Here is a 288,358-nt window from a genome sequence, read left to right as displayed (position 1 = left end):
GGTTTGAAATGGTACCTCATTGTGGTTTTGATTTGCATTTCTCTGATAATGAGTGATGTTGAGCATCTTTTTATGTGTTTGTTAGCCATCATATGTCTTTTTCGGAGAAGGCAATGGCACCTCACTCCAGTACTCTTGCCTGGAAAATCCCATGGATGGAGGAGCCTGGTAGGCTGTAGTCCATGGGGTCGCTAAGAGTTGGACACGACTGGGCAACTTCACCTTCACTTTTCACTTTCATGCATTGGAGAAGGAAATGGCAACCCACTCCAGTGTTCTTGCCTGGAGAATCCCAGGGACGGGGGAGCCTGGTGGGCTGCCATCTATGGGGTCGCACAGAGTCGGACACGACTGAAGCGACTTAGCAGCAGCAGCAGCATATGTCTTCTTTGGAAAAATGTCTGTTTGGTTCTTTGGCCCATTTTTTGATTGGGTCTTTTTTTTTTTTTCTGGAATTGAGCTGCAGGAATTGCTTGTATATTTTTGAGATTAATTCTTTGTCAGTTGCTTCATTTGCTATTATTTTCTCCCATTCTGAAGGCTGTCTTTTCACCTTGCTTATAGTTTCCTTCATTGTGCGAAAGCTTTTAAGTTTAACTAGGTCCCATTTGTTTATTTTTGCTTTTAGTTCCATTACCCTGGAAGGTGGGTCATAGAGGATCCTGCAGGCAAATTCTTTACCATCTGAGCCACCAAGGAAGCCCAAACAAATAAATAAAAGAAGGCAATCCAAAAGTTTCATATAGATATCCCTTTAATTCTTGACTAATTACTAAACTGTGTAGGCACAGGACAAGACTTCAAGAAACCCAGCAAAAAGGAGACTAAGGAACTGAACTGAGATTTTAGCAGCTGCTTAGGACACAGGATTTTAAGGCTGGCATTTAAGTCCATCCAAACTAGAGGAAGTTGCAAATAGCTAGAGCTTTCTTCTGACCTTCGTGAAGAACTACACCTATGGAATAAAGACAACATCTGAGGAAAAAAATTGAATATGCTTTTCTTAATGAAGATTAAAACTAAGCACCCAAGGATCCAGATAATCTGCCAGTAAATTAACTGTTGCCACAGCAAAATTCTTTAGAAGAAGATAACTTAATCCAGATTTTCTGCAACCTATTATCCTCAACAACTAATATACAATAATAATAAATTAGATATGCAAAGAAGCAAAAAAAATTGATCTATAATTAAGAGGTCAGTAGAAGCAGACCTGTAAGTGACTCACAAAATGGAATTACTTGAAACGGATATAATAAATATGATAGAGAACCTACAGGAAAATATGGCCAAGTGGATGAACAGACAGGGAATCTCAATGGACAAATGAGAAAAGTTGTTTTAAAGAACCATATAGAAATTCCAGAATTCTAGAAATTTTAGATGTATAACCTAAATCTAATCATGAGAAATTATCAGACAAACTCAAATTGACTGATATCCTGCAAAATACTTGTCCTATAGTCTTTAAAAATATCAAAGCCATCAAAGTCAAGGAAACACACAAAAAAAAACTGTTTTATAATGCTCAGCATGCAGATTCTATATATTATTCAACAGATTAATACTCATCATAGTCATTCTTCACTATAATTCATATTAAAAGCCACCAAACTATTTTGAAGAATATATACAGAAAAGTGTTTATAACACTAGTTTCTTAAAGGTACAATTAAAAACTCAATGCGCAGAATCATAAGAGTTTTATTTTTTAATCTAATAGCTATCTATCTAGCTATCTTATAAATATACTAGATATGACTATAAAGAACACCCTTCTTTACACAAGATTGCCAGCTAACAAACATAAAGTAATGATAAAAATTATCATTTTACCATAGCTGAAAAAAATTAATTCAGGCAGACTTGTCAATGGATGCCAAAGCCTTTGAATGAAAGGTTGGTGGGGAGCCAACTGTTCACATAGTTCAGGAGTCTTACACCACCGGTGTGATAACCACAAGAGGGAAAAATTGACATTGGAGGAATCAAGCTGTCAACACATTAACTCACTGATCAACCTTGTCATCCTTCATGATAAGACAAAGATATATATGCTTCCTGGTGTGATATAATATGAACAACACAGTAGTACCTGTGAATATTCTTGCCAAAAATATTTACCAGAGTTTAACTGATTATTTACATCTAATTTTCATTTAATGAGAAATCTGGGGATGGAGGAACAGGTTAAACTGACACCATGAGGGGTCAACCAAACAAATCCAGAAGGTAGAAGATATTGCCGGACAAATGCCCAATTCCCTTGAAAAAGCATCCTATAATGAGAAAAAAAAAATGCAGTCTCCTGAAAATCCTTAATTTTAAAAAGACTGTAAGACACATAACCATGTTACATTGGTCCTTGATTGGATTTTGGTTTGAATAAATTAAGTTTTAAGTATACTTTTGGGATAATTGGGAAATTTTAAATGTAGACTATTAGATCATATTACAGAATTGTTAATTTGGTTAGAAGTGACAATGGGTTGTGATTAAGTAAGAAAATGTCCTTACTCTTTGGAAATGCTTTGTAATATATTACTCTCTTCAGTTATTTGACCCTTCTTTTCTGGATAAGAATTATATATCCTCTCCTTCCCTCACCTCTCGCCATGTGATTTGCAGGCCTTCCTCTAGAAGGAGTATATTTTCCCAGCCACTGACATCATGCTGGTCTTTGGTCAGTGAAATATAAGCAGAAGTGACACTTGGCCAGTCTGACAGAAACTTAAAGTGGCACTGCAAATTTCTGTCTGTTCTCTTATTCTTTTCCTTCTTCCATGGGAATGGCATGACCTAACTAGGGGCTGCTCCTTCATCCTGGATCCCAGGACGAAGAAAAAGATGAAGTAGACTCATAGCCTGTTGATTCACTGCGTATAGCCACTGATGATTAACAGATTACATGTAATGCAAAGGAAGAGAAACTTTGTTGTATGCTGCTGAGATTTGGGGTTGCTCTGTATAGCAGCATCACTTAGTGGAAGCTGAGCTTCCACTCTGATACAGAAACATATTGGAGTATTCAGGGATGACGTATCTTTAATTATTCAGTGTCATGCGAGTGTATGTTCCTCGGTTCTTTGTCTCGTCACAACAAAGATTTGGAGCGACGGACATTACAGCCCTCGGCGCGTCACAGCTCTCGGGTCTTGGACAAACTGTGTTATAGCTCTTAGGCAAATCAGTGCTACAGCTCTATTTTATTTAGAAGATAGCAGGAGAGTCCATCCTCGAAGCATGAGGGCATGCCAACCCAAAGACTTGAAGGGAAGAGAGTGGAGGAGTGCATGGGGGAGGGAGAGAGGGAGAGAGAGAGAGAAAGAGTGAGAAAGAGCGCGCTTTGGCTCCTCCTTTTATAAGTTTTTCCTCCCCCTGGGCCTGCCCTATGCAAATTGGGCTTAGCCAGGAGCGCTGTTTGTTCTACTTGAAGTCTTCACTCTGGTCCTCGGACCTTCCTTTGACCTTCCTCGTTTTTTAGCCATCGCCATTTTGGACTCCTTTTCCCTATTCTATCTACCTAACATTCCCCTCTCAAGACATGGGAGGCCCAATTCTTTGGGAATAGGGGGGTCGAGGTCTTTCTGGCTACTTCCTGCTGAACTGGGGCGGCAAGGGGTATTGGGCCTCCCCCTGTTGCTAGTCTCAAGCCTCAGAGTCCTTATAGCAGTGTCCATCTAAGGGTGTGTGATATTTTTCGTGGTCGGCTGTAGTTTTATATCTTTGTTGAACTGGCACTGCATGTTGTAGCTTGTTGACCTGGGCAGAGACAAAACGGGTTAGACAAGTGACAGTTCATGGAATAATCATAAGCATCATCAATATAGCATAACAAGGACTAGTAGGGGCATTAGTCAATTTTAAATTCACATCGCCAGGATGGCTCAAGTCCCTCCTTGTTCAGTGATCAGATCTATCTCCTGTCTGTTTTGGAGTACAATCTCTGTCAAGCTGTGTTGGCTGTTTAGAGTTATCCTGAGAAATCTTATCCCCAGAAACTAGATTTTGGGGGTGTTTATTAGAATGGCACTCATTGGTAGTCCTGAACAGGTATCTGAGATCTCCCAGGGGCTCACAGGTGTATTGAGTGTCCTCTTCTGTTTTCTTCCACGGCTTGACTCATGAGTAGTGAATCCAGGTGTCATGTCCTGGTACCTCGACTGCTGTGGGGGTAGCAAGTATTACAGGGTAGGGGCCCTTCCATGTGGGCTGGAGTTGAGCTTTTGGGGACCCATCTCTCCAGACTTTAATTAGGACTTGAGTCCCTGGAGCATATAGTGGTGACTCCTTAGAATCTTTTGGGTCCTGGTTTATACCCCACAAGCGTATATCCTGTTGGAATTGCCCAATGGCCATGGTATAAGACTGGAGGGTCTGAGCCTCTGGATCTAGGAAGAGGTCATTGACATAAAGAAAAGGGCTCCCATATAGCATCTCATAAGGACTAAGACCAAGCTGTTCCTTAGGGGCAATGCGGGTGTGGAGGAGAACTATTGGTAAAGCCTCCTTCCATCGCAGGGAGGTCTCCTGGGTTATCCTTTTTATTGCTGATTTTAAGAATTGATTGGCTCTTTCTACTTTTCCCGAAGATTGAGGCCTCCAGGCACAATGGAGATAATAAGTAATGCCCAATGCTTTTGAGACCCCTTGGGTGACCTTAGAAGTAAATGATGTCCCACTGTCACTTTGTAATGACCTGGGCAGACCAAATCTTGGAATGATTTCATGAAGCAGTTTTTTTACCACCTCCTCAGCCTTCTCAGTCTGGGTGGGAAAGCCTTCAATCCATCCTGTGAATGTATCTATCATGACTAATAGGTATTTATACCCTTGAGAAACTGGCATCTGGGTGAAGTCCATCTGCCAGTCCTCTCCTGGGTAGGCCCCACGTCGTTGGATGGGCTGGGCCAGCTGGGGTCTTCAAGCTCCTTGGGGGTTGTTTAATTGGCAAGTGGGACAAGAGGAGACCACTTGTCTTATAGTTGTTTGGAAGCCTGTTCCTCTGAAGGACCTTTCTAGTAATCTTTGGAAGGCCTTTTCTCCTAAATGAGTAGTGGCATGTAAGGAGTTAACCAACTTCCATTGGAGGTTCCCAGGCAGAAAAAGGAGTCCCTCCTTTTGGAACCACCCCATATGATCTTCTTGAAAGCTCTCACTCTTAGCTTTAAGAGTCTCACCTTCAGTATATGAAGGAGTTTCTGGCAAATTAGTCTGTGGAACTAAGGTGGCAACCCCTATTAGGTCATGGTTCTGTAATGCTGCTCTCCTAGCTGCCTGGTCAGCTGCTTGGTTCTCTCGTGCCACTTCTGTGCTCTCTTCTCAGTGTCCTTTACAGTGGGAGACTGAAACCTCAGTGGGCAGATGGACTGCCTCCAAGAGTCGAAGAATCTGATCACCATATATGATTGGGGACCCCCGGGTGGTCAAGTGGCCCCTTTCTTTCCAAATAGCCGCACGTGCATGTAGCACCAGAAAGGCATACCTGGAGTCAGTGTAAATGGCTATTCTTTTCCCTTTTCCCAGCTCCAAAGCTCGAGTCAGGGCTATGAGCTCAGCTAATTGGGCTGAAGTACCTGGTGGCAGAGGCTTAGCCTCTATGGTCTCAAAATTGGAGACTACTGCATACCCGGCTCTTCTTTTCCATCCAAGACAAAGCTGCTTCCATCAGTGAACCAGATTTCCTCAGGATTGGTCAGAGGATCTTCTGACAATCCCTCTAGGGGTTTTGTCCAGTGGTCCAAGGTTTCTAGACAAGAGTGAAAGGAGAGAGAGCCGTTAGGGGTAGGCAAGAGGGTGGCTGGGTTAAGAACCTCACAAGGGGATATAGTGAGGCCTGGATTTTCCATCAACATTACTTGATATCTGAGGATTCTTTGATCAGACATCCATAAATGGCCTCTCCCATTTAGGAGTTGTTTTACTTGGTGGCTGGTAAAAATAGTTAGTTTGCCCTCAAAGGAGAGTTTTAAAGCATCTTCTATCATGATTGCAATAGCTGCAAGATTTCAAAGGCAGGGGGGCCAGCCTCGGGTAGTTGGATTGAGCTTTTTGGATAAGTAAGCTACAGGCTGGGGCTCAGATCCCAACCTTTGAGTTAACACTCCCAAAGCTATTCCCTCTCTTTCATGGACATAAAGCTGGAATGCTTTTTCTGGGTCTGGCAACCTCAAGGCAGGTGCCTGAGTTAAGGCCTGTTTTAGTGTAGCCTCTGCCTTCTTTTGAGGAGCTCCCCACATCAGTGGGATTGAGTCATCTTGTCCCTTTAAGCTTTCATATAAGGGCTGGGCAATTAGACCATGGTTGGGTATCCAGATTCTACAATATCCAGTTAGCACCAGGAAAGCTTGCAATTGTTTTCGATTCATGGGGGAGGGCAACTGGAGGATTCCTTGTACCCGATCAGAGGACAGCCTCCTGGACCCGTGTGTAATCTGAACTCCCAGGTAAGTGACCTTTGTCTCGACCATCTGTGCCTTAGCACAGGAAACTTTATATCCCCTTTCTGCCAAGAAGTTTAGAACCTGAATTGCACGTTGTTGGGCACTTTTCTCATCTGGAGAGCAGATTAGTAGGTCATCTACGTATTGTAATATTTTCCCATTAGGTCCCAGGTCCAGATCTAGGAGATCCCGGCTAAGGGCCTGTCCAAATAGGTGGGGGCTATCTCTGAACCCCTGAGGTAATACTGTCCAAGTCATCTGTTGGCGTTTTTCTCCTGGGGCCTCCCACTCAAAGGCAAAAAGATACTGGGATTCTTTAGCCAGTGGTATGCAAAAAGATGCATCTTTGAGATCCAAGACTGTAAACCACTTGGCACTGGGTGGGATTTCTCCCAAGATTACATAGGGATTGGGTACTGTGAGATGGAGGGGGACTACAGCTTCATTTATGATCCGGAGATCTTGAACCATTCGCCAGGTTCCGTCTTTTTTCTTTACTGGGAGGATTGGGGTGTCACATGGTGAACTGGTGGGGACCAATAGCTCACAAGCAAGGAATTTATTTATTAAAGGCTGTAGTCCCTCCTGAGCCTCTCTTTTGAGAGGGTATTGTTTCCGGTTAGGAAACCTAGTGGGATCTCGGAGGACAATGATGACTGGTTCGGCTTGGTAGGCTCATCCAGGAATCCCCTGGTCCCAAACCTGAGGGTTAATTTTGTCTTCCCATGGTTTTTGGTCCCTCTCTATTGAAGGAATAATGGGTTCCTCAGTAGTAACCAGGAGCTGTAGAGCTCTAGGGGCTGAAAAACTTCCCATCACAAGGGTGGTCCCCAGTTTAGTGAGTATATCTCTTCCCAATAAGGGAGTAGGACACTCAGGCACCACCAGAAACTGGTGGGAAAATATTTGTCCATCCCAGCAACAAAGAAGTGCTCAGGTGAATCTTTTAGTAGTTGCTTTTCCTGTAGCACCCAAAATGTTACAGGTTTGGGAGGAGAAGGCTCCGGAGTAGGAGATCAAGACAGAGTAGGTAGACCCTGTGTCAACCAAGAAATTTTTCGTCCTACCTGCCACATCCAGTTGCACCCTTGGCTCCAGCCCTGTGATGGTTATCTGTGACAGGCGGGCTGGCTGGAGCAGGCCGCTTCAGTCCTCTTGAACCATCGTGAGGGTAGGCTTGGCGCTTGACCTTGAGGCTCTTGGGTCCCGAGGGCAGAGTGCCACCCAATGTCCCAGTTGATGGCATTTGTGGCAAGCCGTTCTAGGAGACTTGTTGCAGTTTGGACACTCTTTGGCCCAATGCCCCGCCTGTCTACAGATCAGGCATTTGTCTCGTGCCTTGTCCTTCAAGGACTCGGAGTTTGCCATAGGGCTTTTCTGGAAGGCGGCCAGCATCTGGGCATGCCTTGTCTCTTTCTTTCTCTCCTTCTCCTGGGCCTTGGCCTACTTCTCCTATTCTCTGTTATAAAAGGTATTGGTGGCTGTCTGGACCATCTCATCTCAAGAGGCAGCAGGGTCCTGCTGTTGTAGCTGTTGTAAATTAATTCTGATATCTGATGCACACTGGGACAGGAATTTGTCTTTTAAAATCACCTGTCCCTCGTAAGAGTCTAAGTCCAGATTGGTAAACTTTTGCAGTGCCTCTCTTAGCCTTTCTAGAAAGGCAATGGGGTTCTCATTGAGCTCCTGCGTTATTGCTGAGACCTGGGCATAGCTAATTACTTTCTGTTGGGCTGCTTTCAGTCCTGCCTTCTCTGCTGCTTGAGACTAGCAAGAGGGGGAGGCCCAATACCCCTCACCACCCCAGTTCAGCAGGAAGTAGCCAGAAAGACCTCGACACCCCTATTCCCAAAGAATTGGGCCTCCCATCTCTTGACGGGGAATGTTAGGTAGGTAGAATAGGGAAACGGAGTCCAAAATGGCGGTGGCTAAAAAAACAAGGAAGGTCCGAGGACCAGAGTGAAGACTTCAAGTAGAACAAACAGCGCTCCTGGCTAAGTCCAATTTGCATAGGGCAGGCCCAGGTGGAGGAAAAAGCATAAAAAAGGAGCCAAAGCGCTTGCTCACTCTTTCTCTCCCACGTGTGTGCGCTCTTTCTCTCTCTCTCCCCCTCTCTCTCTCCCTCCCCTACGCGCTCCTCCACTCTCTTCTCTTCAAGTCTTTGGGTTGGCATGCCCTCACGCTTCGAGGATGGATTCTCCTGCTATCTTCTAAATAAAATAGAGCTGTAACACTGATTCGCCTGAGAACTATAACACGGTTTGTCCCGAGAGCTGTGACATGCCAAGGGCTTTAATGTCCATCGCTCCAAATCTTTGTTGTGATGAGACAAAGAACTGAGGAACATACACTCATGTGACATCTAGCAAATATTCAAAGAAATACAAGATATGAAAAGAATCAAATGAAAATTTTAGAATTTAAAAAGCAACAGGTGAAATTAAAAAAAAAAACAAAAATAACAACATACTGTATGGGCTCAAGCAAAGAGTGGAGGCAACAGAGGAGCAAACCTGAAGCCAGAAGGAAAGCAATGGCCCAACCTGAGCAACAAAGAGAAAACAGACTGGAAACTAAACAGAAACACAGGGTCCTGCTGTACAGTGTCATGCCTATAATTAACAACGCTCTATTACATATCTAGAATTTTGTTAAGAGGGTAGATCTCATGTTAATGTTCTTACCACAATAAAAACACAAAAAAATCTTTATTATCAACAACGACAAAGCTAGGTAAGAAGCTATTTCAAATCTTAAAAGATGATGCTGTGAAAATGCTGCACTCAATATGTCAGCAAATTTGGAAAACTCAGCAGTGGCCACAGGACTGGAAAAGGCCAGTTTTCATTCCAATCCCAAAGAAAGGCAATACCCAAGAACGTTCAAACTACCGCACAACTGCATTCATCTCACACGCTAGCAAAGTAATGCCCAAAATTCTCCAAGGCAGGCTTCAACAGTACGTGAACCATGAAGTTGCAGGTGTTCAAGCTGGATTTAGAAAAGGCAGAGAAACCAGAGATCAAATTGCCAACATCCGCTGGATCATCAAAAAAGCAAGAGAATTCCAGAAAACCATCTACTTCTGCTTTATTGACTATGCCAAAGCCTTTGACTATGTGCATCACAACAAACTGTGGAAAATTCTGAAAGAGATGGGAATACCAAACTGCCTTACCTGCCTCTTGAGAAATCTGTATGCAGGTCAGGAAGCAACAGTTAGAACCGGACATGGAACAACAGACTGGTTCCAAATTAGGAAAGGAGTACGTCAAGACTGTATATTGTCACCCTGCTTATTTAACTTATATGCAGAGTACATCATGAGAAATGCCAGGATGGATGAAATACAAGTTGGAATCAAGATTTCAGGGAGAAATATCAATAACCTCAGATATGCAGATGACACTACCCTTACGGCAGAAAGTGAAGAACTAAAGGGCCTCTTGATGAAAGTGAAAGAGCAGAGTGAAAAAGCTGGCTTAAAACTCAACATTCAGAAAACGAAGATCATGGCATCCGGTCCCATCACTTTATGGCAAATAGATGGGGAAACAATGGAAACAGTGACAGACTTTCTTTTCTTGGGCTCCAAAATCAGTGCAGATGGTGACTGCAGCCATGAAATTAAAAGACATTTGCTCCTTGGAAGAAAAGTTATGACCAACCTAGAGAGCATATTCAAAAGCAGAGACATTACTTTGCCAACAAAGGTCCGTCTAGTCAAGGCTATGGTTTTTCCGGTGGTCATGTATGGATGTGAGAGTTGGACCATAAAGAAAGCTGAGCACCAAAGAACTGATGCTTTTGAACTGTGGTGTTGGAGATGACTCTTGAGAGTCCCTTGGACTGCAAGGAGATCAAACCAGTTAATCCGAAAGGAAATCAGCCTTAAATATTCATTGGAAGGACTGGTGGTGAAGCTCTAATACTTTGGCCACCTGATGCGAAGAACTGACTCATCAGAAAAGACCCTGATGCTGGGAAAGATTGAAAGCAGGAGGAGAAGGGGAATGACAGAGGATGAGATGGTTGGATGGTGTCACCGACTCGATGGACGTGAATCTGAGCAAGCTCTGGGAGTTGGTGATGGACAGGGAACCCTGGCATGCTGCAGTCCATGGGGCCACAAAGAGTCTGACACAACTGAGCAACTGAACTGACTGAAGCTAAGAAGTGGTACTGAGAAGCAAGAACTATTAAAAATAAATGAATCTACTACTCTGAAAAAAACTCACTATGTATAAAATAAATAAGGCATGGTGAAACAGCATAAGGAATATGGTAAATAATATTGTTAAGTTTGTATGGAAACATATGGCTGCTAGACTTATCTTGTGATCCTTTCATCATCTATGCAAATATCAAATCTCTATGCAGCATACCTGAAACTAACATAAAATTGTATGCCAACTATATTTCATTTTTTTAAAAATTAGTGTAGAGAGGTCAAATGGGATTCTAAAGTATAATCAAGAAAAAGTCTGAGAGATAACACTTCAGCAGGGTTTCATGCTACAAAATCAATACACAAAACTCAAACATTCTTTGATATACCAACAACAAAGATGTGCAAAACAAGATTAAAAACACAAGAGCATTTATACCCAATTAAAAGTAAATGAAATACCGAGACATGAATCTAACAAAACACGTATAGGATCTGTAGGCTGAAAATTATAAAAAGAGTTTCTCATGCTTCCAGTGGTTTTCCTGGCTTTGACACTTTTTTTTCTTTGTGGCTTCACAATGCGGCATGTGGGATCTTAGTTCCCCAACCAGGGGTGAAACCTGTGACCCTTGCAATGGAAGCATGGCATCTTAACCACTGGCCCACCCAGGAGAAGACTGGCTTTGTTACCTCTAAAGATCACAGGGCAGGTATTCTGCTGAATGTGGGTCAGTTGGGATTAGTATGAGGATCCCTCATGATTAGATTCAGTTTATGCATCTTTAGAATGTGACAGTGAACTCTCTGCGCCATCTGTCACCCCACTGATGGCCAGGGTCAATCTGATCTGGCTGGCTAGGCAGGTGTCCCCTTGCTCCATCATTGCTCCACATGCTTCCTCTCAAAGCTGCACACTGGGTCAAAGAGGATGAGCTTCCCTGAAGAAGGAGGATGATCTTCCATCAAGGATATAACTGTGTTCCCCTGCTAGAACCTCCAAACAAGGTCTTAGATTATGCACTGTCGACAGGAATAGCACAAAAGTGATGCTGCGTTCTTCTCATTGTGTCCCCTCAGGGATCACAGGGCTTCAAATCACCCCATTACTGATGATGCTCACTTTGACTGTTTGATTAAGGTGTTGTCTCTCAGGCTTTTCCACTGTAAAGTTACTCCATTAATTTTTTTAAAAAATTACATACAGTAAAATTTGCTCCTTTTGGTGCCCTGGTGGCTCAGAGGTTAAAGCATCTGCCTGCAATGCGGGAGACCTGGGTTCAATCCCTGGGTTGGGAAGATCCCCAGGAGAAGGAAATGGCAACCCACTCCAGTACTCTTGCCTGGAAAATTCCATGGACTGAGGAGCCTAGTAGGCTCCTAGAGTCGGACACGACTGAGCAACTTCACCTTCACTTTCTATGAGCTTAGACAAGTAGAATTACATAACCACTACCATAGACAAGATACGGAACAGTTTCATCATACTGTAAAATACATCACGTACATTCTCAGTCATGTCCAACTCTTTGCAACCCTATGGACTGTGGCTCACCAGGCTCCTCTCTCCATTTCTGCATCTCATTAGGGGCCATCCCAACTACTGCAGGACAGTGTGGTCTAGTGGGGACTTGCCTGGTGGCTCAGCAATAAAGAATCCTCCTGCAGTCCAGGAGACGTGAGTTGGATCCCTGGGTGGGGAAAATCCCCTGAAGGACAGCATGATAACCCACTGCAGTATTCTTGCCTGGAGAATCCCATGGACAGAGGAGTCTGGAGAGTTACAGTCCATGGAGTTGCCAAGAGTCAGACATGGCTGAAGCTTGACTTAGCAACACAAACACGGTCTAGTAGGGGAGGGCACCAACTCTGTTTAGGACCAATGTCTAAATCAGCTCCACCCACCATCCATCCACTAACTGTGTGACCTCAGGAGGCCATTTAACCTACACAGGGTTGTATTTCCTGAAAGAAAGAGAAATCATCCATCTTACAGAGTTGTGAGCATTCAAGGATATACAAAAGAACCTGGCCAGTAGCAGTTGCTTTTTCAGTGATTATTTCCAAAGATGGTTTAAGATTTTATTAATGATTGCTAAGACTGTGTAGACACTGTCTCAATTATCTGTTGCATGTATAGGAGAGGACACTCCCATTTTCCACAATGGTTGGCAAAATTTTAATTTAGTAGTCTGGTTGGGTGAGAGCAGTTATATATAATATACATAAATTTATCATTTTCATGAATATGCAGTGATAAAGATCTAGGAGACTCTGTAGGATGATCTTAGTTAGAACCCTTTATTGCATAGATGAGAAAACAGAAGCCCAGGAAGTGAAGCATCTTTCTCTAGCATCCTCGTCAGTTACTGGCAGAGCTGGACCAGAGCGTGGGGGCTCTCCTCTCTACTCCTATGTCCTCACTGAACATGTGTACCTGGAGGCCCTGGGTCATAACTGGTGCTCTTTCTCTTCTGCCTCATCCTCATGGCCAAAGCAAGCCATACAGCCAGGCCAGATTAAAGGCCAGGGAAGTGGGGTCCACCTCTTGGCAGGAGGAACTGCAAAACCACGTAACAACAGGCATGGATACAGGACAGGTGGAAGAACTGAGGATATTTTGGCAATCAATCTGCCACAAAATGCAGATGTCTCCCACAGCCCTGATCTTTTCTCCCCACGAAAACAGCCTCAGGTTTCACACATGTTTTTTCAGGTACAAGCATTATGCATCTCTTTTGACTTTCTAGACATCTTGGAACTGTGGAGAAGCCTTGGGAAGGCAGTTCTGTGAGTAACTGCAAGAGCCTCTTGTGGGCTCAGCCCTGTACAGGGTCCTGAGTGGAGAACAAAGAGGCTGCAATCTGCTGGAGTCAGGGACCTGGCCCTGCAGGTGGGCGAGCCAGGTAAGGCACACATGGGGATACTCACAAGACAGTAAATGGCATGGAAGTCAGGTGACTCCCCGGGGCAGAAGGGGAAAGCAGACTGTCAACAGTATGTACAACAAAATTTCCTTAAAAGAAATGAAATGTACGCCAAGCAGGGGAATACTCAAATGTCTTTTAATCCATATTAGTCTTTCAGCTGTTGCTGATTTTTGTTTTTCTTCCTGGCATTGACTTTTCAAAGATTTTAGGTCACTGTCTTATGAAATATCCTACATGGTATCCTTTCACTTATCCCACTATCCTCTGAATTCCTGATCTAGACAAGCTTGATTATGTTCAGGCCACACATTTTAGTAAGAATACTTAATGTTGCGTACTTAGTATTGTATCATATTAGGAAGCACAAATATCAAACTTTTCTACAATTTGTAATGTTGAATTTGATCACTTATTTAAAGTTGTAATCACCAGATTCCTCCATTACAAAGGTATGTGATTCTATTTGCAATTAATATGTAATCTGGGGATGATGCCACGTGGATATTTGGTTTCCTAACATCCATTCAACTAATGGCTACAGCACCTATTACCAACCCTTGCTTGAACCAATTGTTTCATCAGGAGCTGCAAAAAATGGTGATTTTAAAATTCTATCATTATTTGCATTCTTCTATTAAAAATCACTTTTTTTCTCTCTCTCCTTTTTATCATCATGAATTCATAGATTGTTATTTATGCATATTAGAATCAATTACGTCATTCATTTTGATACTCAAATTGTTCCAAATTTGCCTGGTGTCCTTTAGACATACCCCATCATTATTTGAGGTCTTCCTTGCTTTTTGACACAATGAAATGTTCCAGGTTCACCTTCTACCTTCTCTGCCCCAAACTGGGGCTGCTTTAGTGAAGAAAGATTTGGAAGCCAAGGTCTGGATATTAGGCATCCTCAATTAGTGTAGGGTCTAGTGGTGAACAGTTGTTTCAGTTTGAGATATAATTAATATATTATAAGAAGACTATCATTTAAAACACTTTTTTTTCTTTAAACAGAAAATAATAAGTGTTGGGAAGAATGTGGAGAAACTGGAACCCATGTGCATTGCTACTGGGAATATAAAATAGTGCAGCAATTAAGAAAAACAGTGTGGAGGTTCCTCAAAACTTGAAAAAATAGGATTTCTCTATGACCCAGCAATTTCACTTCTAGGTATAGACCTATAAGTACTGAAAGCAGGGTTTAGAAAAGATGTTTGAACACCTGTGTTCATAACAACATTATTCAAAATAGCCAAAAAGCAGAAGCAACCTGAGTGCCTATCAACAGATGAATGGATAAGCAAAGTGTTTTAGATATAATTTTAGAACACCTTTATCACCCCCCACAAAGAAACCTGGTATTAACAATTACAATTAATAATCACCCCTCAGTCCCCATTTTTCCCAGATCCTAATTGACTTTCTATTTCTATATATTTGCCTATTCTGGACATTTAGTAGAAATGAAATCACAAACTATGTGGCCTCTGTGTCTTTTACTTAGGATAATATTTTCAAGATTCATCCATGTTATATCAGTAATTCATTTCTTCTTGTGGCCAAATGATATTCCATTGTATAGATATACAATGTATGTTTATTCATTCATTAGTTGGTGGATGTTTGGATTGCTTCCATGTTTTGACTATTAATACTTAAAATGGACAACATAGAAGAAAGACAAATTCCTAGAAATGTACAATCTTCTAAGGCTGAGTCAGGAAGAGATGGAAAATATGAGCAGACCAATTGCCAGTCTGAAATTGAGAAAGTTAAAAAAAAAAAAAACTCCCAACAAACAAAACTCCAGGACCAGATGGCTTTACAAATGAATTCTACCATACATTTAGAGAAGAGTTAACACTTATCCTTCTGAAAGTATTCCAAAAAATTGTGGAAAGAATGCTTCCAAACTCATTCTATGAAGCCACTACTACCCTCAATACCAAAATCAGACAAAGATATCACACAAAAAAGAAAATTACAAGCCAATATCACTGATGAACATAGATGCAAGAATCTTCAGCAAAATATTAGCAAACCAACTACAGCAATACATTCAAAGAATCATACACCATGATGACGTAGGAATCATCCCAGGGATGCAAGAATTTTTCAATATCTGCAAATCAATCAATGTGATACACTGCATTAACAAATTAAAGATTTTAAATATATATTGTCGTTTCAACAGATGCAAAAAAAGCTTTTGATAAAATTCAACATCCATCTGTGATTAAAAAAAAACAACTCTTCAGAAAGTGGGCAGAGAGGGGACATGCATGCATGTGAAGTTGCTTCAGTTGTGTCTGGCTCTGCAGCCCTTATGGACTGGAGCCCACCAGGCTCCTCTGTCCATGGGACTCTCCAGGCAAGAATACTGCAGTGGATTACCATGCCATCCTCCAGGGGATCTTCCTGACCCAGGGACTGAAACCATGTTTCATGTCTCCTGCACTGGCAGGTGAATTCTTTACCACCAGCACCACTTGGGAAATCCATAGAGGGAACATACCTCAAAAAAATAAATGCTATATATGACAAATCCCTGGAGAAGGAAATGGAAACCCACTCCAGGATTCTTGCCTAGAGAATTCCATGGACAGAGGAGCCTGGTGGACTGTAGTCCATGGGTTCACAAAGAGTTAAAGACGACTGACTGGCTAACACACACGACAAATCCACAACTAACATTGTACTCAATAGAGAAAAGGTGAAAGCATTTCCTCCAAGATCAAGAACAAGACAAAAATCTCCATTCTCACCACTTTTATTCAACATAGTATTCAAAGTCCTAGTGACAGCAATCAGACAAGAAAAAGAAATAAGAGGAATCTAAACAGGTAAGAGAGAAGTAAAAGCATCACTGTTTGAAGATGACATAATACTATACATAGAAAATCCTAAAGATGCTACCAGAAAACTCCTAGAGCTCAGCAATGAATTATGTAAAGGTGCAAGATATAAAGTAAATATACAGAAATCTGTTGGATTTCTGTACACTAACAATAAACTGTGGAAAATTCTGAAACAGATTGGAACAGCAGACTACCTGACCTGCCTCTTGAGAAACCTATATGCAGGTCAGGAAGCAACAGTTAGAACTGGACATGGAACAACAGACTGGTTCCAAATAGGAAAAGGAGTACGTCAAGGCTGTATATTGTCACCCTGGTTATTTAACTTATATGCAGAGTACATCATGAGAAACGCTGGGCTGGAAGAAGCACAAGCTGGAATCCAGATTGCTTGGAGAAGGCAGTAGCACCCCACTCTAGCACTCTTGCCTGGAAAATCCCATGGACAGAGGAGCCTGGAGGGCTGCAGTCCATGGGGTCACTAAGAGTTGGACACGACTGAGCAACTTCACTTTCACTTTTCACTTTCATGCACTGGAGAAGGAAATGGCAACCCACTCCAGTGTTCTTGCCTGGAGTTTCCCAGGGATGGGGGAGCCTGGTGGGCTGCTGTCTATGGGGTCGCACAGAGTCGGACATGACTGAAGCGACTTAGCAGCAGCAGCAGTAGAAGAAATATCAATAACCTCAGATATGCAGATGACACCACCCTTATGGCAGAAAGTGAAGAGGAACTAAAAAGCCTCTTGATGAAAGTAAAAGAGGAGAGAAAAAAAAGTTGCCTTAAAGCTCAACACTCAGAAAACAAAGATCATGGCATCTGGTCCCATCACTTCATGGGAAATAGATGGGGAAACAGTGAAACAGTGTCAGACTTTATTTTTTTGGGCTCCAAAATCACTGCAGATGGTGACTGCAGCCATGAAATTAAAAGACGCTTACTCCTTGGAAGGAAAGTTATGACCAACCTAGATAGTATATTCAAAAGCAGAGACATTACTTTGCCAACAAAGGTCCGTCTAGTCAAGGCTATGGTTTTTCCAGTGGTCATGTATGGATGTGAGAGCTGGACTGTGAAGAAAGCTAAGGACCAAAGAATTGATGCTTTTGAACTGTGGTGTTGGAGAAGACTCTTGAGAGTCCCTTGGACTGCAAGGAGATCCAACCAGTCCATTCTAAAGGAGATCAGTCCTGGATGTTCTTTGGAAGGAATGATGCTAAAGCTGAAACTCCAGTACTTTGGCCACCTCATGCGAAGAGTTGACTCATTGGAAAAGACTCTGATGCTGGGAGGGATCGGGGGCAGGAGGAGAAGGGGACAACAGAGGATGAGATGGCTAGATGGCATCACTGACTCGATGGACGTGAGTCTGAGTGAATTCGGGAGTTGGTGATGGATAGGGAGGCCTGGTGTGCTGCAATTCATGGGGTCAGAAAGAGCTGGACACGACTGAGTGACTGAACTGAACTGAACTGAACAGTAAACTACCAGAACGAGAAACTGAGGAAACAACCCATTTATATTCACTTCAAAAAAGAATAAAATACCTAGGAACAAATCTACCTACAGAGGCAAAAGACCTGTGCTTAGAAAACTATAAGATGCTGATGAAAGAATTTAAAGATGACACATACAGAGGAAAGATATACCACATTTATGTACTGGAAGAATTAATATTAGACTATACTACCAAAGGCAAGCTACAGATTCAATACAATCCTTATCACACTACTAAGGATATTTTTCACAAAATTAGAACAAATAATTTTAAAATTTGCACAAAAACAAAAAAGACCCTGAGTAGCCAAAATAATATTTAGAAAAAAGAACAGAGCTGGAGGTATCACGCTCCTTGACTTCAGAAAATACTACAAAGTCACAGTAACTAAAACAGTATGGTACTGGCACAAATACAGACACATAGACCAATGGAACGAAATCGAGAGCCCAGAAATAAATCCACACACTTAAGGTCAATTAATCTACAACAAAGGAGGCAAGAATAGATAATGGAGAAGAGACAGTCTCTTCAATAATTGGTGCCGGGAAAACTGGACAGCTACCTGGAAAAGAAGGGAATTAGAACATTTTCTAACACTAGATACAAAAATAAATGCAAACTGTAAGACCAGAAACCATAAAACTCCTTGAAGAAAACAGGTAGAACACTCTTTGACATAATCTGTAGCAATATTTTTTTTATGTGTCTCCTAAAGCAAGGGAAATAAAAGCAAAAATTTTAAAATGGAACCTAATTAAACATAAAAGCTTGCACAGCAAAGGAAACCATCAACAACATTAAAAGACAACCTACTGAATAGGAGAAAATATTTGTAAATAGTAAGACCAATAAGGGGTTAATATCTGAAATATATAAACAGTTCATACAGCTCACCATCAAAAAATAACAACAACAACAAAAGTTTCAAAAATGGGCAGAAGACTTGAATAGACATTTTTTCAAATAAGATATACAGATAGCCAACAAGTATATGAAAAGGTGCTCAACATCACTAATAATCAGGGAAATTCAAGTTAAAATCACAAGGAGATTTTACCTCATACATGTCAGAATGGTTATCATCAAAAAGAACACAAACAACAAACGTTGGGAGGACATGGAGAAAAGGGAGCCCTTATACACTATCAGTAGGAATGTAAATTGATACAGCCACTGTGGGAAAAGAATAGGGAGTTTTCTCAAAAACTAAAAATAGAACTACCCTACTGTATGACCTAGGAAATCCACTCCCGGGTATACAGCCACAAACCCACTAATTTCAAAAGATGCATGCAGCCCAGTGTCCAAAACTGCCAAAATGTGGAAACAACTGAAGTGTCCACCGGCAGATGGGCAGATAAAGGAGATATATATGTATAAACTGAGCACTATTAAGCCATAAACAGAGTCAAACTTTGCCACTTACAACACTGTGAATGGACTTGGAGGGCATTATGCTACGTGAAATAAGTCAAATCAGTTCAGTTCAGTTCAGTTGCTCAGTTGTGTCCGACTCTTTGCAACCCCATGAATTGCAGCACACCAGGCCTCCCTGTCCATCACCAACTTCCGGAGTTCACTCAGACTCATGTCCATCGAGTCCGTGATGCCATCTAGCCATCCCATCCTCGGTCGTCCCCTTCTCCTCCTGCCCCCAATCCCTCCCAGCATCACAGTCTTTTCCAATGAGTCAACTCTTCGCATGAGGTGGCCAAAGTACTGGAGTTTCAGCTTCAGCATCATTCCCTCCAAAGAAATCCCAGGGTTGATCTCCTTCAGAATGGACTGGTTGGATCTCCTTGCAGTCCAAGGGACTCTCAAGAGTCTTCTCCAACACCACAGTTCAAAAGCATCAATTCTTTGGCGCTCAGCCTTCTTCACAGTCCAACTCTCACATCCATACATGACCACAGGAAAAACCATAGCCTTGACTAGATGGACCTTAGTCGGCACAGTAATGTCTCTGCTTTTGAATATGCTATCTTGGTTGGTCATAACTTTTCTTCCAAGGAGTAAGCGTCTTTTAATTTCATGGCTGCAGTCACCATCTGCAGTGATTTTGGAGCCCCAAAAAATAAAGTCTGACACTGTTTCCACTGTTTGCCCATCTATCGCCCATGAAGTGATGGGACCGGATGCCATGATCTTCGTTTTCTGAATGTTGAGCTTTAAGCCAACTTTTTCACTCTCCTCTTTCACTTTCATCAAGAGGCTTTTTAGCTCCTCTTCACTTTCTGCCATAACGGTGGTGTCATCTGCATATCTGAGGTGATTTATATTTCTCCTGGCAATCTTGATTCCAGCTTGTGTTTCTTCCAGTCCAGCATTTCTCATGATGTACTCTGCATATAAATTAAATAAGCAGGGGGACAATATACAGCCTTGACGTACACCTTTTCCTATTTGGAACCAATCTGTTGTTCCATGTCCAGTTCTAACTGTTGCTTCCTGATCTGCATACAGATTTCTCAAGAGGCAGGTCAGGTGGTCTGGTATTCCCATCTCTTTCAGAATTTTCCACAGTTTGTTTTGATCCACACAGTCAAAGGCTTTGGCATAGTCAATAAAGCAGAAATAGATGTTTTTCTGGAACTCTCTTGCTTTTTCCATGATCCAGCGGATGTTGGCAATTTGATCTCTGGTTCCTCTGCCTTTTTGAAAACCAGCTTGAACATCAGGAAGCTCAAGGTTCACGTATTGCTGAAGCCTGGCTTGGAAAATTTTGAGCATTATTTTACTAGCATGTGAGATGAGTGCAATTGTGCGATAGTTTGAGCATACTTTGGCGTTGCCTTTTTATGGGATTGGAATGAAAACTGACCTTTTCCAGTCCTGTGGCCACTGCTGAGTTTTCCAAATTTGCTGGCATATTGAGTGGCAGCACTTTCACAGCATCATCTTTCAGGATTTGAAATAGCTCAACTGGAATGCCATCACCTCCACTAGCTTTGTTCGTAGTGATGCTTTCTAAGGCCCACTTGACTTTACATTCCAGGATGTCTGGCTCTAGATGAGTGATCACACCATCGTGATTATCTGGGTCGTGAAGATCTGTTTTGTACAGTTCTTCTGTGTATTCTTGCCACCTGTTCTTAATATCTTCTGCCTCTGTTAGGTCCATACCATTTCTGTCCTTTATCGAGCCCATCTTTGCATGAAATGTTCCCTTGGTATCTCTAATTTTCTTGAAGAGATTTCTAGTCTTTCCTATTCTGTTGTTTTCCTCTATTTCTTTGCATTGATCGCTGAAGAAGGCTTTCTTATCTCTTCTTGCTATTCTTTGGAACTCTGCATTCAGATGCCTATATCTTTCCTTTTCTCCTTTGCTTTTTGCCTCTCTCCTTTTCGCAGCTATTTGTAAGGCCTCCCCAGACAGCCATTTTGCCTTTTTGCATTTCTTTTCCATGGGGATGGCCTTGATCCCTGTCTCCTGTACAATGTCATGAACCTCATTCCATAGTTCATCAGCCACTCTATCTATCAAATCTAGGCCCTTAAATCTATTTCTCACTTCCACTGTATAAGCATAAGGGATTTGATTTAGGTCATACCTGAATGGTCTAGCGGTTTTCCCTACTTTCTTCAATTTAAGTCTGAATTTGATAATAAGGAGCTCACGATCTGAGCCACAGTCAGCTCCTGGTCTAAGTCAAATACAGAAAGATAAATGCCATATGATATCACTCATATGTGGAATCTAAAAAATAAAGCAAACCAGTGAATATAACAAAAAAGAAACAGACTCACAGATATAAAGAATAAACTAGTGGTGACTGATGGAGACAGAGAATCGGGGAGGGCAAGATACCAGTAGGGGATTAAGAGGAACAAACTACTAGGTATAAAATAAAAAAGCTAGCAAATTCCCTGGCAGTCCAATGGTTAGGACTTTCACCTAACCTAGGACTTTCAGGATTGATCCCTGGTCAGGGAATTAAGATCTCATAAGCTGCACAGTGTGCAGCTAAATAAATAAATAAATAATTTTAAAAGGGAATATAGCTAACATTTAGTAATAACTATAAATGGAGTATAACTTTTAAAAATTGAGAATCATGTTGTACACCTGAAACATATAATATTGTACATCAACTATGCATACATGCATGCTTAGTCACTTCAGTAGTGACTCTTTGCGATCCCACGGACTGGAGCCCACCAGGCTCCTCTGTCCTTGGGATTTCCCAGGCAAGAGTACTGGAGTGGGTTGCCATTTCCTTATCCAACATCAACTATACCTCAATTAAAAAAAGAGAATAATGCTGCTATGAACGTTAGTGTACAAGGTTTTGTGTGAACACTAAACACACATTTAACATTTTTATTGAGAATATACCTGGAGTGGAATTGATAAGTTATAAGGCAACTCTATTGTTTAACTTTTTGAGGAACTGTCAGATTTCCCACAGTGGATGCACCATTTTACATTCTTGCCAATGTGTGAAGGTTTCAGGTAAAGTTTTTCTAATGTCATTTTTTAAACTTTCTAAAAGGGTTGTATAACTGGGTTTAAGTTATATAGTTTACGTTTTGCTTTGCAGATTCGTAACAAAATAAGCTGGGAATGCCACACGTGAGAAAAACTATTTCAATAATAAAAATGTAGTACTACCTCTGATATCTATGAACCAGATTGTTTTTCTATTCAACCCTAACACCTGTAGTCTCGACCAACAGGAAAACATGGGGATGATTCTCAGACCTTGCGCGGCGCGGGCTAGACTGTTCCAGCAATCAGCATCACTCCCACCCGTCCTCCGCAATGCAGAGCAGCGGGGAACTACATTTCCCAGAATACCCCCTCCCCCAACTCTCCCCCACCTCCGCTTCCAGGTTGGAGTTTGCACGAAGGGAATTCGGGGGAAATTTGGAAAGCAGAAAGGAAAGGGAATCTATCATTCTGCAGAGGTGGCGAAAGCCAGATGCTGCACAGATGTGAGAGTGACCGAGGCTTCCCGGCAAGCTCTCAAGAGCTGACCACTTACTTCAGGCTGTGACACCTTCCACATCCACTTGCACCTTCGCAGCAGCGCCCCGAGTTCCGCTCCCTCCGCTCTGCCAGCAATCCTGTAAGCCCCTAAAGCTATATTAAGCCCCTTTTATCCAAAGACGTACGTAGAGTGGCTTATGTTTTCCTGAGCAAACCCTGAATAAGACACATGTATATTGGGACAGTGGTGCCATTTAACGTTAGAAATGTTTAAAATATAACGAAGGCAGGGAAATGTGATGTGTCTAGAGAGACAGGGTTTTTTGTTTTTCACCAACGGGGAATTTCAGTTTCGGAGCCAAACCGGAGTCCTGGCTTGCTAGTCTTAATTTATCACGAACATTTTTTTAAAGTGACATTAAAAACTCATCGTAAGCACCACTTAATGGTGGAATAATCATCAGACATCACGTGATTTAACGAATTAGTTCCATAATGTTTTACATAGTTATTATTTTGGCTATTATGGATAATCCTGAAAAGAGCGACTTCTTTGACTACCTCCTTTAGACAGATTCCAAAAAGAGAGATTTCTGATTCAAAGAACAAAAACATATTAAAGATTATGGATACACATTGCTAGAGTGGTTTCCAGAAATGAAATTTACACTCCTACAGGCAGTGACCAAGTATTCCTCTTGCCACTCTGTGACTGCCATCAGATACTATAATGTAACAAGAATGTGTGCTAATTTGAAGGGTAAAATTTCAGGTTTATTTCTTACTACTTGTTGATTAGCCATTTCTGTTCTCTCCACCACCACCCCCCACTTCCTTTCTTTCTGTCCTGACTTCCGTCGCCTTCTCCCCTCTCTCCTCCCTTCAGCTCTCCTTTCCTTTCCTTCCTCCTTTTTATTCTCCCTCCCTCCTTCCTTCCCTGCATTCTTCCTTCCTTTCTAGAATTCATATACTTTGCCTATAAGTCTGTCAAATGTTTTTTTAATAAGTCCTCCCAATTTCTGTTGCATTTACTTTTGTTTATATTTTACTATATAGCCGTATTTTTATGCAGCAGAAATCTATTCCTTTAGAGTTCCAAACATTGTTTTTAATACTAAATAATTTATCTGCTAGTCAGAAGTCAAATAAGTATTAACTTCTATTTTCTATTATTTATGCCTTGATTTAAAATTATGGCTTGGTTTTATACATTAACTCTTTGACTCACCTGAACTTTTTTGGGGGGGTTATATTTTAAAACGAGAAAATCTAACTTAATTTTCCCCCATAACAACTAGTTGCTTGAGTACCCTTTGGACAAATCCTTACTTTTATATAATTATATATATTTATTTTTAGATTTTAGATGTGCCTCTTTTAGATAAGTAGAACAGACTTGTTGAAAAAAAGTCCAAATGTTTTAGAAATACATGATGTGTGAAAGACTCTTACCCTTTAGAGCTAACTATTGATAATGATTTAGTGAATATTTTAAAATTAGCCTTTTAAGTTGAAGTATACAGATAACACAGAGAAGGCAATGGCACCCCACTCCAGTACTCTTGCCTGGAAAATCCCATGGATGGAGGAGCCTGGAAGGCTACAGCCCATAAGGTCGCTAAGAGTTGGACACGACTGAGCAACTTCACTTTCACTTTTCACTTTCATGCATTGGAGAAAGGAATGGCAACCCACTCCAGTGTTCTTGCCTAGAGAATCCCAGGGACAGCGGAGCCTGGTGGGCTGCCGTCTGTGGGGTTGCACAGAGTCGGACATGACTGAAGCGACTTAGCAGCAGCAGCATACAGATAACATGTGTATAGTGCATAGTTTGATGATTTTGATAAATACATACACTCAGATAACACTCATCCGATCAAGATATAAATTTCCACAAAGTTCCCTCGTATCCTTTTCCAGTCAATCCCTATTTCCCCAAAGCAACAACTATTCTAGTTTCAATCTCTAGATTTTTTAAAATTTTAAATGGAGGATAATTGCTCTACAATGTTGTGTTAGTTACTGCTGTACAACAGTGTGAAACCTCTATGGTTTTGTTTCAGCTGCTCCTTAACTTCATATAAATGGAATCATAAGTATAAATTCATCTAGGTCTGGCTTTGACATAAGTTTTTGAGAATCAACCATTTGTTCTGTGTAATAGCAGTTCCTATATGTTACTGAATAGTACTCCATTGTGAGATAAACAACGGCTTATCCGTTCACTTACTGATGGACATTTGGGTTATTTCCAGTTGGAGACTGTGTCAACTAAATCTGCTAAGAACATTCTAGTACAAGCTCTTTAGTGGATCTTTCTAGGAGTGAAATTACTAAGTCATAAAATAGATATAACTTTAATTTTATAAGAAACTGACATAATTTTCTGAAGTGGTTGTACCATTTAACCATCAACCAGGGCCAGCTGCTCTATATCCTCACCCTGGTATTATGTTTTTAGTGTCATTATAATTAAAAAAAAAAAAAAGCACAATCACAAAAGTTACAAGTACAGTACAAAGAATATTCTTCTTTCACCATTTGAGAATAAGTGGCCCACCTGGTGCCCCAACTCCCCCTAATTCTTTAGTGTGCATTTAGTACAATTATGGACATCCTCCTACTTAAACATCATAATTAGTAAGTTAACATTGGTGACATTGTCCTGTGATTTTCCTTTTTTGTGTATGATATCTTTGTCTGTTTTGGTATCAGGGTAATTGTCACTTCATAGAATAAGTCTGAAAGTGTTTCTTGCTCTGCAATTTTTTTGGAATAGTCTCTGAAGTATAGGTGTTAGCTCTTCTCTGAATGTATGGTAGAAGTCAACTGTGAAGCCATCTGGTTCTGAACTTTTGCTTTTGGGACATTTTTAAATTACTAATCCAATTTCAGTACTGGTAAACGGTCTTTTCATATCTTATATTTCTTCTTGGTTCAGCCCCAGAAGATTGTACTTGTCTAAGGATTTGTCCATTTCTTCTAGCTTGTCCATTTTATTGACATATAGTTGTTCATAGTAGACTCTTATGATCCTTTGTATTTCTGTGGTGTTGATTGTTCCGTTCAGTTGCTTAGTCGTGTCTGACTCTTTGGGACCCCATGAACTGTAGCACGCCAGGCCTCCCTGTTCATCACCAACTCCCAGAGTTTACCCAAACTCATGTCCATTGAGTTGGTGATGCCATCCAACCATCTCATCCTCTGTCATCCCCTTCTCTTCCTGCCTTCAATCTTTCCCAGCATCAGAGTCTTTTCTAATGAGTCAGCTCTTCGCTTCAGGTGCCCAGACTATTGGAGTTTCAGCTTCAACATCAATCCTTCCAATGAACACTCAGGACTGATCTCCTTTAGGATGGACTGGTTGGATCTCCTTGCAGTCCAAGGGACTCTCATGCGTCTTCTCCAACACCACCGTTCAAAAGCATCAATTCTTCGGCGCTCAGCTTTCTTTATAGTCCAACTCTCACATCCATACATGACCACTGGAAAAACCATAGCCTTGACTAGACGGACCTTTGTTGGCGAAGTAATGTCTCTGCTTTTTAATATGCTGTCTAGGTTGGTCATAGCTTTTCTTCCAAGGAGTAAGCGTTTTTTAATTTCATGGCTGCAGTCACCTTCTGCAGTGATTTTGGAGCCCCGCCAAGAATAGTCAGCCACTCTTTCTACTGTTTCCCCATCTATTTTCCGTGTTGATCGTAACTTCTTCTTTTTAACTTCCAATTTGATTCATTTGGGCCCTTTTCCTCTTTCTGTTGATGAGTCTGGCTAAAGGCTTATCAATTTCATTTATTTATTCTTTAAGTTTAGTTTGGAGAAGGAAATGGCAACCCACTCCAGTATTCTTGCCTGGAGAATCCCATGGACGGAGGAGCCTGGAGGGCTACAGTCCACGGGGTCGCAGAGTCAGACACGACTGAGTGACTTCACTTTCATTTTCACTTAGTTTAATATTTTTTAATTGGAGGAAAACTACTTTACAATGTTATATTGGTGGTTATACATTTATCACCTCCCTCTTGAGCCTCCCTCCCCTCCCCCAGCTCACCCCTCTAAGTCATCAAAGCGGGCCAGGCTGGACTCCCTGTTTCATACAGCAGCTTCTCACCAGCTATCTGCTTTACACGTAGTAGTGTATATATGTCAGTGCTACTTTCTCCATTCATCCCTCTCTCTCCTTCTGCCACTGTGCCCACAAGTCCCTTCTCTATATCTGCATCTCCATTTCTTTCCTGCAAATAGAACCAATACCATTTTTCTAGATTCCACATATATGCATTAGTATACTATATTTGTTTTTCTCTTTCTGGCTTACTTGACTCTGTATAGCAGGCTCTAGGTTCATCTACCACACTAGAACTGACTCAAATTCATTCTTTTTTATGGCTGAGTAATATTCCATTGCATATGTGTATATCTTCTTTATCCATTCACATGTTGATGAACAGCTACATTATCCTAGCTGTTGTAAATAGTGCTGCCGTGAACATTGGGGTACATGTGTCTTTTTCAATTATAGTTTCCTCAGGGTATACGCCTGGTCATGGGATTGCTGGTCACATGGTAGTTTTGGGCTTCCCTGGCGACTCAGATGGTAAAGAATCTACCTGCAATACAGGAAACTTGGGTTCGATCCCTGGGTCAGGAATATCCCCTAGAAAAAGGAATGACTACCCACTCCAGTGGGTATTTCAAATCCTGAAAGATGATGCTGTGAAAGTGCTGCACTCAATATGCCAGCAAATTTGGAAAACTCAGCAGTGGCCACAGGACTGGAAAAGGTTAGTTTTCATTCCAATCCAAAAGAAAGGCAATGCCAAAGAATGCTCAAACTACCACACAATTACACTCATCTCACACGCTAGTAAAGCAATGCTCAAAATTCTCCAAGCCAGGCTTCAGCAATACGTGAACCTTGAACTTCCTGATGTTCAAGCTGGTTTTCAAAAAGGCAGAGGAACCAGAGATCAAATTGCCAACATCTGCTGGTTCATGGAAAAAGCAAGAGAGTTCCAGAAAAACATCTATTTCTGTTTTATTGACTATGCCAAAGCCTTTGACAGTGTGGATCACAATAAACTGTGGAAAATTCTGAAAGAGATGGGAATACAGACCACCTGACCTGCCTCTTGAGAAATCTGTGTGCAGGTCAGGAAGCAACAGTTAGAGCTGGACATGGAACAACAGATTGGTTCCAAATAGGAAAAGGAGTACATCAAGGCTGTATATTGTCACCCTGGTTATTTAACTTATATGCAGAGTACATCATGAGAAATGCTGGACTGGAAGAAACACAAGCTGGAATCAAGATTGCCAGGAGAAATATCAATAACTTCAGATATGCAGATGACACCACCGTTATGGCAGAAAGTGAAGAGGAGCTAAAAAGCCTCTTGATGAAAGTGAAAGAGGAGAGTGAACAAGTTGGCTTAAAGCTCAGCATTCAGAAAATGAAGATCATGGCATCCGGTCCCATCACTTCATGGGCAATAGATGGGCAAACAGTGGAAACAGTGTCAGACTTTATTTTTTTGAGCTCCAAAATCACTGCAGATGGTGACTGCAGCCATGAAATTAAAAGACACTTACACCTTGGAAGAAAGGTGTTGACCAACCAAGCATATTCAAAAGCAGAGACATTACATTGCCGACTAAGGTCCGTCTAGTCAAGGCTATGGTTTTTCCAGGAATCATGTATGCATGTGAGAGTTGGACTGTGAAGAAAGCTGAGCGCCGAAGAATTGATGCTTTTGAACTGTGGTGTTGGAGAAGACTCTTGAGAGTCCCTTGGACTGCAAGGAGATCCAACCAGTCCATTCTGAAGGAGATCAGCCCTATTTCTTTGGAAGGAATGATGCTGAAGCTGAAACTCCAGTACTTTGGCCACCTTATGCGAAGAGTAGACTCATTGGAAAAGACTGTGATGCTGGGAGTGATTGGGGGCAGGACGAGAAGGGGACAACAGAGGATGAGATGGCTGGATGGCATCACCGACTCGATGGACGTGAGTCTGAGTGAACTCCGGGAGTTGGTGATGGACAGGGAGGCCTGGCGTGCTGCGATTCATGGGGTCACAAAGAGTTGGACACGACTGAGCATCTGAACTGAACTGAACTGAGCCCCTCCAGTATTCTTGCCTGGAGAATGCCACAGACAGAGCAGCCTGGAGGGCTACCGTCCATGGGGTTGGAAGAAGTCAGATATGACTGAGCGACTAATGCACACGCATGGTAGTTTTATTCCTAGTCATTTATTTTTTCAAAGAACCAGCTTTTAGATTCATTGATCTTTTTTATTTTTTCGTGTCCATTCCATTTATTTCTGTTCTAATCTTTATGATTTGTTTTCTTTTATTAAATTTAGGTTTTGTTTCTTCTTTCTCTAGTTGCTTTAGGTATAAGTTTAGGTGGTTTATTTGAGACTTTTCTAATTTCTTAAGGTGAGCTTGTTTTGCTATAAGCTTCTCTCTTAGAATTGCTTTTGCTACATCCCCAAAGTTTTGGATCATTGTTTTCGTTTTCATGTGTTTCTAGGTAGTTTTTAATTTCCTCTTTGATTTCATCAGCGATCCATTGCTTGTTTAGTACCATATTGTTTGGTCACCACGTGTTTGTAGTTTTGGCAGTTTTTTTCCTTGTAGCCAGTGTTGTGGTTGAAAAGGATGCTTGATATCATTTCTGTTTTCTTAAATTCACTGAGACTTGCTTTGTAACCTAACATTTGATCTACCTGGGACATGTTCTATGTGCACGTGAAAAATGTGTATTCTGCTGCTTTTGGATGGAATGCTCGGATGGAAATATCAGTTAAGTCCATTTAATCTAATGTATCATTTAAGGCCTGTGTTTCCTTATTGATTTTCTGTCTGCATGATCCGTCCATTGTTGTAACTGGGGTATTAATGTCCCCCACTCTTACTGCATTACTGTCAATTTTTCCATTTATGTCTGTTAACATTTGCCTTACATATTGAGGTGTTTCTATGTTCAGTGCATATGTATTTACAATTGTTATATCTTTTTCTTGGATTTATCTTTTGATCATTATGTAGTGTTCTTCCTTGTCTCGTAACAATCTTTATTTTAAACTCTATTTTGTCTGATGTATTGCTACTCCAGCTTTCTTTTGATTTCCATTTGTGTGGAATACCTTTTTCCATTGTCTTCCTTTCAGTCTGTATATGTCTCTAGATCTGGAGTCTCTTGTAGGCAGCAAATATTTGGATCTTGTTTTTATATCCATTCAACCAGTCTGTGTCTTTTGGATGAAGCATTTAATACATTTACATTTAAGGTAATGATTGATACATATGTATTACTGCCATTTTGTGAATTGTTTCTTCTTTTTGTAGGTCTTTTCCCCCTTTTCTTTTGTGATTTGATGACTATCTTTAGTGTTATATTTGGATTCCTTTTTCTTTTTTGTGTGTATATCTATTACATACTTTTATTTTGCAGTTACCATGAAATATTTCTTTAGGGGTCTATATTTTTATGTGTTTAAGTTGCCAATCTCTTAATTTCAAATGCATTTTGGATACTCTGCATTTGTACTCGTCTCCCCTATGATTACTGTTTTTGATACTATATTTTACATCTAATTATTCTTTGTGCATCCCTGAGCTGCTCACTGTGGATACAGATGATTTTACTACTTTTGTCTCTTACCCTCCCCAGTAGCTTTGTGCGTGGATGATTTCCTACTTTTATTTGATGTTTGCCTTTACCAGTGAGCTTTTCCATTTTGAAATTTTCTTGTTTATAGTTGTGACCTTTTCTTCTTTGTTTCTTTCTTTCTTTATTTGTTGGTTACACTGGGTCTCTGTTACTGCATGAGGGCTTCCTCTAGTTGTGACACGTGGGGTGCACCTGTCACTCGCTGACCGCTGTCAGTGTGGTGCATGGGCTTCTCATTGGAGTGGCTTCTCTGGCGGAGCACAGGCTCTAGGTGCAGGGGCTTCGGGAGTGGCGGCATGTGGGCTCAGCAGCTGTGGCTCATGTTCTCTAGCGTGAGTGGTTATGGCACGTGGGCTTACTTGTTCCATAGCATGTGGAATGCTCCCAGACCAGAGACAAGCCCATGTCCTCTGCACTGGCAGGCCTGGGACCCCCGACCAAAACAACAGAAGGTGAAGGGATTGCATTAGGGAAAAAAAACCAAGATGGTAGAGTAGAAGGACCCTAAGCTCACCTCCTCTCATGAGAACACCAAAATCACAACAGTTTGCTGAACAACCATTGATAAAAAAGACTGAAAACTTACCATAAAGGATCCTCTACAACTGATGACATAAAAATAGAAACAAAACAGATGGGTAGAAGAGGCAGACTTGTGATCTAATCAAATCCCATACTCCCTGGGAAGGCCACCCACAGACTGGAGAATAATTATATTACAGAAGTTCTCCCACAGGAGTGAGAGTTCTGAGCCCCATGTCAGACCCCGCACCCCTGCCCCCGACCCAGCATGGAGGTCTAGAAATGGTTAGAGGAGCCCTCAGAGCATTTGATTGTGAAGGCTAGTAAGGCTTGACTGCAGGAGCTCCAGAGGATTAGAGAAAATAGACTTCAGTCTTAAAGGGTGCACACAAAATCTCACATGCACCAGGACCAAGGGAAAAGCCATCATTTGATAGGAACCTGGGCCAGACCTACATGTTGGTCTTGGAGAGTCTCCTGGGGAAGCAGGGAGTAGATCTGACCTACTTGGAGACATAGGCACTGGTGACAGACCTATCAGGGAGCATTCATCTGTATGAGCTCTCCTGGAGGCTGACATTTTGGCACCAAGCCCTGGTCCCACCCAACGGCCTATAGGCTTCAGTGCTGGGATTCCTCAGGCCAGACAACACACTGGGCAGAGGCACAGCCCCATGCATCAGTAGACAGGCTGCCTAAAGACTTCCTAATACAGGCACCTCTAGACACACCCCTAGACAGCGCCTTGCCAGCCAGAGCACCAAGACTGGGCTCTATCCATCAGGGGCAGGCATCAGCCCCTCCTACCCGGAAGCCTGAACAAGCCTCTAGACCAGCTTCATGCACCAGGGGGCAGACACCAGAAGCAAGAAAACTATGGTCCTGCACCCTGCACACCATATCTGCTAATGCAGGCCAATCATTACTGGGACAAGCTGGCCCCTGGCCCTTGGGTAACAAGAGGAGTGCACTCTTGGGACACACAGGACATCTCCTACTGAGAGCCACTTGTCCAAGATATGGAAACATAACGTGCCATATACATAAAAATACCAATAACAACTGAGATAAAATGAGGTGACAGAGGAATATATTTCAGATGAAGAGAAGAGATGAAACCCCAGAAGAACCAAGTGATGTGGAGACATGCAGTCTACCTGAGAAGGAGTTCAGAGTCATGATTATAAAGATGATCAGAGGGGTCTTCCCTGACAGTCCAGTGGTTAAGACTACACTTCCACTGCAGGGTTCAATCCCTGGTCGGAGAACTAGATAACCGCTTGCCACTGCACCATGTGGTAAGGCCAAAAAAATTGAAAACAAAGAAATGGTAAAAAAGAAAAAAAGAAGAAAAGGATCAAAGTATTCAGAAGATTGGATGCACAGAATGAGAAATTGAGAAATGAGAGGTTTTTACCAAAGAATTCAAAAATATTAAGAATAACCAAACATAATTAAAGAATACAATAGCTGAAGTGAAAAATAAATTCAAAGGAATAAAGAGACTACATTAGACAGAAGAACAGATCAGTGAGCTGGAAGACAGAGTAGTGGAAATCACTGCCACCAAACAGATAAAAGGAAAAAGGAATGAAATGAAATGAAGAAAGTTTAAGAGAACTTTGGGACATCAGGCAAACTGATATATTTGCATTGTAGGGGTCCCAGAAGGAGAAGAGAAAGAGAAAGGACCAGAGAAAATATTTTAAGAGATAATACTTCCCTAACCTGGGAAAGGAAACAATTGACCTCATCCAGGAACCACATATAGTCCTATACTGGATTAACCCACAGAGGACTACTATTTTATGACACATTGTAATCAAAATGACAAAAGTTAAAGAGAGAATATTAAAAGCAACAAGGGAAAAGCAATAAATATCATACAGTTCAGTTCAGTTCAGTTGCTCAGTCGTGTCCAACTTTTTGCGACTCCATGGACAACAGCACACCAGGCTACCCAGTCCATCACCAATTCCTGGAGCTTGCTCAAACTTTTGTCCATTGAGTGGGTGGTACCTTCCAACCATTTCATCCTCTGTTGTTCCCTTCTCCTCCTACCTTCAGTCTTTCCCAGCATCAGGGTCTTTTCAAATGAGTCAGCTCTTTGCATCAGGTGGCCAAAGTACTGGAGCTTCAGCTTCAACATCAGTTCTTCCAATGAATGTTCAGGACTGATTTCCTTTAGGATGGACTGGTTGGATCTCCTTGCTGTCCAGGGGACTCTCAAGAGTCTCCTCCAACACCACAGTTCAAAAGCATCAATTCTCTGGCATTCAGCTTTCTTTATGGTCTATCTCTCACATCTGTACATTACTACTGGAAAAACCATAGCGTTGGTTATGCGGACCTTTGTCAGTAAAGGGAACTCCTTTAAGGCTATCAGCTGATTTTTTAGCGGAAACTGCAGACGATAAGGGAGTGACATGATATACTGAAAGTGCTCAGTTGCTTCAGTCATAGCCGACTCTTTGCAACCCCATGGACCATAGCCCGCCAGCCTCCTCTGTCCATGGGATTCTCCAGGCAAGAATCCTGGAGTGGGTTGCCATGTCCTCCTCCAGGTATACTTAAAGTGATGAAAGTGAAAAAACCTATCACGAAGAATGTTCATAAAGAGAAGCCGCTCAGTCGTGTCCAACTCTTTGCAATCCCATGGACTGTAACCTACCAGGTTCCTCCGTCCATGGGATTTTCCAGGCAAGAGTACTGGAGTGGGTTGCCATGAATGTTCATACAATGTTCTTAAATACACACTTCAATTTTAGTATTTTTTTTTTCAGATTGAAAAAGTTTTCAGTGTAAACTATCATATTTTCTGTAGTAAAGACAGTTTTACTTCAACCTTTTACAATCTGTATTCCTATGTCTTTTGCTACGACATCCAATACAATGTCAAACAGAAGTGGCAATAGTGAAAATACTTGCCTTTTTCTGACTTTAAGGCAATATTTTTTCAACATTTCACCATAATTGTATCATGTTAGCTCTCGGATTTTCTTAGATGCCCTTTATCAAGTTGAAGAAACTGCCATGCCAGTTAAAGGTGCTTTAGTTGTGAACTGATGCTCCCTTTTATTGAATGCTTTTTCTGAATCTACTGAGAATACGACATGGGTTTTTACCTGTACCTTATTATTGTGACCAATTTCATTGACTGATTTTCTCATGGTAAACTATGCTTGCCACCATGGAATAGAGCTCATTGGCTGAATTTTGTTTAGGAATATGTACCTATGTTCCTGAAAGATGTTGATCTGTGATTTCCTTTTTTGTAATATCCTTATAAAGTTTTATATCCAGGATATGCTGAATTCATAAATGCATTAGAGAATATTCTCTTATCCTCTTTACTGAAAGAATTTATGTAAATTAGTATCTTTTCTTCACTAAATATGTGATAGATCATCTGTGCTTGGAGTTTACTTTGTGAAAATGTTATTAGAAAGGTTTGCTATCAATTTATTTAATAGATGTAAGACTATTCAGATTTTCTATTTCTTCTTGATTGTATTTTGGTAAGCTGTGTTTCAAGGAATTTGTCCATTCATCTAAATATTCATATTTGGTTGCATAAAGCTATTTATAATATTATCTTTCTCTTTTTTAAGGTTTATTTACTTGTTGGCTGTGCTGGGCCTTCATTGCTAAGCACAGGCTCTCTCTGGTTTCAGTGAGCCAGGCCTACCCTTCCTTGCAGCACACGGGCTTCGCACAGCCATGGCTTTCCTTGTTGCAGAGCGTGGGCTCTGGGTACATGGGCTTCGACAGCTGAGGCTCGCAAGCTCAAGGGTGTGGGCTCAATAGTTGTGGCACACAGGTTTAGTCACTCCGTGGCATGTGGGAATTGTATTGAATTCTCCAAATATGATTGTGGATTTGTCTGTCCTTTTCCTCTGTCAACTGCTGCTTTATGCATTTTATAGCTATATTCTTAGGTGCATTGTTATTGCTTCCTGTTGAGTTAACTCTCATCAATTTGGAATTTCTCTTTATTACAAGTAATAGCTTCTTGGCTTAAATTTTACTTTCTATGATTATCTGAATACATATGATAATATTAATGTGATCATACTTGCTTCCTTTGATTAGATGTTTAAATGACGTTTGGTTTGTCTTTTCACACAAAATTTATTTGTGTTTTCATACTTTTGTGCATTTTGGCATGTCTTGTGTAAGCAGCGTGTAATGGGTCTTTTTTTAAGATTTAATTTATTTATTTACTCATTCATTTTTGACAGTGCTGGGGCTTCCCTGCTGCATGCAGGCTTCCTCCAGTTGTGGTGAGCAGGCTTACTCTTCCTTTTGGTGCGCAGGCGCCTCATTGTGGTGGATTCTCTTGTTGCTGAGCGTGGGCTCTAGGCATGCAGGCTTCAGTAGCAGCAGCTCGTGCATGGGCTTTGTAGTTGTGGCACTTGCCCTGTGCCATGTGGGATCTTCCCAGACCAGGGATCAAACCCATGTCCCCTGCATTGGCAGGTGAACTCATAACAGCTGGACTACCAGGGAAGCCCCAGGTCTTTTTCTTTTTTTAATCTTCTGCCAGTCTGTTTTTTATTGGTTGTTTTGTTCCTTTACACTTACACTTACTCTCATTATGACATAATTAAATTGGGGTTAAGTCTGCCTGCCTATCTAAGTCGCTTCAGTTGTGTCTGACTGTGTGGCCCTAGGGACTGCAGCCAGGGTTAAGTGTAAAGTGAAGTGAAGTCGCTCAGTCGTGTCCGACTCTTTGTGACCCCATGGACTGTAGCCTATCAGGCTTCTCCGTCCATGGGATTTTCCAGGCAAGAATACTGGAGTGGGTTGCCAGTGCGATCTTAAGTGTACTATCTTGCTATTATTTTTCCCCAAATTTTCCCATCTGTTCTTTTCTTCTTCCCTTCATATCTTCTTTTTATTAATCATGTCTTTTGATACCCCATTTTATCTTCTTGTTTCCCTTTAACTGTCAATCTTTTAAGCAGTTAATCATAGAATTTTTTAAAAAAGTGTTTTCTTATTGCAGTATACCTACTATTGTCACAAATAATCCAATAATCTTACAACAGTTTATCTTCATCTCCATGCACATATTTTTATTGATTTTATGTATTTTATTTCCTACTTATGTTATAAACCCGACAAATATTTGTCATTATTGTTACTAGTTGATAGTCTTATATTTACTCAGTATGATGATGTAGGACCTTTTCCTTTTAACCTGATTTTTTTTTTGTCATGGAAGCCTGCTAGGGATACAATTCTGCAGCTCTTATTTATCTGAGAACATTTTTGTAACTCTCATATTTGAAGCATTTTTTTCTTCATATGGAATTCTAGTTTGACAAGTTTTTTTGTGGTTTTTGTTTCTTTGACCTTTTAGCAGTTTGAAAGTGAAAGTGAAGTTGCTCAGTCGTGTTCAACTCTTTTCGACTCTATGGACTGTAGCCTACCATTCTCCATGGGATTTTCCAGGCAATACTGGAGTGGGTTGCCATGTCCTTCTCCAGGGGATCTTCCTGACCCAGGGACAGAACCCAGGTCTCCTGCATTGCAGCCAGACTCTTTACCATCTGAGCCACCAGGGAATCCCTTTTAGCAGTTTAAGGATGTTATTTCATTGTTTTTCAGTGTCCATAGATTTTTGTTAAGGTATCAACTATTATATTTATAATAGTTTCCCCAGGAGGTACTGTGGCTTTTCTTGACCACTTTAAAGATTTTCTTTGTAAGTTAACTTTTCAGAAGTTTGACTATTGTATTCTTAAGCATGGTTTTCTTTTATTATCCTGCTTGGTGTTTATGAAGCTTTCTGAATGTGTGAGCTTTATCATTCATTAAATTAGGAAAATCTCAGCCATCAATCTTCAAATGTCACATATGTCTTGTCTCTCTCCTCTCTGTTTGGGACTCCAGTTACATGTATGTTAAACCTTTTGCCTGTGATCCAAATCTCTGTAATACTTTGTTCTTTTTCAATACTTTTTCTTTCTGTCTTCAGTTTAAATATTTTATATGACTATATTTGAATCCAGACTCATACTGTAACCATTCAATTAGCTCTTAATTGCAGATGTTTCAACTTGCATTTCTAAATGCCCATTTGATTCTTTTCCTAGATTTAAATTCTCTACTGAAGTGCTCTTTTTATCAGTTTTGTTCATCTTTTCCTCCAATTTATTTAACATACTAAGTATAGCTATTTTGAAGTTTTTGTCTGATAACTCTAATTTATGAATCATCTCTGGGTCTGCTTCTTTTATTGCTTTATCTCATGATGATTTGTGTGTGTTTTTTTTTTCCTCTGCACATTCAGGGATTGGGCATGTATCTCTGTGTGTCTGTATCCACTAGTTAATACAGTGGTTAACAAAATGAAGAGGTTCTAGATTATACTGTTTTCCTCTAAGGTTGAATCTTGTTCTGGAAACAAGTATCTATTTAAGTCTAGTCCTTACTCCTGTGGGTAACACTGCTAGTTCATGGTCCTTAATGCTAGGGTGTAGCCTTTCGGGGGTCTTCATCAGTGTGGAGGAATTTGTAAAGCTTTATGCATTCTACAGGGCTTCCCAGGTGGCACTAGTGGTAATGAATCCACCTGCCAGTGCAGGAGGTATAAGAGATGCAGATTCAATCCCTGGGTCAAGAAAACCTCCTGGAGTAGGAAACAGCACCCCTACTTCCAGTATTACTTCCAGTATTCTTGCCTGGAAAATTCGACACTAAAGCCTTTGGTTGTGTGGATCACAACAAACTGTGGAAAATTCTTAAAGAGATGAGAATAGCAGACTACCATACCTGCCTCTGGAGAAACCTGTATGCAGGTCAAGAAGCAACAGTTAGAACTAGACATGGAACAACAGACTGGTTCAAAATTGGGAAAGGAGTACAACAAGGCTGTATATTGTCATCCTGCTTATTTAACTTATATACAGAGTTCAGTTCAGTTCAGATCAGTTGCTCAGTCATGGCCAACTCTTTGCAACCCCATGGACTGCAGCAGACCAGGATTCCCTGTCTATCACCAACTCCTGGAGCTTGCTCAAACTCATGTCCATTGAGTCGGTGATGCCATCCAACCATCTCATCCTCTGTCATCCCCTTTTCCTCCTGCCTTCAATCTTTCCCAGCATCAAGGTCTTTTCCAGTGAGTCAGTTCTTTGCATCAGGTGGCCAAAGTACTGGAGTTTCAGCTTTAGCATCAGTCCTTCCAATGAATATTCAAGACTGATTTCCTTTAGGATAGACTAATTGGATCTCCTTGCAGTCCAAGGGACTCTCAAGAGTCTTCTCCAACACCATAGTTCAAAAGCACCAATTCTTTGGCACTTAGCTTTCTTTATAGTCCAACTCTCACATCCATACATGACTACTGGAAAAACCATAGCTTTAACTAGATGGACCTTTGTCAGCAAAGTAATGTTTCTGCTTTTTAATATCCTGTCTAGGTTGGTCATAGCGTTTCTTCCAAGGAGCAAGCATCTGTTAATTTCATTCACCATCTGCAGTGATTTTGGAGCCCAGGAAAACAAAGTCTCTCACTGTTTCCATTGTTTCCCCATGTGTTTGCCATGAAGTGAGTACATCATGCAAAATGCAGGCGGGATGACTCACAAGCTGGAATTAAGATTACCGGGAGAAATATCAACGACCTCAGATGTGCAGGTGATACCATGGTAATGGCAGAAAGGAAAGAAGAACTAAAGAGCCTCTTGATGAAGGTGAAAGAGTAGAGGGAAAAAACTGTCTTTAAACTCAACATTCAAAAGACAAAGTTTATGGCATCTGGTCCCACAGCAAGTAGATAGGGAAAAAAATAGAAACAGTGACAGATTTTATTTTCTTAGGCTCCAAAATCACTGTGGATGATGACTGCAGCATGAAATTAAAAGACACTTGCTCCTTGAAAGAAAAGCTATGACCAACCTAGACAGCATATTAAAAAGCAGAGACATCACTTTGCTTTCAAAGGTCCATCTAGTCAAATCTATGTTTTCTTTAGTAGTCATGTACGAATGTGAGAGTTGGACCATAAAGAAGGCTGAGTGCCAAAGAATTGATGCTTTTGAACTTGGGAGTCCCTTGGACTGCAAGGAGATCAAACCAATCAATCCTAAAGGAAATTAGTCCTGAATATTTATTGAAAGGGCTGATGCTGAAGCTGAAGCTTCAGTACTTTGGCCACCTGATGGGAAGAGCCAACTCATGGGAAAAGACCCTGATGGTAGGAAAGGTTGAGGGCAAGAGGAGAAGGGGGGTCACAGAGGATGAGATGGTTGGATGGCATCACTGACTCAATGGACATGAATTTGAGCAAACTCTGGGAGATAGTGCAGGATAAGGAAGCCTGGCGTGCTGTAGTCCATAGGGTCGTAGAGTTGGACATGACTACGTGACTGAATTGAACTAAACCTTTCATGTCTCCCCATATTGTGAAACCTCTGAAATCTCTGTTCAGCTCTCAGCCTCCCAGAAATTGTTCTCTGCTAGGTCTCCTAGAGTCTAGAGTATTGCTTGCTCTTCACATCTTAACAGTGAGCCAAGTAACTGAGGGAAATTTGTATGCAGTTTTGGAGGGCTTCTTCTCTGCAGCTCCCTTCTCTAAGGTACCTTGCCCTCCAAACCCATCTGGGTTAGCAGGTCTGAAGTTTGATCTCTTTTCCTGTGCCCCAAGACACTCCTGTTCTCTGCTTGGGCTCTCCATCCCTGGGGTAGGAAGAACATGAAGCTGACCTCAAGTGCTTCCTTCTTCTGCCTTGGCAGCTGTCCAGTGTCATCAATCATTGTTTTATACCATTCATCTAACTTTTACAGCAGGCAGGTGAGTCAGATACCAGGTACTCAATCACTACCAGAGCTGGAAATCAGGAGATTCATTTTTGTAAAGGGAATGAATTCAAGGAACATTTATATTTTTCTCATCTGTAACCACAGAGAAAGGCTAAGCATAAAGATCCTCTTATTAACTGCTGCCACTCAAATTCAAATTCCAAACTGAAAGTCTTACAAGTTTAGAGTTCTTGCCTTTATTTTCATCCCTCCCTTAAAATAATTAATAGCTTAATAAAATATATTCATTCTAATCTTTCCTAAATTTTCTATTCATAAAATTGGAGTGAAACAAAAACATTTGCATATTGATTTTCATATTTATAGAGCATTACAGACAAAAAGTTACATTTCTTAGGTCAAAGATAGAACACAATAGTACAAGTGCTAAAACAGATTCCCTTGGTTGTAGGTGCGGGACATGATGCTTTGATATGTGTATGTGTTGCTAAATGACTACCGCAGTAAGTTCAGCTAACTAACATCCATCACCACAAATAGTTTTGTTTGTTTTCATGTTATGAGAACTTTTAAGACCTACTCTCTTAGCAGCTTTTAAACGTACGACACAGTATTGTCAACTTTGGTCATCATGCTGTACATTGCATCCCCAGGACTTATAACTGGAAGTTTGTACCCAAAGGTAAAAAACTGCCTTTTCCCATTTTCTCCACCTGCTATCCCCCATCTCTGGCAACATCAGTCTGTTCTCTGCACCTATGAGTTCAGTTTTTTAAGATTTCATTTAAAAGTGAGATTACACAGTGTGTCTATTGCTCTGACTTCTTTCATTTAGGATAATGCTCTCAAGGTCGAACCATGTTGCTGCAGTGCACTCATCCATCAGTGTACACTTAGGTTGGTTCTGTATCTTGGCTGTTGTAAACAGTGCTGCAGTGGGCATGGAGGTGCAGATAGCTTTTCCAGGTAGCGATTGTTTCCCTTCAGCTGTATACCCAGAAGTAAAATTTCTGGATCATATGATATCCTATTTTTCATCTTTTGAGGAAACTCCATACTGTCTTCTGTAGCAGGTGCGCCAATGCACATCCTCACCAGCAGTACACGAGTGTTCCCTTTTCTCCAAATCCTTGACAACACTTGTTGTCTCTTGTATTTCTGATCAAAGACATTTTAATAAGTGTGAGATGATAGACCACTGAGGTTTTGATTTGTATTTCCCTGATAATTAGTGATGCTGAGCACCTTTTCAGGTACCTGTTGACCATTTGTATGTCGTCTTCAGAAAAAAAAAGTCTGTCAGTTTCTCTGTACATTTTGTTCATTGGATTCTTTTTTTGTTATTATGGAATTATTGTTTATATATTTTGACTATTAACCCCTTACCAGATACATGAGGTGCAGAAAATTTCTCCCATACTATAGGCTGATTTTTCACTTCGTGATAGTATCTTTTGCTGTGCAGTTTTTTAATTTGATGTAGGCTTACCCATTTATTTATAATTTTGTTGCCTGTGCTTTTGGTATCAAATCCAAAAAATCATGGTGAAAATTAGTGTCAAGGAGTTTACCCCTAGTTTCTTCTAGAAATGTTGTGGTTTCAGGTATTTGAGCTTTGTTGTATCATGCTGTCTTGCTTTTTGATGAATGTAAAACCCAAAGGAACAAATATTGTATACCTTCATTAAAACTGGCAGAGACACAAAATTAGAGTTAGAGAGCTCTGTAATTCCCATCTCTCCTACAAACTGTCTTTTAAGACAGTTCAATCCCTGGGTAGGAGCCTAAAATAAAAGACAATTCCTGAGTAGGAATCTAAAATAAAAATTTTATAGTAGAAAAGCTTCTGTGTTATGGTCATAGAAACAAGAATTTATTTTTGTTTCCCTCATGTTGGAAAGAATAAAGAAGTTGCTTAGCCATCTTTGGTTCTCCAATACCCTATTGCTATTTATGTGACATTGAAGATCAAAGTTATTTAAATCAAGGGTCCCTGATCTCTGGGATCTAATGCCTGATCTGAAATGAAGCTGATGTAACAATAATAGAAATAAAGCATGCAATAAGTGTAATGCCCTTGAATCATCCCAAAACCATCCTACCCCCACCCCCATGGAAAAATAGTTTTATATTAAATCAGTCCCTGGTGCCAAAAAGATTGGGGACCACTGATTAAAATGTTTCAAAGAAACTTTTTAAAGTAGATTGCCAACTATGCTTGAAGCATTATTTAGCCGTGTCTGTGTGTATGTCTGTGTGTATGCTGTGCTAAGTTGCTTCAGTTGTGTCCAACTCTTTTTGACCCTTTGAACTGCAGCCCGCCAGGCTCCTCTGTCCATGGATTTCTCCAGGCAAGAATACTTCAGTGGGTTACCATGCCCTCCTCCAGGGCATCTTCTTGACCTAGGGATCAAACTTGTGTCTCATTATATCTCTTGCATTGGCAGACAGATTCTTTACCACTAGCACCACCTGGGAAGTTCCAGATACATGTAAATATATATAATGTTTGACACATTTTTGTTACCCCTCCATTATGTCAGATCCTCCAAATGTGTCAAACATTCTTACCTTCACAGAGTTACTGTGGGAGGGGTAACTGAACATAGTACATGGGAGTAGGTGGTCTCTTGGTAACCTTTGTAGTGTTAAAAAAGCTCAAGGAAGGAAAGATCTTATTTGTTTGGGGGGATCATAAATGGTTTCATAATGCAGTGCTATCAAAATTGATCTTAAATTTTGGGTAGGACTTCGGTAAGGGTTAAAAGGAAAGGGTGCATCACATCAAACTGATACAAAGGGAGTCACATCAAAGGTAGAAAGGAGGGGAATAGCAGAGGATCTGATTTGTCTAGAAATTAGAGATAACAATGGGAAGGTAGTGTGGGGTCTTCTCATGGGGGGACTAAATGCTAGTTTATGGGGTGTAAGCCACCTGGAACCAAAGAGGCTACTGTTGATGGAAGGAACACTGTGACTAGAGCTCAGAAATACTCATCTGGTCATGGGAGGATATCAGGACCTCAGGGCCAGTGCTGGTCCACAGAAGTTTCTAACTACCTGAGTAGAAAATCTTGGAGAATGTCATGATTTGCATAAAATTTAATTTATTTAAGGTAAAAGACTTTCCTATATTCGGAAATTAGCCCTATTCTACTATTTAAAACATAGTCTATAGAAAATATATGATAAATCCTCATGTTCATTGCAGCATTATTTACAGTAAAGACATGGAAACAAACTGTCAGTATATGAATGGATAAATTATGATATATACTTATTTATAAATATTACTATATGATACACATAAATGTGATATATTTATATATGAATATTATCCAGCCATAAAAAGGAAGTTTTTAATGTTCTTATTTGGTGAAATTAAAAGTTGGCAATCATATATTGGTCCTTAAAACATTTTTTTTTAATATTATTGGTCAGAAAACTAAAAGCCTGGGAGATACTGTCATATAGGGTCAATTGGAGCTGGTTTGAGTACTCTTGGACAGAATGGAGAAAGTGGGCTGAAAGGAGGAAAGATATTTGGGAAATAAAACTTAGAAGATGAAGCAACCATTTGGCTGTGTGAGTCAACAGAGGACAATTCGAAAGGTGCCCTAATAAAAACAGGAGAGTGAGGAACATGATAGTATTTTGGTAGAGGCAAAGCAGGCAGAATGGGGCTTCCCTGATAGCTCAGTTGGTAAAGAATCCACCTGCAGTGTGGGAGACCTAGGTTTGATCCCTGGGTTGGGAAGATCCCCTGGAGAAGGAAACAGCTACCCACTCCAGTATTCTGGCCTGGAGAATTCCATGGACTGTATGGTCCATACAGTTACAGTCAGACACAACTGAGCAACTTTCACTCACTCAAAGCAGGCAGAGGCTAACAGGGAAGATCATTTTAGTTATAGCAATGTTCTGTGGATGATCCTGTAGGAAACTTGAAAAATGTCCCTTGGGCAACTGAAATGTCAGTCTGGAGCTTGGAAGAGAGGTCATTGCTTGATGAAAGAACATATTTATTTTATACCTACTGTGAGCTAAGCACTAAATTTTGGGGGGAAAGATAAAATTGCATGTCATTTATACAGACTCCCTTACAATGATCTTTTCTTCATTAAGTACTTGTTTCTTTATACAGTCATCCTTGGAGATTCATGGGGGATTGGGTCTAGGACCCACTGCAGATACCAAAATCTGAGGATGCTTGAGTCCCAGTGTTGGCCTCTGAAGCTTTCCCTCTGCATCCATGGATTCAACCAATCTTGGTTGTGTTCTACTGCCTTTATTTTTTTAAATCTGCGTGTTAGTGGACCTACACAGTTCAAACTCATATTGTTCAAGAGTCAACAATATAGCTATTTTATTTCTCTTTTATGGTACTTTAGAACCTCTAATTCAAAGATATATCACAAATACAATAATAATATCTAAAATTTACAGCTGATCTACAAAATTATAAATGAATCAAAAACTAAGACTGAAAAAAAGTTTTATTAGTGTATTAGTTAGCCGAGGCTTTAGTAACAAATAAACAAACGTGGAACAGCACAGTACCATAAAGTCTCTAACTTGGTCACACTCTATCTCTTGATGAGCAAGTGCATAGGTTGGTAGAATGGCTCTCCAAGGAGACCCAGGCAGATGAGAGGTTCCACCTTCATGAACAACACATGGCTTCTAGTCACTCTGTCACTTCCACCTCAGGCAGCATGCATTCAAGATTTCATCCCTCAAAGTGGCAAACATTGCTTCTACTCACACTCTACCGGCTAGAACTCAGATATATGGCTCAATGTAACAAGGGCAGCTGGGAGGCACAGTCAAGCTTTATGTCCAGGAAGAAGAGGAAATGGATTTGCCTGAATAATTAGCTGTCTGCCATGGTTTGTATTATTAATAAAGTGTCTGAGAAAGAGTTAAGTTCTAATAAGTGAAGCACTTGATCATGAAGAGCATTTAGTCTGTCAATAAATAGAATCTTGAGCACTGCATCTCTGGAGAGAAGTTACTGCCATTTATAAGGAATGTCTATTCATGTAACAGTTAAACCATGCTTTAATAGTTGTAAAAATAAAACAGTTGAATTCCTATAAGGTTGTGCAGAGTCCTTGCCAGGGTATCATTTGCTTTTTCCAGCTGAAAAGCAATCTAAGCTAAGTGACCTGAGATGATGGGGGGCAAGAGGAAAAAGGACAGCATCCCAAGATTAATATGTTTTCTATAAGCAGATCCTTTCCGACCTTCCTTTTTGTTCCCAGGAACGTGGGCCTCTTTGATGTGTTTGTGGTTTTTGCATTTCTTTTACCATCAGCATTTTTTCTTCAAAATTGTCCTTAAAGTGACTGCATCCTATTGTGAACCCTTATTTAGCCTGTGACTACTTGCCTATTTCAAATAAATTTTTACTACAAATCTCATACTGATCAGCTTAGTTCTGCACCTGAGCCTGAACATACATTCACAGTAGATAGAAATCCATCAGCAGTAAAAACATCACTACTCATGATCTTATATCACCTGATATCTAGAGATCTCTGCATTTACTCATGACGTATGACTTGTAGATTATGTCTATCTTTAGCATAGCCCTTAGGACTAAATTCTTTGTGACTTAAAATCAATTATCTCTACTGCAGATCCTTCTTCTCAAAGTCTTAGTTATTACCAGCTCAGCTTTGTTAAGTATTTCATTGACATCACATTGTTTCTTGTGGCCTCAGGTTTGGAGAGGAAAGCATTTGAAAGAAAATTAGAGTTCAGCTATTAGCTCTGTTTTAGGTTAATCCTAGATAGGTGATGCAATCTTGTCTTGGTCTCTTTGGGTTGCTTTAACAAAATACTACAGGTTGGGTGGTTTATAAATTAAAAGAAATGTGTTTCTCTTTAACAGTTCTGGAGGCTAGGAGTACAAGGTCAGGTGCCAGCATGGTTGGGTGAAGTCTGTCTTCCAGGTTGCAGACTTCTCACTATGGGGCCTCTTAATAAGGGCACAAATCTCAATCATGAGGGCTTATGATTTAGTCACCTCCTGTGAGAGGAGGCCCCACCTCTTAAGACCAACACTTTGGGGATTAGGATTTCAACATATGAATTGTAGGGGAAGGTGCACAAACAATCAGACCATAGCAAGTCTCTTCCTGGTAAATAGTAGTGAGCAGGGGAGGAGCTCAGACAAGGCTAATTTGGATCTTTAGGAAACCTTCACAGTATTATTTAATCAGAACATTTCAGTGGATTTTGCTGTTGGTCATCTAGCATCAGTATACTCTTTGGGCAGGATTCTTAAGTAGATGGCAGGCAGCCCTGTAGAAGCTACAGGGGGCAGATCATCTTTTCCTCTGATAGCTGGGGCATCTGCAAATGGTCCTGCCCAGGGCTTTGGACCTTGAAGGTGTGACACAAAAATGAATGCTTGTGAAAAATCATTCACAGCAGTGGAGGGGTGTGGAGTCCACAGGCTAGAGCTGACTTCTGAGCTATGGGGGTCGTCTGAAGACTGTACCTAGAGTACCACATTAAATGCTCCAGATACTCAGCTCTCCTGCTCTTTTCCTCTACCTCAGTCTTTGGCTATGTGATAGAAAAAATTGCCTACTGCTTGTTCAGTCAGGGAAAGTTTCTATTGTCTGCAACCAAGAATTCCTACCAGCACAAACATCCCCGAAATCTGCTATATTTCCTATTTAAAATGTTTTCTTCTTGCAAAATTCACTTATCAACTGAAAACCTTAGAAATTGTATAGACAGGAACAAAAACCAATGTAACCTCATCACCCACAGAGAACCTCTGTAAAAAGTTTTAAACATGTTCTGGTGCATACTCTCCTAGACTTTTCCCTGGATATGTGAACATATTCTGTTTATTTAGCTATTATAAAAAAATGCTGCCACACCGTGATCAACATGGTTGTTATTTACCTGCTATTCTGCCTCATCTATAATTCTGCTTCTCCCCATGAACATGAATATAGACGTCATGAGTTGGTCCAGCCTTGTGAAAAGTATTTGTCACCCTTAGGCAAGTTGTCTTTGAATAAACATATGTAGAAGTGACATAATTCTCCTACACAAGAAGGCATACAAAATGATTTCAGATGACAGTGTTCCTCTGCTGGGTAAAAATCCTCATATGACTCTTGGTGAGGTCCAGTGATATGTAATTTTTATATTCAAGTTGTTACAATTCAGAATTTCAGAATAAGTTCAGGTTATAGGTAGGTATACTCTTCTGAGGACCTAATGTTTCCATGAAATAACTTTAAAATTACTAATTTCTTGGAGTGCATTATATTGATCTCTAAGAAGATTTATCGAATATACATTTTTAAATAATTACTTTTATATACAAATAACTGCCATTACAAAGTAGGTAAGCTGAGAGGACAACTTTACCAGGCAGGCTTAAACTTATAGACTATTTGCAGATAGTAAATATATTAAAAGTTCTTAAGAAAATCTGTTCTCTACTTCTTCCCTCTTAATAGACTTCAGTACTCTTCAGAGATAACTTCAACCCCATATAGATTAAGATGAATTAGTAGATTCTAAATGCATTTTCATTTTTTCAGCCTCTGCTGCCCTCAGCCTTGTTCTGTGGCTCTTCATTCTGTCATTTGCCTTTAAGGCATCTTTCTTTTTTCTTTTCTCACGGCATTGTTGTTGTTTAGTCAGTAAGCCCAGGCTGACTCTTTGCGACCCCATGGACTGTAGCCCACCAGGCTCCTCTGTCCATGGGATTCTCTAGGCCATTCCCTTCTCCAGGGATCTGCCCAACCCAGGGATCGAATCCAGGTCTCCTCCATTGGCAGGCAGATTCTTTACCTCTAAGCCACAGGGAAGCCCTTTTATAGCCATATTTAATACTAAAAATAAGAGCCTATAGCTATGGTTTTCTTCTCAGTGAATGGTAAACAAACTTTCCTTATTGCTACTCCCAAACTACCTTTAATAAGTATATTAAAGAAACAGACTCACAAAATTTCTAGTGAGTATCCTAGAATATCCTAACAAGTATATAGGTGATAGGTTTTTTTTTTCTTTTCAAAATAAACTACCTTTAAGCTGCTTTTGTGATTTTCACTATTTTAAAAATCACATATAATGACTATTTTCATTATATATTGCATAATGACAGTGCTTTTTCTCCATAACCAACACAATGATTAGGTGTCAATAATTTAAAAAAATTCAGTAATTCTGAAATTCAATAATTTGAACGATAAAATCATCCAATGCTTTATTAAGCAAAAGAATTAAGAATGTTTACCTTTTTAGATCCTGAACCTCAACATGCCTTTGCTATTCAAATCAGAATGCAATAGCCTTCACATTTGTTACCATGAATTTCAAAAGAATAATTTACATTTCTAAAAAAAGGGGAAAAATAATCTGCATTTGTAAAAGCTATTTATATAGAAAGACAAAAGAGAACATAACTAAGCTGGAGTCTTTCCATATCATAGTCTTTTGGGGTCCAGGCAGCGAAACCATGATGTAGGTGAAAAAGTACTATGGCCAGGTTCCAGTGTATGTGATGCAGGCTGAAGAGCAAGAAGCTGAACTGTGAATACCTTAACTTGACTCCTAAAAGGATGCTAACCAGAGGGTCTTCATTTTTAGAGGCCAGGCAAGGGTAAATGAGTTAAAATGGCAGCAGCATCAAGGCGGGTTACTTATAAAATAGTACTTTTCAAAATGTATCGAGGCTAAGGACACTCATTGCTCATACCTCTTAGAGAATAAGATTGCTCATTTGTTGGGAATGGTTCTTGAAGGAAAATATTCTTCCTGTTCTGGAAGGCAGGAAGTTATCTTTCCTTACTTGAAGGCCATCTTTCTCCCTAGGGGCTCAAACTTTTGAATTGTATCTCATTTATTCTTCTCAATGTGAATCAAATCCAGTTCCAGAAGTTACAAACTCTGTATCTTTCATAACATAACTCCCATTGTAGAATCATTCAAGAGTTAGGAACTCATTTTCTCACTCCAAAATTCAGCTACATTCCTTGATATGGGGCTTCTCTTCTCACTGTGTCTGATATTCAGAGCCATTAAGGGAACATTTATTTCCTATAATATGCAATGAAGTCCAATTTAAGAAACAACTCCGTAAAACAGGGACTATAAGGGCAGTGGTGGTGGTGTTTTGTTTTGATGTTTGGTTAAGTAGCCTGGGGCAAATGGCTCACCTTTGGCTGAGCTATATTATTTCTTTTTGGTAACAAAAATCAAAATCACTAAAATTTTCTGAGAAATAAACTACAAACAAATCTATTTGTGAGTGAGAGAGAAATCTCTTCTTTCAAAGTATGTTGGAAGTATTCAATTGGCTAAATACACTTTTTGGATATTTTAACTTCTGTAATGACTGACATCCAGTAAAGCCTTCAATTTTCTAAAACCAGTACAAAAGCTGTTATAAGTTTAATATTTTGAGTAGTAATCAAGTCATAACTTTTTCAATTCTGATTTGGTACTGTACACTCTTTTTAACAGAGGTTTGGGCTCCCAAGTCATCTTCTCCAGTCTTTGTATGTTAGAGTGAGCTATTTGTTTGTTTAGCAGAGCTGGATGGTGGGTAGCTCTGCATTTGATTGGTTGACTTTTAAAGGATTACTTCTCTGGAAAGATACAGTCTCATTCATATCACATTGGTAGTGGGGTGGACTTAGCTGCAGTTAAAATTTTAAATTGAAGATGAGCATTTATCACCAGAGAGAACTTCAGGACTCTTGTGTTACATAGATTCTGTGTATCATGTCAGCATAATGTGTTTGTGATGAAGAGCTCTGTATTCAAGCAACCTTAAATACCATATCCAGAAATAACAACTGACTCTGGCAAACAGAGGTAATTTGGGGTCCCTCTATGTTTTATAATGAAACCAATATATTTTAAAACGATAAATTCCAACTACACAAATGGATGTCAATAAGATTAACAAAACTGATGACTGACATCTGCCAACGAGTCAAGTAAAACATCCCATAATACTTATACCCAGATGAAATAAGACAATGGCTTCCCAGTTTTATTTTGCATCTCCCAGTTACTCAAAAAGTAAACATGACCCCTTTTCAAATTTCACTTAATATTTTACCTGAAAGAACTTACTGAGTAAAATGCCTAGTTGCAGGATTTCACATTTGCGATCCATCAGGTTACAATTTCAAAGTTACAGTTCCTTCCCTGGTGTAGGCATTCTATATGTGCCTTTTATTTACATTCTGTCACTTTTTATTTCCTCCTAAATTTTATATGTTCAAGAATATAACTATATAAGAGTTACGTAAAAATATTTCAAACTTGCAACATACATACATATTGATTTATCTATCCCTTGAACCCATGTCTCTGAAAAATAAATACAATGTATCCAAAAGAACTACCTTGGAGTACATGAGGAAGTGTGTAGACGTGTAGAAATAAAAGAATCGAAAAATAATTGTGTGGAGATGTATTTGTCCTGTTGACAGCAGTCCCTGTGATCTGTTAACAGACATAGGCAGCCAACTTAGTACACAATAAAAGTTCTAGAACTGGCCACAGTAAGTTGGTAACCAGATGGGAATTAAGGCTTTAAGATCTCTTACAACAACTGTGATTCAAAAACCCCAAAGCAAGCAAACCGTAAAACCTGGAGAAAATGCTCCAAATAGAGCCTCCTTGGCAGTCCAAATTGAACCAAATGACTCAGGTGGACAATGAAAAACTGCGCCGTTTTCTTTCACTAGGTCAATAAAGCCCATAAATAATGTTTGGTCCAGAAAACCAGACTTACTAGCACCTTTCTTTTCCATTTTTAAAATACTCAGAATATTCAGCATCAATTCTTAGTCCATGGTCTTCACTCATTTATTGACTAAACAAGACTGCCGGTGCCTCCAGATCACTCCTTCCAAGCTGACCTTATATGACAACAAACTGAAATGCCCCTTTAAGTAGAGGGTCTAGACCGCGAGTTAAGTCATCCAAAGGTGGACGCATCTTGCTTATTTACTTTTGTATTCAAGAGGCTGCGATGGTCACGGCTGGACTACGACGAGGAGGGAGGCGAAGGGTCGCGCGGATTGTGAGCCGCAGACCCGGGGTGGGAACCCGCGGAGGAGATGGGGGGTAGCAGCCTCGCTCCGCTAGCTCGGCCCTCTGGACCCAGAAAATGACCAGCCCCTCCCCCAACTGCACCCTTGACCCCTCCCCCCTTTTTCCAGGCCTTTCATCGGCCCGCCCGCCGAGCAGTCCGCGGCCCCCAGACCTCTCGCCGCCTGCCTCTTTCCACAGCCCAGTCGTGCGGCGCGGACAGACCCGGGGCGAAGCCCACGGCCCGGCTAGGACCCCTACCCCCGGCCCCTCCGGCCGCACCCCGCCCTTTCGTGTAACGCACCTGCGGCCCCGCCCCCGGCCAAAAGCTGAGGCGGCGGCGGGCTGGCGAGGCCGGGCGGCTCGGCCCTCCAGGCACAGTCGCCTTCCCTTCCCCCGCCATTCCGCCCACCCCCCTCGCTCAGCGACCGAGCTGCCGCCGCGCTCCTCAGCCGCCCCGAAATCTAAAGGGGTCCGTCTCCGGCACCACAACCAAATGGCTGAGCCTCCCTGGCCGGCTGCGCAGCCCGCCCATTGGTCCCTTCCCCCCCCGCCTCCACCACCATTCGCTGTTGCCCGGAGATCGGCGGCGGCGATTGGCTAACGCTGCTGCTACTCATTCGCGAGGCCGCCGATCCCGCCTCCACGGTGATCAGGTTAGTGTGCGCCGCGGGTGCTGGGGGCTCGAGAACCGAGCGGAGCTGGTTGAGCCTTCAAAGTCCTAAAACGCGCGGCCGTGGGTTCGGGGTTTATTGATTGAATTCCGCCGGCGCGGGAGCCTCTGCAGAGAGAGAGCGCGAGAGATGGACATGGACAAACGGATTCATTTAGAGCTGCGGAACAGGACGCCCTCTGATGTGAGCATTTGCCAAAAATATCTCTGTCGGTCCATTCTCCTACTTTGTGTGTGTGCGCGTTAGGGGGAGGCACTTTTTTTTTGAGGGGGGGCGCCCGGGAGATGTGGGCTTGGGGGTCGGACTGCAAATGAATTGCAAGGTTGGGGGGTTGCAATGCCATCCAAGCATGTTCCGGCTGCCGCCGCCGCTGCCCTTGGTGTGTGACTACCTGTGCGTGTGCTCCCGCGTGTGCGAATGTGGGTGCGAGTGTGCGTGCGAGTGTGCACCCATCGGGGGCCAGCGGGCGCACGCGTTTGGGTCGGAGAGAATGAGGCAAAATAACCCTCTGAGCTCTCTGCTCCCGTGACTCCGTCTGGGGGAAAGATTAACGAGGGAGGAGGAGGAGAGGGGCTGCCTCCTGGATTTAACAACAAAAAAAGGGGGTTTTATATTTTATAAATGAATCCCCCCTTCCGCCCCCCTCCCGCGCCTTCCCCCTCCCTTTCTCTCTCTCTCTCTCTCTCTCTCTCTCGCACACACACAATAAGTTTTGGGCTTCGCGAGTCCGGTTTAGTTTCTGATAAATGTGGGCCGAGGCCCCTGGGGAGAGCGCGTGGGGAGGGGGCTGCAGCGGAGTTGGGAATGGCTCGAGTTTAAAGTGCGTCTTCATTTCTTTGCAGTGATGAGGCGAGAGACGGGGGAGCCATATTTGTAACTTTGTAGTGTTCGTGAACGCGCCCTTTCTCTCCCTCCCTCCCTTTCTCTGCCTCCCTTCCTCTCCTCCTCTGTCTCCCTCACTCTTTCCACCCCACCTTCGGGCCAGATGCTGATGTTTCTTCCTTTCCTTCCGAAGGGAGGATAAATGGAAAGAAGGGGGGGAGGGATTTTCGAACGTGCAAAGGCACAGATAATCCCCGCGCCTCCCCACCTCGCGCGATCGCTACTGCAAGTTACCCAAAGGCTACGTCCCGGTCCCCCCTCGCCTCTGCTCCTTCCGGCCTCCCTAAGATGCCAGCCTTTGAGCCTTGACGCCCCCCGGCCCGTCTTTCTCTAGGGTGGGCTCCTTGGCAGCCATTCGGCGCCCGATTAATAAATGGGCCCGGGAAACTTTGTCAGGACGCGAGCTGCCCAGAGCTGGTGCCCGTGGTGGGTATTGGCTGGGTCCAGATTTATGCGGGCATAGCAGACACGCAGCTCGGGGATGGGAGTTTGCCTTCCCGTCGCCGTTATTGATTGGGCAGCAGCGGGAGTACAGCCGGAGGAAACTTACACGGATGGGAACTGGGAGGCTCGGGCGAAAGCTCACCCCCAAGGAGGGGAAAGGTGACGGTGGGTTACTCGGACGCCCGTTTTTATTTCTGTCTCCCTCTCGCTTTCAAACACTGTTTTATGTGAGTTGGAGGCTCAGCGGAGGAGACCCCGGGTCTGGGGCGGAGACGCTGGCTGACTCCTCTGGTGGCCCCTCCGGGACAGCGGAGCGCGGGCGGGTGGACACCCTCACCCCAGCCCCGGTGGCCAGGGTTCCACAGAGTTGGGAGTTTGGGGAGCACTGTGCGCTGACCTGTCGCCCCTCCAACCCGTTAAAACCCGAATCCCTGGCGGAGGCAGGCCTTGCTTCCTCTTTTCTCTAGTTCCTCCCCCAAACCTGAGTGAGACTTTTGAAAACAAGATCCTTTTTGTGCGCCCCCCCACCCCCCCGCATCATAACGCAGCTGTGGACTGTAGACGTGCAGTGCCTTATGGCGCGCAGGGCGGGGAGGGGGTGGCGGAGGGAGGGGAGGGGTTGCCCGCCGGAGGACGCTGGAGTTTCCACGAACAATTTGCCGGCGGTTTGCGTTTCTCTGGCCAGTTTCATCCCAGCTTGGACCCCGAGCCAGAGGATTGGGGGGCTGGGTGTGGTGATGGGGGAGGGGGCCGGAGCCGCGGGCTTCCCGCGTACTTTCCGGAAGCCCCCCGTGTGGAGGGGGAAGGGCGCCAAGTAGGGGGCCGGGGTCGCGGCGGGAGGGTGTGGAGGCGCGGTTCAGGCGGCCAACCCTACCCCCCGCTGCTGGCCAACTGGGAGCGAGATCGAAAGCGGGTCGAACCGGCTCTTTAAACTTCCCGAGTGTGTGCTGGGGGAGGGGAACGCGCCGCGCCGATCTGGGAGCGATTTCTCACGCTTCGCCCCCTCGCCTCCCGGCCCACTCGCCTGCCCCCTGCCTTGAGGCGGGGTGGGGGTGGAGGGGGCACTTTCTGCCCGTTTGGGGAGGAGGGGGAGAAAGCTAGCTAATGAGGGACAAAAGGGGTGGGGGAGGAGGGGCTCGTTTTTTTAAACATTCTTAAAATAAATAGCTCCCGGAGAGCGCCCCTGCACCCCTCCCCGCCCTGCTCCCCCCGGGACCCCCATCACACCCACCTTGGGAGCCTCTCCCAACTCTGATCCGGGGGCTGGTGGCCACGCCGCGACGCCGAAATAGGACGAGCAGCCATGTTTCCCGGGTCTCGCGCGGCCCGCCCCGCCCCTCCCCCATGGCGCGGCTGGCGCCGAGCGCGGGGCTCCGAATGCGGGCGCCGGGCTCCATGCGGCGCGGGGCGCGGGCCGGCGGCCGGGCGACGGGGCGGCCGGGCCTCGTGCGCGCGAGCCGGGCCGCGGGCGCGCCGGGCTGGCCCTCGGGCGGGCCTTTTAGCTTCCCGAGCTGGTTTGGAGCTCGAGGTGTTTTCTTATTATTGTATTTTTAACGGCCAGGCCCGCCGGAGACCGAACCCGAAGGGCGCCGAGGCGTTCCTGGGGGCCAGGGGCGGCCGCCAGGGCCCTGCGCGCCTGTGGCAGGGCTGCCGGGCGCCGGGCTGCCATTTTGTCACCGTGGCTGTTGTCGCTGTGGGGCGGGGGGGGGGGGGGCGCAGACTTGCGCCATCGCCCCGACGGCCCGGGACGTGGAAGCAGCAAGGGGAACGGGCTGCGGGGACCCCCAGTTGTGCTCTGGGCCCCGATGTGGGGGGCTTCCCTCCCGTTGCCAACGGCCTGAGGCTCTTCTGGAGCGTCGCGGCGGCCGTTGCTCTGGGAGGGCGACGATCCTCCTTGCGAGTGCTCCCCCCACCCCCCAGCGCGCTCCCTGCCTCCCCCGCCCCCCTTCTCTCCAGTATTTCGTCCTTCCTCCGGCAGGCGTTTTAGAGGTAGTTCAGTGTGGCCCTAAAGACGAACGGCGGAACTGATAGGAGGGTAGGGGGAGAAATTAAATACGAGGTTTGTTTGGAGGGTTGTGGGGGCGGGCGGCGATGCGGACGCGACTCTAGCGGCCCTGACTGGAGCCAAGGACAGCAGCCGCTTACCCGGGAGGGACGAGTTGATGCGTTGGGGAAACGCCCTCGGGGCTGGGCTCTCCGGGAAGGTAGGTCGCGCTCCGTGTTCAGGTGGGTGTTGCAGCGCCCTGCTGGCTGCTAGGGGAGGCCCTTGCTCTTCCTCGGCTTCTCCCCCTTTTATTTTTGCCCGCGGGAGGGCGGCTACAGTAGTAAATGTAATCCTAAACCGAGAAGAGTAGGGAATGAGGCTTGGTTTTTAAAAAGTCAGTGTTATCTGTTTCCAACTGCCTTTCTTCGGCTGTTGACTGCGGAGCCAGGCAAGTCATCCGCGTCGCCAGCATCTCTCTGAGACTTTAAAGCTGATACCCATGCTGTTAAGCACCTCCCTGGTTAAACTCTGGTACACGTCTGCATGGAGACTAGCTTTCATGGCAGTGGCCGGCCAAGGCTGCCCAGGAAGCCGGGTTTAACTTTGACCTTTGGAATACATCGCATGATGTTTTCCAGACTGACTGACTGCCTAATTGGGTTCAAGTAGCCTGATATTAACTCCAGTTTGTGCAAGCCTACCAGGGATCCAGGAGCAGAAAATTGAGCATGAGTTCTGTATGGTCATGCTCAGTTACGTTTTGTTACGGGATTGTTGCTGTTGATGGCAGTTTTGAGCCTAAGGGCTTCACTGGGAAGGTGGGTAGTAGAACCACACAGGCCTGAGTTTAAATTCCTCCTGCCACAGAAGGAAGATAAATTTACCTGCCCCAGGGATCTCAGGCAGGTTAACTTAACCTACCTCTTTGATTCTTGGTTTCCTCACCTGTAAAATGGGACTAATCCTATTTAATAAGTCAGTGACAAAACTGGCCTGATCTGGCCCTCAGGTGCTCAGTATGTGATAGTTTTATTTATCAGATATTGGGGTACAGTGAGGTACAACTTTGTGCTTCTATAGAGTTTACAGAACAATAATAATTAATGTTTATATAGCACCCATCTATGCCTGGTATAGTTCTGAGTGGATTACACAAATCGATTAATTTAGTACCCCCACAGCAGTATTGTGAGGCAGGTACTATTATTAACCTTATATAAACATAGGAAATCCAGGCATAAAGATGTTATCACAGCCAAACTTCAAACTCCATCCCTAATCTCTACTGCCTCCCCTGAAGAACCCTTACTTGTAAGGTACAGTGAGGAAAAGCTTTTTCTTCCCTGGTTTTGAAATGGTGCTACCCTATGTGAAAGTTTGAAGACTGGACAGCTTCCTAGTTGAAGATACTGAGGTGGGTGGGCAGGATCAGAGGCTCTCTGGATTTTCATGGGGATGGGGTAGAGAAGGGAGGGGAGGAGTCAAACATCTACTTCCCTAGATTGGGTTAGCACATCACATCTGGCAAGGCTGAAAGAAATCTGGGCTTTTAGGTGTTGGGGACACATTTTGAGTAATGAGAGGATAAGCAGGAGCCAGTCAGGCAGTGGTGTGTTGGGGACCATGCATGTAATGTATTCCCCACTTTTATTAGTCTTCTCCTGCAGACACAAAGCTAAACAGAATTGGCACGTCCTTGGTTTCCAAGACCTAGTTTACCAATAACACTTCTTGGATCATCTCATTTAATCCTCCAACAACTCCTTAAGGGTAAGCCAAGGAGGGTGACATCCTCCTGTTGAGGGTGAATCATTCAGATTGGAAGAGAAAGTCAAACAGCTTGTACATAGCAGAATTGGGTTCTCCTCCTACCATAAAACCAGAGATCCTTTAGTTTTAGACAGGAAGAACTTTGAATGTTGTTTAATTGTTGAGACCCATCACCAGAATCATCTGGGGAGCATGTAGAATGCAGATTCCTGGCCCCACCCCTAGACTCTGATTTAAGCACATGCGTGCATCCTCAGTCATGTCTCACTCTTTGGGAGCCTGTGGACTGTAACTTGCCAGGCTCATCTGTCCATAGGATTTTCCAGGCAAGAATACTGGAGTGGGTTGCCATGCCCTCCTCCAGGGGACCTTCCTAACCCAGGGATTGAACCTGGGTCTCCTGCATTGGTTTAGCACAGGCATTGCCAAGTTTGGGGTGAGCTGCCTGTTTTTGTATTGTGAGCTAAGAATACTTCGTACATGTAAACACTGCAATCAGTTTGATAATGCGGAACACTGAATCCCAATTAAGTGAAATGTTATCCCCGTTTCCCCCTTGCAAAAAATTCCACTTGTCTCCTTGGACCTTTATTACCAAAAGAATTGTACTCATTATTTATTTTGAATTTTATCAATAAAAGAATTGTGGAAATTTGTTTTCTTTCATTAGAAAAAACTGCCTGTAGTATTGTCAGTTTTGCCTTTAGGTGACGTTTACTATCTGGCCCCTTACAGAAAAGATTTGGTAATCCCTCGTTTAACAGATTGTTGGTAAGGACCTTTTGATCTGGGTGTTTACAAAACTTTTTTTAATTCATAAGTTTTTAAAGTTCATATGAGTGGTACTTTAGGGGTTTTTCCAAGTCCTTTTACATATGTTGTTGATATCTGGTAGAAATCGGCCTCGATCCATGAACATCCAAGAGAAGAGAAATCCTACTTGTTGCTGATGTAAAATTGAGCATCCCTTCTATCCAGAAGTTGTTCAGTGTAACTAACCGAAATTCTTTATCTTGGCTATTCAGGATATTTCAAAAGGCTTTTGCATATCTTATAGTTAAATAGTTACTCTTAAGTTTTAGATGTCTTAGAGGTAGAAGGAAGGAACTTTGAAATGCAGTGGTTTGAGTTTTGAGGCCTGGTAGGTACCACAGCTGTGTACGTGGTGGCTGACACTCAGACCCTCAGAGCACAGTTTACTGAAAGCACAGATCATCCTGGAATCTCTAGTTTGGGCCTGCTGCTCTTCCATAGTGCGTGTTGCCTGGGGACGGACCAGCAGCAAAGTGGCTTTGAGTTCCAGAACTCTTCTTTGTACCGGTAGCCTCTTGTGCCTGAGCTGATGAAGGTATGGATAGATTGGCCAGACCTCTGGAGGAGGTGATCAATCTAAGAGTGCCAATCCCAGTCCCCATAACTGTGGCCTGTACTTTAAGGACAGCACACCCAGTTCCCTCTCTGGGCCACTGCTGCACCACCAGCCTCTCAAGATGACTTGTTTGGACTTGTACAATCCTTTAGGCACCTGATTGAGCTCTGGAAGCTGGTCATCCAGAGTTTTATTTCATATTAATTTTACCACTTCGAAGTAAAAAACCTCAGGACTGTTGGTATCCTTCATGGAGATTGTATAGGACATTCATCAGATGTGTCCTTTCCACGTGCCTGCCCTCTACTCTAGTGTATCACTTAGGAAAAGGGCAGAGAGCTTGTTGCTGAGTGGTCACGAGCCCTGGTTGAATGATTTTGACCCAGTTGTTTAGTCTGCGTTCTGACTTGGTGAAGAGAAAGCCCATTTACTCTTGGTGTCCAGACAGGGTCCTCCCTTCAAGATGTTCACTGCCACGCCCTCGCTGGCAACACACACATTTTGACCTGTCCGCCCTCTATTCTAGCTAGTACTCTAGTCTCCTGGAAAGTACCCTCCCCTGGTACCCCATCACACTGCCTTCCTCCTACAAGCAAGTAAAGAAATAGTGGCCTGAGTCTGAATCTTATATTACATATATTGAAATATATGACAGATGATAAATACCCAGCAGTGATGTTTTCATTAAAGAAATGGAGTCTGCCAGAGATGGAGAATTGTGAAGGCGTCTGTTATTCCAAACTTCTCATTTAATAAAATGGGTTGAAGGTAGATGAGCAAAGTGGCCCTGGGCCCCTTTCCCAGACATGGAAGCAGCCTGCATAGAACCAGTTGTCCTGGTGACATTTGTTATGGTGAAGCCTGTGAAGTCGGATAAGACGTATCTGTTCACCGGCCCTGGGCCCCATCCAGTGTCTATTGGCCACACCCTGCAACCTTTGTGTTTTCACACAAATTTATTTTGTTTTGACTCGGCAGATGCCCTGGTGCAACCATCTGTTGCTTTCTTTACTGAAACTTTTTCTTCTGCAGCAGATTTAAGAGATCAGTTTACTTACCCCACTATATGAGTCTAATGTGGATTAAAGTCTGGGCTTTTTTTCCCAGAGAAATTTGCCTTTGGAGATTCCGGTTTGGTGAGGAAATTACCAGAGAACGATTAGAGACTTGGGTGCTGTCCTCAGCTTTGGTATTAACTAACTTGAACAAGTTGTTTGTCCTCTATGGGCCTCTGTTTTCTCCACTCTAAAATGGGAATTTCGAGTGAGATCAGTGACTTTCAAGCTTTTCATTCCTATAGTAAGAAATGTTTCACAATATATGTGTACATACTCAGGCTATCTAAAAAGCTGACAATATACTCCTTTACTATTGATAAAACACTTCTCTAGTCATTAAAAATAAAAGTGTTGGCTTTAACCCATAAATTGATTTCATTACCTGTTAATGTTTGAAAGACAGTTAAAGATGAGTATTAAGTTTCCTTCACACAAATATTTTGTGGTTTGATTTTGGGGGAACGTGGTGGGAATGCCGTTTGGAGTTGTGTGAAATCTCTCCACCAAGAGTCAGTAGTGATTCCTCCGCTTTTAAGCCAGCTCATCTTGGGTCCCGTGTTCTCGAGCTGCTCTCCTTAACTCGTTCCCAACCCTCAGCTTCTCCCAGCATTATGGAGTCACTATCCTAAATTGACTCAGTGGTAAAGAACCCACCTACCAATGCAGGAGACATGGGTTTGATCCCTGGGTCAGGAAGATCCCGTGGAGAAGGAAATGGCTACCCGCTCCACACTTCTTGCCTGGGAGATTCCACGTGAGGAGCCTGGCTAGCTACAGTCCATGGGGTCACAAAAAGTAGAAAACAACTGAGCGACTAGACAACAGTCCTAAGTTCCTGCCTGGATGGATGCCTCCAAGTGTCCTGAGTGTGCCAACGACCCTCTGCCAAGCATGTTCCTCCACTCCATTCTCTCTGCCTTACCTGCTGCTGCCCCCCACCATATCTCAGTGTGCAGCACTGGGTGCCTGGGGGCTCGAACATTTCCAGGGTTGGGGGGATGCACTTGGCCCCTGCTTTCCCCAAGACTGCCTGGGTGTGTACTCTAGCCCCCACTTCCAGCCCTTGGGCAAGCCCTCCACTTCACAGTACCTTCCTTATTTGTCTCTGTAAATAGCACCTACCACCCAGTCTGGCACACAGTAAGCACGCAATAAATGTTAGATGTCGTTGTTATGGTCTGTTCTGCTGGAACACCACAGTTGGCGTTCACTTAAAAAAAATAGCTTACATTATCAACAGACATATCAAAGGGTAACATTTATTTCAGTGGGAAAAGAGGTTAGACGCTAGAGATTCAAACTTGCCAGAAGTTGTTTTTCCCCACAAGTAGTTCAACAGTGAATGTGTTGTTTCTCTGTGTAGTTATAGCATCTACATGTCAAGGAAAAGCCCCAGCACTGAATTCCAAGTAGTTTCAACTTGTCCTTTTCTTGGACATGCCTGGTCATTACCTCCAGCAACTGTTTCAGACTCTACTCCTCAAACTGCCCACCAACCCTCCACTCTGCCTCCCAGCCAGCAGAGAAGTATGTCTACTTTCCTCTCAGAGAAAGTGCAAACCTCCAGATTTCCCAAGAAATTTCTAGACCAAACCTGTGCCCAGCTCAGCTGTCCTTTGGGTCTTACCTGGGCCTTCCCTTCAGTTATCTTTTTCCTTCTGGGTGCCTAGCTACTCCTTTGGATCCTTCTCAAGCTTGGAATGTTTCTCCCGTCTTAGACAGCAAACATCCCGTCATCGTATGTCTCACTCTTGCTACTGGCCATCTCTTCCCGTTGACATTGAAACTTCCTGAATGGTCTCTCCCTTCTCTCACCTTTCTCACACCTCAGCCTCCTCAGTTTGGTTCGCTTTCTAAACAGCTCCCCTGATCCTGGAAGCCTTCACTGTCATCTTTTCTGTGGTTCCTCAGCAGCAGTGTTCCCACCCTTGACCTTCAGGAGATGTGGTCCCCGTTATCTCTCCCTTTCTCCAGTGTCTCTCCTATAGCTTTGGCCACTCCTCAGCTGCTGGGGCCCTTTCGCTCTCCTCTGCAGATGTGAGCTATTGGACCCAGTCAGGCCCAGGCCCTGTGCGCTCTCCTGTTTTCTATTCCCTGTCCTCACTTGTTCTTCCTCACTGACAGCTACAGGTACTTTGTCCATCTGGGGTCTGATGTTTGTTTACTGTTACCATCTCTGATCCGACCTCTTGGCCGAGCTCAGGATGCACCTAGTGTCTCCTTCAAGTGTCCCCACCGCACCCCACACTCAGCATGTCCAGTGGGAACCCATGACCTCTGCAGCCTCCTCCATTCCTCCACATGCGCACATGTGATCTTTATATCCATCACAGAGCCTGTCAATTCAAAATAGCACTCTCTACTGCTGGCCAGCAGATTGCCCCTGCACACAGCCCTCTTGAAGGCAGGCTTCAAATTTGTCAGCATGATCTTAGCAAAATGCAGCTGTAATCATGTTGCCCTGTACTTAACAGTACACCATTCTCTTTAGGATAAAGCCCAGAAGCTTTAGTAAGATCGGTGAGGATACTGCGTGGTCTGCCTCTTGCTTTCATCTTTTGCCTCACCCCGCCTTCCCCCCTCCCCTTTGCACTGCACTGGCCCCACTTGCCACCGTTTATGCCCTCAAATCTACTCATGGGAACTGCCACCATGACTTCCTCAGCATCTAATCATCTCTCCCACCCTTTTCAGCTGTCGGTCTCATTCTTTTGTTCTAAAACTCTTACAGAAATTGCCTTCAAAGAGCTTCAGTTTGTAATTAGGCATTCCTGCATGTGAGTGTTTGAAATAGCATCTCTGTCCCCTGTAGCCGGTAGACTGCCTGTTTGGGCTCAACACTGCACTGGGCACGTGTCGGGCATTGTAGAAATATTGGCTGGAAGAAGGAGCCACGGTCCTTGGATGGTCTTGTCGTTTTCATCACCCACGGTCTGGTGAGTCACGCACGGAGCCACTGAAACAAAGCATCTGGAACCGTCACCAGGTTCAGTGTCCTCAGTTTTTCTTGGGTCGCTGTGAGCTCCTGCCTCTCGACGGCTGATTCACACTTTCTCAGCCCAGGGGTCCTCACATTTTTCTGGGTTTTATATCCTGTGTCTGTAAAATCTGAACCTGAGTCCCGGCCCCGGTATGTCTACCTTTTAGTTGGTGGCTCAGCAGTGAAGAGTCCACCTGCAGTGCAGGAGACGCAAGTTCAATCCCTGGGTCTGGACGATCCCCTGGAGAAGGAAATGGCAACCCACTTGAGTATTCTTGTCTGCAGAACTCCGTGGACAGAGGAGCCTTGTGGGCTACAGTCCATAGGGTTGCAAAGAGTCAAATATCACTGAAGCAACTGAGCACGCATTCACTACACTACCTATAAATATGTACATTATAAAACACCAAAAAATTAAAAGGTTAAGTTAAAAAATATTAAAAGCCCAAGTGCCCCAATGGAATGTCTGAGGATGGTCCACTTAGGAGACCACTCCTCCAATCAGTTGCTTACTTTATTCTTAATTTTGGTTGCCAAGGTTCACACCATACAAGAAATGCATGTGTGTTGTATGCTCAGGGATCCATTGCTACATGTAAACTGGGTTCTGCCTGGTCAGACAGTGTACACAAACCCATCCAGGCTCCCTCGCGTCTTCTTTGGTTCAGTAAAGCTGACCCCTGGGCTGCTCCTGCAGATGCTTAGAAAAGCCCGCAAGTGTCTGAGGTAAGAGGATTTTATCAGCCATAGATTTCAGTCGGTCAGTGCAGGGGAAGGCGGCTTTCTCCTGCCTACCCGCGGGCTGGAAGTAAGTCAAAGACAGAATCTGTGCAGGCAGGAAGAGCAGGCTTGGAGGACCAAGGGAAGCCTGGAGGAGAGAGGTCTGCTGGTGTTCCTGTGTGTTTCTGGGGAACACTTCAGTAGGGTTGGGTGGGACTCTACAGTCAGACGTGCCCTGAAGGTCTACATCTGTGGATTCTAATGCCTCTTGCAGAAGGTGCAAGAGATGCCTGAGAGAGAGGGCCGGTGGGGAGCGCAACTCTTAAGCTAAATTTAAAGGGATTACTTGTAGATTTCTTTCGGGGCATGCATCCTTGGGAGAGACTCATCCCTGTAATGTAACCAGCTTCCACCTGAGCTACTGTCTCACCCACAGGTGTAAATGGTGTGGCTGTGGAGGGGAGGAGGAGGGGAGCCCACTGGCATGGGCTGTGTCCACAGCATCCAGAATGATGCAGGGGTAGAGTTGGGAGGTGTATGTAACACAGCATATTAGGCAGGAGGAAAGGTGTGTGGTTGGTAAGGCTGATTTCAACCCCAGCTGTGTATCAGAACCACCAGGGGAATATTTTGAGAAATTCCCAGAGTCTACCCCATTATAGAATCAGGCTCTGAGGGTGGTGCCCAGTTTGTGTATTTTTAGAATCCTCTAAAGGGGCTTTGAAACAGGATTGGGAGCTACCACACTGAGGCAGGGTGTGGAACTTCACAGCAGGTGGGAAGAGGTAAACTAAGTGGTTGAAAGAGAGAAAAATGGAGCACGGAAAACAGGAAATAGGAAAGGGTGCAGGTTTTAAGCTACTGGGGTGTTGGTACCCAGTCCTTGGCCTGCTAACCTTCCTCCTGCTCCCAGGTCCCACACTTCGCCACCGACCATGGCCACACAAAGCTCACACGTGCCCACATTCCTGCTCATCACACTTGTGAGTTTTCATTTACTTGTACTCATGAGGCTGCTGAGTGCTAAGTGGAATTTATTGTGCAAGAGTGGACTTGGCCCATCCTTGATCTCCAGGGACTAAGGCCAGTGGGTATTTTGTAAAGAGAGAGCCAGAAGCCCAAGCAGTCAGATGCTCTGAGCCATGCGGGGATTGCTGAGCCCAGTGGCTGGAGGATCAATAGCAGGCTACCTTTTTGAGCCTCAGTTGCCTCATCTGTAAATGGGACTAACGCTTTCTTCCCAGCGGCTGTTGTCAGGACCGAAAGAAATAAGATTTATGCCAGGTGTGTATTGTGGGCAGCCCCTAAAGGTTTGTAGATTCTAACCAGCCCGGGCTTGGTTGAGCTGTTGGAACGAGGAGGGGCCAGCCCCCCTTGCTTGGTGTCTGAGCTTGTGTGTGGTGGGAGTACTTGGGAGTGCTGTCTTTGCCTGCCTCAAAAGGAGGCCTTACTTGGAGCTGCTCAGGCAGTGGGCGAGGGCAGGAGGGGCTCCAGGCAAGGGGCCAAGCCTCCAGTCTTGCTGAGGTGGGGCTGGAGTGGCATCCCCTGCTCCAGGCTCTCCTTGCCATCTCGGGGTTGGGGTTAGGGGCTCTCTACACAGAGTGCTGTGTGTCAGCAGCCTCTCGCCTTCCATCCTGGCTACAGACCTCTTGGTCTGCCCCTCTTAGGCCTTCATCTTTCAAACAGCTCCTGAGAAGTCTCCTCCAGGAAGTCTTCCTTGGCTCACTGGAAGCAGGGGAGGAAATTGTGCCCGTCCCAGGTGCTGTCGAGATGTACAAGTCCCCAAGATTTCTAGGTCACGCAGCAGTGTCTGGCTGTCTGCTGAGTCTGGGATCGCCTCCTTGGGGTGCGCGTGGTGGCCCTTGTCTCCTTGGACTGGTCCTTGTCTTAGTCGCCCTGTTGGAGGGCCACACTGAGGGTCTGCAGAGCCCAGCACAGCTCCCCTGCAGCTGCTGCATCAGGAAGGCACTGTGATGATGTCATGGCCTCCAGCCTCCCGCCTGGCAGCTGGTGGGAGGATCTGTCTGTTCTGGCACAGGGGCCTGTTCCACATGGAGGGCCAGGAACAGGCCATCACAGTCACCGGCGCGTTCCTTGCCTTGCCGCGCGTCTCCCCTTCCCTGTGGAGATTCGGGTGTACCCTAGTGCCCAGAGAGAGTGGGCAGGCATGGACTTGAGTGGAGCTCCTCCGCTGTCTGGGAGGCCTGATTCTTCAGCCTCTGCAGAGGCTGGCCTGCTGCCATAATGAGTGGTTCTCCTCTGAGCCCCCATCTAGTTTGTGGCTCTGTTGCAGACACGCCTTGTGTGTCTTGGAGAAGAGTGCTGGGGTGTCTGTACATTGAGGTGTGGTCTAGGAGCCTGGGGAGGCTTCTCAGGTAGGACCCTCCAGGGTTGCAGTGTTGGGGGAAAAGCAACCAATCCAGGAACAGAAGTGGCATTCTGGCTTCTTAAAACCGAGGGAGTACTTGGTTCAGAGCAGACAGTTGGCCTCTGTAGCACTCGGCAATCTCCTCTCAGTTCCTTTGGCCAGTGTGGTCATTGTCAGGAGTGGCCACCCAGGAGAGCTGGATGTGGAAGTGAAAAAGCACCTCTGAGCCTGACCCTCAGCCTTAAACTCCAGTGGGATCTGGATCCTGGTTTAAGGTGTCCACTGTGCTGGAAACCAGACTTGTATCGGGCACATGGCTTGCTAGCCCCTGGAGGCTCATTGTGGCCACAGATTTCTCTGATGATGAGCAGCGCTGGCTGGCTAGTCCCTGTTAGCCAGAGTTGTGAGAGAGAGAGATCTGCAAATGGAAAACACTGCAGGGTCGTTCATTCTCACCTACAGTATTGACAGCATGCCTACCGTGTACTGGGTTCTGTCCTGAGCATTCTGGATACAGCAGTGAACAGGAGAAGGACGTTATCTGGGCTGCCCATGTCAGGCCTCCATTCCATAAAGGGAGACCATCAATAAGCCAGGCAAAGGTGTGACTGCTCATGTGACAGGTCCGATGGAGACAGATAAAGCTGTATTAAAGGAGATAAGTAATCCAGGAAGGCTTCCTTGAGGAGGTGGCATTTGACAGAGATTCCTCATGTAACCTACACTAGACTTCTGGCCCCCAGGAGCTGCAACCTTAGAATGTTCCATCTGAAAGTACCTACGAATCATCTTGCTAGAAGCAAGCTGAGACCTAGTGAGGTTAAGATGCCAGTTCACGAGCTAATGACATGGCACAAAAGATTGACAACCTTAGGCCTTCCCCCAAGCCACCTGACCCTCATGCTTTGAAAAATTGGTACTTCCAAATCATGTTTGTTAACAGGAGTAGATTTGTTTCCTCATTCGTGGCTGGGGTGGGGAGTGGGAAACAGAAGCGTCTGTAAGCGCCAGTCAGCCTGCCAGGCGCGGGCTCACCACCTGGAACTGGTCTTATTCCTGTCCCGGAAGAGGTGTGGCCCTGTTTGGGTAGCCACAAGCTCTCCTGCCTAGCACACCTTCTCTCCGTGCTTCTGAAGTAGTTTCTTGAGGGGCCCTATTGCCACTTTTTGGATTCCATCTGGACTTCTCAGGCCCTCCCACTTGATTTGGGGGGCCAGATGCCTTTGGGTGGGAGAATGAGACCCTGCCAAACCCTCTGATGAAGGGTGGCGAGGCAGGACTCATAGGTCCCAGGGCTTATTTTAGAGCGCGAAACCCACAGTTAGGTCACAAATCCAGCTGTGACCCACCTCTCCCAAGGACTGTGATGAGCTTTAATTGGCTGATAGTTTTCATCTGGAAGCAGGCGTCTTGCATGAATATGAAAGGAGCTTCTGGTGAAGTAAGATTTCATTAATCAGCCTGTTAGGAGCCTGGCGTCCCAGGATTATGGGGGCTGGATAATTTGATGCCTACTGTTCTGCTTTAAGCTTCCAAATTAAAGGCACTAGATCTTCATCTTTTTTTTTTTTTCTAAGTATTGAAAGCAGTATCTTTTCTATGTGTTTTGTTTGCTTTTAACTGTTACGGTGTCTGGTACGTAGATACTCATTTATTCTTATTTAATCTGTAAAGAAACACTGCAAAATGAGGTTATTCCCACTTTAGCAGATGAGGGAAGTGAGGCTCAAAAAGCTAGTGAACTAGCTCAAGGTCACATAGTACTGAGGAGCTGTGCTGGGTGCAAAGCCAAGTCATTGGCTTAAGTAGTGCATGAAACCTTGCATCTTAACTTTGACCTCTTGCCTCCTCTTAACTGCTGCTAACATGGAATTACTCTCGACTCCTGACTTCCATTTATTTTTCTGTTATAAAGTCTGTGCTTTGTTCCCTCAGGAAAGCAAAACAGATGATGCCAGAATTTCTGATTTTTTTTAAAGTGTGTTATTGTGAAAGAGAACACATTTCAGAGCAAACAAAACAAATGTGAGTTTCAGTGGTTTTTCTCCTTTATATTTTTTTCCCTTTAAATGATTATTTTAAATCACTGTCAGTGAAATCCCAGGAAAATCAACTTTGCACGTGCCTATCCTTACCTTTCTGTGCCAGGGCCTTAACAAATATGTGTCTGGCCACTCTGATGTACTTCAAACAGGAGAGCTTGTGCGCACAAATGAGAGCCGTACCCAGGAGACCTCAAACTATGAAAGAGGGTCTGGAAAGTGGGAGAAAGCCAAACCATTTTCCAAGAAAAGTAGGCTAAGACATAATTAGGGGCTTGAGTGCTGCCTCAGAAACTAATATTGCCTTCCAGCCTTCTGTAAGGCACGTGTGGCAAACGGCGTGGCAGTGCTGTGTATTTTGCCTAGAACACCTTGCTGTCCTTGCCATCAGCAAGACTCCTCCTGTGACAGGAGTTAGACTTATCCTTTGCTGAGCACCTGCTCCAAGCCTTGCTTCATATCAGATACTTGGTAGATACTGTGTTTTGATCCTTTAAATGTCCCCTGAGGTGCAGATGTGGCCACCCCGATAGCAGATAGCGAGATAAGCCCACAGAGGTCAGATGGCCTTCAAGGCGCACTGAGCTTGCTTCTGGGCGCTGTAGTGGTCCCTTCTGCCTGTCCATCCAACACTGGACACTGGGGGCAAAAGGGAAGGATACCTTTATCACTGGAGCCCGGTGCAGCTAGTAGCGTTGGCAGGTGCTGAGCAGCAGCACTGAACGGCTGGAGGCGAGATAACTCGTCCACACAGGTACAGTGGTGAGCCCATTAGTCTAGAACTTCCAAGTCTCCATGACTGCCGCCCTGCAGATCAGAAGTGGGGTCGTGATTCCATCTCATTGGTTAATAAGCTGGATGAATGCAAAATGACATGTGCCAGCTTATTGATATTGCAACATTCCAGCAAAAGATATATAACACAAACTTCATGGAAAAGGGCAAGGCAAAGATCAATATGTAATATGTGAATTTGGGATAAAAGAGAGAAAAATAAGATTCTGAATTTGTATATGTGTAAACAAACTCTGGAAGGATACTTAATTGGACAGAATGGAAGGGAGAATGAACTGTGTATCTTATGTTGTTTGGTTTTGAGACCTTGAGAATGAATGTGTTACTTATTGGAAAAGAAAAAAGAATGGAAATGACTTCAGCTGTTCTGTGTATCTGGGCTTCTCTCCCGACCTGCATCGAGGCAGTCTGATTAGCTCAAGGCTTCATCTGGATGGCATGTTGTATATGTTGTATATCTCTGGTTTTCATGGGCTTTTCCAAGAGCTGCTGACCCTATCCTAGTCTGCAGTCCCTTCTTCCGTTGGTGGCCTGGACCGATCAGCTCAGGCTGTTGGAGAAAGCCTGGGGTGACACAGGAGAGCCAGCAACCTTCTGCAGAGGAGTCAGACCTGTTCCTGTCCCCTTCCTGGGACTTTATCCTCTGAACACTCTGCCCTGATGTGACTTAGTTGGTTCTTCCCCCAAAGTGAAGGATCTCCGAGAAGAGAGACTGTTCTGAGCATTCTGGCAAAGTGCTACCGTTTAATAGGAAGGAAAAAAATGGCAGAATGTTTTCCCAGGTTATTTTTATGCTTTTCAGTTCAGCAAACATTTATTGCTAGCTAAGTGCAAGGCAGTGTGGGGAAATCAGAGCTACATAACACCTCCTCTCAGCTCCCTGGGGTGCCAAGTTCTGGGTACAAAACTTGCTTGTAAAATTCCTCCCTGTACCCTCCAGGACAGCACGGTTTACCTCATCTGGTCTCCCAGAGACCTGTGGGATTTTTAGGGATATTCTTCTCCCCATTTTACAGATGAGGAAATGAAGCCACACCATTCCAAACGGTAAAGCCTGGAATGAAACCACATTTTCTAACTACTACTTATGCACCCACACACTCATAAGCAAACCCTTCTGCCATAGGATATTTCCCAGGGGTGTAACCAAGGTGCGTGTATACCTGGAAACATTGGGTGAGCACAATCCTGACTAACACTCTTTTTTTTTTTCTCTAAGGAAGAGCAAGAGAAATCTCTGGCTTATGGTCAGCTCTTGGGTCTTACTGCCTTTGCTGTGGTTCAGACAGTTCTGCCTTCTGCTGCTTGTGAAATCCATCTTCCTTCACCAGTTAGGTGTAGAATGTCCATGGGTGTGCACGAGTGCGTGTGACAGTGGCTTTCTTCCCACCACTTTCCTTCTCTTCCACACATTCTGTTACCACCACCTGTTGTCCTAGCTGTTCCTCAAAAGGGCCAAGCATGCCCCCTGCTCAGGTCTTTTCCCAGGCTGTTCCCTCTGCCCTCTCTTCACTTGGCTTCAAGTCCCCAGTGAAAGCTCAGCTCGGATAGGCCTTCCATGGCAGACTTTGTAAAGTTCTGTCTCATCACGATTGTGATTCTTTCTTTTCTTCCCCCTTTGTAGCATTTATATATGTTGTATATGGACATATGGGCTTCCCAAGTGGCTCAGTGGTAAAGAATCCGCCTGCCAATGCAGGAGACCTGGGTTTGATCCCTAGTCCAGGAAGATCCCGTGGAGAAGGAAATGGCACCCCACTCCAGTATTCTTGCCTGGGAAATCCCATGGACAGAGGAACCTGGAGGGCTGCAGTCCATGGAGTCCCAAAAGAGTCTGACACGACTTAGCGACTGAGCAACAACAGCGAATATAGACATATACACATACTGGCTTATCATCTCACTCCCCGCTAGGTTGTAGATCCACGTGCTAGGCACCCAGGTTTGGCCACTGCTGTCTGGACACTGCCTACGACGCGTGCCCAGCATGTGACAGATACTCTGTGAATATTGTTGAATAAGTGAATCAGGCCTAAACATTAAGTAATGACATTTTAAGCGGTGAAAAGACCCGAGGCTCATCTCTTTGCAAAGCTTCGTTACACAATATTATTAATTCATTTAATAATTGTTTAGTGCTGTTTATGTGTACAGTTCTTTGCAGACAGTTACCGAGCAGCCTCCAGTGTGTACGTGTACAGGGACAGGGGACTCACTGATTTTTTTTTTTTTTTTTTTTCTAGAGCAGCCCTTTCTTTTGTGGGACAGCTGTAAAGATTTAAATACCCTCTTGTGTTTTACATTGGGCTTGAAAACTGCCTGTTTGTAATTCCTGCACACTGATCTTGGCTCTTGAGCCACTGGAGAACACAGAGTAAATGTACTTGTATTTGCATAGGACTCTCCTTCAAGCAGTTGGAGAGAGGCAGCTATCATGAGTCTACCTCGGCTCTGGCCTAAACATCACTGGTTCCTTCCATTGTTCTTCCAGTGTCACGCTTTTCAGAAGCCTCTCCACCCTTGTTGCCTTCCTCAGATTTGTTCCGCTTCAGGCGTTGGCACTTAAGGTTTGGTCCCGTCAGAGCAGAGTGTTCTGGGACCCTGACCCAAGGACCCTCTGTCACCAGCCTTGCTTCTGTCCGCACAACCTGGGATGGCGTTGTCTGTGTTGACCACCTTGGCAGGGACCTTCTTTAGGAGCTTCTGGTGAAGAGTAAGATCTCTAGGCTCTTTTTTTTTTTTTGTTAACTGTTATTCTGTTTGTTTATTTGGGGCTACATCAAGTCTTAGTTGCCGCATATGTGCTCTCTGTTGCAGCGGCCAGACTCTCTCGCCGTGGCACTCAGGCTCAGTAGTGGCGGCACGCAGGCTTAGTTGCCTTACAGCAAATGGGATCTTAGTTCCCCTACCAGAGATTAAACCCAGGTCCACTGTATTGAAAGGCAGATTCTTAGCCCCTGAACCACTATGGAAGTCCTTAGACTATTTTTTCTTTCTTCTTTTTACATTGGTCTCTTTGTCCAGCCCCTCCCTAACTCGTCAAGAATAATCGGAAAGGTTTTTAGGGTTTGTCTTTGTTTTTGGCATTTCAAGATTAAAGCAGCTGTAAATCTGTGAACAGCAGTGAATTCAACCTGTACTGTATTTTTTTTTTAAAAAGTAGTCAATCCAGGCAAAGTTCTACCACCAAGATCGAGGTGAAGAGGATGGAACTCTGGAAGTAAAGAAAAACCCACAGAGCCCTTGACTTTCTCCTCTCTGCTCTTTTTGGCTGCCCGTGTCCTTTTCCCCGTGTCTGTCTGTCTCCTCCTCCCCCTCCATGTTCCAGCCCTCTCGCCGCCTCCTATCAGCCCCTTGGCTCCCATTCCATCCTTGCTCTTCCATGTTCCCCCTTCCAGCTAAGTGGCATATGGAACTAACATTACTCCTTAGCATTTCCTGCACTTCCATCACCAATACTTTTACCATAAGCCCTTAATTTCCAGCCTAAGGCGAGCTGCACATGTCTCATTTCTCTAAGGGAGAAAGAGATCAGATCGCTTCTTATGTGTGACCCCTGGCTAATTTGCTTTGCAGTCTTGGAGAGAGAAAACTTCTGGTCCTCAGCCTCAGGTTTCTTTGCATGATTGGCTCCCATTTTTGCCCAAATCAGCGGTCTCCGATCGGTGGCTGGACACGAGGGCTTCCGTGTCTCGGTGTTTGCCCAGCTCCTGTCATTGCCAGTGCTGCTGTCGTTTTGAAAGAGGTGGCAGGGAAGGAGGCCAAGGTCGAGGGCTTCTTCTCCGAGTCTGCTGAGCCTCCCCCGCCTCTTCTGCCCTGCCAGCCCTCCTGGGCCACGTGGGGAGGCAGGCCAGGCACAAGAGGGTCAAGTTCAGGCCTGGGGCTCTTTTCCTAACAGCTGTTCTCTTTCTCCTCCTCTGTTTCCTCTCGCTTCCAGGAGATCACCATGGAGAAATGTGCGACTTTGGGGTGTGGGCCCTAAGTTAGGAGGATAAGGATGGTCCAGGGTTCAGTTCACAGTGGGCTCTGTGACCCTGGGTGAGTCACAGGGTTGGTTTCCACCTGGCTTTGTCAGTTGCCCGAGGAGCTGGATTAGATCCAGTGGTTCCCCAGAGGTGTGGTGATGGGCCCTTTGGTTCCCTGAAGCACTTTTCTAAAGCCAGCTGAAGTTAGGCAGAGGCCCATAAAAGGGCTGTGGGAGGTGTCCAGGCCTGTGTCTGAAGATGTGGTGTCATCTTAGGTGGGCTGTGCCGCTTGCCTGGGCTGGGTAGGCCAGGGGCTGTGAACTGCCGGCCTATGGATCACCGCGTGATGAAGCTGAGGAAATGAATTAACTTCTGTTTTGCAGACCATTCGTCCACTTGGTACTTGTGGGGTGGGTAGCTGTCACTGTCCACACCAGACCCATGGCAGAGACCCTGAGCTGTGTTCTCTTTTTGGACCCTGCTGACTGAGGACTCGGTGGAATTTCTATAAGTGGTCCCAGCCCAGCTAGGCTCCAATCCCTGGAAACTGGTTTCAGGGGCCCAGGAAGCCATTTTTGTACCTTTTGTTGACTTGCCCCATTGGAGTTAACCGGGTGCTTTGCTTTCAAAAGTGAATGAAGGGTCAGAACTCTTGTCCTCCCCTGCTCCATCCTTTCCTCTCAAGCAACCCAGTCCAGTTTGACTAGTTAGCCAGCCCCTCTGGGCAGGGTACCAGCAGGGGACACCGAGACCTCAGACCTTAGCAAGACTGTTCGGAGGAGAGACCACAGGAGGAAAGACAGCCAGGCATCCTGTGGCCGAGCTGCGGATCCCTGAGGACCCGGGTGGGCGGATGGGGCAGCTTCCCTGGGGTGGGATCCAGTTGCCTGCAGGTTCAACGAAGTGTAGTACCTGGGGAAGCCCTTTGTAAAGTGTAGCATGGGAAAGGAACACCAGGTGGTGTCACCGTACTTGCAGCAAGTCAGGGAGGCTGGCAGAGGGTGAGGCAGGGATGCACCTGAAAAGAGGCACAGCGTCTAGTCGGAGGCATTGATGGGTGGGGGGCTGGGGATCCTCCTCTGGATTTGACACTTGACTCCCGTGACCATTAGAGGCTTTGGACAAGGAGTGACAGGACTTGACGTGATCGGAACAGCGCTGGGAGGTCGTGTCAGCTGTGCCCCCTGCCCTCTGGGCCTTGCTCTTCAGCCTCCTCGGGGCCTTCGGTTGCACAGGGCCAGTGCTGTGGCTCGTGGATAATCGCAGATGTTGTGGTTGTTTCATGAACCACAGGACTGTAGTGCAGCCCGAACAACTCCCATGAGTGGAGATGCCTGCTCCCAGCTGTCCTGTAAGGTGGCAGGCATCAGACAGGTGGTGCCAGTCTCCCATGTTGGAAGCCCAACACCTTGAGCCCTGGGGGCTGTTTTTATGATCCTGGTGTGTTTTAAGAGACAACATGATTGATTTTTGAATTTCAGTAATTATCCAGATAATTGCCTGGCGGCCCAGATTTCCTTTTTGGCATCTCAACGATGAATACTGGGCTTCTCTGGCCCATAAAATCTCCCATCTCCTTTTGGGGACCGGTGACTGAGTTTGGATGTGGGCTAAGACTAGAAGTGGACGGACCCTCAAAATTTTGTAATTAGAGGGGATCTTCTATCTGTCTGTCCAGTATGTGAATTAGGGTACCGCAGAAGCCCAGAGAGTTGGACGTGACTCCCCTCAGGGCACACAGCAAGTAGTGGTAAAGGGGGCCCAGAGTCCCGGTCATGAGACTTCCTGACCAGCGTCCTTGGCACTATGCCTCTGTGCTGCCTGCCCCTCTCCCTGCTCCTGGTCTCCATTCAGACACAGCCCGGCAGAGCCAAGCCTCACTGGGGCCTGCTTCCACCTCCTCCTTCCCACACCTTCCAGCACCCCCTGAAGGCAGCGAGGGACGGCTACTTAAAAGAGCAGCCTGCTAAACTTTCGCTGAGGATGGCCATTACCAGTTCTAAAACCTTCAGCTCCTACTGTGCCCCCACCACATACACATATACACCCACACACACTGAAGTCAGACCCAGCTTGACTCCTCCCCACTTCCTCTCCCAGACAGCCTTCTGGGCCTTTATTTTTTCCCCCTGTTCTGGGAATTGTCCACCTGTTCTTAAATTAAGCATGGCTAGGTCAAGGGGTGGGCAGTCAGGGAAGGCTTCCTGTAGGAAGGAAAGAGTGAGACTTGGGGGAGGAAAGCAAAGGCTTAACACAAGAGAGGGGCCGCTGCCCAGCCAGGCCCCTTCAGTGAGCCCGAAGCCCAGGTCCTGCACCAACTGCGCCAGTCCTCCCTTTACCGCCCGGAGTCTGTTCTTCTGACCGGGAAGCATCTGCAGTGGCACCAGCTCCTCTGTCTTTGCCTCGCCGAGGCAGAAGCCGAGTCCTCCGCACGCTTAGGGGAGGAGGTAGGAAGCCGGTTCCAGGCAGCGAAGGAGCCAGTCACAGGGTTTATGTTAATACAGGCCCTCCCCCAGCCAGCGCTTAGCCTATTACCCAGGCCCTGCCGACAGCTTCATTAGTGGCGCAGCAGGCTTAGCCTGCCTTCCACGGTTCCCTAAAATAATAAGGATGGCGTCACCGACTTCCCGCGGCCATGTGCTCCCACCCAGTGCTTTCAGAGCTCTATTGTAGGAAACAAACAAAATCCAGACACCTAGATGCTTTTTTCTTAGAGAGGTTTTTTTTGTGTTAAAGTAAGGTAGGACCCTGCCCCTTAGTTAAGAATTTAAAAGATCTTTATGCCCGTGTGGAGATCCCAGTCTTAGCTACCATTGAGGCTGCAGAATAACCTCCTGTTAGCAGAAATGAGAGAACTTCATGGTTGGTTCCAGGGTCTTCCACTGGGCACTGTGATTTCTGATCACAGCAGTGGTGTGCTGTGGCAGGAGAATCACTCAGCTTGGGGTTCCTCAGCTCTCAGCCAACTCTGGACCTTACTGCTTCCTCTAGAAAAAGAGGGCTAAACTAGAGCAACATTTTGAAAACTGTGGGTCACGTTAATTTTTTTTAATGTAATAAAAAAGAAAAATTGTAAACAGGGTAAGTTTTGTTTATGTGTGTGTGCATGTAAACACACAAAAATATATGTGTCCTGAGCCAAGGTGTCAATGTCTTTTTTACTGTGGGTTGTGGTCAGAAAGCCACTGACCTAGATGATCCTGGAAGGCCTTTCTAAGCTTTTGAAATCAATGTCCAACTTTTCCCCCAGAGCCTGACGGTCCCCCCATGGAACATGACTGATTTTTGCAGGTTTTGACACACTGATTGTTAAGCAAAACTAGAGATTCTATGGTTAAAAGGAGAAAACCCCACGATCATCTATCATTCCTATGGAACACCTCTGGGAAGAAGCCCCTTTCCCTGCTGCCTTGGTGTCTTAGGTTGGCCTTCGAGCTAGAAATGGGATCTGCAACAGGGGGTGGCCCATTTAAAAGCTGACCTATTTAAAACCCACGAGCACCAAAAAACACAGGGTCAATCTGATTAAAGTCTTCTTCTGTTGCAAGGCTGGGACCTGAAAACTAGATTGGTCAGGGACTGACAAGGTTGATACCAAAGCTACAAATATTTGTTGCATGCCCATTTGGAGAAAGGAAAGATCAGACTTGGAGGTCAGTGGGAAAAACTAAAGAAAACAAGGTGTAGCTGTAAAACCCAGAGGTGTGTCTTTGGGGCACACCATTCTCAGCTCTCTAGAACATGGAGAGGCCTTCATTCCATGAAAGGGCCCTGCGGGCAGCAGAGGTGACTCAGAGCTGCGGGCCTGCCTTGACGCCCATTCTTGTGCCTTGACCGTGGACACAGCAGTGAAGGTGGCTGTGGGTCAAGGAGAAGGCAGGTGGCTTTTTCCAAGCTGGGGGTGCTTTCTGTGCATTATTTCATCTAATCCAACCCCAGGTGATGGCAGTATTGTCGTTGGAGGAAACAGAAGCTCAGGAGAAGTGAGGTGATGAGCTTGCGATGGGAAATTTGGACTTGAGCCAGGTCGGTCTGCCTCCAGAACCTGCCTTCTGTCCACCTCTCTATGTTGCCTCGGGAAGTGCTGGAAAAATAAAGAGCAGTCCTCTCTTGAGCTTCCTGCTCTCTGGTTCTAGCCTTCAGAGGGCTTTGCTTTAGGCCCAAGCTGTCCATTTAAATCCGGGGCAGCTTCATGGGCATGTGGCCTGTGTGACCACCCAGGCCCCATGCTTAGAAGATCCTTTCCCGCTCTTGGGTTTAATGCACTGCTGTCAATGTCTGGGGATTCTTAACAGTTTTTGAGCAAGGGGGTCTTCCAGTTTCATTTTGCACTGGGCCCTGCAGATTATCTGGCCAGCCCTGGCGTTGCTAGAATGCATCCTGATTCTTGGTCTTGCTGGGTCCCTCCTGCCTCTGCTTAGCGTGCCCGTCCTCTCCGGGCAGAGGCATGTGAAGCATGCACCCTGTTCCAGCCTCGGCCCTGCTACCTGGCACACTGGACTGGAGTTGTTTACCGGCCGTCTGTCTCGTAGCCTGCCACCACACCTCCCGCTGGCAGGGACCCCAGCTGTGGATCGTTACTGGCTCCGCGTCCCCTCCGCTGCTTAGATGGACAGTGTCACAGGAGCTTGCTGGGTGGAGAGAGGGGGTTTCTTACGGGCAGGAGAACCTGCATGCAGAGCACTGGGTCAGGTCAAGAGGAGGGTGCACTGCTGACCGAGCTCCTCACAGGGCTTGCCTGGCGGATACAAGACACACCAGAGCACGTTGTTATTGTTTATAAAAGGGAGGGCTTGTTCAACCTGTGTCAGACCAGTTGCACTGTTAATTTCACTATGGTTTGTCTCGCTTTGCATGCCCGGCGCCTAGTGCTGTGGCCGGCACGATAAACAGGACATTTGTTAAGCAGTTGCTTGGCTGTCCGCTCCCCACTAGGCTGATTACAGAGAAGGACAGTCCCTGACCTCTAGGAGGATCGGATGCTTAATACACGATTAAATGATTCATGCAGCAGCTGCCCTCGGTGCCCTGGGATGCTCAGAGCCGGGCGATGAAGGTTTCCTGGGGAGAGGGGCTTAACTGGGTTTGTAGGCAAGGGTGAGAGGTGGGGTTGGGGGCAATGAGATTGGAGGAAGTTGGCTGAGGTTGAGAGTAGAAGTACTCCTTGGGTCAGTTTAGGACCTTGATTTTTTTCCCCGGAGGCGGCGGGAAGCCAAGAGTGTTTTCTAGGCCAGAGTTTGTGCTTTGTAGGCTAAACAGATATCATTGTCCCTTTTCTGCAAGGCAGAACCTGAGACCTCGGGGATAGAGTCAGGGTCGTTCAGCCAGCTGGGCCGGTCCTCCAGGTGGAGGTCTGTTCCCAGCAGTCCAGCATTCCTGCTGTCACAGAGACCCCATTTGGAAGCAGAATCAGACCTGGAGGGACTTAGACTACCGCGAACAGAGCCACGTCGCTGGCAGTAGAGAGGAATGGTCAAATTTGAGAGATCTGTAAAGACAAGATTTCACAGTTTTGAAACAAGCAATGGGTTCTTCCTTAGAGTAATAATGTCTTCGTGTTTATCACGGATGGTTCAGCTCCCCTTGGTGAGAAATGACTGCCGCGTCTTGCTTTGGGGACGCGTTTTTCAGAAAATGCCGGAGCCGGGCAGTCTGATTTCTTAGGAACCTTCAGTGCCTCCCTACTGGCATCTCCAGGGGGGCCCGAGTATGAATATGCAGACACTTCTTAGGTGTTAACACTTGAGGAATGAGCCAAAGGCTCCTGTGGAGGGTTGTCATTGGGGTGACTGAAAAGCTCCCGATAGAAGCAGAGTAAGTCCAGTCGTTGGTTCTAGAGAGAGTAACCACATTTTGATATTTTTAAACGGCCAGTAGGATTGGGAGAGAGTTTAAACCCAAAGTACAAATTTTCAGTTTAATTTTAACTTTGCGCTTAGCTCACACCCAGGGTTTGGCAGGGGGGAATGGACCTTACTTTTTTTTTTCTGTTTTAAGCAGAACACACCCTGGATGTAACAAGGATGTTCTCTTCACATGGAGGAAGGGTTTGCAGCAGCAGCAGCACTAGGAGAAATGGGAGGAAGTGGGTTGGAATTGCGGCAGGATTTCTAAGAGTCAATTTAAGGAAGCTTGGGGTGGGTTGGACATTTTGAAACACTCCCTGGAGCTGTAAGAAAGCGCAGCCCTGCATGGAGGCAGGTGGAACAGGGCTGGGTGCCATGCCTTCGACAGGTCAGCTGTTGGACTAGACCTTTTGTGTTTTCCTGTTTGGTCCATTGCAGACACATCACAGTCTGCTTACCTGCCATCCCCGATGGGACTCATCACCCTACAAAGAAACTGTGGGTTTCCCTTGTGGTTTGGGCTTTCTGGTAATATCAGCAACCTCAGGGTGTAAGCCTCAGCCCACCTACCCCACCCGCTTTGATCTCTCCCCAAACCCCACCAGGAAGGAAATGCAGAAACCGTGGGGATCCCTAAGTCCCCACAGACCTGGAGCAGCCACCTGGCCTTCCAGACACCGCAGGCTCTCTCTCCCGAGTGACAGGAAGCAGCCTTTTGCTCCTTGGGGAGGAGCGGGGTTTCAGGCCCCTGGCCTTTGTCCAGATCCTTGCTCCTGACTGCAGTGTTGTTGGAATGGGGGCTGGGTTAGGTTTTGCGCTTTGGTTACCAAGGAAGTGTAACCAGGGTGGGGACAGCTGGGAGTAGCCCCCATCCTGCCAGTGGAACAGCTAGAAAAGGGGCCGAAGGGGGTTTAGTGCAGTCAGGGTAGTTCGTAGGATTGAATTTGGGGGTCTGGGAGAACCTGTGCCCTGCTTGGGAACAGCAGGGAAACCCTCCTCGTCTGTGGCAACACTAACCATCAGGGCCTGTTCCTGCAGCTTTGGGATCAGTGGTTCTGATGTGGCTGCACAATAGGACAGCACCCCAGGAGCACCCCATGGGGCGATTGTGAGGATCAAATGAGACAGTGCCTGCAAAGAGAGTGCCTGCTGAGGGCTCAGGAAAGAGCCCTTGATTGTTGTTAATAAAGAAACAATCATTGTGGTTAGTAGTGGTGTCTTGCATATTGTCCCCAAGAGGAATGGCCACCCATTTGGGTGTGGTGCTGGGACTGGAACCTTGGGTCTATCTGGAGAATTCCCAGGCAGCACTGAGCCATTCTGGGAAAGAGGCAGACTTCCAGGAGGAATTCCCTTGACTCTGCAGCACCGCCTCCTGCACGCCCCCCCCTTACTGAGGCCTCCTCCTTGGCTGATGGCCGCAAGAATAGAAGCCCTGACCCATCTAGAGAACCACATGTCTGAAATCTTTGAAGGTGGACTGGAAGCCCTCCTCATATTTGTCTTTCTGTAATGGAACTTAAAGAATTCCCAGGGCCTTCCAAGGAAAGGAGTGACTGAAGGAGCCTAGCTGTGTGACCTCAGATGGAACTGCCCACGTAGGAGGTGGCGCTCCCTCCCCAGGACAGTTGATCCCCCTCCACTGCTCCCCAAAGGCCTGGCTTCCTGGCTTTGCACTGACCTCCTGCCCTAGGGCAGAAGGCCTCACAGGGTCTACTCCCAGTCTCTTGCCAGTGACCTTGAGAAGGGGGCTTGACCTGGACATCTGTCCTCCCCTGAAGAGTGGGAAAGGACTTGACTTCCCTCGTCTCAGATCCAAGGGAAAGGTGAGCCTTGGCGCTGGTGCTTGGCTGAGGGCTTGCTGGCTCTGGATAGGAGCTGCTGCACCTGGCTTCACCTCTCTTGCCAAGTTGTTGCTGTCCTGAGCTGAGCAGGCCACCCCTTTCCACTAGGGAAGAAGACAGCAGGGCACCTGCAGGGCGCCGTGGCCCAAACAGGCCCTGAGCTCTCCTAGTCTGACCTCTTTCAAGGGCAGGCTGAGGGAGGGGCGCAGCAGCCTGCTGTGGATTCTCTTCTCCCATGTGGACATATGTCCCGGTGATGCCCGAGGAAGAGGACCACTGTGGTGGACAGTCACCCTGGGCAAATGGACCTGCTCAGAGGTGGGAAGCAGCCCTGGACAGTGACTGGTTAGGACAGGCCTTGTTCACTTACCCAGGAGGAAAAAAGGCTGTAAGGGGCAGGAATGATAATGCAGGACTGCTGTCAACAGGACAGGCCTGGTCCGAGTGACCCATTGGTGAGAAATCCAAACCTAGGGATGGAAGTCCTAGGGAGCATCAGATCCAGGCCACATCAGTACACGTTTCCTGGAGGCTGCAGAGATCAGGCTGGAGAAGACAATGGCAACCCACTCCAGTACTCTTGCCGGAAAATCCCATGGACGGAGGAGCCTGGTAGGCTGTAGTCCATGGGGTCGCTAAGAGTTGGACATGACTGAAGCGACTTAGCAGCAGCACACATCAGGCAAGTGGGGGCGCAGTGTCAAGCACCAGATGCAGCCAGGAGGGATCACCCGCCCCCTGTCAGCTCAGGACAGGAGTGGAAAGGCAGGCCAGGCACCCTGGCATCCCTTGCTGACACCCCTGGGTCATGGCAGGCCTGAGAGCTGATGACTCTTACTCAGCCTGTCTCCCTACCATCTGTGCTGGAGCCTGGACCCTCTCTTGTAGCCAAATCTGCCTTTTAACAACCCAGGGAGAAGTTCTTTCTCCGTCATTTGAAATAAAGGGCTTACGGCTGAGAGAGGGGATCTAAGGTCTCTTAATAGGGCAGAACCACCTCCAGAGAGGCAGGAAGCCTGCAGGGCCACGGAGGTATCTCCAAAGACCAACTTCTGGACATTGCCACGCCCAGCATTTCTGTGTGGGTTCATCCTGGGCTTGTGGGTGTCCATTTTCCTTCCGCATCGGCTTTCAGGACCTGAAGAGCAAAGTCTAGAGCTGTGGTATTCTGTATGGTAACTTTCATATATCTCTCTGCATTGTGATTGATTAAAGCTGAATAAAATTTAAAGCTTAGCTCCTCAGTCTCACCTTACTGGCCACATGTGACTGGTGGCTCCTCTCCTGGATGGGTTTCCATCGCCACGGGAAGTTCTGTCCTACAGCACTGGTCTGCAGAATGGAGAGTTGGAGGGGTCCCCGGTCTGCAGCCCTTACTGTGGGGCAGGCCAAGCTGGTGACCAGGTGATGACTGCTGGGTGGGTGGGTTGCCTCTGACTGTGGTGGCAGGATTGGGTTCAGGTACACCCCGGGACCCATCCGCATGCAGAGGGTCACAGACTCAGAGGTGAAAGGACGGTGGAGACTGAGGAGGGGGAGTAGTAGGTGGGGGGCCTCAGGAAGGCGGTCAGGCTGGGACCATGGTGGACCCTGGGGTGAGGGGCTCAGAAGGAACGGCCAGGCCCGGAGGTTCCTCAGCAGCATTGTGGGTGGTGCACTGGGGAGCCTAGGGGCTGAGGTGCGGCAGCAGGGTTGGAAAGAAACTCCCAACCTTGCTGTCAACAGTGGGGTTATTGGATTTGTCTTCTCCAGTCCAGCCAAGACGCCTGTCCAGAAGGGCCCTCTGGTTTTGTAGCTCCAGTCACCCCAGCACCTCTCCCCCCACTCTCAGTGTCGCTAACAGCAGAGAAAGACCAGCGTGGACGCCGCGCTGCAAGGCTTCCTGTCTGCCTCCTGTCCTCCTCCCGCCCCGGCCTCAACCCCCGTCCCTCACCCGGGTTGATTCACAGCCTCCTTCCCTTCCCAGGTGAAAGAGCTCGTCCTGGACAACTGTCGGTCGAATGAAGGCAAAATCGAAGGTCTCACAGATGAATTTGAAGAACTGGAGTTCTTGAGTACAATCAACGTCGGCCTCACCTCAGTCGCAAACTTACCAAAGTTAAACAAACTTAAGAAGGTAAATAGAGCAGAGGCGCAGGTGTGCTTGGGAACTGGGCTGGGGAGGAGGACCCAGTCATTTCTCCAAGTTGAGGGAGCATAAAGGCAGGGGGGCCAGGGCGAGCCCCAGCACACCTGCCCCTTCCCTGAGCCGACTCCTTTCCTGGCCCGTCTGCGAGGAACTGAACACCTGAGCCCAGAGCCTTCATTTTAAGAGTTGTTTCTGCTTTTTCTCTCCCTGCCTCGTTTAGCTTGAACTAAGTGATAACAGAATCTCAGGGGGCCTGGAAGTATTGGCAGAAAAGTGTCCAAACCTCACGCATCTAAATTTAAGTGGCAACAAAATTAAAGACCTCAGCACAATAGAGCCACTGGTGAGTCATGGGGCCTCCCCTCTCCTCTGGGATGGGAGGGGTTGATACCAGGGAATACTACTTTCGCATTTGTATGACATGCTTTTTGTGTTTAATTATGTGCTGTGGGATAGAATTCTGCTTCGTCTATAGAGAAACTGAGGCCTCGAGAAGTTAAGAGAGCTTGACCGAGAGGCTGAAGGATGCTGTAGGACCCAGGTCTCTATTTCTGGTCCTGGTGGTTTCCTCTTAGAGTTTCCACTCAGCTTTGGAAACCCGAGCTGTCATTTCTTTAGGCTTAGAGCCTGGCTTGTGCCTTTCACTGGGGAGAGAGGAGCCATCCAGGAACTCAGCTGACCCTGAAGGTAGCTGCCTGTTTTCTCCTTGGGTCACTGCCCAGAGGCTGGTGCCTCTGGAGGTGGGTCGGTCCTGATGTAGGTCCCCTGGGATGACAGAAAGCTATGTGGTACGGGAGCCCCATGCACTTCTCCAAAGGGTGTCGAGAAGAGTGACCCTGGTCAGCAGTCCTGGCTATGATGGTGACCACAGGCTCAAAGACCTGGGCAGCATGTCTGCCTTTGTTTGTCCACATAGAGCTGAGCACACCCAGACTTCACGATACACTCACTAGAAAAGGGCAGGTCATGGTCAAAATAGCGATTTCTGTGTTATCCGTATCCGAATGACTGTATTCACTTGACTTTAACGAAATCAGCTGTAAGATGTACCACTGATTAATTTTTTATTGATTGATTAATTTTTGATTAATCATGGATTTCTATTTTTTGAAGTATAGAAATACTACTGCATTAAACTGACACTCAGCATAAATATATACATAAGAATTACTTCATAAGTTGGTCACCTTAGAATCAGGAAAGGGCCATAAGGTTATTTGGGCAAGTTTGCACCTTTCCCTTTTCTGGGTATAGAAGGTAGCAGTTGGGACATCTCTCAGTTTGGGTTCTTGTCCAAAAAGCATTCCTTGTACTTTGTGGATACTTGAGGGGCTGGTTGATGTGCCTGTGTGGCAGAATGGGAGGCTGGCATTTCTCCTCCAGACTCAGGCTTTACCTGCCCCTCTGTGGCATGGGGTCAACTACTAGAATAGATTTCCCATAGAACTTCTTTTAGGACTTCTTCTGATCTCCTAGGAGAAAGCAATTCTATTTATCTAGCTAGAAACCTCGATTTCATGATTTTATTATAAACTGGAAAAAAATCTTTGAAGTTCTGTGTAGTGTGTTTTGGGAGGCAGTTATGGAGATTGTGGATACACACGCATGCACACACACACAGTGTTCCTTTGGCCTAGAATACGTGTGTGTGTGTAATTTCTTCCCTGGTTATCGGTGTGATTATTGTGTTTCTCTCATTCCTGAGAGTGGGGAACCGCCTTTGGTTGGGAGAGGTGGGCCTCACCCACCCAGCCCACAGCCCAGACTCGCTCTCTACCCTTGACCTTCTCCTAAAAATGACCAGGTCTCAAATTACGAAATCTCAAGAGAATGACCTTGTTCCTGACATTGACCTTGAGGGACAATAGCTTTAATCACCAGTTAGGCCTGGCCCCACTGGAACAGGGACTTGGCCTGAGGTGGGATACCTCCTCCTTGAAGATGAGGGAACTGTAAAGATGTAGCAATTTCTTGCTAGCTGTGTGACCCTTTCACTTCCTGGGCCTCAGAATCCAGCTGCCAATAAGAGTAACATGGACTAGAACCCGTCAGTTAAACCCATTGGTATTAAGTACTGTGGACAAAATCTGGATCCTTCATTGGTTTTTCACTTGTCCTTTTTGACAGGCAGTATTGCAGTGTAAGAACACAGGTCTGAAGTGGGACTGCCTGATCAAAACTCAGTTCTCTGCCCTCTGCTTCCTCTTCTGTAAAATGAACTAATAATTATTTCTGCTTTATCAGTCTGTTGAGGATAAACTGAGTTAATACACAAAGTGCAGTATTAATTGCCGTTATTATTATTCCCAAAAGGAGATAGTTTGCGTTCCTGTGGCCTTTTCAGTTCCTCTCTGGCTGCTTAGACACAGGGCAGGCTCCAGAGCTCTTGGCTTATGCACCAGGAAAGCCCTGGGTTAATTTCAGACTTGTCAGTGTTATGGCAAAGGCTGTAATTGCAGAATAAAAGTGTTGGCATTGGGTGAGACTTTGAAGATCCTCGGGTCCAACCCCCACCCCCCCCATGTTTCACATGGATGAACAGGAGGCTCCTCACCTGTGAGTTCTGCATGCTGCCTCACATCGCCCCCACCTGTCTCCTCATCCCGCTCACTGTCTGACTTCGCTGTTTCCTGCAGAAAAAGTTAGAAAACCTCAAGAGCTTAGACCTTTTCAATTGTGAGGTGACCAACCTGAACGACTACCGAGAAAACGTGTTCAAGCTCCTTCCGCAGCTCACGTATCTTGATGGCTACGACCGGGACGACAAGGAGGCCCCCGACTCAGATGCCGAGGGCTACGTGGAGGGCCTGGACGACGACGAAGAGGACGAGGATGGTGGGTGGCGCCAGGGAGAGGCCAGGCCGGGTTTTACAGCGGGCAGATGGGGCATCGCTGGTCCCTGAGAGCTGCCAACCTCTTTCTAGAGCTGTGAGGGGAGCAGGCCGTCTGCTTTGTTTACTGCTGGCGCGGTCTGTCTTGTTGGTCGACACCCCTGTAACAAAAGGGCCTGAGCCCAGAGAGACATCCGAGGTTCTCCAACTGCGTGGTAACTCCTTAGAAACCATCTGAGGGACATCCCTGGTCAGGGAGCTGAGATCCCACATGCCTGGCAGCCAGAAAGCCAAAACAGAAAAGATGTGGCAGACGAAAAGACTTTAAAATTGGTGCACATCAAAAAAAAATCTGAGTCCTCCTTTCAGTTTTTTTCCCTTTTCCAAAGTCCTCCCCAAAATGACATCCTACGGTGTCTCTTGCTTGGATTTGCTTCTGGGGAGGAGATGAGCGATGGCGGGAGGTGGGGCAAGGCCTGAGGGTCCCCTCTTCTCATCTAGGGTCCAGTGGTGGAGATGAAGTCATGGCTGGAGAGATTGTGGGGCCCCCTGGTGGCTGCTGCCCATAGGACCACATGGCAGGACCTGGGGGGTGAGGACTCAGGAGCCCCAGGGATCTTGGAAGCAGAGGAGGTTGTAGGCAGCACACTGGGCTCCCTAGTGCCACAGTGAGGAGTCAGGGACTTACAGGAAGGAGAGAAGGAAAAGGAAGGAGGACCTCCCGTCTCATCTCCTCTCCACGCTGACAGCTCAGTGCCACTTCCGTGCAGGGCTTTGTGGCCGAAGTTGAGGGTTGACTTGGGCTGAATATTTCACAGATGAGAGTGTTTATCCCTTCTTAGGTGGGAGTACTTTACTAGGTATTCAGACATCCAGTTTGCCTTAGTTTGTTCCATCTTGTGCTGGGACAGAAAAGTCTCAGGACTAGAATCCTGAGACCAGGCTTCTGAGCCCAGCTCTGCAACTGACTCCTTGTATGATCTTGAACAAGTCACTTCTCCCCTCTGGGATTCGGCTTCCTCACCTGTAGATTTTGGCTCAATGCTCTCTCTGAATAAATTGACTTCTTGGCTTTCCTGGGCCCTGTAACTTGGCTCCCCGATTTGGCATTTTCTCTGCCATCTTAGCCTCCATGTGGGATCTTTCCTTTTCAGAATCCTTGGGAAGAGGGCTTACCTTTGAGGTCATTCTAGGATGCTAATTTTTTGGATGACTTCAGGGTGTGTTCAGTCACATTAAAGCATCCAGGCTGTGAACTGGGTGGGTGTGGGAGTTGTGGCCCCTACGTCAAGGAGTGCATCTCTTGTGCCAGGCCCAGCGACCTGGGTCCTGTACTGTGGGAAAGAGGGGTCAGCTCACCATGCCTTTGTCTTTGTCCCCATTTCCACTCGCAGAGGAAGAGTACGATGAAGACGCTCAGGTAGTGGAAGACGAGGAGGACGAGGAGGAGGAGGAGGAAGGGGAAGAAGAGGACGTGAGTGGAGAGGAAGAGGTAAGAGGCTGGGCTGGGCTGGGGGCCCATCTCTTGGAGTCCCCCTTACTTGCTTTGCTGTGTCTGAATCAGTCCCACTAACTGCCTGACTGATGGGCCTTAGCAGCCAGGAGCCCTGAGTGTGTACTGAATCACTTTAGGGCCTGTTACTGGGCTGATTTGGAAGAGGCAAGCCTTGCAGTCAGCCCTAGAAAAGAAAGAAGGGGGTTCTAGAGGCCAGTAAGGAGGGGACTCTTCTTCTGGGACAGCCTGGTATTTGTTTCCATGTAAGAATCAGTTCTTATAGAATCCACATCCCCATTTTCCACCTTTTTGCATTTGTGTGTTAATTCAGATACTCAGCACTTAGAGTATGCTGGGGAAAAATCAAGGACTGCCTTGGACTGATGGGTAATAGGATAAGACACTGCTGGATTCCACATCAGAGGGTGGCAAGGGTCCCCCACACACAGCAGATAAAGTGCCATTATCCTAACATACTGGCCGGCATTCTTCTTTAGCGAGGTCTGGGGTGTGTCTGTGACCAGGTACAGCCCATTTCTACCACTTGCTAGCTGTGTGTCCCTGGGCAAGTTGCTTGACCTTCTGAGCCCGTTTCTTCATAGGTGTCATTTTACAGCTGGGTTGTAAATAGGGAGCAACTCACTGGATTGTTAAGAGGATAAAATAATTTGTAAGTAAAATCCCTAAGGACAGGGAGTGTTTGACCACTTACTATTTTAGGCTTTCACACCCTTCAAGGTCCTGGCTCTGTGTGCCTGGTTTTGTACTTGGATGGATGTTCTGAGTCTTTCTAGAGCAGAGTCATTTCCCCTGACTTCAGCTTTCTAAATCTGACTGCAAAAGTTAGATGGAGAGAGGTTTAAAATGGTGCTCGCACGGACAAAGTACCTGCCTTCTCCCGTAACTTCCTGTCTCTCCCCATCAAGGGCACGAACACCTGTCTGCCACACAGGCCCTCTCAGGTGGGACCTCCTGGCTGGCCCCTCGTGCTGGGGAGAGGCAGCTCAGGGTCAGAGGAGAAGCTGGTGACGCAGGCTTGGTTCCCCCCGAGTGGTGCTGCCGAGTATCTCTCCTGCTCAGGTGCAGGCTGCTAAGTTCACCAGTAAAGAATATTATGTATTTTAAAAATAGAGACAGCAAAACAGCACGCCACCCCCCGGAACAGGGCAATAAGGCATTTTGGCCAATGGACTTGCTCTTCCTGTCACAGGAGCCTCCAGAATGCAGAGGGTTTTTGTTTTGGGATTGGGTGGTGGTGGTGGTTTTTTTTTTCTTCCTCTTCTTCTGTAATCTCATTAACCATCTACAGATTTCACACACACACACACAGAGTCTTAGCAAACAGACTGATTAAGGAACTATTTGGTGACATTATGAAAGGATATTTCCCTTGACAAAAAGAAGTCTATTGCCAAGTTCTTTTTAAACAATGGGTTGCCTGGTGCTTCAGGAACAGTATCATGCAGATTCAACTAGCCTGGACCTCCAGGAGCAGCGTAAAGTGTGGTCCTAGGTTGAGGGTGAATTCACACCCCTTGCTGAATCTCAAGTTGCTTGAAGTGATTTTCTTTGAGGCGGGGAAGAGGGGAGGACATTGCATTTTCCCTGTCCTCCAAGTGATCCAAGTTTGCAAGAAAGTGAAGGGGCTGGGTAGGGTGAGGCTGGACTCACCCAGGGAATCTGGATTGGGGTTTTCCCTTGAACCAAAACTAGATTGAGGGCAGATGAAAGTTCGGCCTACTTCATGTGATGGAGAGTCACTGGGGGAACTCATTCCCCTGGGAGGGCACACTGCAGAGCTGCCTGAGTTACGAGGACTTCAGGTCAGGAATTCTTAACCTGGGCGTAGAATCCACCCCCACTCCCCATTCTTGCAGGTATTGTATGTGATGTGGGTGTTTCCTGGAAAAGAGGTTCAAAGCTTTCTACAGGTGCATAAAGGTGGTCCTTAATGTAAAAGAACCTCTGCTTTAGATTCACCTGACCAAGCCTTGGGGCTGCTGAGAGGCTGGCCCTCACCTTTCTGAGCTCAGCATCAGGGAAAGTGGCTTCTTCCCATGTCCCAAGGCCAGGGCGTTCCTAAAATCCAATGTCATCTTCTCTTCTAGGAGGATGAGGAAGGTTATAACGACGGGGAAGTAGACGATGAGGAAGATGAAGAGGAGCTTGGTGGTATGGCAGCCTTTTTATTCTCGAGGGTAGCAGGCTGACCCCTTCGGTCATGGTAGATTGCTGGGCCCTGAGGACCAGGCCTCAGTTTGCCAGGGACAACAAAGCATACTAGACTTGGGCTCCCTGCTTTCCTGGCGGGTGGACGGAGTCAGAGGCGAGATCCATGTCTAACCTGAATGCCTTTTCCTTACTCTTCCAGAAGAAGAAAGGGGTCAGAAGCGAAAACGAGAACCTGAAGATGAGGGAGAAGACGATGACTAAGCGGAATAACCTATTTTGAAAAATTCCTATTGTGATTTGACTGTTTTTACCCGTACCCCCCCAAATCCCGCCCCCTGAAACTTATTTTTTTCTGATTGTAACGTTGCTGTGGGAACGAGAGGGGAAAAGTGTACTGGGGGTTGTGGGGGGAGGGAGGGTGGGAGGGGGTGGAATAAAATACTATTTTTACGGCCACTCTTTATTTTTTTCCCCTAATTTTTCTTTGTGTCTGGTTCTGTCCCTGTAAACGCAATAGCTGAGTACACACAAGTGAACGTTTGTTCCTTACCCTCAAAGAGGACGATTTGGAGATCTCTGACATTTCCTGATACTTCCCAAGTCTCAAGTTGATTGGAAGGCCAGGGCTGGCCTCAGTTTGGTTTCTCAAAGCCCAGGAGGGCTGAGCACCAGCCGCGTCTTACCTCTTGTTCCGGATCCCTTGATTTTCACGTTTCTTGGGCCGGCTAGAGGCAGCAAGCGCCTTGATTGTAAATAGCAACCTAAAGGCGAATCTTGGCACTGGTCTGGGGACCTTCCCCGTCTTCCATCCCCTTTCTCTCTTCCCAGACGGTGGTGGGCTTTGCTCTCCTGAGAAGACTCTGATGTCACTCTTGAGTGATGAGCCAGAGAGCTGGAAACAGCAGGCTTCAGAGTTTAGGAGTAAAATTGATTCAGTAATTCTAACTAAAACAAAAGAAGCAAACCCTCAAACTTCAACCTCTTTCAAAGATACGAAAAAACAAAACTGTCCCTATCTTGTGTAAAATATTAGAACGCTTTGTTTTACAAAATGACAGGAGAATTCTGCGTGTCCTGCTCGGCCTAGACCATTTTTACAGACCTAGGCACAGGACACACTGCTGCATGTCGGCTGGGTTTTTTTTTCATACACCCGAGCACGGAAAAACTTAACGCAAAATTGTATTTTCTTACCTAGTGGAAATCTGAAATGACTGCAAATCCCTAGTGAATGTACAGGTTTGCTTTTCTGTCCCTCTTCTGATTGCTTTCCAAGTGGCGTGTGACTTCGTAGCCCATGTTTCATCTGGATAAAAGAACATCTGCACCGGCTTTCCTCCCCCTCAGAAGAGCCAAACTTTTGAGTTTTATGTCTGTTTGTCATTGATAAATTTCAATAAATCTTTTTATACAATTTTTTTGGGGGTGGCTTCTTTTGAGTCCAACCGGCGGCCATTGGTCTATGATGCCATCTGGATAACCTGCCGGGGGGCGGGGGTGGGGGGCAGGAAGCTTCACGTTGGTTACCTGATAAAATAGTTTTTCTTAACAAGATCTGTAACCTGATTAAGTTTGGCTACTCTGGGTCTCAACTCAGGACTTGGTGTGCAGTCTTCAATAAAGACTGGATTTGGGCAGGGAAGCGGTGGGGGATGGGGGTTTAAAAAGATAAAGATATAAAAGGGTTTATTAAACACCAAAAAGCCGGCCTTGGGACCTTATTTTTAGTATATTTTATTGTTTTGTTGTTTAGACTGTAAAAAGAATACAGGAAAACCAAAGGAATGTACAAAACAAATTTGTTCCTTTTTCATTTAAGTATGATAGTTTCTCCCTCTAAAGAGGCTTCAAAAGCATATACCTGAAAAGGCTATGTAGTCCATTAATTTACTTAATTCAAACCAAATGGTAAGATACTCAGGTGATTTTCAACTTAACCACGAGGCATTGTGTTATATTCTTTTATGGATTTGATAGTCCAAAGATCATACCACATACTGTGGTAGTTGATACATATACACAGAAATTCATTCTCAGCCATAAGAGCTTGAACCTCACAGCAAGCCCTAGATCCTATGTGATTCCCCCAGAAAGGGTGGTGCCTGGATACCTACTGCCCCCTTTGGAGCAGATGGACATTTTCTGGCTCCAGGTGTAGGTTGGGGAGGTTGCCTCCCAGAGGCCAGGTGCTATGCCTGGCATCAGGACTGTGAGAATGGCCAGGTGTGCCCTGCCTCCCAGAGCTGGGAAAGGAACGTGGGAGTGGAATGAAATGCAGAGACACTGGTCTCAGGTTTTCTGATACTGACTCTTGTGAGGGCTTTTAAGAATCAGTTAATTTCACATAGATTGGAAATAAATTGTAAAATGGATGATGGTGGGTGAGTTAGTGCTGATGAGACCCAGAGAGGAAAAACCTGTCTGTGTCAGTCATATTAAGCAGTCACATCAGCCCTTGAGATAAGGTCTTACTGTGCCCATTTTACTAATGAGGAAGACAGGTCCAGTGACTTGGAGGTATGAAAAGCAGGAGGCAGGTAGGTCTCTTTGGGCTATTTCCATTTCATCAAACTTAGTCATGTATGGCAAGTAGGAAGAGGAAGCTCAACCAGAGGGAGGGAAGGAGTAAGCTCCTCATTGAGCTCTTGCTGAATACCTGGTATTGCATCTCATTGACCTGACTGAATCCTCACAGCCATCTTAGTGCCATAATCCTTGTTATATGGGTGGTTCAGAGAGTGACAGGCCCAAGGTCATGCAGTCAGATAAAAGCAGCATTGAAAATAAACCAGCGATGTGTGGTTCCAGCACCGGCCCTCTTAGCAGATGGTGGTGGTTTAGTCGCTGGGTCGTGTCCAACTCTCAGAACCCCCATGGACTATAGCCCTCCAGTTTCCTATGTCCATGGAATTCTCCAGGCAAGAATACTGGAGTGGGTTGCCATTTCCTTTTCCAGAGGATCTTTCCCATCCAGGAATCGAACCCGTCTCCTGCATTGCAGGCATTCTTTACGACTGAGCTACAATGGAACCCCTCTTAACAGGTGGCTCGGTGGTAAAGAATCCTGCCAGTGCAGAAGATCCCTGGGTCAGGAAGAAATGGAAATTTATTTCCTTGAAGGAGGAAATGGCAACTTTACCTTGAAGGAGGAAATGGTATACTTTCCCAGCTGTGGACAGAAAACCCTGGCTGGCTACAGTCCAGGGATTCATAGTTGGACCCAACTTAGCACGCACACACACACCAGAGTACCTCCAGCCTCCTCCTCCTCCCCCAAGCTGCAACCAGCTGTGTTGAAGCAGTTACCCCTGCTCACCCTTGGTGCCAGGTTTCCCCACCAGGTCTAGCAAATGCCACAGGATGGACCCTTGAGACAGAAGGGCCCTTAGAAATCACCTAGTCCTCAAACAACCCTCTCATTTGACGAAACAGGAAACCAAACCCAGGGAAGGTAAGTGATGTGCCCAAGGTCATCCTGCAAGACAGTGGCAGAGCCCAAACTCCCATTCCTGGGCTTCTGAAGAGCCACGTCTCACAGATACATCCTGTGGTTGCAGGGAAGCCAGCTGTCATGAGATGTAGGATGTACTCAGTGTAATGTCTTCCAGAACACAGCCAAGCCTTGGGGGGGGGGGGGGGAGGATGTGGTGAGTGCGTGACACACCTGTTTTATGTGACTTTGGGGTTCACCTATGTGTTTAAATATTCACGGCGGGTTTGCCTTCCTGGTAGTGTCTGAGAAGTTGATCATCCTAGAAAAGGGTGTGAATTTGTTGATGGAGAGAGTCATGTGACGATTCTTGATCATGAGTTCCTTCTTTGTGTAATGTGCTGTCTCTACTGCCTCCTTCAAACCTCATACAGCTTTCAGAGACAAAACCAAGGCTTAGAGAGGTGAAACAGCTAGCCTCAAACTTGTCTTTCTGATACAAGAGAACTTGTTCTTATGCACTACATTGAAAGAGCCAGGCAGATGAGGGAAGAGGGGATAAGCAGTTCAGTTTGTCTCATTTGCTGACTTGCAAAGGCTGTTTTTATCCTCATTCAGAAACTCATTGTTCTTGGTTGGAAAGATTCCCACAGTGGGTCCCTAATAAGCAGCTTTGGACAATGGCAGCCCTGAGTCCCAGGACCAGCCCTTAAACAGGCCCCTCTGGCCCGCTGGACCAGGGGTGAGCGGGGCCAAGGACTGGAGATGGTGAGACAGATGAGGGCAGGTCTGAGGCTTCATCTGCCTGACTGAGGCCCTCAAGGTAGCCACAAATATGCCAGCAAATGGAAAGACCAGAGACAGATTCAAACCTGATAGGGCTTCCGTGGACTGCCAATGGTCTGTGATTGTAGGGGCTGATACAGGGGACATCAGTGGAGTTGCCCACCAAGCATCAGCTGCTATTGGTCAAGGGACCAATGAAAGGACTCACACAGATATGGACCACTCCCATTCCTGAAGTTCAGATGGGGCTGACCCCCACTTCTGTGGTTCCTGGGATGAGCAAGTGACCCTGTCCTAGTCGATCAGCATATTCCAAACTTTGACCATAGTGACTGGTCCAAGGAGAGCCTGGAAACCAAATTGGTTAAATGAGGCTTGGTCCTTGGGATTTTGAAAATTGAGAAACCTACTACTAGGGGTAATGGGCTGGGAGGATGGAAGGACATCCCTTGGAGAGAGACTCTAGATGTCTCCATTTTGGCCTGAGAGAGTCCTGACGAATTCAGAGAAGTGGAGATACCAGCATACCGGCATACATAGAACTTATTGTTTGCTGGACTTTGTACATTATTTTGCTCGTTTCTCAGAATAATCCTGATGGTCATCGTTATCCCCTTTTCAAAAACTGAACACATATAAGTACTTGATAAATATTAGCTGCTCCGTGCCAATCAGCCTGGTGTTTCCCAAATTTCCCTAGAAAGGATCCTCGGTGCTTGACAGACTGCCAGGTGTCACCCCTGGGAATTCTGGTCCAGGAGCTCTGGATCAGGGCCCAGGAATCTGTGTTTTAACAAGTGCCCTGAGGATTCTCACCATCAAGGACATTTGGGAAGTGCATTCAACTCAGTCCCCACCACAGCCTACAGAGAAAGGTTATTACAGACATTTTAATTTAAAGTTGCAGCAAGCAAGGCTCAAGAGAGGTTAGGTAACCTGCCCAAGCTGACACAGGTGGCGAGTGACCGAGCTGGGGTTTGAACCTGGAGCTACCTGACTTTCACACTCCTTGTGGAAAGGGGGTGATAACAACTGCCTGTATGTGTCACAGGTCATGAAAGACTCAAATGATGGAAAGAACTTCACAAAGTGGAAACTGAAAACCACTGCCAAGAAAGAGAAGTGGTGATTTATGAAAAAGAAGCCCAAGTAACAAGAGCAAAACAAAGACCTAACAGTGAAAGTCGTTCAGTCGTGTCCGACTCTTTGAGTCCATGGAATTCTCCAGGCCAGAGTACTGGAGTGGGTAGCCTTTCCCTTCTCCAGGAGATCTTCCCAACCCAGGGATCGAACCCAGGTCTTCCTCATTGCAGGCAGATTCTTTACCAACTGAGCCACTAGGGAAGCCCAAGAGTGCTCAAGTGGGTAGCCTATCCCTTCTCCAGTGGATCTTCCTAACCCAGAAATCAAACTGGGGTCTCCTGCATTGCAGGCGGATTCTTTACAAACTGAGCTAGCAGGGAAGCCCTAAACCACTTGGTAACTGAGATGACCTACATGGAAGTTTTTCCCTCCCTTTTAAAATTTGTGTATAATAAAATTTGCTCTTTGTGTCAACCACCAGATAGGCAGACTAGATTTTAGTTTGTAGATCTTAGTTGTAAAAAGAAATGGATCAGCTCTCTGGGAATGTCCTAAGTCTTGCTGATGGACTTCTGAAAGTGTTACAAGTTTTGGCTGGGATTCAGAGGAGACTGGACTCACATCCTAGCTCTGAGACTAACAATTTGGGTGACTGTGGACAAGTCACCTTTATGTCCTAGAAGAAGAGTGGCATGGGCCGTGCATCTTCTGACAGCCTTAGTTGATAGTTTGTTACGTTCTTTCCCTCTCTGCCCTGAGGCTCCAGGTTAGGCTTTGTTGAATGTGAAGTTTAGGAAAGGCATTCATGGTAAGAACTCTGGGGTAACAAAAGGGTTAAATGTGGGAGCAGCAGTCTTTCTGCCGAGGTAGGAGCTCTTTGTTGAGAAACTAGCAAAATGATTTTAAGGTCCCAACCTATAGATAGCCCAGTCTTTACTCACCCACTATTGCCTGGGTCGTCCAGCTGGCCCAATAACGAAGCAGAGAGAAAACCAGTCTGAACTGAGCGCTCACCAGGTGCCCAGAGCTTGACACAGGTCCTCTCATTTCATTCTCACAGCAGAATCCACTTTGAGGTACTTATCATTCTTTTCACTTTCCAGATGAAGACACTGAGGTTCAGAGATGCTATGTCATTTGCTCAAGGTCACACAGCCCAGGAAGGTATGAGCTGGTATCAGAACCCATGGCTTCCTGGCCTGAAGGATGGAGGTGTTTCCTCAATCCTCAGATCCTGAGAAGCCTGCACCGAACGGCAGCGAGATTCATCTTCTCCAAATCTTGGTTTGACTAATTTCACAACATTTCTCAAGAATCTAGCTCTCAGAACCAGTGCGCTCCTCCCACTCATCTCTGCGGTTCTCCAGACTTCTAAGTTTGTGACAAAAATCAGCCTCTCTGTGGTCCGTGGAAATAGATGTCTTAAAACAAAAGTGATCAGAACCTCAGGAACAAGGAGGATGGATGGCTACCTCTGGAGAGAGTGACACTAGATGTTTTGAAGGATAAATAGCAATCTCTTCTGGAACTTCCCTGGTGATCTAGTAATTAAGACTTTGTGCTTCCAATGCAGTGGGCTTGGGTTCAATCCCTGGTCAGGAAACTAGGATTCCACATGCCCCATGGCCAATGACGAAAACAAGCAAACAACAACAACCGCCCCCCGCCCCCAACAACTCTTTCTAATGCTTGAAAAATAGGAAGAGATAGCATGGCTGATGATACCATCCTGAGCTAGAGCTAGGAGGCCTGTATGATCAGCGTAGAGCCACCTCTCTGGAGTGGGTATCCTCCCAGAAGTATCAGGAGAAACAGAGCATGTCTGTGTGCTGATAGGACTGGTCCAGAGGAGAGGGAGGCACTTAAGATGGAGAAAAGACAGAATCTGGGAGAAAATCAGAGGCCTGGGGTCCTGTAATAGAGGCTTAGTCTTCAGTACAGGAAAGGACACTTCTTCCTTTGTGACAGAAGAGAAAGGAGAAGAAGGTGATAGGTAAAGTTAGGTGGGTAGCTTTGGTGGAGGGGACATCTGCTTTTGAGGGAAATGTGAGGCAAGGTCAACAGTGGGAGCAGAAAGGAGCAGAATGGCTGTTGAGGTTTGAGGAGAGACAAGAAGGTATGAAATGTTGTTCTGAAGGATGGGAAAACCACCACCTCTGGAAAGCCTGTTGTTACCTGCAAGAGATGACCATAACTTTAAAGTGGGACCTGTCAGCATGGCTCGGCTGCTTAGTGCAGGCATCAAGGGTGTCGGCAGCTGGATTTAACTAGCCAGATGAGCATAATGCATAGAGTGTGGGGGCAAGGAAGAGGGGGTGTTTAGAAAGTTGTAAGAATGGACCATGCATTCTAAGTTGGCTAAAGAGGGAAGTGAGTCATGACAGAGTGAAAAAGCAGGAGATGGTTGGTAGGCTGGAGAATGGCTGGGATTGAATAACTGTTGGGATGGGAGTACCACAATAGGTTACCAAATGAACTTAACTGATGTTTATAGGGAATTCCATCCAAAAGCAGCAGGATGCACATTCTTTTCAAGTGCACATGAAACATTTTCTGTGATAGATCACATGCTGGATCACAAAACAAGCATTTGTAAATGTAAGAAACTTGAAATCATATTAAGCATCTTTTCCAACCATAGTGCTAGGAGGCTAGAAACCAACTGCAAGAAAAAAACTGGAAAAAAAAGAAGTGGATGCTAAACAATATGCTGCTAAACAACTAACGGATCACTGAATAGATCAAAGAGGAAATAAAAAAATAATCTAAAGACAAACGACAATGAAAACATGATGATCCAAAACCTATAGGACTCGGCAAGAGCAGTTTGAAGAGGAAACTTTATAGCAATACAAGCTTACCTCAGGGAAAAAGAAGAATCTCAAATAACTGCCTAACGTTACACATAAAGCAACTAGAGAAAGAAGAGACAAAACCTAAAGTTAGCAGAAAGGAAGAAATCATAAAGATTAGAGCAGAAACAAATAAAATAGATGCTTTAAAAAAAACTATAGAAAAGATCAATGAAACTAAAAGCTGCTTCTTTGAAAAAGTAGAAATTGATCAGCCTTTAGCTAGACTCATCAATAAGAAGTTAAAAGGAAGTTCCAATTGATAGCACAGAAATACAGAGAATCATAAAAGTCTACTGTGAATAGCTATATGCCAACAAAATGGACAACCTAGAAGAAATGGACAATCTTTAGAAGAATGGACACTGGGTGTAATGGAGAAGGAAATCACTACCCACTCCAGTATTCTTGCCTGGAGAATTCCATGGACAGAGGAGGCAGGGGTCCATGGGGTCGTAAAGAGTCGGACATGACTGGGCGACTTAACACACACTGGGTATACATTTCAGCTAAAAAAATTAGAACAATAAATAAATATTGAACTTTGGCTAAGGATACTCATGCTGGAGGATTTGGAGGTAAAAGGCGCTGATTTCTGAAACTTAATTTTAAATGCATAAAAAAAATAAGATGGGTTGATAGATACGTGATCAAGTGAATAAGCAGAATGTTAATGCTAGAAGTTAAATGGCAAATATGTGAGTGATTATTGTACAATTTTTTCAGGTTTCATGTACGAAAAAATTCAGGATGAAATAATAATGTAGAAGACAGCATGCAGAAACAAAGATATTATATAATTAAGATTATGAATGATTTTTTAAAAATTATTTATTTTTATTTCTTGGCTTTGCAGCACGGCCATGTGAGATTTTAGTTCCCTGACCAAGGACTGAACTCATACCCCTTGCATTGGAAGCATGGAGTCTTAACCATTAGACCACCAGGGAAGTCCCCATGAATGCCTTTTTAAAATCACCTAAAATATTACACTGTGTTTTATATTCAATTTAAATACTTGTAACATCATTCTTGTGTTACCAAATTTTGAAAACAAACATTTCAGAAATTTTGAAATAGAAAAATAGAAACCAAATTTTTAAAATCTGTAAACCTGTGACCCTCAGAGAATCACTTAGTGACATATTAGTATATTTTTTTGTTTACTAATATCTTGAACATTTTCTTATTAGTGACTATTCTTAAAACCATGATTTTTTAGATAGTATATTCCATTGTATGTATGTACTATTTAAACTGTAAAAACATTCCCCATGGTTAAACATTGGCTTGTTTCCCAAGTTTTTCTATTGCAAACAAAGCTGGGGTGAACAGTACTAGGTATACATCTTTGACCACATTTTGATTTTTCTTCAGATGAATTCCTTGAAGTTGGGTTGCTAGGTCAAAAGTTAGAAACATTTTTTACAGTTTCAGTTAAAACTAGCAAATTTACATACTCTATCAAGTGTACAAGAACACTTTTTTCATGCAATTTAGTCCCCTTTGGATATATATTTTTTTAATTTAGTTTTTTTTTTTTTTGCCAATTTTATAGGAGGAAGATTGTACCTTATTATAGTTTTAATCCATATTCCTTTGAATGCTACTAAACATTTCTTTTCCTCACTCAGTCATGTCCGACTCTTTGGACCCCATGACCAGGCTCCTCTGTCCATGGGATTCTCCAGGCAAGAATACTAGAGTGAGTTGCCATTCCCTTCTCCAGGGGATCTTCCCGACCCAAGCATCGAACCTGGGTCTCCTGCATTGCAGGCAGATTCTTTACAGTCTGAGCCACCAGGGAAGCCCTAAATTCAAATAGTGATTTGTATCCCTTTTTTTAAATTATCTATCCACATCTATTTTTCTGTCACTCTGGGGGAATTTTACTATTTTAATTATTGATTTACTAAAACTTTTAAAAATATTTATATTAAAACTTCTTGTAAAATGACTGTTATTCCGTGCCTCACATGTTTGCTACAGATATTTTCCCTAGCTCATGACTTCTCTTTTTTTAACTGAAAGTTTTAGTTTGGGTTACTTGTATATTTGGGTTTCCCAGCTGGCACTGGTGGTGAAGAATCTGCCTATCAATGCAGGAGACATAAGAGACATGGGTTCAATCCCTGGGTCAGGAAGACCCCCTGGAGGAAAGCATGGCAGCCCACTCCAGTATTCTCACCTGGAGAATCCCATGGACAGAGGAGACTGGTGGGTTACTGTCCATAGGGTCGCAAAGAGTCAGACGTGACTGAAGTGAACTGAGCATTCACACACTTATATATTTACATGTAGTTGTAAGAAATAATGCAGAGAAATTCTGCACACCCTTCACTCAGTTCCAGTGGTAAGATCTTACAAAACTATAGTCAAATATCATAACCAGGATATTATCATTGACACATTCAATATACAGAACATTTCCATCGCCACAAAGATCCCTCATGTTGGCTTTTTTATAGCCACACTTTTCTCCAGCCCCAAGTCCCTCGTTAACCCCTGGCACAATGATTGTGTTCTACATTTCTATAATTTTGTCTTTTAGGAATTTTGTATAAGTAGAATAATGTAATATGTAAATGTTTGAGACTGTCTAATTTAACTCAGCACAGTTCTCTGCAGACTCACCCCAGTTGTATAATTGCTCCCTCCTTTTCATTGCTGGGTAGTATTTCATGATACCAGGGTTTAACTATTCCACCCATTCTAGGACATGGAGGGTTATTTCTAGTTTTTGGCTATTATGAATACAGCTGTATAAGAATTCTTATATAGCTTTCTATGTAAACATAAGTCTTCATTTCTCTGGGATAAATGCCCAGGGGTGCAAATAACTAGATTGTATGGAAGCTGTGTGTTTAGTTTTCAAAGGAACTCTCTCTTTTCCAGAGAGGCCATACCATCTTACATTTCCACCAGTTATATAAATAACTGAGTTTCTCTTTATCCTTGGTAGTGTTGGTGTTGTCATTTTTTTTTTTTCCAGAAATTCTAATGGGTATGTATAGGGGTAGCTTATGGTGGGCTTCCCTGATAGCTCAGTTGGTAAAGAATCTGCCTGCAATGCAGTGATTTGATTCCTGGGTCAGGAAGATCCCCTGGAGAAGGGATAGGCTAGCCACTCCACTATTCTGGCCTGGAGAATTCCAAGAACTATATAGTCCATGGGGTCCCAAAGAGTCGGACACAACTGAGCAACTCTCACTTCACTATGGTGGATTTAATTTGCATTTCCCTTATGGTTAATGATATTCTATATGTCTATCTGCCGTCCTCTTTGGTGAAATGTCACTTCATGCACTTTGTCTGTTTTCTCACTGGATACTTTCTTATTTCCTTTTCTTTTTTCCTGTTGAATTTTGAGAGCTCTTTATGCATACTAGTTACTAGCTTTTTGTCATATATGCGGACTTTGGTAGAGCACAAGTTTTTCATTTTGATGAAGGTCAATTAATCCTTTTATAGATGATGCCTTTGGTGTCAAGACTAAGAACTCTGGGTTTAGCCTTATGTCTGGAAAATTTTCTTCAATGTTTCTATCTAAAAGTTTTATAGTTTTACATTTTACTTTTAAGTCCATAATCCATTTTGAATTAATTTTTACATAAGCTATGAGGCTAAGGTTGAGAGTTTGTTTTTAACCTATGAATGTCCAGTTGCTCAAGCACCATATTTTGAGAAGTCTATCTTTCTTCCATTGAATTGCTTCATAAAAAATCATTTAGGTGTATATGTGGCAATCTATCTATTTCTGGATATGCTATCCTGTTGATTTAATGTTTATGCCTCTTTCAATAGCACACAGGCTTGATTTATGTAGCTATTTAATAAATCTTAAAATTAAGTAGATTAATTCCTCCAATTTTTTCCTTTTTTTGGCCATGCTGTGAGTAATGTGGGATCTTAGTTCCCTGACCAGGGATTGAACTCATGCCCCCTGCACTGGAAGTGTGGAGTCCTAACCACTGGACTGCCAGGGCAGCCCCCCTTCCACTTTTTTCTCATTTAAAATTGTTTTAATTATTGTAGCTTTTTGGCCTTTTCATAGAAATTATATAAAAACCTCGCCTATGTCTACAAAAAAAAATCTCTGTGGGGTTTTGATAGAAACTGCATTAAACTTAGATATTAGTTTAAAAATGAGTGGCATCCTTACCATGCTGAACTTTCCAATCCATTCACACAATCTGTCTCTCCATTTATTTAATTTTTTTTTCTTTCACTAGGGTTTTGAGTTTCAGCATACGAGTCTTCTCATATTTTGTTAGGTTTGCACTTAAGTATCTCATTTTTTGAACAATTTTAAATGGCATTTTAATTTCAGTATTCACATGGTCGTTGCTAGAATGAAAAATGAAAGTGCTAGTTGCTCAGTTCTGTCTGACTCTCTGCCACTCTATGGACTGTAGCCTCCTAGGCTCCTCTTTCCATGGAATTCTCCAGGCAAGAATACTGCAGTGGGTAGCCATTCTCTTCTCCAGGGGATCTTCCCAACCCAGGGATCAAACCCACATCTCCTGCATAGCAGGCCGATTCTTTACCTTCCGAGCCGCCAGGGAAGCCCATATAGAGGTATAATTGATTTTACTGTGTGGAGCTTGTATACTATAACATTGATGAACTTACTTCTTAATTTTAGGTGGGTTTTTTGGGGCAGATTCCCTGGGGTTTTAGGCAGACAATCATGCCATTTGCTAACAGTGCCATTTTTGTTTCTTTCTTCCAATCATTATGCCTTTAATTTTCTTTTCCTACCTTCATACTCTCACTAGAACTTCTGCATTATGTTGACTAAGCGTGATGAAAGTGGAAATACTTGCTGTGTTCCTGAAATCTGGGAGAAAGCATTCAGTCTTTCTCCAGTAAGTAAAATGTTAACTGTAGATTTTCTGTATCGAGTTAAAGTTCCCTTCTCTTCCTTTTTTTCTAGGAGTGTTTATCAAGAATGGATGTTGAATTCGGTCAAATGCTTTTCCTGGAATAATTGATACGACTGAGTGAGTGATTTTTCTCCTTTAGACTTTAAAGTGGATTATAGTAACTGATTTTCAAATGTTGAATTAACCTTGCATCCTGGGAATGATATTCATTGTGCTGTAGTATATGATTCTTTTTATATAGTGCTGAATTCTATTTGCTAATATTTTGTTAAGGATTTTTACATGTATATTCATGATAAGAACTGATTTGTAGTTTTCTTTTTTTGCACTATTTTTATTTGGTTTCGGTATCAGGGAAATACTAGTTTAATATGTTATGAAAATTCTTTTCCTACTCTCTGGAAGAGATTGTGTAGAATTGGTGTCAATTCTTTAAATGTTTCATAGGCTTTTCCAGTGAAACCATCTGGATCTGATGCTTTCATTTGAGAAGAGTTTTTAAGTTATGAATTCAGTTTCCTTAGTAGTTATAGGATCAGCTACTCAAGTTATCTGTTTCATCTTAAGTTGTGACAGTTTGTGTTTTGGGGGGAATTGGTCTTTTTCATCTAAGTTGTCAAATGTGTATAGAGTTGTTCTTAGTACTTCCTTATTTTACTTTTGATCTCTGCAGGATCTGTATGAAAATTCAATTTCATTCAATTTCATGAAACCTCAATTTCACCACTCCTGACATTGATAATTCAAGGCTTCTCTCATTTTTTCTTTGTCTTCCTAGTTTTGTAATTTTATTGATTTTTTCAAAGAATCAGCTCTTTGTTTCATTGATTTTTTCTATTGTTTTTGTTTTCAATTCTATTGATTTCTCTTCTTATCCTCATTATTTCCTTTCTTATTCCATTATGTTCAAAAAAAAAAAAGTCTTTATGATATCAATCTTAAATTCATTGAGGCTTGTTTTATGGCCCAGGATACAGTCTATCATCATATACCAAGCTAAACGTATACCAAGATGTACGTATACCAAGATATATTCTATCAGGATATGAAAAGAATGTGTAATTCCGCTGTTATTGGGTGGAATGTTCTAAAAATGTCAATGAGATCCTGTTGGTTGTTGTTTTCTTCTATATCCTTGCTGATTTTCTGTCTAGTTCTATCACTTGTTGAAAAAGGAATATTGACGTCTCCAGCCCTAAGTGTGGATTTGTTTATTTCGCCTCTCAGGCCTGGTACTTGTTACTACATATATTTTGCAGCTTTGCTGTTGGTGTATATATGTTTAGGACTGCTGTGCTTTCTTGGTAGATATGTCCTGTTATTACCGTGTAATGTCCCTCTTTGTCCCTGGTAAAATTATTTGCTCTGAAGTTTGCTTTGATATTAATATAGCCACTCTTGCTTTCTTTTGATTGCTATTTGCATGGGAGTTATATTTCCTAAAGAGCCTCTTTAAAATGGGAAATAGATGATGAGGATTATAGTTAAATACTTTTAAAATATAGACTAAACTTTAGCTATACATAAAGAGAAGAATCCAAAAGTGCAAAGACCAAGCAGCATTGCTGAACTCACTTATTTTACTCCCAGTGTGCTCTCTTACGGGTGAACAAATTAATAAAAGAGTAATGTATTCTAGTAACTTTGATATGCCTAATTCAAAGATGGCTTATACCGATCCTCCTAGAACCTATGCCAAAGAACAGAACTGTAATCAGAGGTCTTCTCCTAATTTGTATTTTCTGGGGACAATTCCTCCAACCTCTAGAATTTTGCTGGATTCCCCCAGGCCTCACATTCACAAAAGATCGTAGATATAGGATTTTAATATTTTTCCAAATGAAATCTTATGTATGACCACAGAGGCATGCCAACAAGACTGAAAGAGGTTCATCCAAGAACTTTAAACTTGTGACCCATTAATGGACCCACACTGTTGATTGTGTCCTGTGAATTAACATTTTTACAAATTCTGTAATTATCTTCTAATTAGCACAAGTACAGTAAATTTTGTTATATCTTTTTTTTTGTATTAAAGTTGCCAGTTTTAAAAATGTAGATATTTAAAATATGGTTTGATTTTCGTGGCCCCATTCAGATATTTATTCATTTTTAACTTACTAGGAATCTAAAAAAAAAAAAAAGACACTAACAGAGTTCTCTTTTGATGGTTCAGTGAGCCCTGAGTCCTTTGAGTATCAGGTTCAGTTCAGTCACTCAGTCGTGTCCAACTCTGCGACCCCATGAATCACAGCACGCCAGGCCTCCCTGGAGTTTACTCAAACTCATGTCCATCAAGTCGGTGATGCCATCCAGCCATCTCATCCTCTGTCATCCCCTTCTCCTCCTGCCCCCAATCCCTCTCAGCATCAGTACCTGGTTCAGTTCAGTTCAGTCGCTCAGTCATGTCCGACTCTTTGCGACCCCATGAATCACAGCACGCCAGGCCTCCCTGTCCATCACCAACTCCCAGAGTTCACTCAGACTCACGTCCATCGAGTCCGTGATACCATCCAGCCATCTCATCCTCTGTCATCCCCTTCTCCTCCTGCCCCCAATCCCTCCCAGCATCAGAGTCTTTTCCAATGAGTCAACCCTGATCTAGGATGACTGGATTCATATTAGCTGATTATTTATGCTTTTACCTAGAAAAAAACAGAACTCAAGTATTTTCCACTTGTGTTAGAACAACACTCTGAAAGAATCAACACTAGAAGGGTTGCTTTCTATCCATGAAACATATGGGGGGATGCTGATCTACCAACTCAAATAAACCATTTAATATAACCAAAATGTATATCTTGTCCTTTATGTATGTAATATCAGGCAAGCTTCCCAAAGTAAATACAAATACAAAGTAGCCATTTTATCACCTTTTCTGAAAAGTCAAAATCTTCCTCAAAAATCTGCTTAAAAACTGATGCCACAACTGTGTAATATAAATGCAAGCCAAAGACTAAGCCCCAGTCCTTTAAGATAGGATTTGTTGGTGAATTTAGATACTAAAAAAATTCCAATCCTCCAAATCATGGAGGCTATAAGAAAACGTCAGGAAAGTTAATGGCCTAGCTAACTTGAATACTAGCATGGGTTAAAAGACTTTTAAAAATCAACCATAACACAATGGATGTTCGTGCCATTCCACCGTTCGCTCACTGGAGGTGACAGGCTGAGGCCACACTGGTCAAAGAGAAAGGTGGAATTATGTTGGGTTATATGTCACCATCCTCATATTGAGCTTCCCTGATAGCTTACAGTTGGTAAAGAATCCTCCTGCCATGCAAGAGATCCAGTTCGATTCCTAGGTTGGCAAGATCTGCTGGAGAAAGGATAGGCTACCCACTCCAGTATTCTTGGGCTTCCCTTGTGGCTCAGCTGGTAAAGAATCTGCCCGAAATGTGGGAGACCTGGGTTTGATCCCTGGGTTGGGAAGATCCCCTGGAGAAGGGAAAGGCTATCCACTCCAGTATCCTGGCCTGGAGAATTCCACGGACTTTATAGTCCAAGGGGTCACAAAGAGTCGGACATGACTGAGTGACTCTCACTTTCTTATCCTCAGACAAGTGTGATCTGACAGAGCCATATATAGGTATTATGGTGGGATTCAAGCTTTGAAATCATGGTATATATAATCAGAATTAACATAGATTTTTGTCTGTTATCCATTGCTACTTTAATAACAATAAAAGCAGTCCTTCTGAGGCTTAAAAGATAAATATTAAAAGAGCAAATAGGTACAGAAATCTCATTAACTGATTACTTAGGATCATTTCTTTCAAACCACTGATACGTTAATTTGGAGCAAAGTTTAAACTGTTGTTTTGTTATGGTTTAAATAGGTAATACACTCACATGGGTCAAAAATCAAACAAAGAAGTGTGCAATAAAATACAATATTTAGAAATAAACCTACCTAAGGAGGCAAAAGACTTGTGCTCCAAAAGACCCCAAATAGCCAAAACAATTCTGAGAAAGAATGGAGCTACAGTAATTATGCTCCCTCACTTCAGACTATGATACAAAGCTACACTCATCAAAACAGTATGGTAACTGGCACAAAAACAGACATCTAGATCAGTGGGACAGGATAGAAAGCCCAGAAATAAACCCACGTGCCTGTGGTCAGTTAATCTATGACAAGCGAGGCAAGAATATATAATGGAGAAAAGACAGTCTCTTCAATAAATTGTGCTGGGGAGACTGGGTAGCTACACATAAGATAATGAAATTAGGATATGCTTTAACACTTTATACAAAAATAAACTCAAAATGTATTAAATATATAAGATGGGATACCATAAAACTCCTAGAGGAAAACATAAGCAGAACACTCTTTGACATAAATCACAGCAATAGTTTTTCAAATCTATCTCCTGAAGTAATGAAAAGTAAAAGCAAACCAATGGGACCTAATTAAACTTAAATGCTTTTGCACAGCAAAAGAAACTGTCAGTACAATAAAAGACAACCAAAACAATGGGAGAAAATATTTGCAAATGATGAAACTGACAGGGATTAATTTCCAAAGTAACCAAACAACTCATGAAGCTCAATGTCAAACAACCAAAAACAACCAAACAGTCAGATCAAAAAATGAGCAGAAGACCTAAATAGACATGTCTCCAAAGAAGACATACAGATGGCCAACAAGCATGTGAAAAGATGTTCAATATTGCTATTTACTAGAGAAGTGGAAAGCAAAAGTACAGTGAGGTATCACCTCATATTAGGCAGAATAGCCATCATCAAAATGTTCACAAACACTCTTTTCCTTCAGAAGGCCACTGAAGATCCTGGTGTTGCCATGGGCCGCCACCCCGCCCTGTATTACTGGTACTATAAGAACAAGCCATACCTCAAGTCCCGCTTCTGCCGAGGTATCCCTGATGCTAAGATTTGCGTCTTTGACCGGAGGTGAAAGAAGGCAAAGTGAATGAGTTCCCACTCTGTGGCCACATGGTATCAGATGAGTATGAGCAGCTCTCCTCTGATGCTCTGGAGGCTACCCATATTTGCACCAGCAAGTACATGGGAAAAAGTTATGTCAAAGATAATTTTCACATCCAAGTATGGCTCTACCCTTTCTTCACCTGCATCAACAAGATGCTGTCCTGTGCTAGAGCTCGTAGGCTCCAGACAGGTATGTGCTGTGACTTTGGGAAGCCCCAGGGCCCACACCAGCCAAGTCGTAATGTCCATCCACAACAACCTGTAGAACAAGGAGCATGTGATTGAGGCCCTCCACAGGGCCAAGTTCAAGTTCCTTGGCCACCAGAAACCCACATCTCCAAGAAGTGAGGATTTACTAAGTTTAATGTGGATGAATCTGAAACCATGGTGGTAGAAAAGCTCATCCCAGCGGGCGGTGGGGTCGAATACAAGCCCCTGGACAAATGGTGGGCCCTGCATTCATGAGAGGCTTGGCAATGTCCCCTCCTTACTCACACCCACCAGTGAATCCTACTTCCTTACCAAGAAAAAAAAAAATACACAAACAAATGCTGGAGAGTGAAGTGAAAGTCACTCAGTTGTGCCCGACTCTTTGCAACCCCATGGACTGTCCATAGAATTCTCCAGGCCAGAATACTGGAGTGAGTAGCCTTTCCTTTCTCCAGGGTAGCTTCCCAACCCAGGGATCAAACCCAGGTCTCCCACACTACCAGTGGATTCTCTACCAGCTGAGCTCTCAGGGAAGCCCTGTAAATGCTGGAGAGGGTGTGGGGAAAAGGAAACCCTCCTATACTATTTGTGCGAATGTAAATTGGTACAGTCTGTATGGAAAACAGTGTGAAGCTTTCTTTAAAAACTAAAAATTGAGCTACCAAATGATCCAGCAATCCCACTTCTGGGCATATATCTGGAAAAGACAGAAACTCTAATTTGAAAGCACATTCGCATATATAAAATAGATAACTAACAAGGACCTGCCGTATAACACAAAAAACTCTACTTAATATTCTGTAACAACCTGTAAGGGAAAAGAATCTTAGAAAGAATGGATATAATGTATAACTGATTCACTTTGCTGTACACCTAAAACTAACACAATATTGTAAATCAACTAGACTCCAATCAAATCTTTTAAAAAACAAAACAAAAAAAAAACCAGACCACCCCAATGTTCACAGCAGCACTATTTACAATAGCCAAGACATGTAAGCAACCTAAATGTCCATCAACAGATAAATGGATAAAGAAGTTGTGGTACAATGAGATATTACTCAGCCATAAAAAATGAAATACCATTTGCAGCAACATGGATCAATCTGGAGATTACCATCCTAAGTGAAGTCAGAAGAGAAAGAGAAATATAAAATTTCATTTATATGAGTAATCTAAAAAAAGAATACAAGTAAACTCACTGATAATACAGAAATAGACTCACAGACATAGAAAAGAAATTTATAGTTACCAAAGGCTAACAAGGGGAAGGGATAAATTGGGAGTTTGGAATTAAAAGATACATACTACTATATACACAATAATAGACAACAAGGTTCTGCATAGCACAAGCAACTGTATTCAATATTTTGTAAGAGCCTATGATGGAAAAGAATCCGAAAAAGAATGTATGTGCATATATATATATGGAATTGCCGCGCCCTCCTCCAGGGGAGCTTCCTGACCCAGGGATTGAACCTTTGTCTCCTAAACGTTTTCTGCATTGGCAGGTGGGTTCTTTACCACTAGCGCCACCTGGGAAGCCCTATGTTTACACACATATATACATATACACACACACACGTATACATGAATTACTTTTCTGTACACCTGAAGCTAACGCTATATTGTAAAGCAACTACACGTCAATTAAATGAAATTTAAAAATAAAAAAGGCATGCAGTAAAAACTTTCATTCCCATTGCATTCTCCAATCACTCAGTTCCTATGGGTTACCCTACCGATACACTTGTACTTTTTAAATTAGTTCTAAGATGCCATTTTGTAAATATGGATGTATTATAACTTCCCTCCCTTTTTACACAAAAGGTATCATTAAACACATGATCTCTAAAGCCAGACTGCCCATGCTCAAACCCCAGTTCTTCCACAAATCGGCTGTGTCTTTAAGCAAGTTTCATAACCTCCCAGTGTCTCAGTTTCCTCAACTGCATAATGAGGGTGACAGTGGCAGCTGTCTCCTACGGTTATCTGAGGATTAGACGAATGAATATATGTACAAAGCACTTGGGACGGGGCCTGGTGCACAGTGAGCCATCCACATGTGATGGGTGCTGCTGGCACCAGGGAAGTTGCAGGATCAGAAGTCTAAGTGCACGGGCTCTGGAGTGAGACTGCCTGAGGTCAAATCTTAACTTCCTTACATGTGAAATGCAAAAAATAACAGTACTTACCCTCACAGGGTTGTTGTGAGATTGAAATGGACAGTGCCTCGCACTGGGTAAGCACGGCTGTATCTCATCGAATCCAAAATGCCATGTACTCTAAGACATGTCATTATTTTATGGACTAGGAAAGGAAAAAAACATTCCAATTAAATTATGACACACCTTTGACTATAACACATCCTCATTTCAAGTGAGTCACAAAGTGAAAAAATGCACGTCTTAGAACTGATGAAATATGGGATACAAGTGTTAGCTATTACACTCTTATTTTCACTTAAAAATACATCTTGGATATCACTCTGTATCGATACAAAGAGAGCCTCTTCTTTTTTTTTTTTTTAAGTGGCTATATAGTAATCCATTGTGTGGTTGAGCCATAAATTATTTAACCGATCTCCTATTAGTTTCCAGTCTATTGCTGTTACAAACAATACCACAATGAATAACCTTGCAGACACGTCATTTTGCAAGCCTGCTAGTCTATCTGTAGGATAAATTCCCAAATTGGCATTGCTGGGTCAAAGAGTACACGTATTTGCAATGTTGGCAGGTATTCTAAGCTCCAGTTTAAATGGCCAGGTTACTTCCAGCTAAGGAATCATGGATTGAGGCCATTTGAAAATGATCAACCTCGTGGAAAGGGACAGTAGGATGACAAGAGTCTCATCACACAGGAATGGGAGAAAGGAAATTTTTGTGTGCTGCTGGTGGCCACCTAAATGGGTCAGACTTTTTGAAAGACATTTTGGCTCTATCTTTTAAATTCTCATTCTGGAAAACGATCTCACTGAAATTCTAGCACAAGTTGCAAAAACATATGTAATAAATACAAGAATGTGTGAATGGAGAAACAGTGCAAAATGCTTACTCTATAAACTCATCAAAATCTCACGGTGCTAATTCTTCCCATTCTACAGACACGGACACTTGAGATGGAGGAGAAGGCTGCAGAGAGAGGACAGTACTCAGGCAGCCTGCTCCAAGTCTGTGCTCTTAGCGTTATACAAGTAGACTCTACAAGTAGACTATTTGAAATAATTAAAAAAAAAAAAAAAAGATCCCTGAAAGTCCCAGAGTGAATTAGTTAATATTATTATGGTGGTGGTGGGGAATAAATTAAGAATTTTGGATTAACATTTATATATTACTACATATATAATAGGTAACCAACAAAGACTTACTGTATAACACAGGGAACTATACTCAATATTTTGTAATAACCTACAAGTGGAAAGAATCTGAAAAAGAATATATAACTGGATTCCCTTTGCTGTACACCTGAAACTAATATAACATTGTAAATCAATTATACTTTAATAATATATATATATTATAAATTTATACTTTAGGAAACTGTATAACCATGATAAAGAATGAAGTAAACCTTTATACAGCAACCTTAACTCATGTCTACAAGGTACTGTCTTAAAAAAATTAACACAGTCTGAGTACACTCCAATAGATGCCGATAGTCATGTATCAATCTGACAGGTAGATAATAAAAGGTCTAGATCAGGATCTGGTGCTCGATGATCTGAGGTGGAGTTGAGGCAATAACAGAAATAAAGTGCACAATAAATGTAACGTGCTTGAATCATCCTGAAACCACCCTGTCACCCCATTTTGTCTTCCATAGAACTGGTCCCTGGTGCCAAAAACATTGGGGACTGTTGGTCTAGAAGGATAATTCAACAATTATGGATATTTTCTCCAAATCCCCCTGATTATGAGCGAATGGTAGAGACTTCACTTTGTATACTTCCAAATTATTTGAATATTTTTACTGATCCTCTTGTTACTAAAAGGTCATTTAACTCCAGACAAAATTGTTCTTCATCCCTGCAGCAATGTCATCAGAAACACCAAGAAATGTTCGGGTATAAAAGGCCACTATGGACCCTGTGAGTTAAAAGGAAAAAAGAACCCAAATTTAGGGCAATATAACACTGACCTGTGCGATGTAAGAGAGTCAGGCTCGATCCTTGGGTCAGGAAATCACGACTTAGTGACTGAACAAGGACAATTACTTGGGAAATGATTCAGCACAATCACCTACTAAAGTCACTTATCAAATGCTGTGCCGTCGTGTGCTGTGCTCAGGCGCCCAGTTGTGTCTGACTGCAACCCCATGGACTATAGTCCGCCAGACTTCTCTCTCCATGGGATTTTTTCCAGGCAAGAATACTGGAGTGGGTTGCCATTTCCTCCTCCAGGGGATCTTGGACCCAAGGATTGAACTGCATCTCTTGTGTCTCCTGCATTGCCAGGCAGAGTCTTTACCACTGAGCTCACCGGGGAAGCCCTTATCAAATACTAATATCAAATATTAGTATCAAATGCTAATAGTCTTTAAATAACTAAAAGACCGTTCAATTTCCTTTAGCACTTTTTGTATTGTTTCCTCCATTTTTTAAGTTCTTTTGACTTCCTAGAATCTTCCTGAGCTCACTTGAATTTCTCTCTCAGATACCAATTAAAGTAAAATTTAAGATCTCTTACAGCAGGATGTACAAGGGACTGGGGGTGGGAGGTGGGATGTCTGTGAATGATCCTAAAGGGATTTCCCTTTTTGAAAGGTCCAGTCTAGGCTGAGATGGTGAAGTCAGTCTGGGCACATAGAGCAAAGTCACTGATGATTTCAGGAGAGGGAATACCCTGGTGGCCCAGTGGTTGCTGCTGTTGCTGCTGCTAAGTCGCTTCAGTCGTGTCCAACTCTGTGAGACCTCATAGATGGCAGCCCACCAAGCTCCCCCATCCCTGCGAGTCTCCAGGCAAGAACACTGGAGTGGGTTGCCATTTCCTTCTCCAATGTATGAAAGTAAAAAGTGAAAGTGAAGTCACTCAGTCATGTCCAACTCTTCGCGACCCCATGGGCTGCAGCCTACCAGGCTCCTCCACCCATGGGATTTTCCAGGCAAGTGTACTGGAGTGGGTTGCTATTGCCTTCTCCGGACCCAGTGGTTAGGGCTCTGCAATTCCACGCATGCATTTGATCCCTGGTTGGGGTGTTAAGATCCCACAAGGAGAGCAAGGCACAGCTGTCTAAAGAGGGAGGCAATTTCACCCCAAGACAACTCATGAAGGAACCCTGCTCTATCCACTCTGTCCTTCAATGATGGAGGTGGACAATGAGTTCACAGCTGCTCAAGAAGAGACTTGCTGTCAAGGAAGAAGGAGAATCACTGAAAAAAATGGCTTGATCTTTGGAGAAAGTCATTTGAAGTCATATAAAGGCAATTCTTAAGGAACTCTCTACTAGGAAAGCCAAGAAGAGGACTAAAGTTTCATCTTCTTTAAAGAGCTAGGCTGCCAAGGTTCTCAGCAGGAAGCATCTCTTCCAGCCCACCAGACCCTCTGAGGTCCAAGCTTTTCCACTCACTTCAGGCTCTGGATAAGTTCCCATCAGGAGATCCTAATTTTTCATGCCTCTCTTCTTTCTATCACCCTTTCATACTTCTTAAAGTGGTCAGCTCTCCTTCCTCTTAGCTTTTTTTTGGTTATTTTTTTTTTCCCTCTTTCATTCTCCTATTGAGAGTTTTCCTAGAAAACTCTAGGAAAAAAATATTTTGCCTTCTTTCTTGATCTAAAAATGTGATGTTCACTGTATCCTGGGAACCCTGTTTCACTGTCCTGTCACTCACTTTCCCATTATTATTCTGTCCTGGTATCTTGGAGGTGACTGGAAGGGGTTCCTGAATTTTTAAACTTCCTTTGTGTCCCAAAGTCAGAGGAATCCGCAGTCTCTGGCCATGGCTGGAGCCCCAAAGTTAGAAGTCATATTTACAGGCTTTGCAGCAAAAAGGCACAGAATATACCTTCTTATCTGAGATCTTTCCCAGCACAGCTCATCCTCACTGGTGGAGATTTACCACTGAGGCTTTGGAGTTTGTGTTTCCTTTCCTTTTTTCCTTATTTAACTAAAACATTGTCTTGGTTTTCTTCTGCTTCACAGCAGCACTCAAAGTGTCTATTCTTTTCTGCTGTTCTTCCTTCATAATGAAAGCAGCGGGGTGGGGGCAAATGTGGAGCCTGGAAGAAGCCTGCTTTCTGATTCTGTATCATTTCAAGAAGATGCTTGCTGACGGGACACCTCTTCTCAGGGGCGGTCCATACCTCTCTTCTTTCTCCACTGTCCTCGCTTCTCTTGCAAATCTCAGTATTCTACCCCAAGCCATCTGCTCAAGAAACTCCCTATGCAGCCACAGCAACAACGTCTGCCTCCCATACTTTCGACTGGAACTAAAGCACTACTTCCTGGTTGTGTCTTTATGTGAAATATATAACTTCCTGGATTGCATCACTTCCTGGAGCCCAGCATTTTACTGAACCAACAACTTCCCTATTCAATTTTGTCCTTGTCACTGCCTGACTTTAGTCCCTGGTTCAAAATTTAAGAAGGTGTTAAGTGTTCTTAACACAAACAAAGGGACATAAAGAAACTTTGAATGGTGAGGGATGCCTATTACCCTAGTGGTTGTGGTAAAGGTATCACAGCTTGTATTATGTGTCCAAACTCATAAAATTATAGACATGATCAATATATACTTTATCAATGATGCCATAATAGACCCTCTTTAAAATAACTCCAATCTTTTGTAATATTCTGCAACATCTGGGTTTTTCTTCCTTTATTTCTCAACCAACTCCTGTTTTTTGGATTTGTGTATGCACATACATACTCAGTGGGCAAAACTGAAGCATATCTCTGGTGGGTCAAAGGTTGGAGCTCTTGGGCTCCTGTGAAGGATTTGGGGGATACAAATACAGTGGTTAAATACAGTGATTACTAATCACATCAAATAGGTACCTGCCATAGGCCTGAGATCATTTCCTTACATCTTAGTCTGCTATTTGCTCCAAGTGTTCTCTCAGTCTTGATTTCTGTATAAGTTAGTTGGGCATAAAAATAGTTCCCATATTTTATCAGTGTTTTTTTATCACTTAGAATTTTTCATTTTGTACTTATTGAAAGTGCTCTTTTAGACTTGTTTTTATCATTCATCTGTCTTGTACACACATTAAAAAAAGAAAAATTGGTTGCGGCACCACTAAAACTTGTCCACATTTAGAGCCTAGCCCTTCTGAATCATCACTGCTGTCTGCTCAACTGCATGAGGTTATCCTCTGCGCTCTGAGAAGTTGGAGAGAGAGCTTTTCTTAAAAGGCTACTTCACTAGTCAATAGGCTTTGGAATTTTCTTTTCAACCACGGACACTAATTTTGCAAGTGCAGGCAATAAAACTACCTCAGGACTCCTGCCTGGCCAATATAATTATAAGACGCATCTCAATATTGGAGAACTAAAATGGGAAACGTGAGAGTTTTTGAACTGGAGTAGTAGGGAATGTATTTTTCATCATGTGCTGTAATGATTAATAACCTGCCTATTGTTTCTTCATAATGTTTTGTGATAAAGATCTCTTTTTTTTTTTAGGTTTGGAAACTCAACCTCAGAAAGATAAGGTAACCTATAAAAGCAATGGGAGGAAAGTTAGCACCACTGTGTCTGACCAAACCATCCCCTCTCTATGCTCCTGCCTCTTCCACCCTGCTCCATCTGTCTGACATTTCAAAGCCTCTTATTTTGCCTTGGAGGTTAACATCTTGGGGCACTCTGTTTCTCCAGGCCATACCAGTTTGGGGGGCAAGAGGGTATAACTGCTTCATAAATAACATGAATAAATCCATGTTGCTCTGATGCCTCTACCACAGAACTACAGAAATCCCAGAGGCTCTCATATTTCTCCCGAATATCCAGGTGGGTCTCATATGCACTTCTCAGTTAGTCCCCAGGCCCTTAACTCAGTAGGCTGCCTATACCCCATTTGTCCTTCTGTGAGCCAAAGGTCACTGGCCAGAACTGCTACAGGGAGGACCTCCTATCTAAATACCCTCCAAGTGGGACTCTAATTTTTGTTCCCTGTTCTCAGAACTGGGTCCTTGTACCAAGTTTGTGGGTTGGGTATCTCTTCTAAGAGAGGCTCTCTGACCTGACCTCTATGGAAACTGATTCTCTTCACTTCAATCATTCTGTCTATGGCCTACCCACAACCCCCAACTTTCCAGACATGGTTAGATGCCCAGGAATCCACAGCTGTGGCAGCTTAAGGCTAAGCTCTAGATTGAAAGACCCCAAGACACAGGCCCTGTCTCCCTGTATTAGTTTTCTGTTGCTACGGTAACAAATCGCCACAAATGTACTGGCTTAAAACAGCACACTTATTATCTCACATTTCTGTAGGTCAGAAGTCCAAGAAGGCTTGGTTGAGTTCTCTGCTTATGGTTTTTATTAAAGCGTCAGGACTAGGCTCTTGTCTGAAGGCTCTGGGGGAGAATCCACTTCCAGGCTCTTTCAGGTTGTTGATAGAAGTCAGCTTCTTGTGGTTGTAGGACTGAGGTCCCTGTTTCCTTGCTCTCAGCTGGGGGCTGGTCTTCTGTTCTCAGTTCAGTTCAGTTCAGTTGCTCAGTCATGTCCGACTCTTTGCAACCCCATGAATCGCAGCATGCCAGGCCTCCCTGTCCATCACTAACTCCTGGAGTTCACTCAGACTCACGTCCATCGAGTCAGTGATGCCATCCAGCCATCTCATCCTCTGTCATCCCCTTCTCCTCCTGCCCCCAATCCCTCCCAGCATCAGAGTCTTTTCCAATGAGTCAACTCTCCGCATGAAGTGGCCAAAGTACTGGAGTTTCAGCTTCAGCATCATTCCCTCCAAAGAAATAGGGCTGATCTCCTTCAGAATGGACTAGTTGGATCTCCTTGCAGTCCAAGGGACTCTCAAGAGTCTTCTCCAACACCACAGTTCAAAAGCATCAATTCTTCGGTGCTCAGCTTTCTTCACAGTCCATCTCTCACATCCATACATGGTCTTCGGTTCTACATGCTGCCTTATTCCTTCTCATGCTTTCCATGCACCCCCTCCACCACCCCTGCTTCTCATGCTTTGAATCTCCAACTTCATCATGTTCCTCCTCTGATTCCAGCAAGATAAAGTACTCTAACTTTAAGGACTCATGTGATTAGATTGGCCTCACCCAAGTAATACAGGACATCTCCCTATAATCATAAGATCCAAAACCTTGATTACATCTGTGAAGTTGCTTACCATGTAACAAAACATATTTATAGGTTTCAGGGATAAGTGCATGGTTATTTTTGGTGGGGGGCATGATTTGGCCTACCACACCCCTAATTAGTTTGGAATCTCCTTGCAGAGTGGGGGCCATAAACAACCCTAAACTTGCAGGCACCTAATAAATTCTGTTGCTCAGAGGACTTGGAGGCCTTTTGTCTAACAAAGAAGGTTAAAGAGAAGAGTTCAAATTCCAAAGAATTTAAAAAATTCTTTACTCAAAAATTATAGGGGAAGAGATACTGCCTCCTGGTGGGAGGTAAATGCCTTTAAGTCAGTGGCTCTGGCTGGTGGCACTCCTAAAGCTTGTTGTGAGAAAGGCTATGGATACCGTCTGCTGTTTCTGGGGTGGATAGAACAGATGGCCAAGCTCCTGTTGGTGATCAGACTGGGCAGAGTGGGTTTATTCAGGGGCAGGAAGCTGGCCTTAGAGATGCTGGCTTTTCCCAGGCTGGCTTTCAGCCAGTGCCTTGGGAAATCTTGGACGGGGAGGCTGTGTGAAAACAAATTCACATGCATTTGGTCAAGAACGCTTTGTGCTGGGGACTTAAACATTCTGGACCTCCCTGAGCCTCACAGAAACCCACCAGTAGCCTATAGGGGCCCCATTTTACCAATGAGGAAACTCAGATTCTGAGAGGTTAAATGACATGCTCAAAGTCATGCAGTGAGGGCACAGAGGCAACACTAGAGCCTGCTCTTCTCTCATAGTTCAGCCTCTGTCTTCCATGCTGCAGGTGCTCCCTGGGGAGGTAAGGAGCCGTGGTTTAGTACCAGTGTATTTGTTAGGGGAAACACACTGCTTGAAACTACCCACCATGGCCAGGCACCACAGTAGCCACTTGCGTGAATTATTTTACAAGGGCAAGTCCTAGTAAGGAACACAGCAGTAATAAGTCACCACCAACCAGAAGAGCTCAGGAGAGGTCAAAAGGAGATGCCACGTGTCCTACCACCTCCCAGAATCCTTCTCACTGGCATCCACGTTAGCCAAGCAATGTGTGCACCACTAGGAAAGACCCTGAGTCAGAATGATTGGCCAAAGACAACCTAGAGGCTAATCCCAATTGCCTTAAAACCTGAGACTTCGAGCCATGTGGCAGAGCAGATCTCCTGGGTTCCCTTACCCTCCTGCTCTCCCTTCCTGGGCCTCACTTCCCAGTAAAGCCTCTTGCTTTGTCAGCACGTGTGTCTCCTCGGACAATTCATTTCTGAGTGTTAGACCAGAGCCCACTCTCGTATCCTGGAGGGGGTTCCCCTTCCTGCAACATATTGGGTGACTATGAAAGCTTCTTCATTTGTCATTCTAGTCCTAGCCTACCTTTTTCCTGACCACCTCAACCTTTTTTTCCCCTTTGAGTTTCTACAATATCCATTCATTCATTCTGAACTCAACACACTTAAGTACCTGCGACACACTAGGCATGATGTTGGGTGCTGGAAATGAAGGTGAGCAAGACAGATCATTCAGTCCACTCATCATTGAGCTTACAGAACTGTCTTCACTTTTGGAGAAGACAGTTATATAAGTAACAGCTGTGAAGTGTGCTGAGCATTAGGGTGAGGAAATCAAGGATGTTGTGAGAGTAGCAGGGTGTAGGTTCTAACCTATTCTAGAGACAGGAAGAACCTCCCGGGAGGGATTATCAAAGTCAAGACCTGAAGAATAGGAAGAAATTAGCTAGATCAGGAGAACTGGGCAGGAGCGATGCAAGTGGAAGGGGCATGGCATACAAAGGCCAGGAGGCCAAAGTACATGGCAAAATACTTCATGAAGTCAGGAAAACTCAGCGAAATTGAGCAGCACCCTGTGGGGGCCCTTCCAAGTACATGGTTCCTGTTTCTTGTTTGTAGGAAATAGGCTTCATTCATCCTACTAGACCTTCCCTCAGTTCCAAAGAACAGATTCAAATAGTTATTAATCAGGGTTTGATCCCTGGGGTCGGGAAGATCCCCTGCAGAAGGGAAAGGCTACCCACTTCAGTGTTCTGCCTGGGAAATCCCATGGACAGAGAAGCCTGGCTACGGTCCATAGGGTCACAAAGAGTTGGACACGACTTAGCACTAAACCACCACAGGGAAGGCAGGGGATACAGAAAGAAGGGAGAAGCAGTCAAGAAAAATGGTACAGCGATGGGACTGGGTCCCAGTTCCTCCAGGGATATAACATAACAATATTTTTGAGTTCTTCTACAGAAACTAAGACCCCTCCACCCAGGTGGAGGATGGTAGTAACTTCAGGCTGAGCCCAAGACTCCCGGAACACCACTCTCTTCCCCCATCACCAGCCAATAGGGGAAACTCGCACACCCTGTAGCCCTCACCCCAAGTTTGCCTACAAAAACTTCTCCCCAAAAACCATTGAGGAGTTTGGGGTTATTGAGCAGAGTCCACCCATTCTCTTTCCTTGGCCTTGTGATAAATTTGCCTCTGCTCCCAACTCCAACTTTTTGGTGGGTTTGGCATGAGTGTGTATCGGGCAAATGAACTTGGGATCGGTAACAAAAGCAAAACAAAGAGTATCCATCTGAGATGTTTTGGACAACAACGAATTCTGCAACACCAGCTGGGTGTTCAACAATTCAATTTAATTGTGAAACAAACTACACAAGAGTTAATGTACACCCTATAGCTTATGCTCAGTCCCACAAAACAACCTCTATTTCAGATGCCAGCTGTAAGTTGTAAGCTGCACAAACCTCTGACCTACTGGCTATAAATAAGGGGCTCCCAGGACACCCTCCTTGGGTTTGATACTTTGCTAGATCAGCTCACCAAACTCAAGAAGGCACTTTACTTACACTTACCAGTTGATCATAAAGGATGCAAATCAACAGCCAGATAAGAAGTACCCAGGGAGAGATAAGGAAGGCTCCTGAGCAGAAGAACTTCTGTCTCCATGAAATTGGGGTGCACCCACCCTCCTGGCACGTGGATGTGCTTACCAACTCTGAAGCTCTCGGGATCTTGCTGTTCAACGGTTTTTACAGATCTCAACCTCCAGCGTTTCCTCCCCAGCTCCCAGCGGGCAGTTCTCACCATTTAATCACTCGGTCCTTCTGTTAAGCAGCCCCATCTGGAGGCTCTCTAGGCACCCCGCCCTAAGTCACTTCTTTAGCATAAACTCAGGATAGAAAGGGATTCCTCATGAATAACAAAAGACATTCCTATCAACCCGGAAATCCCAAGGGTTTCAGGAGCACTGTGCCAGGAGAAAGCAGAGACCAGATATTTATTTAATAACATAGCAGTCTATAAGAAGCAGAGTTCTAGGCAACAAATGGCAACAGCTGAGGCCCAAGGGATAAGAGGACCAGATCAAGAAAGATCTTGTTGATGAAGTTAAAGAATTCTACTTTTAGGGCAGTGGGGTGCCACTATGGATTGAAGTTGGGGAGTGATAAGGTGAGATTTATCATGTTGCTGCTGCTGCTGCTGCTAAGTTGCTTCAGTCGTGTCCGACTCTGTGCGACCCCCTAGACGGCAGCCCACCAGGCTCCCTAAAGATGCTATTTGGAGAACTGATTATAGGGACAAAGCTGGAGTCAGAGAGACTAGTAAGGAAGATATTGTGGTAATCCTGGTGGAGACAATGACGGTTTGGGGAGGCCGAGAAGATGGAAAGAAGTGGGTGGGGTCATGAGAAGGTTGAGCTGGACTGACTTTGACATTGAATGCACTGTGATTTCTATCATTCTTTCAGAAATTGTGCTCTCCCTTACAACATTTATTTTTACATTTATTCCCCCTTTTTTATGTATACATTTTATTTATTTATGTTCACTATTACATTTCAATTATTTATTTATTATCCATGCTGAGCAGGATGGGGATCTTAGTTCCCTGACCAGGGATGGCATCCGTGCCCCCTGCAGTGGAAGAAAGTGAAGTGAAAGTGTTAGCTGCTCAGTCGGGTGACTCTTTGTGACTCCATGGACTGTAACTCGCCAGGCTTCTCTGTTCTTGGAATTCTCCAGGCAAGAATACTGGAGTGGATTGCCATTCATCTTCTCCAGGGGAACTTCCTGACCCAGGGATTAAATCCTGGTCTCAGAATTGCAAGCAGATTCTTTCCTGTCTGAGCCACCAGGGAAGCCCAGTGGAGTCTTAACCAATGAACCATCAGTGAGGTCCCTATTACATTTTAATTTTTATTCACTTATTTTTACTTCTTTAATGTTGTTTGACTTTTCATGCATTCATATCTATGATTCCAACATTCCTTAAGATCTGAGATTATCTCTCATACCTAATCAAAATGTAATTTTTTATTCTTTGGGCCTCAGTTTCCCTATTGTTAACATGTGGTTGAGAACTCAGGCTTTTCCTGCTTCATAAGGTTATTTTGAAGACCTAGCCTTCAATGGGAGAAGGCAGTGGCACCCCACTCCAGTACTCTTGCCTGGAAAATCCCATGGATGGAGGAGCCTGGTGGGCTGCAGTCTATGGGGTCGCTAAAAGTCGGACACAGCTGAGCGACTTCCCTTTCACTTTTCACTTTCATGCATTGGAGAAGGAAATGGCAACCCACTCCAGTGTTCTTGCCTGGAGAATCCCAGGGATGGGGGAGCCTGGTGGGCTGCCATCTACGGGGTCGCACAGAGTTGGACATGACTGAAGCGATGTAGCAGCAGCAGCAGTAGCCTTCAATGAGATGATGGTAAAGATGCTCTAAATAGCATGCAGCTGCAATAGATGATTATCAGAAAGGAGTTACCTATCTGTATTAGATTAGCACTGCCCACAGCGGCATGTATTGGTCAGGATACAGTCAGAAAAGAGAAAAGCTGGTTTACTGTCTCTTGTATGTTTGATTCGTAAATTATGACTGAAGTTCAATCAATAATAGCCACATAATATTGACTTCAGCAAGAGAGAAGCCTGGAAAAATGTTTATTGTGATAATTGAGTTGGGTAGTCAATGGTTTCTTGTGTCTACTGGGGTAATCCTGATGTAGGAAATAGAGGGACTTCAGGTTAGACATTTATATATATATATACATATATTTATATATATCCTGTTTCCATTTCCTGAGACAAGTGATAGGTGGGTTCCATTGAGACATTTACAATCAGCCTCCTGTTTGCCCTCCAAAATCAAGTAACAACAAAAACAGGGTAAATAGCCAGCACTTATCTCTTGTAAACACTTTAACGTAATAGTCATGGCAAAGACAAAGCGGGACAAAAACCTGTTTGAATTGGAATTGAAAAGGATTAAGGGATCTCCCTCCCCCTATTTTGGGACAAAGGAGACACTACACACATGCAGAAAGGCTCCTTCTGTGTCAAAAGTCAAGGGATAATGTTAGGCCATAATGAGTCTTGCTCTACCCAGAAGCCTTCACTTCAAGATCCGTCTTTGTCCCCCAGGGGAGGGTTAGCAGGGTAGGTCAGGTGTGAAAAAGGAAAACAGACGATCGGCCTGAAGGAAGACCAAGACCCGGAAGAACTGCCTTATATAAATGACTTAACAGCCTCTTAACTGCGGTCCTCCTCCTGAGAGGGAACGCCCACACCCTTTCTCTCCAATTGTGCGTCTCTGCCTTTCTTCTGTCTCAACTAAATTTTCTCTATGTGCTCTCCCACTTGTTGTTTGATGCTATATCTCTAATAATAAACTTTGTACCCGCATTTACAGTTTCTGCTTCAGTGATAAATGCATTTTTCACTGGGTGCAAAGATCCAGGGGAAAATTACCTTCTAGCCTCTAGCCCTTGCTGGTTTTGTGGCTAGGATTCCTGGTTTTCATTCCTGGTTTTCCCAGGATCAATTCCTGGGCAGGGAATTAAGATCTCGCTTCATGCCACCTTTCACTGCTGCCTCGCTGAGATCAATCCTAACATCTCAATTGTACAAGTGATTGGCTTGAACCCGATCTCACAAGATAGGGAAAACCTAGGTCTTCTTCAAGATTTCTATGACTTCCCTGTCAGACAGGAGGTAGGGCACAACCTTTAAAAGAATAGCATAGACCAAGGACACAACGTAAACTGTTTAGAATAAAATAGGTCCAAGATGGCAGACGAGTAGATTTCCACTAGATCTTGAGCCTCAGTATGTGTTCACTGAAACACATCAGCAAGTTAAATGACACACCCACAGGCACCAAGATAGATCTAAGTCTGACCATAAAGATCTTGAAATGGGCAGTGGCCCAATTCCTGGAAATCTCCACCCTTTCCGCCAAATAGCTGGAATAATCTTCCCATTCATCAGCCTGTGAAATTATCCACCCCTATAAAAACTGAAAAGTCCCTGACGCTGGGAAAGATTGAAGACAGGAGGAAAGGAGGACGACAGAGGGTGAGATCATTGGATGGCATCACCAACTCGATGGACATGAGTCTGAGCAAGCTCAGAGTTGGTGATGGACAGGGAAGCCTGGCGTGCTGCAGTCCATGGGGTCGCAAAGAGTCCGACACGACTGAACTACTGAACTGATAAAAACTGACAACCCCATACCCTGGTGCTGCTCTTGCCTTCTCAGATGGCCCACACTCTGTCTGTGGACTATATTTCTCTCTAAATAAATCCACTTCTTACATATCACTTTGTCTCTCACTGAGTTCTTTCTGCTCTGAGACATCAAGAACCTGAGCATCATTAATTCCTGAGGCCAGGTGTGCGCTCAGTTAAAAGACCATGGGTTCAAGTCCCAATCTGAGTTGCAGTTTCACCTGGACCTATGTTTCTCAGTGTTACCTGACTCTAAATTTCTTTCTTTGCTGTCTGTGGACACACCTTTATCTCTATCCTAGAATTGCCCCCAAAGTTGAACACAGTCCCTACTCTGCTGCCCACTGGCCCTGCTCCCACAAGGCAGCTTTGGGTAATAGACATTTATTGGCGATTTGGGAAATAGATTACATTGGAGAGAGGACTGAATTGCAGGGCTGCAGTCCAGAGATCTCTTTGTTCTTAAAAATCTTCCCCAATTTTTTACAGACCAGGGCATTAGTCTCTGATCAGATTACTTGGTTTTCCTTTTGCCTCTCTCCTTTGTTCTTCCTCATTCCCAAATTCTTCATTTATTTATTTATTTATTTATTTGCCTCACCATGCAGCATGTGGGATCTTAGTTCCCCAACTAGGGATTGAACCCAAGCCCCTGCAGTGGAAGCGTGGAATCCTAACCACTGGTCTGCCAGTGAATTCCTCCTGAATTTTTGTTCAATTCTTAGGCAGAGCTATTTAGCTATCTTTGTTTTTTCCTCCCCACCCATGTCCTTAGGGCCTCACCTTCTATCCCCAAGGGGCCTATCAAGGTATTTTCCTAAACAATGACATTTCCTTCCTGAAAAGGAACTCTGGTGCCAGCTGATAAAATAATGACTTCTCTTATCTGCTTCAAGAATGACAAGGTTGCCAGATCTTGTTTATTCTTCAGAGGATCTGACATTAGTTGAGCCTTCTGGCAAATGGGGAAAGCAACCTGTCTGTGTCCCTGGTAATTTAGGTTTGTACCCGATATGTCATTTGATTTGATGCTCGGAAGTTTGGGAGAAAGAGTAGGTAGCTCTGAGTAGCTCATTTTACGTTGGGCAAAAACAGCGTTTAGAAACGACAAGTGACTGGATACATGTGCTTCTAGGCTCAATCTTGAACCCAGATCCAGCTCATTCAGTTGTCTTTCCCCTAAGAGTTTTCATGAAAATTGAAAATGTCCCTGGTTTATTAGCCAGGTAAGCTGTTTTGAGAATGAACTTGGTGTCCCTGCGAAGAAGGTCAAAAGAGACATGGGTTATTTGACAGATAGGTTTTACATAAATGCTGGAAGAAAAGATAAGCTGTCAGCAGATGCTCTTCTGTGCTAAGACTGAAATGTTAGCCTCCTCAAGATAACCATCTTCAGGCCATTAGGAAAGACTAAGGCTGCAGAGGAATCCAGCCAGATTGCTAGGTATGCGCCTCCTTCTCCCTGCCTTGGGTGCCTTGCCCTTTTCTCTTCCACCCCAACCTTATCCTTCTTCAAGCCCACTTTCCACTCCTCAGGATCCTCTGGGAAGCCATCCTGAACAGCCTCATACAGATGGAATCTTTCTTTCCTGGAAATCCCACTGGCAACTACTCTCTCTACTTTGCACCAATTAGTATGTTCTAGATCAGTGGCTTCCAAACTTGGTTGATTGCGACCTACAGTGAAAGGCAATGGCACCCCACTCCAGTACTCTTGCCTGGAAAGTCCCATGGACAGAGGAGCCTGGTAGGCTGCAGTCCATGGGGTCGCACAGAGTCGGACACGACTGAAGCGACTTAGCAGCAGTAGCAGCAGCAGCAACAGTGAAAAACACATATTTTTTTCATTTCAGTACACTCCCCCCTCCCCCAACACAGAAAGCAATACACACACTAGCAATGCACAAAGTTTCATGCACAGATGTGCTGTGCTGTGCTAAGTTGCTTAAGTCATGCCCTACTTTGCGACCCCACAGACTGTAGCCTGCAAGGCTCCTCTGTCCACAGCGCTTCCCAGGCAAGAATACTAGAGTGGGTTGCCATTTCCTTCTCCAGGGATCTTCCCCTTCCAGATATTGAAGCGGGGTCTCCCGCGTTGTAGGCAGACTCTTTACTGTTTGAGCCGCCAGGGAAGCCCATCTTATTTCATATGGTGGACACTAGTATTTCCTTCCTGTTCTACTTAGTGCTTTCTTATTCTATGATACTAAAAAAAAAAATGCTGGTTGTAACACATTAAATTGATTTCAAGACCCACTAAGAATAATCCTTCCTTTGTGCATGAGTGCTAAGTCACTTCAGTCGTGTCTGATTCTGAGCAGCTCTGTGGACTGTAGCCCACCAGGCTCCTCTGTATGGGATTCTCCAGGCAAGAATACTGGACTGGGTTGCCGTGTCCTTCTCCAAGGGATCTTCCCAACCCAGGGATTGAACCCACATCTCCTCCTTGCCTGCATTGGCAGGCAGGTTGTTTACCACTAACACCACCCGCGAAGCCCAATCATTCCTTTGATCTCTCTGCAATTCAGTGTGACATTTTATCATATTCTGCAGCCTCCCTCCACCTCCTGACTCTCGATCTGATTATCCAGATCAGCTCACCTGAGTACTCTCAGAAGCTCCTCACAGCCTCTTGCCCAACGTGTCTCTCTTTTCCATCCTCCTCACGGATTTTTCGAAAATGTAAATTTCATCTGATCATTCTGACGCTTCTAAGGCTTTCCATTGCTTAAAACTGCCTCCCAAATAAATAGCCCAAGGAGAAGGCCCTTTGCAGACAATCCCCTTGCCAGCCTTTTCCTTAGCTCCAGCAACTCAAGGCCCCCTCAAGTCCACTGTTTCCTTTCTCTGTGACTTTGCACACACTGTTCCCTGCCTGGAAGGCACCTCTCTCTCTTCTCTGGGGGAAAACTACTTTCACTTTAAGAACTCAGACTACTAGAAAGAAGGAAATCCTGTCATCTGTGACAGCACGAATGGACCCCGAGCGCACTGTGCTAGGTGAGATAAGCCAGACAAAGACAAATATTGTTTGTGGAATCAAAAAAAGACAAATTTGTAGAAACAGAGACTAGAATGGTGGTCACCAGAATGTGGGGGCTAGGGGGTGGAGGTGGGGTGGGGCAGGGGTTTTGGGAATGCTGGTCAAAGGGTACCAACTTGTAACTAGAAGATGGGGATCTAATGTACATCTAGTGATTATAGTTAATAATACTGTATCATGTACTTCAAAATTGCTACAAATTTTTTTCAAGATTAAAAAAATATATTTACTTGGCTGCACTGGGTCTTAGTTGCAGCATGCAGGATCTTTAGCTGTGGCACGTGGGATGGGATTGAACCTTGGGCCCCTGCATTGGGAGCACAAAGTCTTAGCCACTGGACCACCAGGGAAGTCCTGCTAATAGATGGGAAATGTGCTCACTACAAAAAAGAAATGGCGGGTTTGATCCCCAGTCAAGGAACCAATGGAGAAAGAAATGGCAACCCACTCCAGTATTCTTGCCTGGAGGATCCCAGGGACAGAGGAGCCTGGCAGGCCATGGTCCATAGGGTGGCAGAGAGTCGGAAAAGACAGAAGTGACTAAGCACGCAAAGGAACTAAGACCCTGCTGCTGTTGCTGCTGCTAAGTCACTTGCTCTGTGCAACCCCGTAGATGGCAGCCCACCAGGCTCCCCCGTCCCTGGGATTCTCCAGGCAAGAACACTGGAGTGGGTTGCCATTTCTTTCTCCAATGCATGAAAGCATGCTGCATAGCTGCAAAAAAAAAGAATAGCAATGGTAATGACTTGATTGGGCTTCCCCAATGGTTCAGGGGGTAAAGAATCTGCCTGCAGTGCAGGAGACATAGGAGACATGGGTTCGATCTCTGGATTGGGAAGATCCCCTGGAGGAGGGCATGGCAACCCACTCTACTATTCTTTCCTGGAAAATCCCATGGACAGATTAGTCTGACGGACTACAGTAAATGGGGTTGCCAAGAGTCAGACACAACTGAGTGATTTAAGCACACGTGAACAGTGATTTAATAAAGATGTTAGCTAACACCATGGTGGTGGTCATACTGCAGTACACAAACACATCAAATCCTTAAACTTACACAATGTTATATGTCAATTATATCTCAATAAACAAAAAATAAAACTCAGATTACTGTCACCATGAGGTTGGTGTTTTGATTGTTCCTATATAGTGCTCTGATCTATTACGTATTATACTGAATTATAATTACTCATTCACATGTCTGCGTCTTGAGAGATGCGGGCCAGGAATTTGTGTATCTCAACTGGTTTTATATCACTGGCGCCTAATGTAATGTCATTATCCAGCAAATGCTAACTGAAAATTAGCAAAGGAACACTGTTCTCCAGGGACTTCCCTGGTGGTCCAGTGGCTAAGTTTCCTTGCACCCAATGCAGGGGCCTGGGTTTGATCCCTGGTGGGGGAACTAGATCCCACATGCTGTAACTAAGACTCAGAGCAGCCAAATAAATAAAAATCAATATTAGAAAGAAATGAATTCTTTGTATAAGAAAAAGAACACTGTTCTCCAGTTCCATGTCATTAATTAAATTTCCCCAGTTCTATATTATCTTAATCTGTGGCCATTTTAATGATCCTGTTGTATATGTGTGTGTGCCCCTATGCATGTTGGTGAGGTGGGGGGAGGGTGAGAGGATGGGTTTTGTAAACAGCTGTTGATCTTATTGTGTCTGAGATATCTCCTCCCAGCCAGAGATATTCACTGCCTCAGGGAAAACTAAGATTCTGAGAGCAGGAATGTGTAACAAATAAACAATCAATAATCAGATTTTGACTTTCCAAATGTAATTTCCAAAATTCGTGGTTGAAACAATAGTTTTGACAGCCTAGGGTTTTGATTTGAAGAGGAGAAAGGGCTCAATGCCAGAAGAAGCAGGTCACAGGGTTTATGCCACAAACAGTGGATTGGGAAGAGGCAAGATTAGGGACTGGGGACACCTGGGGTAGGGTAGGAGGAGCTCAGTGGGTGGCACCAGACCTAAAGGGATCAGGGAAGGCCAAGTCAGCATCAAGAGGATCCAGGGAAGGCTGAGCCAAAGCCTGGGGAGAATCTGTTGTCACCTTTACGCAGGAATCCACGTGAGCAGCATGCACCTCAGAGGCAGGGATTCTCCTATCAGGCCTTCCTCCCATCAAGAGTCCAAGAGAAGTGACACCTGGCCATATCTGTGTTGCTTACGCCATCCAACTACCCACAGGCTCAATCTCCTCCTCTGGTCTAGAGGGGCCATGACGATGTGGGAGGAGAGGTCCCAGTTCCTGTACCTGGTGAACTGAGCAGAATAAGCCCGAGGTTTCATTCAACAGGAAACTGGCAAATCCTACGCTTTTACACGTATTTAAAATATCTTCCAAACTAAAAAAATAACCTTTCTCTCTCACTGACAAAAATTGTCTATTGTAGAAAAATGTAGCTCTTCAAAAAGGAGAGTGCTAACCTGTTATCTCATCACCCTGAGAAAATCACTGTTAGTCATCTCGGTCCTCCCAAGCATTCTTTTCTGCCCTGTATGTGAATTTTAACTGTAAATTAGAGTGGAATCTCTTTGCAAACAAGAACTATATCCTGTTCATCTCTTTCATCCTCACATCTAGGATAATATTTGATGCAGAAAAGATGCTTGATAAATATTTTATAAAACAAATATTTTGTAAAATAGTTTTTGCATGAAAATGCTTCCTAGTAGGTGAAGAGAGACTAGTAGGCTTCTACTTGCTTCCTAGTAGGTGAAGAGAGGCAAAAAAAGCTATTTTCATTGTCGTTACAAATGACTTCACCGTTGGACAAATAGGTGAATGTCAGGCATCCTGAGGGGCAGGTGGGACAGGTAGGGTGGAAAACCCTGGGGTGCGTGGGGCCCTGTCATTTCACGGGACAGTATCAAGCAGCCTCAAGGGGAAGATAGCTTTTATAGTGATAAGAAGAACCCAACAGAGCTCTCTAAGAAGAGTCATTCATCTGTGAACTAGTCTGAAGGACAATTGCTAAGCTGGGTGCAACCAACACTGCCTGCTGTTGGAAGTTTAAGAGAAGTATAAAGCAAGGTACCAAGCTCTGTAGAGTGCTCCATCTGTTGGCAGGGGGTGACTCATTTCTCATCACACCGCTGATTCCATTCCTGGGACGTTTCTGCACACATCACCCTTCCTCCCCTCCCCCTATATCCCCACTTAAGATGACCATCCTGAAGTCTGCCCTAACCCATGCCCCAGCCACCCCTTCCCCATCTCCTCCCTTACCCACCACTAGCCTACCAACCCTCGCCTGGCTCCCTGCTTCAGAGCCGCCCCCTAATCCTTTCTGTTTGCAGTAGTCAGAGGGAAGTGTTCACTCCTGCTTCAACAGAGTGGAGCCCAGCCTTCCAGGGCACCGATTCAGGGCTTCCCATGGTCTGGCTGACCTCTTTCTCTGCCCCTGGGCTGTATCTCTTGCCTGGGATGCAGCTCAGGTTTCTCTCATCAGCAACTTCCTGGAGACTGTGTGGGGCTAAAGCTGGTGAGCCCCAGGCCCGGGCTGGGCTGTGACCAGGGCTGCAGAGGTCTAGCCTGGACCCCTGCCCCTCCTTCTCTGGCGTTTCTTCCCTCCCCTTCATGTTCCTGGCTCTTCCTTCTGCCATCTCATCAGCTCCAGGCCTCTTTGAATTGTACTCTCCAGGCCCCTCCCTGCCATTGTCCCTTGGGCAGGGCAGGAAGCAGGGAGCTGCTAAAGGTCGCAGAGTCAGGGGCTCAGCTGGAAGGCAACCCCGGTTCAGCCTCTTTCCAGCTGCTCGGGACAGGCAGCCTCAGAGGGTGGTGAGGTGAGCGCCCCCCTCTGGCTATCTCCAGATAACTCCTCCAGCAGTCTGTTGACAGCGACTTGAGGCAGCGAGGGTCCTGCTGTCCCCCACCGAGCCTTCCTTCTTCTGTACTTGGGGTGTTTCAGATCCTGGCTATTCTGTGTGTCTGCTTTGCCTGAGGCCCTTGTGCCTCTATCTGGGTCATTCATTCTGGGGTGGGATGGGAGGTGGCAGAAGGGACTCAGCTCAGGAAAAATGGGCTTGATAAGAAGGCCATAATCTGCCACCTGCTGGCTGGATTCAAGCTCCTAGCAAACTCTTCCTGGTCTTTGAATCTTGTCTTAATCACTGTGACCTTGAAATCCAAAATCATAGTCTTCAGTGTTCCCATCGCCCTCCTTCCACTTGAGCCCGCCCCTTTTTCATTGCCCCCTTGTTTCCTTCCTTCAATCTGTCCACCCTCTTCACAACAGCAGCTGAACACCGGAGGAAATCTGTTATAGGTAGAGCTTTGGCAAGGGGAAAGCTTCGCCCAAAGGGACTGTGCTAATGGGGGGATTCCAGGCAATGGGACAGCCAGGTATGAGGACTGGGACAGGAACTTCATAGAACTCTGCAGACCCGACCATGTAGCTTCTCACCTTCTCTAAGTAAGGCTGATCCAATTGAGTTTGTCACTGAATTAATTAAAATTCTAAGGGAAGATAGTCTGCAGGTTGCTCCCAAATAGAAACACAGAAGCACAGAGAGCAAGAAGCTCCTGCCAGCATCGCCCTCTTCCTCTCCCTGATCCAAGGGCCTGCATCCCCCTGCTCCTCAGGCTGGCGGACCTGGGTTGGTGGGGATAGAGGAGGGGAGTCTGGTAAGGCTTCCTGTGGTGGAGGTGAGCGTCTGCTCCTGCTCTAAGCAGCCCGGTCAGCACAGCCTTCCAAGCTGAGGGGCAGGGCCCTTGTGGTGCAGGTGTTTGCAATATGAAATCATTTCGCACAGGAAAGAAGCAGCCACGTTCTGCACGGTCCACTGGCAGTCTGGGATGTGTGCCCAGCACCAAGAGAGAGTCTAAAAATGCCCAAGCCCATCTTGGGATCTCAGGAGGCTGACTGAAGGGAATCCAGGAATCAGTAAATCTGCAAACAACTGCCTATTTCACCTGGAACCCGGCAGAGGGTGGAACTCACCCCAGCCTCCAGGGGTTCCACATCCCGCTGGGTGACATGATGCCTATTGATGGACCACTGGTTGGAGCCCCTCAAGGGCAAGCCTGGTCCTTTTCCATCTCTGTGTTCCCAGCGCCCAGTACTGAGTAGATTCAGCCACTCAAGGTGAGTTAGGCTGAGCTTAAAATCCAAGTAGGTGTTGGTATGTGGGGGATGTGTGACCAGAGTTCTAGGCCTGCCCAGAGGGACCTCTCCATACAAGAAAAGGGTCTGAAGTTTAGCCTCAGGTATTCTCACCTGGAGCAAAGAAGGGAGCAAGCACCTGGTGAGGAACATGGCATTGGGAAAAGGTATGAAAAGCCAGATGGGCTTGTTCTCCTACATGGTTACACTAATCAGAGCAATGTGGTAGGTGAGGCTGTAACTGGCCGCAGGATTAGCAAGGCAGTAACTGGCTGCAGGATCAGTGTAATGAATGAGGAGGCATGGAGCATATTCTAGTATGTGAAGAACTAAAGGACATATGTGGACAGCCAGTGAGCAAGCAAGGAGTTCATCAACAAGTGCACCTGGGAAACGGGCTGCTTGGAGAGAAATCACATTCACCTCTGACCTTGCACAACCTTCCATAATAAGTGATAATTAAAGAGCTTCCTAGTTGGACTGGGAATTGCGGATCCCATGGGACAGAGGCATACGTGAGACAGATCACCGTGTGTGTTCACCTGCCCAGGCTGGGAGAAGCTTTGGTGAAAGACCCAGCTCTACCCACCTTCTTCCACATCCCTGGAGAAGGAGCTTTGGAGTCCAAACTCTCAATGACCTTAGCATTTCTTTCAAGCCCAGCACTGTGAATTGATCCACATGAGAAACTCTATGGCTGTCTTTTTCAAATTCATGTTTCCTTAGAGTATATTTCTGCACCCAAGCCCTGTTGGAAGCCACCCTACTACTTCCCTTCTCTTGATGATATTGGGTTAGCCAAAAAGTTTGTTTGGATTTTTCCATAACATCTTATGGAAACTATTTCTTGTTTGCATCACTTGTGCTAGACAATTGGTGATCTTGGGGCTTTGTTCCGTTCTCCTAATTGCTAGGAGAAACTTGTGGAAACTCAAGCGTCAGATCATTAAGGGACCCTCCAACTGTCCTACACCCTCACTTTATAGAGAACGTGAAGCCCAGACAGGAGAAGTGAGTCACTTCAGGTCACACAGCCCATCAGAGGTGGAGCTGGGCCTGGACCACGCCCTACCTATCCCAGGTCACGCCCCTTGCTCTTCCACTGCCCTTTATCATTTCCTCTCCAGCCCTCTTTTCTGAGATTTTCATTGCTTTTCTCTGCTTTTCTCTCTCTGGAGTTTTCTGTGGTATCCACACTGTCACATGACTTTGTAGACTGACAGCTCTGCTCCACGACCACCCTGGCTCAGTGAGAGAGGGAGGGTGGCCCAGCAGCCTGGCAGCCCCTTGTCTCATGACCCTGAGCCCTAGCCCTCCTTCCAGAAGAGACCCTGCCCAGCGCTGAGCCTGGCTGAGGACTGGGAACCTGTGCCTCCTCTGACTCTGGGCTCAGGAGGTCCATGTCCCTGTGTGTCTTCCCCATTACACCAGCTAATGACCTTGATTGAGCGTGTCACATTCTGGACCTGACTACTCTTTTTGAAAATGGGAAAAATTAGAACACACCACTTAGAGCAGCTGTGAAGATCAAAGGAGTCAAGTACACGGAGTAGTTCTTTGTAAACTGTGGAGCAGCATTCCAATGTACAATGTAGGTGTCCTCTAGACCCCAACACAGGGCTGGATGTGGGTGCGGAATAGAGGTTCTCAACTGGGGACAATTCTGACATCCCAGGGGGGACACTGGGTGATATCTGGAGACATTTTTGTTTATCATGACGGGGTTTGGGTTGCTGTGGCATCTGGCTGGCGGAGGCCAGGGATGCTGCTAAATAGCTGATCGTGCTCAGGACAGCCTTCAGAGCAAAGAATCATCTGGCCCCAGATGTCAGCAGTGCTGAGGTGTGAAGTCACACCTGTAGACACAGACATGGGTTGTTGTTGCAGAGGAGCAACAGAGCTGCGGCTGGGGAGTCGGCCATCAGGATACCACGGCGACCAAGAGGAGGAACCGCCCAGGTGAAACGAGCCGGCTGCGCCCAGGTCTGACAACTTGAAAACATTTTATTTCAATTCTATCCTTGGGAGGCAGCATAAATAATCACAGAAGACCACAAAGGTCAGTGGGGAAGAAAAAAAAGCTTTAGAAGTGTGGGGAAGAGGAGATGTGAGCTGACGCAGTCTAGCAGCGGGGTCTGGGGGGGTGAGGAGACCCTGCTTTAGCTGGCTGTGAGCGTGGAAGGCTCTTGGAGAAAAAGCCTGAGGGTTTGGGGGGCTTTCCCTGCCCAGGTCACTCGGAGGGGCTTAGGGAGCCCCACCTTTGTGGTTGGATGTTCTGCAGGGTGGCTGTGGGACAAGCAGGTACAGAGCACAATGCGTCTAGAGATTCTAGCTAATGAGAGAGAGGTGTAGACACCCATTTCTTAATCCCCAGACCAGATCTCCCCCCTCAAACTGTGACTTTTCTGAGAACAGTGTTCATACACTCTGTGAGTAATGAGAAATGAAGGGAGAAAAGGAGGAAAAAAAGAAAATGGTAGAAGACCAAGTGAAATGTGGCATCTCCCAGGGTCCTGTGGCCTTGAGCTGCTTCTCAGTGTTTTCATCTGCAAAGTGGGGAGAATGCTCCCTGCCTCTGGGAGCTGAGATGCGGCTCAAAGGGGATCCTATATGTCGAAAGGCTGTGTAAACCTTAAAGTGCTACACCAATGTTAGGGGCTGCGGTCCTTCTACAAGCGAAAGGCTGACCGTGGCTGAGAGCAGGGAGGAGGGACACGCACGCAGAGCAGCCCTCGGGGCCAGCAGGCCACTGCTCGGCCCTCCCAGGGCCAGCTCCACCCTCCTCGGCCTCAACCTCCAGGAGGACGAGGCCTCATCTTGGAGTGAGTCACCTGGGGGGTGAGAGCGAAGGGTGGAGGTCAGGAGGTCGGAGGGATACTGAGTGTGGGGGAGGCGTGTGGCCCATCAGCACTACTGCTGTTGGGAGGCTCCGGGCAGTCCTCCTGCTCCCCCGAGACTTGGGCCCTGCTGATGCCCCTGTAGGATTGGCATCTTGATGCAGTGGGAAGCGCCCAGGCCTGCGGTCTGCACACCACTGGTCCTGGGTCCACTGTTCACCTGCTGGGTGACTCAGTGATGTCACTTCCCCAAAGCAACCCTCAGTTCTATCATCTGTAAAATGGGGACACTATTCCCTACCCTGACTGCCTCACAAAGTGAAGAGGAAAAGAGCGTTGCCAGAGCTTTAAGAGCATCAGGGGAGGGCAGGGGGTCATTATGGCCTTGGTGAAGGATCCTCTTAATTCCCTGAAGATAAGAGAGAGGGGGCAAGAGACAGGAAGGAGCTGGGCTGCTTGCAACCCTGGTCAGGCGAATGGGCTTCAGGGGCTGCCCAGGGTGAGGGAGGTAGGGGAGGGGAGGGAGACCTCGGATGCCTGCAATCCAGCCCTTACTGCACGTCCATCAGGGCCACCGTGAGCCCCAGCAGGAAGCGCGGAGATGTCCCGGCAGCCCCCTCTGCCGGAGACAAGTTCAACCTCTAAGACTACTGGGGTTCTGGCTTCCCTCTGCGCTCCTTGGTCCCCAGAGGGCACTCGTCGTGGGGGGGGGGGAGTTCACAGCCTTTGCCCAGCCGAGGGGAAGCCGAGGCTCCGGGGGTGTCAGGGAAAGGGATGCCAGCCTGGACTCTGGGAGAGGCTGGGGACTCCTATTAGCAGGAGGTCGAGAGGTCAAAGGTCAGCTTCCAGTTCTTGAGGTGGCAGGCGGGGGGTCCTCAGGCTCTCCCCCAGCTCCAGTCCTGGCGCTCTCTCTGGGGTCACCGGAGAAGGGGAAGTTAAGGGACGAGTAGAAACAACGGAGAGATCGGCTTAGAAAGCAGCCCAGCCGAGGAGCTAACAGTTCTTGGGGCTATTGCGCAAGTTTTTCAGTTCCAGCTGAAGCTGCCGAATGCGGATGTCTTTCTGGGCCAGCTCCTCTTTCAATCTCCGAATCTCATCCTGCTGCCGGAAGAACATTCGAAGGAGCTGGTGTGGACGAGAGAAGGGGCCAGAAGGGTGGGAGAGAACAAGTGAGAAGGTGACCTTCGCTGGGGGAGAGGTACCCGTACCCCGCCCCTCCCCCCAGGCAGCCTCTGTCCCTCTGACTCAGGCCTCCCACCCCTTCCCCACTCCCGGGTCGAGGTGACTCAGGTGGCCACTCTCCCATCTCTAGACTGAGCTCACTCATGCCCACTCCCGCTCCTACTCATGCCCACCCCAACGCCACCCCACCCCACCCCACCCCACCCTGTGAGGCAGAAAAGAAAGGACCCTGATCCAAGATCACCAAGGAAGGGCCCAGTCCACAAAGGCCAGATATCCTAAGCTTACCCATTTAGGGCTTAATAATTTATTTACTTACCATTCAGAATGGAAAGCTTTCTGAAATGTTTTGTATCGGCTCTCTCTCTTTTTTTGTTTTCAAATTGGAGTATAGTTGCTTTGGGGGTTTCCAAGGCGACATTAGTGGTAAAGAACCCACCTGCCAATGCAGGAGATGTAAGGGGTGCTGGTTCAATCCCTGGGTCAGGAAGATCCCCTGGAGGAGGGCATGGCAGCCCACTCCAGCGTTCTTGCCTGGAGAATCCCATGGACAGAGGAGCCTGGTGGGCTACAGTCCAGAGGGTTGCAAAGAGCTGGAGTATGCGCACATGCAGAGTTACTTTACACTGCTGTGTCGCTCTCTGCAGTACACCGCAGTGAATCAGCTATATGTATACATACATCCCCTCTTTTTTGGATCTCCTTTGCATTTAGGTCCCCACAGAGCACTGAGTAGAGTTTCTTGTGCTTTACAGTATCTTCTAATTAGTTATCTATTGTATACATAATATCCTTCTCTTTTTTAAAAAAAAATGTTTATTTTTGTCCAGGTCTTCGTTGCTCCCTGGGCTTTCTTTCCCTAGCTTCGAAGAGCGGGGGCTACTCCCTAGTTGCGGCGCGCAGGCTTCTTGTTGCGGAGCACAGGCTCTAGGCTCCTGCACTTCAGCAGCTGTGGCAGGTGGGTTCAATAGGTGCAGCACCAGGGCTCTAGAGTGCTGGCTCAGTAGTTGTGGAGCACAGGCTTAGTTGCTCCGAGGCCATGTGGGATCTTCCTGGGCCGGGGATCAAACCCATGTCTCCCGCAATGGCAGGCGGATTCTTTACCACTGATCCACCAAGGAAGTTAAGAATACCTAATTCCTAAGATTCATATAGTTCTCTTTCTATTCATATAGGCTTCCCCCTATTCTTCTCTTTTCCTTAAGGTCAGGATATAGAATGGTATTTTTCCTGCTGATGGGGGACTAGCACAGCACCCCAAAATTTGCACTGGGCATTGCTGGAGTGGCCGTGAGTAAAGCATAGGAATCTGACAACACCTTTGCTGAGATGACTCACTGGATTAAACACCCTCTCCACTGCTTCCATAAAACAGACTGGCCCACACAACACAGCCTCTGCAGGCTCCTGAAGAACCCCACACACTTGAGTTGAATGTTACCAACAGACAGTTGCCTTGGTCCTCCAACTGCCCAGTGTGAGTTGCAGCTGTCTTTGTAATTGCATAATTTAAATACTACATGAACTGATGAAATAGAAATACAAAAAGAGAGTGGCTCTTTCCATAAAAACTAAGTTGAATGCATTTGAGAATCTTGATGATGAGGGGGTGCTAAAAAGTTGCTACTGATAGATACAGATGATATACACACAAAAGACTGAGGAATATTCTGTATCTTGATTGTATGGTAGTGGTTACACGGCTGTAGGCATATGTCAAAACTCATGGAACGTACCCTACAAAGGATGAATTGTACAGCAGGTCAATTATACCTCAATAAACCTGTCTTTAAAAAAAACACTGGGGAAAACTTTGAAAAAACAAGAGCTTTGTTTTCAGATTGATTTTAAGTTCTCATTCCACCTAAAAAAACACTGAAAATGGAAATTGGAGTTAAAATGCGATTTATTTGACAGATACATAGAAGATGCCAACTAGGATGTCCCGAGAGAAAAGGAAGGTCTTGATTCTACATCAAAACATGTGGAATGAATGTATATGTTTTATATTTTAAACAAAAATAAATTGTTTAAAGAATGTATATATCATTTATATGATTCATTCCTTTAACTGACTTGGAAAAAGTTTATATTAACCAACAAACCAGTTCTAGTTACCTCTGTTTCGAGAGATATTATGCTGTATGCCCCACACTAAATAATTCTACATATACCCAATGCCTTCCAAGTTGTCAAAGTTTCCTTGTATAATTTTTTTGGATCAGCTTTTGTTTAAAAAACATATTTATTGAGGTATACTTCATATGCCATAAATTTCACTCATTTTAAGTGTCAATTCAGTGAGTTTTAGTAAAATTACAGAGCTGTACAACCATGTCTCCTCCCGTGTGTCAAGCTACCCATGTTGAACCAGTTTCTTCACTGTTGAACCAACTTCTCATTCGTTGTTTCTAGTTTTTCGTATTAAAATTGTGGGTAAAAGGTAAAACAAGAGTTACCAGCCTCTGAGCAAATTTTTTTTTCTCCCAGGGAGGAAAGAACACAAGCTGTAGTGTATAGATTGTGGCATTTGTGTTGTTTGCTTAGAGACCCTTTAAAATATTTCTCTAGGTCCTCTGTTCTGATTCATATAGACAAGTTCACTCACTGTAACTGCTATTCAACCCTGCCCTCTCCACACCCAGTACTAGAACAAACTTCAGGCTCTTATTGAGGCCCTAGGCTTGCAACAATTCAACTATGCCTACCTTGTCAGGGTACATAAAAAATTTCTTTTAAAGAAAACGCCAAATGTATACACAAGTGGAAAGAAAAGCACCATGAACCTCAAGGTACCCAACTTCCAACTTCAGCAAATAACATGTAACCACTCTTGCTTTATCTTTATTTTCACCTGCTCCCCCTGTACCACTCTCCTGGGTGATGATTTTGAAGCAAATCCCATTGATCATAGTTTCATCCAGCTTTAGAAATCTGAGCATCCCTCTATAATGGCACATAAACATATTTTATAGCAATTAAAAATTTACCTGTCAATTTTACCTTTAAGACTAAGCCTTGGTGGTCAGGAATGATCATACTTTTATGAACAACAGTGATAATTATAAGATGGCCCCCATGTTATCCCCCTCCTTTCAAGGATGGACTGAACCCAGTAACTTGCTTCTTATGAATAGAATATGCCAGATGTGATGGGATGCCATTTGCAAGCTGAGTTTACAAAAAGACTGTGGTTTCCACCTTTGACACCCTCTTTTCCTCAAGGCCATGCTGTGAGCTGCCCTGTTTTGAGGTCCATGTGGCAAGGACCTGAGGGAGGCCTCTCTCTGTCAGCTCTTGAGGGAATGAGACCCTTAGTCTAATAACCTACGAGGAAATGGGTCTTGCTAGCAACCAAGTGAGGAAAGCCAGAAGCAGATCCTTCCACAGGCGAGTCTTCAGATGTGACTGCAGCCCTGGCTGACAGTTCACACCTTCATGAGAGCCCTGAGTCACAGGCATCCACAGACACTGTGAGATAATAAAACATTCGTGGGATTTAAGTCCCTAAGTCTTGGGGTAATTTGTTACATGGTTCTCATTGTTCAGTCACTCAGTCATGTCCAGCTCTTTGCAACCCCATGGACTACAGCATGCCAGGCTTCCCTGTCCTTCACCATCTCCTAGAGCTTGCTCAAACTCATGTCCATTGAGTCGGTGATGCCACCCAACCATCCCATCCTCTGTCACCCCCTTCTCGAGAGCTAATGCAGTTAGCCTCTCTGTGCATTGCATGTGAGCAGGAAAAGTGCTAGATACTTAAGGACAATCTCTTTAACTCTCACAGCATTTCATATCCCCATTTTGCTGTGAGGAAATGGACTTAGGAAGGTCAGGAAACATGTTCAGGCACAGCCAGGAAATGAGAGAGCCAGATGCAGGTGGCTCCCTGCAGCATCTCCACTTCAGCTGCATCCAGCCCAGGGCCTGGCACACAGTGGGCATTCCATGAATCCTGGCTGAGCTGAACTGTATTTGTGCCAGGGACCAAGGGTGTGGTGGAAGGCAAGGCCTCTGGGGGGTGTGGACAAGGCCCAGCTCTGGTTGCCCTGAGAGAGCTGCTCCCTTTCCAAATGGTACAAAGAGTACTTTCAGAAACACTCAGCCTCTTCCACAAAAACAGGAAATCATCAGACCTCGCGGCAGCTGCCATGCCAGGGAGGAAGGCCGTGCTGTAACACATGAGGCTGGCTTTCCCTTGTGAGCCAGGAATTTACAACTGCAGATGACAGCGACATTCTGATATGGATTCACAAGGGGACACGTAACTCCAGGTTCTGGGATTTGTGGGGATGGGGAGGGGCATCAATATCCTACCATAGCCCAGCCTCTATTTATTGGGGTCAGAGGCAACAGAAGCCCACAGCAGGCTACTTACGGTATTTGTCACAGAAAGAAAAATGCCTCAGAACTGAGCTGGCCTAAGGGCCTGAAGCTCATAATTGAAATGCAAAGGTCTCACTCTGCCAGTGTGTGTGAAGGCAATAACTTATTTTTCTTACCTCATTCTCTGTCCTGGGTGGGACATTTTCTAGTAAATCTATTCCGTTGACCACCACGCTCTTCTTTTCTTTGATGGGAGCCTTGAACACCATTTTTGGGGACTTCTTATAGCCTTCTTTCAAAGACATCAACACAGGATCTAAGCAAGGCAAGGCATGTATTCTCACCAGCTATCCTGTGGACTCTCCAGTGATGGTGGCTCTCAGGACACCATGCCTGACAGTTGGCTGATGTGAGGGCGAGTTCAACGAGGAGGATATGCAAGGGGAAGGGGGTGGGCTAGACTGAAGGCCAAGATTTCAGTCTCCCATTCTCTTCTGGGAAGCCCACCCCCAGTGGTACCTCGGTTGATGCCTCCCAGCCACTCATCAGGGGTCAGAGCTGGCTCCGTGCCCGGCGTCATGGGGTAAATATCTTCCTGGTAGGAATCCGACTGCAGTGGGGTGGAGCAGAAGAGTGGACAGGTGGGGGACTGCTGAGAAGGCCCCTTCTCTCCAGTCAGAGTCTCCCCTTCGCTGACCTCCAACCACATACCTGCTCTCTCTGCTCCAAGTCTTTGTATTTAGTGTCTCCCACTTGGAAATCCCACCTTGCCTTTGTTAGGAAACCAGACTGCCCTCACCTTGGAGTGGCCCTCACCCTCTGCACCCCAAATTAGGCCTGAAGACCCCAATCCACAGGAAAACACCTCCTTCTTCTGAGCTCCTCCAGGCTCACAGCCCCAGTAGTGAGGAAGTTAGCTTTCAATGCCAGGGGCCCTTTGCAGCCAGCCCGGCCCCACTCACCCTCCGGGGCACGATCATGGAGATGGGCTCTATGAGGCCCTTGAGAGTCACCAGCTTGTAGAATCGGAACACCTCGCAGGCAGACACGTCCAGCCCATGCTTGGGCATGACCCCTGCGGACAGGCACACACACGGCTGCATGGGGTCCCAGGAATCCCCCCAAGCAACCCTCCTTCCTGATGACCTTGGCCAGGGGAAAGGTGCAGTTGGAGGGCACTAGGTTTGGAGGCAAGGACCCATGCAGTGGACAGGAAGGGGCTGGGGGCTTCCCGAGTCAGGCGTTGTCTAATAAGGCCCATGGGCCAGACCTTTTTCACCAAGGTGCGTACTGTAGAACTGGGGGCCTTTGAGACCTGAAAGGGGCTGCACAACTACTTGAATCTAATCCAGTCTCTTTGTAGGTGAGACTCTTGAGGGGCAGAGGGAAAGGGGCTTTCGCCCACAGTTACACAGTGCTGTCACTCTATATACCCCAGAGCCCATCACCTGCTGAAATGAACTGGCTTCCCGAAGCCTCTGTGCTCCCAGTCTTCATAGAGAAAGAAAGAAGGTGAGGACTTCCCTGGTAGTCCAGTGGTTAGAAGTCTACCTACCAATGCAGGGAACATGGGCTCGATCCCTCCCTGGTCTGGAAAGATCCCACATGTCTCAGGGCAACTAAGCTCATGTGCCCCAACTACTAAGCCTGCACTCTAGAGCCCATGAGTTGCAACTAATGAGCCAGTGCTGTGTAGCGAGAGAAGTCGCCGCGATGAGAAGTCTGCACACCACAACCAGAGAGTAGCCCGGGCTTGCTGCAACTAGAGAAAGCCCACCAGTAGCAACGAAGACTCAGCACAGCCGAAAATAAAGAAATAAAATAAAGGAAGGAAGAAAGAAAGCAGAACACTCTCCTGTGCACTCAGAGGTTTAAATGGAGCCCAAGACTGCTGCTTCGTCATGTGCTTTCTAGGACTGACAGGCACACGTGCATGCATGCGTGTCTGCGCGTGTTCATGTGTGTCTGCGTGGGCACCAGACACAACAGCCCTAATAGCTGCATCAGCTGAACACCTGCTGGGGGAGCAGTTCGGTGTGGGGTCAGACACACCAGCTTTGGCGTGGGACAGGATCCTGAGTTTGAATCTTGATTCTCCCCCACTTTCTGGCTGGGAGTCCTTGGGCAAATGACTGCCTCTCTAAGCCTTAGCTTCCCTGGTTGCCTAGAGGAGTCCAGTGGTGGCCCCTCATGAGACTGAGTGTGAAGATGCTTGTTAACCGCCCAGCAGTGATGAGCACAGACAACATGAATTTCTTTCTCCAGGATGTGAATACGACTGAAGGTTCTACCGTTCCTCATCTGGAATGGAAAGATGCTCTACCAGAACAGAGAATTCCAGAACCTGGAGGGAAGTGGCTTCGTGGTACCGTGAGAAGCCAGGAGACTTGGGTTTGAGTCCTGGCTCTGCCACTTAGAGCTATGTTACCCGCCCAGGGTGAGTTAAGTAGCCACCCAGAGCCTGCAGAAAGTGCCTGGCTCGTGGTCAGTGCTCAACAGTGAATTCAGGTGAGGAGGACAAGCAGAAATAGTTATCCTCAGTACCCCCTCTTTCCCTTCTCCCCAAGTCCTGATGACCCAACTTTCTAAACATCCCCGGATCCATCCTCATCTCCATGCCATCCCCCTAGTTACCATCCTCTTTTGCCTAGAAGTCCACAACAGCCTCCTAACTGGTCTCTCTGCCTGCCTCCTGCCCTCTCAAGATCCAGCCTCCCAAATCCATTCTTCCTACAGGAGCCACAGCAATCTCAAGCTAACCTTTCAGATCATGTCACACTGTCCCACTCTCACCTACCCACCAGCCCAAGAAGAATAAAATTCTACAAAGAGTTCCCAATGAAATCCCAACTCCTCCCCCTGTGTGATGGTTAACGTTATGTCAGTGGGCTCAGTAAAGTGGATGACCCTCCCCAGTGAGAGTAGGTGGTGGGCATCTCCCAATCCATTCTGGGCCTGCATGGAGCAAAAGGCAGAGGAAGGAGGAATTTGCCCTTTTTTCCTGCCACGCTGCTTGAGCTGAGACATCTCATCTCCTGCCCTTGAACTGGGTTTTGTACCATTGGTTCCCCAGGGTCTCAGGCCTTCACACTTGAACTGAATTATATCGCTGGCTTTCCTGGGGCTCCAGCTTGGAGAGGGTAGATGGTGAGACTTCTCAGCCTCTGTAATTATGAGCCAAATCCTTGCAATTCCTCTTTTATAAATACATTTGGTTGTTTCTCTGGAGAACTCTCATACACCCTGTCTAATGCATCCCATGGGATCTGGCCCCAGCCCACCTCTCCAGCTTAATCTCCTAACACTTTCCCCATCTGCCACCTGTTCCACAGTCTATGCCGAGCCACACTGACCTCCCTTCTGCTCCTAGAACATGCCAGGCTCTTTCTGGCCTCAGGGCCTTTGCACTAACTGTTTTTTCTGCTGGCACTACTCTTCCTCCTTCCTGCCTTTCAGATTGCAGTTTAAAATGTCACTTCCACAGTGAGGTTTCCCCCAGTCACCTCATCTAAAACAGTCCTTCTCACTCTCTGTTCTATGATCCCATTTGATTCTCTTCTTAGAACTTACTACCATACAATGTTTTCCTTATATATTTGTTTATTGTCTGTGTTCCCTTCAGTGGGCAGTGAGAGAGGCCGTGTTCTGTTTTATTTATTACTGTACCCCTGGACTAAGCTAGGGTCTGGGCACACAGCTGTAGCCAATAAACGTTTGTTGAATGACTGTGTGAAGGAGCAGAAGGAGCCAGGTGCTAAATGTTTTGTATACGTGATCTCTAAGCTTTACAACAGCCCTTCAAAGTAGGTTTAATCCCATTTTACAGATGAGGAAACTAAGACTCAGAGGGGTTAAGGACACAGCTAAATCAGAGTATAAACCTAGTTTGGACTCCAAAGTCCAGGCTGCTTGTTATACCAGTTGATGATGGGGTGACCGTGAGGGAGGTGGGGGTGACAGAGCCCTGGGGAAGGGTGAAGTCAGTGGAATGGGCATCAGGACCTCAGGCCTATCTCTAGCTTTCCAGTTTGCTGTTGGTCACTGGGGCGGGGGGGTGGCCCCTAGGCCCCTGCAGCCCTGATGTCTCTGAAGCTGGCCCTCAGGCCCTGTCCATAACACCAGATCCTCAGAAGGATGAAGCCAGACTCAAGCTCTAAGGAGAGAAGGGAATAGAGCCACTCCAGAGATTTCTTCCACTGGGTGATCTGGACCCCACATGGCGGACTGCTGAGTCGGATGCCCTGTCAGTGTGAGTCCCTGGGCACAAAGGCTTCACAGTAAGGCTTTAGTGGCGGGAGAGAGTGGGCGTGAAAACCAGACACTACATTCGTCAGTTTTGGAGTCCTCTCTGGGATTTGCCTGAGAACCCGGAGAGCCTGGGGAGGTGGGGAGGGGACCCCTGGAATTCCTCTTGTCTTCTCAGGCAGGGACAGAGCTGCTTCGGGGGACTGGGGGGTCCTGGCTTCCCAGCAGCTTCAGGAAGGGGCCTGCACTTGGACCTGGTTCTGAGCTGTAGTTACTCAACCTCCTTCCACCATGTCAGAACCACAGTGGGCTTCAGCCTCCCCATCTGCAGACAGGAATGCAGGGACCGTGCCCAACCCTGCAGCAGCACAACCCTGCAGGCTGCTGATGGCCAGAGATGGCAGCGGACGCCAAGCACCGTGGATGGATGGAACCGGTCAAATAGGCAGTGACAGGCTGGTTGAAGACGAGTAGGCTGACCTTCACAGGGCAGCACTTGGAGGTTCTATTCTGACTGGTCCATGAGTTGAGCTTCAGAGGCTGATTTTTCATTGTGGGGGAGAGGTGACCCAAGAGCTCAGTTCCAGTCTCTCCTCTCATAGTGTCACAGGCATGGCAGCCCCAGGGCCCCCTTACCAAGACCTTTCTGCGGGGCCGGGGAGCGGAACTCCATGAGGTAACTCAGGTAGGGTTTCTCCGTGCTGATCTCGTAGTACCGGATGTTCCCATCACCCTGGGGGCCAGGGGAGAGGGAGGGGAGGAAGAAGGAGGGGCAGGGGTGGGTTCAGCAGATCCTGGTCCAGGAGGCCACTGAAGAGAGCCTCCACGAGCCCCCAAGATGCTCAAAAGGCCATGGAAGCCTGGCTTCTAGGCCCCAGTGGGGATGCCACACGGGACTCGCTGGGGGTGGTGGGTGGTGCGTGTGGGGGGGTGTATGCTGGTGGGCATATGGACAGTCTTCTCGACAAACAAGATCTCCTGGCAGGTGCCTCAAATCCCATCATTAGGGATGATGCACTCCAGGCTCTGAGCCTCATTCCCCTGTAAACTCTGCCTCCAGTCCACCCCCAAGGGATCCTCAGTCACTGACACCTGAGTAAAAGCAGCATCCAGTGCAAGGGTGGGTTTTGATAGAAGACGGTGGGACCGTTTTGGGTCGGGAGAAGGGCAGAGGTTAGGCTCTTCTTGGGAGGTAGGGAGGGACTGAGGGCCCAATGGGGGCAGAGGTCTCCCACAGGCTGCCCCCGTCCCTCCCCCACCTTCCACTACCTTTCCAGCCAGGTAGAGCATGTGGGTGTCAGCATCGTAGAAAGGGAACAGAAGGCCAGAGAGCCCATCAATTTCCTCCTCGATCAGGGGCATAGACAGGTCCTCCTGCAGGCGGGGGCCCAGGATCAGTATCCAGGCAGGACGGCAACTCACCTTCCCCAACCCCAGCCAGGCCCCGGGGCTACGACCCTTTGACATCACCCTCCTCCCCGCCTCCTGCGGCTGACCTGGTCCCAGAGGGCGATCTGTCTCGTGTTCCACCTGGAGACCCCCGTGGTGAGAAGGCGCTTCATGTTCCCCAGGAAGACCACCCGGTTCACTCTGTGGTTTTTGCAGTTCGCCTCCTGATGGAATCAGAGAGCTGGTGAGCCAGGCCCCCGACACTAGGGTACGGGCTGGGCTGCCTGGAGGGCCCCAGACACACATCCATTTCCCGACTCCCTGAACCTGTGGATGTTTCCTTGTTTGGAAAAGGGTGATTTTCACATGTGATTTTAAGTGAAAGACCTCGATATGGGGAGATTCACCCTGGATCATCCTCAGGGGTCCTAAATGCCATCACTAGTGTCCTCATTTAGAAGAGAGAGGCGAAGGGAGATTCCACAGATGCAGAAGGGAGAAGGCGGCCTGACTGCAGAGGCAGAGACTGGGCTGGTGGGGCCACCAGCCAAGGAGGCCCCCGGAGGCTGGGGACACCTTCCCGTGGACGTCTGGCCTCCAGAACTGTGCGAGAGGACCGATTTCTGTTGTAAGGCTCCCCGCTTACAGTAGTTTGTTATAGCCGCCGCAGGAAATGAATACAGGTGCTGTGGAGCATGGAGCCCTGGGACCAGGAAACCAGACCATACCCCATAGCGGACGGGGACACGGACCAAGCCCCAGGCAGGGCTGGCGCTGGGCTGGGTGCCAAGTGCCCTCACTGAGGCATCTCTCCGCTGTCGCCACAATGCCTACTGTAAGGGCTCTCTGAGGATGCGGAGCTTGAGGCTCAGGACGACCGGGACTCACGCTGGGTCACTGCCGGCTGACTCACTTCACCAGGACCTCCTTCTAACTGGGCCGTCCTCTGCCTCTGCTCCTCCCTCTGGGCACCTCCTTTTCCTCCTAACACACAGCGGCCCTTTGCCAGGATGAGTCAGCGTCAGGTAGGAACCAGAGGCTGGTGGGCTGTGCAGACAGCCGGGCTGGCGTCACTCACTCTGGATTTTAGTTCCAAGTTCTGCCAAAAAGTGGAACCATGGAGGAGTCCCTCACCCTCTCTGGGTGTGGGATGGAGGTTGGAGGTCTCTGCTGTTTTGTATCTTTTCTGCTCAGCATGGGCTCTGGGGTCCACCTGGCTGGGTTTGAGTTCTAGCTCCCCCTGTAACTCTGAGATTCAGGTCTGTCCTTCTCCAAGAAGCAGTATTCCCATGAGGGAAACGGAGAGGAAGAGCAACAGTGGCCACCACAGAGGACCATCACAAGGATTAAATGGGGGTGGGGGGAGGGCGACGCGGAGCCCACAGTTAGTGCATGCCACACAGTGAGCTCTGGGTGAATACTGACGACACTAATAACTATGGTGATTATTGTCTGTAAACAGCAGTTGTTGTACACGACTTTCTGGTCCTGCAGTATTGGGTTTTTCCAAGATAAACGCGTCAGTCTTGCTTGTGTTAGGAGGTAAACCTCAGATCCCATCCAAATTTTCCAAGCCATCTAGTGCCACTACTAGCAGGAAGTTGGTACTCAAGAAATGTAAATTTCTTACTCCCAAATGGCACCTAATCCCTTCCTCGGAGTCAAGACCCAGAATCAAGGACCAAAACCGGAGCTTAGTTCACCATCCACCTCTCCACTTGGAACTGCCCCTGAGGCTGGCACCGTCTACCATCTCATCCCATGCAGGTGGCTGGGCAGTGAGTCCAAAGTCCCCTCCTCCTGTGCCCATGATGAGCACCCAGGGATTCATGTGTGGAAAGGGGTCACCACTTTGGCCTTCAGAGCAAGCAGAAGAATCCCATCTGGGGAGAGGGGTGGAGTCTGTGGGGGTGAGAGAGGCTACCGAGATCCCTCTGCATCCAGAATAAGGCAGCGCTCCTATAAGCAGAGAAGGGCCCAGAACAAATGGGCTGGTCCCCATAGGTGCAGGGCTGGTCCCCATAGGTGCAGGGCTGGTCCCCAGAGGTGCAGGGCAGTACATGGAAGACCATCACAGTCCTTCCTTCCAGGGCTGGCTGACAGCAGAGCCCCAGCTCCCAATACCTTGCCTACCCCTCAAGAAAGGTGCGGGGCTTCACCTGCAGGACGCGGCCAGAGCGCGGCTCGATCACACGCAGTTTCTTGTCCTTGCACGTGGTGGTGAGCAGGCTGCCGTCAGTGTTGAAGGACATGCAGAGGATCACGTCCGAGTGGCAGTCTATCATCTTCACCGGCTCACCCACGTCCAGGTTCCAGATGAGGACCTGGGAGGGCAGACATGCAGGAGGCAGGCTCAGCCCTGCTGGGAGAGACGCCCTGTGCAGGGTCGCGTTGCTGGGATGGGGGCCATGTCAAAGGCGGCTGTGTCCCCGTCACACAAATCCACCACTGTCCTTGGGCAGATCCCAGCCCCAGCCGGGGCTCAGTTCCTACTTCTAGCAAGAAGGATGAGTGTTCCTTGTTGGGTTCCATATCTATTTTGAGGGCATACCTGGGGGTAGGGTCTGGGGCTCCATTCTCCCCGCCAGCAGCTTTGGGTTCTTTTTCCTACTAGGAGGGTAGAGACTACTTCTTGGTTAAGAGGTGGTCAGGTAGAGAGTGTGGGCATAGAGTGGGTATTTTTTTTTCCTTTTTTAAAATTTTTATTAGAGAATAGTTGAGTTCCAGTGTTGTGTCAGTTTCAGGTATGGAGAGGGCATGCTTCTCTGGTATATCAGGGCTGGAGAAGGCAGTAAAGATGCCTCCAGCTTCTGTGGACCGCAGAAATGACGGGCACACAGAAAATGCTCAGCTGTGTGCATGTCAAATGAGCGAATGAATGAGTGACTGAATGAATGAGACATTGGCCAACAGGCTTGGGGAAGTAACAGTGCTCCCTACAGCCCCCTAAAGATGCCCTTCTCTCTCCCTCTGCCTCCCTGCTGAGCTGGCTCTGGCCACTGTGCCCACGGGCTGCCCACCTTGTAGTCGTAGCCAGCACTGAAGAGGATGTTGTTGGTGGTGGGGTGCCACTCGACCAGTCCCACACGCCGGCTGTGCCCGTGCAGCTCCAGGAGAGCCTCCGTCATGTTCCGCTTCAGCCCGCCCTCGGGGATCTCCCAGATCCGCACCTGCAGAGCGGACGGAGGGCCAAGGCTGGTGGGCACAGGGCCAGGAGAAGCCCCTGCTGCCCCTTCCTTGGACGCCAGATCTGCCTAGTAAGACACCTCCTGGTCAGGGCAGTGGGCAGAGCCTGGCGGAGGCTGGGGCGTGAGGGAAGGTTGCAAAGGGTGGTTAGAGAGAAGAGACCATCTTCTCTGTGCCTTTGGGAGGATCTTCTCTAAGAAGTCTCTGCAGACCTTGGCAACTACTATCCCTGGCATGTTTGTTATTGTTTCTGTCTAGCCAGGCCCAGAGGACCACACATTGAGCAACTTTTAACAAGTGCTGTGTTCAAAGCCTATCTCTGCTTCCCTTCCCACGCCCTTCTATGAATGCCTCCAGCCTCAGCGCCTCTGTTTGTACCACATGGCCTGTCCTTCACTCTGTTCCCCACCCAGAATGGACACTTGAGCAGAGGGAAACCCATCTGGGAGGCTGCGAAGCCCAGGGCCTCTCCTGAAGATGATGAACTAAGGGGCAGAGAAGGGTGAGGTGCTGGACGCTGAGCTGAAAGCATGTCGAGCCTGGATGTAGTCTTGCAGATGCTGATAAACAAGTGGGAAGAAAGAGGAAGGTGGAATTTAGAGAGAGGAGTGACCATGTGACCCCAGAGAGAGAAAGTGAGCAATTTCTCTGTCATCTTCGAATTGCACACGTGCATGCTCAGTTGCTAAATCATGTCTGACTCTTTTGGGACCCCACGGACTATAGCCTGCCCGGCTCCTCCGTCCATGAGATTTCCCAGGCAAGAATACTACAGTGGGTCACCATCTCATTCTCCAGGAGATCTTCCTGTCCCAGGGACTGAACCCGCGCCTCCTGCATTGGCAGGTAGATTCTATACCACTGTGTTACCAGGGAAGTTCGATCTTTGAATTACCCCTTGATTATTATGTTAATGTTGGCTATTTCTCAAGCCAAACATACTTTGCACAGTTTCAACTATAAATGGGGGGGTGGGGGTTCAGTTTTTACCTTGCCTTGCCTACCGGCAGAATAAAATAAGCTATTGATTGTAAAAACTTGTAAAGTATAAAATGCTCTAAAGACCTATGGGATTATAGTTCTTGTTATAATTATCATTGTAATCATTAATACTATTTATTATGATCTAACTGAGTGGAGAGGAAAAAGCACATGTGATTACAGCTTAGGACACCTTTATAACAAATAATCTGAACTCCACACTTCCTAGAAAGGAGAAAAACAGGGGAAACAGCTTTGAGATACCATTTATAATCTTCTATTAATAAAACAGCCAACTGAAAGAAACAGTGTTGGCAAGATTATACTGGAGCTTATGGATTCAACTGGTGATGGTAGTATTACAAATCAGAGTAACTCTGTTTGGGAAACAATTTGGCAATCTTTAGCAGATTGTTCCCCCTTTGCTGCCGCTGCTAAGTCGCTTCAGTCATGTCTGACTCTTAGCAACCCCAGGGACTGCAACCTACCAGGCTCCTCCACGCATGGGATTTTCCAGGCAGGAGTACTGAAGTGGGGTGCCATTGCCTTCTCCAGTTCTGCCTTTAGTAGGAACTATAAAGACATTTGGATTATATTCTTCGACCTAGTAATTTCACTCTTAAATTTCAATATAAGCAAAAATCTCCATGCATGAGGATGTTCACTGCAATGCAGAAAATTCAGAAACACTCTAAGTGACCACTATTAGGGAAATAATTTAATATGTCATAGCAATATGAAATATTAGCCAAAGATAATCATGATGGCTCAGAACAAATAAGGGAAGTATACTAAAGAAAGTCAAAGGCAATCCCAAAGACAGGGGAGCAAGGCTGGCAACTGGGGGTGTCCCTAAGGGAATTCCCTTGATGTGGTTTCCTTTCTTGGCACTTTATCCTCAGAGTATAGAAATGAGTATTTCCCACACATGTGTTCCTCTGAAGACCCAGCTCTGAGCATACCGGCCACGGGAGGCTCCAGGTCTAGCCAGGGATTTATGGTTACTCTTGGGAGCACCATTCTCGGCTTCAAAAAACATATTTGAGAAAAGTTTATAATTAGGGGACAGTTTAATGTTTTTCCATCCTCAACGTTATAATCTCCTGTGGTTGTCCCAGCTCTCTAGGAAAGCCCAACACTCCACACAGCCCAGCATGCTGGTGGCAGCTGGGGGGAGGGAGGTGACAGAAAGGGGACCCAGTGTGCTCCCTGGTCTTTCCCTGACTGCCCTCTGCAAAGGCCTTATGAGATGAGGTCTCACAGAGAAGTGGCAGAGAGGGTGGAGTGGGCACCAAGGTAGATGACTCAGTAGTCGTCAGTAAGACACGCATTCTTGGGGCTTCCCTGGTGGTCCACTGGCTCAGACTGTGCTCCCAATGCAGGGTTCAATCCCTGGTCAAGGAACTAGATACCACATGCAGCAACCAGGAGTTCGGGTGCTGCATCTAAGGCCTGGCAGAGCCAAAAAAAAAAAAAAAAGACACACATTCTTCTTGTCCTGCAGTGTCCCAGGGGAAGGTGACTGTTGAAGAGTGGAGGCTAAAAAATGCTTGTGTTACACACACACACCCCACACATTCAATACCCTCCCCTTTCTTTCTTTTTTATCCAAAGGGATGCTATGATCCATACACTTCAGCAACTTGCTTCTCTCGTGTAACAAGAGCTGGTGGGCATCTTTCCGCACCACTACACGTGGCCCTGCCTTAGCTTTTTAAGTGGCCAGAAGGACAGCTGCTTTGTGGCCATGCCATGATGGATTTAATCAACTTCTGTGAATGCACACCTGGGCTCTGCCCACTTTTCTCACTGTTGCAATTCATTCTGTGATGATGAGGCCTGACATGCAAGTTTGGGCACGGCCAGGAGTATTCCTGTAAGACACATGCCTAGCAGTGTTTCACTGTTTTAGTCCCTGTAAAATTGTCCTTCAAAGCTGTCTCCGGTTTCACCAGCAGAGTCTGTGTTTCTTCACCTGTATCTCTAAAACTGTACCTTCAAAACCAGGTTTTGGGGACTTCCCTGGTGGTCCAGTGGTAAAGAATCTGCCTGCCAATGGAAGGGATACGGGTTCAATCCCTAGTCTGGGAAGATTCCACATGCCACAGGGCAACTAGACCTGCCCACCACGACCATGGAGCCTGTGCGCCCTAGAGTCCACGCGGCACCACAGGAGAAGCCACGGCCGCGAGGAGCCCACTGTGCGTGGCAACTAGAGAGCAGCCCCCACGCAGTATCGAGAAAAAAAGACATTAAAAAGCCCACAGGTTTTTGTCCTTGGATCAAGAAGGGCTTCCTGGTAGCTCAGCTGGTGAAGAATCTGCCTGCAATGTGGGAGACCTGGGTTCAATCCGTGGATTGGGAAGATCCCCTGGAGAAGGGAATGGCTACCCACTCCAGTGTTCTTGCCTGGAGAATCCCATGGACTATATAGTCCATGACCCCACAAAGAGTCGGACAGGACTGAGCAACTTTCACTTTCAAGAATGCCATCTCCCTGCTGTTGGATTTGCAGGTCTTTGATTTTTAGCAATACGGGGCATCTTTTTCCATGTTGATAGACTACCCTTGTTTGCACTTGACAGGAAGCTTGAGATGCTTTCAGAGTCAAGGGGATGAAACTTCAAGGGGCAGGAAGATAGGCCAACGGGGAGGTGTATGGGGACAAAAGATCTTGTCTACGGACACCTTATACTGTATCTTGAGGACAGCAGAGAAGCACAGACACACAGGAACCCACGACATTCAGTGCACACACACTGACTGAGACAGGAGAGAAAATCTGGCCTTTAAGAAAATCGTTGAAACAGAAAGTTGGGCCTCACTCATTCCATATACACCTCTTATGAGCCAAGCCCTGGGTACCAATGGGATGGATGCTGAGGTCATCCCATGCCTGCGCTTGATTGGCACACAGTGGGGTCACAGGGCAGACAGCCCACAGGAGCACAGGGATGGGGGAGCCTGAATCCAGTCTGGAGGGTGATGGGAAGATCCACGAGGTGCAGGGTTAGAAGAGATGTTGACCTGCATTTGAAAAGACAGGTTGGGAATGTGGGGAAAGACAAGGAGACAGAAAAACGACTCCTGTGAGTGGGTGCAGGCACAGTCGGTGGAAAATTAGGGGTGGGTCAGCCTGGCTGGTGTGGAGCAGGCCAGCGGGTGATAGAGGAAGCCAGAGGCTGGACCCGAGCAGCCCTGCTTGGGCTGAGTCTCAGAAGAAACGCTTTTTCCAGAACAGCCTGATTCTTGAGGATCCAGCTAACTGAGGCATCACTGGGTCACATCACAGGCAGGGTAAAGTAGAGACACCAGGGAAGCTGTGAAGAGTGGGTCCACTCAGGCTGTAATCCAGGGCCCAACTAGATGACCTTAGATAAGCCAGTTAACCTCTCTGAGGCTCAGGCTCCTCATCCAGATGATAAATCGAGAGATACACACCTTTCAGAGGTTAGGGTTGAATGAATCTGGACTTCAGGGTCCTTGTGAGGCTTTCTAGCTGCCCACACAGGTTGATTTGTTGGTGTGACAGCTCTGCCTGGTAATGAAGGGGCTAAGCCAAGGGGAGGGTGGGGGGCAGGTGGTGTATATGCCCAGGCACAGCCGCTGGACTGGTTCCAAGTCCAGAGGAACAAGGGCTGCAGTGGGGGAAGCCAAGAATTGTTTTCACCAATAACTGCTAGAATTGGGTCTCAGATGGAACATGCCCCACAGGGAAGGAAAGGGGAGTCTTGCCTTAAAACCCCATTTGATTCTGGCCACTTTGCTTCCTGGGGTCCAATTTCTTCTGCTGCATAAAGTAAAATGAAAGTCGCTCAGTCGTGTCCGACTCTTTGTGACTCCATGGACTACACAGTCCATGGAATTCTCCAGGCCAGAATATTGGAATGGGTAGCCTTTCCCTTCTTCAGGGGATCTTCCCAGTCTGGGCATTACAGGCGGATTCTTTACCAGCTGAGCCACAAGGGAAGCCTTGCTGCATATTGAGACAGTATTCGTTAAGCTTCCAGACTTCTCTGCTTTTGACACCACTGAATGTTATCACTGGGGAAAAGAGACTACTTCTGTTTGATCCACCACAACAGCTAACAGCTGGCAGCACACGCAATGGGAGCTCAGAGGAGGAGCTGGAGTTCACAAAAGGCCCAAGTAGCTGGAAAGGAATTCCAATCCCTAAACATTCAAGGGATTTGCTGGGAACAAAGAATGGTTGGGTGCGGTAGGTAGATCTGCTCACAGGTTGCTCTGGAAGCGGTTACTTCAACAGGAAACCCAGTAGAGTCTGCCAAATTGGACTTCTGGAAGGAAGGGGAGGGGAGAAGTGGCAAAAGCGCTTTCTCCAGCTAAGCCAGCTGTGTCTGGGACTGTCCCTTTCATAAGTCCCTGAGTCAGAGCCCTGTTTAGTTAAACCCAGTTACAATCAAGCCAACGTGTTGGACACTGGGGGCCAGTCCTCAGCCAGTAGCTCACAGTCTTGCAGGGTCGATGGCAGACACGGCTAAGGCAAGGTGGGTGAAAGGCACAGTTCATAAAGCTGCAAAACCAAGTGTCCTGGTGCACAGGGGAGGGAGCATGTGGCTGAGAATGCGAGAGCTTTGTGGCCCAGAAGCTCCATTCCAACCCAGGCTCTGACCTTAGCTGCGAGACTTCAGCCAATGTTCAACCTCTCTGAATGTCAGTCTTCTCAACTGTAAGAATAATTACACCTACCGTTATCATTGTTATGAAGATGAAATAAACTATATACCCTGCCAAGCAGATTAGTAATACTTAACAATGCTTTGTTATTTAATGGCTAAGTCGTGTCCAACTCTTTGCGACCCCCTGAACTGTAGCCTGCAATCTCTCTGTCCATGGGATTTCCCAGACAAGAATACTGGAGTGGGTTGCCATTTCCTTCTCCATAACAATGCTTGCTTAATATTAACTAAGGTCCCATTTTAGATGTGATTTCTATTTTTCATATGTGCTTTGTGGCCCCCTGAGTAGTCAATGAAGGTGGTAAGAAGTCTGTCTCCATTTTACGCAATGCAAATACATTTCCTCTTTAAAATTATTATGTGATTATGAAGGTGTCTGGCTGGATCTCTCTGCTTTCTGATACACTGAGGACTGTGGCTGCTAGTGACAGGCCCAGGGCCTACTCAGCCCCTCTGAGAACACTGTTACTAAGTGACAGAATGCCCTGGTTAGGGGAACTGCTTGTTACATAGCTACAGCAACCAGTACTTACTGCCTACATCTGTGGTATAGGAGCTCAGAGGAGCGGAAGTTCATAGTGGTCCTAAGTAGCTAGGAAAAGATATGGATTCCAACTCCTTAGTATTTACTTAAAAAACAATTCTTTTTGGTATAGCGTAGGGAGGAACGGGCAAGTATAAGGTATAGTTTCTGCCTTCCGATAGTATCCAATTAAGCTGTACTACATTACATAGCCACGAGCCCAGGATTTCCATCCAGCAAATCCACAGGTACACTGCCTAGAGCTGAAGTCAGAGCAACTCTTCTCTTGTCTTTTCTGCAGTGAGAAGGAAAAAATCATGAGGGTCTTGGAACACCCACCTCCTTATTTCTTCCCAACTATTCGGTTTGCTACTAGAAACGGAGTGCATCGCCACTGGCCTGAACAAGAGGTAGAGCCTCCAAGTTCGCCTTAACGTTGATATCTTCTGACCACGTAACTGGTTCCTAATGTGGGAAACAGATCACTCCAAAGAGAAGGAGGAGACAAAGGCCAACCGAGGGTCCAGAAGAGAGCATGACTGAGCGTCTACTGTTGAGAATCTTATGAAGGGGCTGCCAGCAGATGAAATGAAATGGTAAACATGAGGTTGGACGCAGGAAGGGATATGTGTTACTTATCATCATTATTATTGTTATTATTAATGGCTCTCCTTACATAGGTAAGGAAATGAGTCACAGAGAGGTTAGGGAACTTGCCGAGGTTGCACAGCTAGGAAGGGAGAAGCTGGGATTCAAAGGCTGGATTGGAACCAGGCCAAATGCCCTGTTTCTCTCCTCTGAACCCCTACCCCTGCTCATCCCTTCCTTCTTCCCTGGATGGAACCTGGCAAGCTAGAGAGGGTGTGGTCCGTCCGTCTGCTCATCTATTCCAAGAAAGAGGTGCTACTCCATGACCCCAAGAATCTAAAAATTACCCCATCTGGGGCACAGACAATCTTCCAGGCCTGTCACTGATGGTCAACTCCTCCATTCAAGGGTGGGTCTTTAAATCCACTGCCCTACTTCTAGGACAAGGAACAGTGCCTGGCACATCATAGACACCTAAGACACGCTTGTTAAATGAATGAACCAACAGAAGAAGCTGAGAGGTCCAGAAGCCTTCCGACCATCGGCAGCTTCAGCAATGAGTCACCCGTGGGGAGGCATGCTAGATCTCGCTTTGGCCAGTAGTGAGCTGGGAAGATGGCAAAACACCCCTTTAGTCCTGAATTGGAAGAGGGGGGCCTGGTGGGGATTTCTTTCCTAGATTTTAAGGCTTAGCATTCAGCTTAGTCCTTTTGGGAAACCAATGATGAAAGGCCTACTGGGGCCTCAAGAAGCACAAAGTGACATACATAATGGAAAGAATTTTGGAAAAAAAAGAGTCAGGGTCTTTTTCTGTCCCAGCCCTCCAGCCTGCCCTCACTGGGACAGGATATCTAGACGCCTGGGCCCACATTAATGGTTATGAAGTTCTTAGTAGCCAAGAAACACTGGATTCATTTTGCTCTCATGATAAACCATTTTACAGCAGGGGAACCAGGGCCCAGAGAGGTTAAAGAAGCTGGTAAGATCACTGATCTAGGAGCCTGGCTGCCTAATGATTGAGCCACCCCTCCACACTGGTGGAGTCTCTGCAGCTGCCAGGCACACTGGTGAGGCCTCTCGGGGCTATGTGCTTCCATCTCTAAAAGGAGTGCGATGCTCCCTTCCAGCTCCAAGAGGTACTGGTTCTCAAGTTTATATGTGTGTGTAGGAGGGCAGGGGGGGTGGGTGGCTTCCGGCTGCTTCCAGCAGGGCTGACATCCTGCCCCAGCCCACCCCCAGCTCCTGGCGGGGTGGGGAGCATCACCTCTCCTCGGGGGGGGGGGGGGGGTGTTGGGTGAAGACAGCTGCTGGATGGAAGAGCAGTGGAACAGAGGGAAAGGAAAGACGCTGAGCCCATGAGAGGGGCCCGTCTCCCTTCCCCTCCTCCCACTCTCCTGGGATCGCTCTCTCCTCTCCTTGAGATGTCAGAAGCCTCTCTCTGTGGCTGCTGGAGAAGGGCTGGGAGCATGAGGCTTGGAAACCCATAGCGCCCTTCCCTGCCGCCTGCCAGCCGCCCTCCCTAGCTGCGGCAGAAGCTATAAAAAGCACAGCCCTTCAACAATAGGTGACATCACCCAGCGGCGGAAAGAACTGGATTCTGCCAGATGCCAGGGAGAGTTACAGCCCCCAGCCTTCCCTCAGGACGGGAGCCCCTTGGGAAAGGGCTTGGTATGCTCTTGGATCCCTGAAAAGAGGGGCTTCGACTCTTGAAGACCTCCTCATGCCCTAAGGGAGAGGAGACTGGTGGGGGGAGGGGGGCAGACCTGGGGGATGGACTTCACTGGAGATTTTTCAAGGGATGGAGATATAGGAAAAGAGCTGGGAGCAGGGTTGAGGCTGGCTGGATCCCCTCAGTGTCCTCTGAACGTTGTGAGACAAGCAGAGGGTAGGGAGTGGGTGTGCAGGGCCTGCCAGGGTCTCTCTGGGTCCCTTTGGGAGCTGGTTCCCTCCCCAGCTCTGGCACGCGGCACAGTGCCTGGTATACAGTGCATATGCTGACTGACCTCCTAACCTTGGTTCTGGGTGTGGTGTCTGAGGCGCAGTAAGCTGGTTATGTGATCTGGAGTGGGTTGAAGGGTGCCTGACGCTGGAGGGGGCAATGGCAGAGATGGGAAGGTCAATCAGAGCGGTGCTGGCAGCGTTGACCAGCCTCTTCACCCTACCCTGGGGGCAGCTGGTCCTCTGCCTTTCCAGCTCCCCTCCTAGGACCCGGGCAAGGATGCCCTGCTCTGTGTGCCCTCAGCGCCCTGCACGGGCTTGGCATAGGGAGCTCGCTGAGTCGGAGAGACTGTGTCAGATGAATCTGAACTGTCAGCTCCTCCAGGCTCTGAGCCTCAGTTTCCTCACCTAAAGCCAGGGCTGTGGGTAGTTACTCAGGTTCCGGCTGGGAGTCAGGAGACCTGGGTTCCAGGTCCGTCTGGGACGTAGCCCCTGTGTGATCCTGGGCCCTTGGTGTGCCCTTCTCCAGGAGGGGCTTGTTTCCAGTCATGGCAGGGGCAGGGGGAGTATTGACTCCAATGCCAAGACCTCTGGCCCTGAGGCTGGGGAGGGTCAGAGACATGAACTGGCTGGACTGGCAGCCAGAGCGAGAGCTTAGTTCCTCTCTTTTCTGGAGACTTAATCCCCTTCTCTCTGGTGAGCAGCCCCGGGCCAACTCCTCTCCCCCTGTGGCCCCAAGCCCCATGTTCTTTCTCTTTATACCCTCAACATGTACACAAGTCATACCCTGCTCCTGGGTACTCCCTTTCTCTCTGCTGAGCCACATTCCAGCACCAGCCCAGCTGGCTGGAGTTCTACTTCTTCCACAAAGCCGCTGTGACCCATCCAGGCCCTTCCTTCCCTGACCCCAGAGCATTCAGTGTCTCCACGCCACACAGATGCAGGGGCTCCTGTTCAGATGGCTTGAGAAGCACAAGTCTCACTTCAAAGTTCAGCTGCTCACCCTGGCGTCCCAAGCCTTCCCTCTCTGCTCCTGACCTCCGTTCACAGCCTCCCTTCCTGCCCAGTCACCGTCTCCATTTTGCTGCAGAAAGTAACCGAACCTGATGGACTGTGCCCATCACAAATTCTTGCCCTCCTTTCTTATGCTGTGCCCTGCCCCTGATGCTGCTGCTCTCAGGAATCCTCTTGAGTTGACTCAGGGCTTTGACTTTTAGGAGTTGGTCAAGCCCATTCTACTCTATTAGCTCCCTCCGCAGCACTCCCTTTTACTAGACACTGTGCCAGCTGACCTCCTCCCTACCCCCTAATTTATTAACCAATGGGGACTATTTGCTGTGAATCTTTTTCTTTGGATAATTCATGAGATGGACTACATTCATTCTCATGTATTCATTTATCCTTCTATTCAATTCACCTTCATCTGTCATCCTTCCTTCCCTCCATCCATCCATCTATCCATTATCCATCCATTCAGAGATCTATGCATCAGTGTAGTCATCCATCCAAAGATCCATTCAGCTAGCCATCTGTTTGTCCATCCATTCATCCATCCATCCAACCAACCATCCCAGCCAACCTACTAAGCATCTACTAGGTACTAGGCTCTGTGGTGGATGCTTGGGATTCAGAACCAAAAGGCCATGAGCTCTCAGGCCAGTCTGGAAAGACAGAAGACATGAGCACCAAAGTTCCTTCTAGTTCCAACATCCTGGGAGTCTATGACCTGTCCCCAGACTATGCCAGTGAGGACTAGAGAGATGCTTGTGGTCTGATCTTCCCTCATCTGGGAACACCAGGGGCTGGAGCAGCCCCTCCTCGCCAGCTCAGCTGAGGCTCTGAAACCCCGTCTTGCTCCCAGGCTGGTGTGTTGACATTGCTGAAGGGCAATTGAATAAAGGCCTGGGGCCCTTCTCCAGAAACACAGACACTGCTGCCAACACCTGACTCTGCCTCCACGTGTGCAAGTCAGCAGAGCCTGGGGAAAGGGCGACCAGAAAGCAGCTTCACATGTTGCTCTCCCTGAATTCTTTATCTCCCCTTTCCAAATTATCTGCCTCCTGTCTTCCATCTCATCCCTCCAACCTGTTCTCTCTTCTCCTTCCCTCTGTCTCCCTGTTCCCTCCTCCTTACTTTCCTTCCCCTATTTCTTCTTTCTCCTCATTAAGTGGTAGGATGCATGGTGTTCAAATCCTGGGCCACCCCTGTGGGTCCTTGGACAAGTCATGACAAACCTCAGCCTAGTGTCCCTCCCTAAAACCATGGCTCACAGAGGACGAAACTACCCAGCCTGCAAGAACAGGGTCTCTTTTGCTCATGGCGCATCCATTTCTCCCCCTTTCCCCTTCTTCCTTGCCCATATTCCTCTTCTGATCCTTTTCCTTTTGTGGTCACAGATGAGTGCCAAATCACAGATTTAATCTTTTTGTTCTGTTCTCACCTACAAAGTCAACACCTCTGAACGAAATCACGGTAAAGGCAGCAGACCTGCCATACAGCTCATGGACTGGCTCCCTGTCCTCTTCCTCACTTCCTGTCTCGGGGCTAGCCGAAGGGATGACCAAGAGGGCAGAAGAGGGGCAAAGAAGGGAGAAGGAGGGAATTTAGGGAGGAAGGCCTCCAGGAGGAAGCACGGAGGCATCCCCGTGCACCCACCCTCTCCGGGGAACACCCCTCCTGCTCACCGACGTGTCCTCTGAGCACGAGGCAATGATGTTGTCGATGAAGGGGTTCCACTTGATGTCCAGCACATTGCCCTGGTGGCCGCAGACCTTGGGATAGTTGGGTTCGATCCTGCCCGTCTGCCAAGGAGAGAGAAGGAAAGAGAAGAGAGAGGGGATTAGTTTGATGGCTCTGGGATGACCCAAAAGAAGAGCCAGAAGGTCCTAGAGGGTCCACTAATGTTTCTGGATCCCTGCATCCAGCTGGGCCAGACTGCCCTGCGGCTGCATCCTCCCAACCCTGAACGGTGGTGGGAGGGTCCCAGAGCAGGGTGGATGGGGTCATGCTGGTCCACACGACATCTGAGTGCAGCTTAGAGAAAGCTGTCCCTTCCTCAAGTGAAAACATCTAAAGTTAAGATGTACCCATCCACCTGAACCACCAAAGCCTGGTGGGCAGCAGCGCTGGCAGTTCGTGGGCCGTATGTCTGTACTTCCGCCCCATCTCTAGGGGGAGCTGACCCGGACAGGTTTGGATCAAGAGGCGGCTCTTTCCTGCCGCTCTGGCAATTGGTGGAGAGGTCTGAATCTCGGGGCACACGCGCACGTTAATCTGCCTGGGAAGTGAACGGTGCTGTTCCCAGATGCGGCGCATGCTTGTTCAGTGTGTGCCCGGTGCCCTGTGGCTGAAAGCACCGTCTCTGGAACCACACAGGCCTGTGTCTGAATCACAGCTCTGCCGCTTTTGAGCTCAGAGGCCTTCGGAAAGTCAACGAACTTCTCTAGGCCTCGGTTTCCTCATTTCCTTTCTTTCTTTTTTTCACTGCTTCAGCAACTTTATTTTCAGACACGTGGATATAAAATCAGCTGGAAAGCTTGAGAGTGCAGCTGTCATAAGAGAGGTTCCTCATTAGTATTGCTGCGAAGATTAAATGAGCGAATGTGCTTAACAAAGTACTTAGCGTGGAGATTATCATCATAGTGAATGCCCCATACCCGATACTAGTTATTATCATACAGGTTAGATGACACCTCCTCCAGGAAGTCTTCCTTCAAAGAATTAAGCACTCCTCCTCGGTGAGCTCACTGTATTCTGTGCTTCCCTCTATTATAGGCACCATCGCAAAGAACTGCAGTCTGCTTCTGTCTGTTTATGAGCAACTGAGGACCGCCTTGTCTCTGAATCTCCAGCAACTTACAAGTCTGGCAAACAGTAGGTGCTCAGTACATGACTTGAAAGACATCCTGCAGTGGAGATGTAGTCCACAAAAGATGGAGCAAGGGGAGTTGGGGTGAGGGGCAGTTCCATGCCTACTGGCTGCAAAGGTGGAAGAGAGGAGAAATTGGAGACAGAGGCTGTGTCTCCATCCCCAGGTTAACATGAGATTTTTGGTGTGTGGAGGAATCTGGAAGGGTTTTCCCAGTCACTGCCCATCAGCTAACAGTGATCAGAGGCACCTGAGGCAGGTCAAACCTCACCCTCGTTATATTCCTCAACTGAATAAGCAGGAAATCAACCAGTTTCAGGCAAGCCCCTGCTACACGTGCCTTATAGTTCACCAGTGTGATGGGGCAAGAGTTATTTTAGAGTGTGTGTCCTGCCGTAACCTCTTCCCCACCCACTTCTTGTCTGAATGTCTATCTCCAGGTTGTCTGATTTTTTTTATAACACAGCAATGGCAGTGCTATGGAGGGTGAGGCATGAGGCAGAGAAAGAGAGAGAAGAAAAAGGCCTCAGAGATTGTACTTGGGAGAACTTCATTGACACTGTATCCTGGGGGAAATAAGAGATTTAAGGAAAAGGATTTGGGGAATATGGCTCTCAGTTAAGAATGGGATCCCCTTTTGCATCTTATGAGGGACACGATATGAACTGGAACACCCTTTTCAATTACTTTTAGGCTGTTGGACTATGTTTCTTTAATTGAGACTCTGAGCAGACTGATCCACACATGGCCCTAGGATTTACTAGAGTTACAAAGTAGGTTCTTTAACTCTCACAAAGCCCTGGGAATTAGGCATGAGGAAATGAATGCCCAGAAACGTTAAGCAACTTGCCCAAGGTCACCCAGCTGAAAGCAAAGCTAGGATTCCCACACAGGGGTGACCCTCAAAGCCGAGCTGAACCCCACTGCTTATTGCTGGCCAACTCCCCTCCTCCAGCTCTGATGTCCACGGGCTGACAGGCCCTGCATCACCTGTTTCCACGGCTCACGCGCTCTCTGCCAGAGCCTTCTCTCCTTACATCTGATCCTGAAGGCTGCCCTGAGTAAAGCTGTCTGCATTTAGCTTTCGGTACCCAGGCGGATCTCAGGGGCACTGAATCAGTCAATAGGTAGCCAGCAGCTAGCAGCAGCTTCTGGTCAGCAGCCTGCAGGTGATGTCCTGGAGGGACAGGTGAAGCCACATCACTGGAGTGTATCAGAATGGGGAGAGGTCAAGTTTCTACACTGGGGGGTGGGAGGTGGGGGGTGGGTGGGCTTCCCAGGTGGTGCAATAGTAAAGAACCCACCTGCCAATGCAAAAGAGGCTGGAGGTGCGGGTTCGACCCCTGGGTCAGGAAGAGCCCCTGGAGAAGGAAATGGCAATCCACTCCAGTGTTCTTGCCTGGGAAATCTCATGGACAGAGGAGCATGCTGGGTTATTGGTCCACGGGGTTGCAAAGAGTCAGACACAACTGAGCTCGCACCCATGCACCATCCTGACAGAGCATATCCTTCCAGGTGGACTTCCCTTTTCAAAATGGATGCCTTCCCCAAAGGGATGGTTAACATTGATTTTCATGGCTGAATCACATTGTTGTTCTCGTAAATGGTGACCCGCAGAGTTCCGCAGTGCAGAACCTGCTCAGCTGTACACAGCATCCTCAATGGGAGGGACCTCTTTTCAAATTGGCAGCTCTGAATTTTTCTGTTTTATATAGTAGGGATCAAACTCTGGCCCACGGCAGTGAAACCACTGAATCCTAAACCACTGGACTGCCAGGGAATTCCCTAAATTTTGTTTGAAAGACAAGATTCATTACTAAGAAGAAAAGTTTGAAAACCACAGTTATATAGAGAAATCAAGCAAATTTTAAAATATAATTATTAACACCAGGAGAAGAACTGCATAAGAAAGCTTATACAATCATAGTGATAATGACTTATGGACAATATTTACGTTGTGGTACTAATGTAAATCCTGAATGTGTATTTAAACATGGACTTCCCTGGTGGCTCAGATGGTAAAGCGTCTGTCTACAGTGCGGGAGACCTGAGTTCGATCCCTGGGTCGGGAAGATTCCCTGGAGAAGGAAATGGCAACCTACTCCAGTACTCTTGCCTAGGAAATCCCATGGACGGAGGAGCCTGGAGCAGGCTACTGCCCATGGGGTCGCAAAGAATCGGACAGGACTGAGCGACTTCACTTTCACTTTCAATAATGTAAATCCTGAATGTTTATTTAAACATGAGTTGTGCTATAATATACTGGGCTGGCAGAGGTAGGAAAAATGTGTGTGTGTAGAGTTAAGACAGGAGACAGAGCTGCTAGAGAGCCAGATCCTCATCTTCCATAATAGGAAGTCAATAGACAATGTCTAAGATTTTAAAAAATCAAGACATTGAAGAGAAAGCATGTCATTAAGAAATACAAAGAGAAGTACAAAAAGACCCAGCTCAAAACACTGGAAGCAGCTAAGGAGTAGGAAATAAGGGGTGTAGCAAAGTAGAGTAAAGATTGAGGGGACAGGGCCTGGTGTGCTAGCAAGCGTTTAACAACTGATTTTCCAGGAAAGAAAGGCCCTGGTTTGGAACATTTGCCAATTTCAGTGGCAAGTGCCCATCATTTCAAACTACCACGGTGCTATCACCAGAAGCAGAGTAAAAAGAGACTTGGGAGGCTTCCCTGGTGGGGACAGGGGATAAGAACCTACCCGCCAATGAGGAAGACACAGGTCCGATCCCTGGTCCAGGAAGATTCCAGAGGCCAAGGAGCAACCAAGCCCAGGAGCCACAGCTACTGAGCCTGTGTGCTGCAATTACCAAAGCTGGTGTACTGCCTCTACTGAAGCCTGTCCATGCAGAGCCCGTGCTCTGCAACAAGGGAAGCCGCTGCAGTGAGAAGCCCACTCACCGCAGCTAGAAAGGAGCCCCCGCTCGCCACAGCTAGAGAAAATCCGTGTGTAGCAACAAAGACCCAGCACAGCCAGGAAATAAATAAATTAAATAAATAAGATGCATTTATTAGGAAAAAAGAGACAGCAGCACACCAGACAGTAGTAAAATAATTAGGAAGAAATAAATTTTTAATATTTAGTACTTCTGTTTTTAACATAATTCATTTAATTGAAAGTTGCGTAAATTGTAATGATCGTGCTTAAAAAGTGGCAGGGAAAACTCCTAAAAATTTAACAACATGCAAAAATTAAACAAAAATTTAAACATGAGCTGGTGTAAGCCCACCCCAGCACAGCCCTTGCAGTGTTATAGGCCTCAGTACTATTAGACTTCGTGACCCCCTGTACAATTATTACTCTTAGAGACCTGACAAAGAACAAATAAAATGCATGTATCAGGTGTTCTAAAGGAAGCTTGTTCTGAAATTGTTTTCCTGAATTTGTAATAAATGTGAACAATCCTCTCCCCAGACCCTTCAAATGCCTCTGTTTTCTGTTCTACTTTCTGGATGCAGGTGTGGCTAGAGACCAAATGCAGATCTGGTTCTTCATGGCAACCCAACACTGCCGTCTCATACTTGTGCCCATGGCAACACTAATAGCTATTATTAATATAGCAATATAATCAAACATATTAATTTACAGACACCATCACATTTAATCCTCATAGCAACCCCAGCTTATATCTGAGAAAATAGTTGTGTAAAGAGCTTCTCCCAGGTGGCGCTAGTGGTAAAGAACCCGCTTGCCAACGCAGGAGATGTAAGAGACAGGGGTTTGATCCCTGGGTCAGGAAGATTCCCTGGAGGAGGACATGGCAACCTACTCCAGTCTTCTTGCCTGCATGTCCCACGGGCAGAGGAGCCTGGTGGGCTACAGTCCATAGGGTTGCACAGAGTGGGACGCAACTAAAGTGACTTAGCACAGCACAAACAGCTTCTAAGGAGTGAAGTCAAAGTTTCTCACTGTTTCATAACTTCAGAATCACTGTTGAGATGGTCAGCTCACAGAATTGTTCCAGCAGGAGGGTTCCCCAGGGTCCTGGGGTCTAACCTGCCATTTGAACCTCAAAAGGAGCTTGAGCCTCACCAGAGCTGGGACAGAAATCTTGCTGCATAGGGTGGGGAGGGGGTGCCTGTTACACGATGTCTTTAATCACTGGGGAGATCTTCAGGCTGTTAGGGCAGGCCTTGTCCTGGCCACCTTGAAGGACAAATCCAGTCGGGACAGACCTTCGATGTCAGATGGCAGGGGTCGTGCACCCTGAGTCTTCTCAAGGAGGAGCCCACAGCTGGAGATCAGGCTGCAGCTCAAATATTCCTGAGCTGCCAAAAGACAGAGCTGGGAGGGGCTGGGAGTGCCAAGCAGGGCAAATTTCCCACAGATCTATTTGACAGGGTCTTGGGCTTCCCCGGTGGCTCAGACGATAAAGAATCAGCCTGCAATGCAGGCTACTTGGGTTCGACCCTTGGCTTGGGAAGATCCTCTGGAGGAGGGCATGGAAACTTACTCCAGTATTCTTGCCTAGAGAACCCCCGTGAACAGACGAGCCTGGTGAGCTACAGTCCATGGGGTCGCAAAGAGTCGGACACGACTGAGTGACTAAGCACAGCACAGGACAGAGACTTTCGTTTTTATTTGCGTTATGTATTTTTTATATTTTGGCCGTGCCACGCAGCTTGTGGGACCTCAGTTTCCAGACCAGGGATCGAATCTGGGCCGTGGCAGTGACAACACTGCATCCTAATCACTAGGTCACCAGGAAACTCCCTCAGAGACTTTTAAAAGTTTCTTAGCCTTTGATCAATAACTCCACTTTGGGAATGCATCCCAGAGAAATGAACAGGGATGCATACTAAGACATTCACTGCCCGGTTATTTGTAAGAAGGAACAAAAATAAAAGCTCAACAATGGTACATTGCGGAAATGAATTTTAGGATGCCAATATAATGGACTATTATGAAATCACTTAAAATCATATTTTCAAAAAATATTTAATGACATGGGAATTGCTCAAGGGCTAATGGTAAGTGAAACAGTCAGAATCAAGTTTATACCTAAAGTGATCCCTAGCTATTAAAAAAACAACAGTCTGTAAGAAAATGCATCAAAATGTTAATAGCGACAATCTCTCATTAGTTGGATGTTAGTTTTTCTCACTTTCATGCAATGAACATTTATAATTTCTAATAAAATACAAATATCATTTAAAACACACACACACTCACCATAGTGTTTTGTTTCTGATACCCCAGGTGGGAGATGATCACCATAGATTTGATTGAAAACTATCCCTCTCTGGTTTCAGTTAAGCAAGTCTTAAGGAAATAAGATGCAGGCTCATACTGACCAGATTTACATGTTTCAGAAGCTTTGGTGGAACATAGATATGGTTTGCTCATACAGGTTTCTTTACTCACTTGTTGCCACACAGATAGTTTAGGGGAAAATAAGATCCTTGAAAGTGAATAAAATTATATAGCTAATTGAAAATATGTTTCAGCGTGTGTGTGTGTGTGTGTGTGTGCATGTGTGCAGGCAGGCCAGGCTCTCCCTTGGAGAGGCTGGACGGTGTAGCTCACCCAGCAGATTGCCAGGGGAACGGCGGGTACCCTGGGCCCCAGTCCAGGCTTTATTTGAACCCAGTGAACTGACTGAGACATTTTCAAAACAACCTGCATTGCAGCTTCAGCTTCCTAGAATTTCCCATGGTTGCAAAGCTGAATTTTGTACACAGAAGCAAAATGTTTTCTTACCTGGAGAATCAGCTTAGTGAGGCAGAAAGAAAAGAGTGAGCAGGAGGCAGGCTTTCTAGACCTGGTCTCAGGCCACCTCATCAACCGAATGACCTTGAACGTGCCCTTTGGCTTCTCCGGGCTTCCCAGATTCCTGGACCCTGGGCAAATCCCTTTCTGCTTCTTCCTGGCTGCCCATTTTACTGTATGAAGCCAGGCATACCTGCAACCAGAGGGCCTAGCTTCTGGCACACCAGGACAGAAGATGCGGATGAGCATCAATTCATGGGGATGGCATCACTGGAGATAACAATGAAAAAGACGAGGATGGCGATAAAGACCGTTTGACAAGTGCTTACAGTGTCTCGTGCTTAGCAATTAGCATACATTATTTTATGTAAGTCTTGTTACAAAGTTTTAGTAACTCCAGCAAGGACCTACTGTATAGCACAGGGGACTCTGCTCAATATTCTGTAATAACGTAAACGGGAAAAGAATTGGAAAAAAAAATAGATGCATGTATACGTATCACTGAATCACTTTGCTGTACCCCTGAAACTAGCACAACATTGTTAACCAATATAAACTTAAAAAAAAAATTTATTAAATCCTACAACTCCCCTATAACAACCCATTTTATGGATGAGAAAACCACACTCTGGTGAATGATTTGCAGACGGTGATGTAGCTGGGCAACGAGAAGCTGCAATTTGCACTGGGTGCTGTCTGGCTCTGAGGCACCTCGGCTACACTGCCCTCCTATTTCAGAATGTAGGTGAGGGCCTCCCCGGTGGTCCAGGGGTTAAGGATCTGCCTGCCAATGCAGGAGACATGGGTTCGATCCCTGGTCCAGGAAGACCCCACATGCCAGGGGTCAACTACGCCCATGTGCCACAAATACTGAGCCCATGCTCTCAAGCTGTGCTCTAGAGCCCGTGCTCTGCAACAAGAAAAGCCACCACTATGAGAAACCCATGTACCACAATGAAGAGCAGTTCCTGCTCGCCGCAGCTAGAGAAGGCTGGCACACAGCCACAAAGACCCAGCACAGCCAACGATAAATGAATAATTTTTAAAAACAGCGTATAGATAAGTGGTGATTGTTTTTCAGTTGCTCAGTCCTGTCCAACTCTTTGCGACCCCATAGACTGCAGCACACCAGGCTTCCCTGTCCTTCACCATCTCCCAGAGCTTGCTCAAACTCACGTGCACTGAGTCGGTGCAGCCATCCAATCATCTCATCCTCTGTCACCCCTTCTCCTCTCGCCTTCAATCTTTCCCAGCATCAGGGTCTTTTCTAATGAGTCAGCTCATCGCATCAGGTGACCAAAGTATTGGAGCTTCAGCATCAGTCCTTCCAATGAATGTTCAGGGTTGATTTCCTTTAGGATGGACTGGTTTGATATCCTTGTGGCCTGAGAGAGTCTCAAGAGTCTTCTCCGGGACCACAATTCAAAAGCATCAATTCTTTAGCACTCAGTCCTCTTCATGGTCCAACTCTCACATCCGTAAATTAGGGGGGAAAGTCATAAATCAGAAGTAGGCCTTCAGAATTTCTCATAAGGTTATCAGAAGGGACTGACTGGCAACTCAGTTGTGAAAACCATCATGCTTGCTCCTGAAGACCCTCCCTTTCCCAATGCTCTCTTTCCTCTCCCTCACCCTAGTGGTTCTCAAACTTTGCTTTTGTTTTAGAATCACATGGAAAGTTTTAAAAATTCCAGTGCCCAGGTAGGGATCCCGTATCAATTTAATCCCAGTGTCTGGGAAGGGGGAGCCAGGCATCAGTGTATTTTAAAGATTTCCAACTGATTCCCTTGGGCAGTGAAGTGTGGGAGCCACTACCCTAAAGACTCCATATCCCGCTGGGCCCTCAGGGAAGTACCTGCAAAGCTCACTCCTTCTGGCACAGGAGCAGAGATTGTAGGTGTTGCTAGATGTGGATGCCAGGGGTGAGAAGTCAAAAAACAGCATTGCACGTTTAGTGCAGGTCCAGATAAAGCAAACAGGAAGAAAAATGGTCACATCAGGTGATGTGCGATTTAAAAGAAGCCCCAGAGCAATAGATAACCCTGACCCAGGAGACGGGTGAGCTCACAGCGGAACCCCAAGCTTCTGCAGGAGAGATGTTCTGGGCTCTCCACCGTTCTGCCTCTGTCATCACACTCCCTCCTCCATGGGCTGCCCCAGGCGTCCCAGACTATCTGAGTAGGCTGCCTACTACTGTCTCCCCTTCTCTGGATGGACGTGGACGTTAGTGAGAGAGTTATTATAAACTAGGCAATGTAGTCCTTCTCTCTAAAGCTCTGGGCGGAGTCAGGCCCCTGTGTCCAAGCCTCCTGGGTGTGAAGGAGGCCTCGGCCTCCAGCTTTCAGCCTTGACACTTCACAAAGCACTCGCACCTGCATTATCTAATTATTCATGCCCAGGGAAGGGGTGACCCAAGGGAACTTGCTCCTGGTCATCTCCACGTGGCGGTGACACCAGAACAAGACTGTGCAGCCCCAGAGCTCTGGGTACCACCACGGCCTTCTCAGCAGGGCCTAAGCATTGTGTGTCCTTCGTCCAAAGCAGGGGTCCCCAGTGTCCAGTATCTAAGGCCTGATGATCTGAGGTGGGGCTCATGTTATAATAATAGAAATTAAGTGCACAATAAATGTAATGTGCTTGAACCACCCCCAAACCATTCCCCTCTGCCCTGGTCTGGGGAAAAATTATCTTTCATGAAACTGGTCCCTGGTCCCCAAAATGTTGGGGACTGCTGGTCCAAAGTGTGGGTACCAGCACCCCAGGTGTGCTCAATCTGCCAGTGGCTGTCCCCAGCACACGAGCACACACAGGCACGCATGCTCACACATTTACACATGCCCCTTCCCCCCATATAAACTACTCTCCACACCACTTCTTCCCAGGCCTCCGACTGCACTCCTTCCTTCCCTCCATCCCAATCAGAACTTCCTGGGCTCATGTCCCACACTTCAGGGCCCTGCACTCTTCAGCCCGTTAATCTGAAATAATATGTATAATAAATAAGAGCCTGCTAAGGAGAACACTGGAGGCTAATGGGTCAGTCCATTTCTCCCTGTGGGCCATCGATGTGCATGTTCACAGCAAATTTTTAGAGAAGGCCGTTTAGCCCAGAGGTGGTCTCTCCTGGGTGTCTGGGCCCCTGGGCAGTCCTCTGGGAGCTCTATTTTGGGTGGAGGGCTTTGTTCGTGCTAGAGCTCACAGGACTGTCCTCGGATTTCTGAAGTGGGCCCACCGACTTGCCCCTTGTCTCTAGTGTCTGCCCTCTGCAGTTCTCTCTGATCCAGCTTACATACCGTTGTCTAGTTTTTCCAGAGTACAGCTCTGCTGCAGTAAGCCTCCCACTCTGAAATTTTCAATGGCTCCCTACTCTCCCTACTATCTTGACTTTCAAAGCCAAATTCCTTATGAGATATCAGAACTGCTGTGGTCCCAGCCTGACCCTGCCCTGATACAATCGCCCACCCTACTGCTCATGCCACACGAGTGACTCTCCACACCCCCGACCTCCAACGCTCCCGCCACCCGATAACCTTTGGTTCCTGGCTCAGCCCTGCCTCCCAGCTGTGAGAACCCCGAGGCTGGTGACCTTGGCCCCCCTGCCTTCAGAGCCTCATTTAGTGCCCTGCTCATAACAAGCACTAGAGCTGGGTGAATGACTATCAGCCCGCGTCCCACCTCTGAGTCTTTGCTCACGCTGTTCCCTCAGCCCGGATGCCCTTCCCCATCCTCAGCACCCAGGAAACACCGTCCAGGGAGCAGACGTATCTCTCAACCTTTCCCACGCTGGGAGATAATACTGGATCCTGCTGTTCTGACCTTGAGAAATTCTAGGTCTGGGGCTGAGCTTCGGGGTAGATTCACAGTCAAAGGGCAGAGTGTGTAACAAAGGCTGTGATGCTCTGAAGGCCGTCACCCTGTCAGACAAAAGTTCATGGAGAGACCTCAGGAAGCCTCCCAACTTCATGACTTCCTGTTTTGAAATTTCCCCTCGGTCTTTTATCTTTGTGTTTCTCAAGCTGGAAAGGGTTTGCTGGTTTTTCCAGTTAAAATCCCTAGTGTGCATGCGTGCTTATGTTCTGGGGGAAAATGGTGGGAGCGGGTTCCCTGGGGAGGGTGGGTAGAGGGTTTGTTTGGGGAAGAACTGTAAGGAATTCTCCTTCTCCTGGTATGTATTTGAGCACTTGGAGATGAACCTGGTTTTCCCAGGCTCCAGCAGGAAGAGGTAATAAGGCCACCTTTGTCTTCGGTCCTGGCCTGTGTCATGCGGCAGACCCCAGGGGAAGAGATAAGAGACTCCTTGAGGCTGAAATGGGAAAAAACTGAGTAATAGTGGGTGTGTAAGTGAGTGTGAGTGTGAGTGTGTGTGTGTTGAGGAGAGGGATGCCTGGGACCTCAGTGTTCACACTAGTCCCTGTAGTTTCCTGATTACTTGCCCCTTTTTATTAAGATAAAACCCCATGCTAAAACATAAAGCAAATAAGAAAACTCCAAACTTACTGTGCCTGAAGAGTCTACACAGAGTGGGGTTTTTGAGGGGGGTCATGGGGGTGTTCACAGTCTCCTGGCTGTTCACAGTCTCCTGGAGAGACAGACAAAGAGCTAGACAAGGTGCAGGGTGGGCTGTGCTTCGGTGGGGGAAATGCCGGGGCTGTGGGAGTGCAGGAGGGGAGCAAGTAGTTGAGGCTCTGAAATCCAGAAAGGCTTCCCAGAGGAAGTGTGGAAGGCCCAAAAGATTGATAGCACACAGCCAAGGACGGCGCGGGGGATGCTTACGACACAGAAGGACCAGTCCCTGCCAGATAAGTGGAGAGAAAGACCAGAGAAGGGCCAGTTCAGACGGTTCAGGAACTCGCTGGCCTCATGAAGGGGTGTGGGCTTCATCCCGTGGGCCGTAAGTATAATGGGGCTGGGGACCACAGAGAGGAGAGTCCCTCACACCCCAGTCCTGCCTTCCTGTCCCAGTGTCCCACTGTGGGGAAGAAGGGGAGTGAGCCAAAATCTGTGCCTACTGGAAATGTAAAAGAATTGGCAAAAAAATACGAAACAGCATCTATGCAAATTGTGGGGGAAACCTTAGTTTTACAATGGGCAGAAAAGCAAATCTCTGGTGGTGTCAGAAAAGCAAGAGAAAAGGAGAGTGCTTGCACCATCTCGAGGCTGTCCACACCAGCCCTGTCCTTCCTCCCTGCCACAGAGCCAAGAGGACAAAAATCCCTCTTTCCATTTGCCGTCTGGCCCACGGAGAAAGGACAGAGAGGTGGATCCCTCTGCCTGAAGCTCTTCCTGCAACCTCCCCACACACCTATTTCTCCTGCAGAATGAGAGGAAATTCATCAGGGGCCATTATTTTGGGCCCATCCACCCGGGGTTTGGCGAGCATTGCTACAGCTCTGTTCCAGGGGACGGGGCAGCAGCCTGGAGTCAGGGCTCCGGCAGATATTGTTAATTGCTTCCTGTGTCCCTCCTGAGTCCTGACATCCTTGGAGATCTGAGCTGGACATGGATGAGATGAAGTCTGAATGTCTGCCTGGGGCCATGTGACTCCCTAGAGCTCTGACAGCTGTCTGCTAAGCCTCTGAGACCCCTGGGTACCTCTCCGCATTCACAGGAGATTCCCAGAGGCCTCGGGTAAGTTAATCCTCACAAATACCTTCACATCCGCCCCTTCCTCTCCAGGCCCACCCTGCCTCCCACCTCCAGGCACTCATACTCTCCCAGCTGCTCTCCTTCGTGCCAGCCTTTTCCCAAACCCCACTGTGACATCGGCATTCTATTAATATAATGATTTGCACTGTGCAGCTCCTCCAGAACTTTCCATGGTTGTAACCATTTGTATGAATGTGGCAGTTTGGCATCCAAGCTTCCCTCCTGATCTGGGGGACGCTCCTGCTGTGGGCTGCACTGATGAGACACAGTGCCTCAGCTCCCATTGTGAGAGCTGAAATGGGGCTCCTCCGACCTGGGGTCCCCTGCTGGCAAGCAGGGACATGTAGCTGGGCTTGGCCAATCAGACCTTCTGCCAAGGGTGGCCAAGCTCTGATTTAACTTGGTGCTCACTTGTGTTCCAGTTCCATTTGCCAGCACCCAGCCCCTTGGATCTATGAAGGCCCCGAACCCTCTTTTGCTCAGGAAGATCAAAGGTGACTTTTATGGCCAGCTAGGGATCCAGACTGAGTCAGCGCCCTTGTCCCTACCTTGATTAGATCCAGCTCATCTGCCTGGCCCTTGAGGGACTCACACACCCTGTTCCACACCCTCCACCAACTTACCAACCAGTTTCTTCAACACTACTGGGGGTCATACTTCTCAATTTTAAATATTGTATCTCAGGTCTTTATAAAATACTGCAATCTTCCTACATCCCAGTATTTTGATGACCACGTTTTTTTTTCTCAGACTGCTTCTCACATCTAGAAGAAACACAGAACATCTTTGCCAGGTCATATGTGTCCTAACCCTTGAGTTGGGAAAATACGGTCCCCAAACAGGATGCTCCTCACTGGCCCATGACAGCCTCACTTCCCCTCCCCACCTTCCTCATAACACATGTCCTTCCCAGGCTGGGCCTCTGGACCTATGCAAGCCTTAGCCATCCTTCCCCTTAGCTTTCACAGCTCTCCCCATAACTCACCACTTTTGATAATACTGGTGATCACTGAGGGCCTTCGACAGGTCAGGCCTGAAACCAAATGTTATTTCAATTATTTATCAAGATAACTGTATAAAGTGCATACCATTGTGTCCATTTTACAGAGGAGGAAGCTGAAGCTCAGTGAAATTAGTTAACACAGTGTAAGGCCAGGACTCAAGCCTCAGTCTGTGTGACTTCCGAGTTAGAATGTAATCTACCTGAGCGGCAGTGCTTGGTCTAGTTCTCTGCTGTAAATCCAGTGTCTGGAATTGTGCCTGACTGATGGTAGGCTCTCAGTAAAGTTTCATTGAATGAATTAATGATGCCATAAACTTTGGGCCTCATCGGGTCCCCTGTACAGTTGCATGGGTTGTGCACTGCACAACTCAAGGGACTCCAATTCACATGGTGTAGAGCCTTCTGCGGTGCTCTGGGCTTAGCCATGATGCTGCCCTGCCCCTTCACTTAGTACTGCCTTGTGTTTGCTCTGTTTCATGGTTGTTGGAGATTATCAGTACCGTCATCTTAGATGAGATAATCATGGAGGTTTCTCAACAGAGTGTGGGACAAAAGTGAAACCTAAGACACGAGAGACATGCTTCTTATGCCCTCTGGCTACAAGCACAAGGTCAGGTCTGTACTCGAGATGGAGTGACTCCCCAGCCTCGTGCTGGCAGTTGCACCGGCGCTGCTTCTGTCAGCGGCGGGAGAGGCATCCACCTCCCCCAGGCTGGACCACTCCTCCGCCTTATCCGCTGAGTGAACCCACCGTCCACCAAGAGCCTGCCGACTGTGCAGAGGGAGGCCCAACGCCTGCCATCTCCCGTGCTCAGACACCGCCAAGGCTCAGCCCTGGGCTGCCGCTGGCCCCTGGAAGCTGTGAAATGCACGGGCAGAGCAGCGGGCCTCTGGCTCAGCCCCTCAGCCTTGCTCCATCAGGGACACCTAAGAGACCAAGAAAGGGACGCACCGCCTCCAAGGCAGTGGCCCTGGGACCTCAGTGGCCTGGAAAACTCCCTTTAAATAGTGAGTGAGCAGCCCGGTCCTTAGATGCCCCCCTCTCCAAGCCTTCTCCTGGCTGAATCCGTGCAGGCTGGTGATCCTCAGGGGTTGGAGCTGGGCTTGTGGGAGAAGGAGCCTACTGCAGCACTTTAAGCTCTCAGGCTCTGGGGTCCAGTTTCGACTCTGCTCTCACTGATGGTGACTGAGCAAGTTGCTTCCTCCTGGGCTTAAATTTCCTCATGACAATAAACGCATGCTCACGCAGCACAGTGCCTGGCACTAAGCACTCAATCGATATCAGTTATCATTATCATCTCCAAAATGAGGGTCTGCACTCCCCTTCTACCCCTGTGCTCTGCACAGCAACCCCGCCCCGGACACTCCCTCCGCTGCCCTGTGCTGTATCTCATGGCTCCATCCCCCTACCATCCAGGGCTGGGTGTGTGTCTAACCCATCCTCATAGCCCAGGCCTAGCACAGTCCCACCCAGCACGCATGCTCAGAAGTGACTGGTGAACAGAACTGAAACCTCAGGGTCCTTCCAGCTCTGTCTATGGTGACAAGCTGAACCTCCACCCATACGCTCATCAGACAGAGACAAGGACCCTCCCTGGGCTTGCCACTGGCCACCTAGAGATGGAATCCTTTCTCTGAATGTCAGCTCCATGACAACGTGTTTTTCTCACTGCTGTAACCACAACACCTAGCACAGTGCCAGGCACACAGTAGATTCTACTGATAAATATTGATTGAATGAATGCTACAGAGAGAAGCAGGTGACGTTTCCAGGAAGGTGCACACCCTCTCTCACCCACCTGGAGGGCCAGGGCAGGGCTTTGCTCTTCAGCTCCTCTTGTCAAGCTGAGTTGGGCTGTCAGAGGGGCAGGGAGGGGAACACACCCCCTGTTTATGCCTGCCATCTGGCTTCTAGCCAGATCCATTATCTTTCCATTGACTTGGGGCTACTCTAATTCTCAAAAGATAAATGGGATGGGAGGCCTGGGCTGGGTTGAGCACTGGGGGATGCAGTCATGAAAGCCTGGGGCTAGGTGAGTGGCACTTGTGTGTCTGGAGGCTCCGCATGGGAGGTGGTGTGGGCCGCTCCTCTGAGCCTGGCCCTGGCTGCCCCACCTGCCAATCCCTGGCACACTCAGGTTGTCCAGTGGCCCCATGGCCACGTTCTGGGGGCTCTGTGTGGGGGACGGCAGAGAGGGCTTCCATCAGTGTAGAAATTTGGGCTTCCTGATCCTTCAGAACCCACACTCTGCACTGCGGAGCCCTCAGCCATGCCTGGCTTGACGGTCTGCCCAGACTGGGTGGCGAGGGGTTAACCCACAAGCAGCGGCATGGGTGCTGAGCATCTCCTGGGGGGTGTCAAGTGCATGACCGGCCTCAGGAAGGGATAGTGGCACTCGGAGTGCAAAGTGGAGGCTCTTGTCAGTTTCCGAAGGCTGAGCTCAGTCTCCCTGGCCAAGCCTTTGGTCCTCACTGGGCCCCGGGAGGCAAGGGTTTTCATGGAACCTGATCTCTGCTTGGGAGGGGAAGGAAGCCCCTGGTCCGGTCCAGCCTCAGGTCTAGCTGCAAAGACCCTGTGGCCAGTGGAGTCAGAGGACCGGGGTCTGTACTTGACGTGATGTTGGAGGAGACCTTGTCCTCCAGCCATGGAGGCAGGAGGCAGGCCCAGGGGAGGGGAAACGTCACCCTCTGACCCCGCAGTCCTGAAAGCTGAAGACAATGACCTGCAGCTAGTTAAAGGCCAAGGTGGGCCAGGAGGAGGAGAAGCGGCGCCACTTGAATTCAGGGTCCTCCCTTGGAGTGTCTACCTAGCTCACAATGACTCCCTTACCAAGACTTTTACCCACAGATGTTGAGGCTCAAAGCTATGTTAATTCCTAACACACACTCACACTCACACATACAAAGCTGACTGGATCAGAACGAACATCTATTGATACTTCAAGTTTAGCCAAACAGATTCTCTGATCTGTCCCTCCCCTCCTTCCCCTCCCCCACCCTCCCAATACACATGTACATTCAGCTGATTGGATCAAGATGAACATCTAATTCAAGTGTTGAGCCAATCAGATTCCCTGATCACCCTATTTAAAGTTATAATCCCCTCCTTCCTCCCACACCTCTGTCATCTTCCTTAATTAATTTCTCTTCCTAGCATTAGTTACATACGCTACGATTTACTTCTCTGTCTCCCCTACTAGAACATAGGTTCCACAAAGGCCAGAATTCTGTCTGTTTTATTCTCTGCTGGGTCCCCACTGCTTCCAACAGTGCCTGGCACATAGAAGGGGCTCAGCAAAAACTGATGAGTAAGTGAATTCTTCCCAGGAAATATAATAATGGCTTACATTTATAGAACACCTACTATGTATTTGTGCTTTCTAAGGACCTTCAAGTGAAGTCGCTCAGTCGTGCCCGACTCTTTGCGACCCCGTGGACTGTAGCCCACCAGGCTCCTCCGTCCATGGGATTCTCCAGGCAAGAGTACTGGAGTGGGGTGCCATTTCCTTCTCCAGGGGATCTTCCCAACCCAGGGATCGAACCTGGGTCTCCCGCATTGCAGGCAGACGCTTTAACCTTTGAACTACCAGGGAATACATATCTAAAGACCTTAAATATGTATTAACTTGCTATAGTCTCCATTTTACAGATGACTTGCCTAAGGTCACACAGGGAAAGCTATCTCACAAGTGCTATGTATCTGTATGTGTGTATTACACTATTAATAACCGTGGTTTTACGGTTTACAAACATGTTTATTAACATCTTACTTGAATCTCACCACTCTCCTGCAGGAGGCATTATTTTCTTAATTTTGGAAATGAGAGAACAAAGGCTCAGAAAGGTTAACTGACTTGCTCAAAAAAGTGAAACGTTTTTTTCACCAAAGAAGTGCCAGAGCTGAAACCACCACTAGGATTATACACCCTCCCCCCAAGTCCCTGGGTCTTTCCAGACATCACGACACCCTGCCTGCATCTAGAAGATGCCGTTCCAGCCTCAGAAGCTTATGCTTTCTTCCCCTGGGAAGGTGAGTTAGAGGAAGAGACAGATCTGTAGGCCCAGGGGGAGGGGGAACTCATCGAGGATGGGGAATTGGCACAAGCTCGTTTCCCTTCAGTTACTGAGAAATCCTCACCGAGGACGGACAGCAAAGCAAAAGGCAGACCCTGGAAGGGGAACTCCAGAGCAGACTGAAGGGGGATACGAACACTCCCGTTTATGCTGGATCAGAGGTATTCTCAGCATCCTGGCTGCCTTCTTCAGATCAACTTCTGCTCTAGTTCCCAATTAAAGTATGGCTCACGGAGTTGAGAACAATACGGTACTTCCAGCCTGTGGTCTGACCAGTACCAAAGGGAGGGGGAAAGACCTCCTCCTTCTTTCTTGACCACAGGATTTTGCTACCTTTTTATAAAAAGAACTCTGATTCTCTCAGCTCTGAAATTCCACGATTAGGGATTCATTCCTTACACTTCACAGCTCTTTACATATAGACACTATTGATTAGAGCAGAGTGGTAGGAGATATTGTTGGTCATTGTCTACTCATTCTGAATGAGCTCTGGGAACTTTCCTACAGGCAGAACTAAGGGGAAAAGAGCACGAGGACACTGGTGGAAAGGTTGGAGAGGGGGAGAAAAAAAGAGGATGAGGTGACTAGGGTCACTGTGAACTCTTAACCTCAGAACTATCTGTGTCCTACAGGGGAGCCCCTATCCACGAGCCTGTCTCTGGCAGTCAGGGGCCCTGCCCCTCCACCTACCAGCAGTATAGACCCAGAGAGGAGAGGCATTTGTTCAAGGCCATGCAGGAAATAGTAGATGATGCTATGCCCAGGGCCACGCCCAGGCTTCCAGACACTCAGTCTCCAGTCCCAGCCCTGCCAGTTTTGGAGGTGCCACTCCCAACAAGGGGCAGTAAGGTCACCCCAAGAAGACACAGGGCACACATCAGTTACCTGAGTGCAGTTTACTGGATTCACTCTACATCAGACACTGGTGGGGCACTCTGCTGACCCGTCTCGCCTTTCTGGCACATATGTACAGGGGCTATCCCCCTACTGCCTCCCTGAAGTCCTCTCATCAGGGAGCCCTTAGACCCCAAAGGGTTGCTTGTTACGTGCAAAGCCTACCGGAGCCAGAGGCATAGCATAGTGGCCAAGCAGGCAGAGCTGTGCTGCCGCCATTCCACCAGCAGAGGGCGGCGGCTGCGCTGCTCTCAGCTGCATCCAAAGTTGTAACGGTACAGGAGGAAATTTATCCCACCAGCTCTTCCTAAGGCTCTGGTTCCTGGGACACACGCTTGCCTTCGCTTAAATGTTTCCAGGCAACTCTAGCTTACCACTGTGCTATATTCATTAGAAACGTCTTCTTTATATTGAGATGAAAATCTGCCTTCTTGAAACTCTCACCATGAGCACTTAGCTATGCTTCTGGGCCACACAGAAAAAGTCAACCATTTTTTTATCTGCCAGGTCTTGAGAGTTGGAGCTGGCCACCTTCAGTGCTGTGTAACTTTTAGCAAGACGCTTTCCTTCTCTGGGTGTTTATTTCTTACCTATGAGACAAAGGGAAGGATCCTGATAAATCTAAGGCTCCTCCCAACTCTGACATTTCAAATGACACTCCTTTCACAGTGACCACTGAAGGACGGAAGAGGGGATGCTCTGCACACACTCTTGGGGGAAATTTCTGGTATTCACGCTGCCTTCCAGGCACTGTGTTATCACCTTCAAGCTGCAGCCTGTTCTTAGGCCCCTTCCAGGATCTGGGTTGTCCTGGCCACTACACACTCACCCACTTCCACCTGAGCCCCTCTTCAGCCCCGGTCACACCTGACACCTTCACTAAGGGCAGCTGACCCAGCTGCCATGCAGGGGGCTGCTCATGAGTCCTGGAGCTCATACCCTGGGTCTCCTCATCCTGCCTGGCATCCCCTGGCCACTTGGTGGGGAGGGGAGGGACAGGCTCACGGGTGGCAGGTCCCCACCTCATAACCTGGAAGCGCCTCGATGTTTTCTTTCCCTTTCTGCCTCCCCTTGGGCCTCTCATCCCGGATGAGGATTCTTCTTGGTTCTCAGAGAGCCTTTTCTCATTTCCAAAGCTCAGTCACTGCACCATTTGTTGAGAATCAGACGAACTCACTGTCCTTAGACATTTTTGCTTTAATTTCAAAAGTTATCCATACTCAAAGAAGACAACTTGAAAACACCCCGGAAGTACACACACACACACACACACACACACACACACACACACACACACACCCCAACTCCAGATTCCCAAGTTGTTCTACTATCCTCAGGAATAATCACTATTATTTTTGGTATAAGTATTCCCTAATGTGCACTCAATGAGCAAGTGAAATAAGGGCCTTTTGTTCCTGTTCACTATCCCTGTGGGCCTCCTATCAGGCTCTCCAGGGCTCCCCCAAAAGTCAGGCATAATCAGAACTTTGTGAGTTGATGCACAGCCGCCCACAGCCCCCTGGGACACTCTGTGTTCCTATGAAGTACTTTAATCTTGGGATGTGGTGGGAGGCAGCCTCCAGGTGGCCCCCTGCAATCTCCACATCCTGCTGTACACACTGTACCCTCCCACACTGTACTGGGGTCAGTGTGCGATGCTGAAAGCTGCAGTGGAGGCTACAGAAGCTGTGGCTTCTGCCTTGGGCTCTCTTCTTCCCTTGGATCACCCTTCCGAGGAGGCCAGCTGCCATGAGTGGGGACACTTAGCTTGTGGAGAGGCCTAGGTGGTGAGGAAGGAAGACCTCCTACCAACAGCCATGGGAGAGTGAGCTTGGAAATGAGTTTCCCCAACTGAGCCTTCAGAGGACTGCAGCCCCAGCCAACTGCTTAACCTCATGAGAGATCCCGAGCCAGAACTACCCAGCTAAGGTTGCGGGTCTTTTGTTATGCGGCAGTAGAAACTCATATGGACAGTTTCCACTTGTTGTGGGGGAAACATAATAGGCGTTAGCATCAGACTTTGATATGAGAAAATGAAGCACAGAACAAATAAGCCATGTAGGTGAGACTTTCACCTCCATGTTTGCCCACTGCCAGGGAGGAGCGAATCTGATGCATGAACTTTCTCGGGTCTCCAGTTTGAGGCCCAAACCCCTGATATTTCAGAGGCCCCCTCCTCACTTAAAAAAAAGGAAAGATGGGAAAGAGAGAGGACAGATAACTGCTACTCTACCCTGGTGTATATTAGCTTCATTTTATACCCAGCTGGAGAGTTTTGTTTCCCTGTGCCATTAAATATTCCTTGACATGACCATTTTTAATGGCTGTATGGTATTTCATAGTAAGGCTATATCACAGAATATAACACAATCCCCTACTTTTGGATCCATAAGAGGTTTATAATTTCCATCACTTTAAAAAGGCCATGGTCAACACAGCAGAATCTTTGTACACATTTGTAATATTTTTTTAGAAGGAAAATTCCAGTACGTGTAATTGCTGGGTTAACAAGACTGCACTAAAAAATGCTTTTGTTATGGATTTTTAAATGTTCTTCAAAAAAGCTGTCCTAATTTATATTCCTATCAGCAACTCAAGAGGATGACTGTTTTCCTCATATCTCTAATAGCGCAGGATGTTGTAATATCTTTAACTTGCTTATTTTTAGATTAAAAAAATGAGATCTCATTGTTTTCATTTGCAAGTCTTTGATGTCTGGTAGGATTGATTATGTCTCCATTTGCTTATGGGACATCTGCATTTCTTTCCTTGTGAATTACCTCATTGTATGAGGTACACAAATTTTTTCTCATGGGATGCTTCCCTTTTTCTTAGTAAGCGCTCTTTGTATTAGTTCTTCACATTTAGTATCCCTTCTCACTTTTGATCCATGCGCTACAACGCATAATACTAATTACCTCTACTTTGCCTCTCGGTCCCTACGCGGTCCCATATCTGGCTGGTTATCTATAAATGATGTTTTAAATTATTTATTCACTTGGCTGCGCTTGGCCTTGGCTGTTGCGCACTGGCTTTCTCTCGCTGTGTCTCCCGGGCTCAGCAGTTGCGGCACACAGGCCCAGCTGTCCCGAGGCCTGAGGAATCTTCCTGGAGCAGGGACTGAACCTGCGTCCCCTACACTGGCAGGTGGATTCTCAACCATTGCACCACCAGGGAGGTCCATAAATAATCTTTTTATTAGCAGGATTTCTTTGTAGAACCCAAAGAACCAGCCTTGAGATGATCTTTCCAGTAAGTTCAGATTTATTCCTGGCCCAGGGGCACAGACTCATAGCTAGCTCGGAGGTAGTTTTGCTCACTGTTCTCAGTGATACACCAAAAAGTCAGGGCCAGTCACATGAACGGGTTCCTCTTGTTAGCTCTCCTGGCCCCGGGCCACTCCTGTGCTTATGCAAAGAACTGCAACTGCTTTTAGAGTACATGCTCCACCCCCTGGGCAGGGAAAATCTACCACAGGCCTCACACCAATACCCACTTTGCCAGAGAGATGCCCTGTCATGGTTCCCATTATGGATTTCACCCATCTGTAGGTTAGCAAAGGCACCTGTATAGATTTCAGACACTCAGATGCAAATAAGCTACTGTCCAGGAGTAAACAAGATGCTTCACTTCTCAAGGTCAAGTCCTGTCTCCAGGCTTCCTAAGGAATCTATTATTATGTGAATTTCTTCGCCAGCTTGAGTAAGAGGCAACCTTGAGCTTGAAATCCTCCAGTGGCTTCCCATCGCACTTAGGTGAAAATCCTAACTGTCAGGAGGTCTCCAGAGTTCTAGGTAATCTAGTCCTGCCTATCTCTCCACCGCTCTCCTGCTCATCCACGATGCTCCCCTTGCGTCAGCCTTCTTTTCTGTGTTGGGCCTTAGCATGTACTATTCCCTCAGCTGAGACACTTTTTCCTGTGATCTTTAAAAAATTTATTTATTTATTTAATTTTATTTTTCGGTTGCATTCTGCAGCTCGTGGGATCTTAGTTCCCCGATCAGGGATGGATCCCATGACCCCTGAAGTGGAAGTGTGGAGTCTTAACCACGGGGAGTCCCTTTTGCTGTGGTCTTTATATGACTGGCTCCTTCCCAGACAAGTTCTCAAAGAGATCATTCTTGACCATCTTATCCTATACATACCTCCCAAGTCTCTATTGCATTGCTATGATGTTGTTATTTTCACAGCACGTAGCCCTATCTGAAACTATCCTAAGACTGGATTGTTCCCAGTGTGTGTCCTTATATTGTTTGTGACTGGCCCACATAGCGCCTGAGAACAGGGACCCTGTCAGTACACTCTATCTGCATTGTATTCACGATCCAGACGGTTCTCTGACCTTCTGTAGCTTCCCTTGCTGCACTCCCTCCCATCCCAAGCCATGCCTGCAGATTGCCAAATCTGGGCATTTAGGGGGCAGGCAGACACAACCCAGGCTGTCTTGCTAACTGAGACTTGCTATGTACCAGGTACTGCTAACCTCTTGATCTACATCATCATCTTTCTTCTGGTTCTATCATTATCCAGCTGAGGGACTTTAAATAAGTTACATAACTCTCTTGTGCCTCAGTTTCTTCATCTGTAAAATGCAGCAGGCCCTGTTTCACAGGGTTGCTGTGAGCGTTCAGTAAGACAAGGAACAGTCCCTGGCCCACCCCACGTGCTCAATAGGCATGTGAGTGATTACTGTTCTCATAATAACCCTACCAGGTAGGATTTGTTAGTTCCAGTTTATAAATAAGAAAACCAAGGTTTTAGGGTCTATAGCTCAGCTGGGAAGTGGCTCAGTCAGGATTCTAAGCCCCAAGGCCTGTGACTTCATGGGCACATGTTATTCTTAGAGACAGACCTAACTGGTCTGAAGTCTCTTTTCCTTTCCAGTGACTGCCTCCACACAAGAACAGAACAGGCTCTTTCTGCATTTTTGCAGTGTGAGGCAATGCCACATTACCCCAGGCTTCAGTGCACTCTCCCATCCCACAGATAAGGCAACCTGAGGCTGAGAAGGAGCATGTGGGTGAGCAGAGAAGCCTGGTGCAAAGTTGGTTCACCTAATTCTGCTCCCAGACACTCAAGCAGGCTGAGTCTCCATGTGGGGGGCCTGACTGGGATCTGCTGGAAACTTTTGCCTTGCCCATGGGGGCTCACCCATTACATCTCTGGTCCAGAAGTTTAATTTCAAAGATCTGTAGTCAGGCAGGCTTGGAACTTTGGCCAAGACACGGCACCACCCTGAGCCTCAAAAGATTTCCTCATCCGAAAAGATCTCAGTCTAGTATCCTGGTGGAACCCTGGCTGCTGGGAATAGAAGGATGAGTGGGAACTGTCTCCAGGCTCAAAGAGCCCAGCAGGTAGTAGCAGGAACAGGTGTGAAACAGACGGAGACCCTGGGAGTGGCAGGGATGGGTGTGAGCATAACCAGCTGGTAGATCAGAGGGAGAAGCCACACAGCTCCGGGAGGTTTCTCCAAGGTGGTACCCTGGAGCTGAGTGGGCAGGACAGGCAGGCATCAGCCATGTGAAGAGTCAGGGAAGGGCACGGAGGTGGGAAAGGCCAGGAGGGCTCAGGGCTGGGATGGAGGATGTGGTGAATCTCAGAGGAGGAGTGGGAGATTCAGTGGAGCCAGGCAGGTGTGGCCTTAATCCGGAAAGGGAGGGGGAAGCCTTGGGAGAACTCAGGGCCCCAAGAGAGTGAGAGGAGATTCAGAAGGGGTGAGGCTGGAGAGAAGGACCTCAGTGCCTGTTTGTCATGCAGACGGGCACTTCCATTGTGACTGTGGATCCTCTCGTGAACCCCAGGAGGAGCTGAGACTCGTAACTTGCCCAAAGTCACAGAGCTAGTTTCTGGCACCAAGATTTGGACGCAAGTCTTTCACCATAAAGCTGTGTATTACTTATATATAATGTCTCAAGGAGGTGATCCCAATAGTATAAATTTAAAAAGACAATGCAGAAGCCTCCTGCCCACTATGGAGTTGATAGAGACACAAGCTCCTTTGGCCCCTACCTTACCCACTCCCTACCCCCAACCCCCAGCCCCACACGCCTCACTTTGATGCCCACTCCAGCTATCCAGGAAGAGCTCATTCAGGCAGAAGGGAAGCACCTTCTTAGGCCATTTCCCTTTCTTTGTCTGGGGCTCAGCCTGGAGGGCTCAGCTGGGCAGGAGCAGGAGAGGGAGAAAGAAAGGAAGAAAGGAAATTCCCACCAGCTGTCAGGAAAGAGACTGTCTCTTAGAAATGCTACCAGCCTCTCCCTGGGTGCTATAGAAGATCGAACACTAGCGGTGGGGGAGGCTGTCACCTTTTGCTTTCACATGAGTATCACCGCACCCAGTTCACGTCCTAAAACCTCAGCTCCCCCTCCTTCACTCTCAGAATGTCTGAGATCATCTGATGGCTTAGCATATGCCAGGCCTTGTGCCAGGCCTTGTGCCAGCTGCGCAGAATGTCACCAAGGGATTCTCTGTCTGAAGTCTCTTCTCTGCTTCAAACTGGGGCACCTAGTTTTGGCAAGCAGAGTAAGTTGTTAATAGTAGAATCTAGGTGGTATTCACTGCAAAACTATTTAAACTCTGACGTATGTTTGAAAAGTTTCATAATAAAATGTTGGCAGAAAAAAGCTATCTTTCCCAACCCAAAGTATTTACCGGATAAACATCTGACGTATCACCACCATTATCTCAGGATAAGACACCGCCATTATTTAACACTTTCCTGAAGGTACTAGCCAATGAAATTAGAAAAGAAAAAGATACTAGAGGTATAAAAATTATAAAGAGGTAAAATTATCACTACTCACAAATGACATGATAGTACTCCCAGAAAACCCAAGAGAACCACTGAAAAACTACTGTTAACAGTGAATTTAGGAACATGGGGGGATAAAAAAATTAACATAGAGAAACCAGTGGCTTTCAAATATTCAATCACCAGTTAGCAGATATGATGGAAACAGGGCCCTACATACCATAGCAGGGAAAAAAACTAAAATAAACAAGCAATGAGGGTCAGCTAACATTTGAGAAAAGACCATGATGAATGATTACTAGCTTTATTGATATTAAAACATATTATAAAGCCTTAGTAACACAGCATTATGACATTGGTACATGAACAGAGAGACAGATCTGTAGAAAAGAATGGACAGCCCATAAGAAAAACCCCAATATATTCAGAAATGTAGAATGGAGTAAAAACTCCATTTCAAATCAGGAGAGGAAAGATGGATTTTTCATTAAGCAGTATTAAGACAACTAGATAACCACCTGGAAAAAAATTCAGCTGGATCTATATCTCCTACTTTACACTAAGATAAATTTTAAATCAAGCAAAAATTTAAATATAAAAATGAAATTGTCTAAGTATTGGAGTGCCTGGTAGGAAGACTACTTTATAACCTCAGAGAAGGAAAAGACTCTAACCATAGCCCAAGATACAGAAGACACAAAAGACTGATGAATTGGACTTCTTGAAATTTAAAAGAGGAAATCCCCAGTGCAAAAATCACCACTTGGAAGGTATATTTGCAACTTATATCCTAAAAAAGGGACTAATTTCCCTAATACATAAAGAACTTTTAAAATCAATAAGAAAGGAAACAATTGAAAAAAAGGGTAAAGGATACGGATAGACAATTCACACAAAGAGGAAATGTAAATAGATTTTAAACATATCAAGATGTTTCAACCTCATTTTTGATCAAATGTTAAATGAAGTTACTCTGATAAAGCTTCCCACTTACCATCTTGGCAAAAATTTTTAAAGTATGGTAACATTCCATTTTCAAGGGGGGTAGGAAAATACACACATGTATACTTTGCTGGTGAGACTATAAATTGTTACAACCTCAGTAAAAGACAATTTTGTAAATGTCTATCAAAATTTCAAAAGCACGTACCTTTTTCTCCTTAATTAAAAAATTTTAACTATGGCATATTTATATCTGATAAAAAACAGAGATCTCAGCTGTATAACTTCTTAAATTGGTACACAGGTACACACTCACGTAATTACCTCTGCAATTAAGATTTCTATCACCCAGAAAGTTTCCTCACGCCAACGCAAAATGCAGCCCCTGTTCTGACTTCCAGCGCCACAGGCCGGTCTTGTCTATCTCTGAACCGTGCATAAGTGAAGTCACACACTGTATATAGTTTTGTGTCTGGCTTCTTCTCAGCATATTTTAAAGATCCATCATTGCTGCTGTGGGTAACAGGAGTCATTCCTCATGACTGCTGTGTACTGTTCTATTTTATGAATCGACCACAATTTGCTTATCTTGCTGAAGGGTATTTGGGTTGTTTCTAGTTTAGGGCTATTATGAATAAAGGTGCTACGGACATGCTTCTACAAGTCTTTTTTTGGATACATGTATTCTTTTTTGGGGGGGTATAAACCTATGAATGGGATTGCTTAGTCATAGCATGGAGATTTGCTTAACTTTATTAGACAAGGCAGAACAGTTTTCCAAAGTGGCTATAACATTTTACAGCCTCACCAGCAAAGTAGGAGAATTCTAGTTGCTTCTCACCAACACTTGACAATGTCAGTCCTTTAAATTTTGGCCATTCTGGTGGGTGTATAGTAATAACTTATGGTTTTCATTTGCATCTTCCTGAGTAACAATGGGCACATCATGAGGATAAACAATCTACACAAAAATGAAGGGCAAATAAATGTTAAACAAACAGAGAATTTCGGCCTCAGTCTTGATAAACAGTGCTAATTAAAACTACTCTGAGAAAGTAGCATCTTTCATAGGTTTAGGTCATTAGAAGTTTATTGGCCATCCCACTTTCATGCAATGCCCATTCAAGTCTTGCACATCCCATTTTTTGACCATTTTTAAATTCAGTCACGTATTGGAGGTACCAGTCTTTCCTCAGATATATGCATTACAAATATTGCCCCCATGCCTGTGGTTTGCCTTTTTACTTTCTTCATGGTACCTTTTGATGAGCAAAAGTTTTTAATTTTAATAAAGTCTAATTTATCAAATGTTTTATAATTATTTTTTTAATATCCATTTTTTATTTGGCTTAATCAGGTCTCAGTGGCAGCACTTGGGATCTTTAATTTCAGCATGTGGGATCTAGTTCCCCCACCAGGGATCAAACCTGGAGCCCCCTGCATTGAGAGTACAGAGTCCTAGCCGCTGGACCACCAGGGAAGCCCCTATAGGGGTAATTTTTTGTGTCCCATTTAATAATCTATGCCTACTACCATGTCAGGAAGAAATTCTTATGTGTGTGTCCTTCCTGGGAGAAAGCACATACCTCTTGAACCACCAATTCAACTTCTAGAAATTTATTCTACACATATATGTGAGACAAGACATGCCCATAGTTCTCTGCAGCATTGTTTGTGAAAGTGAAGTTTGGAAACAATCTAGACACTCCTCAGCGGGAAATATGTGGCTCAACAAACGGTGGTACGTCCAAACAAGGGAATACTGTACAGCTGCGAACACAAATGAGGAAACTTTCTGTATTTGACATGGAAGGATCTCCAAGATACATAATTACATGAAAAAAAAGCAAGATACACAGAGAGCAACGTAAGTACTGTGCTATATTTGCATAAAAAGGGATAAGTGTGTGTGTAAATATATATAGACATTTCAGGAAAGACATTTGAGAAGCAGCACTGGTTGCCTCCTGGTAGAAGAACTGAGTAACTGGGAGATAAGCATGAGAGGCACACTTTTCACTGCAGGTCCTTTGCTTCTGAAGTTTATGAAGATTTTACCTATCTGAAAAGAAATACTTATAGACACATGTTAGTCTCAGTAGGTAAGGCTTTGTATATGTGGATATTGGTGAGAAGGGGCAGCCCAGAGAGGGGAAGAGCTGGAGCAAAGGTGCAGAGGAAAGTCAGGTCCCCCACGCCTGGGGAGGTGAGAGCACTCACAGACTGTTTTGCCCAGCCTCAGCACGGCCTCAGTGTTACCTTCCAAACAGCAGCAGTTTTCACTGTCTCAGGGGTAAACCCCCAGGAACAAGCCCTCTGGGATGGCTGGTAGCACTGAGCCCACAGGGAAGTATCTACCACTGTCAGTACGTGTTGGGGTACTTGATCTACCCTGTGTTATCTAAACCTTGTTCCTATCTAATGAGCAGTCTTATGAATTATGTCTCTGGCTGGACATAGGAGGACAGTGAAGCTCAGAGAGGTTGAGTAACTTGTCCAAGGTCACACAGCCATGACGCAGCCAAACTGGACCCTGGCCTATATATCCTCCCTTCTCTAGACCTGTGGAAGAGGAGATAGGGAAAGGGAGGGTGGAAAGAGTTAAGCACCCAAGAGGAAGCAACCGGGCTCTTCCCTGGCTCTTTCTCAGGCAGCCCCTCCCCCTCACCAGGTTGCAGTTTGGCCTTGGGCCCCTCTGCACCCCCCCCCCCCCCCCCCCCCCCTGCCGACTGCAGGAAGGAGGCACAGATGGCAGGCGAGGATGAGGCCCCCAGCCAGGCTCAGCCAGCTGTCACTTTGGAGAGCACCGTGCATCTCCTCCTCCTCCTCTCCCGAACAATTGGGAGCTGGCCAGCCTGGCCCCAGCTGTTCCCTCTTCCCGGTCCAAGGCTCCTGCAGAACCACGCTTCTGAGGCCTTTGTCTCCAGGGGAGGAGAGACACAGACTCCCGGGATATGAGAGCCAGACAAGAAAGACCTCAGAGGACAATGGGTTTGACAACTCATTTTATAGATGGGGAAACTGAGGTCCAGAAAGGCAATGGGACTTGCCCAAGGTCACAAAGAACAGGCAGAGAAGTCAGGCTTCCCCACTGCCAGCAAAGCTTAGGATTTGGGGGTGCCTCACAGCGGTGCTCGGGCAGGTTTACTTCCCCCTCCCCACCAAGCTTCCACCAGAGCAGTTCTGCGTGTCTCAATTTAAATACAAGTATCATCTGCCTGCGATTTTATGTCAGGGGCCTTTCTCCTGGGTCCACAGACCCTTTAGGAAGTCAGTGAGCTTGGCTAGGAGGAAAATCATGTCTACATTTTCACTAGCTTCTAACTGAAATTTAGTATGTCGTTTGTTTATAAATGAAGCAATAAACCCAGAAGCATTAGCTGAACCTGTAACTTTCTCATCAATAGACTTCACAGATATTTTCAGATCACCTTACTCTATTAGAGTTATCTCAAATACTGTTTACGCTCATCACTGCTCTGAAACTATAGTACTGATTAGGCTGTCCACTTGAGCATGTTATTTAGTGTACTAATATAAAAGCACATGGACTACCAGATCACAATTCTGCTATATATTTTGGTAACTAAATTTCAATTTAATTGGCTTTCTTTATAATCTCGTATCTTTTATTTTATGTACTTAAAAACTCTGCTCTGTGGAGGGGTCCGTGTGTGTGTGTGCACTTAGTCGCTCAGTCGTGTCCGACCCTTTGCAACCCCGTGGGCTGTAGCCCGCCAGGCTCCTCTGTCCATGAAATTCTCTAGGCAAGAATACTGGAGTGGGTAGCCATTCCCTTCTTCAGGGAATCTTCCTGACCCAGGGATTGAACCTGAGTCTCTTGCATTGCAGGCAGATTCTTTAAGCCCCTGAAGGGGTCCATAGGCATTTCCAAAGGGCCAAAAGTGTCTAGGCCTGCTATCCTCAGAAATTAAGAATGTTTTATTTGAACAAAATATTCCAGGGTTGAAAATTAAAGTTTGAAACTTTTTGTACTAGATCTGTAACCTTGTAAGACTGATAAAATTGGGACTGAATTCCCTTGAGATAAAGGAGTATGCCTGGGGGTGTGGGCATGGTTGGCTGGTGCCCTATGTGGGAAGCCCACACACAGAGAAAGACTTGCTCAGTGCCAAGCACCCTCCCAGTCTTTATGTAACACATCACTGAATCCCCAGAATAGCCTTAGGGTGTGTGCGTGTGAAGTCGCTCAGTTTTGTCCGACTCTGCGACCCTGTGGACTGTAGCCCGCCAGGCTCCTCTGTCCATGGGATTCTCCAGGCAGGAATACTGGAGTGGGTTGCCATTTCCTTCTCCAGGGGATCTTCCCAACCCAGGGATCGAACTCGGGTCTTCTGCATTGCAGGCAGACACTTTATATCCTCTGAGCCACTAGCATTTCTCCCATTTTGCAGATGAGGAAACAAAGGCACAGAACAGTTAGGTCACTTGCCCAAAGCATGTGGCTAGTAAATGGTGGAGCTGGGACTTGAATCCAGATCAACCAATGCCAGAGCCTTTGTGCTTCATCACTGGGCATCCGCCATCCCTGTCTGGGTAGACGTGAGCCTCCAAGAAAAGTCCCTTTGGTGTGGCTGCTGCCAACTGGGTGTTTACTTGGTGGGGGTGGGGTGATGGGAATGGGATCTTGAGGGTCTGCCGCCCCAGCTGATCATCTGACACCGGGGGCACTAACTGGCTGTGCAACCTTGACCAGGTCCATTGACTTCTCTGGGCCTCAGTGTATCCATCCATAAAATGCGGAGTTCTAAGCACCGTCACCCCTACCTTCCCCCTCCTGTGATCACTTGAGGGATGACCCACTTGGAAACCTAGCACAGGTTGCTTAGCAACTAAAATCAAGGTCTTTGCTGAATAGAATGGAAAGTGGGGAGGACAGGCTAGCATGATGCTAGTTGGTGCCACAGAGCAGTCTCTTGCCTTAAGAGGCTGAGTGCTGTGACCTATCCCACCCCATCCTATCCCTCAGTCAACGTGACCTGACCCTCTAAGAGTCTTGGGATGGGGATGGAGGTGGGAGAGGGACTTGAGGAAGGCCCTCTAAAGAGAAACATGCCTAAGGACAAAGGCAGACCTGGGGTTTCTGAGGCGAACACTCATGGTTTGGAAGCTGCCAAAAGATGGCAGACTAGGAAGGGTCTCGGCCAAGGCCTCAGGGCCCCCCTGGAGATGCTCTGCTCCCAGCCAGTCCATGTTAGTTCCACTCCCCATTCTCCTCCGAGCCCTATTCCACTTCTGCTCCTCTAGTGTGGGAGTCCGTGGGCCCAAGAAGAGGGAGCTTCTGAAAGTGCAGCCTCAGGCCTGACAGAGTAGGGCATGGGGAAGGCTGCCCTATGTGGACAGATTCCCCCTGCCTGTGAAATTCCACGGTTAGCAACACACTCCTCTGGGTCTCAAGTGTTTGGTCTCCTTGAAACTCACTCCCTGGTAAAGGAAGTCATCATCATCCCCAGCACCTTAGGAGGTGTGACTTTGGACTCAGGAGCCGCTAAGTGCAAGGATTTCTGGGAAAGGGCACAGAGGGCAAGCAGACACGCGGGGCAGAGTTGGATAAGACACTTCTCCTTGGGGCCAAGATTTCTCCTGGGTAGAATGAGGTGCTGGGTACAGTGTCCATGGAGACAAATCAGGGCCCTGGGGAGGTGGGCATGGGCTATGAGGACTGTGTGGCTCAGGGCATAGAATCTCACACTCATGCCTACCCAATGGGCCTGTGCCTCGAATCCAAGCCAACTGGATTTTAGAGAGCCTGTGTCCCAGATTCCCTTGCCCTTGCCCACCCTCACCAACCTGAAGCTTATTCTAGTAGCTGCAATAATAGAAGCAGAACAGCACGGGTTTTCTGAGCAGTGGCTGTATGCTGGGCGCTACGGTGAACCTCTGCATGCCTTACATCTCATTTAACTCGGTGGAGAGGAGGACCCCAGACACTTAGGCAGGCTGAGTTAAGGTACAAGAAGTACATGCTCGTGCTAGTAGCTCAGGCATGTCCAACTCTTTGTGACCCCGTGGGCCACAGCCCGCCAGGCTCCTCTGTCCACGGGGTTTTCCAGGCAAGAATACTGGAGTGGGTTGCCATGTCCTACTCCAGGGGATCTTGGGTCCCAAAGCAGGTGAGGCCCCTGCCCTCATGCCCTTCCTCCAGGGACTCACCTGGTACATGAGTGTGCCCCTCCCCCGCTCTGAGGGCTCTGGGTGCCTCCCCTTTAGGCAGTGTGTGGAATGCTCAGGGGATTGTCTGGAGGCTAAAGACAAGCCTCCCCACTTGCTGCCTGTGGATGCAGAAGCCCACGGGCTATTTCTGGGCCTGAGTGGACTGAGGAAGGGGAGGAGATGGGCAAAGCCCTAACGTCACCACAGCTTTTAGCTCTGGAGCACACACTCCGTGCCAGGTGATGTGCTAAGTCCTGATACAGAACCTTATTTAGTCATGGTGGCACCTGAGAAATAAATACCATTATTATTTCACAAACAGGGAAAGTGAGGCACAAAGAGGTTACATACCCAGGGTTCCTGGCTAAGGGACGGATTTCTAAATGTATGCGGGTCTCCATCAGAGGGAAACGGGGAGCAGCCCAAGGTGACTGGCAAACTGGCTTTGCTAGGGGAAACACTGACTGAGACCACCCACCCTGGCCAGGCCCCACAGTAACCATTTGTGTGAGTTATTTTACCACAGGAGGTCCTGGTAAGAACATGGAACTAACAAGCCACCACCAACTGAAAGAATTCGGGAAGGGTCAAAAAGGGATATCACATGTCCTACCAACCTCCCAGGGTCCTCCTTGCTGGAATCCATCCTGGCTGAGCAAAGCATGTGCCACCAGGAAGAGCCCTGAGTCAGAATGATTGGGCAGAGACAGCCCGGAAACTAATCCCATCAGCATAAACCCCCAGACTCGGAGTCATGGGCCAGAGAATCCTCCTGGTTTCACTTAACCTCTTGCTCTCCTGGGTTCCCCTACCCTACGCCCCTTCCAGATAAAGTCTCTTGCTTGTCGGCACGTGAATCTCCTCAGACAATTCACTTCTGAGTGTTAGACAAGAGCCACTCTTGGGCCCTGGAAGGGGTTCCCCTTCCTGCAACAGTTTGGAATCTAGGGTGGTGCCTGGGGTCAGAGGGAGGGCCCATGGCCCAAGTTCACAGAACCTAGTGGACCAGGTCCTATTACTTCCAGCTTCACTGACTCTGCTAGGAAAGAGAAGAATGAATCAAACGGAGGCCCTGGCCCCAAAGCAGAGGGATGGACTCTTTGACCCCTCCAGGATACCCACCAGCCCCTGCATCCCTAGTCCATATCCCTTCCAGAGACAGCACCCAGTCCATTATAGAGAAATAAAATCCGAGAGCGACATTCCCACTTCTGCTGAAGAGCCTGCCTTCACTTTTCTCAAAAATAAGCAGTCGTTCTTCCAAAAAAGGGAAAAACACCAAGCAAGGCTGTCAATCTCAGGCCTCAGACAAATGCAACGAAGTTGAGGCTTCTCTCCCTTTCTTCCCCTTTCCCCCAAGTCACTGACTGTACGAGCAGGCTGTCACAGGCTTTGAGATGCAAATTGCACCAAGCAGAAGAACAAAGAACAATTGGAGAAAGATCTGAAAAATGGATTCAGAAAAGGTTCTCGTAATTCCTCAGGAGAGGGGAGACCTCTCCACAGAGGGGAGCGGGAAATGAAGATTTGGGACCTTTTTATGGGAGAGAGAAGGATTGAGAAGCCCAGGGCTGACAATGGGGAGTGATGGGGAGGGAGTGTTATAGAAATCATGCAAGCCGAGGCTCTGGGTGAGCACAAAAAGTCTGCTTTGATTACAGTCCTCAGCACTGAGCTGGGCACTTTCCCCTCCTTCTTTTAATATCAGGCATCACACATGTTACATACTTTGACTCATGGAGCTAACCTGTCTGCCAACATTCAGGTTTGATTCCAGAGCAGTTGGGTTGGGCAATACTGCTCTAAGAGCTTGAAGGGGAGGATGCAGCCCTCTTCAGCCAGGGCAGCCCCTACAGGGCACCACATGGTCCTTGGCGCTTGGAGGTGAGGGGCTCCCAGACCAGCAAAGAGAAAACCCCAGCCGGGAGACGTGGCATGGTGCTTCTGGGACTGAGCCGCAGGTCACACCCATGCCCACTTGCTGAGCACCTTCTGTGTGCAGGCCTTGTATACACATCAGACACCTCCCTGCCTCAGGGGCTCTCAGCCTAATCAAGGTGGGGAGCTGGACTGCAAACTCCATGCAGGTGGAGATTGGTCTTATTTACAGTGGCATCCCCAGTTCTAGAACTGTGACTGAAACAACAGGTGCTCAGTAATCATTTATAAGATGGACGGGTGAGTAAGCAGGTTGGCGGGTGGGTGGGTGAGTGTATAGGTGAATGGGTGAATGAGTGAAGAGACAGGTGGCTAGACGGATGGATGAGTGGATGCATGGATGGACAGATGGACGGACTAACCACGTAGAAAAGAAGGAAGCATATAGACAGTACTCCAAGCAATGGACACAAAATGCCTCAGATGGGTCCTGGGAGGGGGAAAGCTTCACGGAGCTGGCCTCATTGGAACTGGTCCTTGAGAGATGAGAAGGAACAGTTCTTATGCTCTGCACAGTGCCTACCAGCACACAAATGAGGACATATTTGCATAAAAGAGGGGAACGGAATGTGAGAGCTAAATTGAACTCTAGGGATCATGTGGCCCAACCCCATCACTCTGCAGGAAGGAAAACTAGGGCACAGAAAGGTAAAGTGACTCACCTAAGGTCACTCAGCAACTAAGTGGCATGGCAGAGACTCAAGTGAGGTCTGTTTGCTTCTAGAGTCTGATCTCTTAGCCCTGTCCTATGCTGCTCTCTTATCCAGGGCTCTGCTCCTCTCACTGAGATGCCTTGTGGATTTGTGTGGCTTTCTCTGCCCCAGTCCACCTCCACCAGCCATCCCTGCAGGGCTGGGGAGACCCGGAGCAACTGTCCAGCCTTGGTTAGACCTCCACCCTTGAGTAGCAGAGCCAGGAGAAGAAGCAAGAGGAGGCCGCATTGACTGGGCTGGGGGAGGACAGTGCAGCACCCCACCCCAAGATCCAGGGGGAAATGTTCCACCACCAGATTGCCAAGACTGAGCAGACATGAAGAGGGAAAGCGGAGGCCACAGGCTTACACAGGAGATAGGAGTGACCCCTATCTGGAGATCAAATGCATCCCAACCCCAGAATTCAGTTATGTGCATTATACACAGCTAAATCCGAACATAAATGAACCAGGGATTCCAGTTTCTGGAGAATGCAATTAATGTCCATCATTTTGAACTGCCAGCAGGATGAACAGTTAGGATGAACCTGTTCAACAGGGGCTTCCCTGCTGGTCCAGTGTTTAAGAATCTGCCTGCCAATGCAGGAGACCCGGGTTCAATCATTGGTCTGGGAAGCAAGATCCCACATGCCATGGGGCAACTAAGCTTGTGCACCACAGTTACTGAGCCCAAGCTCAAGAGCCCGTGAGCTGCAAGCACTGAACCTATGTGCCGCAACTACTGAAGGCCACGTGCCCTGGAGCCCATGCTCCACAACAAGAGAAGCCACTGCAATGAGAAGTCTGCACACTGCAACTAGAGTCGCTCCCACTTGCCACAACTAGAGAAAGCCTGGGCGGAGCCATGAGAACTCAGCACAGCCAAAAATAAATACATACATACATAAAAATAGCTCCCTCCCCGAACCATGGAGTTGGTTCCTCGAGCAAGACATGGGGAGGACTCGCTCAGAGACCTCCAACCCACTAGTCCACCAATGAGATGCCCCTTGGACATATCAGAGACAAGGCCTGATGCTACTTGGGTCTCAGTGCCAGGCATGGGGCTGGGTGCCCAGTGCCCGCCCCGTGACTGAAGGAGTGGTGCTCTCCTGTGTGGTCCTCTGCTCCAGGATGCCTTCCCCCACCTCTCCTTGCTGACCGAGATTGTTACTTCCGTTCTTCAGAGACAAAGCTTCCCTACCTTCTAGCAAATACCTGTTTTCATGGCTTCCAGAAAAGATGGACACATGAGGTGTCAGAATATCACAGGAGTTCACAAAGTACTGGCTGAAATAATGTTCCATGTTGAATTAATTCATAATGTTCATTCATTAACTCACAATTCATTAATTCATAATGTTCAATTAATATCCAACTCTACTTGGAGGTGTGGAGATGTTCAAATGATGGTGATAATAATACAAGGCACCTCTAGACACATGGTCCTCCGAGTCCTCTTACAGAGGTGGGCCGGCATGTGGCCAGGGGGGCCCTGGTTTTCAATTCGGCCACTCGTGTGCTGTACAAGTCTCCAAGGAGTCTCTTGACTTCTCCAAGGCTCTGTTTCGTCATCTGGAAAATGGGATGAACAACTGTACTTTCATCATGGGGCTAGAGATGAGATTCGAAAAGAGCTGGTATGTGAGACCCCCAAAAGCTCCCCAAAGCCGAGGACTGCTGGTTGTAAGGGGAACCCAGACCCCTGATGTCCAGGCCAAGTTTCCTTCCTTTCTACCATGTACCACGTGGGTAGCAGGTAGCTGGCTAATGCTTAGCCATGCCAGGCCCGGCTTCCAGCTTCAGCCTAGATGTGGAGGCGGCAGGTGGGCAGCCCTGGTGGAGTGTGGCAGGACAGGGGTGGCGTACCTGGGGAGGCCCAAGCGGTTAATCAGGCCTCTGGGCACCGTGCCTGCTCTCTGGAATATTCATAAGGCCCCTCCAGCTGTGCCAGGCAATCAGGGTGCTGATTGCTCCCCCATCTGCAGCTTAACATTCCATTCCAGAGAGGACAGAGCTGGTGGCTGAATGTTAACCAGGGGAAAATCCAGCCTTCACAACAGCTGCCTGAACACAAGCCTGGGAAAGACAAATCCACCCCTTTCAGATCTGCCAGCTCAGCCAGAACTTACCCGTCCACCAGCGTCATGGGCAGTGGAAAGAGTTTCAGATTCAGAAATAAGTGGGCTGGTTTCCAGTCTGGTTCTGCAGCCTCAGTTTCCCCAACTGTAAAATGGGGATGGTTCTACCAAACCCCCTAAATTCAACATTCAAAGAACTAAGATCAGGGCATCTAGTCCCATCACTTCATGGCAAATAGATGGGGAAAAAATGGAAACAGTGACAGACTTTATTTTTGGGGGCTCCAAAATCAGATGGTGACTGCAGCCATGAAATTAAAAGATGCTTTCTCCTTGGAAGAAAAGCTATGACAAACCTAGATGGTGTATTAAAAAGCAGAGGTATTACTTTGCCGACAAAGGTCTGTCTAGTCAAAGTTATGGTTTTTCCAGTAATCATGTATGGATGTGAGAGTTGGACCATAAAGAAAGCTGAGCACCGAAGATTCGATGCTTTTGAATTGTGGTGTTGGAGAAGACTCTTGAGAGTCCCTTGGACTGCAAGGAGATCAAATCAGTCAATCCTAAAGGAAATCAGTCCTGAATATTCATTGCAAGCACTGATGCTGAAGCTGAACCTTCAGTACTTTGGCCACTTGATGTGAAGAGCTGACTCATTGGAAAAGACCTTGATGCTGGGAAAGATTGAGGGTAGGAGGAGATGGGGAAGACAGAGGGTGAGATGGTTAGATAGCCATCACTGACTCTACTGATATGAGTTTGAGCAATAGGAGATAGTGAAGGATAGGGAAGCCTGGCATGCTGCAGTCCATGGGGTCGAAAAGAGTTGGACACGACTGAGCCACTGAACAATAACTACCACCTAACCCCCAAGAGGGCTGATTAAGACAGAGTTTGTTGGACTGGAGTGCTAAACAAAGGCAAGCCTTCATTGTTTGTTATTGTTGCCGGCATACTTCCTCCCCTGGGGGAAAGCTTGTCATCACAAATATTGAGGTCTCAGCAAGCTGGCTTGGGGGGAAACTGAGGAAGGAAGAGAAGCTTCTGGAAGAGTCGGCCTCAGGCTTGGCCTCAGGGCAGGTGCCAATCTTGTTATTCTCATCTGCCCCAGACCTCTCAGAGAAGCAAGAAAGGAATGGGAAGGGCATGTGACAGAAGATGGCCAAAAACTCAGAAAAGAACTATAAAAGCAGACAGCAGCTTTCTGCGTGCTCAGGAAAATAGTTTGGAGCCACGCAGGGCAGGGACAAGAGTGTGCCGCTGTGAGTTCACAGCGCATGAGTAACGTCCAAGCAACCACCAGAACTCGCCAAGAAACGGCCGGAACCTTGCCTGTGTTTCTGTTGAGTAATACAGGAAACTGTTTTCAGAGAGATTTCTATCTAAACCAAGAAAATTAAAACCTGGAGCTAAAATAATAGAATCTTCTTCCTAGAAAACTGCCCAATGAGGAACAGTTCATCTCTCCTACTGGCAGATCAGGAGGGGCTTCTGAACTGGGCATTATTGCTACTGCTGTTTGTTAGCCCTGTCCTCCCCACTCCCCCGAGACCAGCCAGCCCACAGTGGTGGGCTCCGCCCTGACCACAGGGGCAGGAGACCGACAGCTTTGACCCAGGCAGCTGGGGAAAGGCAGGCTCCTCTCTGGGCTCAGGACTCTGTTCCATAGTCTCAGACATCAGGGTCCTGCCTTGGACTAAACCAACTGCTCAGCCCCAGGATCTGCCTTGCCTCCACCCGTCAGCCCCTCACCCTCACTCAGGGTACTTCCTGCTAGCATTCACTACAGCCAGCTCAGAAGCACGTGTTACTTTGGGGGAAAACGCTGGACAAAATACATAAAGGGAGGGCTGACCTGAGCCCCTACTCTGGGCTGTTGGTCTTCTGAAACCTCTTTACATCAACCAATTGTTTTTATTTCTTTTTTCCCCCTAAAGTACGAAACATTGTGCTCATCTAAGATAAATTCAGTAGATACAGTTAAGGAAAAAGAAAAAAAATGAAAAGAGCACTCATGATGCCAATATTCACAAATAACCACATTTAAACCCATAAGTGTATATAGAAAGTGAAGTTGCTCAGTTGTGTCTGACTCTTTGCAACCTCATGGATTGTAGCCTGCCAGGCTCCTCTGTCCATGGGATACTACTCCAGTATTCTTCCCTGGAGTATGGGCAAGATCTTGCCTGGGATCTTCCCAACCCAGGAATTGAACCCAGATCTCCCGCATTGCAGGCAGGCTCTTTACCGTCTGAGCCACCAGAGAAGTTTAAAAAAATGAAAGTAGCTCAGTTGTGTCCAACTCTTTGCAACCCCATGGACTGTAGCCCGCCAGGCTCCTCTGTCCACAGAATTCTTCAGCCCAGAATACTGGAGTGGATAGCCATTCTCTTCTCCAGGAGATCTTCCCAACCTGGAGAGCGAACCCAGGTCTCTTGCATTTCAGGCGGATTCTTGAGAAGTGCATATATTTTCCCAGTCTTTTCCAAAAAGGTGAATGGCTACATAGATATCATTTAATGGGATTAATTAGATTTTACCTTTTTTTTCCCAGCTAACAGTAGGCGATAAAATTTTCTTATTAAATATTCCACTGCATTGGTGGTTCTTGAAGTGTGGTCTGGGGACCCCTGGGGATTCCCAAGACTTTTTCAGGGAGTCTGTTAGGTTAAAACTATTTTCATAATAATAGGAGACATTATTTGCCTTTTCATTCTTGTTCTCTCAGTTAAGTATACAGTGAAGTTTTCCAGAGTCGTATGATGTTTGATATCTCAGCAGGCTGAATGTAGAAGCAGATATTAAAATTCAGCCATCTTTTATTAAGCCAGATTAATTTAAAGAGATTTGCAAAAATGTAGAACAATGTAATTCTCAATTTTTAAAAAAATTTAATAATTTTTCGTAAAATACAGTTTTCTGTAAGGATGTGAAATGGGTTTATTATTAGGCAAATAACAAATGCATATTTTTGAAATTCCTACATTTTTATTTTGAATATGCTAAATATATTTTTTAAATTTTAATTTTGGCTGTACTGGGTCTCCGCTGCTGCGGGCTTCCTCTAGCTACGGTGAGCAGGGGCTACTCTCTCGCTGTGGCTGCAGGCTTCTCACTGCAGCGGCTTCTCTTGTGACGGAGCACGGGCTCTAGGTATTCGGGCTTCCGTCGCTGCGGCCATGGGTCCAGTAGCTGCAGCTGACGGGCTCTAGGGCACAGGCTCAATAGTCGTGGCACACAGGCTTAATTGCTCTGAGACATGCGGGATCTTCCTGGACCAGGGATCAAACCCAAGTCTCCTGCATTGGCAGGTGGATTTTTTCTCATCAGGGAAGTCCCCTGAATATGCTAAATGTTAATAGGTACATAGCTATATAAGCAAAAGCTCTTTGGGGTCCTCAATAATGTTTAAGAGCATAAAGTGATTCTGAGGCTAAACTTTTGAGAACAACTACTCTACATCAGCACCTTTGGTGACTGTATAGCACCCCGCTGTGCGGATGGCCCCGAATTTGTTCACCCATTTCTTTATTGATGGATCTGCAGGTTGCTTCCAATTTTTGCTGTTATAAAAGTGCCACAGAAATCCTTGGGTCCCTGGGACTTCTCTGGCAGTCCAGTGGTTAAGACTCTGTGCTTCTACAGTAGGGGGCAGGGGTTCGATTCCTGGTGGGAGAACTAAGATCTCACATACTACATGCCATGTGCAATGTGGCCCCAAACCCCACTACCACCAACAGAAAGCAGATGGCAACCCACTCAAGTACTCTTGCTCCCATAGACAGATGTAGCCTGGCGGGCTACAGTCCACTAAAGAAACAAAAAAACACCACCACCAAACAAACAAAAAACCCCAACACCACCCGCCTTCAAAAAGCAGATCGAGTACCTATATAGTGAAACTTCCAAAATGAAAGAAAACAAGAAAGACCAGCTGGAAGTCTGAGCCATCACTGTTAGTCTATTATTAAATTAAGCAAAATGTATCACAGGATATGAACAGATGAAGTTGAAAGGCTATGTGTACACTAAACATACATGCATGTGTACAGATACATATGTTTCCAAAGACAGAAACTTATTCTCTATAAAGAGCTCTTTTCCCCCTTGCTGTCCATGAAGTGTTTACAGAAACGGACCATATTCTAGGGCAGAGTTACAGACAACATGAAAGTCTTTGGTACCGTTACAAAAATGGAGAGGAGTTTAGAAACTTGCAAGCAATTTGAGAGAGAAATTTCATTTCTCTAGAAAATAATTTTAAAAAATGATACTTGCAAAAAAATAAGTACAAAAATGCCACAAACTTTAAAATATATATATATTCCTGAGAGTATTTCTGTAGAATACATTCCTAGAAGTGGAATCACTGGGCCAATGGACACATCTTTAAATGTTACTAGATATTGCCAAGTTACCTCTGTTTATACCTCACCAAGAGTAATATGTTAGTCCATCAAATACTCAGAGCATATTTGAATGCCTGCCCTCACATCTCTGGCAACACCAAAGATTATGACTCTTTTAAATCTTTTTCTACTTAGTAGGCTAAAAGATATATTCTATCTTCTATAAATTGCTTATTCATAGCCTTTGTCCATTTTCTATTGGGTCCTCTTATTGATTTTTCTTAATTCTTTATATATATATATATATATATATATATATATATATATCTCCTGGATGTGCAACTTTTGTCTGTTATATATTGCAAATATTGTACTCAATTATGTTGCCTGCCTTTTAATTTTGCTTACATGTCTCACTAGACTACAAAAATTACCTTTAAAAATATTGTTATAAATGTATTCTAATCTACTAATCATTTCCTTTATGGTTTTATGGCTTCTTAACTAGCTTAGGAAGCCTTTCCCTGTTTTATGATTTTAAAAATACTCTCCATCTCCCTCTAATACCCTTACAGCTCTTCACTTTCTTTTTTTAATGTTTAGATTTTCAATCCACCTGGAATTAATTTTTGTTTTGTTATGGTGTGAGGCATTGACTGTTGACCTTTGCAAACCATGTAGTAGAGTATGGCAGGGTGTCAGCAATGGACTTGAGCCCCCGTAAGAACCAGCCCATGTGTTTCTAGCGACCTGCAAGCCTGCCTACTGCAGCTGGAGGTGAGCTGGTCCCTGCGGGGACACATATCTGAGCCCATCTGGCTCAGGAGCAGAGACAAGCTACATTTCAGAATCCTTCCTAATGGGATAGAGCTGCTGTGAGCACCTGCAAAGTCAACAGGGAGAGCCGATAACACTTCCAAGAAAGAACCAGAACATCTTTACCAGGCTGTTTGGTTCTCAAAGAGCTTTCTGCCCATCACCCTCTCAATGCTAACATCACTATGGAAGTGGAAGGGGATTTAAGGGGTCCCCTTTACCGCTACAGGAAAATAAGGTACAGAGAGGTTAAGTGACACACCCAAGGTCACACTCCTGGTAAGTGACAGAGACCAGCCAGAACCTAGAAGTCCTGCCCCCAAGCCCACACAGCTCCTCAGCCGGCTCCGTGAGCCAGGCTCTGTGTCACCGTCACTGGCTTCCCTCTTCTGTGGAAGGGAGGGTCTGGCCTAAGGCTTTCCCAAATCTGAGCCCCCACCACTGTGGGCAGGTGAGACTGGAAAAACCCATCCTCCACCACCAGCTGACAGAGGCTTTCTGGTCCCAAGGATTTCTTGGGCACGTACCTCCTCCATTCCCCAAGTGTCTGGCTTGGCGGAGGATGGGAGAGGAGATGAGTCAGGCCGGGGAGGGAGAGCTCAGCCATAAACAAGCGGGACTGACAGCGAGCGCTTTCCCCGAAGCATGTGACCTCCCACGGGCCTCCGGGGACTCTGTCTGAATGGCAGAGCTTCAGAATTTCATGATTGAGGCTCTGCAGATTGAATTTGCCAGATTCACGAAGGCAGCCACAGAAGAGAAGAAGCTTTTAGAGAGGAGGTGGGGGATGAGAGAGAAGGTAAATTATTCCTAGTCCCTCAGTGAAGAGCTTGAAATGTTGTTTTTAATGGGTGTGTCATTTTTGCAGAGGCCTGCCTGATGTGGCTATGCTGGATCTTTAGTGTCTCCAGCTCCAGAACTAAAGGACACACAGGAAAGACAATCGTAGAGCCAGATCTAGCCTGGAGATCAGATGACCCAATCTCTAGGGTCAGTGGGAAGCCCGGGAACCCCAAAGCAAGTGACTTGTCTAGGCTGCGGGTTCTGGGAACAGATCTCAGTCCGCCTAGAGAAACGTGTCCTCTCCCGGATGTTCCTCAGGTCCCCCAGCTGCACCTGTTCCGGTGATTCTTGGGAAGAACTTTGGGGAAGGTGCAGCCACTGGACACATGATGAAAAAGTAAAAGGTGGGGGGCAGGGAGACATAGGGCAGCAGGCCCAAGAATGACCAAGCGGGGTTCCTCTCTGCCCTGGGGCAGCGGCCAGGCCTAAGGAGGTGTAGGGGGCCTACCTGTTCCAGGGGGATGACGAGGAAGGAGCCGCCCCCCGCACTCTCGGTGACGATGGCCAGGAAGCGGGCGTTGACGGCACAGAAATGGTTATCATGCACATTCTTGGTGATGGGGATGCCGTCAAAGCAGTGCTCCCGGTTGGCCACCTTCCCATAGACGTTCCGGAACTTGGAGCTGCGGTACTGCGGACGCCAGGACATCTGTAAGAGGCCGGGAGAGACACGGGTCAGGCCAGGCTGTCCCTGAGGAGCTGAGCTGGGCACAGGCGTGAGGGAAGCGGCTCTCGAGAATTTAGGAGGTGAGGAAAGCCCGGTGCCTGCCCTCAGGAGGCAGAAGGGAAGGGACCTCCAAGAATCAGACGCCTGGCCCTGTGCAGGAGGACTTACTCTTTGAATAAATTCCCGCAAGAGCAAAGACTGGCATGAGGGCGCTCACCCATTTCTTCGTTCAGTACACCCGCCCACACCACCTTTCAGAAAGGATGGAGGAGCCTTTCACTTCCAAGGCATGTGCCATGTGATAGAGCCGACCATCCATCCAAAACATGTCTGGGCTGCCTCTTGCGTGTCAGAAACTGTGCTTAATTTAGTACGGGACGTGCAGACAGAGGAGGCTGGGTGTTCACAGAGACACAGAACACTTCTGATGATGAGGGGTAGGGGAGGAAGACGGCCCCTCTATGTGCAACAAGGCAAATGACCCTCCTCTGATTGTCTCTAGGGCTCCTAACCCACAAGTACACCCCAGAAATCTCAGCCCTATACATCATCATCAGGCCCAGAGAGGTTAAGTGACTTGTCCAAAGCCACACAGCTAATGAGTAGGGCCAGGGACACAAGTCTCCTGACTGGAAATCTGAGACTCTGCTATGCCAGATTACTCTTTGGAGCAAGGTTTCTCCATGCGTGACCCACAGGTCACTTGTATTAAACATCTTCTGGGATGGGGGAGGTTTCTAAGCCTCCCATATCATTTGTTAGAAATGCTGATTCTTGGGTCCCAAACCAGACTTACTGAATCCAATATATTGGGAATGGGGACCAGACATAGGTATTTTAATCCAGCTTTCCTGCCCCAGTGAGACAGAAGCACAATGTTCTAGAGAATGGAATGGCACCCCTCCTCACCCCTCCTGCCCACCACCCACAAGACAGAATCCAACTGACCAACCAGCTGGCCCCTACTACATACATGTCCCGTGCTAGGCACTGCAGAGAGCACAGATGTGCACGGATGGACGTGCAGGTGAAGGACAGGACAGGCAGCCCGACCGTGCAGTTCAGCTTTGCTGTAGGATGGTGCCTCTTATGGGAAACCCTACGAACGGGCGCCATGGCAGGTGGAGCCCAAATCGGTGCTATCCTGGCAGACAGGTATCCAAGCTCAAAGCACCTAGCTGGGGTCTGGCATTCAGTAGGAGCTCAGTAAGTGTTTTACAAATGTGAACATGCAGGCTTCTCTGGTGGCTGAGTGGTAAAGAATCCACCTGCCAATGCAGGAGACATGGGTTCGATCCCTAGTCCAGGAAGATCCCACATGCCGCAGAGCAACCAGCCCAGGGAGCCACAGCTCCTGAAGTCTGCACACTCTAGAGCCTGTGCCCAGCAACAGGAGAAGCCGATGCAAAGAGAAGCCTGTGCACCGCAGTGAAGAGGGGGCCCTGCTCGCCGCAGCTAGAGAAAAGCCTGCACAGCTACGAAGACCCAGCAGAGCCAAAAACAAATGTTTAAAACTGTAAAAAAAAAAAATTGTGAACATGCTTCTGACCCGACTCTGCCTTTATTTGCCATCATCCACCCCCTGCTCTTCTGTCCCGTCTCCCGATATGCCGAGTCTCCCAACCCATCTCAGGACAGAAATTTCTGCAGATGAAATTCCCAAGGGGATGGAAGGCAAAAGGAAATAACCGCCACAGAATCAGGAAACCAACCCTGGAAATTTGCCTGAAAACAGAACTTTGCATTGGATTTAAATAAAACCAAGAGCTCAGACACAAAGGCCTTTTTATTGAAGGAAGAAGTTCAGATCCAGTAAGGAGAATCCCAGGGATTCTTCAGGCAAAGCCTCTTCCTGCCAGCTCTCTGTCCTCTCCTCCCTCAGGCCACTGCCCTCCCCTCCACTCCACCCCACTTCCCAGCCTCTGCCTACACTGTACCCTTCCCACCTGCCTTCTCCTCTCTCTGCTAAGTTCTGCCCACGACCGTTCATGACAAAGTCCTTCGGGAGAGCCAAGAGCACTTCTGGCTGTGTGATCTTAGGCAAGCCCCTTCTGACCAGATCCTCACCAGGATTACATCAGTGATGCCCTGATTGCAGTCCCAGGTGGTCACTCATGTTCCTTTACATGAGATGAAGTTTCTAATTTTACTAGCATGGTGTTTATTTTTATTTATTTATTTTTTGCAGATGTTTTTAATGTGGGCCACTTCATTTATTTATTTATTTTTTAAATTTTATTTTACCTTATTTTACTTTACAATACTGTATTGGTTTTGCCATACATTGACATGAACCCGCCACGGGTGTACATGAGTTCCCAATCCTGAAACCCCCTCCCACCTCCCACCCTATATCATCTCTCTGGATCATCCCCGTGCACCAGCCCCAAGCATCCTGTATCCTGTATCAAACATAGACTGGCAATTCGTTTCTTACATGATAGTATACATGTTTCAGTGCCATTCTCCCAAATCATCCCACCCTCTCCCTCTCCCTCAGAGTCTAAAAGTCCATTCTATACATCTGTGTCTCTTTTGCTGTCTCGCATACAGGGTTATCACTACCATCTTTCTAAATTCTATATATATGCGTTAGTATACTGTATTGGTGTTTTTCTTTCTGGCTTGCTTCACTCTGTATAATCGGCTCCAGTTTCATCCACCTCATTAGAACTGATTCAAATAAAAAAGTTTTTTTATTGAATTTTTTATAATATTGCTTTTGTTTTATGTTTTGTTTTTTTGGCTGCTAGGCAGGTGGCATCTTAGCTCCCCAACCAGGGATCGAACCCATACCCTCTGCACTGGAAGGCAAAGGCTTAACCACTGGACTGCAGGGGAGGTCCCTCATGTGTTTATTTTAATTTGTATTAGAAAAAACATGTAACTTAAATCCACGTTTTCATAGATATTAGTGCTAAGAAAGCTATGTTTGAGAATAATGAATTAACTCAAAGAAAAATACAGTTTGAAAAATATAGTATGGGTGGTACATGGTCCTGGCAGAAATTTTGTCTGATGTTGAGTACTGGCAATCACTCTGTCTCCTTCAGGTAGAACATTCTAGATTCCATAGTCCTCCCAAAGAGAAAGGAGCCTGCTCATTCCAATCTCCTGTTTCCTGTAGGTGCAGATCTGGTCCAGAAGGCCTTTGTCCTTTTCTCTGCCCTGCCCAACCTTCAAGGCCTGACTTGAATCTCACTACCCTTCCAAAAGTCCAGCAGAGAGAATCTCTGTTGGGATCAGCCCCAGCCTGCATCCAGGGAAAAGCAGAGAGCATCTTGCAGCAAGCCTGGCACTGCTTCTCCCCCATCAGTTGGTAGACTGGGGCTGATCTCTCTGCAGGACCTCTGGAAGGGTTAGGGGAAGGAGGCCAGGGGGCCCTTATCACTGGACCTGTACCTTCACCCGGCATGAAGCCACAGCAAGCATGCCTGGCAGAATGCTGGACTGGGAGTCTGCATTTCTGGATTCCTACTAGCCTCGGAAAAACAATTTGCCTCCTTGAGATGTTCTAAAAGTCATAGTTTCTGACTTTCTGTGGTTACTTTAAGAATCAAAATGAGATATGTAGATACAAGATCCCATCCAAGATAAGATCGCACCACTGCTCCTGTGGGCCCAGTTGACTGAGAGGTGTCTGGAAAGCATCAGACACAGACCCTGAGTTCAAATATCTTAGGAGCCTTTGGAGGAGATGAAACCAATGCTTGAAAAGTAGTGAGAGGCCAGGGAAGCAGAGGGCACTGGGGTAGGCTTCATGGAGGTGGGGGCATCTGCCAGCATGGGACACTGAGAGAGCCCAAGGCACTGTCCGCAGTCCCCCGAGAGGTGGGAATTACGACGTCCTTGTGGTACGGAGTGGGAAACAGACCCAGCCCAAGTCGGACGCACACAATTCACTGGGACCTGCTCTGACTCTGCAGACCTGATTATGTTTTTTCCAACTTCTTATCATAAAAAACTTCAGAAAACAAAAATAGTTGAGAGCATGGTACAATAATCACCCACCACCTAGGTTCATACGCATCAGCATTTTGTCACAGCCCTTTTTCTCTCTGTGTGTGCATGTCTTCCTTTCTTTTTTTTTTTTTCAGTTTTGTGTAATTAGTTGAAATGAAGCTGCCAGCATCATGACTCCTGTCCCCTTATTACATCAGCCTGCATTTCCTACAAAGGAGGACAGTTTCCTGCCTAAGCATATCATCATTACCATATCTAAGAAAATTAACAACTCCTCAGTACCATCTACCACCCAGCCAATATTCAAAATTCTTCAAAATACCTTTTACACGGACTTCCCCAGTGGTCCAGGGGTTAAAACTCCATGCTCACATTGCAGGAGGCAAGAGTTTGACCCCTGGTCAGGGAACTAAGATCCCACATGCCATGCTGTATGGCCTTAAAAACCAAAGAAATGCCTTTTACAGCTATTCCGTATTTTGAACCAGGATTGGGAACTGTGTTGTTCCCACGTATTTCATTTGGTTGTGATCTCTCTTTTGCCTCCTTTAAATCTAGAACACTCCCATTACTTTTTTTTTTTTTTAAATTTAAAGTGACACTGACTTTTTAAACACAGCAAGTCAGTTGTCTTACAAAAAGTCCTCGTGAGGGACTTCCCCGGTGGTCCAGTGGTTTGGACTTCACCTTCTGGCACAGGGAATGCAGGTTTCATCTCTGGGCAAGAAGATCCCAGATGCCTTGGGGCTAAAACACCAAACCACAAATCAGAAGCAACGCTGCAACAAATTCAGGAAAGACTTTAAAACACAGAAGAAGAAGAAGAAGAAGAAGAAGTCCTCGTGATTTGTCTCCTGTTGCTTTGTGGTCTCTTCAAAGCCATTCTTGGATTCCCTTTAAAGCTGAGGAGTCAAACGTAAAGCTTTGATACAATCCACTTTAAAGATGCCCCCTGTTATTAATCTCTGGCTTGGGTGAGGGTGAGCATATAGAGGAAGGGACAGAGGGAACTCGGGGGCACGCACCTGGCTGAGCTGGTGGCAGTGAGGGCGGCTGGCTAGTGCCAAGCTGTTCTGGAGGGTAGGGAACAGACAGCTGGAGGACCTGGGAGGCTGGCTCAGGCACTGGCAGACGCTGCGGGCCAAAGCGGAGCATCTGGAGGCCCCAGAGGTCTGACCGCTCCGCCCGCGCTGACTTCATTCTGAGGTCAGATGCAGGGGTGTGCAGGCAGGCAACAGCAAAGCCTCCTCCCGCCACTGCAGAGAGAGGAGGCCATGCTGAGGCTGGCACTGAAGGAGACACCCAGACCTCAAAGGGAAATCAGCGTGGCAGCCAAGAGGGCTCCTGAAAATCTAGCCCTTTGCGCTTTGCCCCTAGCCCTCAAGCTCAGCCCAGATCCTGGTGGATTCCCCAAAGCTAGTTCCAGTGAGGGCAGGGCATACACACTCTCTCTGAATCTCCCAGGAGCAATCAGCACAAGACTGAGATACATTGGAGCTCCCTAAGAGGAAGGATTTTCTTAATGGTGAGAGCGCCTGAAATGGAAAAAGAAGGTATCATGACAGGTAATGGGCCTCCCATCTCTGGGAGGATTCAAGGTTCAGGTAGATGACCTCTGGTTAAGGGCAATGTGGAAGGGAGACGGGACTAGATGGCCTTCCAGCACCTCTCAAATAGACCTTGTGTTGCATGAGAGAAGGGGGCCACCCTGGCCAGTGACCTTCCTTCTCCGTGACACAGGGATTCCAATGTCTCCCCAGCTGGGCTGCTGTGACACAGAATGACAATGGTTCTCGTGCCATTTGGCATCTCCCCCTAGGCCTCCTCACATTGCTGATCAGTGCACAGTCACTTATTTTAAGGTATGAATATTTTCTCTCTCCCAGTACTAGACTGTAGGTTATGTGATCATCCTATTCCTTCTGGGCCCTGCAGAGCCCCTCCACCCCAGGCCTGGCCCTGGACTTCTGCTTAGCAGGAGTCTTCTGGTGACCCTGGTTGAATAATCTCTTGGTACGGCGGGAGGGCAAGGGCCAAGTGCAGGCACACTTGCCCAGTTCTTGGATGCAGTGGGATGAACCTCACTCCAGGGCTGTGACTTCAGTTTACTGAGATTTTGAATTTTCAGCTCATATCCCCAACTCCTGGCCACAGGATGAGGGGCCTGGTCCTTATGCTCAGCCCATGAGGGCTCTGGACCCAAGCCCTTCTTTGTAGTATTTGTCTTTCTGGTGACACAGCCTCATCTCCTCTGGGCTTCTTGTCACCGGGATACCAAGGCCTCTTGAACTCAGTACAGCACTCAAGATGGGGCTTAACGAGTCCCTTGCCACGGACAGCACAGTATCAGCAAGGCGACCAGTTCCATGACCCTCCCCAGACACCACCTCCACGTCTCCTCGTTTGCCCCAGGTGCCTCTGTCCAGCAGGCAGAGCTGGACGGGTACTACAATCCCACTGAAAATATCTGGTACATATGTGACTAATCTGAGGCTCGGGGAGGTTAAGAGGCTGTCCCAAAGTCATACGCTGTGAAAGCCACAGATCCGGGCCCTTTGTCCAGAACTTCTGACTCTTATAAAGACGTGAGTGACCTCAGGTCCTGGTTCCATCACTTAATGGCAAAATCCTTCTGGTCAAGTTTCTAAACTGACCTAAATCTCTGTTTCTGTAGCCATAAGAGAGAAAAAACTATGTTATTTGCCCAGTAAGTTATAATAAGAATTAAATGAGATAATTGGATAGAGTGCTTAAGGGAAAAAAGGAACTTCTGACAGGTTACTGTTGTTTCCGACATAATACCCACTTCTCCTCTTTTGGCCTCTCCACCCAAGCTATTAATTACTCCTCCCTGCATTTTTCATACAATGCAGGTTTCTATCTTGGCTGTTATTTGCTAGCTGTGTGACTTCAGACTAGTTACTCAGCCTCTCTGAGCATCAGTTTCTTTATCTGCAAAGTGCAAATAATGTCGTCCAAATCGCTGAATACAATGGCGTGACCAAATGCCAAGTGCCTGGCAAGGTATCTGGCATGGAGTGGGGTGACGCTTATCACACGCTAGTTCCACCCTCTCCCTTCTCCTGTAAGGGAGAGACTCTGACCTCAATTAAGTGTTCACTTGGGGAGGCCGGGCTCTGGCAGCAGAAGGAGGAGGGAGGGAAAAGCTCTGGCCTCCAGATGTGCATGGTTGCCGGGCCTGGCCCCTGGTGGCCTCTCCCTGGGCAGAGGGCCATCTTGGTCTCCCTCTGAGAGGGGAGGGTCCGGAAGGAGGAAGTATTCATTTTGCAGCTGAACGGCTCTTATAGCCTCTTAAGAAATAGAGGCAGGCTTTTTTCTCCTCTGAGATAATTGTTATGAACACTCCACATGGAGACAAACTGTATCCTGTCCTCCAATCCCCAAAATGATGCATTTTGGCCAGCTGGAGCACTTTCTAGATGATGATGGCTAAAACTCAGTCCTTTAACTGGAACACACAAAAAAATACATGGGGTAGTTTTTGTTCCCATCTCTAGCTAGGGTGGGGTGGGGAGCTCACGGCTACATCCTCGGGGAGAGTTGTCAGCCGGGGAGCGCAGGAGGCCTCAGGACCTGCCCTGGCGGCCACTGGATACTTGTTCCCATGGGCCAGCCCCTCAGGACCTGTGGGAGGGCCACTCCCTGTCTCTGTGCCGTCAGAGAAAGGCTGACATTTTCAGTCTTGTCTGGGTCATCACCCATGTGACCCAGGGTAAGGCACCTTCCTTCTCCAGGCTCGGTGTCCGTTTCGATGAAATGTCGATATCAGCCGCACCTACATCTTGAAATCCCTATCAGGATGGGATGCCTGGGGACGCCAGGGACAGAGGCTTTGCAGAGGGTGCGCCACTCTAATCAACGACAGACACTATCATCAATATCTCTGCCGAATTCGCCCACAACATTCTGGGTTCACAAGCCATCGCTGGTCAGCCAGTCCTCCTCCATCTCTGAGCCAGCTTTGCTTTCCAGAGCCCAGGACTGGACACATGGGAGGAACAGGGTTCTCAGACTGGAGGGAGCAGCAGATCAGCCCAGGGCCTTGAGAAGCTTGTCAGGTCAGGTGGGAATTACTGGCGGACTCTTCTCTCAGTTTTCTCTTCTGTGAAATGAAAAGCTAGGATCTTTTTTAAGCAGAAGAACACTTTCTCTAAATAAAATATGACTCAGAACTCCAAAATGTAAAACGGGCAAAGCTGGAACTGTTTGCATTCAAATCTAGCAGGGAACTGGGAGCACCTTCCAGCAATGGTCCTGGGACTGCACTGTGGAACGCAATCCGAGAACCTCTGGTGTGAGGGAAGTGGCCAGAAACCCACGTTCCAGCGGGCTCAGCCACTAGCCTACTAGGGACCCTCTGGTAGATCCCTGCTTCTTTCCCTGCAGGAGATGGCCCACCCTGCCAGCTCTGGCATTTAATAGTCTTACTGGGTTCTTACTGGCTTCCAGGACTTCTGAAAAGATCTTGAAACCACTCAAGAAATTTCTAGCATGAAGAAGCTGGCCCACGAGTGTTCTCGCTTAAATGCTCTCTTTCTGAATCTGCTCAGTTTGAGCCTCCAGGGATCCAGGAGTCCCTCAAGGGTCTGCTTCTGGATTCTCTGCACCCCACAGCACAAGCAATCTCAGCCGGGGTGCAGGACAGAGGAGGCTGACCCACTGCCATACCGAACAGCACAGATTATAGATCATTCCCATCACTGCAAACTGTTCTATTGCATGGTGCTAGGAGAATATCAATTAGCTCACAAAAGTCACACCCCAGAAGAAGAGACTCCAACAGAACCTCCACACCGGGGAGCTCCGGCTGGGGTGCACATCGACCACAGAAGGCCAGGATCTGGAGCCACCGCACCGACTTTCTCTCCATCCCCAGCAAATTCGGAATTCTTAGGTTCCAGGCCAACTCTCAGAGCCTCTTGGGCAAACCCCTCAATCTTCTCAACCATGAAAATGGGCTTCCTCCCCTGTCATGCTCCACCCTGCCTGCCTCACACCATCAGGAAGCAGATCAAAGTCAAGCGGGAATGAATACGGTTGGGATGACGCCTTCTCCACAGACTACAGATGGAAGATTCAGATCAAACATCCACGGATGCTGCACTCTGCCCATCACCCAACACAAGCCCAGCAAGATATGGAGTCTATTCCGGGAGCAGGCTTCCGCCCCGAATCCCTGCAGCCTTTCCTGATCAGCTGAGCAGGACTGGTGGACACGTGAACAGAAGGCTGCCAGCCTCCTCTGCTCCACGCTCTTCAGGAGAGCTTCCCATCTCCCCTGAGATGACTCCTGAGCTGGGCAGTTGCCAGATTCTGAAGTCCCCAGATTCTGTCCTGGGCTCCCCTTTTTCTAGCTCATCAGACTAATAACAATAGCTTACATTTATTAAGGGTGGACTGTGACCCAAATATTTTACAATCATTACATCCTATAATCCTTATAATAACCCCGAGGTATAGATGCAATTGGAGAAGGCAATGGCACCCCACTCCAGTACTCTTGCCTGGAAAATCCCATGAACAGAGGAGCCTGGTAGGCTGCAGTCCATGGGGTCGCTAAGAGTCGGACACGACTGAGCGACTTCACTTTCATGCACTGGAGAAGGAAATGGCAACCCACTCCAGTGTTCTTGCCTGGAGAATCCCAGGGATGGGGGAGCCTGGTGGGCTGCCATCTCTAAGGTCGCACAGGGTCGGACACGACTGAAGCGACTCAGCAGCAGCATAGATGCAATTATTATCTCTATTTACAGATGCAACTAAGTTTGTCTGAGGTCACTTAAGTGGAGGAACTGAGATCTGAACTCAGACCTGACACAAGGGTCTCTTGTAGTTCGTTGTTCAGTCTCTAAGTCGTGTCTGACTCTTTGCAACCCCATGGACTACAGCACACCATGCTTCCCTGTCCTTCACTATTTCCCAGAGTTTGCTCAAACTCACGTCCATTGAGTCAGTGATGCCATCCAATCATCTCACCCTCTGTCACTCGCTTCTCCTCTTGCTCTCTATCTTTCCCAGCATCAGGGTCTTTTCCAATGAGTCAGCTCTTCGCATCAGGTGGCCAAAGTATTGGAGCTTCAGCTTCAGCATCAGTCCTCCCAATGAATATTCAGGATTGATTTCCTTTAGTATTGACCGGTTTGATCTCCTTGCTGTCCACAGGACTCTCGAGAGTCTTCACCAGCACCACAGTTCTAAAGCATCAGTTCTTTGGTAGTCAGCCTTCTTGAGTGACTTTCTTGCCTACTTCCCAGTAGTGACATGACTACTGGAAAAGCAATAGCTTTGACTATATAGGTCTTTTTCGGCAAAGTGATGTCTCTGCTTTTTAATACATTGTCTAGGTTTGTCATAGCTTTTCTTCCAAGAAGAAAGCATCTTTTAATTTCACAGCTGCAGTCACTGTCCATAGCGATTTTGGAGCCCAAGAAAATAAAATCTGCCACTGGTCTCTTACTTTACGTGTTTGCTCCCCAACCACACTGGATGTTACTGAGAGCAGCAACTATGTCTTATCCTTCGTTCTCTTTCCTGGGCTTACCTTTCTCTAGGCTTAATATAGTATTGATGAATGTTTACTAAATGTGTGAATGAGTACAGGAACAAGAGGACAGGAAGAAGGAAGAGTGACCCTGTCACTTCCCCTTAAAGCCTCTAAAAGCCCCCAGATCAGACAGCTTGACCATCTCCTTATGGGCATCTGCAGGCTTATTCTAACTTGCAAGATCCAACCTGGGCAGAAAGCAAGGAGAAGGAAGTATCTGCCTCCCTATGAACTCAACTTGTCTTACATGTGGTCCTGACACAAAAAACTTTCATAGAACCATAGCCTGCCAGTGCAGAAAAGGACCCTTGGGTCCACTAAAATCTAGCTTCTCATTTCACAGACTGAGGCCCAGAAAAAGGAAGGGACTTGTCCAAGGTCACACAGCAAGGTCACCTGATGACCAGTCTACACACTGTAAGCCTCCTTGTGGGAAGGTGGGGGGTAAACGGATGTGGGGGGCATGGTTAAGGGGATTGGATATGGCGCTGCCATCTCTCCCCTGCAGGCAGCCCTGGAGGGAGTGTCTGGGGTGGGCAGGCCCCATCCAAGGAAGCACCCACCCTCTCCTGGGGTTCTGAGTTCTATATTCCTCTGCCTAGGAAGGGAGGGGGTGGTGGAGCTCAAAGCACAGACCCAACAGATGGTTTCTATTTGCAGCCACTGCGCCTGGTCTGTGCCAGACTCCTGACCTATTTTGAGGAACTGAGGGCCCCGCTGGCTCAGGGAGAGCCTCCCACTCACACCCCTTAACCCATGATTTGGCAAGAGATCAGATGGGTGGTTCAGGGCCAGTGGAGATAGGGAGTGGAGGAGGAAAACCTTTGAAAATGAGGCTGGGGTGGAGGTCTGCAAGCTTGAACTCCAGAGCACAGATTCTCAAAATGTGGCATCACCTGGGGTGTCTGTGGAAATTCAGGTTCCTGGGCTCCTCGGCAGGCCTGCAGGACCACGCCCTCGGGGAGTGGGCCAGGGACTCTACGTTTGAATGAAGCTTCCAGGTGATTCCTGTTTTTGTAGTGTACTGTCTGTGGGCCAACAGCGCTGGCATCATGTGGGAGCTGGTTAGAAATGCAGAATCCCAGGCCCCACCCAGGACTGAAGCAGAGCCTGCGGGATCTGCATGCGTCAGAATCACCCCCGCAGGCTTGTTAAAGCACAGATCACCGGGCCTCACCTGATTCAGGAAGTCTGGGGGTCTGGGAATACGCATTTCTAACAAGTTGCCTGGTGATGATGAAGCTTCCTAGGTCCCTAAGCTGTAGTACAAGGGGCACCGTGCCCTTTGGGCATCTATAAAATGGACATAACTCATACCTTTTTTTTTCCCCAAAGCAGTGTGAGGCACCAATAAAATAATAACATGTGTGAAAGTGTTTTGTGAATACTTTGTGAATTATTATTTTTAAATAGTAAAGACTATGTAAATTACATCAGTTTTTACTTCATGAAGTGTTGTAGATGGTCTCACTGGCTTTGACAATCACCCTGTCTTATAGTAAGTCAGTCAAAGAGCCATGCATTCCTTCAGGGCTTTATCCTGCATCCCGGGATTATCCAGCACAGGACTAGGCAGGCGATAGCTGCTCAATAAGGACTGGTGGAATTCAACCCAAGACGGCTGATTCACTCTCTTTCCAACCTCTACTTCTCACATCCTATCCTTAGAGGCCCTCTGGTCCCCTGTTAGGTGAGACTTTTTTTTCTTTAAGGTTATTTGATAGTTGGGGCTAAAGGGTGAGCTTTAAGGAGACTCCAGGCCCAGTTGCCACCCTCAGGCTCCTCCCCTATGAAATGTCCTGTCTGACTCTCGGGATGAGTTGGGATCCCATGTTGAGAGCACCTGGCCCATCCCCTGGCACCTGGTGGGTGTGTCCTCGAGGCAGAGGTTCTTCCCCCACAGGATCTGATCACCCGGCTAACTCCAGGCCGGGAAATTGCAAGGCTTGTACGTCTATGGGCAGATCTAGCATGGAGAAGGCAATGGCACCCCACTCCAGAACTCTTGCCTGGAAAATCCCATGGACAGAGGAGTCTGGTGGGCTGCAGTCCATGGGGTCGCTAAGAGTCGGACACGACTGAGCAACTTCACTTTCATGCATTGGAGAAGGAAATGGCAACCCACTCCAGTGTTCTTGCCTGGGGAATCCCAGGGATGGCAGAGCCTTGTGGGCTGCTGTCTATGGGGTCACACAGAGTTGGACAAGACTGAAGCGACTTAGCAGCAGCAGCAGCACGGGCTGATGCTGCTCCCTGTCAACAAAACCTCCTAAAATGATGTGTTGGCATGCTCTTTGGGAAAGGAACAATTGGAGCTGTCCACAGATGGAATCCCATGGGCCTCCCCAGAGCCCTGCAGTGGGGCCCTTCTGCTTGGTCCCTGTAAGCAGGAGGCTCTCAGACCGTCAACCTCATAGACAAGGACCATAGCTTCCTGTTGCCTGTAAATGCAGAGAAAGATGGGCTGATAAACAGTCCCTGGGGGAACATGTAATGTGGCCTGGGCCTTCTCCTTCCCAAGAGCTCATTTATCTAAATTGCATCCAGGGGAGGGCTGCAGGATCTCTGTCAGTGAACAGAGGAAGCCGGGCCATCTCTCAGTGCCTCAAATGAGAAAGGAAAGGGGCGAACCTTTTACATTCCTCTCAGTCATCTTGGGCGTAAGAGAGGGCAGTGAGCACACAGCAGGCCACATGCACAGAGCTTACTTGAGAAGACTCTGCACTGTCCTCCAAGGGATGTGTGTGTGTGAGTGAGTGTGTATGTGCGTGTGTGTGTGTGTGTAAGAGTCAACATTTCCGCTAAGATGCTGGGAACAATTCAAGGGGACTCACCAGCTGAGGGTCTAGAGACAAGAACAGAAAGTTTTTGATTAAATTTCACATTGTTGTTGCTGTTTAATCACTAAGTTATGTCCCATTCTTTGCGACCCCATGGACTATATCCTGACAAGCTCCTTTCTCTATGGGATTTTTCAGGCAAAGATACTGGAGTGGGTTGCCATTTCCTTCTCCAGAGGATCTTCCTGACCCAGGGATAGAACCCAAGTCTCCTGCACTGGCAGGTGGATTCTTTACTGCTGAGTCAACAGGGAAGTCCAAATTTAACATTACTGAGAAAATAAAATGGCTTTTGTTTGAAAAAAACCCCTGACCAACGACTGTCTTATGATGTTCTGTGCTAGCGTGCTAAGTCGCTTCAACCGTGTCCAACTCTGCGACTCTATAAACTGCAGCCTGCCAGGCTCCTCTGTGCATGGGGATTCTCCAGGGAAGAATACTGGAGTGGGTTGCCATTTCCTCCTCCAGGGGATCTTCCTGACCCAGGGATCGAACCCATGTCTCTTATGTCTCCTGCATTGGCAGGCGGATTCTTTACCAGGTATGATGTTCTACCTGTCACCTTATGAAAAGAATCTCGGAGTTAATTTAGGACCCGGCAAGGAAGGAAGACTCCACCTGGATATTTGGCTAGTTCCTCCAGCACAGCACTCGTTCCCCAAACTCACAAGGGACACAGCCTCCTTCTAGGTGGCCGTGTTGTATCCCAGGGGACCTCCAGCTCAGCTCTAGAGCTCTGCCCAGTAGGAGGGACCCACACTCAGCGGTGACAGGCTGCGGGTTTAAATGTGAGCTCTATGAGGCAGTGGCTGGTTACAGAGAGAAGGGCATGGGGAGGAGGACAGAGAGAAGTGTGAAGAGCACCATTTTTTCTTTCTAAATATGTCACTGTGCTTTACTCTTTAGGATTTTCTAACCACAACCTGCCCTCTCTTCCTCCTCGGGGCATCCGTTCACCCAGAGAGGGTTAGGATTGTACAAACAGCAATCCGAACAACTCAGCTTCTGACATCCACTACAGGATCTGCAGCTACACAACAGTCTTAAGAGCCAGACTTGAAAGGCTGTTCTTGACTCCCATTTCCCCCTGATAGCCAGTGAAGAGAGTCTCCTGGATGACTGGACGGCAGAGGGTCCTGGTCAGACACTGGAAGAAGGGGAAGCCCACTTCTTGCAGAAGGAAAGACAGAATGAGAAGGAAACAGAGACGACAGGAGATTCAGCTGCATGCCCTGATCTTCCACACGCTGGGCCTGAATCTCAGTGAGGAGGTGGGTGTGTTTTGTAGGTTGAGAGTGGTGCTGACGGCAGAGGGTAGAGGTGTTTCTCTCCAACTTCTTGACTGGTATTCTAGAAGGAGAGAGACCACTACTCAGGATGGCCCTGGGCCAAATAAGAGGTGACCTCTCAGAATTAAGACGGCCAAGGGAAATGGTCAGACAGGGAGGGCCAGGCATGCACTCTGGAGCCTCTTTCAGCATTTTTTCTTTTTTTAAAGAAAGGCTAACTGAAACAAGTGTCATGAAGAAAAAAACTGGAATTCATACTGAAGCTTGCTTTAAGAAATGGATGTGCCTAAAAACTCCCCTAAAAAACCTGCAGATTTTGCCTTGCACTTTTAAACACCTTTTTATGTAAAATAGCGTCGATGCATCTCTGCATATTTTCAAGTTTTTTATCTTGCTGTGAGCCTATGTCGTGACTGTCGTCGACAGTTTTATTTACTGGTTTCTTTGTGAAGCTGAAAAGGAACATTAAATGAGGTGAAAATGCTGATTTATTTTTGAAGTGGGTACTTATAAATGAGACGTTATTCTATGCATAGAGGAGAAAAAGACCGGCAGGAATGTCAGGTGGGTGGCATACTGCATTAATTCTCAGGCAAAGAAAAGAATTCTGCTCGAGAGCCTTGTGATGTTTCTTCTAGTGCAGAATTTTTCCAAGGTCTAGTTTTTAGTTGCAAACTTGACTTTGAAATGTTTCTGTTGGTTATCACAATCAAGGATATTTGAAATCACTACTGTGTCGTGCTGCATATGGGGTTGGGGTGGGTGGGACAAAATTAATATTCTTGGTTAACAGTGGTTAAATATGCTCTTGGGTGGTGAAGGGAAGCCAGCAGTCTGGCCCTGCACACCCCACAGGGAGGACATGGAAGATCCAAGAGCCACAGGCCAGCAGGAGGTTGCCATGGCGAGGGGCAAGCTCACTGAAGCAGAGGCTGTGAGGAAGACAGACAGTGGGCCAAAGGCCCAGCAGGGGATGGATGCTGCCGTCAGGGCCAAGGGAAAATGGACTATGAGTCTGTCCACTGCAGACTCCAATGCAGATGCCCAAGGAATGCCCTACGAGGGGACACCAGCCACACCTCAGCAGACAGCAGCCAGGACATGTCTGAGGACCGGCCAGAGGTCTCCCTCCCCCTGACACCCCAGGTCAGGTAAGCCCTGCTGTCGACATCCCCAGGTGCCATTCCACAAAAGAGTCAGAAGGGGAGGAGCTCTGAACAACGACCCTTGGGAGTCACTCAAGCAGAAGCCAAATTAGCTCAAAGAGGCCGAGTCTTAACATCACAAGACTGTCTAAATCACTAAATCAGACTGGCTCTACTGCGTGGAGCTCCACGCATTCCATCACTGTGACCCTTCAAGGCAGGGCTCCTGGATGAGATCAGATCAGCCTTAGAGAAGTAAAGAATCTGTATCTCCTTACACTCTATTATACACAAAATAAACAAGGACCTACTGCATAGCACAGGGGAGAAGGCAATGGCACCCCACCCCAGTACTCTTGCCTGGAAAATCCCATGGACAGAGGAGCCTGGTAGGCTGCAATCCATGGGGTCGCTAGGAGTCGGACATGACTGAGTGACTTCACTTTCACACACTGGAGAAGGAAATGGCAACCCACTCCAGCATTCTTGCCTGGAGAATCCCACAGACGGGGGAGCCTGCTGTCTGTGGGGTCGCACAGAGCTGGACACAACTGAAGCGACTTAGCAGCAGCGACTATGCGGCACAGGAAACTATATTCAATATCTTGTAACAACATATAATGGAAACGAATTTGAAACGGAATATATATTCTGAGCACCACATGAATGGTGCCCCCTGGAGTTATGCACGCGGGGGCAGGGGTGCCTGCGAGTCCCTTCACAATGAAGAAGTGGCCGCGGAAGCAGAGGTGGAGTGAGAGAGATCCCGCCACCACCACAGAGGCCAGGCTTGAGCAGACAAGACAACCAGGGGGATCCCGTGTACGTGTAGCTCTGAAACGTCATCCCAGGCTTCTGATGCCTGGTCTTGTGGCTGCTCTGGGATCTGGGGAGTCAGCCTGCTGGTCATTCTCTTGTCTTCCATTAGTAACGGTCAACAGAGAGAGTCTTTCTACCAACAGAGATCCCACTCAAGCAATGCAGAGGGACAACGTCTGGCCTTTCTTGGGCAGCTGCCCTCAGCCACTCTAGCCCCCAGTCTATACCGACAAGTATCTACACTGGCAACTGGAAGTGTCTCGTCCCTCGCAGCTCAAGAGAAGGGACTCTCCTTGAACAGGCATGTCAGGACTTTCTCTGCTGTGGTTGCTGGTGTCAAGAGGCTAGTGATATGGCTGATTCATGCTGATGTATGGCAGAAACCATTACAATATTGTAAAATAATTATACTACAATTAAATATAAAATTAAATTAAAAAATAACACACACACACACACACACACACACACACACACACACACACACACACAGAGGCCAGTGAATTGGCTCCAGTGGGTCTCTGACCACACTGTCCCTGGGAACTCGCCCTTCCTGCGCACTTACAGCATTTCCTGGCTGCAGGTCCCAGTGGGTACTCAGTGTACACTTCATGGTCTGATCTGTTCTCTTTATATGTAAAAAGAAGATGCAAGAAGGCTGTAAGCTGGGCCCACATGCCAGCTTTGCAGGTTAGAAAGAGCAGGCCTCTAAAATCAGACAGACCTGTGTTTAAATCCAAGTACCACCACTTACTTAAATAAGCAGGGTGACAATACCCAGACTTGACATACTCTTTTCCCAATTTGGAACAGTTGGTTGTTCCATGCCTGGTACTAACTGTTGCTTCTTGTCCTGCATATAGGTTTCTCAGGAGACAGGTAAGGTGGTCTGGTATTACCACCTTTTTAAGAATTTCCAACAGTTTGCTGTGATCCACACAGTCAAAGGCTTTCAGATAGTCAATGAAGCAGAAGTAGATGGATATATATATATTTTTTAATTCCCTTGCTTTTTCTATGATCCAATGGTTATTGGCAATTTGATCTCTGGTTCCTCTGCCTTTTCTAAATCCAGCTTGTACATCTTGCGCAAATTGGGAAAGGAGTACATCAAGGCTGTATATTGTCAGCCTGCTTATTTAACTTATACGCAGAGTACACCATGCAGAATGCCAGGCTGGATGACTCACAAGTTGGAATCAAGATTGCCAGGAGAAATATCAGCAATCTCGGATATGCAGGTCATGCCACTCTAATGGCAGAAAGCGAAGAGGAACTAAAGATGAAGGTGAAAAAGGAGAGTGAAAAAGCTGGTTTAAAACTCAGCATTCAAAAGGCTAAGATCACGGCACCCAGTCCCATCACTTCATGGCAAATAGACAGGGAAAAAGTGGAAACAGTGACAGACTTTATTTTCTTGGGCTCCAAAATCACTATGGACAGCGACTGCAGCCACGGAATCAAGAGATGCTTGATCCTTGGAAGAAAAGCTATGACAAACCTAGACAGTGTATTAAAAAAGGAGAGACATCACTTTGCCAACAAAGGCCTGTATAGTCAAAGCTATTGTTTTTCCAGTAGTCATGTATGGATGTAAGAGTTGGACCATAAAGAAGGGTGAGTACCAAAGAATTGATGCTTTAGAACTGTGGTGCTGGTGAAGACTCTTGAGAGTCCCTTGGACTGCAAGGAGATCAAATCAGTCAATCCTAAAGGAAATCAGTCCTGAATATTCACTGGAAGCACTGATGCTTAGGCTGAACCTCCAAAACTTTGGCTACCTGATGGAAAGAGCTGACTTATTGGAAAAGACTCTGATGCTGGGAAAGATTGAGGGCAAGAGGAGAAAGGGGTGGCAGAGGATGAGATGGTTAGATAACATCACTGACTCACTGGACATGAGTTTTTGAGCAAACCCTGGGAGACAGTGAAGGACAGAGAAGCCTAGTGTGCTGCAGTCCATGTGGTTACAAAGAGTTGGACATGACTCAACAACTTAACAACAATCACCACCACTTGCTAGGTATGTACCACACTTTGGACAAGTTCCTTAGCTTTTCAGAATTTGCATTCTCATCTGTAAAACTGGAGGAAAACAATGCCTACTTCTCTGGGCTGCTTCCATCCTCTTGGTCTCCCTCAGAGTGTCCTGCACATAGGGTCAATAGCCAATTGTTGGGTAAGTGACTGGATTTTCGGGGTTGGAGGGAGGGAGTCAAGCATAACTTTAGAACTGTTCCATGACTCTGCCATCTGGGTATTCCCTGAGAGCACTGGGACAAGTGCCTGGAAAAAGGGTGTTGTGGCAGATGCTCCTGACTGGGTACATGCCAGCCATCCCCATCCCTTTCCACCCACTTCACTACAGGAGGGATACTCACTGTTCCAGCATCCCTCACACTTAGGAGATACCCTATCACCCAGTTCAGTGGGGGACTCTTGGGAAAGGTTTTTTTTTTTTAACTCATTAATCGAATGAGAGACATAAAAGCTCTTTCTTACCAAACTGGCTGATATACTGCTTCCAGGCTTTGTTAGCATTTGGGAATGTAATGCCTGGAGCTGTGGCAGCCTTCGTGGGCCCATGAGGTGATGAGCCCCTGATCAAAAGCTAACATGATAAAGAGGCAGACAAGAAGGATAGAAAAAACCTGGGTTCTTAATGACACTGAGTTAGTGAGTGATAGTTGCTCAGTTGTGTCCAACTCTTTGTGACCCCAGGGACTACAGCCTGCCAGGCTCCTTTGTCCATGGAATTCTCCAGGCAGGAATACTGGAGTGGGTTGCCATTTCCTTCTTCACTTAATGACACTCAGTTCAATTCAGTTGCTCAGTCGTGTCAGACTCTTTGCGACCCCATGAATCGCAGCGTGCCAGGCCTCCCTGTCCATCACCAACTCCCAGAGTTTACTCAGACTCGTGTCCATTGAGTCAGTGATGCCATCCAGCCATCTCATCCTCTGTCGTCCCCTTCTCCTCCTGCCCCCAATCCCTCCCAGCATCAGAGTCTTTTCCAATGAGTCAACTCTTTGCATGAGGTGGCCAAAGTACTGGAGTTTCAGATTTAGCATCATTCCTTCCAAAGAACACCCAGGACTGATCTCCTTTAGAATGGACTGGTTGGATCTCCTTGCAGTCCAAGGGACTCTCAAGAGTCTTCTCCAGCTCCACAGTTCAAAAGCATCAATTCTTCGGCGCTCAGCCTTCTTCACAGTCCAACTCTCACATCCATACATGACTACTGCTGAACCACAAAACCAACCCTAGACCTCCTCTCTCCAGGCCTCTTGTTCAATAAACTGTGAATATGGCTAGGGCTTGAGTCATTCTCAATTGGCTGCTTTTGTTACTTACAGTGAACAGCATCCCAACTGATAGAGATGTAGCAGAAAGGGTGCGGGTAGCAGATGTCTCTGGATATGGTCATTACCTGTGACCTGCCTCCATGAGGTCTCCACGTTTCAGACGTTCTGCCCCCACGACCAAGAACCTAGAGATTATGAAGAAGCCTCATCCATGCCTGGCAGACCCATCTCTGCCAGAGCGCGAAGGAAACCACGGCCCCTCCACTCCCGTTCCAGGTTTCCTCTCCTCTCTGAGCGGAGTTTCTTGGGGTGGGCTGATACCTCTGCCTCTTGTGCACGTGCAGGAAAAGTTGCACAACTCGGGGTGATAATGCCGACCACTCGGGGAAAAATGTGGTCATCAGACTCACACTGCCCGTTGCTACACAACCACCCACACAGCGCCTTCCCATCCAGCAACACTGTTGAAGCTTGCAAGAAAATTTCCTCTACTATCCCGCGCCCCCCGCCCCCAGCCCATTTTCTTTATTCCACTGAATGCTGTCATTACTACAGAAACCATGAGGAAGGAGGGTGGAGACAAGAATGAGGCTACCTATGTAAAACATCTGGCACAGTGCCCAGAGGGATAATGAGCAAAACCGCCAGCACCCTGTCTTTCCCTTTCAACAGAACGGCAGCGCGGTGACAAGACACGGCCGTCGGGGATGCCTCTGGCAGGGCATCCCACTGTCCTTGGTTTTTTAAAGGAATTGATTTACTTATGCATTTTACTTTTGGTTGCGCTGGGTCTCCATTGCTGCACCGGCTTCTCTCTAGTTGTGGCGAGTATGGGGCTGCACTCTAGTTGTGGTGCGTGGGATTCTCGTTGTGGTAGTTACACTTGTTGTGCAGGTCTATACGGCACAGGGGCTCAGAAGTTGCAGCTCCCAGGCTCGAAAGCACAGGCTCAACAGTTGTGATTCATGGGCCCAGCAGTTCCATGGCACGTGGGACCTTCCCAGATCAGGGATTGAACCCACGTCTCCTGCATCGGCAGGGGGATTCCCATCCACTGTGCCACCAGGGAAGTCTGGGTTCTTGGTTTTTGAAGTGCTTTCCCCTTTCTCTCATGGTATTCACACATACACTCACCCAAGCTCCTTGACTCCCCAGTGAGTTGGGGTCACAGTCACAGGGTCAGAGTTCTCAATTAGCCTTTTCTTCAGCCCCATCCCAAAGCGCTGGATCTGGTCCCCACCGAGGCTGCTGCTGGTGCTGACCATTCTACGGGCCCCCATCCACTTCATGAGCACAACACAGAGCCCGTGAAGTTGCCGGGTGCTCAGCGTTTTCTCATACATCACTGCATCTCAGTCCTGGCCCAAGGTTGGATTCTTTGCTTCAGGCCTCCCTGGTCACTATGGAACTCAAAGCTGAGGTTCCCTGAGTACCAACCTACTGGCAGCATCTGGCCTCTGCAGCCTCACCTCTGCAGGTACAGTCTCTTTATTGACCCCATTATGGGAGTCAGACCACCCCAGTCTGTACGGTGCTTTGATGAGAACAGACAAAGGGGCCCCTTCCTCTTGGCAGATGCAGCTCCAGGCCAGAGCCCATTGCTCCATGGGTAGAACTCAGGCTGGATCACAGCCCCAACTGCTTCTCCGCCAGGTGCCCCTGTGCAGGGCACAGCTCACACAACTCTCCATGGTGGCCATGCATGGAGCTTTTCCAATTACCCTCCTGTGTTTCTGACCTAAATACTACTCTCGAAACTGATAACTCTAGAACTTTTGACGGAGCACTGACAGGACACCAAGACCTGCCTAGTACCCCCAGCACAATCCCAAGGCTAACCCGGCACTCCCTGGAGGGCTCACCTCCTGAGCGCCTCTCTGCTAACACAAGTTGAAGTAAAAGCACCTCTGCCATCTAGTTCCAATTCATTCCTCCCTGTCCCACCTGGAGGAGAATCACACAGCTGTCCCCGGAGACACAGAGGTCCCTTCCTCCTGTGTTAGCATCCCACCCTGGTTAGAAGTCTTCCTCTACCATGAACCAGCTACTGTCATGGACCAGTTGCTTTACTTCTCAGGGCTCTGTTTGCAGGGCAAGTGAAGATAACAGTGGTGCTTCCTCATGGGTTAGATATGAGGATTAAGTGAGAAAATGCAGGTAACTTGCTGACGACATTATCTGACACATACTATGCGATTCCATACACGCAGCTAGGCTGAAAAATCCTTTGACTCCGAGTCCTACTTCTTTGTCTGTGACATGGGTAAAGCGATATGTTGCAAGTTTTCATGTTTTTGACAATATGTAGGATTCACTGTGTGTTAGGTACTGCAGTTATAATTTCACAATATCGACTTACATCAATCTCACAGCACTCCAATGAGGCAGGTGCTATATCTTCTTGCAGGAGAGGAAACGGAGGCACAGTCAGTTGCCCAAAGTCACCTTGGGAAGCGGTAGAACGGGGATTCAAACCAAGGCCTTCCAGCTCCACTGGGTGTGTGCTTAACAAGTAAGCTGTGGGGCCTTGGTGGCTATTGTGAGAACTAAATGAGATAATGCATGCGAAGTGCTTGGCACGGAGAAGCCACTCAATATATGGTCATTATGCTAATGAGGCATTACTCTTGAATGTTCATCATCATTATTACTAATATATGCAAAGTGCCCACCAAAATCAAGCTGCCTTTTCATCTTTCTCCCTCCCTCCAGCACTGAGGCTGCTGTGTTTTGGTGGTAGGTGGGATTCCTGGCATTCTTTGTAGAGGGTTCCTGCTGGGTTTCCAGTTTGGGGGCAGGGAGAGATTTGGGGTACAAAGGAGAGGGTGAATAAACTCCCTCAGCGTAGAGCCTCATCGAGCTAGTGATAGCTCAGACACACAGCAAATCAAGTTGGTCCAACGGGGACACTGGGAGGTGGGGATAAGTAGGGGGAGCCTGGGGGTCTGGGGGAATGTGGAAGCAGATGGAGGGAGACCAAGCTGCCCCTGCAAGATCCAACTCAGCAAATAATAACTGAGACACCTAAGACCATCTCTGAGGCCCAGTGCAAATGCCCCTCCCTCCAGGAAGCCTTTCTAGATCTCCCAGTTGAATCAACGTCTTCCTTCCCTCTGCTCCAATAATACCTTTTTTTCTTTTTTCAACTGTACCATGTGGCACTTGGGATCTTAGGTCCCTGACCAGGGAGTGAATTCATGCCCCCTGCATTGGGAGTGTGTGGTTTTAATCACTGGACCACCAGGGAATTCCCTGCTCCTATAATACTCTATATTTCTAGCCCAACCCCACCCATATAATGCCTACTTTGTTTTAGATTCCCAGCACAAAGAGGCCAAATGTCTCTGACTAGAGGCTTCTGGAGAGCAGGGACCAGGTCTGTAATATCCGTATCTCCCTCGGGGCCTTTCGTACAGCAGAGGTTTAATGAGGGCTTGTTAATTGAATGGTGAATGAATGAGACACACCTCCGCCCCCTTGGGGCCTCTCTCTTCTGTGGGCTCATCACTGCAGAGCGACTGTGTGGCTGGGGAGACTCTGAGTTGGCCTGAGAGGTGAGCAACAAGGGCCCAGTGAATGTGGGGGGACGTGGGTGATGACGGCCTCGGTCTCCACCAACAAAAAAGGTTGGGCCTCACCAGGAGGAGGGCAGTGTCCCCGAGGTCACCCTTCCTTCCCTGCCTTGGCTCTGGCCAGTGCCCAGTCACCCCTGAGTCACCCCTTCAGGCTGGGGGGGTCTGTCCAGGCCCCCCTCCCTCCTGCACACTTCCTGCTCACATCATCCCATCCCACCCAAAGACAAAGACCAGACCAGACCAGCCCCTCTCACCAAACCATCACTCTGGGTCTCCCCTCCCAGGGACTGTGCTGCAGCCAGACTCACCTTGTCCCGGGCACGTGGTTACTTTCTCTTCCCAACCCCGAAATGGCCCAAGGGGACTCCTGTCCTCTTCTCTCTGTGTGCTGGGGTGCCACCAGTCCCACCTCTGCCACACAGCTCCAGTGCCCTCCCCACCAACATGTTCTTCCTTGCTAGGATCCCTTCCACACTTTGGGTCCCTTCACAGGGATTCCAGGCACATAGAGTAAGGTGCCCCCCCCCGATGTATTGCTTTTCCTGTGTTCAGATCTTGCCTCTAAATTTCCTGAGGATTAGAATAGTGCCTTAGTCATCTCCAAAACTCCCTTATGAAACCCACACAGAACAAAAATAATAATGAATTCACAAAATAAACGCAAAACAGATAAGCAAGCAAAAATAAAAATTAATAATAAGTAATGGAACAAAAAACATTCAGGCACTGTTAGAAGCAATTTACGTGTATTAACTAAGTCCTGATTATCTTTCTTAGGCTGACATTATTGTGCCCATTGTGCAGAGGAAGGAATGGAGGCAGAGAGAAGGTAAGTAGCTTGCTAAGCAGGCATGAAATTAAAAGATGCTTGCCCCTTGGAAGAAAAGTTATGACCAACCTAAACAGCTTATTAAAAAGCAGAGACATTACTTTTCCAACAAAGATCCATCTAGTCAAAGCTATGGTTTTTCCCAGTAGTCATGTATGGATGTGAGAGCTGGACTATAAAGAAAGCTGAGCGCCGAAGAATTGATGCTTTGAACTGTGGTGTTGGAGAAGACTCTTGAGAGTCCCTTGGCCTGCAAGGAGATCCAACCAGTGGGTCCTAAAGGAAATGAGTCCTGAATATTCATTGGAAGGACTGATACTGAAGCTGAAACTCCAATACTTTGGCCACCTGATGTAAAGAACTGACTCATTTGAAAAGACCCTGATGCTGGGAAAGATTGAATGCAGGAGAAGGGGACGACAGAGGAAGAGATGGTTAGATAACATCATTGACTCAATGGACATGAGTTTGAGTAAGCTCTGGGAGTTGGTGATGGACAGAGAGGCCTGGTGTGCTGCAGTCCATGGGGTCTCAAAGAGTTGGACACAAAGAGCGACTGAACTGAACTGAAGGTCCCACAGTCTGCAGTGATGGGACTGGAGGTTGAACCCAGAAGTCTGGTTCCAGGGCTGATGCTCAGAGCCCTCATGGCTCTCATCAGTAACTGCTAAGGGGCTCAGTGATTCGGTCCTCTTAGCTGATCTGTACCTTCCCCAGCAAGACTGGCAGCTGAGGGGCTAGGGCCATGGCCCCAGCCTCTCGTCATACTTCCAGGCCACTATTTCTGAAGCAGTAGTTCTCAGCTCTTGCAGCACCTTAAATTCACCTGGGAAGGTCTCTTTTCATAAGTACTGATACCTGGGCCATCCCAGCCAAGGAGACAGAAGGTTGATGAGAGGGTCTGGGCATCTGTATTTTTAAGAGCCCCTCTCAGTGACATCTAAGAGCCGCTGCTCTAATAGTGGTGATTGCCATGGGGACCCCGGCTTGATCTTGCTATCTTGTCCCCTCACTCAAAAGCCGGCAGTCCTGCATCTGTTATCATCCAGGCTGCTGTTTTCTTTCTGTCCATATCACTCCTCCCCAGAGGGCGCAGAGGAGGCGAAAGAGCAAAACTCAACCTCATCATGGCACCAGGCTCCCCTGCATGCAGCCACAGAAGGCTTTGGGATGGAAAGAATCTGGAGTAGTCTCAAGAGCTTTTTTGCTTTCTCTCTGTCCTTAAGGCATAATGACATAATTCAAACCCCCTAGGGATTGGTGCTATTTTTCCATCATTTACATGTTTGTGCCATTCGGTCTTCATCCTTCCTAGGAACTGGCTTTGATGGTATCACTTGTGGGGGCCCTTGTATTCCTTTGATCTGCCGAGCATATCGGGCAGAGGGCTCCAGAGCCCTGGACCTCCCAGGGGAAGGGCTGAGCTGCCTGAAATGAGGCCACAGCTTGTTCTCCAAAGGGTGCAGCCAGACTTCCAGGACAATGGCACTGAAGCCTTTGATAGAGTGTGCTCTAAGAATAAAACAATCCAGGGGCAGTGCCAACTTCCTGGTTTGAAAATATAGCATCTAAGGGTCAAGTCCATGAAAAGAATGGATTGTGAATCAACCCCTGTGCCCAAAGCACCTGCCCAGACCCGCTGACCTGCCACGCTTTGCAGGGTCCAGCCTCTTCCATGCCACACCTCCCCACCCATGCTGATTCTTCCAATGGCCTGTCCCTCCTGGTGGCAAACTCTTAGTCATCCAAGGTCACCTCATCTGGGGAGCCTTTCACTTAGTCTCAGGGGCTAGGTACAGTATTGTCTTCTCGAAATACCTTTTCACATGGCTCATGGAGCCCCTACCCCAGGGTGCAGTGTCTACACTTGTGGGTCTACAACTCTGGTTTCTCCTACTAGTACAGGACCTCGGGGCAAGAGTCCTTCCTCTCCGCATCCCTAGTACTTAGCACAGCACTAGCTACGGGCCACAAGACAAGATCCACAGACTCAATCTGGCCCGCAGATGTGGGGCTCGAGGGCCAATGCCATAAATCAAATGTTCTGAATTGGTTGCCAAGATTTAAAAAATCAGGATATTTCTCATAAAGAAGCAGATTTCTTGATTTTTTTTGAAACACCAGAAATCAGAAGATGTGTCCCCTCTAGGCCCATATTTACATCGCTGCCTCTTCAGGAAGTAAGTGGGTTGTCCCTGTCCTGCTCAAGTCACCTCCCTAATCATATTTCTTGTCTGTATCTTGTAGACACTTGACCTCTGAGCCCTGGAAGAGGCATGCTGGAGGTAATTACAAAAATATTGCAGAAGAATGAACTACTTTGACTTTTGAAGCAGCCAGTTCAGAAAGATGTATATGTGAATCAAAGAAACAGCATTTCTTGCTAGACAGGATTTCTGGACAACAGCTGGGGATAATTAAATTACCCCAGGAGGATCCTTGGGACCTTGGACTGCAAGGAGATCAAAACAGTCCATCCTAAAGGAAATCAACCCTGAATATTCACTGGAAAGATGGATGCTGAAGTTAAAGTTCAATACTCTGGCCACCTGATGAGAAGAACTGACTCACTGGAAAAGACCCTGATGCTGGGAAATACTGAAGGCAGGGGGAGAAGGGGATGACAGAAGAGGAGATGGTTAGCTGGCATCACCGACTCGATGGACATGAGTTGGAGCAAACTCCAGGAGATAGTGAAGGACAGGGAAGCCTAGTGTGCTGCAGTCCACGGGGCTGCAAAGGGTCAGACACAGCTTAGTGACTGAACAACAAAGAGGAGGATACACTGTGGCACCTCCATACTATGGACCACTACTTAGCAATAAAAAGGAGCAAGCTGCTGACACACCCAAAGCCATGGATGAAGGTGTGGAACAAGCCAGACACAGGCTTCCTGAGTGACTCCATTTACAGGCAGACCTCGTTTTAGTGCATTTCGCAGATGCTGCCGTTTTTGCAGATTGAAGGTCTGTGGCCACCCTGCAGCCAGTAAGTCTACTGGGACCAGTTTTCCAACCACATTTGCTTACTTCATATTTCTGTGTCCTGTCTTGGTAATTCTCACAGTCTTTCAAATTTTTCATTGATATTATATTTGGTGATCTGCGATCAGTAATCTCTGATGTTACGATTGCAAATTTTTTGTTTTATATATTTCTTTTTTAGAAACATTATTTTTAATTTTTGGCTGTGCTGGGTCTTTGTTGCTGTGCATGGGCTTCCTCTAGTTGCAGTGAGCAGGGGCTACTCTCCGACTTCAGGGTGAGGGCTTCTCCTGGTGGTGGCTTCCCTTGATGTGGAGCACAGGCTCTAAGGTGCAAGCGAGGGCCTCAGCAGCTGCGGTGCATGGGCTTAGTTGCCCTGAGGCAAGTGGGATCTTCCCGGACCAGGGATCGAACCTGTGTCCCCTGCATGGCAGGTGAATTCTAATCACTAGACCATCAGAGAAGTCTCTGTATTTTTCAACCAAGGTATGTACACAGAGTCGGACATGACTAAAGTGACTTAGTACGCATGCCTATTTTTTTTTTTTAGACATAATGCTGCTGCTGCTGCTAAGTCACTTCAGTCGTGTCCGACTCTGCGGCCCCATAGACAGCAGCCCACCAGGCTCCCCCATCCCTGGGATTCTCCAGGCAAGAACACTGGAGTAGGTTGCCATTTCCTTCGATGTGTGAAAGTGAAAAGTGAAAGTGAAGACGCTCAGTCGTGTCTGACTCTTAGCAACCCCATGGACTGCAGCCTACCAGGCTCCTCCATCCATGGGATTTTCCAGGCAAGAGTACTGGAGTGGGGTGCCATCGCTATTACACAGTTTTAAGTGCATATAGGCTACATTATAGTATAGACATAATTTTTGTAAGCACCTCCAAATTTTTGTGACTTGCTTGATTGTGATACTTGTTTTATTACAGTGGCCCAGAACAGCAGTATCTCCAAGGTATGCAGGTATATGATATTCTGGAAAAGATAAAGTTATAAAGACAGGAAACAGATGAGTGGCAAGGCCTGGCGCTGGGAGAAGTTGACTGCAAAGGGGCAGAAGGGAACTTTGGGGGGTGGTGACAGCAATGTGCCTCATGATCATGACAGTGGTTACATGCTGCACGCAGCTGCGGAAACACACAGACTGTACACTAGACAGGACGACTCTTACTGCATGCAAATTATACCTCAACAAGCCTGGCCTTTTCTTTTTTTTTCCCTTTTGAATCAACTTTATTTCGATATCATGCATAGACAATACAATGCATCCATTTTAAGCATACAGTTTGATGAGTACTCCCCACAAATAAGAAACTGAACAATTCCACCATCCCAAAGAGTCCCCTGATAGGTACCTTTGCAGTCAGGCCCCGCTCCACCTGCTGTTCTGGCCCACGGCAACCACTGGTCTGACTTTTGCTACTAATGGACTAGCTTTGCCTTTTCTAGAATTTCACATAGATGGAATAGAGTATCGACTTTGATATTTGGCTTTTTTTCCATGCAACATCAAGTTCTTTTGAGATTCACCCCTGTTGCTGAGTGGATTAGGTTGCTCCTTTCTACTGCCCGGCAGAGCCCCAGTGAGGGGGCAGTGTCCATCCACCGGGTGCTACAGACAGTAGGTTGTTTCCCGTTTGAGGCTGTTGCAAATAAAGCTGCTGGGAACGTGCCTATACCATTCCTTGTGTGGACAAATGTTTGGAGTCAGTACCTAGGAATAGAATTCCTAGGTCTTAGAATTAGAAGCCTGGCCTTAAAAACAAATTACTGAAAGAAGTTTTTGTCCTGGCCTCAATGCAGAAAGTTGCATAAAAGAAAGCTTCCAGTTGAGAGATCCTAAGCCCTGTTCGGTGGACCGAGCAGACCTGGGTCCCTTTGCCTCTGCAGTGATGTGCTCTGTACACTCGCTGTCAGGAGCCTTACTGTAGCCAGGAGAAAGGGTCCCTGGGAATGCTGCCACTTGTCCTGTAATGTCCCTGCTCTGGACGGGTGAGACCTTCAGCCACTAGCAATGGAGCTAAAAACAGAGACTCTCAGCCCCACCTAAGAGCCACTGAATTAGAATCCCTGAAGATAGAGCCAGGAACCTGCTGGTCTGATGTTTAGAAAGCCCCTCAGGTGAGTCCAATGTATAATATTAGAGATACATCATATATTGGTTTTAGGTCCTATAGATAGTAGTTCCCGATATGAGTTCCAGGTTGGAGAAAATAGTGAATGGTGTCTTTCAAAGGCACGGATGCTCTGAGCATCATCACTAATATGTTTGTTAGTAATTGTGATCACTGTTGGGTCTAAAAGCTAGACTCAGCAGGGTGCTTCCAGCTTACAGAGCACCCTGACATGGATGACCTTGTCTAAGTCGGGCAGCTGGCTCGCTTGACTTATCCCCATTTTTTGGAGGAGAAAACAAGAGAGAGGTTAAGCCGCTTGCCCAGACTGGGCAGGAGAAGAACCTGTGACCCTAGCGGTTTGAGTCCACTTCATCCTGTCCCTAAGGCTCAGAACTGTCCTTCCCATGGAGGATGAACCCAGAAGGGTTGGGCAAAGAGGGAGGAATCAGAAGGGGTTTCCTCTCAATCCAGCTGTCAATATCCCTGTTTGCATTCCCGGTGCCCAGGCTCAGAGCAGCAGCTAAGATCATGGCGATGGCAATGAGGGGGTGGGCTGCTCAAGGTGTCAGCATCCGATCTCATTCCAGGCAAGTGGTGCAAACCAGGATTACCCAGGAGTTGTGACCCAGCATGCAGTGATCACACCCACTGTTGCCTGCCTGTGTCTGCTGCTCCTGGGATCCTTAGGTGCCCGGGTGCCTGGATGGAGAAGCCATCAGGATCTCCAGAGCAAAGGGAGCTGAGGGCCGCCCTTGGCTTCTCACACCAGGATGCCCACAATCTCTCCTGGACATTGTCCAAGAGGGACTCACCCACTTCTGTGGCTGTAGGAGGCGACAGAGGGGCACTGAGGAGGCGGGATAAACAAGGCTATAGGCAGGAGAGGCTGGAGGTTACTGCTGGCAGCCTGTACACGGCAGATACTGCCCGGATTCCCATGTGGCCTCCCAACAGTGCTGCTAGGGGCCCAAGGTCTCAGCCCAGCTGCTCAGTTCTTGCCCCAACGCTGCCACTCTGGCAAGTCTCAGGACCTCACTTCTAGAGGCACAGAGTGAAGGTGAAAAGGACGGAGCCATATCCTTGCTGTATGACCCTAAGCAAGCAACCTCAATTCTCTGAACCTCAGCTTTCTCATCTGTAAAGTGGGGATGATATTTATGGTGCTTACCTTACAGAGTTGATGTGAAGATTAGATTCAATAAAATATACAAAGCACCTCACACATTCTAGGCCTCTATAATTTCAGCTGTCACCACCACCACCATCCTCAGTTTTCCAGTTTGCAAAATGGGATTAATTCTAATCCCTGCCCTGCCAACCTCAGAGGGGTATTGTGAGATAAGGTAAAACTGCAAATTCCATGAAGACAGAGCCTGAGTTTGCTTTCTCCTCCAATGCATCCCTAGGATTTAGAGCAATGCCTGGTGTTAATAATATTTGCAAGAGTCAGATACAACTTAGTGACTGAACCACTGGTAATTTTAGGTGCTTAGCAAATATGAATGAATGAATGAGTGAGTGAGTGAAGCCTAGGGATGTTTCTTGCGACTCTGAAGGCACTCTACATGGGTGAGCTGCTTTTATGTCTAATGAGTAGTCAGTGATGTCCAATGACAAAACAGGTCCTGTTTGGAAGTGCTGAGTTCCCCATCACTGGAGGCAATTAAAGAAACTGGAAGGTCACTTGACTCAGGTGTCAGATATAGGACTCACACATCACGTGGGTGACACCTCACGAGTCCTTTCTAACTTACACTTACACATCCCATCCATATCCTCCAGCCACCAACTGCCTTCTCTTGTCAATTCACACTTCAGTGACTGTGAAACCACCCCTGGCATCACAGACTCCACTCAGACAGACGACTTCAAACTGTGCTCACGTCCACACACACCCCACTTTACACACCCAGCCACTCACTGAGCAGTTGCCACCATCACCACTGATGACGGCAGCAGCTGACGTACTGAATGCTCGCTCAAAACCAGGCTTTGGCTAGGTCCTCCTCAGACGTGGTCTCATTCAGTTCTCACTCCTAAGAGGAAGGGCTCCGTATCCCCATTCTGGAGGTCACATGGGTTGGTGGGAGCTGTCTTGCTCAAAAGCCTGTCCTCTTGAGCCACCCTGCCTTCCTAACACAAATCAGCAACCAAACTAAAGTGAACTCAACCGGTTCTCACCAGGCTGCTCCCAGCCCAGCTGACATCCCAGCCTTGATGGCAGAGTCAACCTGCCCACTGGGAAAGGCGGATCGTGAGGCCAAAGGCACAGTCTCACCTCAAGTGCGTGTGTGCTGGTCTCCAGGCTCACGCGTGGAGCCCCGGTCAGCAGTGGACTCACGCGTGGAGCCCCCGTCAGCAGTGGACTCACATGTGGAGCCCCCGTCAGCAGTGGACTCCCGCTGGGGCACGAGCAACACAGCTTGTGAATGGCTCCAGCCCACCTCTGTAATTCGTCTCTACTCCTGCCTCCCTCACCATATAACCCAGCCAAGCCGGACACTCCCTCGGCACCTCTGGGCCTCTGCTCAGGCCTGGCCTCTTATCAGGAACGCCTTCTCCTCTCCTCCTGGCAACCCCCACTCTCCCGCTCGGCTAAGCCTCTCTGGTCACTCCCTCCTCCGCGCTCCCTCTATGACACTTGGCCCAGTCTTCCATGCCAGCACTGACTGCAGTGTTCTCTGCCTTGTGGTTTATGTGTCTGTCTCCCTGGCCAGACTGTGAGTCCCTTGGGGTGGGGGCAGTGTCTGGTTCAATGTGCAAGCCGCTCTGTGAGCTCAGGGCCTGGCATGGCAAAGATGCCCGATCAATGCTGTAGTCTCATTACTCACGGCCGGGAAGGTCCCCACACAGGGCACGGGCAGGGTGGGCAATCATTATAGAGTAGAGAACGCTCATGGCTGATGTCATCCATCCACACAGAGCCGAGTAACAAGCCCTGTTAGCAAGCAGGCGAGGAGAACATCTGGGGTTCCTTTGGAAAGCGACAGATTCTGGGAAGTGGATCGTGCAGAATCGAGACGTACTGTTCACGCTGCTCCCAAGTGCAGCCCGGCTCACAGACCGCCTTGATTTCACCCGGCCGACTTTCTACCATTTGTTGGGGGATTTCATCACGGAAACTGGCTCCCTGCCCGACCCTGCCTGACACTCACAGGGGCCAGTCTGGTAGTGCTCAAACCCTGGTCAGGCCCATCCCGTTCTGGGCCTCAGTCTGCTCATCCGCAAAGCAGAAGAAACAATGACCCCTGCTATGTCTGCCTCATACAGCCAGGAAAAAAGGGGATGGTGAGTAAAAGACAGAAGGGACTTCGGAAATATAGAGATGATTCAAAAGCCAGAGGCAGGGCCAAATGAGGTTGGAGGAGGAAGACTCATTTCACTCCTGTGGTTTCATACATCCCACAGGACCCACAGGCAAGGTTCTTTCTGGGCCACGACTTCGTTACTTGTCAGATCGAGGTTCAAATGAATCACTGTTTTCCAAACTTCATAATTTGTGTACCCCTGTCAACATGTCTTCACTATCTCTACAAGTCACCTGAAACATATTTATTTTTAAATTTTTTATAAACTGACTTTCTAAAATTTAAATATCTAATTCAGCTGCATCCTAGACAATTTTATCCACAACCAAACTGAGTTGATCTGTTAGCTGCCTTTGTTTATAGTACACATGAAATAAACACGTGACAATTAAACCAAACAATGTTCATTCAGGCCCCACTGAATGGTGGCCTGGTGTACAAGGCCCCCTCTTGTACACCACTGGTGGTCCACCTCTATTCTTTAGGAAACAGAGGGACTTCCCTGGTGGTCCAGCGGTGAAGACTTCACCTTCCAATGCAGGAGGTATGGGACTGATCCCTGGTTGGGGAACTAACATCTCACGTGCCTTATGGTCAAAAAAACCAAAACATGGAAAACAGAAGCAATATTGTAACAAATTCAATAAGAATTTTTAAATGGTCTACAAAAATAAAATTTAAAAAAACACAAAGAAAGGATCCTTCAGGCTTCTTCCAGCTCCAATTGTCCAAGGTATACATCTATGTGACGCACCTACCTGGCACCCAGTCCTGGGACAGAAGCCATCAGTTCAGTTCAGTTTAGTCGCTCAGTCGTGTCCGACTCTTTGCTACCCCATGAATCGCAGCACGCCAGGCCTCCCTGTCCATCATCAACTCTCAGGGTTCACTCAAACTCACGTCCATCTAGTCAGTGATGCCATCCAGCCATCTCGTCCTCTGTTGTCCCCTCTTCCTGTCTGCCCCCAATCCCTCCCAGCATCAGAGTCTTTTCCAGTGAGTCAGCTCTTCGCATGAGGTGGCCAGAGTACTGGAGTTTCAGCTTTAGCATCATTCCTTCCAAAGAAATCCCAGGGCTGATCTCCTTTAGAATGAACTGGTTGGATCTCGTTGCAGTCCAAGGGACTCTCAGGAGTCTTCTCCAACACCACAGTTCAAAAGCATCTATTCTTCGGCGCTCAGCTTTCTTCACAGTCCAACTCTCGCATCCACACATGACCACTGGAAAACCATAGCCTTGACTAGACGGACCTTTGTTGGCAAAGTAACCTCTCTGCTTTTCAATATGCTGTCTAGGTTGGTCATTACTTTTCTTCCAAGGGGTAAGCGTCTTTTGGTTTCATGGCTGCAGTCACCATCTGCAGTGTTTTGGAGCCCCCAAAAATAAAGTCTGACACCGTTTCCACTGTCTCCTCATCTATTGCCCATGAAGTGAAGCTATAGGAAGTGGTAATTCCCACTTTCTAGGAGAGTCCAATCTTGTTTGTGAAAAACTGTTTTCCAGTTGCTTCAGTGCGTTTTACTCGTATTTTATTTAAAGCCTGCTCTAAGGCACTATGGGGGCTTACCAGGTGGCACAATAGTAAAGAATCCACTGCCAATGCAGGAGATGTAGGTTTGATCTCTGGGTCTGGGTCAGGAAGATCGTCTGACCCAGGAGGAAATGCAACCCACTCCAGTATTCTTGCCTGGAAAATCCCATGGACAGAGGAGCCTGGTGAGCTATGCAAAGAGTTGGACATGACTGAGCACGCACTCACACAGGCACTTTCGAAGGCATTATCATCAAAGTGTTATCACTCAGTCATGTCAGTTAGTCATTGCCAATTCCTGCTCCACTGCCGTTTCCTACCCTAAGGCGTTATACCTAAATATGTATATTATAGTGGGATGAAAAATTAAGCAGGTGACAAAAATCAGATTATAGGAAAGTCAGGGTAGGAGAACTAAGGCAAGGCAAAAGGAATACATAAAAGGCCACTGATTAGAGCACTGAGCTTCCTAGTGGCCGAGTAAAAAGGGAAACACGACTCATTCTCACCAGCGTGGTATATACGAGCAACGCCCTCAACTGCATCCCCGAGATAAATATGATGTGCTGGTCTCTGAGGCTGCTGACCGGGGCAGAAAGATGCTGCTCCCTTCTCCTGACACGTGCCCTTGCCTCTCCTTGAGCCCATCTCCTGTGCTGATGCCATGGTGACAGCCCCCCTCCCCAAATAAAGCTTTGACCAGATCACTTCTCTTTCTCAAAAACGTGCAATGTTTTCATCTTACCTCCAGAATGAAAGCTGAAAATTTCAGGGTTGCATCCATGCATCACCATGAACTAGCCCCAAAGTATCTTTAGGGTCAAATCTCTAGGAGTCTCGTATTTGGATCTCAGTGAAACTGCCTGAGTTCAAATCTTAGCTCTACCACCTAGGAGCTATGTGACCCTGGGCAAGATACATAGCTTCCCAAAACCTCAATTTCCTCATCTGTACCATGAAGGCATAAAGAGCTCTGTCTCATGGGGACACTCTGAGAAGGGAACACGATGACCCTGGAAAGGCGCTGCTCACATTCCATTAGCTCTTCTTTGCTCTTCCATGGGGCCCTCTCGTATCTCCACAGCTTGGGCTGTGGCTTCAGTCTGGATGACCATCCTCTTTCTCTGTTGACTGAAATCCTATCCTTCACCCAGATGCAGTTCAAGTGCCACTTGAGCCAGGGGCTTCCCCTGACTCTCGCAATCAGAAGAACCCATTCCTTGTTCTGACTCCCCACAGCACATCGTTTAAAGGCAGTACAGTCTGTGCACCACGTGCATTTCTCTCCCTGGAGGGTCACCTCCTACTAGGAGGTTATGAAACCCAAGTGGTAGGTTGCTACTGGCAAAAAAAGAAAAAAAAAAACTAGAAAATATCAGTATGTGTGGCATGACTTTGGATTTGATTTTGTATATATGATGTGTGTGTGTGTGTGTGTGTATGTGTGTGTGTGTGCTGCTGCTAAGTTGCCTCAGTCGTGTTCGACTCTGTGCGACCCCATAGATGGCAGCCCACCAGGCTCCCCCATCCCTGGGATTCTCCAGGCAAGAACACTGGAGTGGTTGCCATTTCCTTCTCCAGTGCATGAAAGTGAAAAGTGAAAGTGAAGTCGCTCAATCATGTCCAACTCTTAGCGACCCCACGGACTGCAGCCTACCAGGCTCCTCCATCCATGGGATTCTCCAGGCAAGAGTACTAGCGTGGGGTGCCACTGCCTTCTCCAGTGTGTGTGTGCATTTGATCACAAAACAAAGTGATTTTCTTACTAGGAGTGACAGCCAAAAAAACGTCTGAAAGCCACGGCACTATCTGTGGGTTCCTGGAGGGCAAGGACCAAGTCAGGTGCACCTCTGGGTCACCAGCAGTTTGCACAGAGCCTGGCACATAGTAGGCACTCAGTAAACACTGACTGAGGTGAACTGAAAATCTAGTGATCCAGAACAACGGGTTCACTAGGGCATTCCAGGTGCCTGAGCTTCAACCATAAACCCCAAGTTCAGCCACAACTTCTGAGAGCCCCATTCAGACACGGGGTCAAGCCAGCAGGATTCCAGTTACCCAGTGGGGATTCAAAATGAGGATGCTGGGGGACTTTCCTGGTGATCCTGGGGTTGAGAAGCCACGTTGCAATGCAGGGGATGTGGGTTCGAACCCTGGTCAAGGAACTAAGATTCCACATGCTACGGTGCCACTGCAGAGCCCAAGAGCCGCAACTGGAGTCTCCACACCACAATGAAAGATCCCACGTGCTTTTAACTAGGCTCTGACACAAGCAAATAAATGAATGAAATGGAATAAAATCGAGGGTGTTGGGAAAAGGACAACGTGGCTTAGTCCATGCTTATCTAGGGCCCGCTCACAGGACTCTCTCTTCCGTAACAACAAGTGACGATGGCAGCAGGGCCCACCCCACAGGGACAGAACACAGGGAGGAAAGTCCTAGACCTGACCTGCTCCTGCTCTTCACATCGAGTCTGCTGAGAAAGAACACACACAAGCACGTGCCTCGACTCATGCACGCATGCACCCCCTCACAGGCACACACACACAGTCACAGACACACATGTACACTGCCCTCCACTTCACAGGTGGGAACGTGGAGGCCCAGTGAGGGCAAGCGACTTGCTCAAGGTCACGCAACAGACTAGGGGCAGAGCTGGGATCAGACAAGTCCCTTGGTTCCTAGACCAAGGATGAAGAGAGGACAGATGATGTATTAAATAGAACGTGGTTCAGAAAAACACAGAAGGTCCCTTTCAAGGCTGAGAGGCGGTGTCAGGCCCAGCCCCACGGTCTGCAGGGGCTGACATGCTCCTCTCCCTCCACCCTGCCTCTGGGTCCCGGCCCACCCCAGCCGCCAGTCCCCTATGGCTACCTTGCCAGGACAGCCTGTCCCCTCAGGAGGGCCGGGGGAGCCAATGTCTTTGGAAAGCTGTAACTCAGGCCCATCAATTCCTGGGCCATTTTCTTAACTCCCCAGAGCTGTAGCTCCTCATCTGGGAAGCACAGTTACTGCCCCACTTTCACGGTTTTGGGAGAATTAAACGAGACAAGATAAGTTAAGGGCCTGCGAGTGTAAACCTGAGTTCCTCCCATTCCTCCCTCCTCCTCAGAACTTGTTATTCCATCCTCAGAGATTTCTTCCAAATAAGAGCAAAACAACTCTGGTCACATCTCCCTCTGCGCTAACACCTTCAGTGTCCTACACTAAGAGAAGAAAGTCCAAGCTCCCCGCAAGACACTCAAAATCCTTCATGGGTTGGATTCTGTTTCTTTACCTTGTTAGCTCTTTGTCCATCAACAGAGCCATCATTTTTATCCAGCCCGTCACCTGCGATCTCAGGGTTTGCTGGGAATGAATACATGCACACACCTAAGCATGCACACACCTAAGCATGCACACACACGCGCGCACACACACACACAGCATTTGTTCCTCACACTTGGCTTCTCCACACCATCCTTTCAAACACCCAATTCCAAAAGCCCTCTCAGACCCACGCTATTGGAATTAGTCTGCCTGTGTGAGCTGCGCTCCAGAACCTAGTGCACTTCAGCACGCTGTGCAGTCCCTCCTTGCACGTCTTTCCCCTGAGACCGTGAGCACCAGGAGGGAAGACCCTGACCTTGGGCCACTGGGCCCAGACGCCCACGCCCCAGGGCTCTCATGAACGATGGTGCTGTGGGTCTCCTGGTGCGTGTCAGCATCCACGTGCCGACGCCTGCACCCAAGGCCTGTCAGAATCACTCGGGCTGCAGCCTGGAAGATTCTCATAACTGCTCATGGCTTCCAGCAGGCATTTGATCCAAGATCCAGGGCAGCCACCGGCTTTTAAGGGAGTGTGGCATGGCAGAAAGGTCAGCGGGCCAGGCAGCAAGAGACCCTGGTGGGGGCTGGTGACCTTGAGCAAAGACTTCTCTTCTGTGGGACTCACAATACAATTTTGAGACCTATAAATAACACAGAAAAAAGGCTAAATGCCTGTCTGAGAAGGAACTAGGACAACTGAGAGCTTTTTCAGGCTACATACATCCTGCCCAAGATTCTAAACCCTCCTCTCCCTAAAAAATGTGTATCAGAAACTGGGTGGGGGGCAGGGAGTAGACAAGAGGCATGAATATTCTTTTGAAAGAATTCTGATTAGTCATGTCCCCAACAGCAATCATGTGGGGCCCATGACCATACTGTTTGGTACCAAAGCGCAAGCTCCAGGGTCAGTCCCTGGCCCGTAGGTTCTACACCAGAGCGCGATGCTTGACCAGTCCGAAGCAGGACACGATGCGCTCCAGGCAGGGTGCAGGGCAGTGAGAGACGGGTTCTTCAGCACAGAGGGGAGGAAAGGGTTTGCTGCCCGGGCTGCTGGGTGCAGGGAGGCGGTGAGCCTACGTGTCAATCAGCTGCGTGTCTGGTCCGCAGACGGGCTCTATAAGTGGCAGCCTCCCCCACCCTCCTCCTCTGGGGGAAGCCTGTCTTTCATCAGGCAGGTTCCGTCAGGCAGGAGCACCTAGGAAGGAAGGCTATGCATCTTCCCTCTGCTGCTGCTCCGAGCTTGACCATGGCCTCTGACTCAGGAATGGACCCATTATGCCTCAAAAACACCCTTTCTCATTCCACAGGCATTTACTGTGTGGCTGCCAGGTCCTCAGGTTAGGGGCTTCAGAAGAGCAAGACACCCCTGCACTCCCAAGAGGTTCTCTGTCCAGGGGGAATGACTGATTTTCTGTCAACTCAGGTTAGGAAGGTCCATGTCAGTCCTGTTCCTTGGGTGCCCGGCCACATCATAGGTGCCTCAGGGAATTACTGGCTGGCTGGAGCCAGGGTTAGCCAGAGAGCCTCTATTAATGAACAAACAGTGAGTTCTGAACAGGTCTGGGAGCCCTGGGAGCTGGAGGGAGGGGGACCGTTCCCCTGACTGCGCTGAACTCGCAGTGGGCTATCGTTCCCCTCCCACCTCGGTCAGGAAGGCCTGCCTGGCACCCGCGACGCTCACCCCTCTGCTCTCAGAGGCCCCGCTGCAGAGCTCACCTCCTGCACCCAGCACCCCCACCATCCCCTCCTCCGGCCATCCAGTGCCTGGTAAACAGGACTCTGTCGGGGGCCGAGCCCCCACCCCACCCAGCTCCCACACACAGAAGCTTTGTCTGAGCGGCTGATGCATAATACATGGGCACAGGCCTGGACCAGCCGCGGGCCCATCTTGGACAACAGGCCCGTCACTAAGAGGTTGTGAGGGGCACAGCCAGGACACAATGTGCTCCAGTCAGAGCTGAGGGCAGCGGATAAAGGCCCACTGGGGCCCTGGGACCGGCCCCTCCCCCAGCACTCAGGGCAGGGATGGAGAAGAAGGCTGCCCTCAGAGGGCCCCGGGGGTGGGGGTGGCTGTCCTGAAATCCTCCCAGCCACTTTCCAGGGCAGCCGCATCCTTGGCTCTGAGCCTTGGCTGTTTCTCCCCGTGGCCGGTGGAGAGCCGTCTAGGAGCCCTCCTTGTCTTGGTCGCCATGTTCCTGTTTTAAGTGGGTTTCTCCAGCAGGCATTGCCACTCTCAGGGTATAGCGTGCTCCTTGAGGTCTTGGGCTCCTGGATCTTGGCTGCTCCAGAGGCCCCACACGTACCCACGCCCAAGCATCAGTGGGAAACAACCGGGGATAAGAGAGGATAAGAGGGAGGCATGATGAATCACCCGCTACTTCCTAAAAAAGGCCTTGCACAATTTTATGTGATGGAACAGCACCCTTCCTCTTGCAGGATATTTAAGTAGGATAAATCCACATGCAGTTAGCTCTATGTAAGCAGAACTGGGGAACTATACATATATCTGCCTTAGCAATAAAGATCCGGAAGATTCCCTTTTGAACCACCAGGCAAACACATTAAAGATGTGTTCAGAGGATCTCACTAGCACAGAGATGCTTATTCTAAGGCCCACTCCAGAAATTCCCATCCAGGAGGTCTAGATGAGAGGCCAGGAATTTGCATTTGAATAGGCACCTAAGAGACTCCCGTGTAGGTGGGCCACAGATGACGCTTTTTTAAAAAATATATGTTTCACTTTTGGTTGCCTAGGGCCTTCATCACTGGGACTGGGCTTTCTCCAGTAGAAGCAGGCGGGGGCTACTCTTCATTGTGTTGCGCGGGCTTCTCCCTGCAGTGGCTTCTCTCGTTGCAGAGCACAGGTTCTAGGCACGCCAGCTTCAGGAGTTGCAGCTCACAGGCTCTAGAGCGTGGGCCCAGTGGTTGTGGCACATGGACCTAGCTGCTCTGAGCCAAGCGGAATCTTCCCAGACCAGGGATTGAATCTGTGTCCCTTGCACTGGCAGGTGGATTCTTATCCACTGCACCATCAGGGAGGTCCCAGATGACACTTTAAGATGAGCTGGTTAATTAAAAATTATAGGTTTCAGATATGCAAATAAGTACTACCCAGGGCTGGTTCACTAAACAACCCTCAACAAACTAAATCAATAATGATAGAGTTAAACTCACAGCAATTTTCAATTAAAAAGTAGAAACATCAGCAATTGGACAGTGGCACCAACTCAAGATGACACCAGGGGTAAAGTAAGCTTACTGAGAATTTCTGGATTTCTAGCACACAGTAGGAACTTTGCTAAAAACCGCAACGGCACCAGCCATCCTTGTAAATTTTAAGGCCTCAGTAAACTCTACGGATGTACTGATTTGGATTTCCAAATACCAAATATGGCTTAATAATCCTTGTTGATACAGGAAGATGCCCATAAGCAACTTTTGGTTGTGTATTAAAACAAAAATCAATGGAATTGTGCTTCATTGGCTTGTAATTCCAAATCTGTTCTCAACCGTTCAGAGAGAGATTAGCCCCTTTATGTTCACTTTTGGTCCTTGTCAACACGCACACGTAATTGCACCAAGAGCCTCTAAGACTTTCATTAATTTCAGCTACTTCTGGGAGTCTACTCAAATAACAACCAACGTGGACACACTTCACATATCCGGAAGTTTCTGAAAAGCAGAGAGTTGCACCCACCTAATTATTCAACAATAAGAGGCTGATGACACTGAGTACGTCTGTGTTCAAATGACAGAGCATCATTTTCAAGCATAAAAAGTACGTTTTTGAAGCATATACCACATTCTGTCACTCTAATTCAACTGATTGTGGGGCTGATCATCAATTTCTGTTCTTCTGAGAAGGAAAAACACGTAGTGATAGACTATGATATGCTACCTATTGAAAATATATCCCAATCCCAGAGATCACAAAATGTGCAATATTATAATCAATCAAATATAGTATAGATAACCCCATGGGGAAATGCTCTTGATATAATATTCTAATAATAAATGTCAAAAGGTAGGATATATTTAAATACACTCATAGGAAAAAGGAAAAAAGGAAAGGGAAAGCAGAAGAATACAAAGAATGGTCCAGGATGAACACATATCATCTTTTATTGTCTGATTTTTTTATCATTTAAGAAAATAATTATAAGAATGAATTGGCACTGGAATGGCAATATCACGGTGAGCACGCACACCGTCACAGCCAGTCTCAGGGCTGGGCACCGTCCCTCTCGCTGAAGAACCACAGCTGGCTTAGCTTAGCAGTTGCTCAGTACAATTTTTTCTAACAGAAGCTTTAAAGAGCCTCTTTCATTTTCCCTCTTGGGTTATTTCCTTGGCCACCTGCAGGGTGTGGCATGGAACATGTTACTTGGCAGCCCTGTGAGTTGAAGCCAAGGGACAGGCTGGTGTCTGAGGTCCATTTTCACTCTCATCCCATTTCTCTAATGCGAACATTCTTGACTGGCCTGAGGCCTTGCTGGCCTCCCAAACCCACCTCACAAAGGCTGAAATTCTTCACCTGGAGAGCAGAGTATCACACTCTGCAAGGTGGTAAGTCATTTCAATAACTGAAATGAAAACATCAGTTCCTGGAGAGATGGGAGCCTGGGGGAGACAGAGCCTCAGGTACTGAAGATGGATATAGGATCTAGTCTGAGGCCAGGTGTCTACAAACAGAACTTAAAGGCACAGGGTGCTTGGGGGGATGGGAGGGAGGGATGGAAGAGCAGGAGGAGGTGAATGAGGGAAAACGCAGAAGGCCCCGTGACACCAAAGGAAAGGGCACGAAAAAGGAGACCTGGAGCCTGGCAGACAATCTTCTCCAAGGAGAACGGCAAGCAAGAGTTTCTGCCTGCCTCCCTGCAGAGCTAGGCAAAATGCTGGACCTCTGCCTTCTCTGGGCGATTCCCTGGTAGCTCAGCTGGTAAAGAATCCCCCTGCAATGCAGGGTGATCCTTGTTCGATTCCTGGGTTGGGGAAATCCCCTGAAGAAGGGATAGGTATACTTGGGCTTCCCTGGCGGCTCAGCTGGTAAAGAATCTGTCTGCATTGTGGGATACCCGGGTTCGATCCCTGGGTTGGGAAGATCCCTTGGAGAAGAGAATGGCTACCCACAGTACTGTCGCCTAGAGAATTCCATGGACAGAGGAACCTGGCAGGCTACAGTCCGTGGGGCCTCAAAGAGTCAGACACGACTGAGCGACTTTCACTGCCATCTCTGGATGCCATGCCAAACTCCCTAGTTTGATTGTAGGAAATCAAAATCTAGGAATTTTGATTGTAGGAAAAAGGGAGGAAATGGAGGTGAGCAGAATGGTGTGAAGATGTTGAATTCTCACAAAGGGTCCACATCCCCATCAGGATGTCCCTTGGTTGTGTTCATGACCAGCAGCCCCAAGGGATCAGCCAACATGTCAGGATCAGTCAGAACGTTGAACTGGGACCTAGAGACTAAGGTTTGAATTGTGAGTCTTTCAAGCGACCCTTAGTACATCATGTCCCCTTCAGTACTCATTTTAGGAAAAATAAAACTGATCGCATGAATCAACTGATCCTTAAGGTCCCTTCTGATTTGGACAGCTTAAGGTTCCAAAATAGATGTGACTCAGGCAAGTCATTGATTAAAAAATGTTTTTATTTTCTTTTTTATCTAATAATAATAGTACATACTTAAGGCGTGATGATTTGCTATACTTAACATGATGATTCGGTATACACATACACAGCGAGATGAGCACTGTGTTCAAGCAAGTTAATTTAGTCATCTCCTCACATGGTTATCATTGTGTGTGAGTGTGCGGTGACAGCACCTGCTCAGCTCAGTCGCCCAGTCGTGTCCGACTCTGTGCGACCCCATGAACCGCAGCGCGCCAGGCCTCCCCGTCCATTACCAACTCCCGGAGTTCACTCAGACTCATGTCCATGGAGTCCGTGATGCCATCCAGCCATCTCATCCTCTGTCATCCCCTTCTCCTCCTGCCCCCAATCCCTCCCAGCATCAGAGTCTTTTCCAATGAGTCAACTCTTCCCATGAGGTGGCCAAAGTATTGGAGCTTCAGCTTCAGCATCATTCCTTCCAAAGAAATCCCAGGGCTGATCTCCTTCAGAATGGACTGACTGGATCTCCTTGCAGTCCAAGGGACTCTCAAGAGTCTTCTCCAACACCACAGTTCAAAAGCATCAATTCTTCAGCGCTCAGCCTTCTTCATAGTCTAACTCTCACATCCATACATGACCACAGGAAAAACCGTAGCCTTGACTAGACAGACCTTAGTCGGCAAAGTAATGTCTCTGTTTTTGAATATGCTATCTAGGTTGGTCATAACTTTTCTTCCAAGGAGTAAGCGTCTTTTAATTTCATGGCTGCAATCACCATCTGCAGTGATTTTGGAGCCCCCCAAAATAAAGTCTGACACTGTTTCCACTGTTTCCCATCTATTTCCCATGAAGTGATGGGACCAGATGCCATGATCTTCCTTTTCTGAATGTTGAGCTTTAAGCCAACTTTTTCACTCTCCACTTTCATTTTCATCAAAAGGCTTTTCAGTTCCTCTTCACTTTCTGCCATAAGGGTGGTGTCATCTGCATATCTGAGGTTATTGATATTTCTCCCGGCAATCTTGATTCCAGCTTGTGTTTCTTCCAGTCCAGCATTTCTCATGATGTACTCTGCATATAAGTTAAATAAGCAGGGTGACATCTACTTACTCGTAGCAAACATCCAGTATTCAGTGCATTATTACTAACTATGGTCACCATGCTGTGCATTAGATCTCTAGGCTCACTCATTCTGTTAACCAGAACTCTGCATCCTTCGACAAACCTCTCTCCATTTTCCCTGCCTTCCTGCCCCTGGTAACCACCATTTTGAGCTTTGCTTATATGTAATTATTTAGATTTTTAAGATTCCATGTATAAGTGAGATTATAGTTTGTTTTTTCTTTCTGTGTCTGACTTACTTCACTGAGCATAATATCCTCCAGATTAATCCACGTTGTTGAAAAGTGGCAAGAAATTTAAAAAAATTTTTTTTAATTGAAAAATTTTATTTATTTTTTGGCCATGCAGGATCTTAGTTCCCCAACCAGGGATCAAACTCACACTTAGGCTGTTTCTGTATCTTTCCTATTGTAAATAATGCTTCAGTGAACAGAGGGGTACAGACAGCTCTTCGAGAATCTGAAGAGGATTCCGACTATATACCCAGAAGAGGAATAGCTGGATCATATGGTAGTTCTACTTTTAAATATTTGAGGAACCTCCAAACTGTTTTCCATAATGGCTGTGCCAATTCACATTCCCACCAACAGTGTACCAGGGTTTCCTTTTCTCCACTTCTGCGCCAACCTTTTGTTACTTTTTTTAAATAACAGCCATCCTAACAGGTCTGAGGAGCTATCTCATTGTGGTTTTGATTTGCATTTCCCCAATGATTAGCGACATTGAGCACCTTTTCATACGCCTGTTGGCCATTTGTATGTCTTCTTTGGAAAAATGTCTGGTCAGATCCTTTCCCCTTTGTTTTCTGTTTCTGCTCTTTGTTTACCCTTTGTTTCAGAAAACAACTGTTTCCTGTTGTTATTCATTTGGTTTCTGTTTTATGCTAGTGAGTTGTATGAGTTCCTTTTAGACTTTGGATATTAGCTCCTTATTGGATACATGGTTTGAAAACATGTTTGCTCAGTCCCCAGCTTGCCTTTTCTTTTTGCTGATAGTTTCCTTCGCCGTGTAGAACTTTTCAGTTTGATATAGTCCCACTTGTTTATTTTTGTTTCTCGTGCCTGTGCTTTTGGTGTCATATCCAAAAACTCATTGCCAAGGCCAACGTCAAGGAGATTTCCCCCCATGGTTTCTTCTAGGAGGTTTACGTTTCATGTCTTACATTTAAGTCTTTACTTCACTTTGAGATGACTTTTGTGTATGCTGTAAGATAAGGTTCTCATTTCACTCTTTTGTATGTGGATATCTGGTTTTCCCAACATTTACTGAAGAGACAATTCTTTCCCCAGTGTGTTTTCTTGGCACTTCTGTAGAAAATTAGTTAACGGTGTATGCTCAAAAGTTTATTTCTGAGCACCAGTCACTCATTTTGATCATCCAAAAATTTCTGAACATATTATCTGTGCAAGGCACAGCCTAAGGACTACAGATGCTGCAAAGCAGAATGAGAGGCCACATTCATGGAACATTTCATACTTGTCAGGCACCCATTCTACAGACAGTAAAACTGAGCCTTAGACTTGTTAGGTCATCTGCCCAAGGTCACAGAATGATAAATAGTTAAATTGAGAGCCGAATCCAGGTTAAGCCATTCTGCTTCATCTTCCTGCTAAGAAATAGAGCTCCACTTTTGCCTTCAAAGAACTCACAATCCAGTGAGTGTCTGAGTTAGGCAACCACAACAATACTGAGTGGGAGACAGAACAATGCCTGATTGACCCAACGGAGAGATGAAGGGGAGTCGAGGAAAAGCTGGCATGGAGTCTGCCTGAGGCTTGACTCGGAACCAGGGGCGAGGAAGGGAGCGGCATTGGCATTTCGGGAAGAGGAAACAGCACAAGAGGGGGATCCAGGGGACAAGCTCATGGGCCATCAGGAAAGGGCAAGGAGTCTGTTGCTGCTGGAACAAGGGAGCCTGGAGACTAGCCTGGGAAGATGGGCGGGGCCAGGGGGCAGCGGGTTTTGGATGTCAAGTTAAGGATCGGCAGTTGAGGGGGTGTGCCTGGACCTACGCCACCTTTATGGTCAGGAGGAAAACCCAGAACTTCTGGGCAGGGAGTGGCTGGCTCATCGCTTGCTTCTTAAACCACTAGAGGCACCAGAGACCCCATCCACCCTGCAGAGCCTAGGCTCCTCTGCAGGGCTTTGAGACTGCAAACTCCCTGAGGACAGGGCCCATTTTTGACAGGTCTTCAATGCCTGCCCTGTGAGAGGTGTTCCATAAATTCTCACCTACCTCATTTTGAATAACAAGTGTAATTATCACCACATCCTTTTTCTCTCCGTGTCTGAGTCTCTGGGCAGGTTTCCAACAAGAAAACTAAGGGTGGAGGGGAGAAGCTGGTTACACAATTCCAGGGCCCCACGGGGATGGGCTCGCTGGCCAGTCTGGATGACTCATGTGGATTCCAGGCTGAAAGGGACCTCTTCACCCTCCCCTGCCCCATTCCAGCCTGTCTGCCATCATTGCCAGTGACAAGGCCCCAAAGGCCCATCCACAGGCGTGCGGGGAAATCGGGTCTCTGGCCCCATGTCCTTGCTGGCTGACCCCAGCTCACCCTGGGTGGCCAGCACAGCAATCTGCCATCAGTAGCTTTTATGCCTTTGATTAAGTCACAAGGAGGCTCTGGAGGAAAAACACAGCAAAGGGGCAAAGGACCAGGAGAACAGGCCTGGCACTGGAGGAGCTGGGAGGCCAGCAGCAAAGAGAAAAGGAGACCCCAGTGACCTCCTCCACTCAGGAAACCTTCCACCAAAGACTACTCAGCAGACACCTGTGGGAGGCAAGGCCCAGCCCCAGGGCTCAGAGACTCCCCCCCACCCCTTCTTTCTCCCCTCCACGGACTCTCCTCTGGTTCAGCCTCTCATCACCTCCTGCCTAGATGCTTGGTGTGGACAACAAACTGACTCCCTGAACTGGTACTCAAATAGCCTCACCTCTTCTTAAATGTGGACCCTGGTGGGAATTCCCTGGTGGTCCAGTGGTTAAGATTCCATACTTTCACTGCCAAGGGTATGGGTTCAAACCCTGGTTGGAGAACTAAGATCCCATAAGTCGAATGGCATGGCCCCCCCAAAAAGAAAAACAAACAAACAAACAAAACAACAAAAATAAAATAATATGGACCCTGCTGGGAAAAAGAAGAAAGATCACTCCTAATGGCTGGGTGTGACCCAGTCCGCCAGATCCTCTTTCTCTCCTCTGCCCCAAGGGCTCTGGACAGGGAGCACCAGAGGACAAGGGCAGGCGGGCTCTCTCTCTCTTTAAATATATATTTACTCATTTGGCTGTCTCAGGCCTTAGCTGTGGCATGCCGGATCGTTGTTGCATCATGAGGGATCTTCTGTTGCAGCTCACAGGCTCTCTAGCTGTGGCCCACTTGGTTCAGTACTTGCAGTGGGGGAGCGCACAGTCTTAGCTGCCCCATGGCATGTGGGGTCTTAGTTCCCAATCAGGGACTGAACTTGAGTTCCCGATGATGCAAAGCAGATTCTTAACCACTGGACCACCAGGTTCCTTTGACACAGCAAATATGCCCCTGCAGGGCAGCTGCATTCCGGGTCCCAACAAGGCCCCACACTCAAGTCGCACGTGTTATCATGAGTTCCCATGTCCTGTCTGCTGGGCCAAATCCCAGCCATCCCCAAGGCCCAGTCCACACGTGCTTCTCCTTGAGCCCGCCCTGCTTCCCCGGTGCCCCGTGCTGTGACCTGGGGGCCCTAAGGACTGCCCAATGCACTGGCTACCACCGAAGGTCAGCTTCCACTCGCTGCCCGTGGAACACAGGCTCTGAGTCTGAGCTCTCTCTCTGTGTGTCTGACATCGAGTAGAAGTTTTAGTAAATACATGTTGGGTTTCAGGGGATACTTGTTGGAATACTTGCTGAATGGACAGATGGAGAGCTGGAACAGTGGTCACCACAGGAGGCAGATGATGAAGATGATGACAGTGATAAAGAATTCCAAGTCCCCTCATGGAGCTTCATCACTCTGCTGGTGGGAAGCCTGAGAAAGGGCATTTAGGAGTCCAGCTGGGGAGGGGCAGGGAACAAAGCTCTGAGGCTCCAACCATTCAGGATTCAAGAATCCTGGTTCCAGGGGGGTGGTCCCTCCTTTGGAGAGGAGGGGCTGGGAAGAAGAGGCGAGGGCATTCCCTGACCCATGGTTCTCACATCATCCTGCAACAAATCCCTGCAGTGCACAGGGAGCCAAATTCTTGAAAAACAGAAATGCACACACACACACACACACACACACATACACACACACAAGGGGGAGACCGCTGGGCCCCTGCCAGTCAGCAGGTGAGCTTGACCAGGGCAGTTGTCCTGCAGGCCGCATTCTTCCAGGGAACCTGAGGAGAGGGGAGGGAGCACCTGCCTCGCTGGCCCTTTTCCCAGAGGCCTGGACACTGTGACCACCGCCCTCTGGTCTGGCCGTGGGCAGCCAGCCACAGGAGGCCAAACACTGATCACTTTACCGTGGGCACCGCTCAGCCTCTGACTTCTAACTCTAGGCCTGCTGTGGCCCTGGTGAGGCCACCAGGTCTAGTTTCAGTTGGCCCAGTCCAAGGGAAAGGAAACACTTCCCCAGGATAAGCATGGTAAATCCCCTCCCAAGGCTGGCAGCTCACAGTCTACACACCCTCTCTTGAGGCTGCACTCCAGTAGCTGCAGCTGAGCCGAAGGGTGGCAGCCAGGCACGTGAGAGTCCTCCTTCCAAAGCCCCGGCTTTTGGGGTCCTATGTCTGAGAGCGTTGGATTTTGACTAAAATAGGATACATGCCCTGAGGTCTCGGGGAAGATGGGGACATGGACACGGGATGGCAACTGTTCCTCTAGACCTAGTCTCACCCACCTTAAACAGGGGCTGGAAGTGACTAATCCAGAGAAGCGTTTTGTGACAAGGACTTCGTGGTGGTCCCATGTCCCCTCCCCTTGAATCTGGTATGGAAGCGACACTACATGACTTCTGAGGCTAGATCCTAAGAGGTCATGACCTTCTGCCTTACTTGCTGGAACACTTGCTCCCGGAGTCCTGAGTCATCATAGGAGAAATGTGGCTACTCAGGCTGCCATGCGAGGAAGGCCAAGCCACCTGGAGATGTCCTATGTAAATGCTTTCATCCACAGCTCCTGCTGGGCCCAGCCTTTAAGTCACCCCAGTCCAGGCACCAGATCTGAGAATGAAGAAACCTCCAGATGATTCCAGCCCCAGGCCCAGGTGTTCAAGTCACCCCGAGTCATTTGTGGTTTCCTAGTTGAGACCCTAGACACTGTAGAACACAGATGCACTGTCCCCTCTGTGCCCTGTCTGGATGCTGACCAACAGAATCCATGCTGCCCCCTTGCTAAACCCTCCACCTACTCTAAAAGCCCAATGTCTGTCTCTACCCTGGAGAGCCAGGGAGGAACTTGGGAGCTCCAGGATGCTTGCAACAGGCTCCTTTTTGTAGCACCCTCCATCATGGGACTCCCTTTCCGCAGCTCCGAATCAATCCACAGTGAGTGGAGCATGTACTGAGCACCTATAAAGAATCCTTCTCATGCCCATAGCTCCTGGAAGCATCTTCCATGCCTACCCACTATGCTCAAGAAAACTGTTCTCTATCTGGAGCCATCAGAGACTGACCAGACATACTGGAGAAAACGGAACCCTGTGTTCAGTTATGCTCTGGATTTTTCTTCTCTGTTTCACTTTCAAATACTCTGACCCACTATATCCATGAGATATCAAAGGATCTCCACCGTTTCAGTGTGTCTGTATCCAAAGTTGCAGTTTCTACATGGCCTCTTCCACTCAGAAGCAGCTCAAAAATCTTGCAGACCATGTGCCAGAATTTGGGGTGTGGAAAACATTTACTTTAAGGAAAGCCACTGACCAACAACTGCTTTGTTCAGTTCAACAGAATGTGCTGACAGCCTGCAAGGCCCTGTGCTGGGCACCGTGGGGCCTGTCTACGCAGCTCTAGATACAGGAATCCCAGAGCTGGAAGGGCCTCGTCCACAATGCCCAATGCAGAGCCCAAACCCTCCTCACTCTTGCTCTCTGGAGGGCAGTTGGGACAGGTGACCACTCCCTCCTCCTTGATCCTCCCTTGGCCACACCTCCTCAGTCACTTGAAGCCTTTTCCCCTCCTCAGTCTCAGCCATGGAGAGCCTGGGGCTCAAACCTGTCACTGCTCTTTTATTTTTACCCAGCCCCCACCCTCCATGGGAATGACTCAGGGAGCGTGGAATAAATGCTGATGGGCCACCACCTCAGAGATTCTGACTCACTGACGGGCAGGGACATGCAAGGGACTCTAATGGTACTCACAGGTGTGACCCGCTGTCTCTACTCTTCCCCGCCTGAGGGCATCCAAACTCAGGGATTTAATTACCATCTGTAGGACTTCACTGGTGGTCCAGTGGTTAAGAATTCGTTTGCCAGTTCAGGGGACTCGGGTTCAATCCCTGGTCCAGGAAGACCCCACACGCCATGGGGCAACTAAGGCTGTGCACCGCAACTACTGAGCCCATCGGCTGCAACTACTGAAGCCCAGGCGCCCTGGAGCCTGCGCTCCGCAACAAGCGAGGCCACTGCCGCGAGACGCCTGAGCACCGCCCCGAGAGCACAGCCCAGGCTCACTGCCACCAGAGAAAGCCCTTGTGCAGCAACAAAGACCCAACACAGCTGAAAATAAATAAATATCATCTACGTTGACGGCTCTGAAATTTCCACCTGACATCTTTCCTAAGCTTCAGACCCTTCCCTTTAGAGTCTCAAAGACACCTCCGATCTAATACATTGGGAACCAACTACTGATTTCTCCCCACCCCAGGCTGCTCGGCTACCAGTGACTCCCAGTCAATGGAGCTTTCATTCCACAAGCCTAAGAGCCATCAGTGAATCCCTCCTCTCTCCCTCAGACCACCTGGAGGTCCTGTCAATTCTCTCTTCCCTTTTCAATCTCAGAGTGCCTGCATTTTCCAAAGAACCTTCACACAGTTATAGCCCTGGAGTGCATAAAACTTTGTATCCAGCCCTCTTCACTTAGTAGAAACAGCTTCCCACATGCAGAGCATCGGGTATTATGGTTTTTAATGGCTGCAGAATGCTCCATCAAATAAATGCTGCTTAATTTACTTAGCCAGTCTCATATTGGAAAGCCTTTACTTTGCTCCCAAATTTTGGTTATAAATAATGCTGCGATGAGCATCTTGATGCACAGAGCCTGTCCCCGACTCTGGATTATTTCCTTTGGACAGATTCCCAGAAGTGGGATTACTAGGTCACAGGATATGGACATTTTTATGGCTTGTGAAGCACATTGCCAAATTGCTCTCCAAAAGGGTGACAGTACTTTTATGCGTCTTTGATGATGGCATATACAGATCGGAATATGCCACCAAAGACCCGGGACAGTCCTGGCAGCTGGGAGTCTGGAGTTCTTTTTCTTCAAAGACTTCTTAAAAGGTTGCTTAATTTTCTCCTAATTATCAAAGTAATAAATACACAGTGCATGGGTGCTGAGTCAATTCAGTTGTGTTTGACTCTCTGCAGCTCTTTGGATTGTAGCCCACCAGGCTTCCTTGTCCATGGGATTCTCCAGGCAATAATCCTGGAGTGGGTTGCTATGCCCTCGTCCAGAGGATCTTCCCAACCCAGGGATCGAACCCATGTCTCTTATGTCTCCTGCGTTAACCGGCGGGTTCTTTACCACTAGCCCCAGCTGGGAAGCCCATAATACCTAGTACAGAAAAGCAAAGACAGAAATGTATAATCAGATAAAAGTACCTCTAATTCCACTTTCCAACGGGTCTCAGAAGATATGACTTTTGATTGTAGGATTGTATTTGGGCTGAATTTCCACGTGAGTGAGGTGGCTGCTCTTTTTTAATTAATGAGTTAATCTATAAACTTGGCTGCACTGGGTCTTTGTTGCTATGCAGGTTTTCTCCGGTTGCAGTGAGTGGGGGCTACTCTCTAGCTGTGGTGTGTGGGCATCTCATTGCGGTGGCTTCTCTTGTTGCAGAGCACGGGTTTTAGGGCACGAGGGCTCAGAAGCTGCAGCACGTGGGATCTTCCGGGACCAGGAATTGAACCCATGTCCCCTGCACTGACAGGTGAATTCTTAACCAATGAAGCACCAGGGATGTCTGATGTGGTTGTTTTAAATTATGGCTTTAAAAAGAGAGGGCCCTGGCCTTTCTGGAGTAGTCCGCTGGGAAAGATATTAACATATTCTTGCCACACTGTTAAGTTTAATCACCTCTTTTTAAACAACAACAACAAAAAAATTAGTTTTTTTTTTAAAATTCCCGGTGTGAAATCCTGCTTAGGGCAGGCTAGGGATACCCTCAATGAGGGTATGTCTTTGCCCTCCAGTGACAGAGTCCGTCTCCTGAGTCACAGCCAGAGTTATTCAAACACAAGCTTGGTCCTTTCCAGGTGGGGAAGATGGCTCTGGGGTCGGGGGAGAAGCTGGCTATGAAGTGTCAAACTGATTTCCCGACCTTAAGAGCTGGTACTGAGAGTTGCTCTCAAGGAGGTCCTAGAACATTCTGAGCAATGGCTGGAGCCCCGGAACATGAGTTGAGAGCAGGGAGCCCCCAGAGTGACAACAATGACAAACCGCAAAGAGGAAGAGGGACAGCTCGTGTTTGTTACTATGCGCCAGGCTTGGGGTTAAGCGCTTTACACATGTGAAATAAATGTAATGCTCACAACGTCACTTGTACATTAAGGAGTTACAACAGTTAAGGACTTTTTTTTTTTTTTTTTTGGTATGGACCATTTTTAAAGTCTTTATTGAATTTGTTACAATATTGTTTCTGTTTTATGTCTTGGTTTTTAAGGCCTCAAAGCATGTGGGATCTTACTTAGCTCCTCCACCAGGGATCAAACCCGAACCCCTGATTGCAGGGCAAAGTCTTAACCACTGAACCCCTAGGGAAGTTCCAACAGTAACTACTATTATTATCATCCTTTACAGACAGTGTGCTAAGGCTACCACAAGAGAAGACTGGATGGTTCAACAACCTCCTAGTTCTGCAGGCTGGAAGTCCAGGATCAAGGTGCCAGTGGGGCTGGTTTCTGGCAAGAGCTCTCTTCCTGGCTTGCAGACGGCCGCCTTCCCACTGCTTGCCACACACTCGGTGTCTCCTCCACTTCCTATAAGTCCTAAGGATTAGGATCCCACCCTTACTACCTGTTGTTGTTGTTCAGTCACTAAGTTGTGTCTGACTCTTTGCGACCCTATGAACTGGAGCACGCCAGACTTATTACCCGGTTTAACCCTAATAACCTCCTTCAAGGCACTATCTCCAAATTCGGTTATGGCTTTAACATATGCATTGTGGGGAGCAGCACAATCAGTTCACAATACCTCACTGTCCTGAGAGACACAGACTCCTGACATCTTCCAGATGACCCTGCACTGCCCCGCAGCTCATCCTCCATGCAGGCTCTGCTGCCGTCACACCGCATGTTAGCACTGTCAATGAGCAAGCTTTTGCTGACCAGCTTACGATTATTTGGAGGTTGCAGGCAACCTTTACTCATCTGTGCCCACCACCCCATTCATTCATCCAACTCATGCATTCACTCTGTCGTCCACCAACTAGTTTAGGAATCACGTACTAGGAGCCAGGCCCTGTGTTAGCCCTGGGATGTCAATGGTGGACAGGATACAGTGACAACTCTGTATTCTAATAAGGCCGACCTTCCCACTTCTCTCTCCCATTGTACTCCCTAACCCCAGGCCTTCTGACAGCTCTCACCTCCTGCCCCAAACCCAGCCTGGGCCGAGGTTCCTTAACACCTTCCTGCTCAGAGGAAACAGATGGTGTTAATCCAATGGGACAGCCAGCTGTTTCTAGGCAAGGGATCGCAAGGCTGTGTGTTACCTCCCAGAAAATAAAATTATGCATATCCCAACAAGGAAAATAAACGTGTGCTCATAAGACTTGTACAAGCAGTCCCTTTTGCCCACAAAACAGGTTTGCTTGCATGAAGCATTTCTATTAGAAAACAGAAAGGAACTGCTTCCTGATGTTCTCAGAGAGGGAGAAGGTGGGCTGTGCTTACCTCACCAAATCTCCCTTCACTGAAGCAGAGAACCATGAAGCTCACAGCCACCATCGTTCCCCCAGGAGGGGCAAAGGAGGGGAAACCTCAGCAGACACAACAGTGGGACCCCCACCAACTGGGGCTACCAGAGCCCTGGGAACCGCGGAGGTGACAGCTGGATCCTATTTAACTTGGTACATGAGAGGGATGTTGTTGCTGTTAAATCTCTAAGTCATGTCCAACTCTTTGTGACCCCATGGACTGTAGCCCACCAGGCTCCTCTGTCCATGGGATTTCCCAGGCAAGAATACTGGAGTGGGTTGCCATTTCCTTCTCCAGGGGATCTTGCCGACCCAGGGATAGGTGGGCAAGGTGGATTGGAAGGTGAATTCTTTACCACTGAGCCACCTGAGAAGCCTCATGAGAGGGATAGGCAGGGATTAAAGACATATTACAAAGGGCAGTGGGAACCCTTTTCACTCTTCTTCTTAGTGGCCTGAAATTCCTATAACAAGGTGAATAAAACATCTAGGTACAATGGATAAACTTTGAACAAAGATGCAGTATAGAGCACAGGGAACTATACTCTGTATCTGTAGTTACTATAATGGAAAATGGGCTTCCTTGGTGGCTCAGTCAGTATAGAGTCCGCCTGCTATGCAAGAGACTGCCTGCAATGCAGGAGATCTGGGTTTGATCCCTGGGTTGGGAAGATCCCCTGGAGAAGGAATTGGCAGTCAACTCCAGTATTTCACCTGGGAAATCCCAAGGACAGAGGAGCTTGGAGGGTCATAGTCCATGGGGTTGCAAGAACCGGACAGGATTTAGCAACTAAACCACCACCGTAATGGAAAAGAATCTGAAAAAGAATAGATATTTATGTATAATGGAATCACTCTGCTGAACACTGGAAACACTGTAAATCAACTATACACCAATACATCAATTAAAAAGAGAAACCATCTGAGTACAACGCATGTGTGTGCCTGGGGTCAGACCCTAATTTGGGCCAAATACCTCAATTACTCCAACACTTTCCTTCCCTTCCCTTATTCCGTTCCACAGCACCAAGTGGCCTTAAATGAAAAAAAAAAAAACCTGAAACTATTTTAGTTTTTTAATCACACACACAAAAATGCTTGCCAGAGTGGCCTTTGTAACATCTAAACCTGATATCATTCCCTTGCACGGTGCATATTTGCTCCCTGCCCTCAAATCAAGGCCACGGTCCTTGCAAATTGGATGCTGATGGCCTCCTTGGCTTTGGCCCCACAATGACACACTTAGGCCTCACCACGCTCAATTTCTTTCTATTCTGCAAAGCCTTTGCCTCTCTCTTCCGGGCCTTTGCCTGGGCCATGTCGCTGTTAACTTTGGTCATTCTTCCTGTCTGCTTGGCCAAATCCTCCTCCTGGCCTCTGCATCAGTGCCCTCGAAGTCCCTGGGCTGCATTAGTTGCTCCTCCCCGGGGTGCCTAACCCTCCCAACCCATGTGCTACCTGCAGCCTGTAATAGCTGCCCCACCCCCATATCACCCTTGGCTTAAAGCTTCACGCAGACCTGGGCCTCTACCACACTCACCACTTCATCTTCAGGACCTTCTCAAAGGCAGCACCCAGGCAGAGCTCAGGGGTGCTGGCTGAATGAAAGGGTCCAGTGAGAGGCAGGCCCCTCAACCCCTCGGTGCCCACCCTCCCCGCCCAGTCACGGAGGCCAGGGCCTGTATCTCGTCCATTCCTGCGTGTCCAGGGCCTGCCACAGGGACTGGCACACAGCAGATGCTCAAGAATGTTTGCTGCACTAGAGGGAGTGGATATGGAGGAGCGAAGAGAAAACTCAGCCTTCTGGATAGATGCTCAGATCTCTTCTGTCAGCCAGCTGTCCACACACCCACATACCTGCACACCACCCCAGTCTCCTCAGTGGAGACCCACACACATCACGAGTGCCACTGCCTTACAGGCTGGCTGGGAGGTGTCCTGTCCCTTTTAATTAAAAGTCAGACCGGCAGCCTCCTCCCTACCCATTCCTCTCTCTCCAGGTCATTTCTGAAGATTGAGAATCAGCAGGACAGCTGAGAAGGAGGTGGGGTGGATGTGGAGAAATTGCTGGGTTTGCATCTCTGCCTCCCAACCCTCCTCCCACATAAAACAACTTTCCTGTGGGTGACCAGGCCCAGAGATGGCAGTGCCAGGGGCCTGGGGGCTGAGGGCCGGGCCGGGGCTGACCCTTGTTACTCTTTTCATTTCCTCAAGTCTTCTTTCCTTTCCCACTCCTTCCCCCACAGGCCCAGTTTTAGGGGATCCCCTTCCTTCCTCCTCAGGTGGGGAAGGCAAAGTGCCTGGCCTGGGGCCACTACCCACAGTTACAGAGGCAGGTGGGTCTCCGAAGGTCCTGGGAGCCACATCAACAGAGAAGCTCCCCGATCTGAGCCCTGGGGTGGGATTGAAGGCAGACAAAGGCTGCTAGCAAAGACCCCTTTCTCCTTCAAGCTGACCTTCCTCCAAAGAGGAAGGTGGGTGGGGGCTTACTGTGTTAGAGAAGCTTGTCACCTGGCATAAAGCAAAGCGGGTATGTACTTGGCTAAGCCCACTTCTGGGCAGACTGTGCTGAAAAACATCCCAGAGGCACAAACCAAGCACAGTGGCAAAACAGGGCTGGGAGAGATGCAGACATTCCAGGAAGGCCTCCTGGAGGAGGTGGCATTTGAGTCAGGCCACCAAGGGGAAGTGTAACCTCCACATTTTAGAAAGATTTGCAAAGCAAACAGCACTTAAACCACTGGAATTGTGTGTGTGTGTGTGTGTATGTGTGTGTGTGTGTATTTTAGATGAAAGGTGTTTGTGGGGGAAGGGAAACCCCTGGCCTGTATTGAGTCTGGCCAGGTGTGAGGATCATGTGTGAGTATATTTTATCCCTGCAGCACTGCGAGGAATTAGGGACCACACCACAGGGGGCTGGGCAGCTCCTGCAGAGGCTGCTTCCATCACCTCTCCTCAGCCCAGGTCCTTTCTGGAGGGGCCCCTGCCAAGCAGCAGGGACAGCAGCAATCCACACAGAGAGGAGGGAGGGGGACCCTTGAGCCGGTCTCCAAGGATGCAGTTCATTAGGACGCATCCTCTGTTGCCATGGTGATCCCCAGCCCACAGAGCCAGGCTAATAGTTCCTGGATTCACTCAGGCCTCGAGCACAATTAGACAAGATGAATTTTTGAGTTGGAGCATAATGAGACCCGGACGTCCGGAAAGCATATGGCAGCCTCCCAGGGGACAGCAGAGCCCCGGGAGAGCACACTCCTGTCACAAGGTCACCAGGCCATTGCCTCTCTTGGGCAGGAGGTCTGGGAGGCACTGGGGAGCACTTCCCTTCCTTTAGAATTCTTCAAGGACAGCACAGCCTCTGTCTGAGCAGCACTGGGGGATGGGAGAAAGGAAAAATAAGCTTTCCATATCTGTCCCCAGCCCTTCAGGGGACAGGTTTGGGAGGCTTTATTCTGCATCCTCTGATAAATTTGCCAACAAACACATCTCACATGGCTGTAGCTGTGCTGCACGCACCGAAGAGACCCTCATATCCATGCAAAACATAAGATACGTCATTCAAAATTCTTTACTGGAACATACACGGGGCCAGGCACGAGAAACACATCATGGGGTTTGGGGCACCACATGCTACTCCTCACTCAGGGCACAGGGCTTACCCTCTGGCAGGGGAGACAGGGTGTGTTGCCAGAACCATTTCAACACAGCAGTGACATGAGAAGAATGGAGTCTGGAGTGAGGAGAGATCAGAGAAGGCTTCCTGGAGTAGGTGACATTTTGGCTGGGCCTTGAGGAGAGATCAGAGAAGGCTTCCTGGAGTAGGTGACATTTTGGCTGGGCCTTGAAAGCAGGGATCAAGAGATCTTTTGAGTAGAGACAGAGCAGAAAAGCACAAGTTGAGTTTGGGGCAGCTAGCAGACCAGCATGGCTGAAGGGCAGGGTCAGGGCAGGGGGAAGCTAAAGAATACTGCTACCCAGCTTGATGGGACCCCATTCCACACTCCCCTAATCCAGGGCAGCCCCAGCCCCTCTTTGGGCCTGAACCCAGGACAGGCTCCCAGCGAGGCAGCCCAGCTTTCATCCCTATCAGCTTTCCTCTAGCAGCATCACCCTTCCAGGCCATCAGAAGTTTTGGTCAGAATCAAAACTCTTTTCTGACAAGTCTCCTGCACAAACCCCTCAGTGTTCTAAACACAGACCAGCCTCTTGGTGCCCAGCAGAGATAGGGGAAGGGAGAGGGGAGAGTTATAGTTTGCTGTAGGATCAGAAGTAGGGAGGAAGGATTTGGGGAGAGAAGACAGCTGCAGAGAGGGGCAACCCAGGTGTGGCAGGCTCCAGGGAGGAATGCTTACCAGGGACTTTCTCTATAGGGTACCAAGCTCTCCGAGATTCTTGAAGGTTCAGGCTATTTAGAAGGCAAGGCTACTCTCCTGAGAAAGTAGGAGCTTTCTCTAATACAGCTCTCCTGGATTACGACCTTTGGATCAATATTTTTCCCAGGAGGTTGCCATTAGCAAAAATCACTGACCCCGCATAATAAAGAAGCAGAGATGGCAAAGCTTCCTGTTGGTTCTCTGTCTCTCTCCTCCAACCCCGCTTCCAATCTCTGGCCAGGAACCCAGCTCAGTTCCCCAATTCCAGCTGGCTGCCACCCCTCTTCTCCCAGGGCTGCCCACAGAACCCAAAGCACTGAGCTTCAGCCTCTGAGAGATCCGATTTTCTAAATCCGAAAATGCTGTCCGAGCCAAGGCTGGGGAACAGGGGAACAAGGGAGATGGTCTGGTTGAGGGGGGCTGGACCTGGGACACAGAACTGCTGACCGGAGTGGCCTCCTCCTGGGTTTCTCAGGCACCCCTGCTCCCCCACTGACTTCCACCTCTCAGGAGCCTCCAGGGACTCAACAAGCTCCAGAACCTCACCTCAAGTCCTGTCTCCCCTCCAGCCCTCACTGTTCCACTTGGCCAGCTCAGGCCTCTTGCTTGGACCATCACAATGGCCTCCAAGGGTCTTGGGCCCCCAGGGGAGGAGCAGGGACCACATCAGAGCAGGGACGGAATGTTGGCCCGTGCCCCTCTCTGTCCTGGGTCACCTCAGTGACTCTGGAGAGGCCTCTGTGTTCCATAGCAACGAAAGGGCTTTTTGTTTGGTCCTTTTCTTTAAATGGGACGGAAACAATTCGGGGAGAAGCTATTGGTAAAATGCAATGCTTCTGAAGGACTACAGAGCCAGGCAGTTAGAGGGATGGCTCTGGGCTGCATGAAGGATGGGACAGAATCTTGGCTCTGTCTCAGTTTACAAGTGTGTGATCTTGGGCATATTACTTAACCCCTCTGAGCTTCAGTATCCTCATCCACAAAACGGGCATAACAGTAGCACCTGCCCCTCTGCCCCCATCCCTGCACCTCACAGACTGTTGAAAGGATGATATAATATGCACCTAAAACAGCACAGACCCTGGATCATGGTTGGCACTAAACAAACATCTCTCCTTAATATTCTGTTACTGGTGAACTCCAGTCCTACAGCATCTCCCTTGCCACTCAGACCTGGGCCAACCCAGAAGAGACGCGCCCAGCAGCCGGTAAAGCATCAGTACCACTTTGCTCAGTCAGTCCTCCCTGACCCGGGAAGGCAGGGCCTCTTAACTACTCTTTGGTTTTACTCAATTTGAAGTGAGCTGGACACCAATTCCCCGCAGGAAAAAATAAATAAACGCTTCTGCTCAAAATACTAATGAGGTTGGAGGGGAGGTGGGGCTGGCAGGGGAGGGTGGTCCCCTGAGGACTTCCGCCAAGTCCTGCCAGCCCCTCAGGAGGATGCGGCCCAATTTAGAGCACCCTTGAGAGGTCAGGAGCAATGGGAAGCTCTGGTTTCGCTTCACAAGCCCCAGATCAAGGCTAAGCTGGCTCAGGTGACCCAGGGGAGGGGTGTGGGAAGCCCACCAGGGTGATGCCCATGGATTTGTGAACCAGCACTTCTCTGGGGGCGCTTCAGGAACACCCTGGCTGTCTTCCTCTCCTCATAACCAGCCCCCAAGGCCTGGAGATTCCTCTTCCCGTTCCCACTGTCTCTGCCCCGGTTCAGACCCTCACCACTGCCCAGACTTCAGCCTTTCCCTGTCCTGTCCATCCTCCCCTGAGTGGTCACTCTCATTTAGTCAGTCAACAAACAACAGTGAGCAGGAAGCCCATGCCAGCAGGAGGGAGGCAGGAGGACTCGGGGGGACCCAGGCCCAGCTTCGCCCTTTCTGACCTCCCCCGTCACACTTTCCTAGACAAAAGCCTCACAGCTATGGCTTGAGTGGAGGGCAGCCCCTCCTCAGAGCCTGTGCTGTGCTTAGTTGCTCAGTCGTGTCCAACTCTTTGAGACCTCAAGGACTGTAGCCTGCCAGGTTCCTCTGTCCACAGGGATTCTCCAGGCAAGAATACAAGAGCGGGTTGCATGCCCTCCTCCAGGGAATCTTCCCAACCCAAGGATCGAACCCAGGTCTCCCACATTGCAGGCTGATTCTTTACCGTCTGAGCCACCAGGGAAGCCCCCTCAGAGCCTAGGAACTCTCTGTTCTCTCAGCCAGAAAGATCTTCCCAGATTCCACGTGGCTCCTCCTCCCCTCCTTCCACCCTGGGCCCTCATGTCCCCTTGTCAGAGCTGCTCTGTCTAAAGCAGTCCCTCCCATCACCTTGCCCCCTGACCCCACTGCACTTTTCATCATAGCATTGACTACCACCTGACACCCTAATATTTCTGTATTTGCATTCTGTCCTGTGTCCCCGCCCTCCAGGGCCAGTCCCCTGAGGGCAGGGACTTTTTTCTGTTTTGTTCACCTTTGTGGATGTGTCCTACCATCTAGAACGGTGGCTGGCACAGTACATGCTTAATGGATGTTTACTGTTGTGGAATCTAAGGACTCAATCACGTCTCTTTCCCATGCGCAACTCATGCACAACTCACCATGGCCTCCAGCTTTGCCTCCCCTCCCCACCTTCCCAGCTCCTGACCCTCCATGCTCCAACCTCCCTGGACAACCTGGAAGCTCTCGAACATCTCAGGAGTAAGCCTGCCTTGTTTGTATTCGTGCTGCGCCTCCCCTCCTGCACCCTTTCCCAAATCTTACTCAACCTTCAAAGTCAGACTTGAACACCACCTCCCCTCGGAAGCCTTGTCCAGTCTCCCAGGCTCCGTGGCTTTCAGCACTGCCCCAAGTGCTCCTTCAGTGTCTGTGTCTGCCTCCCAGGCAGAAGTCAGCTTCCTTAAAGGCTGGGGAGATGGGTCCCTTCTGTGCACCCCCAGCCCACACAGTGCCTGGCATGATCAGGTGCTTAGTGGATGGTCATTTGCAGTAAGATTCAGATTGTTCTAATGATAAGAACTGTTATTAACTACTATCTCTTTACAAGGTCCACCATGGGAGACAGAACAACAAGCCAGCCCCAGAGCTGAGAACAGAAGCCCAGCCTCAGGGGCCAAACTAAGGGCAGGGATCCAGGTTCCCTGAGTGTGGACAGCAGATAATCTGAGACCAGCCACGAGGCTCGGGCACGGAGCCACAGACTTCCACATCTGAAGACAAGGCCGGTCCCACTGTCAGGGGGAATTGCTGCCTGCAACTCCCAGGGGATGTAAACCGGACACCCCTGTCCCTTTCCTGGGAGGAAATCCTGCCAGCATTCTCAGGGATGTGGGACAGCAGGGCTGAGCTGAAGGAGGAAGGGGGGAGGGGGCCAAAGGATGGGCCTGGGTCCTAGAGCCCTCCCGCTAGCCTGACCCCATGGGCCACAGCTGAGGCCACCAGTGGCCCTCAGTCCTGCTCCTGGCCAGCTCTCTGGCCTGGAACACTGAATAGCTGGGACTTTAACACAGCACAATGCTCTCTACACCCCTTTCTACCTCTTCACTGCTTCAGAGCAAGCCCACTCCACAGCTCATCTGACTCTCCAAACACTGTCAAGGGCCAAATAGGATTGATACCCCCAGAGAGGTTAAGCAGCTTGCATAAGGTCACACAGCATGTTGAGGCAAAGCCCAGAATAAAAACTAGGCTGAGATTTCAGCTGTTATTTGGAATCACCAGGAAAGCAAGTGCTGAAGGGCTTTCTCGGGCTGGAGGCGGGAGATTGAGAGGGCTTCATCACCTCCAGAAATCCTACCCCACCTTCTTCTGCAAGTACACAGTCTGGCTTCAAACCCCAAGAAATTCCATCTCTGCTCACTGGTTCTCAGAATCGGGAAGCGGCCTATTCCCTGTGACTTCTTCCCTGGAGGATGCATTAAATAAACAGAGACCCTTTCTCATTTTTCTCCATAAATATTTCAGGAGACTTAAGAAACAAACAGATCTGTGTTTGATCTACTGGCCACTCAGAAATGGGGGCTCCTCTATCCCAGGCAGGACCGTCAAACCATCCCCAGGGATTACAGTGTCCTCCAGGCCATGGGAAAGGCAAGATGGTGGGGACAGCCACCTTCCTACAGGGGCTCTTCACCTGGGTCAGGGAACCTGAAGGGAGCTGGAGAGCAGAGCCCAGTTTTTACCAGAAACGCCCCTCCCCTCACTGTCTGCCATTCCTATAAATTCCTCCCCTCGCTGTTTGCCGTTCCTTTGCTCAGAATCTGTTGTTTTGGGGGACACGTCAATCACTGCTGCCCAAGACCACACCACAGGGGACATGGGGTTCCACACAGACAGGCACCACCTACGGGGATGGGGATGCAGAGCCTCTCGGAGCAGGTGAATCACAGTCCAGCTGGAGATGGCGGCCACTTAGCAGGCCAGGCTCCCCTTAAGACTTCCCCAAAGTCCTTTTGTTTATTGATTCAAATGTTCACGGAGGACATTATTCTTGGACCCGGAACATTCAGCGGCTCCCCATCGCTGACAGGATTCTGACTTCTCAGACCATCATTTCCTGTGCTCCCAGTCTCGCCCCACCCCAGCCCCCCGACCCGAGTCTCACTGCGCGCTCCAGTTAACCCGGCTCCTCCTTTCCCCCTCGAGTCTTTCCCTCGCCTAACCGCCTAACCGCTGTGCTGCCTGTGCCTTCTCTCCTCTCCCGTCCTCTTCTCTCGCCCTTCTCACGGTGGTGCCCCTGCCGACTCCTCCGTGAAGCCCTTCTGGATCATCCCGCCCTACTGTGACCCCGCCGCTCCCCCGAGCTCCGTCGTGGCTCGCCGCCCACACTGCCTCCCCGGGGACGGCTCCTGTGACACGCTCACGTGTGAGGGCTTATCATTTCAATTCAGTTACAAGTGTCTATAGAGCCAGGCTCTAGCTTCTGTTTCAGCCAGGCGTCTGAGGATGAGAGCTGAATCTGGATAGGTCTCCTCTAGCAGGACACTCAGCTCTGAAGAAATCTTGATGCCCAGACCCTAACTCCCAGAGAATCCGATTCTGTTGTTCTAGGGGTAGGGGAGTAGGGAGGACCAACTATGTAATCTGGTCCTCTTGATGAAAAATTATAAAGAATTTCAACAGGAGCAACAGAACATTAAATCAGGCACTGCACAGGTCCCACACCTGTTGATACTGACCCTGAGGAAAAGCATATAAACCTCCCCAGGTGATCTGCAGCCAGCATGGAGAATCGCCGCTAATGACAACAAGGAGCCGCTGATGGTTCTGCACCTCCGAGCTCCCAAGACAGTGCGTGCATCTGCGTGCCCTTCACCTCTGCAAGCCTGGGCTGCCTGGGGCCCAAGCAAATATTTGTAGACTGAGTGAATATATGAATGGATGGAGAGAGATGGAGCTTGAACCAGAAAGCTGAGAACGGATCTTTTTTCCATTAGAAAGTAAATGTATTAACTATTAATGTTTTATTATTAATAAATAGAATATTTTATATAATAAAACCAAGCATTAATATTTTAACATTCACATATTTAAATATATCCAACATGCCTACAGTACGAAAATCTGAAGTGTTCAGCTTGAAAATGTTTTACACATTCACCTAACTACCATTTCAGAAGGTTCTCTTGTGCCCTATCCCCGTTAATTCTACACCTCATCCCCAACCAGCGTAGCACTCAAAACTAGATAGAATTTTCATCAAAGAAGGACTCTCTTGGACTTTCCTGGTGGTACAGTGGTTAAGACTGTGCTTCCAATGCAAGCAGCACAGGTTCAATCCGTGGTCAGGGAACTAAAATCCTATATGCAACGTACTGTGGCCAAAAAAAAAGAAAAAGGGCTATCTGGCAGAAGCAGCACAGGGGAGGGTGTATTAAAGAGACAAGGAAGAGGCTGACTCATACAATTCCCTTCATTGTGTGCAGAGGGCTGATATTTATACCAAATGGGAGGGGGCAGATACAAAAGCTCAGATAGGCTGAGCGACTTGCTCCGAGGCACAGAGCAAGCTGGTGGCAGAGCTGAGACTCCAACTCTGGTCCTCAACCTCTGAATTTCATAAACTTGCCACAAGCCCTGGCAGTCTGGAGTGAGGTGTGTGTGCATGTATGTGTGTGCTGGAGAACACAGCTCGGGAGGAGGCTCTGGCTGCAAGGTCTGGGAAAGCTGGGGGAGGCAGGCTGAGTAGCCACAGGGCCTAGTTCTGCGCATGAGCACACCTGTAGGCTCACTCTTGCACCTGGACTTGGACCAGGTGACACTCCCCTAAGCTAGTTTGGGAAAACTGAGTCCCAACCAGAGGGGATCGACCCAAGGTCATACAGTGTCAGAGCTGGGGCTTAATTAAGCAGGGGGCTCCAAAATCGCATTTCAGAGGTCTGTTCACCAGGCCAAACGCACATATTCCTAGAAAGAGGCTTTGGGCCCCTCTGCTCCACCACCCTCACTCCATCTTCTCAAGCTCAGATCCAACCTCTCTGGCAGCCCTAGGCAGATGGGAAAGGCCAGTAACCTACAGTGGTCCCAGCCAGGGGCATCTCCCTGGGAAAGAGAGGGGCACATGTAGTACTCACCCAGGTACAGGGAGATGCCAGCTGGAACTCTGGGCTGAGGACCTGTAACTTTCACTCCTACCTCATGACACATGAACTTTGTGAATCTCCAATCACTGAAATGCCTCCGGGACAACATGGGTTGGGCGGGACCTTCTGAAGTGCAAGTTGAACCATGTCACTCCCCTGCTCAAAACCCTCTGGGGGCTCCTAGCACCATCAGGGTGAAGCTCACCTTCCTTGGCTGGGCAGCTCTGCTCCCCCGGCTTCTCCTGCCGCCCAGTCTGTTCATCACCCGCCGTCCTACCCTTTCCTACCAAGCAGCATCCAACTCTTGTCTCTCTTGGAATGAGCCAAACCCGCAGCTCTCTCCAAGCCTGTGTCCACATCTGGGATGCCTTCCCCTCCTTTTCACCTGCCTCTGCTTAACTCATCCTTGATGACTGAGATGAGACCTCTTCCTCCAGCAACCTTCTTGACCCCCGCACCATCCCCATGGCTTCAGAGGTGTGTGCACACATCTCCGCTCCCCCCACACCAGCCTCTTTCCCCTTATCTCTGCAGCCATGTGTCCTTCTGAGCCACCATCTGCTCCATGAGACTGACCTCCCTCGAGGAGGGGCAGCCTGAGTTTATTCCTGCGTGCTCAGTTCCTGGCACTTTGGCCCTGGTACTCAGGTGATCAGCAAATGTTTTCTAAATGAATCCAATGCCTCATTTTACCTGCATTAACGGTGAGGGGTGGGGAGTGCGGTCAGTGGTCAGGGGAGCAGGGAAGCCAGGGTGGAGAAGTGCACAGAATAAGGTTGGTCATCCTCTCCACTCCTGTTCCCTGGGCAAAACTGGTTCATGGTAATCGGCTCTCCCCCGCCTTGCCTTCCCCCTTCAGGAACCACTCCTGAGTCTTTTTCTAAAATTTATTTATTTACCTCTGGCCATGCTGGGTCTTTGTTGCTGCACACAGGCTTTCTCTTTTGCAGAGAGTAGGGGCTACTCTTCACTGCGGTGCCTGGGCTTCTCATTGCAGTGGCTTCTCTTGTTGCAGAGCCCGGGCTCTAGAGCACAGGCTCAGTAGTGGCGGCACACAGACTTAGCTTCCCGATGGCATGAGGAATCTTCCCAGACCAGGGATCAAACCCGTGTCCCCTGCATTGGCAGGCGGACTCTTTTAACTACTGGACCACCAGGGAAGTCCTCTCCTGAGCCTTAGTACTTAGGGTCTTGCTATCAGCAAGCTGAGGCATTACCCTTCCCAGGGGAAGTTCCATTTTAATAACATCTCAAAGGCCCAGCGGCACAGAGTTCTATAGAGGCTTCTGGGCATGGTGATTGGGAGGGTCTTCTTTAAAAAGCAACCACACAGCGTGCTTGGTTTCTGTGTGTCCACGGGGCTCTGTAATCAGACGTACCAGGTTCAGATCCCAGCTTCCCTGCTGTGTGCACCAGCGCGAGGGCCACCCTCTCTGAGGCTCAGTTTCCCCTCCTGTAAGGCGGGGATAGGGGGAGAGGGAAAGGGCAGGAACGGGAGGGAACGGATGTGCGCTGGCCACAGGAGTGGTAGCTCAGCAGAGCGGCGCCCCTCCCGCTGCTTCTCTACAGCAAAGGCCCACAGGGCTCGCTGCTCCCTCAGCCAGACTCAGCACTCTGGCCCTCTGGGGCCTGCAGAGGGGCGGCTTTGTTTGTGGCTCCTGAGCCCCACTCTCCTTCCCTCCACCCACTCTCCCTTCCTCCTTCCCTCCCTCCCTCCAAGTGAGAGTTCCAGGGAAAACTTTGTCTGGAGACTTCTCAAGCCAGTGATAAGGTCTGGCCAGAGGAAAGCTCTTAGCAACCCAGACTCCCAACCCAGAGGCCCTTCTAATGGTTTCAGAGAAACAAAGGAGAGAAAGATTGCTTGCAGCCCTGCATGCCAGGAGGGCCGGCTTCCAAGGGGGAGAGTGGGGTTCTCGCGCCGCTGTGCAGGGGAAGGTGGCGGCCTGGCATAAAGGACACATGGGCCACCAGATCTGGGTAATTACAGCCCCACAGCCCAGCAGCAAGAGCCTCAGAAGTCGCTCCTTCTGCCACGGCCATGAGTCGGCCCTGGGGCCAGCCACTCCTGGTTGGTTACTCGGGAAGCCAAGCTTTTCCATTCAGGTGCCCCTTGCCAGCTAGACTAAGTTCGCAAAGTCTCCTTTCTGGAATTTTCCCCCATGCCCACTGTTCAATCAGTCCTTGGCCTGATTTCTAGTTGAAGCCTAGAAAAACCCACTGTGCTGAAGCTCATCCAACCTGAGCCTGCCCCTTTGGGTAAACCTTCTGGGGCCTCAATTTTCTCCTCTGTAATGGAGGAGTCCATTTCATCCCTTTAGATTTCCTTCCAGCTCTAGCAGTGTGTGGATCTATAGGAGTAAAGATTTAGTCCAGCAGCAATAACCAGGGAACTGTCTAGGATTGTTTCAAATTCTGCCCAATCTTGTACCTTTACACCAGGTACCCCAAAGTCTATATCACATCTTTTCTAATGTGCATCGATAGCCCTTGGATGACCACTGTGAAAGGTACTAAAAAGAATCAAGTGTAATCCCTGATTTCAGCAAGCTCACAATTGAGTCAAGGTTCATCTTCCTAAAACAATCAGCAAACGACATAGCATGTTAAGCTTTTATTGGCATCTGGTGCGGTGGAGACTGGCTGCTACAGGAGCTCCTGGGACAGAGAAATGAACGTGGTTTAGACCCTCGAGGCTCAGACGGTAAAGAATCTGCCTGCAATGCAGGACGCCTGGGTTCGATCCCTGGGCCAGGAAGATCCCCTGGAGAAGGAAACGGCAACCCGCTCTAGTATTCTTGGCTGGGAAACCCCATGCACAGACCTGTCAGGCTCCATTTCATGGGGTCGCTAAGAGTCAGACACGACTGAGCAGCTAACACTTGCACTTGTGGACCCTGGAAAGGCCAGTTTAACAGGACAACTCAGGTCCTGAAAGAGACTCATGCACAATAATTTTATTAGTTTGTCCTCTGATATAATAATGACTAAGGCAGGAAGGTAGACCCCTGGGCTTTAGAGGACAGATTTGTGATAATAAAAACTTATCAGATGGTCCTTCAGATATACAGAAATCCCCTTTCCCAGAATTCCAAATTTCTCAGAATCCCAAATTTCCCCAAGCATTCCTGCAAACTGATCTTTCACCTGAAAGTCAGCAGGGCAGGCAGCAACAGTATTATCTTCCTTAAGTTGAAGGAAAAAAAAACCCAGGAATTAAATCCTTTTGTCCCCACCCACCAACACTTTTGTTTTTAGCTGTTCCATGTCTTAGAAACTCTGCCAGATCATAAAGCTGTTAGTTCTGAAATCACACTTAAAGTGCTTAAACTGTTTGGTATAAATGCTTCATGCTACTAGAACATACTCCTTTCCCTAAACCCAGAAGAGCAACCTGAGCCACAAGGAAATAAGGATGAGCCTAGAGCCAAGGTCAAGGTCACGTGCCACTGGGGATGGGATGGGGTCTCTCTGCCCAGAGACCAAGCCAGGACTGTGTTCTGGGACCCATACTCCCCTGCCTTCCACAGTGAGCTCAGACCTGCAGGGAGCCAGGATGATACAGATCAAGGTACGGATGCTTTATTTGGCTTACTTTTCAAATGAAAGCAGGACACCCAATTTTTACAGCCAGATTATTTGTCCCAGGCATATCAAAACAGCCAAAAAAATCAGAACAGGAAGAGAGAAAAACAACTTTTTATCTGTACCCAACTAGCCTGATGGAAGTGAAAACAGAGGCTGTCTGGAAGAAATAAACTTGGCTCTTTCACACCAGCAGAGTAGGAATCAAATCTTTTAGAAATTCATTTATTTATTTATATTTATTTGGCTGAGCTAGGTCTTAGTTACGGCATGTGTGATCTTCATTGTGGCATGCGGGACCTTTGGTTGCAGCATGTGGGATCTAGTTTCCTGACCAGCAATTGAACCTAAGCCCCCTGAACTGGGAGCACAGAGGCTTAGCCACTGGACCAGCAGGGAAGTCCTTGAATCAATTCTGAAGCCAGGACAGCAGGGGAGAATTGGGTTATCTATTGGAAGGAACTGCCAAACTCTGAAGGCCATGAAATGCTGGTAATGCGGGGGACAGGAGAGAGATCGTATCAGACACAACAATAAACCACCCCATGCATGACATCTATGAGAGCTTCACTTACACATTACAGCATCCTAGTAAGGTTGAGTCCTAATTCCATTTTCAAAGGTGAGAAAATAGAGGCTCGGAGATTCTGAGGGACTGGTCCAAGGTCACACAGTCAAGAAAGGAGGCAAGAGCAAGGGCTGGGCCTTCTGCCTTCAGGCCCCCTGCTCTGGCCCCATGTTTTGGGGTCATTCCAGCCTGATTGAGAGGCAAAACAGAAGACTAGGAGGCAGGCTCAACCCTTTCCAGCTTTGGAACCCTAGTAAATTACCTCCCTGCCCTCTGTGGGCCTGTTTCTGCTGCTATAGAAATGGAAATGATGATAGCACAGAGCTCAGAAATAATCAGGAAGATTAAATGAATAAATACATATGAAAGACTTTTTATGTGCTTGGGACATAAACTAAGCACCCTAAAAGGGTTAGCTACTTCTGTTGTTTATTTCACTGTCAATTCCTTGAAAGCGGGGATTTACCAACTGGTGAAAGGCTAGGAACAGCCTAATAATAAATTCATATTTATTAAGATTAGGAGTCATTCTCATATTCCTAGAAAGTGTGAAGTTCATGGAGGCAGAGGCCTGGACCAATGACCTCAGATGGCTTGGGAGTTAAACCCTGAGCATGGGGGCTTCTTCCCAGGGATTAGTGTGAGCACCACCCAGAGGCAGCCTCCCCATATTCCCACCTCTGGGCAGCCAGAGCCTCCCACCTTGTCACCATCTGTCTCACTTGGGGCAAGTTCAAGCCTATGGTGAATGTCACCTTCTCTGAGTTCGGGCAGGGCAAAAACCAAAATGCAAACACTCAATAGACTTTGAACATTAAAAATTCTGGCTCTGTTCCTGTGGATTTACTTTAAAGACCAATGCACACCCAGATAATTAGAATGATTTAAAGAACAAAAGTGGTCATAATCAGGCCCAGTAAAAATGTAAGGTGGAAATTTTTCTGCCAGAGCAAAGTTTCCTTTTGAAAAAAATAAATGACCCCTCCCCAGAGCTGCCTGCTAGCCAGGAGGGGCACTGCCCTCCCTTAGGGGGCCTGGGAGGCCCTGGGAGGGCAGCAGAGGGCTGGGCAATTGCATGTGGCACTTCCACACCCCTCAGGTCAGTTTAAGAAGTTGCCCAGGGAGGGACTTCCCTAGCAGTCCAGTGACTAGGGCTCTGTGCTTCCCATGCAGGGTGCGTAAGTTCGCTCCCTGGTCCCCTGCAAGGCATGTGGAAAGAAAGGAAAAGAAGTGGGATAAGGCATCTTCAAGGCGCAGAGAGGAAGAAGAAGAGTATCAAGGTCAGGAAGCCAGAGTCTCTATTCCGCCTCAATGGGTGACCTTTTGCAGCTTATTTAGCCTGTGTCTGTTTCCTCATCTGTAAAGTAGAAATAATCACAGTGATCTAGACCATGAAGTCTCTCTGATGATTAAATGAGCTGGGCTGAGCCTTCACCCATGCCTGGCATGCAGGAAGCAACCCTGAAGAACTGTTTTTGACTCTAGCCATCTGCTGGTTCTCTCTCCTCCACTCCCCATGTATGTCACCTGCTACCTCCTACTCAGCCTACGTGATTCAGCTAACAGCCCCTCCTGAGCCCCCTGACTAGGTCAGGCCCACTGTTACTATTCCCAGAGTTCCCTGCTCATTTCATAACACCCCAGGACACTCATTGTCAGCATTTGTTTAATTTTCTGTCTGCCTGACGTTAATAGCTGACAACAACTGCCAGGCATGTGGTAAATGCTTCACACAGATCAGCTCTTTTAATCTTTATAATAATCCTTTTAAGTACTACTATTATCAATCCCAATTAATGGATGGGGAAGCAGATGTTCAGAGAGGTTAGGCAACTTGCCCAAGAACACACAGCAAGTAAATAAAACAGTGCCATCTGTCTGACTCTAAAGCTGGCACTCTTAGGCACTCTCTGGGTATCAAAAGCCATCTCAAGAGAAGGCTGCTTCTGGTAAGGGCTGCAGGCCTGAATCACAGACCTGTGTTCCCTATGCAAAGCTAGCTTCATAGAAATGGAGAAGGCTCTGTCTCTGTTTTGCCACTGGGCTGGCTGCCCTACCAATAAGCAGCCCTATCCAATGCCAGTCACCATGCCCAGATGTCCTTCTTACCCAGCAGCCTTCAGCCAATCAAACACATGGTTCCCAGCTCCAGCAAAGGCCACAGGAAAGTTTAAGCATGACACACCCATGAGTGTCACCCTCAAGGCAAGCACACCTCCATGGCAGGGCCACAGACACAGACAGGAGCCCTGTGCTTTGGGGGTAGAAGGTGCAGAATATGATGGAGCCCCAGTAGGAGAGGCCTGGAAGTTACAGGAATGTGTGCTCTGGAGTGAGGCAGCCCAGGTACAGATCCCTGCTCCCCTACCCACTAAACCTTCAATCTTGAACAATTCAATTATCCTCATTGAACCTCAATTTCCTCATCTGAAAAATGGGGTCATCCAATAATGGACTCAATCTCGTGGTGCACAGAGTAACTGCAATCATGCCTGCCCAAAGCCTGCTTAATAACTGTTATTCTTGTCATGATGGTGATTGTGTCTTCACATGTTACGGACCATTATGTGATTGGATCGAGCAGGTTCTAGCTTAGAGTCAGAAGATCCGGGTGTGCATCCCGGCTCTGACCCACATAAGCTCTGTGACTTAGGGTGTGGTCTCTTTTCTCACAGACTCTGTTTATTCATCTGTAAACAGGGGGAAGCCTCCCACCATGGGACGGGCAAAGCAATGCACAGCAGTAACCCATGCTTGTATTCTGCAAACAGGACTGCTCTGAGGAAACCTGGGCACCTCCCATCACTGTGTTAATTAATTGGAAGGAGGGTGTCAGCCAGAAACCAATTACCAAGTCCCTCCAGGGGCCTCTGCAGGGGGCAGGGAGGAAGGAGAGAGGAAGAGCGGTGACAGCTCCGCCCCATTCCCCCCCCACCACCACCCTACTTGTGTCTCCTTCGCAGCTGGTCCCACACTCCAGGCCCACAAAGGAGAGGCTCATTCTAAACAGCGTCTTTTCATGTGGAAACCACCGGATTTGCATCTGTCCATCCCTGGCCAGGCCTGCCCCATGCCAGCTGCTCTGAGCTTCCCAGGCTGCAGGCAGCTCAGGCCGGGGCCTGTGGGGTCCACGGGCAGGGAAAGGAAGGGAACTGAACGAGCTGAGCAGGAGGAGAGGGAAGGAGAGGGGGTTGGGCACAGAGGGAATTTGCACATTCCCTCATCTCCTGGACACCAGACAAATCCTGTGGCCAGCACATCCAAATCAGAATCTGGGCCGCCCCAGTGCCAGGAGCCAGCGGCGGCTGAGGCCATGTCTGCTCCAGGCTGGCCAACCTGGGAGAGAAGTGGAAAAACTCACTCCATGGCTGGGCTGCCAGGGCCTGACGCTGCCAGGCCGCTGGTCCGGCCAGCGTCCACACACGCAAACCAACCAAGCCCATGTCGGTGCTGACTCCACAGCCTTGGCAGGCTGTAGGGTGATTCTGGGGGCCCTGGGGAGCCTCACACCCTGCCCTGAGGCCTCTGGGTGATGCCATGGGTGACAAGGTGGCAACACCCTCAGCCATGAGAAAACAGGGCCTCTGGGCACACTCAGGAAGAGAGTAACTCAGCAGAGCTTTTGTAGAGAGAGAGGGATAGACGGCAAGGAAGGGAAGAGCCTGCATTTACTAAGCAAGCATTAAGGACGGGCAGTCAAGACCCAGCTTGTGTCCACTGGACCCTGATGCTCCTAACCCAGGTCTCTATGATACCTCCTTACACACCCATCTCTTCAAAGGCCCTGGACAGCAGGGGCTGCAGCTATATATTCTCTTGAGCCCAGTGCCTAACAGGGCTTGGCCCACAGCAGGAGCTCAGAGGGCTGGACAAATGAGTAAATGTTACCTAGATTCCTTCTGCATGAGGATGCCAGTGATCTGCAAAAAGAATTGCAAGGAAGGAGGCAGTATAGTGAGCGTGTGAGGTGTACAGAAGGCAGAATCCCACCCCCCCCCCACCCCACCCCAAGAGTCTGGGAGCTGGGTCTCTGCTGGTGAAATGGGGCAGGACCCTATGGTCCTTGCCCTTCATGTCCTCGGCCTGCCTTTTGTCTGTGGAAAAACTTCAAAGAAGAAGTCTCACCAGAGAAGTGAGAATATGCAGAAACAAAGGAAAACAGCCAAAGGAGAGCAAATAATAATAGCTTCGATATTAAGCATAGCCAAGGACCTGTAGTTCCTTCTCAGGAGCTATCGATAATATTCTGAGCCATAGCCTGTGAATCGTCTTATGGATACTGAAACTCCCACCAGCTGGAGAAGTTAACTACGTGATGACCACCCTGCAGCCAGGACATAAGCTGCCACAATTCCAAAACTGGCCTCAAGGAAATAGGAACAAACCGACCCTGGAGCTGAAGACTAACTGTACTTAAAACAATCAAGATGACGCTGGTCAGACCACCAATGACTAATTTCAAGATGACTATCAGAGCTGACTGTGCTGTTTCTATGCGCAGCTCCCTCCTTCGGCCTATAAAAGCTCTACCCCACTGGGTGTTGGGGATGGGGGAAGTCGGCCTTTGGACAGGTGTTCACCCTATCTGCCCACCCCCACCTCACCAGTTGCCAGCATCCAAAATAAAGCAAACTTTCCTTTCCACCAACCCGGCCTCTTTAATGGCTATTGAGCAGTGAGCAGCCAGATCCCACTTTCAGTTACACCGGTACCTCTTGGCCTTTTAACTGAGGTTCTCTCATCTCTTCTTGCAGTAAGAGTCAGACAGGAAAAAGGTGCTGGGAAGTGGGATACTGGGGCTCCAGCATCCTACATGGACTGGATGTGGGTCAGTGAGTTGAAGCAGAAGGGCTTGTAATTCCCTCTTCCCCATCCTGACCCCAGGCTCCATTCACCTGGACCCAAAAAAGGGACAAGCTGTCCAGCAGAAGGAAACCCAGATACTAGCAGCCCAGGCTGGGGCAATGTAGTGGGGGTAAAACACCCACCCCCACTAGGGTGGCCTGAAGTCCCCCTCACTGGGCAGCTGGGCAGAAAGAGCACTGACCAGGAGTCAGGAGAACCCAAGTTTCAGCCCTCTAATGTCACACTTGCTGAGTGACTCTAAGGAAATCACGGTTCTGCTCCGTGGGCCTAGGTTCCTTCATTTGTCAAGGGAGAGAACGCAATGATATATTCTGTTCTCCTATAAGGTTCTCTACAGGGGCCTAGAGACATGTTGTTTGTGTCGTTCAGATGCTAAGTCATTTCCGACTCTTTACGCTCCCATGGACTGCAGCGCACCAGGCTTCCCTGTCCTTCACTATTTCCTGGAGTTTGCTCACTCATTTCTGCTGAGTTGGTGATGCCATCCAACCACCTCATCCTCTTTCACCCCTTTCTCCTTCGGCCTTCAGTCTTTCCCAGCAGAAGCCAGGGGCTCCACACAGTGAGCTCTATGAGGGTGGGACAGGAGAGGGGAGGCGAACCTACAGGTCTGGCGGCCAGGGTGCAGCTGACAATCCTGCTCGTGGACTTGGAATCTACCGCTCAGCACCAGCATCCAGGGTCCTCTCTTTGCCCACATTCCTTCTCCTAAGTCACTCTGAGGGACGGTAGGCATTCCTGCCACTCAGGGCACTTTGTCCTTGGGCCACTGGCTCCCTGAGCCAGCCTAGGGAATTTGGAAAGCACTAAGCTTAGTGGCACCTAACTTAACAAGGCACCTGGGAACAAGGCCACCTAGCCAATAGAAGCCACCACCTTCCTTACCCAGAAGCCCCAACTCTGGTCACATCACAGATAAATGCCAGGAAAGCACTCCAAAGGACCTCTGAGCAATGAGAAGGAGGTTGTAGAGGCCAACACAGAGCTCAAAGACTTTTCTTACAGCCCATTGACCAAATTCTACATACAATTCTAATATATTTTGTTCCATTTTTCCAGCCAAAGGCAGTCTAGAAACAGATATTTAGAAGCAGAGAAGGACTGCTCTATGCTAAGTCAGGTATATGACTGAAATGGAACAGGAACAGAAAAATGCTAAAAATCAGGCACAAGGACTCAAAAAATAAAGTCATCTGGAATGAAACTGTCTTGTTCCTAGGAGGGCTGCCTTCACTGTCACCCCTGACCTGCCTATGGAAGGATACTGGACCACAACCAGGAGGAGGCGGGGCCTTGACCTCCTGTGGACATCTGCAGCCGGGGAAACTGCATCTGGTCCTTCCCTCTGCTTTCTCTTCTTTTTTCTTCCTTTCTTGTTAGTACATAAAGAAACTAAGACAGCTTACTAAAATACACACCATAAAATATAGTTTAAAACATCATACTCAGGAAAAAAATGTCATCTGGCTAGACGGTCACAACCCAAAATCTGCATGGCTCTGTGTCTCTAGTGTGTTAGAGCAGAAGCCTTTCCAGAAAACCCTCAGGCTTTATATGCAACCTCATCTGCTTTGCCCCACAAAGAAGGGGGACTGGGGTAGGTACCAGAGGGACGGTGGCAAACGGAAAACAGAGGGCCCTCCCCCAAGGAAGTGCTACTGAAAACATGGCAACAAGCCATCATGCTTCCTTGTCTCTGCTTTCCTATCATCTCCTACAGTGCACACCAAACCCTGGCCTTGAGGATCTGCCCTCCAGGGATCTGACCCAAGAGCTCCAAGCAAGCGTCCAAGAAGCTGGGCTTGCCCAAAGTGGTGATTCTTTGCGTAAAGGCAGCAGGAGCTGGGGTCTCACCCTCTAATCCATTCCCTCCCCTGCCTACCACCCCCAGCTTGTAAGTGTGATCCCACTTCCCAGACTCTCTTTAGGGTTCTTCTTCATATCTGTCTTGTAACCAGACCAACTTCAGAGAACAAAGAGCTTCCTGGTCTCCATCAGAGCTGACTTCTTGCCAGAGCTGAAGTTGTCCCAAATCCCCGCAGAAGGTGGAACCAATTCTGCATTTCACAGATGAGAAAACAGAGGCCTAGAGATGGAAGTGACTGGTCCAAGGTCACACAGCCTGTTAGTGACTTATTTAGGACTAGAGGCCAGGCCTTCAGACTCCCAGAACACTCTGGTTCCTTCTCAAACTCAGAGAGGAGCCTTTACCAACAGGCTTTCAGGCCTGCCCCGCCCTCAACCTGCCCCCCAGGCCCCTCCCCTGCAGGCCTCTTGCTCCTCCCTACTGGAAAACCTGCAGTCTATGAAGGGCTGGCAAGGGAAGAGTAGATAGGGTTAAGGTGGGGATTTTATTTAATCCTCTGAGCCAGCTTAAACTGATGCCACATTTGTTAGAAGAGCAAGACACAGAGGGATTTGATGGGGGATGGTGGGGGAAGGGGGCACATTAGTGAATAATCACTGGATACCAAGAGGCCAGGGCTGCCAATGGGTTGAAAAGACAGGTACTCTTCACGGACTCCCCACCCCAGGGCCCAGGTCTCCAAGTAGTGGCCCTCTACCACTGGAATCATCCAGTCTCCAAGGTGCAGGGTAGTGGAAAGATCACAGCCTAGAGACTGAAACAGGCCTGAGGGCAAATCCCAGCTCACCTTCTTACTCACTGTGTGACCTCAGGCAAGTTACTCTACCTCTCTGAGCCTCAGTTTCTTCCTCCATTAAAGGGGGCCTGAACACACCTTCCTTGCAGGTCTCCTGGGAAGGCTGCCTAAGCTCACGTACAGGGGAGACACTGAATCAAATCTCAGGGCTGTTATTACAAATCTCTCATCCTTTATCTCTCATCCAGGCCCATCCATAACTCTTTTACTCTAACCTGCTTACCTCTTTGACAATAACACTGTTAATGACAGTAATCCTTCCCAGCTAAATAGCATTTGTATCATTTCAAAACACTAAGCATCCTGCCCTCTGTGGGTCGCAGCAGCCCTGCCAGCCGCAGCCAGAGCTAAGGCACCCCTTCAGCCCCCAAGTTCATCTTCCCACGATGTTTCCAAGTTCCAATTCTGGAATTGAGCCCAAAGACCCTGATTGAACGTGCTGTCTTATAGCAGATCTTGGGGGGCATCAGATGGAGCTAGAACCACTTCTCCCATTGCTTCCAGGCTGACCCACCATCTGGTGTGCTGCTCTGGCCACAAACAAGTTGCCCTTCCCACTTTGACCTCCAACTCTCTAATTATGAGAGCCAGGTGGGCAGCTGGTGGAGTCTGGCCTTGGGTACATGGCTCACCAAGGCCAGGCTGTGATCTCCTTACCCTGACTGAGCTCTCTGAAAAGTGTGGGTTCACACCCTTGATCTTACTGGTTCTTAATAATTGCTGGTCACCAAACCCAGCGTTCAAATTATCTTTCCTATGCTCACACTCCAGGAGGAAACTGAGGGTCAAAGCAGAGGGCCCAGCCAAGGTCACCCAGGGGGTCTGGACAGAGCTGGGGAGTGAATGGCAGGTCTCCTAAACCCTGGGCACTTTCCACTATCCAGGTCTGCTTCCCACTTAACTCTTTCTTTCCCACAGCAAGGAAGCTCCCAAAATGTCTCCTGTAAGCCTGGGCCCCTAAGATGAGGTCCAAGAACTCTCCCCCAACACTGGAGCTGCCAGAATGAGCGCCGCCCCTCCTTACCCCGCCACAGCTCTTCCCCACATCTTCAAGTTGGCCACTCCAGAATCTTTCCCATCCCTGGTAGCAACTCCCGGGATTGGGGAGCGCCCACAGACTGCTTTTGAAGTCAGGCCCGAGTTCCTGGGATGGGCAGCAGAGGCCGGCAGGTGGGGTGGGCTTTCACCTCTGCGGGCCTCCTCAGGGCGGCAAGTCCATTCCCACACCCACTGCCCAGCGTCGGTCCGTGCCAGCGACACTCCCCGCGGTGCGCTCCAACGGGGAGGAGGGGGGACACCACTGAGCCCCCCGACACTGTTCTCCTGGGGTTAAAAATGCAGCATCCTAAACGAGGGTTAAAAATGCAGTCCTGGAGTTGAGCCGGCGAGAGGGATCCTGCCCAAACGACAGTTACTGCCAAAGCGATATCCTCCCACTTCCCTCCGCAGTCCTGGGGGCCGAGGGGCTCGAGCGACTGCGGCAGCGAGAGAGGCACACCTTCCCGACCCAGCGCCCCCCCTCCACGCCCACATCCCCGCGCCCTCCGCAGCCCAGGCCCGGGGCTCCCAGCGCCGGCGGGTCCCGGGCGCGGCGGGCCAGGGGCGCCTACCTTTGTGACGGTCATGCAGAAACTCCGGGGCGGTGCGGGGCCGCGGGCGCGGCGTGCGGGGGCGGCGGCCGGGGTCCGCCCGGGGGCTCCGGGCGGCGGCTGGAAGGGGTTCCGGAGCGGCTCCGCGCGCTCCCCGCGCCCCGCGGGAGGCTCAGCCGAGCCTGGGGGCCGCGCTCCGGGCGGGCAGCGCGCAGGGACCGCTCGTCAGCGCTCGCCCGCCGCTCGTCGCTGATGTCAGCCCCGAATGTGCATTTATAATAGATGAGCCTCCTTCGCCGCAGGAAGGCGAGGCAGGAAGAAAGGGAGCGAGGGAGAGGGCCCAGGCTGGGGGGCGGGGGGAGGAAGAGGGGCCGGGAACTCGCTACAAAGGAGGAGGCGGAAGGAGGAGGAAACGCACGCCCGCCCGCCAGCCGCCGTGCCCCGCGCCTCCGGGATCGGTCGCGGCCGCCGGGCACAGCGGCTCGCCAAGCCCGGGGCCGGGGCCCAGGCCCGCGGCCTTAACCCCTTCAGGCGCCGGGCGAGGCTGGGTCCTGGCACCTGCCAGCTAGGGCGGGGGATGGGCGGCGACCCAGGCTCTGCGTGCCCCGTTGGCCCCGGGCCGCTGGCGAAGTCACACGCTCGATGGCCGAGGCGCCGCGCGGGCCGAAACGACCGCCAGGCTCGCCCCCTGGAGGTTCGCAGAGTCGGCAGGCGGGCGGGGAGGGCCGAGCGGCTGGCTGAGAGGGGCGTGGCAGCCGCCCGCCGGGACTCAGCCTGCACCCCTGCCTCGCGCAGACCCCGGCACCGAGGGGCGCAGGATGAGGCGGCCCCAGCACCCGTTTCAGTCTCGTTCCCGCAGCGGGGGCTCGTAGCCAGTTTTACAGAGGAGGAAACTGAGGGTCAGGGTCGGAAGTGACTGAGACAACTGGCGTGCAGCCGGGCTGGCATTTCTCTGGGAGCCCGCTCTGTCCACGTCGCCGCGAGCTCTGAGCTCTGTACCGAAGCCCGGGTTATAAAAGCTGCGTTCTAGAGACAGGCGAGCCTAGCCCCAGGTGTGTCCGTACGACCCTCGGGCTTAGCGCGCTCTGGGGGAACACAGGTGCGTCCTCTGCGGTGAACTAATCCTGACCTGGTTCCCTCCCACCATACTCTGGAGCTGCTTCAGGGACTTGAGGTACAACCACCTGAAGGTGTCCCCGCAAGTCTTCTGAAAGAAGTCCTCCTCCTGATCACCTGAGCAGAACCAGTTTCGGCAGATCCCAAACTACTGAAACTGAGGAGGGGAGGATTAGCGGAGATGGAGGCGGGCGGATCTGCCACGCATCACAACCTCCCCCTACGCCCGGAAGTGTTCGTTTTCTGCTCCTGGCGATTATACAATTCAATCAAATACACGACGTTCTCCACAAAGGAATGCGCACCTGCTCTGTAGAAGGCGCTGGAGGAACAGAGAGGAGATCGGATGCCTGCCTTCACCGAGCCCACAGTTTAGAGCAGCAATAATAATCGGCATCTGTAGAGCTCTTTGTGGATCATCCTGCTACTTTTATTTACATTTTCTCCTGTGATCCCTAACGCAATAGTATGAGTAAGGAATGACCATTCTCGGTTTGCTGATGAGTGAACAGTCTCAGAGAGGGGCGGGGACCTCCCCAAGATCACACAGTGACAAAGCCAACACTTAAACAGAAGTCATTTTCAACTGAGCACAGCATTGTGCTTTGGAGCTGTGAATTCCAGGGCTACTCATACCTGCTGCCTTATTTGAGCTTCACCCTTGGGAGGGAGCTGGACAGTTAGTAGTCCTGTTTTCAGCCACGAGAAGTTTAAATGCCTGACTCAGTCTCTTGGGTAGCACATGATGTCACAAGCCTCAGGCATCTGATTTGTGCAGACTCTTCCTCAATGTGTTCCCACGTTGGACCTCATGCTTTTACCACATTACTCCCCTCCCAAGAATGCCCTCCTCATTCTTCTGCACTGATCTAGACTCTCTCTGCCTCTCACGGTCCCATCTCCTTGCCAAACCCCTGACAACTCCAGCCCCCACGGGTGCCCATGTTGCATTTGAGTCCCAGCGTCTGGTCTTGTTTTCATGAGCTTCTGGCTAATACAGACTGTGAGCCCCCAAGTGTTCAGAGAACCAGGGCAAGCCTTCTCTTACTGTGTACCCTGGGCACACAGTAGGTGCTCAGTGAATATTTAATACCACCAAGAACAAAATCAAGCAGAGTAAATGTTTGACCTGCAACAGAAGAAATTTAAATTGGATCCATGAAAGCATTTCCCCTTAGCAAGCTGTCCAGCATCAGAAGGGGTCGCACGCCCTTTCTGGGCTGTCTTGGGCAGGTCAGCCTCAAGACAGGAAGATGGACCTCAAAACCTTTCTGAAGCCCCCATAGCCCTTGGAAACCATTAAAGGGCAACTGAAGAACAGGAGCCACCCTGCCCCCATGACTGTGACTTGTCCATGTTTCTCTCTCATGGATATTTAAAATCCCAGATTGTCAGCCTCAGCTACCCAGCATGCCTCTTGGCACCTTCCTCACCATCCGCCAGCGTTGTGGGCTCTGGGAACGAGACAGATACTTAATATCAGCCTAAGCCAAATGTAATTAGGAGCATCAATCTGCTGCCCACAACCCACGTGACAGGCTCCCAAGGCAGAAGGAAAATGTTTCTGATTCCTCACATGCTGCTGGCTCGCCCCTTCTGTCTGTCACTCTCCCCAGTCAGAACAGAGGTCTGGAAGAGCAATGGCCCCCTCAAAGAACTTGGCAGGGCCCCCTGCAAGTCAAGGGCTTGGCGCCTAAGAGATACACAGAAATGTGTACTTTTTCTGTGGTCTGACTGTCGATATCACAGTACCTCCCACCTCCTGGTCCCCTGCGACATGGCCCATCTTAGTTTCGATTCTCCTCAAAGCAGAGCCTGAAAAAGGAATTGGATGCAGGTGGTTTAATTGGAAGGTGATCCCTGGAAGCAGGAGTGGAAGAGTGAGTGGGGGTAATTAGTGAGATTGGGAAGAAGGAAAAGTCAACATAAAAATTGGCTTTATATAGTAGAAAAGCTTTTGCATATGTGTCTATAAATACGTATAATATATGTTTTAGAAAAGTTTTGCCTAAAAAATGTATAACCTTTGATTCTATTTGTTTGACTTAGTATAAATAGAATGCTAGATTTCTAATTTAAAAAAAAATAGGTATGCAACAAGCAACAAAGGTTTAATTATAGCACAGGGAACTGTGGTTAATATCCTGTAATAATGTATAATGGAAAATAATCTGAAAAATAGTATATATGTATATGGACTTCCCTGATAGCTCAGCTGGTAAAGAATCTGCCTGCAATGCCAGAGACCTGGGTTCGATCCCTGGGTTGGGAAGATCCCCTACAGAAGGGAAAGGCTACCCACTCCAGTATTCTGGCCTGGAGAATTCCATGGACTGTACAGTCCATGGGGTCACACAGAGTCGGACACGACTGAGAGACTTTCACTTTTACATATGTATAACCTTGCTGTGCACCTGAAAGATTGCAAGTCAACTACACTTCAATAAAATATATATGCTAAGAAAAAAAATTAAGATTGGAGAAAGAAAAAAAAATGGCTTTATATTGTTTGTTCTCAGGGTCACTGCTGGGGCCAAAGGGGCCCACTTCCCCAGAGACGTCTGGGATGTGGCCAGGATTGCCTGCCAGGAGTCATTCAGTGGGCATTCATCCATGGACTCCTCCCCACTGTCTGAGGGCAGCCTCTTATGGCATTCCTTCAGCTTGGAGAATGCCCTGGGCCAGAAAGTAGAAAGACACCACCACCACCACCCAGCTGTTACTCAAGGTGGGATGCTATTAGTTTAAGTCTGAGCTCTCCGTAGGTGAAACCAGAGGGAGTCTGAGCGGACATGTTAAAAATTGTGGAATAAATAAGCATTTGCAGTAGAAGCTCTGGTCTCCTTTAGACTCCTTCATGCCCCAATGCTGTAAACCATGCTCTGTCCTCAGCCTTGAATACCCTTACACTTCTTTCTCTGCATGCCAAACTCCTATTCATCTTTCAAATCCCAGCTCAAATGGCACCACCTCTATGTAGCTCTCCTGACACTATCTCCACAGCTGCCTGATTCACACTGTACTATAACTATCATAATTAAACATATTTGTCCTGTCTCTTGATGGGGCTGTGACCATGTGTTCTGTCTCTCTCTTCTCTTAATCACAAAACATAGTTGACACATAGGAGATGCTAGATAACTGCCTGCCAATTCAATTGGGCTGCCATGGGCACCTGTAGCTTCAGCCTTAATAACCTCTTGGCTCAAGTTCCAGCATGCCTTAGGGCAGCATTTCGACGTCAGGCTCTGATCCGCCTCTTGTGTTTGTTTGCCTAGCTTTTCCCCAGACCCTGTGTTGGATGTCACTGTGCAGAATTAGGAGGGCTTGGTCCTTGCCTTCGAGAAGCTTGCAGTCTCCCTGGAAAGACCTGCAGATGTGAGCACACATCCCAGACCATGGGTGGGGGCTGCACTGTAGCACGGGGCCAAGAGGAGGGAGATCATCAAAGCTGTGAAGCCCTATAGGAGGGAGGAGTTCTTCCAGTCCTCCCTGGCTGCCTCGTTCATGCCAGGACACACGCCCACACACCACTTGCCCTCGGGGACTAGTCATCAAGCCCTGCAGCTCACACTGTCGCTCAGTTCCTTCCCTTCCTCTCCTGCCTCCTGCCTTGTGCTGATCACTCCACTCTCCTCCCAGCAGCTCAGGCATCCCTGGTCAAATGCGCGCGCACACACACTGACACACCCGTCTCCTTGAAACCCACCAGGGTTCCCAGCTGCCTTCGGCATGAGGTCCAAACAGGGTCCTCCAAGACCTGTCCCAACCTCTGCCTCTGCATGTTGTCTGTCTCATCACACTCTTATCTTTCCCTCCCCCTGAGCAACTACCAGACTCTTCTTCATTCTTTCTTCAGATGTTACCTCTTCTAGGAAGCCTTCCTGGCCTCTGACGGGGATGGGTTGGGTGCCCAGTCTCTGTGCTACTTTCCATAACCCTCTGAGCCTCCTTCTTTCCTGCACGTCTTCATTGTTTCATTATTTCCTGTTTGTGTGTTTAACAGCTCTTGGTAATTCCAGCACACAGCCAGTGCCTTGTTCAATACCCTTCCCTGCATTTAATTCTTTCGGCCCCTTACTTCCCCCTTTCTTTTTCATTGTCTGTCCATCCTCTCTTCCCCACTGCCTGTCTCCACTGGTGCGTCCACTTTTCCATGCCCCGTGTGTGTCCTCCTCCTACCTCACTGCATCCAAGTCCTGCTCTGCCCGCTGCCCTGCGGGCAGCACCGCCGTGGCTCTTCACGTCTGCGCGCGGGGCTCCCCCCGCCCCACCTCCCCTTGCCGCCATGCTCCTTCTCTTCCTCCCGGCTCTCCGCCAGCTCTGTGCTCTGGCCACACCCGTGTGTCCTTGTCTGCAGCCCTTCTCATCCCTGTGTTTCCCTCCCGCCGTCCCTGTGGCTGTGTCTGCTCTGTCCTCTCGCTCTGTTTCTTCGTCCTTCACCCCCTTTTTCCGTGGCCTCTGAACAACATCCACACGCTGACTCTGGCGTGTGAATGGCTGGGCTGCTCCCGGGGTGTCGTCTCGCACCTGTATCTGAGGGGTGATGACTGGTGAGCTACCTGGAGGCAGGCACGTCTGGGCCCTCTGAGGGCTGCATCCTTCCCTGCGGACACCTCCACCTGGGCAGCAGGTTCTTCGTCCTCGAGCCTCTCTGGGAGCTTGTACCCATGCGTGTGGGAGTGGATGGCTTTTTCTGTTTACTGCACTCGGGTGGGTGGGGTATGGAAACAGTTGATGGAGGGAGGAACCTTGGAACTAGGCTGAGTCAGCCTTCCCCAAGAGCTCTGCCCTCCCATCTCTTCCTGGGGCCATGATGGCTACAGAAAGGGCGGATGGCTCACCCTGGTAGGGCTTCCCAGCAGATTCGACACGTGCATCCCAGGGACAGGTGTGCTCCAGAAATACAGTCCATTCTCACATAGTGCTGTGGTTAAGTGCCGGCTCTGCAGCTGTAATATACAGGTTCAAACCCCAGCTCCCCCTCCCCTACACTGTGTCATCGGGACAGCTGTTTGATCTCCTGGTACCCTGTCTTCTTTTCTTCATCATGAAGGTAATAATAACAGTGGCCTCACAGAACTGTTATGCAGTGTAAATGAGAGAAAGCACTTGGTGCAGTGTATCCACTCCGTAAGTCCTGTGACGACTGTAAGAAATCAGCTGTATCTCCATCACTCAGCCTTTCAGTCCTCATGATTCTCAAGTCAGAGTGGACTAAACAACTATTTTTTTTTTAATTTGTAATTAATGTTTAATGTGAGAAGAGGGTGAGATGGTTGGATGGTACCACCGACTCCATGGGCATGAGTTTGAGCAAATTCTGGAAGATGGTGAAGGACAGGGAAGCCTAACATGCTGCAGTCTACAGGGTCACAAAGAGTCAGACATGACTGAGCGACTGAACAACAACACGCATTATAGGGAGGAACATCTTGCTAATAATTAGCATCATCACCATCATTAACATCATCATTCTGTTCATCGATACAATACTTACTATGTGCCAAGAACTATTAATACTAACATAAATATAGTACATGTATGTGTTGGACTAAACAACTATTATCTTCCCCATTTATCAGGAAAGGAAATTGAGGCTGGGAGAGATGACGTGGCTAGCCTAGGCCCACAGCTAACATGTAGCAGAGCGGGCTCAAGGCCCAGGCAAGACCGAATCTTTGCTGCACTTTCCACAACTCTGAGCATCTGTCACAGCATCTCATAGACATTACTGAGCACACACACAGAGTATCGGGAAGGGAGTCGGGAGTCTGAGTTCTTATTGTTGTTTTTCAGTTGATAAGTGAAGTGAAGTGAAAGTTGCTTAGTCATGCCCGACTCTTTGCAATCCCATGGACTGTACAGTCCATGGAATTCTCCAGGCCA

At 47.5% G+C, this 288,358-nt stretch overlaps 2 protein-coding genes and 1 pseudogene across 9 annotated transcripts; 2 read left to right on the top strand and 1 right to left on the bottom strand.

Annotated features, from left to right (window-relative positions):
* The first annotated feature begins 51,575 nt into the window (after positions 1–51,575).
* Positions 51,576–89,672, top strand: ANP32A (acidic nuclear phosphoprotein 32 family member A). 2 transcript variants are annotated; one of them, XM_004010266.5, is made up of 7 exons: positions 51,576–51,746; positions 81,597–81,746; positions 81,979–82,101; positions 84,395–84,593; positions 85,984–86,081; positions 88,193–88,256; positions 88,456–89,672. In XM_004010266.5, exons 1-7 carry the CDS (start codon positions 51,693–51,695, stop codon positions 88,515–88,517), a joined length of 750 nt encoding a protein of 249 aa, XP_004010315.1. In that variant the 5' UTR covers positions 51,576–51,692; the 3' UTR covers positions 88,518–89,672. The 2 variants fall into 2 exon arrangements, with proteins under 2 accessions (XP_004010315.1, XP_012036213.1); XM_012180823.5 differs by lacking the exon at positions 51,576–51,746 and adding an exon at positions 54,844–55,093.
* A 16,425-nt stretch (positions 89,673–106,097) lies between these two features.
* On the top strand, positions 106,098–106,708 carry LOC101105661 (large ribosomal subunit protein uL16-like; annotated as a pseudogene).
* A 25,669-nt stretch (positions 106,709–132,377) lies between these two features.
* CORO2B (coronin 2B) lies at positions 132,378–282,086 on the bottom strand. 7 transcript variants are annotated; one of them, XM_060418893.1, is made up of 13 exons: positions 281,375–282,086; positions 202,524–202,724; positions 158,973–159,089; positions 147,393–147,542; positions 146,532–146,696; positions 144,480–144,596; positions 144,253–144,357; positions 143,620–143,716; positions 139,701–139,813; positions 139,258–139,348; positions 138,915–139,054; positions 134,732–134,851; positions 134,245–134,355 (listed from the first exon to the last, which is right to left on the bottom strand). In XM_060418893.1, the coding sequence occupies exons 1-12, from the start codon at positions 281,387–281,389 to the stop codon at positions 134,735–134,737; spliced, it is 1,428 nt and encodes a 475-aa protein (XP_060274876.1). In that variant the 5' UTR covers positions 281,390–282,086; the 3' UTR covers positions 134,245–134,355; positions 134,732–134,734. The 7 variants fall into 7 exon arrangements, with proteins under 7 accessions (XP_004010314.4, XP_042108026.1, XP_060274875.1 ...); XM_004010265.6 differs by lacking the exon at positions 134,732–134,851 and having other exon boundaries at positions 132,378–134,355; XM_042252092.2 differs by lacking the exons at positions 134,732–134,851; positions 281,375–282,086 and adding an exon at positions 280,789–280,996 and having other exon boundaries at positions 132,378–134,355.
* Between the last annotated feature and the right edge of the window lie 6,272 nt (positions 282,087–288,358).

Source organism: Ovis aries, chromosome 7, assembly GCF_016772045.2.
Source record: "Ovis aries strain OAR_USU_Benz2616 breed Rambouillet chromosome 7, ARS-UI_Ramb_v3.0, whole genome shotgun sequence".
Classification (NCBI taxonomy): domain Eukaryota; kingdom Metazoa; phylum Chordata; class Mammalia; order Artiodactyla; family Bovidae; genus Ovis; species Ovis aries.
The sequence above is the reverse complement of the archived record's forward strand: the minus strand, read 5'-3'. Positions and strand labels throughout refer to the sequence as shown.

What these genes read in the sequence shown, in the direction of transcription:
- CORO2B (XM_004010265.6), bottom strand. An exon ending in TCGTCATCCCCCTGGAACAG is followed by an intron (nt 159,090 to 202,523) that starts GTAGGCCCCCTA and finishes TCTCCTTGGCAG; the next exon opens with ACGGGCAGGATCGAACCCAA. An exon ending in GCTGGGAGGCATCAACCGAG is followed by an intron (nt 139,055 to 139,257) that starts GTACCACTGGGG and finishes TGCCTTGCTTAG; the next exon opens with ATCCTGTGTTGATGTCTTTG.
- ANP32A (XM_004010266.5), top strand. Translation starts at nt 51,693, where the DNA reads ATGGACATGGACAAACGGATTCATTTAGAGCTGCGGAACAGGACGCCC. An exon ending in GGAACAGGACGCCCTCTGAT is followed by an intron (nt 51,747 to 81,596) that starts GTGAGCATTTGC and finishes TTCCCTTCCCAG; the next exon opens with GTGAAAGAGCTCGTCCTGGA. An exon ending in AGTTAAACAAACTTAAGAAG is followed by an intron (nt 81,747 to 81,978) that starts GTAAATAGAGCA and finishes TGCCTCGTTTAG; the next exon opens with CTTGAACTAAGTGATAACAG.